A 288358-nucleotide genomic window follows, 5' to 3' on the forward strand; every position below is an offset into this window, starting at 1 on the left:
CTGTGTTTTGTCCTTGTTTGTGCTGAGTGTTCTTTGCAGCCTCAGCTTTTAACGAAAGTCAGAACATTTTAATATTTTATGATTTTAATTAAGCAACGTTAGAGTTATGTGTCACGTTAAGGGGCTGGACCCCGTATGGTGTGATGGGTGCAAAGTGGCCTTAGTGCTGACGCACCCAAACTTTTAATATCAAATCAAATCAAATCAAATCTCATTAATCGGGTAAGTTCCGAATGATACCGTTCAACCATGTTGAATGAAGGGTGGTAAGGTGGAGTAAACATAAGTTTGACACCATATTCTTTCATTTTGGTATTAAAAAGACGAACGAAACTGCGGTCCATTATCCGAAATAATATTTTCTGGAAAACCCAGATGTACAAAATATACATGACACAATTTATTCAGTACGATAACAGCATTGCTGTTTGTCACTGGATATGCCACCAAATACCTGGAAGCTGCATCCAATATAGTAAATAAGAATCGTTCACGTTTAGGACCCATTGTGAATGGACCTTGTAAATCAATGAACAATATTTTCCCAGGCTTGTCGGTAATGTGTACTTTGGCTAAATGTTTAGACGGATGCTTGTTCGATTTAGTGCGAATGCATAAATCACAGTCTGCTACATATTGTTGTACATCTTTCTTCATACCTTTCCATTGGAAGTATCTATATATTTAAGAAAGAGTATGACTAGCACCAAAGTGTCCCGATAAGTCATGAAATTTATTCAAAATTGAACCTACTAATGTAATTGGAGCACAAATTCTAATTTTTTGAACGTTGCGAAAGTCTCTAAGACACAAAATAATGTCCCTTAGAAAATAACGTTCATTCCAAGTCCTACTTCTTGGATTATCATTAACAATTGAGGAGTGCAAAATATACTGCTTAATTTCCTTAAATTCTTCGTCCTTTTCTTGGGCTATTATCAAATCATCTATGTTAATGAAAGGTTCTACTATTTCCTTAAACTGCAAAGAATTTACATGATATAACAGGTCTTCTTGCATCGGAAATGTTCTACTTAGAAGATCAGCAATTATATTTTCCGCCCCTTTATAGTATTGAACTTGGAAGGAATACTGTTGTAATTGCACAAACCAACGAGTTAAACGTGCATTCCATGTGTGCGCCGTTTCTAACCATGTAAGTGCTTTGTGGTCAGTTATGATAATGAAATGTCTGCCTTTTAACAGTGAACAGAACTTATCAATAGTAAACAATATGGCTAAAACCTTCGATTCCGTAGATGTGTATGATTTTTCATAACTTCTGAGCAATCTGCTCACAAACCCTAGAGGTCTAATATTACAATCTATCAGCTGATAGCAGTATCCTGCCACACCTATTATTGATGCGTCGGTTTGAACATAAAAAGTGTGTGAAAAATTAGGAAACGCTAAAAGTACATGTTCACTAACTTTATCTTTTAGTGTTTTAAAAGCTGTAGGATTGTAAGGGGTACCTTCCACGTAGGCGCCCAAAAGTCAACCTCACTTCCTCGTACCCCCTCCATGTAGGACTGCCTTGACGGGGCGAGGGGGCTTAGTAGGGAGGTCAATTTCATCTCATCATTTCACCCATTCTTCATATCCATATCTCAGGTTTTTCACCATTCCATCACGTCATTCATCTCAATATCTTTGACCTCCCTCTAAGAAACTAAGGTAGGGAGGTCATTTTCATCTAATCATTTCACTCATTCTTCCCATCCATATCTCACGTTTTCACCATTCCATCACGTCATTCATCTCCATATCTTTGACCTCCGTATAACTAAGGGTCCTGCTAGAGGAGACAACCTCGATAAAAAACCCCTATCCCAAGGTTTGAGTTGCACGTGCCGATGGGACAGTGTTGGCTGCAGGGGTAGGTGCAGTCGCGAACGTGGCCTCGGGGATTTCGGTTTGGTCCTCGAGTAGCCTCCATATTTGGGGGTAGGCCTTCCTCGGCATAGAGGGCATGTCGAGGCGACAATTTATGGACCCTCCACCATAAAATAATTTTGTATATGGGTACAAAAAACAACCCCCAAAACGAGCGCGGCCTTAGAGCCCGCTCCAATTAGTGGAAAAGACAAGTAACGTGCCACGTTACCTTGTTATCAGTATTGTTGAGAAGACCGATAGTAACGATGTTTCTGCAACAACAAAGAAACACGGAGCTGCTACATTGAAGGACTTGTCACCATTCCTTATCAAGAAACAGCTAAACTACGCCGCTGGTTCCGATGTTCCAGAAATAAAGAAGCTGAGAAACGGGAGTCTACTTATCCAGACCAGCGCGTACTTATCCAGACCAGCACAGATCGCCAGACCAACAACCTTTTAAAGTTACGATCTTTGGGCCACTTCACTGTTAATGTTGAACCCCATCGTCAACTTAACAGTGGTAAAGGTGTGATTCGACACTGGGATCTGCTAAATGTTGAGGAGGAAGAGATCCTTGAAGCACTCTCAGACCAATATGTCACCGCAGTGCAGCAAATCAAGATGCGAAAATCCAGAGAACTTGTGCCAACTGCTTCAATTATACTAACGTTCCAAAGGACCACTCTCCCAGATATTGTACGGGCTGGATATTTGAGACTAAAAGTCCGACCATACATCCCTAACCCGATGCGATGTTTCATATGCCAGCACTTTGGGCACACTCAGCGTTCCTGCAAGGCACTACCGCCCTTTGTGGTAAGTGTATTCTGCCTGATCATGGGCCCGAACCATGTTCTTCTGGTCCCAAATGCATTAATTGCCAAGGCGAACACCCAGTCTGGCATCGTGACTGCCCCTCTTTCCAACAAGAGAAGAAAATCAGAGAGTTGGTCGTAACAGAGAAAATCTCTGCGGGCGAAGCTAAACAACGTCTCCGCGAAAGTACACGCACCACTTTACCTGTGCCATTCGCTACAATTGCTGCAGCTGCTCTTACCCGTCGCAGTGTAGGTGTACAAACCAGCGACGTGTCAACTCAAACACCAACGATTCCTGTAGTAGCCCGCCCTGCTTCGAGGAAACCAGCAACCACTCCTCGCTCCACAGAGAGGAAGTTCAAGCAGGTGCATACAAGGGAATATTTTCTGAAGTCTACTAGCTCACCAGTCAGGGTGGCAGCCACCACCCTGAAACTTAAGGCGCAGCTGAAGGCTGCTTGGCGGGCGCTCAAAGCACCCGCCCCCACTCCCCCTTCTTCATCCCCTTCGCCCTCTGTGTCCTTACCCGAGGACATGATACAGGACGAAGCCGCGGATGAAGAATTTATCAAGGTGACAGGGCCTAGAAATAAAGTACGCCTTAAGAGGTAACAACCATACCTCCAGCTATGGCTTATTGTCTCCAATGGAACCTTAACGGTTTCCGTACACATCTCGAGGAACTGCAAATTCTAATATCTGAATTTGACCCTGCCATCATATGTCTCCAAGAGACACATTTTCGTCCAAATGAATCAGTGATTCTAAATGGATACACGCTTTACCGCACCGACAAGCTTCCTGAGGGTCGTCGTGCACACGGTGGTGTTGCAATAGGTGTTCGAGATAACATCCACTCAACACCAATCTTTCTCACCACCCCCCTCCAAGCTGTCGCCGTGCGGGTACATCTACCACAGCCAATATCCGTTTGCATTGTCTACATCACAAAGGAGGAGCGATTCTCTCTTGAGGACCTGCTTTCTATATTCGAGCAACTTCCGTCTCCTGTAGTTCTTTTGGGCGATTTTAATTCCTACCATCGTTTGTGGGGCTCCGTTCGTACAGAGCCCCGGGGTCAAATTATAGATCAATTCCGTGAGGCATCAGGTTTAACGTTGCTGAATGATGGGACTCCCACATATTTCAGTCCTTCCTCAGGCACACACTCTGCGTTGGACTTGTCCTTCTGCAGTCCCAGCCTTGCTCCTACCACATCTTGGAGCGTTCACCCTGATCTCTGTGGGAGTGATCACTTCCCACTGCTTCTAACTTTCGAACATCTTCAGCACTCACGTGAACAACACCCTCACTGGCATCTCAGTCGGGCCTGGGGTGCCTTCGAGCGTGCAGTCGACCTTGAAGTCGATCTAGCGTCGACTTTGCCAGCTATCGACGCCTTAGACACCTTTGTGTCAAGAGTGCATGATGCTGCACGCACCTCCATTCCACATTCCAGTGGACCTGCGAGGCGACGCCCAGTCCACCGCCCAGTCCCCTGGTGGACTGCGGAGATCAGTGCAGCCATCAAGGACCGCAATCATGCCCTAGATCGATTTAATAGGAACCACACTGCCGCAAACCTCGAGCAGTTCCGCATTAAGCGTGCCCGTGCCCGTTGGCATATTCGAGCCAGTAAGAAGGCGTGCTGGGTCCAATACGTGTCTTCTCTGACGAAGCAGGCTTCGTCGAAAGCCGTTTGGACCAAAGTACGTCGCATCCAGGGGGGTGCATCTACTCCTCTGAGCGCTCTGGAGCACGATGGGACGTTGTACACTGATTCCGGAGACAGATAATATCTTGGTCACGCAGTTCACTGATGCGTCTAGCTCTGAAAATTATGAACCACGTTTCCGCCGTGAAAAGGACCGTCAGGAACGACGCCCTCTAATTTTTCGAAGTCATAACACCGAGCCATACAACTCTCCATTCACTGAACGGGAGTTCGATCAGGCGCTTCGAGATTCTAAGAATACAGCTCCTGGAGTGGACAAGATCCACTATGAGATGCTTCGTCATCTGCCCATTGGAGCCAAATATTTCCCTTTGGCGGTATTCAACAGGCTTTGGTTGGAGGACTCTTTCCCCACTTCCTGGAAAGAAGCTATTATTGTTCCCATCCTGAAACCAGGTAAACAACGCACCGCAGCCTCGAGTTATAGGCCTATTGCCTTAACTAGCTGTGTGTGCAAGTTGATGGAACGCATGATCAAGAAGCGTCTCACCTGGTTTTTGGAGGAAAACTCATTGATAAGTAATTATCAATGTGGTTTTCGCTCCAACCGTTCCACACTGGACCATCTGGTTCAGCTGGAAACACATATTCAGGATGCATTCCTCAACAAGGAACATTTAGTTGCAGTTTTCTTTGACCTCCAAAAGGCATATGACACAACGTGGCGCTTTGTCATCCTAAAGCAGCTCCATTCTTGGGGCGTGCGTTGCCATATGGCGTACTTTATTGAAAATTTTTTATCAGATCGCTTTTTCCGCGTACGTGTTGGGAACTCCTTTTCGGATCTTCACGAACAAGAGAACGGTGTCCCGCAGGGCAGCGTACTTAGTGTGACTCTGTTTGCCATAGCAATAAACAGTGTTATGGCAAACATTCTTTCCCCAGTACATGGCCTCCTCTATGTCGACGACCTCACGATCTTTTGTCGCTCACGGAATCTCGCGTCAGCTTCTCGTCAACTCCAACAGACGATAAACCGTTTGGTTGAGTGGTCCTCCCAAACATGTTTCACCTTCTCATCCGAGAAATCCGTGTGTGTTCACTTTTGTCGTCAGCGTACATGTCATTTGGATCCTGACCTGTACATGGGGAAATCTCCCCTGTGCTTCGTGAATGAGGTCCGCTTCCTGGGCCTCATTTTCGATAAGAAATTAACATGGCTACCTCACCTTCGCCAGTTAAAGTTCTCTTGTCTTCGAGTTCTCAACCTTTTACGCGTTTTATCTCATACTTCTTGGGGTGCTGATAGGACGGTATTGCATCGCCTATACCGTGCACTCATCAGGTCGAAGCTAGATTATGGATGTGTTGTGTATTCTTCTGCTCGCCCATCTAGACTTCGCATCCTTGACACTGTCCACCATGCTGGTATACGTGTGTGCACTGGTGCCTTTCGGACCAGTCCAGTCGCCAGTTTGTATGTAGAGACATCTGAGCCGTCGCTGTCTCTGCGAAGACAGCGGCTGGTAGTTAACTACTTCCTCCATCTTCGCTCGATGCCTTCACATCCTTCATTCCACACCATCTCAGACGAGGGTAGGCTGGCAAGGTATCGGCTTCACCCTAGTGTCACTAGACCATATGGTGTTCGTGCAGACGAGATCCTGTCAGCACTTGGTGTTGACAGTGATCTTCCTGGCGTCTCTCCACTCATTTCGCCTCTCCCTACCTGGGAGTTTCCTGCACCTTCTATCGATTTTTCTCTGACTGCCCTTCCAAAGTCAGAGACACCAATGGTTGTATACCAGCAACGGTTTTTAGAACTTCGTGCGAAGCACCCCAATTTTAATGTGTTTTACACGGATGGATCCAAGACATTCGAATCAGTTGGTTGCGCCTTCGTCCTAGACTCTCAAAGTTCCAGTTACTTGCTACACCCTGCCTGTTCCATCTATACGGCAGAGTTGTACGCCATTCTAAAGGCACTGGACTTTGCAGACGTCAATGGTTTGAAGAAAGTCCTTGTGTGCAGTGATTCGACCAGCGTGTTGCAGACCCTGAATTCGCCGTATTCCCGGCATCCGGTAGCGCAACGCATATTCAGACGGCGTGTGATCCTATCTGCCCGTGCCGATGTACACTTCTTTTGGGTCCCTAGCCACGTAGGCATTCAGGGGAACGAAGCAGCTGATGCTGCCGCCAAGTGTGCTGATGCGGACGGCGATGTTCTCGTCCACCTTTTGCCAGCTAGCGACCTGCAGAACATGTTCCGCTGTCGCCTTCTTGAAACTTGGCAGGCCGAGTGGGATACGGAAACGGGGAACAAACTTCACGCTATTAAGCCCACCATAGGTGCTTGTCGTTCCTCATCCCGTCCCTCTCGGCGAGAAGAAGTCACTCTAACTCGCATGCGTCTAGGACACAGCCGTCTTACGCATAGTCACTTGCTGCAAGGGCTGGACCCTCCGTTATGTCGTGTTTGTAATGTTTTATTAAGCATTCGACACATTCTCGTTGAATGTGTCGATCTTGCTTACCTCCCGCAGACTTGTAACATTTGCGGCTGTTTGTCATCCCTCTTGGGTGATGACAGCAGCATTTTATCAAATGTTTTTAGTTTTTTACGAAGAGCTGGACCTTCCACCGTCTGTAAGGAGGTTTTTAGTTTGGTTGTTTTGACTTTTTAATGTGTTTTGTTTGTCTCGTGCAGGTCTTTTTACAACCTTGCACTTTTAATGTTTTCCCAAGGGGCTATTTACACCCCTTTTTATGATTTTAGTCAGAATTTTAGATAAGGGGCTACTTCCCCGTATACATTGAAGGGTGCAAAATGGCCTTTAGTGCCGACGCACCCAAACAATTTTTAAATCAATCAATCACTTCCACGTAGTGCACCCTGGACTAAAGACTAACGAGGCTCTGGCGACTGGCAGTATGGCCAGTATAATTTTGTGTCTTGTCCTGTTTTTTGTCCTTGTGTGTGCTGAGTGCCTGTTTACAGCCTCAGCTTTTAGCATAAGTCAAAACATTTTAATCTTTTTAGTTATGCAACGCTAGAGTTGTTATTTGTAATGGTAAGGGGCTGGCCCCCGTATAATGTGACGGGAGCTAAATAGCCTAAGTGCTGACGCTCTCAAAATTTTAATTCAAATTCAAATTTTAAAAGCTGTAGAAGCTTGGTCATTCCATTGCCATTTCTTACCAGTCTTCAACAAGTCATACATAGGTTGTGCTATGATGGCATAATTTTTTATGTATTTACTCAACCAATTAAAACAACCTAGGATTTTTTACAGTTGCTTAACTGAATTGGGTACAGGCAAATTCATTATGGAATTCACATATTTAGGATCTTTCTTATACCCCTGCGAAGTAATAATGTGACCCAAAAATTTTATTTCTGATCTACAAAACTCACATTTATCAAGTTTCAACGTCATGCCTGCCTGCTTCAATTTCTCAAGAACTGTTCTTACATGCATTATGTGAGATGTAAAATCCTGAGATTTTATGATAACATCTTCAACATAAACTACAACAAAATCTCTACAGTCCTTAAGCACACGATTTAAGGCATCCACGAATACAGCTGTACCATTTACTGAACCAAATACAACCCTTTTAAAATGATATAGGATACCCTCGAACATAAACGCAGTATACTTTCTGCTGTCAGGATGTAGCTTTATTTGCCAAAAAGCATTCAATAGATCCACCGAAGTGAAGTATTTACAATTTTGGAATTCTACCAATAAGTCTTGTATTTTTATGGGATGCACTTGAATAAGCTTAACATGTTGATTTACTCTTTTGAGGTCAACACATAAACGGATACCTCCCCCAGATTTAGGAACTACCAAAAGTGGAGACATATTCTGAATTGGACAACTGAATAACATCCCAATCAAGCATGATTTTTATTTGTTGACGTACCTGATCTCTATAAGCAAAAAGGTATAGGATAATTTTTGCCTACTATAGGTAGATCTGTATCTAAAACCATTCTGTGAACGTAATCGTTACACAAACCAGGCTTATTAGAAAATATTTCTTGATATTGGAGTAGTAACTCTGTGAACAAAGTTTTTTGTTCGTTTGTAAGCGAATCAGCCTTATTCATGTAATCTTCAAACTTATGCAGGTTGAACTTGGACTTATCCTCCAAGCCATTATAATTATTGACATGAGAACATTAAAAATAACATAAATTCTTGCCATCTTCAATAATTGGTATGAAGCGCGCGAAAGTGCGTTCTTCATCTGAACCACTGTTATAGTTTGATCTTTAAAATGTAATGATGCTTGAAGTGCATATAACACATCTAATCCCAAAATTATATTCACCTGCAAATTGTGAACCACTAAAAACTGAACATAACATTGTAAATTACTTATTTGAATTATCAATTTAAGCATGCCCAATACTTGTAGTCTTCTTATTACCCGAAAAATCCACCAATCTCACATTATCCGCAGGTGTGAGCCTGGGTCTACTGGCCTTAATATTATTTTTTTTCCAAATAGTATAAAAAAAGAAGACTTATTTCTGCGCCAGTGTCGTAGAGAGCAGTATAAAATTTATCAAAAGTAGTGGTGGTGGGGGAGTTGACCAACCGAAAATGGGGCTCGGTGGGGCTCGCCTTAATGGATTTCTCTCGTAAGGCATGAGCCCCATTTTCTGGCAGTGTTGCCAGCTGCTTACTCGAAAAAATCACCAAGGTTTTTTTTGGGTCTAACCTAGCCTAAAGCAAGGAGCTGGCAATCTTGCTTGAGGCTCGCCTTAATGGTTTGCTCTTGTAAGGCATAAGTTCTATTTTCTTGCAGTGTTGCCAATATTTTACTCGAAAAAATCACCAAGGTTTTTTTTTTTGGGTCTAACCTAGCCTCAAGCAAGGAGCTGGCAACCTTGCTTGAGGCTTGCCTTACAGTGCATAAAGCAAAGTTGGCAACCTACTGGTACTTTTGCCATAGCCTTTTACAAAAAAAAAGAGAGAGGAGAGAGAGAGGGAAGAGTTAAACAACCGACAGCTGCCAACACCCACCTACAGCCTTTTTTTTTCTTGGTCTAACCTAACCTAAAGCAAGGAGCTGGCAACCTTACTTAAGACTTGCCTTACAGTGCATAAAGCAAGGTTGCCAACCTACTGGTACTTTTGCCATAATCTTTTACAAAAAAAAAAAAAAGAGAGAGAAGAAAGAGAGGGAAGAGTTAAACTACCGACAGCTGCCAACACTCACCTACAGCTTTTTTTTCTTGGTCTAACCTAGCCTAAAGCAAGGAGCTGGCAACTTTGCTTGAGGCTTGCCTTACAGTGCATAAAGCAATTTTTGCCAACCTACACACACTAAACAAGGAGAGCCGGCAACAAACACGCACTGCCGTAAAAGAGAGAGAGATGGGTGGATGGCAACACAGTATGTGCGTGCGTGTGTGCGTATAATATGTAGCATTATTAACTAGAGTGTGTTGGCAATTTACTTACAACTAAAAAAAAATAGAGATGCCAACGTTGCTGTAAGATGAAAAAAGAGAGAGAGAGATTTATGGCTGGCAACAGTGGTGAGCGATGTCCTCTTATTGTAAATTTTTTCCAAGTCCCAAAAAAAAAAAAGAGAGAGGCCAATGTTTATATATCGTGACTTTTGTAAACCTCTCTCGGGGAAACAATGTGCCACACACGCGCGCGCGCGTATGTATTGTGACGCAAACAAACAAACAAAATAATAATTGTTGTTTTTTAGGATACCTGGCCCCTATAACCTCGCCAGGGTGCGTGGTGCCCAGCCAAAAAAGTAAAGGTTTTCTAACGGCTACGGTTATCTACAACCGCACCTCTGTAGAGTTTCACGTGTTTTTTTTTTTCTCAAACTTCCATGAAACTCTACAGAGGACCTCCGTAATGCATGCAACGCGTACTAACGACTCTAGTGTTATTTGATGTTGTGATATTTTTGGATATAGAGTTTTATTGTGAGATATAGATAAAAATAATTATGTTTATTATAATATTTTCTTGATGAAGATGGAGAATATGTGTGTGTTACAAATAAAATTGCATGCTTTTTTTTTCTAGTGTGTGTATGTGTTTTTGATGTTTCGACAGCATCTGAAACGATAAAAAAAGAAATTTTATTGTTAATTTTCACGTGTAAAAACAACAACAAATTTTGTGCAAATTTTCTGATTGTCTCGTGCTATAGTGCAAAAAAAGATATTGTAACTGATAACTAATGAAATTGACATTTGTAACTGATCTGAACTAGTGAAATTCGTATTGTGCTATTGTAACTGATTGTGCTAGTACAAAAAATTTCTTATTTGTGCAAGAAAAGATGTTAAAAACTTGTTAAAACTGCTCTGTGACCCTCTTGTTCTTCACGTCGTAGGCGAAGGACTTCTCTGCAATCAGGATGACACTGCATAGGGTATCCTCGGGCAAGGAATCGTGGAACTCGCAGACGACCTTGATGTTGGTTCGATCGTTGACCACAACCTTCTTTCTCTTAGATGTGTTGATGACGGTCATGGGTCTCCGTGCTTTGAACTCGCTGGGCGTGTAGTACATGTCCACGCTTCCCTCGGTCACGCGTTTGTAAGCCGAGAACGCTTCGTAAAGTTTGAGGTAATCGTTTTTGGTCACGTCGAGGTTGTAATTCTCGCGCGGGAACACTTCGTTCCTACCGTTCTTAAGATAAACGTTCTTGATTTTGCAGTCGTCGAACTTGCTGGAATCTTTTTCCTGATTCTTGTCCCTCCCGGTCTGAAAAAGCACTACGACGAAATCTGGCATGTCGAACTGTATGTTGTTGAACTGCGTCGTCACGTCGAATTCCATGTGACTTCCCGACGCCATTTTCTGCACACACTGGTAACCGTGAAAGTGAATCGGCACCTGCGGATTTTTCAAGATCTCCGCTTTGTACTTGAGGGCGTAGTTCGTTTCGTATTCCACCACCGGCATTCTCAATTCCATGCTCCGGATGACGCACTTGGCTGCTTCGGGTAAAGTGTTGGCTATCGGCGTGGTGCCGTCCGGACCCAAAGTAGCGTATCGCATCAGTGCGTCGTTGTCGTTGGCCGCTCTTCGAAACGTGATCCTCAGTCCTCCCTTCCACATGATCTCCTTGTAGTCCGAGAAGAAACCAGGCAGCAGACGCATGGGAAAGAGCACCGTGTGACTTCTCGTCGATATTTTGGTCCCGGCTTCGAATCCCCCGGCCTGGTAGTACGCTGCGTCCGTTTTGGATAATTTCAACGTTCCCACTGCCGTCGACGTGATGCCTGGATAATCTATTCTGTCGATGACGGTGTTGTGTTTCCTCACCTCCACCTGCGAGAACAGGTGAGGCACGAAGTTGTCCACAAGTATCAAGTTTGCTGCTGCGGGAAACGCGTCTCCGCTTTCTTTCTTCACCACGTCGAATTGAAGGTAGAGGTCCGCTCTGTGAGGATGAACGAACCCATCGCCTACGTCCACGTCGTATTCGATCTCCCTGTTCGCCTCGTTGAGATTGGCGAACGTGCGACGATTGGGAGGGAAAGATTGCAATTCGTAACTTTCGATTTTCTCCATTTTACATGTATGGTTATTTATTATATGTTGATCTCCACGATGGCCGTCGTAGTGGCACCTGCGAAATCCACCACGTCTCCTTTCTCGTTCGTCACCACCAACTCTATGTCGTCTATGCGGTTGCGACATACTGGAAAATAGATCGGCGGAGAGGGCGTGTAGATGATCGGTTCCATGAACTCGGAACTTGGTTTGAAAGTGGCTATGATTCCCGTCTGCTTGTGACTTCCTAACAATCCGTCCGAAGATTTCGTGATCATGCCTTCCGCCACGTTACAGTGTACGTTCAGAGTCTCTATGGCCAAGAATTTAGGAATGTTGGTTGCTACGTGCTTGATGCCAGCTTCGAGTTTTGGGTGGTTGTTCTCGAAACCTAAAAGTTCTCCCATGGTGCCCAGGTCCACGGTCTCCGTCGCGGATAGGATTTCCACTCTGTGCGTGACCGAATTTTGAGAAAGGTATGTACCTTTGGGTAATTGAGCTTGCAAAGTGGAAAGATTGTATTGTCCTGGCGTGACGACGATGTGTTCGTTTCCGACGCTAATTTTGTTGTTGTGCTGCGTGACGTTAGGTATGAGGTACATGCTGTAGAATGCACGCAGAGCCACGGATTTAGGATAGACGATGTCGTCGTGCAGCGTGAGTTTCAAGATTGAAGATTCGCTCGTGAGATGGAACACGCCCATCCTAGTGATGCTGTTTAAGGTTCCACAATGCTTTCTGGAAATCCTCGATCGTAGGGTTATTTATTTTAGAGAGAAACGCGAGCACGGAGAGGCAGAGATGACCGCAGTTCACGTCTCCGAAATTTTGAATGCGTTCGTCGTTGTAGTATATAGAGGTTTTGTTTGTTTTCAGATAATGAATTAAATTTGTAGGTGGAACACCTCCGAAAGAATCGAAAACGAATGCTTTATCATCATTTTTGTGGTAACATATCCAATGCGTGCCTGGATTTTTTTGATTGTCCAAGTTGACTACTCCGCATTCTCTTCTTTTAACGGTTGAAGGTAACGAGTCGGACATGAAAACTCCTCTGAAGTGTTTGATTTGTAACGGTCCGATCAGAGATTCAATGTCTCGGTTGGTGAGTGCTGTTGTTTCTTTTTTTTAAACTTCTTCATCACGCCCTTCCCCCCTTTCTTCTCCATGGCCAGGTTGTGACGTTTCTGTTCTTCCAATTCCGCCTTGTTCTTCTTCGAGTCGATGACGGTTTTCGCGATGGCGGCACTTCCACCGGCCAAACTTCCAACGGCTCCCAATGCTGCTAGGATGGCCGGGATGCTGAATATGAAACCTCCGATTTTTTGCTCTTTCCGCGAACGCTGCAATCTTTTCAATTGAGGTGTGCTGAGAAGTAATTTCATTCCGTGTTCTTTCGACAAGCAAGAACGTTTCTTCTCGCGTTGTTTCTTGGTGAGTAACCCATCGAGGGCACCTAGATTTTTTAGATTCGAATATGGTATCTGGTACACGACACCCTTGGGCTTCATGTTGATGCTTTATGTGTTATTTTCACGGTATGTTATTTATATATATATTCTGAGATTTTTTCTTGTGTAGTTTTTTTACTGGATGTTATTTATATACCCCACCCCAATTTTTGTTTTGTGTTCATGGCGATGGTGGTACCCAGTGCGGCGACCCGTTCACCCAGCGATGCGTCTCTGCTCACGAACCTTTCGAAAGCTGCGTGCTCTAACTTTCTGTCTGCTTCGTGACGTGCATCCAGATCCGTCTGCGTGGTGTTGTAAGCGATGTCGTGATCTTTGCATGCGGCGTCCAACGGATTCACACCCTTGTCTCCTCTCTCCAATCTTTTCTCGAGTTTGGTACCCGGTCCGCAGTACTGGTAGCCAGGTAGATGCATCTCGAAAGGTAACTTTTTGATGATGTCGTTCACGAGTCCCTTTCCTTCGGCCACGTTCCAGAATCTCGGAGGCAGCGTGTTGATGATTTTGATGAGGTAACCTATGCCCTTGTCGTCGTTCACGATGAAGTTGGAAAGTTTCGTGCTGATCATGTCCACGATGCCAACCTTCTCGTTGTAGAAATTACGATTGCCTGCATTCTCTTCGCCGGCTATCACCAACAATCGGTACATGTAGCGTTTGACGCCGCTTCCACTCTTCACCTCGTTCCAAATCGGTTTGATGAGATTCCTGTACTTCTCGCGGCTGCTCGATTTCACCCTATTCTGCGAGGCGTCGTTGTTCTGGTACAAGGCATCCGTCATGATCAGAATTTCCTTGTAACTCTGGTAATCTTCGTCGGTGTAATCTTTCGGCTGCTTTTTGGCAACGAGTTCCCACCGTACCCGGATACCTGGTCCAACTATCCTTCTCGCCTAAATTAACTTTAATGTCGTTGCCTTCGAAGGTCACCTTCGATTTCCCAATCTTCCACACCACACCACACCACCGCCTTCGTTGGTTTCCATGCTGGGATACAATCCGAACACTTCATCCTTGTCGAATTTCCCCGTGCTCAGGTAGTCTCGTGCCAAAGGTCCCAACTCGATTTTATCCGAAGACGACGTGCTACCAATAGCTCGACGTCGTGCCGGTGCATCCTTCAGTTCGAACGGCGTCGAAGGAATGCTCGAAATAGGCGTGGGTACAGCGTAACTTTTAGCTGCGAGCGGTACGAGTTCGGTGATCAAATTTTTATTTTGTTCCGTGACACTTTTAATTTCTTTACCTAGACCGCTGATGGCATCGATCACAGGTTGATCCTGACGTTTCTTCTCTTCGTAGAATCCGCGATTCTCGGATTTCCAACCTTTGAAGCGTTTCGCGAGGTAATCGCGAAGCTTGAGATTTTCGTCTTCGATTTTTCGTTTCGTCATAACGTTTATTTATATACGTCGTTTCTCACAACGTTGCAACGTTTAGAAAGTCGTTGATTTTGTTTCTGTATTTTCCGTCGTTGGGTTTCCTCGTCATGTCGATCGTCGCGAATCCGAAATCGTCACCGTTCCAGCAAGTAGAGCAGCAGCTTTCCGAAAATTGATTGTAGTTCATGTCTCCGCCTACGTAGTCATCGTACGCGTGCTTGAGGTTGGTGTGATCTTGACGAAACAAACATATGAAATTAGCGTTGTCGCGCACTAACTGTTTTGGAATTTTGGAAAACGTTTGAGCTAGGTAAAAACAATCCATTCCTTTGTGACGACCTTGCGTGAAAAAGTTGCGAATTTCATTTTGATTTTCCAGGATGGCGTCGTCGAACACAACTGAATTTTCACGACAATCGTCGAGTGGTTTTATTTCCGAGGCGAACGTTGCAATGTCCAGACCATCGTACAGTTTCATCAGTTGCTGGTATTTGGATTGCTCCAAACTTTTCGAGAACACGTACAGGTGCCTGTTCTTCCAATCTAACCAATTCGGTGCGAGGAGAAAATTGTCCACGAGCAGTGTCGTTTTCCCACACCCCGAAGGACCTACGATCAGACAGCGGATGCTGTCGGGAAGCAACTCACCGTTCTTTTTTTTTCTTGTTTGACTTTCCGGATCCGGTAGACGCTTCACCACGTTCCACGTACTCACAAGATCACTTCGTCCGCGTCGATCCAACTCTTTTCCGGAAGTCCCAGCCATTTGACAAACAGTTTGTCACCTTTCCTACGCAATACTTTCTCGATGAGGTACGTGTCGGGGTGTTTCGTTTTAGAGAGTTCCTCTTCGTAAAATCTTCCTTTCAAAATCTCGCCGCTACTATCTTTTATTATATACGTGTGTCGGTTTCCGGGTAAAACTCGAACCACCGTAAAAAGTTCCGTGCTCCAATTTTTTGTGAATCCCTTCTCGAAGGTGCGTTTGAATTTGCTGATCCTCACCCGGTCTCCAATTTTGTATTTAGTTTTTTTTGTCGTGGGTGTGTACTTTGGACAGTAAACTGTAGAAATTAAACGCTGCTCGTCAGATTTCGTAACGTCAGCTGGCTTCATGCCTATCGTTCTGTGTACCGTATCATTATAGGTGTCGACGAGTTCCGGCAGGATGTCGACCCATTTGTAATTTCCCCGAAGCGTGAATCGTTTCCACATGTGTGTTTTCAAGGTTCGATTGAATCTTTCCACGATGCTGGCTTTGATGTGACTGAAGGTCGAATAATGTTGAATCTTGTGTTTTTGAATAAACTTTTGGAATACGGCGTTGTAAAATTCCTTCCCCTTGTCTGTTTGCAGAAACCGTGGTCGTCTGCCGCCGCTTTCGCGAAAAATTAATTTGAATGCTTCCGTGACGCAGGTTCCCGTTTTGGCTTTCAAAGGTAGAGCCCATGCGAATTTCGAAAACGTGTCTATGACGGTGAGAAGGTACTTGTTGCCCTTGTTCAATTTATGTACGTTTTTCAAATTGCCGCTACTCATCTCCACGAGGTCACTTTGCCAGAGGTCGTCGATGCCCTTGGTTACCACAGCCAAACGTTCGTAGTTACGGCGTGCAGGTTTATGCAATTCTTCGACGATGGCTTGCCTAGACATTTTTTTTAGAGATTACGTTTCAAGAGAAGCACAAGCGTGATGGGATTCAAAGAGGGTGGCACTTCGCTCGTGTTTTGAATGATCAGCTTATCGCTGGCACTCACGTCGAAAACGGTAAGATCTTCGTCTTCGTGTATTTCATATATGTTGCGCGTTTCGTTCCAACGTGCCAGAGGAATGTTTCCTGCTTTCTGGACACCACGATTCGATATCAAAGTCATGGTGGGAACGCTAGCTTTTCTACCGTGAGACCAGTACGAAAATTCGTTTATCTGAATCGTGCCATCGAGGAGAAACTTGTAGTACGGATGATAAGGATGTAACATGTACAGTTTGTTACCTTCGACGAACGTGGAGATTCTCTGTTGATTGGGTACGCTGTTGATTTCGATGGCTTGCAGAGAATGCAGTTTAGCGAATTTAGTGTCGACGCCGAGCAGATTACTGTGAACTTGTCCGAGTTTATTTTCGATGGGCAGCAAATGCTCGACTATGGTATCCGTTACGGCAGAAAACGACGGTTTGATTTTCACTTCCACGTTCAACTGCTTGTAGTTTTCGTTGAGTTCTTGCAACTTGGCACCGAAAGAAGCCAGCGTCGATTCCTGCGTGGATTCCAGCACTACGACTTGATCTCTGATGTTGACGACGATGTTCTGAAGGTTCTCGACTTGATTCAATTTCGAGCTCTTCTCGGTAAGATCGTTCACGATGCTTCGCATCTCTGTAAACTGCGTGTGAAGATCGGCGACGCTCTGCGAAGTTGGCAGCGTCGACACCCGCGAACTAATTTCGTCTCGAATCTGTTCCACGTTCGCCGTTTCCGTTTCCAGTCGTTTCAGCATTCGAGATATGTTCCTTTTCAAAGCGTGCAATTCTTTGGAGGTGGGGAGATTGGCCACCCTACTCTCGAGATCGCTCAATGAACTTTTGATGTCGCTCGATTCGGATAGTGCCGTCACCGCCGTTTTCAATTTTTCCAAATCTTCGCTCGAAGGCACGCTCATCCGTAACGATTCCAAGTCACCCTGTATGTTGTCCAGTACGTGATGAAAATGAGCAAGATTGGATTCGACGTTTAAATTTTCTAAATATTCGATTTTATGCTGAACCGTGCTCAACGTGTCTTGAATGCTCGTCAACGCTCTCGCTTCAGCGTGAATATTTTTAATTTCTTCGCTGATCAATTCCAAGGACGCCTGAAGCGTAGCGATGGTGGTTTGAATGTGTTCGAAATCTTGATAGGCCTCCAATTGAATTTTTATGTTCGCGACGCTTTTACCGATGACCTGCAGTTCGTCCGACGATGGTAGGTTCGTCATGGTATCTTCCAAAGTCTGTAACTTGGATTTAATTTCTTCCAACGTGCTGGTGAATTCTTCTTGTAATTTGGAAACGACGACATGCAAGCGTTCTGCGTCTATATTGTTCACCACGGTTTGAAGTTCGGAGAAATTCTTTTCGATTGCGGAAGTTCGTTCTTCGATTTCGAGTTTCAATTTTTCCAAATCTTCATTTTTCGATTGAAATTGCTGTAATTTGGCCAAATCATTTTGAAGCGAATCCACGCTCAACTGTATATTTTGAACGTTGTCGTAAGAAGGTACGTCGACATAATTTTTTATCAGCGTCTTCAGTTCGGAATCGATTTTCAGAATGGGGTCGAGACATTGCGTTTGGAGCGTAGCGATTTCCGACTCTAAACTTTTGTTTAAGGTTTCCTGCAAAGCGATCAAATCGGTCCTCAACTTCTTAACTCGAATGTCCAACATGAGAATCTCTTCTGCGTGGTCTACACGCTTGGTGTTGCCGAAAATGTCGTTAGGCATTTTTGGTTAACGGTTATTTATAATAGGATAGACGATTCGTAATTCTACGAAGAGAGGAATAAGTTTGTCGTAATCTCCGAGGAGTTCCATGTAAAGATAATCTCCTGCAGACACATCGTACGTAATGTTAGAAAGCATCTTGTCGTGCTTAATTCGAAAAATGTTCTTGCCGGTAGAAATTTTGATTTCGCCTGCGTTTTCCGGATTCACGGTGATTTGAAGTTTTCCGTCGATCGGAATTTCGTAGAAATGTAAATTGTTATTAAAAACAAAACATCTTGCCCACATCGTCATTCAGTTTCGTCCAAATACTATTGAGGTGAATGATCAACAGACCGTTGAGTTTAGGTAACACGGAAGGTAAGACTTCATGATCTGGTATGGTTTCCATAATGATCTGTTTTTTGAAACCGAACAAATTCATAGGCATGCTGGTTATTTAAGAATACGGTCAAAGTTTTTTTTTGTTTTGTTTTGTTTTTATGAATCTTCTGTTGAAGATGGACATATGTTGCAGGTTTTGCTTTCTGCTAAGCAATAGTGCCCCCACGGCAATGTGTGAATACCACACTCGAGGACGCACCTCTTATCGTCATCAGGATCCAGCGCAATTTTTCTAACTTTGTTTGTGGTCAACACATGGTCGACGCTCTGGATGCGCTGTTCTGCTCTTAGAAGCGACGACCTGGTCTTGAGGCAATCGACAAAGTCCTCGAATGTGAGATGCTCCCGAACCACCTGTCTGCCGACACCCTTGGCCTTCTTGGTAACGCTGCCCTCGGCTTTGATGGCATAGGCCTTGGCGCGAGGACCTGCAAACTCGAGAATTACATCACCGTCCTTCTCGTCTTTGAGTTTGCCAGGCACCTTCTTGTTGCGGGCCAGGATACCGTACTTGTTTTGCTGGGGATAGCCCGAGGTGTCGAAGAGGTTAACCAAAGATGGAACTGCGGCTATATCCCCGTACGCGTCGTCCGTGCGAACGTGGTACACCAAGCTGTCCGTGTCCGTGTAGAGTAGGCTAATATTGTCGTTATAGTGCTGGCGTAGTTTCCCATAATATATTTAAAACATGTGCAGCTTGCTCAGGTCTAATACTGAGGCGCCAACATAAATTGGCTTGTTGAGTTTCACCTCGCTTTTCCTCATATGCACCAGAGCAAGCTGTTCATTATAAATGGTCCTCGATTTGAATAACGGGTTTGCTACGAGCCTGCGACATTGTGCTTTGTTTGATATTAGCCTCACATCTACACGATTCCGTACATTCTCCATGGTTTTCCCGAACACCGCATTGTTCATAAGCTTGAAGAAATCCTTATCAAGCTCGGACTTGGCTGCGGTGCGGTGTTTGGTGTTGACTTCAATATATGGACGCAACCACGGAGAATGCTCGAACTTGAGGATGCGGTGAACTGCGTGGACCGCGACCCCTCGCTGCATCAACCACCGGAGATTCTGGTAGTGCAGGACGTAACGCTCTTTGGGTTCGAAATCCATGACGAGCTTCGTCTGGTTGGAATCGGGTGGACACTTGAACTCGGGTGCAGGGGGAAGATCGCTGAACAAATCCTGCAGCTTCTCGGAGAATTGCAGATCAACCTCGGCGAAGAACCCATGTTCTGAATCGTCGAAGCTTTCGATGTCGAAGTTGGAGGGGTCAGCCCACTCGAAGTCTCTAAAGGGGAGTGGCTGCATCATGGAGTGTCCGTAGAGGTTATTGACGTCCGTGTACATGATGTAGCTGGACGGTTGTGAGGGGTCGTAGCCGGTGGCCATGTGGTGATTGTTGGCGCGCGAGTGTCGCTGCGACACCTGGACCATTCCACCCCGCACGGCACGTTCCACAAACAGCACCATGTTCACGTCCGAAAGAAGCTCCAGCTCGATCTTCGTCACCAGAAACATGGCTGACCACGCCAGTCCGGGGAGACTGTAGAAGTAGGCAGGGTCCAGCTGGTAGATCTTCATTGCGGTCGCACGGAACGTCTGGAACACGTCGGCGAGGAGCGTCACATCAAGTCTGAGGTAGGCGTCGTGGTAGTCACCGAGAGTTCGACAGCCCAGCTCGCGCCACATGGACTGGGCATGGTGATATTCTTCGTCGGTGATGTTCGAGCCGCGTAGCTGACTGTAGAACTTCGCCTGGGGAGGTAGCGACGTCTCCGCGAACTTGGTAGCGTCTGTGACGTATTCGTAGGGATAGACCCCCTTACGCTTGAAGAGGCCGGCGTCCAAGTTCGGAAAGTTTTTGGAGGTGATGAGTATTTGCTCGTCGCTAAGCTTCCCTGCGAGAGCATCGAGGCTGGCCGGGAGGAACCTCAGGGAGTCGAGGAAGCGAAGCTCGACGGTAGAGCATAATTCTGGGATTCGAACCCACTTGCTCAAGCTAATGAAACGCTCCTCGTTCTGCGCCAGGACGCTGATTCCCTCGTTGTCGTACCCAAGATGCTTGACGAGGTGGTGGAAGTCGTATCCCGAGCCATTGTGAAAAAACACAGGGATGAAGTGCGGGTCCCGGGCCATGAGGTTGCATCCGTTGCACCAAGGACCAACGTACCTACCGTTAAAGTGATCGTGGTGTTGGACTTTACGGTTGTTGGCGGTGTACTCCTTGTCGCAGACAGGGCAAGCGATAGCCTCGTCGTGTCTACGTTGATCGTCGGGGGACAGTGGGAGCATAGACTTGGGGGCCAACAGTACCTTTCCTATCTCAATGGCCTCGACAACCATCCTCTCGAGGAAGTGTTTGGCTGCGTCGGGACCACGGTACACGTAGGGCTCGGGGGCGATGTGCTGGTCACGTCGCACCACAACGTATGCGAAACTGGATGCCTCGTGGAGTTGGTAAGGGGTGGTAGAGGAAACTTCGGGATCGGGATCGCAAGTGGACAGGGGTTTGAGGAAGGCCTCGAAATCTGCGATGATGATAGCGGGGTGCTCCACCATAGCACCGTGCATGTGGAAACGCTCCACGGTGCCAGGTTTGGGCAAGACTGCCACACCCGGCTCGTTGTTACTACAGTAGGGCTTGTGGCGAGCGAGCTTCTCGGCAGCGATGTTGGGACCTCTGATGCGCTGATAATCCTGCTGTTCTCGATTGTCAAAAGTGAACAGACACCTTCGACAAACTTCTATGCTACCATGATGCTTGCTTTTTTGGCTCGACACCAACCGGGAGAGGGAACGGATAAGGGTGTAGTGGTGATGGGTCTCGTTCTTGATGAGCAGAAGGTGAATTTCCTGCGCACCATCGTCCTCTACGTCGCTCACCTGGATGGGGTACACCATATTTTTGTCAGTGAGGCCATAAACGTTGATGGCCAACCGAGGGTTGTGTGTACGGGCCTCGAATTTTTGAATGTCCGGGACCTCCACGGGATAGTCGATCCCAACCATCGCATCTTCCAGCTCTGACTCGTAGGGTAGGTAGTGGTTAACTCGGTGTGGTTGGTTTTTCCAGTGGACAGGGTGTAATGCTGCCAGAACACACCATACGAAGCACTTGGCGTCACTGTTCTGAATGTTCAGGACAGCCTTTTTTGCCGCAATAGTAGGTGGTAAGGGGACGTAGCTGGAGGCGGAGAGAGGTATGAACTTGCAAAGTTTGACGCACAGTTCGTGGGGTTCACCGCACAGCGAACCCCCCGAGCCTTTAGCTTGATGTTCTTGTTTTGCCACCAGCTCATCGACAAACTGGTTGTAGATGACCTCGAGGTTGTCGACATCCGCCAGATGCAGCGTCTTCGCCTTGGTGTTGTGGCAGAAGCTGTAAATTTCATCTGACGGCTTCTTGTACTGGCAACGTAGCGATGCGTAGAATTTGGTGGAGTGCGTTGCAAGCGCATCACCGAGGATGGAAATAATTTTGGCTTGCACGTTCTCCAAAAAGCTACGCACGTCGCATGAGCCCTCCGAAGTGTGGACAAAGTCCTCTAACAACCGCTCGAAAGCAGTCTGGTTCGCTTTCGCCACAGGCTTGACACGTTTGGCGGATGGTGCATTGATGGAGGCTGCTTCTGCCTTCCTCTTGGTGGAGGTCTAAGGCTGGGCCCCAGATGTATTTTTGCTTAGACAATTAAGCTTATGCTTCTTGGCATACGCAATTGTGATCTGTTTATTGCATCCGGAACATAGTTCAGTGGCAGCCAAATGCTTGCCTGGCACGCACGTACGACAATGTCTTGCAAAACGTTTGCTTGATATGGTTCTCTTGCACACAGGACAACTTTTCATGGAGCGCATTTTTTTTGGGGGGTATGTTTATTTATATGTGATCTGTTGGTGGTAGAGTGTTTACAAAAAAAATGCCTTACGAGAAAAATTTTGTAGGCTACTTCTAATTAGTGTTAGTTTGAGGGGTTTATTTATATATGGGTGGCGTTGTTTTCCTCAAATATGCGTTTTAGTCAACCCTATAAAAAAAATATAAGAAAAAATATGATTGTAGATAGAAAAAGCACAATAAATATTGTATGCATGTGTAATTCTATTTAGTTTATTTTTTGCTAGACACGAATCTTCTTCAGATTTTATTGCCCATTAGTATATTTTTCTACCAATCTAGTAGAGGTATGAAACTATGAAAATGTACTTGTTTATATATATTCTATTGTTTCGGCTGATATAATAGCAAATATATATATATATAGCTATTTTGAAATTCTAAAACTTTCAGGTATACTTATTTTTACAAGCAAACATACATCATAAAAAATTACACAATCGTATTTTTTTTCCATACACACATTTTTTATTTTCAGAAAACAAAGTTATTTTCGATTTTTTTAAATCAAACAATAAACATTATTTGTGTTTATAGTATTTGTCGGGCAATAGCAGATAAAACAAGAATGGGTTTTCTACGACCCCCAGTTTACGAGTTACAAAACAACTTAGAAATCACATCTTGAAATTTAAATTTAAAATAACTCGAAAACAGTAAGCACTAATCATTATGTTTCCAATAGGTTGTAGAGTATATTCAATTTTTTATCAAATGCCATTAAAATTTTCGAAATAGGGTAAAAACTAAGCCAGCAAATCAAGTTTCTCAAAAAATAAAAAAAATTGTCTATATTTTCGAAACTTGAGGGGGTGGAATCGATTTTATTTGCTAGTCGTATAGTTTTCGTCAAATCCTATCCAACAAACCTAAAATCATCATCCTAGGTCAATTAGGAACCAAGAAAATCAATGTCTTGGAAAACATCTTAAGACAAATATCTTAAGAAAATTTTCTTGACAGACCGGAAGTAACATCTTGACAGACCGGAAGTCGACTTTCTTAAAGATTAAGACAAATATCTTAAGATGTTTTTCCAAGATATTGATTTTCTTGGTTCCTATGGGGCCTAGAACCACGCAACTTTGGATTATGTATATACCGTTGTTTTTTCCTACATATTCACTAGGGCTCGAAAGTGCGGTGGTTGTGTTGTTGCCTTGTAATCAAGAGGTCCTAGGTTCGAACCCGATAAAAGTACATAGTGGTTCGGATCCTATTTTAAAAAACTGTAGGCCTAGTCCCGATTAGCCTTACTGTGCATATGTGAATATAGGAAAGTACAATGCAAAGTCAGCAATGTGTGATGTGGTCAGCACCAAATATTTTAATTTTATATGTATATTTAAGTTCCATGCATAAACATGGCAGTCTTCCTATATGCTTTTATGGTATGGTGCTATGCACAAAGGAGCACTTTATTTAAGCATATTTAACTTCTTTCCATCTCTCAATCTATTCATATTTGACACAGTCATTGCAAGTCGGCCATTTTGTTTACGTAGCAATTAGGCTTAAAAAAACTTTGACACACTCATTGCAAGTCGGCCATTTTGTTTACGTAGCAATTACGTTAAAAAACTTTAAACCACATTATTGTTATTTTTTTGTGAATGCTTGTTGTGATAAAAAAAACATAATTAGATATATTTTATTTAATTTTATGTTTAATATCTTTTCTGTGTATAAAACTAAATAATAATAAAATTCGAAACACTATATACCTCCACTAAATATCAAACGCACAAGAAAAAGAACAGGCTAACACACGCAAAATTATACTGGTCTGCCAGACGCCAGAGCCTCGTTACTCTACAGTCCAGGGTGTACTACGTGGAAGTGAGGTTAACTGTTGGGTGCCTTACCAGAAGATCGCCCTCTTACACCCCGCATATTGCTATTTTGCATATGCCTGATGTATATAGTAATATGTAATAAATATATATATAAAAAAAGCAAGAAAAAAAGAAGAGATACATGCAACACACTTAAAACTTGTATACTTTCTCTCCCTTCTTTTTGCGTGCTTTGCGAGTATATATTCCTTCCACAATATGCTTAAGAATTGTTTGGCTTTTGTAGAGAGTTTTACTTTTTATCTACAATTCCTTTACATTTGTTTGGCTATTACAGAATCAACTCACAGAAGCAACACTACCTATTTATATAACACAAAGCCAACTCATGCAAGCTAACAAACAAATTTACTCACGTTAGTTAATTTCAATCACAATCACAATGTTCTTCTTGCAGCTCACAATGTTGTCCTTGCAGCTCACAGAGTAGAATGATGCTTTATTAGTCAGAATAGAGGAAGCTCGCTTGTGTGATCTCCCGTTACATGTCCGCCTCCCGCCCCACTTCCCCTAGTTGTTATAAAATGGTGACTGAAGCGTGTACATGTCTCTCTTCTCCCCGTCTTTTTTTTTTTTTTGGTTTATGAATAGAAGCAGGAAACTTGGTTCTGGCGGCATCAGTGATGGGTAATGTGAAAGTCTGTGACGGTCTAATGTTAATGCCCTCGAGCTTCTAGTTTTATTAGTCGAGGAGTAATATGTAGGTTAACAACGTGGACTAGTAGAAATCCGCTCTGTCAGCATGAAATTCCATCATTATTGTTAGCTTTTAAAAAAAACAGGAAGTACATCCGCCACTGTGAATAGCCAGAAATGCTGCCCCTCCCAGTCATCCATCTCTCTTACAATAGCGTGTGTGTGTTGGCAACTCTCTCTAGTTGCAGGTTTTTTTTTTTAGTTAACTCGTAATCCCCGTCAAAAACTACAGTAACATCATAATATATTGCACAGAAGAGAGAGGACATCGCTCACCACTGTTGCCAGCCATAAATCTCTCTCTCTCTTTTTTCATCTTACAGCAACGTTGGCATCTCTATTTTTTTTAGTTGTAAGTAAATTGCCAACACACTCTAGTTAATAATGCTACATATTATACGCACACACGCACGCACATACTGTGTTGCCATCCACCCATCTCTCTCTCTTTTACGGCAGTGCGTGTTTGTTGCCGACTCTCCTTGTTTAGTGTGTGTAGGTTGGCAAAAATTGCTTTATGCACTGTAAGGCAAGCCTCAAGCAAAGTTGCCAGCTCCTTGCTTTAGGCTAGGTTAGACCAAGAAAAAAAAAGCTGTAGGTGAGTGTTGGCAGCTGTCGGTTGTTAAACTCTTCCCTCTCTCTCTTCTCTCTCTCTTTTTTTTTTTTTTTGTAAAAGATTATGGCAAAAGTACCAGTAGGTTGGCAACCTTGCTTTATGCACTGTAAGGCAAGTCTTAAGTAAGGTTGCCAGCTCCTTGCTTTAGGTTAGGTTAGACCAAGAAAAAAAAGGCTGTAGGTGGGTGTTGGCAGCTGTCGGTTGTTTAACTCTTCCCTCTCTCTCTCCTCTCTTTTTTTGTAAAAGGCTATGTCAAAAGTACCAGTAGGTTGCCAACTTTGCTTTATGCACTGTAAGGCAAGCCTCAAGCAAGGTTGCCAGCTCCTTGCTTTATGCACTGTAAGGCAAGCCTCAAGCAAGGTTGCCAGCTCCTTGCTTGAGGCTAGGTTAGACCAAAAAAAAAACCTTGGTGATTTTTTCGAGTAAAATATTGGCAACACTGCAAGAAAATAGAACTTATGCCTTACAAGAGCAAACCATTAAGGCGAGCCTCAAGCAAGATTGCCAGCTCCTTGCTTTAGGCTAGGTTAGACCCAAAAAAAAAACCTTGGTGATTTTTTCGAGTAAGCAGCTGGCAACACTGCCAGAAAATGGGGCTCATGCCTTACGAGAGAAATCCATTAAGGCGAGCCCCACCGAGCCCCATTTTCGGTTGGTCAACTCCCCCACCACCACTACTATCAAATATTAAAATTTTTAATTTTGCGCTGAGGCTGTTATTGCTGAGAGCATTAATTGGTATTGGAATTTCTTTTGATTCATATTCATCACTGTCATGGGGTGTAAGGGGTACCTTCCACGTAGGCGCCCAAAAGTCAACCTCACTTCCACGTAGTGCACCCTGGACAAGAGACTAACGAGGCTCTGGCGACTGGCACTATGGCCAGTATAATTTTGTGTGTGTTGTCCTGTTTTATGTCCTTGTGTGTGCTGAGTGTGCGTTTACAGCCTCACCTTTTAACAGTAGTCAGAACATTTTAAGGTTTTAAAATTTTTAGTTATGCAACGTTAGAGTTGTTATTTGTAATGGTAAGGGGCTGGACCCCGTATAATGTGACGGGAGCAAATTAGCCTAAGTGCTGACACTCCCAAAATTTTAAATTCAAATTCATCACTGTCATGAAATTCTTCCCATTTCCCTAGATTAAGGTCATCAGTAGTGGGATTATTAACTTGACCTTCATCACCCACTTTTAAACAAAGGTCCCTTGTTAGTTTTTCCGCGAAGCCAAAACGTTATCCTCATCGGGATAACATTCAATGCTGTTTGCATCCCTAAAGAGACTAACATTGACATTGTGCACGGTAGCTTGCACATTTACATCTCTACTCACTTTATCACTTGAAGTACAAGGTGTACAGCCAAAGCCCATACTATACAAAAATTGTTTAACCTTAGTCATTCCCGCATAATTCCAGTGTATCATATCTACTTTGCCTCTGGAGGAGTCACCAAGGAATTTCTGGTACAAAGAGTTATCTATGCAGTCGTTCAATATTTTGTTCGAAATTTTCGTAACACTTAATACACGTTTATGAAGATCTTCAATGGTTTGTCCCAAGACACACAAACCAATGAATCTGGAAGCAGTTTCATTTTTGTTCCATCTGTAACCTAAAATACTGTTAGCATATCTAACTAGCATACTGTCACCAAGTAATTGATGATCTCCAAACTTAGGAACGAACTCATCCAAATCACAATGATGATCATTATTTATTTCACTTGAGTGTGCATTATATTTAACTTTGGAAAAAAGAGGATTTTCATCCGCTTTGATGCTCAAGACACCTCCTGTATCAGGAGCATCTAACAGTTTTCCTGCCTCGAACCAAGATTTACCTTTCTAGAAATTTGATCATTTTTTACCCATGTTCTACCATTATCGTAGGATTTACGAGCAGATGCAACATTATTATTACACCCTAAGTTTCTTATCTCTTTTCTGTTCGACATACCTTGGTTATTGTGCTCCTTAATCATAGATACATTAGCTATTTTAGATTTATTCTTTTAGTTACCATAAGCTGTACTAGACTCCATATACCTAATTGGATTATTTTTTAAAAACTGAAAATTTTCTATGGCCTGCAAAGTTTGTCTCAGTGTATGAATATTATTCACCACCAAGTGTTCACTAATTTTGTAAGGTAACAACGAAGATAACTCAGCAATAGCGTGTGGTTGTATAGATTTCAATTTTTTGTAATTCTTGTTCGCAAACTGCAATAAGTTCTCCTTGCTGTCTTTATCATAAGGTGAATTTAGAACTTTATTCAAATTTACAGATTTCCATCTATCGTTTTGATAATGGGATAAGAAATCTGTCTTAAACTCAGGATAAGACTTAAACTTTAATTTATTTTCAATATACCAGGTACGCGCACAATCTGTGAGTAATTTAGGTAAATAATTCAAATATTTACTCTCGTGAACATTGTAAATTTCCAGGTTTTCCTCTACCTTTTTATAAATTCAGATGGTATCATATCTGAAAAAATACCTCAAATCTTGTGGTTTAATTATTGGCTTATACCTAACCTTTAATGTATCTCTCGACGGATCAACTTCCGAATGTTTAACATTTGAAACATTTGTCGGATAAGACATCTTAGATGTATGTACTTACATGCCGTCCAGCCCTACTAGTTGACTTGTCACGCTTTAACTTATTTCGCTTATTAGCTAGTCTGGTATTACAATAAGGACCGTCTACCACACATGTACTATCATGATCCGAGTTGATATCACAATCAGTTTCTGAAATAGAAATTGCACCCGAAAGGTGTCTGCATTTACCGTAGTCATGCCGAAGATATCCAACACTAGGTCGACTTTCACCTACACGGTTGTCAACATCCAGATCAACCTGTCTAGCGTCAGCTTCTCGTCAACTCCAACTGACGATAAACCGTTTGGTTGAGTGGTCCTCCCAAACAGGTTTCACCTTCTCATCCGAGAAATCCGTGTGTGTGCACTTTTGCCGTCAGCGTACATGTCATTTAGATCCTGACCTGTACATGGGGAAGTCTCCCCTGTGCTTCGTGAATGAGGTACGCTTCCTGGGCCTCATTTTAGATAAGAAATTAACATGGCTACCTCACCTTCGCCAGTTAAAGTTCTCTTGTCTTCGAGTTCTCAACCTTTTACGTGTTTTATCCCATACTTCCTGGGGTGCTGATAGGACGGTACTGCTTCGTTTGTATCGTGCACTTATCAGGTCGAAGCTTGATTATGGATGTGTTGTGTATTCTTCTGCCCGCCCATCTAGACTTCGCATGCTAGACACCGTCCACTATACTGGTATACGTGTGTGCTCTGGTGCCTTTCGTACCAGCCCTATCGCCAGTTTGTACGTAGAGACATCTGAGTCGTCCCAGTCTGCAAAGACAGCGGCTGGTAGTGAACTACTTCCTCCATCTTCGCTCGATGCCTTCACATCCCTCATTTCACACCATCTCAGACGAGAATAGGCTGGCAAGGTATCGGCTCCGCCCTAGTGCCACTAGACCATTTGGTGTTCGTGCAGACGAGATCCTGTCAGCACTCGGTATTGACAGTGATCTTCCTGGCGTCTCTCCACTCATTCCGCCTCTCCTACGTAGGAGTTTCCTGCACCTTCTATCGATTTTTCTCTGACTGCCCTTCCAAAGTCAGACACACCAATGGTTGTATACCAACAACGGTGTTTAGAACTTCGTGCGAAGCACCCCAATTTTAATGTGTTTTACACGGATGGGTCCAAGACATTCGAATCAGTTGGTTGCGCCTTCGTCCTAGATTCTCAAAGTTCCAGTTACTCGCTGCATCCTGCCTGTTCCATCTATACGGCAGAGTTGTACGCCATCCTCAAGGCACTGGACTTTGCAGACGTCAAAGGTCTGAGGAAAGTCCTTGTGTGCTGTGATTCGACCAGCGTGTTGCAGTCTCTGGATTCGCCGTATTCCCGGCATCCGGTAGCGCAACGCATATTCAGACCGCGTGTGTCCTTATCAGCCAGTGCGGATGTACACTTCTGTTGGGTCCCTAGCCACATAGGCATCCAGGGGAACGAAGCAGCTGATGCCTCCGCCAAGTGTGCTGATGCAGACGGCGATGTTCTCGTCCACCTTTTGCCTGCTAGCGACCTGCAGTGCGTGTTCCGTTGTCGCCTTCTTGACGCTTAGTAGGCCGAGTGGGATACGGAAACGGGGAACAAACTTCACGCTGTTAAACTCACCATAGGTGCTTGGCGTTCCTCATCCCGTCCCTCTCCGCGAGAAGAAGTTATTCTTACCCGCCTGCGTATAGGACACAGCCGTCTAACGCATGGTCACCTGCTCCAAGGGCTGGACCCTCCGTTGTGTCGTGCTTGTAATGTTATTTTAAGCATCCGACACATTGTCGTTGAATGTGTCGATCTTGCTTACTTCCGGCAGACTCTTAACCTTTCTGGCTGTTTTTCATCCCTCTTGGGTGATGACAGCAGTATTTTATCCCATGTTTTTAGTTTTTTGCGAAGAGCTGGACTCTTCTCTTCCACCGTCTGTAAGGAGGTTTTTAATTTGTTCTGACTTTTTAATGTGTCGTGTTTGTCTCGTGCAGGTCTTTTTACAACCTTGCACTTTTAGTTTTTCCCAAGGGGCTATCTACACCCCTTTTTTAAATTTTCAGTCAGAATTTTAGATAAGGGGACATTTCCCCGTATACATAGAAGGGTGCGAAATGGCCTTAAGTGCCAACGCACCCACAAATTTTAATTCAATCAATCAATCAATTATGATAAGATTGACACTTTTTGCCCCAAAACAGTTCAATTTATTGTACCATTAGGAATATTTTGATATTGTAGATTCAGTTAGGAATCTGCTGATCAAGAATTATTATTTCGCAAAATGTCAAGTGGGATTTCGTAAGAAGTATTAACACCCAGATTGTACTCTGCACTGTTCCAAATGTGAAGAAACGCATGAAGATGAAGGTCCAAATTCTATATCCAGAAAATGTGATCGGTGCAACAGAAAATTTATTTCTGCCAAATGATTTGAAAATCATTTTCGCACTGAAGCCCGGAAAACCAACGTGTGCCAATCCATACAGCAATGCCCAACGTGCTTTTAAATTGTTAACACAAGGATACGACCCACAAATGCGACGAAGATTTTTGTAATAGCGGCAATGCATTTGTGGAACCTGCTCACAAATGTTATATACAGCCTGTTAAAGTTGAGCTTATTTCTAAATTTCTGTATATTTTATATGACTTTGAATGCATGTTAACCAAAGAACAGGACAGGGAGAAGAAGAAAGAGGTTGAGGACGGGAAAGAGGGGGGAGGAGGAGAAACATATTGTTAATCTTGCTGTCGCTAAACAAGCTTGCGATGCCTGTAAGGATACAGATGATGATTTTTGTGAAGTATGCGGAGTGCGAACGCATATTTTCAATTCCATTCAGGACTATATGTTCTATATCCAATCTCCAAGAGACGGTTTTGAAAAAGTTGTGTGTATTGCACACAACGGTGGCAAGTACGATTCTCACTTTATTCTTAACAATTTGATAACCAGAGAGAAAATTACTCCGACTGTTATTATACAAGGACGCAAAATTATTAAACTGACAATTGGAAATAAAATTACAACCAGGGATGCCCTGCATTTTATGCTGATGAAATTGAAAGACCTACCTGCAAGTCTTGGTCTCGCTGAAGATCTCAAGAAAGGTGATTTCCCATATCTATTCTCTACTCCGGACAATCAATTGTATGTAGAACCTTACCCTGATATCTATTATTACGATGTAGACTCGAAATCCCCCAAAGAACGGGAAGAAATTATAGAGTGGCATGGTGACTTCGTTAAAGAAGGGAAAATCTTTGATTTTCAGAAAGAGCTGAACGATTATTGTGTCAAGGATGTTGAGATTTTAGCTGCTGCGTGCATTAAATTCTCGAATTTAATTGAAGAATTAACAGGAATCCAATGCTTCTTACGGTGCTCTACAGTTGCATCATTAGCATCCTTAATTTCTATTTTTAGATCAAAACTTATCAAGGAGAAGGTTTTGATTAAGCTCCTACCTTTGTGGTTTAGGGATCAGAAAAATCAATCGAAGATGGCTTTACAGTGGCTCAAATGGAACGCGCAATAAGAAAAAATCACTTGTATGACATGCAGATAATTTAGGTAAAGCTAAAAATAGGACGGTATAAATTGGTCGGCGTGCACGTTGAAACGGTTTACAGTTTCCATGGGTGTTATTTTCAGGGATGTGTGAAATGCATGCCTCACAACAGAGATCTCCTTATCAATGAAACAGGGGAGACAATGAATTACAGATTTGAGCGTACACTTGCAAGGAAAGAGATGATTCAAAACATAGGATTCAAAGTAAAAGAGAAATGGGAATGTGTATTTCAGGAGGAAATCAAAAGGGATAAGCTGTTGAGAAAATTTATCGGTGAACAATGTTATTCTTTGGATAGTCGCATTTAATGGTGGCCGCACAGAACTATTCCGTGCAAAGCCAAGATGGTGACGATACTAATCTTAGGCCGCAAAACTGGAAAACCCGAGATTTACACTTCAGATTTTCCTTCACTGGATAATATTTTCGGGGTAATGAAATTATGACACTCTTCCTCGGCTTACTGAATGACACGGTCATATATATTTTTTAAAAGTAATAATGAAAATGGTTTTAAGTCTTTACATCATAAGTTACGAGAAAAGCAAGTTTAAAATTTTATATATATATTGTAAAATTACTGGCACAATAATTTATTCACTTCTGAAAATATAAGGAAAATTACCAAAAACAAGTGTTAACGAACGATGTATTTAAACAAATTAAACAACTGAGTTTTCAAGTTCATACATAAATTCAGTACACATTCATATATATATTTATATATAATGAAGCATAAATATTGCATTACGTTAACTTTTTCACATATTACACGTTTGTCTTCACATTTATCGCTTCAAGTCAATTTAATACCAAGTATATTTGCTTCTGATCTTGCGTAGATTTTACCGAGAAAATCTGCACCAAAACGCTCATTTATGAACAGTAGAATCCAAGACGAATTATGTGTATTTATACATTCAACAGACTTTCCACATTCAGAGTGCACACTTTATGTATATTAACAAACTAGGCCTTTCATTTATGTAGCTACATATATATTCACAATACTTATCTGTTGGCTCGTTATGAAAATAAGATGGCTGCCATTTTTACGTCCTATGGACCGGTCACTTTTTAATGTCCTATTCACTTTTTAGGTTCTTCACGGCCTTTCTGAAGATCGACCGTTATTGCTCTTTTTGTGACATCTTTGTCACCTTTCCTGGACAAATCTTGTTGTTTTACATAAAATATTTCCAATTTAGGTCTCCGAAATATTTAGTGACTCCATTCTAGTCGTCCGTGATCTTATAGATGAAGCAGTGTCTCCAAACTAACACTGTTACAACTTTCGGCACAGAATACAAACTTGTGAATACTTTTCAAATGACAATTATTGAATTGTACAGATATTATGCATGAAAACGCATGTAAAATAAATTAGATACAATAAAATAGATATTACAATATTCTATCACATGTTTATGTATTTTCTTTTTACCTTTTTCAGTAATTTTAAGTTTTACAAATTTGGTGGGGAAAAGGTTATTTACGTACAACTTAGATTTTTCCCTTTATGTGAGTTGGCTATGTTTCACAATTTTAGGATTACTTTACAACTTTAGGATTACTCTTGAAGGCGCTCCTTATAGCAAATCGTAAGTTTATTGTCGAAAATCAACCAAAATTAATTTCAAATGGTTTGTACATGCTAGTAAAACATATTAAATACATGTTCGTACCCACATAGTAATGAAAGAGCAAATAAAAGCTGTTGAAACCAAACATATTTGTGATTATGCATAAATTGGCAATTTTTCATGATAGTTCATTAACCAAATTACATCGCTGAGATATAAAAACATTTTTAAATACGTGCAATTTACATACGTACTTCAGTTATATCAAAGCCAAAGTGATGCAAATTAAATTTATACAAATATAAACCACCAAATACGAGCTCAAATCGAAAAATTCGAGTAATAAAATTGTTTTATTTTTCACATTATGATGGTACTCATTCTGATACCGTCATACTGGCGCCCAATGGGCTTACCCACGCCAAACTATTGTTTACAATTTTATAAACTTATAACAGCATTTGAGATTAAAATATGATCTATTATATCGAAGAAACCAAGATAATTAAAAGAAAAGAGTAACCATACAACACAATTCGATATCTGTTAGGAAACAATAATATACAGCAGTGTGTGAAGCTAGCGTGCATATATGTTTCGATATGATAATGATATCATTAGAGTAAAACGTCTTAGCATGTTCTAAAGCGTACTTCTCCTTATAACATAAGTTAACGTGTGGTGTTGTGTTAAAACTATAATATCATCATATTAGTGAGTTATAGTGTGTGCTCATGCGTACTTCTCCCTGTACCATGGATTTGTGTAAAGTGTTGTGTTGCTAAAATTATTACATCTCTGTATCGGTATGCATGAGGGTGTCTTAAGCATACTTATTTCTCGTGTTATTAGTTTGTGTGATGTGCGGTGTTGTTAAAACTATAATATTACCATAATAGTGTGTTTGAGGGTGTATTTAAACAAACATCTTCCTGTATCAAGAGTTAGAGTAACGTACATCCTTGCGACACATGTTAAACCAAGCAAGGAGGACAGACTGTTGATCTCGGACACGGAGAACAGACTATCAAATCGTCCGACAATACATTGTCCATGTCTCTCGATGACATAATAAGGAAGCAAATACAAAGAAAAATGGTACGTCACCATTCCACATCTTGCAAGAAGTATGGTTTCGAAGTGAAAGTAATTAGTGTGTCATGTCGTTCTGTTGTGATCATAATACCACGAAACTGGTGTGTTTGATAAAGTGTTTTAGTGAATTTTTACAGTGTCCTATGTTAGTGTAGTAAATGCTTGTTCGATATTCGTCACTCTAGATTAAAATGACAGAATCTTGACTTCCAATACAAAACATACGATCAAAGGTGTCAGAGAATTTTGTCTATGTCCCTTGATGAAATTATCAGGAAACAAAACCAGAAGAGTCTGACCCAGTATCGTCAACCTCACTAGACGAGACAATCAGGCAACAAAAACAGAAGAATCTTACCATACCAACATTGAATGGCTATGTGCCTATAACCTATCTATTAAGAAATTTCCACATGTTTCTGAGTTGAACTATTAACAAAGACCATGGTATAATGTTATATTAATACATATTAAATATGAAGCTCAAACTTCAAAGTTATGGTGAAGTTCAATAACATATCGAATATTATATGTCAAATGACAAACAAAAGCAAAGATCAATACGTTGACACATTTGTAGCTACATGATTACTAGTAGAGTGAGCTACACAAAATTATACAACAACACTTTAGTTAAATGAATACTAAACATAAAATCATTACAACTTATTGTTTATATGATAGAATACTCACAAACTTCACCATTCATAATATGGCTACTGCTCAATTTGTTGTCAATCTTCACCATTCAAGATACATGGTTACTGCTCATTACATATTAACAAACAAAGACACAATATTGAAATAAACAACTTGCAAAGTTATCATATCACAAGTTTGCTTGTTTACTATGTAACATACATGTACACTGAATATTTAAATTATATTTGACTCAACACTACCAACATATGTGTTACATTTATCATATTAATTATTATGAACGAAAACATTGTTGAGAGGAAATTCACACTGCTGTGGACGTGAGAAAACTTTCGGTTGAAATTTTAAACCAGTATTTTAGAGCTTACTTAATGTGAAAATTGTATGCACTACCATCTGAAGGAGGTTCACCATTTGCCAGATGTGAATGTTACTAATTTAAGCAATCAACACACCAAATGGCCAGGTACAATCAAGTATGCGAAACATTTCTTGGAGTCAATCTTAACGTTTAAATACTTCTCGTTTGCCCAGTACAAATAATGTTACTCAACTATCCCTACCATACAAAAAGAAATTGCTTTAGTAAGGTTTCATCTTGTGAAGAAAACGTACCATCCAAAATTCTATGCTAATAAAATATAATCACATTCTTAAAATAATTCACATTATCACACTTTTCACTTTAAGTTTCTTGAGTGGCACTGTAGGACTTACTTATTGCCTTTTACGTAAACCTACCCCAAGTTCTCCTGTTTAATTAATTTTTTGTCGATCTTCGCCACTTATTATAAAATGGTTACTGCTCAATAATATTGACAAAAAAAATTAATAATAACACTTTTCATATTAAATTTCTTGAGTGGCACTATAGGACTTACTTATCGCCTTTTACGTGAACCTACCCCAAGTTTTCATGCTCTATGGCATGTCAGCATGTGCAAGAAGCTCGGATCAACTCATGTATCACTTTGCTTACCTTTTGCAACATGATGTGAGTATTTGATTCAACTTATGAAATCAAATTACTCAAAATAATTCACATTAAAATTAGCATTTGGATTTTTGGTACCATTCCCTAGGTGTCATAGTCTAAAACTTGAGTAACTTGTTCCTTGGACAAAAATATGTGAAATTGTATGCTAAGACAGTTCAACTAACAACTATTGCTAAAGAGTGACTTTGATGCACTGAATTGTTTTACATTTTATTAAGTATCTCACTGTCCATAATGTAAATCCTAACAACTAAATCTAAATTATTACTCTGATTTAACACTGGACAACCACAAGAGTCATCAACCTTAATTTTTTTTTTTTTGTGCACAAGGTATACTACCACTTACGGGCCAACCTTTAAAAAGCATGGGATAACTACCAGAGTTACGAAATAAATAATTATTTCTTGCACGAGGTATACTGCCAACTTAGGCTAACCTCTCTAATGGTGAGTTTGTTTCAAGAACAAACTGTACACACATCTGTAATGACAGATGAAGAAATAACACTTTTTTCTTGCATTGTTTGATCAAATATATTTTGCACCACATCGTTATGTGTGCTACTTGCATTTTGCAAAGTGTACAACCAAGAAATTTTCTTGTCTTTTGAACATTTTCATAATTTTACATGTTCAATAGCAATGTTTTCCAGAAGAATCCCATCACTGCAACGTAAGGCAGATATACGAGAGTCACCAAAGTTTTTTATACATAAGTATGGACCTTCATACAGAAAACAATATTTTTTAATTGGATTATCATCCATATCTCTTTGTCTATTTCTGATAAAAACAAGATTTCCAGAAGAAATTGAAATTTTATCTTGTTGCTTACTATTTAATTTGTTTAACTTATTGGATCTAGCTGCATGACTTTTAATCTGAGCCATAAGCAGTTTGTCATTCCATGACTGATGTGTACTATCATCAAATATGACATTTCCTATTTGTAGGTTAGGCTCTTTATTTAACCTTAATTCTATTGGAGCGAAACCAGTTTGTGAGGAGATAGCATTGTTTAACCAATGCAAAGCCATGGTTACTTGCTGTGGCCATTTTGCATGGTTATCTATGCACAATACTCTCATTAAACGGTCAAGTTCCAAGGGGTGTAAGGGGTGACCTTCCACGTAGTACACCCAAATGTCAACCTCACTTCCACGTTAGTGCACCCTGGACTGAAGACTAACGAGGCTCTGGCGACTGGCCCCATGGCCAGTATAATTTTGTTTTTATTGTCCTGTTCTTTTGTCCTTCTGTGTGCTGAGTGCCCCTTTACAGCCTCAGCTTTTAACAGAAGTCAGAACATTTTAAATTTTTTAGTTATACAACGTGAGAGTTGCTATTTGTAATGGTAAGGGGCTGGCCCCCGTATAATGTGACGGGAGCAAAATGGCCTAAGTGCTGACGCTCCCAAAATTTTAAATTCAAATCAAACGGTCAAGTTCCGAATGATACCGTTCAACCATGTTGGATGAAGGATGGTAAGGTGGAGTAAACATAAGTTTGACACCATATTCTTTCATTTTAGTATTAAAAAGACATGAACGAAACTGTGGTCCATTATCCGAAATTATTTTTTCTGGAATACCCAGATGTACAAAATACACATGACACAATTTGTTCAGTACCGTAACAGTATTGCTGTTGGTCACTGGATATGCCACCAAATACCTGGATGCTGCATCCAATATGGTAAATAAGAAACGTTCATGTTTAGGACCCAAGGTGAATGGACCTTGTAAATCAATGAACAATATTTTCCCAGGCTTGTCGGTAATGTGTACTTTGGCTAAATGTTTAGACGGATGCTTGTTCGGTTTAGTGCGAATGCATACATCACAGTCTGCTACATATTGTTGTACATCTTTCTTCATACCTTTCCATTGGAAGTATCTATATATTTGAGAAAGTGTACGATTAGCACCAAAGTGTCCCGATAAGTCATGAAATTTGTTCAAAATTGAACCTACTAATGTAATTGGAATACAAATTCTAATTTTTTGCACGTTATGAAAGTCTCTAACACACAAAATATTGTCCCTTAGAAGATAACGTTCATTCCAAGTCCTATTTCTTGGATTATCATTGAGAATTGAAGAGTGCAAAATATATTGCCTAATTTCCTTCAATTCATCATCTTTTTCTTAGGCTATAATCAAATCATCTATATTAATGAAAGGTTCCATTATTTCCTTAAACTGCAAAGAATTTACATGATATAACAGGTCTTCCTGCATCGGAAATGTCCTACTTAGAACATCAGCAATTATATTTTCCGACCCTCTACAGTATTGAACTTAGAAGGAATACTGTTGTAATTGTACAAACCAACGAGTTAAACGTGCATTCCATGTGTGCGCCGTTTCTAACCAGGTAAGTGCCTTGTGGTCAGTTATGACAATAAAATGTCTGCCTTTTAATAGTGAACAGAACTTATCAATAGTAAACAATATGGCTAAAACCTCTAATTCTGTAGAAGTGTAAGATTTTTCATAATTTCTGAGCAATCTGCTCACAAAACCGAGAGGTTTGATGTTACCATCAATCAGCGGATAGCAGTATCCTGCAACACCTATTATTGATGCATCAGTTTGAACATAAAAAGTGTGTGAAAAATTAGGAAAAGATAAAAGTACTTGTTCACTAACTTTATCTTTTAGTGTTTTAAAAGCTGTAGAAGCTTGGTCATTCCATTGCCATTTCTAACCAGCCTTCAATAAGTCATACATAGGTTGTGCTATGATGGCATAATTTTTTATGTATTTACTCAACCAATTAAAACAACCTAGGATCTTTTGCAATTGCTTCACCGAATTGGGTACAGGCAAATTGACAATGGAATCTACATACTTAGGATCTTTCATATACCCCTGTCAAGTAATAATGTGACCCAAAAATTTAATTTCTAATCTACAAAACTCACATTTTTCAAACTTCAATGTCATAGTAACAAAATTACAAATATATCCTATTATCATCTTAGAAGTATCAGGTATACTACCAACAATGAGCTGACCTCATTAGTATTGAATAACTACGAGAGTCATCAATCTAAAAATATTTTTATTTCATGCATAAGGTATACTACCACTTACGGGCTAACCTTAAAAGCATGGAATAAACAAACTGATAATATTTATCAATTTTACAGTTTGCATTTGTGGTTGATTTATCTCAGCTTTGAATCTGCACTGTATTCTTGACTTATGATGTCAAGCTACATAACTAATAGCTACACAATCCACAATTTCTCAAATTAAGATATGTACCGATACTGTCATATTGAAAGTATTCTAGTTAACTATCAGTATCTGATATTACATGTACGCAATAAAGCTATTAAGCTAAGCTGCATGTTTCATATTCACATACTAACAAAATTATGTATGTCACATAACATACCTTTTACCAACATGTACAGTCCCTAAGAGTGTACACCATTTTCAGTTCATTATTCTTTAATTCTGAACTTACTCCTAGACGATAAACACTATGCATGTTACTATGTTTACCCCTCCAAAATTTATGTCACAATCAGGTAAAATGTAATAAGACATGACTGCACCTTGCAACAATGCCTTCGTTAAGATACTTTAAAGGTAAGTTATCCGATGCTTACATGTAAGTCTACGACATTACAAGTGTGAAGTTAACTTTAACTTCATGACACCATTGCGACGTCTTTTGCGTGCATGTGTACGATGCATGATCAAGCATGAGTTGACAGTCAATGCACAACTATGAGAGGAGAATGCAAAGGATGCATCAAGAGAAATTTGTCTCCTCCATAATTTCAAACATTTAGGTCTGAACCTTCTTTTTCTTACATGTTTAGGATGAGTTACTATTTTTCGTTTTGCACCCGTGCGGTTAGACAAAACATACTTAGTTATAAATTTCAGTTTAACCTTATTACACTTTGAATATCTATGCCTCAACTGGACTTTCGGTAATTTCCGAAGAAATAATACCCTGTTCATACTCTTACTAAATCTACCATGCAAACAATTCTTAAGATACTCACAAGTAACATTCACTTCAGGATGAGTACTTTTGTTACAGCACATTGTTTTAGTGTCGTTTGGTACAAAGTCAGTATTCAAACTAGTTCCGTGACTTAACACATTTTGTTTGAGATTACCACAATCTACACTATGTTCATTCATAACTACCAGATTGTTGTTCGTAAGATTATCACCATTAGAGTGAAAACTCAATGTATACAAGAGACCTCTCTGCGAGTTAACAGCAGAATTCACTAAACTAAGACTTGTGCAGATCAAATCAGGTGTACAGGTCTTATTTACTGTAGACATATTACTCCCTTCTAAATCTAAAAATGTACTACTGATAAGCGGTATGGAGATATCACTACCATCTTTCATATCTGCATCATGTGATTTGAGTATTCTTACCATACCATCATGAACATAATTTTGTTTTGCACTAACTGAACTGTTACAAGTAACATCGTACACTAACATGCATGTGAAACCTAAGCGCCTTGCACTATAACTATAATTAAAGTTACATGCATTTTGCTGAACACTTTCAGTTCTCATGTTCACATGTGACCTAGTTACGTTAACATGTTGAATCTTAAATTCTAACTTACTTTCTACATGCTCAGTACGTGCACAATCCGTAAGAAAGTTAGGCAGAATATTCAAATATTCACTCTCGTGAGTTTTGCAAACATCACCAATGCGTGCATCATCCTTATCATAATCGATATCACAAACAGTTTCTGAATTAGTACTTGCACCTAAAACATGCGTGCTATTACTGTAGTTAAGTGGTACATAAGTACAACTTGTAACACTAGGTTGACTTTCACTTTCATAGATTCCGAGACCTACATTCACTTTATTGTCAATGGCATGCAAATCTTTTACTGACTTGTCATTTCCAACTATACCTTCATTTCTAAATTGACTTATTTCCCTTTTAAGATCTTTAAACTCATTAGTATGAGCCTTACTTGCTTCGGTTAGTGCCTGCAAAGCGGTGTCTATTTTGGTGTTATGCTCGGTTTGCATCTGCAAAGCAATCTTAATATCACTATTATATTCTGCTTGCACTTGCAAAGCAGTGTCTAGTTTACTACTTTGTGCATTAATTAACCCTACAATATCCGCCAGTGTGAAATTTCCTTCAACAACTTGTGTCATTGTTAAGATATGAAAACAGACTTGGTAATTATTTATACAGATATAGAATTTGAACAATTTACATATTTGAGTTCCTCAAATCCCTTAAGAGACAACTTGAGTTTTACTATTCGAATAATAGGTACACTACAATTTCAACATCATCATCTTATAAATGGAAAATGAGTCGACATAAACCACTATATATGGTCGACGTTTTATGAGACTTTTAAAAGAACAAAAATGAGTCTCAGTAATCTTATATATAACTGAGACTAAAAATGAGTCTCATCAATCTTGTATATATGAGACGTTATATCAGATATGTATTTTTGACGATTTACCTCCTAACAAATAAGAGACATAAATGAGTCTCACTAATCTTGTATATAAATGAGACGTACAATCTGATCAATCTTATTATAACCAAGTTATATTAAATATATTTTTGACAATTTACCTCTTAACAATTAAGAGACATGAAGTTACATTAATCTTATAGAGGTACACTAATATTTTAACATCATCATCTTACAGATGTAAAATGAGTCGATATAATTTAATATTATTGAGACAAGATGAGTCTCATAAATCTTGTATATATGACACTCTTCCTCGGCTTACTGAATGACACGGTCATATATATTTTTTAAAAGTAATAATGAAAATGGTTTTAAGTCTTTACATCATAAGTTACGAGAAAAGCAAGTTTAAAATTTTATATATATATTGTAAAATTACTGGCACAATAATTTATTCACTTCTGAAAATATAAGGAAAATTACCAAAAACAAGTGTTAACGAACGATGTATTTAAACAAATTAAACAACTGAGTTTTCAAGTTCATACATAAATTCAGTACACATTCATATATATATTTATATATAATGAAGCATAAATATTGCATTACGTTAACTTTTTCACATATTACACGTTTGTCTTCACATTTATCGCTTCAAGTCAATTTAATACCAAGTATATTTGCTTCTGATCTTGCGTAGATTTTACCGAGAAAATCTGCACCAAAACGCTCATTTATGAACAGTAGAATCCAAGACGAATTATGTGTATTTATACATTCAACAGACTTTCCACATTCAGAGTGCAACTTTATGTATATTAACAAACTAGGCCTTTCATTTATGTAGCTACATATATATTCACAATACTTATCTGTTGGCTCGTTATGAAGATAAGATGGCTGCCATTTTTACGTCCTATGGACCGGTCACTTTTTAATGTCCTATTCACTTTTTAGGTTCTTCACGGCCTTTCTGAAGATCGAGAAACCGTTATTGCTCTTTTTGTGACATCTTTGTCACCTTTCCTGGACAAATCTTGTTGTTTTACATAAAATATTTCCAATTTAGGTCTCCGAAATATTTAGTGACTCCATTCTAGTCGTCCGTGATCTTATAGATGAAGCAGTGTCTCCAAACTAACACTGTTACAACTTTCGGCACAGAATACAAACTTGTGAATACTTTTCAAATGACAATTATTGAATTGTACAGATATTATGCATGAAAACGCATGTAAAATAAATTAGATACAATAAAATAGATATTACAATATTCTATCACATGTTTATGTATTTTCTTTTTACCTTTTTCAGTAATTTTAAGTTTTACAAATTTGGTGGGAAAAAGGTTATTTACGTACAACTTAGATTTTTCCCTTTATGTGAGTTGGCTATGTTTCACAATTTTAGGATTACTTCACAACTTTAGGATTACTCTTGAAGGCGCTCCTTATAGCAAATCGTAAGTTTATTGTCGAAAATCAACCAAAATTAATTTCAAATGGTTTGTACATGTTAGTAAAACATATTAAATACATGTTCGTACCCACATAGTAATGAAAGAGCAAATAAAAGCTGTTGAAACCAAACATATTTGTGATTATGCATAAATTGGCAATTTTTCATGATAGTTCATTAACCAAATTACATCGCTGAGATATAAAAACATTTTTAAATACGTGCAAATTACATACGTACTTCAGTTATATCAAAGCCAAAGTGATGCAAATTAAATTTATACAAATATAAACCACCAAATACGAGCTCAAATCGAAAAATTCGAGTAATAAAATTGTTTTATTTTTCACATTATGATGGTACTCATTCTGATACCGTTATAAAATGTAATATTCTTCCTTCGAAAGATTTGTTTCTTGCTGTATTGGGTAAAGGCTGAAATAGCAAGTTGATGTTTGCACTATGTTGTACATGTGTACAGGCACAGAACAACGATCAATGTACACATGATGACCAAGACAGGTATCTTCAGGAAACTTGGGTTAGTGAAGAATTGAAGCTTGCTGTGCAACAAGGATACAAAATCTTGAAAATGTACGAAGTGTGGGGTTTTTCTTCAGCACAAGAGGGGTGTAAGGGGTGCTCCTTCCACGTAGTGCACCCAATAGTCAACCTCACTTCCAAGTAGTACACCCTGGACTGCAGACTCACGAGGCTCTGGCGACTGGCCCCATGACCAGTATAATTTTGTTTGTGATGTCCTGTGTTTTGTCCTTATTTGTGCTGAGTGCTCCTTTACAACCTCAGGTTTTAGCGAAAGTCAGAACATTTTATGATTTTATTTATGCAACGTTAGAGTTGTTATGTGTAACGATAAGGGGCTGGACCCCGTATAATGTGACGGGTGCAAAATGGCCTTAGTGCCGGCGCACCCAAAATTTTAAATTCAAAAGATTTCAACACAAGAAAGTGACAATATTTTCAGAGTATGTTGATACGTATGTTCCTTAGATTGAGACAACAGTCGTCTGGTTATCCAAGCTGCTGTAAAACAGAGGAAGACAAAGACAAATATATTGAAGATTATCTCAAGCATGAAGGGATACAGCTCATCAAGGAGGAAATTGCACCCAATCCAGGATTCAGATTTATTTTTAAAATATTGCTTAATTCAATTTTTGGGAAGTTCTCTCAGACAGCTCAAAGTGAATCGTCTGTTCTCCCTAATCTGCTCTTTCACTAAACGAACCAAACTGGGATTCTCAACAGACGGTCGACCAGTTCGTTCTTCATGAAGAGTAACCCGTCCTCCACGTCTCACCCATCTTCTTACCATTGAAGCACTCATTATTCCTTCTCCATTCACCTCACAAATCTGACGGTGGATCTCCGGAGCTGGAACATTAAGTGCATCCAGAAAACCGATAACAGACCGCACCTCACACGTGGCGGGAGTTTGGATTGTCCGAAACATAAAAACAACGCACTACGCGCTACTCTCCTGATCAACTTGCCTCAGACTGACGTCTGCACTTTGTCAAGGTTGTGGCTACACAAGGTGCATGCGCATTCACAATGCCCCGCTTGCAGCCCCACGGTATTCATCAGTGGAACTTACTTTACGAACGATGTAATAGTATTAAACCTCAAAATGAAATCCGGGGTGTAAGGGGTGATTTTCCACGTAGTACACCCTACTGTCAACCTCACTTCCACGTTAGTACACCCTGGACTGCGTTTTGCAGACGAACGAGGCTCTGGCGACTGGCACTCTTGCCAGTATAATTTTGTGTGTGTTGTCCTGTTTTTTTTTGTCCTTGTGTGTGCTGAGTGCCCTTTACAGCCTCAGCTTTTAACGGAAGTCAGAACATTTTAAGATTTTATTTATGCAACGTTCGAGTTGTTCTTTGTAAAGATAAGGGGCTGGACCCCGTATAATGTGACGGGTGCAAAATAGCCTAAGTGCTGACGCACCCAAAATTTTAACATCAAATCAAATCAATCAAAATGAAATCCAAAGTGTGGTACATATCTCTGTATGTAACTAACAAGCACGTTTCAAATACCTAGAAACAGCAAATGAACCGCTAGTTCTTTCATATGCTCTTGTATCCGCATTTATTACTGCCTACGGACGTATGTATCTATACTCTTTTATGGACAAAGTGAAAGAATCCATTATGTGGATACAGACTCTGTATTTTATGGTTGAAAAAGCATCAGGGCATTTGAAACACACAGGAATCCTACCTTTGCCAACTGACTGATGAGATTAAAGATCCATATCAGATCACTTGCGTTTTGGGTGGAGGATCTAAAAACTACGCATATAAAATGCAAAAGAGACATATTCCCAATGATGTGAAATATGTAATCAACTTACGAGGGATAACTATGAATTACAGGACACAGTTACAAATTTTGAGTATTTCAAACAGCTTGTGAAAGGAGAAATTGAAAAGAAAGTGGTTGAAAACCAAAATGAAAAGAAAAAGTAATTTTGAGATTGTGTCTGAACCCGAATCGAAAACTCACCAGTCAGTCAACACTAAAAGACGTAAACTAGAGAACTACACTACACTTCTATTTGAGATGTAAATGAAACAGTTAATCAGCTTTGGATAGAATTTAATCACACATCACACAAGTGGTACATTTTTGGCACCCGAATTCTCACGGGGTAACGACGATCCTTTTCTTGTTTTATTGTTTTTGTTGTCGTTGGCTCCACTCTTTTTATATCAATGTGACAGGCAAGTATATGGGCTAATAAGCCTCTCCGGCCCTCGAGCTTCCATGTCCCGCAGAGTGAACACTCCATTTTGATCTTCTGAAAAGATAATATAAAACAAAATATACCGAGGTCCGTCGAAGCCCACTTTCCCCCGCTCTAGATGGTCTGGTCATAACAGGCCTTTTTGTTAGTCCCCGTGTCTGCTATTTTCAGCACTGTAGGGGTGTAAGGGGTACCTTCCACGTAGGCGCCCAAAAGTCAACCTCACTTCCATCAGGTACACCCTGGACTGAAGACTAACGAGGCTCTGGCGACTGGCACTATGGCCAGTATAATTTTGTTTGTGTTCTGTGTTTTGTTTGTGTTGTCCTGTGTTTTGTCCTTATTTGTGCTGAGTGCTCCTTTACAGCCTCAGCTTTTAACGAAAGTCAGAATATTTTATGATTTTAGTTCTGCAACGTTAGAGTTGTTATGTGTAACAATAAGGGGCTGGCCCCCGTATAATGTGACGGGTGCAAATTAGCCTTAGTGCTGACGCACCCAAAATTTTAAATTCAAAGCAAATCAATTCAGCACTGTAAAGCATGCAACGATCTTGTTTTAAGAAGAGAAACACATACTGAAGAGCATCGCAAAACAACTTACACAGAATACATGAAAGTAATGGTGTATAGAAGAATTATAAGTATGTAAAAGCATAAACTTACCCACGGCTAGTGCTGGAAAGAAGTGGAAGAGCAGCAGCTCTGGGTCCATTGTTTTTGTTTCACGCCATTTCTCCTTTTTATTTCTTGGGTACTGCGATTCAGATATCGAACTCGGAAAAATGTTCTTGCTCTACAATGCAAGTTGATCATCTTAGGATCTTCGTGGGGAAACCTATTTTTCAGAATTTCCAACAGACTGGTTATTACTTTTGCTCCCCGATTTATTGTTTTTCCGTGGAACTGCCGGAATATTCCCTCAAACTCTTTTATAACTTGCATCCAATGAGGAGAAGGAGACACAAGGCCACCTCGTGACAAAGTTACAATCCATCCTCCACCCGATGAATTTGATGCACAAATTTGACCAGCTTCGACATTCCTACATTTCTTGCGATATAGCCCGCAACATACCACAGAGCCTCCTTTTCTTAATTTCTCGGGGGGGGGTGTAAGGGGTGACCTATCACGTAGTACACCCAAATGTCAACCTCACTTCCACGTTAGTACACCCTGGACTGAAGACTAACGAGGCTCTGGCGACTGACCCCATAGCCAGTATAATTTTGTTTGTATTGTCCTGTTCTTTTGTCCTTATGTGTGCTGAGTGCCCCTTTACAGCCTCAGCTTTTAACAGAAGTCAGAACATTTTAAGTTTTTTAATTATGCAACGTTAGAGTTGTTCTTTGTACTGATAAGTGGCTGCCCCCGTATAATGTGACGGGAGTAAAATAGCCTAAGTGCTGACGCCCCCACAATTTTAAAATCAAATTCAAATTCTTAATTTCTCATCAAGTAAAGCATATCACTGTTTTCATGTGGCAAGTCTACAGATGATGACGTAAAGGTCAGTTCTTGTCTTTGGTCAGTTGTTTGAGAATCGACGAGACCATCAAACAATGAAGCAAGCATGGTGGTCTCCCCAGCATCTTCCACAGGAGCACTCCACGGGTGAGGCAGACGGCAAACTAGTATCAATAAGCGCAACCTCTGCTAAACTTCTACCGGTAGCGGATTGTTGTAAAAATTCCCCATCCCACAAAGTTGAGACAAAAGGTTCTCCAGAGCATCTTGGTTCAGTTTTCTGGTAAGAATGTATTTCAAACCTTTTGATTTTAAATCATGGTATAATCCTCTTAACATGGAAAAATCATTCGTTAAATCTCTAACTTGATACCGAATATTCTCCACCTTAATAGCCTAAGTGCTGACGCTCCCAAAATTTTAATCTCAAATCAAATCAAATCATCAGGCATTGTGGTATCCACCATGTGCAAATTGCTTCTTAGAGTGAAGAAACTATTTAGTGGGGTGTAAGGGGTGACCTTTCACGTAGTACACCCAAATGTCAACCTCACTTCCACCTAGTGCACCCTGGACTAAAGACTAACGAGGCTCTGGCGACTGGCACTACGGCCGGTATAATTTTGTGTGTGTTGTCCTTTTTGTTGTCCTTGTGTGTGCTGAGTGCCCGTTTACGGCCTCAGCTTTTAACAGAAGTCAGAACATTTTAACATTTTTAGTTATGCAACGCTAGAGTTGTTATTTGTAATAATAAGGGACTGGCCCGCGTATAATGTGACGGGAGCAAAATAGCCTAAGTGCTGACGCTCCCAAAATTTTAAATTCAAATCAATTCAAATCAAATCACATCATGGTCCAGGTCATCCGATAAAATGTACAGATTCCCCCTCCATGTAGGACTGCCTTGACGGGTCGAGGGGGCTTAGTAGGGACGTCAATTTTCATCTCGTCATTCCACCCATTGTTCACATCCATATCACACGTTTTCACCATTCCATGACGTCATTCATCTCCATATCTTTGACCTCCCTCTAAGAAACTAAGGTAGGGAGGGAGGTCATTTTCATCTCATCATTTCACTCATTCTACACCATATCTCACGTTTTCACCAATCCATCACGGGGTGTAAGGGGTGACCTTCCACGTAGGCGCCCAAAAGTCAACCTCACTTCCACGTAGTGCACCCTGGACTATTTACTAACGAGGCTCTGGCGACTGGCACTATGGCCAGTATAATTTTTTCTGTGTTGTCCTGTTTGTTGTCCTTGTGTGTGCTGAGTGCCCGTTTACGGCCTCAGCTTTTAACAGAAGTCAGAACATTTTAATGTGCAACGCTAGAGTTGTTATTTGTAATCATAAGGGGCTGGCCCCCGTATAATGTGACGGGAGCAAAATAGCCTTAGTGCTGACGCTCCCCAAATTTTAAATTCAAATCAAATCAAATCACCAATCCATCACGTCATTCATCTCCATATCTTTGACCTCCCTATAACTAAGGGTCCCGCTAGAGGAGACAACCTCGATAAAAAAAACCCTATCCCAAGGTGTGAGTTGCCGTGCCGATGGGACAGTGTTGCCTGCAGGGGTATGTGCAGTTGCGAACGTGGCCTCGGGGATTTCGGTTTGGTCCTCGAGTAGCCTCTTTTTTGGGGGTAGGCCTTCCTCGGCATAGAGGGCATGTCGAGGCGACAATTTATGGTCCCTCCACAATAAACACATTTTGTATATGGGTACAAAAAACAACTCAAACGGGGGGAAACCCCCAAAACGAGCGCGGCTTTCTAGCTCGCTCCAATTAGTGGAAAAGACAAGTAACGTGCCACGTTACCTTGTTATCAGTATTGTTGAGAAGACCGATAGTAACGATGTTTTTGCAACAACAAAGCTGTTGCACGGAGCTGCTACATTGAAGGACTTGTCACCATTCCTTATCAAGAAACAGCTTGACTACGCCGCTGGTTCAGATGTTCCAGAAATAAAGAAGCTGAGAAACGGGAGTCTACTTATCCAGACCAGCACAGATCGCCAGACTAACAACCTTTTAAAGTTACGATCTTTGGGCGACTTCACTGTTAATGTTGAACCCCATCGTCAACTTAACAGTAGTAAAGGTGTGATTCGCCACTGGGATCTGCTAAATGCTGAGGAGGAAGAGATCCTTGAAGCACTCTCAGACCAACATGTCACCGCAGTGCAGCGAATCAAGACACGAAAATCCGGAGAACTTGTGCCAACTGCTTCGATTATACGAACATTCCAAACGACCACTCTCCCAGATATTGTACGGGCTGGATATTTGAGACTGAAAGTCCGACCATACATCCCTAACCCGATGCGATGTTTCAAATGCCAGCAGGGGTGTAAGGGGTGACCTTCCACGTAGTACACCCAAATGTCAACCTCACTTCCACGTTAGTGCACCCTGGACTGAGGACTAACGAGGCTCTGGCGACTGGCCCCATGATCAGTATAATTTTGTTTGTGATGTCCTTTGTTTTGTCCTTATTTGTGCTGAGTGCCCGTTTACAGCCTCAGCTTTTAACAGAAGTCAGAACATTTTAAGATTTTTAATTATGCAACGTTAGAGTTGTTTTTTGTAATGATCTGGGGCTGGCCCCCATATTATGTGACGGAAGCAAAATAGCCTAAGTGCTGACGCTCCCACAATTTTAAAATCAAATTCAAATTCAAATGCCAGCACTTTGACCACACTCAGCCTTCCTGCAAGGCCACTACCGCCCATTGTGGTAAGTGTAGTCTGCCTGATCATGGGACCGAACCTTGTTCCTCTGGTCCCAAATGAATTAATTGCCAAGGCGAGCACCCAGTCTGGCATCGTGACTGTCCCTCTTTCCAACAAGAGAAGAAAATCAGAGTTGGTCCTTATAGAGAAAATCTTCGCTGGTGAAGCCAAACAACGTCTCCGCGAAAGTATACGCACCACTTTACCTGTGCCATTCGCTACAGATGCTGCAGCTGCTCTTACCCGCCGCAGTGTGGGTGTACAAACCAGCGACGTGTCCACTCAAACTACAACGCTTCCCGTCGAGGCTCGGCCTGCTTCGAGGAAACCAGTAACCACGCCTCGCTCCACAGAGAAGAAGACGAAGCAGGTCTACAGAAAAGAATACTTTCTGAAATCCAGTAGCTCTCCAGTCAGGGCGGCATCGACTACCCTGAAACTTAAAGCGCAGCTGAAAGCTGCCCGGCGGGCGCTAAAAGCACCCGCCCCCACTCCCCCTTCTTCATCCCCTTCGCCCTCTGTGTCCTTACCCGAGGACATGATACAGGACGAAGCCGCGGATGAAGAATTGATCAAGGTGACAGGGCCTAGAAACAGAGTACGCCTTAAAAGGTAACTAAAATACCTCCAGCTATGGCTTATTGTCTCCAATGCAAACTTAACGGTTTCCGTACACATCTCGAGGAACTGTAAATCTTAATATTTGAATTTGACCCTGCCATCATATGTCTCCAAGAGACACATTTTCGTCCAAATGAATCGATGATTCTAAACGGATACACGCTTTACCGCACCGACAAGCTTCTTGAGGGTCGTCGTGCACACGGTAGTGTTGCAATCGGTGTTAGAGATACCATCCACTCTACACCAATCTTTCTCACCACCCTCCTCCAAGCTGTCGCCGTGCGGGTCCATTTACCACAGCCAATATCTGTGTGCTGTGTCTACATCACAAGGGAGGAGCGATTCTATCTTGAAGACCTCCTTTGTATTTTCGAACAACTTCCGTCTCCTGTAGTTCTCTAGGGCGATTTTAATTCCTACCATCGTTTGTGGGGCTCCGTTCGTACAGAGCCCCGGGGTCAAATTGTAGATGAATTCCGTGAGGTATCAGCTTTAACGTTGCTGAATGATGGGACTCCCACATATTTCAGTCCTTCCTCAGGCACACACTCTGCGTTGGACTTGTCCTTCTGCAGTCCCAGCCTTGCTCCTACAACATCTTGGAGCGTTCACCCTGATCTCTGTGGGAGTGATCACTTTCCACTCTTTCTTACTCTTGAATATCTTCAGCCATCACTTGAACAACACCCTCACTGGCATATCAGTCGGGCCGACTGGGGTGCTTTCGAGCGTGCAGTGGACATTGAAGTCGATCTAGCGTCGACTTTGCCACCAATCGACGCCTTAAATACCTTTGTGTCACGAGTGCATGATGCTGCACGCACCTCCATTCCACATCCCAGTGGACCTGCGAGGCGACGCCCAGTCACCTGGTGGACTGCGGAGATCAGTGCAGCCATCAAGGACCGCAATCATGCCCTCGATCGATTTAATAGGTACCACCCTGCCGCAAACCTCGAGCAGTTCCGCATTAAGCGTGCCCGTGCCCGTCGGCTCATTCGAGCCAGTAAAAAGGCGTGCTGGGTCCAATACGTGTCTTCTCTGACGAAGCAGGCTTCGTCGAAAGCCGTTTGGACCAAAGTACGTCGCATCCAGGTGGGTGCATCTACTCCTCTGAGCGCTCTGGAGCACGATGGGACGTTGTACACCGATTCCGGAGACATAGCTAATATCTTGGCCACACAGTTTTCTGATGCGTCTTGCTCTGAAAATTATGAACCACGTTTCCGCCGTGAGAAGAACCGTCAGGAACGACACCCTCTAGTTTTTCGAAGTCATAACACCGAGCCATACAACTCTCCATTCACTGTATGGGAGTTCGATCAGGCGCTTCGAGATTCTAAGAATACATCTCCTGTAGTGGACAAGATCCACTATGAGATGCTTCGTCATTTGCCCATTGGTGCAAGAAATTTCATTCTGGCGGTATTCAACAGGCTTTGGTTGGAGGACTCTTTCCCCACTTCCTGGAAAGAAGCTATTATTGTTCCCATCCTGAAACCAGGTAAACAACGCACCGCAGCCTCGAGTTAGAGGCCTATCGCCTTAACTAGCTGTGTGCAAGTTGATGGAACGCATGATCAACAAGCGCCTCACCTGGTTTTTGGATAAAAACTCATTGATAAGTAATTAACAATGTGGTTTTCGCTCCAACCGTTCCACACTGGACCATCTGGTTCAGCTGGAAACACATATTCAGGATGCATTCCTCAACAAGGAACATTTAGTTGCAGTTTTCTTGGACCTCCAAAAGGCATATGACACAACGTGGCGCTTTGGCACCCTAAAGCAGCTCCATTCTTGGGGCGTCCGTGGCCATATGGCGTACTTCATTGAAAACTTTTTATCAGGTCGCTTTTTCCGCGTACGTGTTGGGAACTCCTTTTCGGATCTTCACGAACAAGAGAACGGTGTCCCGCAGGGGAGCATATTAAGTGTGACTCTGTTTGCCATAGCAGTGAACAGTGTTATGGCAAACATTCTTTCCCCTGTACATGGCCTCCTCTGTGTAGACGACCTCACGATCTTTTGTCGCTCACGGAATCTCGCGAGAGCTTCTCGTCAACTCCAACTGACGATAAACCGTTTGGTTGAGTGGTCCTCCCAAACAGGTTTCACCTTCTCATCCGAGAAATCCGTGTGTGTCCACTTTTGTCGTCAGCGTACATGTCATTTCGATCCTGACCTGTACATGGGGAAATCTCCCCTGTGCTTCGTGAATGAGGTCCGCTTCCTGGGCCTCATTTTCGATAAGAAATTAACATGGCTACCTCACCTTCGCCAGTTAAAGTTCTCTTGTCTTCGAGTTCTCAACCTTTTACGTGTTTTATCTCACACTTCCTGGGGTGCTGATAGGACGGTACTGCTTCGCCTGTACAGTGCACTTATAAGGTCGAAGCTTGATTTTGGATGTGTTGTGTATTCTTCTGCCCGCCCATCTAGACTTCGCATCCTAGACACCGTCCACAATGCTGGTATACGTGTGTGCTCTGGTGCCTTTCGGACCAGTCCAGTCGCCAGTTTGTACGTAGAGACATCTGAGCCGTCGCTGTCTCTGCGAAGACAGCGGCTGGTAGTGAACTACTTCCTCCATCTTCGCTCGATGCCTTCACATCCTTCATTTGACACCATCTCCGACGGGAGTAGGCTGGCAAGGTACCGGCTCCACCTTTGTGTCACTAGACCATTTGGTGTTCGTGCAGACGAGATCCTGTCAGCACTTGGTGTTGACAGTGAGCTTCCTGGCGTCTCTCCACTCATTCCGCCTCTCCCGACCTGGGAATTTCCTGCACCCTCAATCGATTTCGCTCTGACTGCCCTTCCAAAGTCAGAAACACCAATGGTTGTATACCAGCAACGGTTTTTAGAACTTCGTGCGAAGCACCCCAATTTTAGTGTGTCTTACACGTATGGGTCCAAGACAGTGGAATCTGTTGGTTGCGCCTTCGTCCTAGACTCTCAAAGTTCCAGTTACTCGCTACATCCTGTCTGTTCTATCTACACATCAGAGTTGTACGCCATTCTAAAGGCACTGGACTTTGCAGACGTGAATGGTCTGAGGAAAGTCCTTGTGTGCTGCGATTCGACCAGCGTGTTGCAGTCTCTGGATTCGCCGTATTCCCGGCATCCGGTAGTGCAACGCATATTTAGACGGCTTGTGTCCTTATCTGCCAGCGCGGATGTACACTTCTGTTGGGTCCCTAGCCACGTGGGCATCCTGTTTGTCTCGTGCAGGTCTCTTTACAACCTTTGCACTTTTAGTTTTTCTTAAGGGGCAATCTACACCCCTTTTTTAAATTTTAAGTCAGAATTTTAGATAAGGGAACATTTCCCCGTATACATAGAAGGGTGCGAAATGGCCTTACGTGTTTACGCACCCAAAAATTTTAATTAATTAATTCATTCATTCAAAATGTACAGATTAGAAACTGTCAAATCCGTAGGGTCATAAATGACTGCAGGGTGTACAGTACAAGCACCACTTGAACAATGGTAACCTTGAATTTTGAATTTGAATTTAAAGTATCGGGTGGGTCAGCACTTGTCTATTTTGCATCCGTCACATTATATGGGGTCCAGCCCCTTACCATAACAAATAACATAACTGTAATGTCGTGTAACTAAATTCTTAAAACATGTTGACGTAGTTTAAATGCTGAGACTATAAAGAGGCACTCAGCACAAATAAGGACAAAGAAGAGGACAACACAGAATTATACTGGCCATGGTGCCAGTCGCCAGAGCCTCGTTAGTCTGCAGTCCAGGGTGTACCACGTGGAAGTGAGGTTGACTATTGGCTGCAACGTGGAAGGAGCACCCCTTACACCCCAGGATCATATATGAGTAATTCTCACTAAAACCAAAAACAACAGTTGCGTGAGATTTCAGATTAGCTTTAGTTTTTTCCCGCCAGGAAAGTGGGCTGTGCTTATGCAATAAGTGAATGTGGAATAAGTTTTTCCAACTTTTCCACAACCTTGGTTCAATATTCATCAAAGCTCACAATACACCTCACGAGTTCTGTTCAGTCAGTGCACTAACTGTATTCAGTAAGTGTTCATTTTTTAAAATAACGTGTCGTTATATTATCACTAGGTGGAGAATTAGAGTCGTAGTGGCACAACATACAGTCTTTGTTCTCCTTAGAAGAAACTAGGTTAAGTAATAAGGTGTCGGAAATTTTCATTAACTTGGCAGGCTGCATGACGGTGAATATTGACATTCTGTTGTGTAGTTCACATACACAGTTGCGTTCGAAATGAAAGCACCAATTACATACAGAGCTGTTTTTCATGTGCCGATGATACCTGCCCACAACTTGGCGTCCTTCTTATTAGTCTCTTTCTCCAATATCCTTGGGTCGAAACCGTGTTTCTAGTGTTCTCCATATGCTTATTCTCCGTTAATCCGAATAGAAACCGAATCTTGACTCATCGCTGAAGAGAATATTGGCCCACTGGTCGTCCGTCCAGTTGATATGCTGACAGTACCAGTCCAGACGTCTTCTTTCTGGAATTGAGTCAAAGAGACACGGTCAGCTGGAATACCGTCTTCTGGGTTACTTTTTGATTGTTACAGAGGAAAGAAATATAATGAATAGGTCCGTGCTACTATGTGAAAGATATTTAAAAAAATAATTTTCATACCCGGGAGTCCAACATTAAGTTCGTTCAGTGAATTGGACCTGCACTCTTCTAGTAGTCCTCCTCTCTGATCCAGTGTAAGGAGAAATTTGCTGTCTCTGGCGACTTGTACAGTTGGCTCAACGTAGGACACGGCGGGAGTTAGTTCCGTTTTTATAAAAAATGAAGTATATAAGAGTATGAAAGAAAAAGCAATTGGAAGAATACAAATTAGAAAAAAATATAAACAAATAATGCATGAATGCGCTCTTTGACCTTACATGTGTTTTTTTTTCTCGTAGGACACAGTGAAAATTAGTTTTTGTTTTTCAAAAGAAAAGATTGAGCATAAAAATTTTATATAAAAGGGGTGTAAGGGGTACCTTCCACGTAGGCGCCCAAAAGTCAACCTCACTTCCACGTAGTGCACCCTGGACAAGAGACTAACGAGGCTCTGGCGACTGGCACTATGGCCAGTATAATTTTGTGTGTGTTGTCCTGTTTTTGTCCTTGTGTGTGCTGAGTGCCCGTTTACAGCCTCAGCTTTTATCAGAAGTCAGAACATTTTAACGTTTTTAGTTATGCAACGTTAGAGTTGTTCTTTGTAATGATAAGGGGCTGGTCCCCGTATAATGTGACGGGAGCAAAATAGCCTAAGTGCTGACGCTCCCAAAATTTTAAATTCAAATTTTAAAAAAAAATCAAATTTTATATAAAAAAAATGAGACAGAAATTAGAAAACTATGAACAAATAATGCAACCTTTTTTTTTGTTTTGTTTTTATGAATCTTCTGTTGAAGATGGGCATATGTTGCAGGTTTTGCTTTCTGCTAAGCGATAGTGCCCCCACGGCAGTGTGTGAATTCCGCACTTCAGGATGCACCTCTTATCGTGCGCATCGAAAGCAACCTTCCTGACAATGTTGGTTGTCAATTCATGGTTGACGGTCTGGATTCGATACTCTTTTCGTAGAACAGGTGAGCGAGTTTTCAGGCATTCAACATAATCCTCGAATGCGAGATGCTTTTGTACAACCTGCCTACCTACACCCTTGGCCTTCTTGGTGGCAGACGCCTCGGCCCGAATTGCATAGGCTTTGGCCCGAAGTCCAGCAAACTCAAGAATAACATCCCCGTCCTTCTCGTGCTTGAGTTTCCCGGGCACTTTTTTGTTTCGGGGCAGGATGCCGTACTGGTTCGGCTGGAATAGCCTGATGTAAAAGCTGGAATCGACGCTATATCCTGATATGCATCAACTGTGCGAACATGGTAGACCAAGCTGTCCGTATCTATATAAAAGAGAAATGCTACGATCATAATGTTTGCACAGTGTACCATAATGTGTCTCAAACATATGCAACTTGCTCAAGTCCAGAATCTTGGCACCAACATAGATTGGCTTGTTCAGGTGCACCACAGGTTTACCCATCTGGACCAGAGCCAACTGCTCATTATAAATGGTCCTTGATTTAAATAACGGGCTTGCAATCAGCTTACGACATCGCTTCGCATTGGTAACCAGCCTAACGTCCACGCGATTTCTCACGTTCTCCATCGTTTTACCGAACACAGCATTGTTCATCAGCTTGAAGAAGTTTTTGTCAAGCTCCGAGGTTGCAGCGATGCGGTGTTCGGTATTGGCCTTGATGTAGGGTACTAACCAGTTACCGTGCTCGAACATGAGGATGCGATGAATTTTACCAATTGTAACACCTTGCCTCATCAACGAAGCAAGATTCAGGTAATGTAGCACATACCTCTCTTTGGGCTCAACATCCATGTTGAGCTTGGGTTGATTCGAGTTAGGTAAACGCTTAAATTCTGGAGCAGGTGCTAACTCGCTGAATACATCATGGAGCTTCTCGGGGATTTTAATGTCCACTTCGGCAAAAAATCCGTATATACAATCTTCGAAATTTTTCATGTCGAAATCCGAAGGATTAACCCACTCGAATCCCTTGTACGGGAGATGCTGCATCATGGAAAATCCATACAGGTTGTTTACATCTGTGTGGAGGATGTAGCTTGTTGTTTTAGAGGGATCGTACCCGGTGGCCATGTATTGATTGTTAGCACGTGCATAGCGTTGCGTCACCTGGACCATACCGCCTCGGCTGCCTCGTTCCAAAAAAAGTAACTTTTCCACATCAGTAAGAAGCTGGAGTTTAATCCTGCTCATGAGCAGCATGGCCGACCATGCCAGTCCGGGGAGGCTGTAGAAGTAGGCAGGGTCTAGGTGGTAGATGTTTATTGCTGTCGCGCGAAACGCTTGCAAAACGTCCGCGAGGAGCGTCACGTCAAGCTTTAAATATGCGTCGTGATAATCCCCAAAATTTCGACAACCTAACACTTGCCACATGGACTGGACGTGCTGGTATTCCTCATCTGTTATGCTAGAGCCTCTCAGCCGACTGTAGAATTTAGGCTGTGGAGGGAGCGATGTTTCCTTGAACTTGTCGGAGCCTGTTACGTACTCGTAGGGGTAGACCCCCTTACGTCTGATGAGCCCAACATCCAAGTTTGGAAAACTAGCTGCAGTGATAGTCAGCTGCTCGTCCCTAAGCTTGCCTGCAAGAGCATCAAGGCATGCATGGAGGAAACGCAGCGAGTCAAGAAACCGAAGGGGTGTAAGGGGTGACCTTCCACGTAGGCGCCCAAAAGTCAACCTCACTTCCACGTAGTGCACCCTGGACTAAAGACTAACGAGGCTCTGGCGACTGGCCCCATGGCCAGTATAATTTTGTTTGTGTTGTCCTGTGTTTTGTCCTTATTTGTGCTGAGTGTTCTTTGCAGCCTCGGCTTTTAACAACAGTCAGAACATTTTAATCTTTTATGATTTTAATTATGCAACGTTAGAGTTGTTACGTGTAACGGTAAGGGGCTGGACCCCGTATAGTGTGACGGGTGCAAAATAGCCTTAGTGCTGACGCACCCAAAAATTTTAAAATCAAATCAAATCAAATCAAATCAAGAAACCGAAGCTCGATAGTTGCTTCCAATTCGGGGATAGTCACCCACTTACTCACGCTATTGTAGCGCTCCTCGTTCTGTGCTAAGACCTTGATACGACTTTCATCGTACCCGAGATTGGGTACCAATTGATGAAAATCGTATCCCGAGCCGTTGTGAAAGAAGACAGGAATAAAGCGCGGGTCCCTAGCTTTTAAGTTGCACCTGTTGCACCACGGACCGATGTAGCTACCAGTACCATAATGGTCGTGGTGGTGCACTTTAGTTATCGTCGGTGAAGACCAAGTTGCAAACAGGGCAGTTGGTTGCCTCCTCGTGCCTTCGCTTATTCTTAGGAGAAAGTCGTCGCATGTGCTTGGGGGACAGCAACACCTTTCCTATCTTTTGGGCCTCCTCTACCATTCTTGACCAGGTCGGGACCGCTATAGACATACGGCTCGGGGGAACACGTCGGTCTCGCCATACTACAACATAGGCGTAACTCGAGGCCTCGTGGAGTTGGTAAGGGGTGGTGGAAGAAACTTCGGGATCGGGATAGCAGGTGGAGAGGGGTTCGAGGAAGGCTTCGATGTCCGCTACAATAATGGCAGGATGATTTGCCATGGCGCTGTGCATGCTAAATTTTTCTGTCGCACCAGAATTGGGCAGAATAGTTCGTGCAGGTTTTCAACCTCACTTCCACGTAGTGCACCCTGTACAAAAGACTAACGAGGCTCTGGCGACTGGCCCCATGGCCAATATAATTTTGTTTGTGTTGTCCTGTGTTTTGTCCTTATATGTGCTGAGTGTTCTTTGCAGCCTCGACTTTTAACAACAGTCAGAACATTTTAATCTTTTATGATTTTAATTAAGCAACGTTAGAGTTGTTACGTGTCACGGTAAGGGGCTGGACCCCGTATAGTGTGACGGGTGCAAAATAGCCTTAGTGCTGACGCACCCAAAAATTTTAAAATCAAATCAAATCAAAAGTTCGTGCAGGTTTGTTGGTACTGCAGTAGAGCATGTGGCGAGCGAGTTTTCTCCTTGTAAGCTTTGGTGTCTTTGTTGTTGGTTGTCAAAAGTGATCAGACACCTTCGACAAACTTCTATGCTACCATCATGCTTGCTTTTTTGACTCGACACCAACCGGGAGAGCGAGCGAATGAGGGTCTAGTGGTGTTGTGTCTCATTCTTCATGAGCAGGAGGTTGATTTCTCGTGCCTCGTTGTTGTTGCTCACCCGGATGGGGTGGACCGCATTTTTGTTTTCGGTGAGACCGTAAACGTTTATGGCTAATGGTAAGTTGCGAGCACGTGCCTCAAACTTGCCAACATCCGAAAGTGCCACCAAGTAGTCGATTCCCACCATTGCATCCTCCAACTCCGACTCGTACTGATTGTAGTGGCCAACACGATGCGGTTGATTTTTTCTGTCGACGGGGCGCAACGCTGCCAGCACCGACCAGACGAAGCACTTGTTATCCCTGTTCTGAATATTCAGAACAGCCTTCTTCTGCAACATCTGGTGGTAGAGGGACGTGACTAGACCCGGACATTGGTGCAAACTGACTAAAAGTAACACAATTTATGGGGTTCACCGCACAGCGAACCGCCCGAGCCTGTGGCCTCGTGCTCCTCCTGTTTAACCAGCAGCTCCTCGGCAAACTTGTCGTAAATTTTCCCAATAGTGTCACCATCCGCCAGATGCAGCGTTTTTGCTTTTGTTGCATGAAAGATAGTGTACTTTTCATCGGTCGGCTTCTTGTATGTGCAACATAGCGTACCGTAGAATTTAGTGGAGGAGTGAGTAGCCAGTGCATTACTAAGAAATAGAAACTATCTCTGCTCGCTTCTCCTCTAAAAAGCTACGAACATCGGAAGAGCCGTCCGACAATCGGACATAATCTTCTAATATTCCTCCGAAAGCAGACTGGTCTGCTTTCATCGCAGGCTTGACGCGTTTGGTGGGTGGTGCATTGATGGGGGCTGCTTCTGCCTTCCTCTTGGTGGAGGTCGAAGGCTGTGCCCCAGATGTACTTTCGCTTAGACAAGTAAGCCTATGCTTCTTGGCATACGCAATTGTGATGTGTTTATTGCTTCCGGGACACAGTTCGGTGGCAGCCAAATGCTTGCCTGGCACGCAGGTGCGACAATGTCTTGCAAAATTTTTGCTTGATATGGTTCTTTTGCACACAGGGACACTTTTCATGGAGCGCATTTTTTTGGGGGGTATGTTTATTTATATGTGATCTGTTGGTAGTAGTGTTTACAAAAAAATGCCTTATGAGAAAAATTTTGTAGGCTATTTCTAATTAGTGTTAGTTTGAGGGGTTTATTTATGGGTGGAGTTGTCTTCCTCAAATATGTGCTTTAGTCAACCCTGTAAAAAAAATATATATATATATAAGAAAAATATGATTGTAGATAGCAAAAGCACAATAAATATTGTATGCATGTGTAATTCTATTTAGCTTATTTTTGCTAGACACGAATCTTCTTCAAACTTTATTGCCTACCAGTATATTTTTCTACCAATCTAGTAGAGGTGTGAGACTATGAAAATGTTCTTGTTTATATATATTCTATTGTTTTGGCTGATATAATAGCAAATATATATATATAGCTATTTTGAAATTCTAAAACTTTCAGGTATACTTATTTTTTTACATGCAAACATACATCATAAAAAATTACACAATCGTATTTTTTTTTCCATACACACATTATTATTTTCAGAAAAAGTTATTTTCGATCTCTATTTTTTTTTAAAATCAAACAATAAGCATTATTTGTGTTTATAGTATTTGTCGGGCAATAGCAGATAAAACAAGAATGGGTTTTCTACGACCCATAGTTTACGAGTTAAAAAACAACTTAGAAATTACATCTTGAAATTTTAATTTAAATAACTCGAAAACTGTAAGCACTAATCATTATGTTTCCAATAGGTTGTAGAGTACTTTCAATTCTTTATCAAATGTCATTAAAATTTTCGAAATAGGGTAAAAACTAAGCCAGCAAATAAAGTTTCTCAAAAAATAAAAAAATTGTCTATATTTTCGAAACTTGAGGGGGTGGAATCGATTTTATTTGCTAGTCGAATAGTTTTCGTCAAATCCTATCCAACAAACCTAAAATCATCATCCTAGGTCAATTAGGAGCCAAGAAAATCAATGTCTTGGAAAATTTTCTTAAGATATTTGTCTTAAGAAAATTTTCTTGAGAGACCGGAAGTCGATTTTCTTAAAGATTAAGACAAATGTCTTAATATGTTTTTCCAAGACATTGATTTTCTTGGTTCCTATGGTCCTAGAACCACGCAACTTTGGATTATGTATATACCGTTGTTTTTCCCAACATATTCACTAGGTCTCGATAGTGCAGTGGTTGTTTTGTTACCTTGTAATCAAGAGGTCCTAGGTTCGAACCCGATAAAAGTACATAGTGGTGCGGATCCTACTTTAAAAAACTGTAGGCCTAGTCCCGATTAGCCTTACTGTGCATATGTGAATATAGGAAAGTACAATGCAAAGTCAGCAATGTGTGATGTGGTCAGCACCAAATATTTTAATTTTATATGTATATTTAAGTTTCATGCATCGACATGGCAGTCAAGAGAGGGTGTAATGTTGACCACATCACACCCACTCTTTCTTCCTATATGATTTCATGGTATGGTGCTATGAACAGAGGAGCACTTTATTTAAGCATATCTAACTTCTCTTTCCATCTCTCAATCTATTCATATTTGACACAGTCATTGCAAGTCGGCCATTTTGTTTACGTAGCAATTAGGCTTAAAAAAACTTTAACACTCATTGCAAGTCGGGAATTTTGTTTACGTGGCAATTACGTTAAAAAAACTTTAAACCACATCATTGCTATTTTTTTGTGAGGCCAACACAAGCAAAATTGTACTGGTCTGCCAGTCGCCAGAGCCTCGTTACTTTACAGTCCAGGGTGTACTATGTGGAGGTGAGGTTGACTGTTGGGCGCCTTACCAGAAGGTCGCCCTCTTCCACCCCGCATATTGCTATTTTGCATATGGTTGATGAAAGTCAGAACATTTTAAACTTTTAATATTTTACTTATGCAACGTTAGAGTTGTTCTTTGTAAAGATAAGGGGCTGGACCCCGTATCATGTGACGGGTGCAAAATAGCCTATGTGCTGACGCACCCAAAATTTTAAAATCAAATCAAATCAAATTCTAGTTTTATTGGTCGAGGAGTAATATGTAGGCTAACAACGTAAACTAGTAGAAATCCACTCTAGAAAATAGTCCCATACTTCAATTTTTAGCAATGTCATTTTCCTACTTTCGTAAATTCATCAAGTCACCCCCACCAATGCTGTTACCTGACGTCATTATTTCTCAATAGTTGGCTGAGTTGATGTGAAAATTACATAGCATCATCTGTGCTGAACTCGAATTTTTGAACGAAATAAATGCGTCACATTTATTGCATCAGCATGAAATTCCATCATTATTGTTAGCTTTTGAAAAAACAGGAAGTACATCCGCCAATGTGAATAGCCAGAAATGCTGCCCCCAAGGTTTACCTTTGTTTAGATCTATCACAAAACTCACAATATTGCTGCCACACAGAGAAAAAACGAAATTGTAGTTTCGAGATGCAAAGAGAAATTTTTATTTAATACAGAAAACAGCACACAGTTTTTGCTTTTCGATACCAAAACTAATTGCTTCAATAAAATAAGTATATATTCAGAACGTTCAAATTACAAGAGGGTGCCCAGTGTGCTTAATGTCATATAGCACAGAAGCTAAACTAACTAACTCTCTCTTTCTCTAGCCTTTTTTTAAACTCGAAGATTTTCATGGCTGTCGCTAACCACAGACCTATCCTGAGCTAAAACGGGATATTTTTTTAATATTTTTATCCCTCTATTTTTGTCTTCATCTACCCATTGCTCAGAAGAAAGTTAAAACATCGCTTACTCTGTTGCCAGCCATCCATCTCTTACAACAGTGTGTGTGTGTGTGTTGACAACTCTCTCTAGTTGCAGGTTTTTTAGTTAACTCGTACCCCCTCCCTGTAGGACTGCCTTGACGGGGCGAGGGAGCTTAGTAGGGAGGTCATTTTCATCCCATCGTTTCACACATTCTTCACATCCATCTCTCACGTTTTCACCATTCCATCATGTCATTCATCTCCATATCTTTGACCTCCCTCTAAAAAACTGAGGGAGGGAGGTCATTTTCATCTCATCATTTCACTCATTCTTCACATCCATATCTCACGTTTTCACCATTCCATCACGTCATTCAACTCCATATCTTTGAACTCCCTATAACTAAGGGTCCTGCTAGAGGAGACAACCTCGATAAAAAAACCCTATCCCAAGGTGTGAGTTGCACGTGCCGATGGGACAGTGTTGGCTGCAGGGGTAGGTGCAGTCGCGAACGTGGCCTCGGGGATTTCGGTTTGGTCCTCGAGTAGCCTCCATTTTTGGGGGTAGGCCTTCCTCGCCATAGAGGGCATGTCGAGGCGACAATTTATGGACCCTCCTATATAAATTTATCTTGTATATAGGTACAAAAAACAACTCAAACGGGGTTGTTCCAACTGCTTCCATTATTTTGACCTTCCAAACGACCACTCTCCCAGATATTGTACGGGCTGGATATTTGAGACTAAAAGTCCGACCATACATCCCTAACCCGATGCGATGTTTCAAATGCCAGCACTTTGGAAACACACTCAGCCTTCCTGCAAAGCCACTACCGCTCTTTGTGGTAAGTGTAGTCTGCCTGATCATGGGACCGAACCTTGTTCTTCTGGTCCCAAATGCATTAATTGCCAAGGCGAGCACCCAGTCTGGCATCGTGACTGTCCCTCTTTCCAACAAGAGAAGAAAATCAGAGAGTTGGTCGTTATAGAGAAAATCTCCGCTGGTGAAGCAAAACAACGTCTCCGCGAAAGTATACGCACCAGTTTACCTGTGCCATTCGCTACAGTTGCTGCAGCTGCTCTTACCCGCCGCAGTGTGGGTGTACACACTAGCGACGTGTCCACTCAAACTACAACGCTTCCCGTAGAGGCTCGACCTCCTTCGAGGAAACCAGCAACCACGCCTCGCTCCACAGACAAGAAGATGAAGCAGGTACACAGAAAATAATACTTTCTCAAATCCAGTAGCTCTCCAGTCAGGGCGGCATCGACCACCCTGAAACTTAAAGCGCAGCTGAAACCTGCCCGGCGGGCGCTGAAGGCACCCGCCCACACTCCCCCTTCATCCCCTTCGCCCTCTGTGTCCTTAACCGAGGACATGATACAGGACGAAGCCGCGGATGAAGAATTTATCAAGGTGACAGGGCCTAGAAATAAAGTACGCCTTAAAAGGTAACAATCTTACCTACAGATATGGCTTATTGTCTCCAGTGGAACCTTAACGGTTTCCGAACGCATCTCGAGGAACTGCAAATTCTTATATCTCAATTTGACCCTGCCATCATATGTCTCCAAGAGACACATTTTCGTCCAAATGAATTCGTGATTGTGAACGGGTACACGCTTTACCGCACCGACAAGCTTCCTTAGGGTCTTCGTGCACACGGTGGTGTTGCAATCGGTGTTCGAGATAACATCCACTCAACGCCAATCTTTCTAACCACCCCCCTCCAAGCTGTCGCCGTGCGGGTCCACATACCACAGCCAATATCCGTTTGCAGTGTCTACATCACAAGGGAGGAGCGATTCTCTCTTGAGGACCTCCTTTCTATATTCGAGCATCTTCCGTCTCCTGTAGTTCTTTTGGGCGATTTTAATTCCTACCATCGTTTGTGGGGCTCCGTTCGTACAGAGCCCCGGGGTCAAATTATAGATCAATTCCGTGAGGCATCAGGTTTAACGTTGCTGAATGATGGGACTCCCACATATTTCAGTCCCTCCTCAGGCACACACTCTGCGTTGGACTTGTCCTTCTGCAGTCCCAGCCTTGCTCCTACCACATCTTGGAGCGTTCACCCTGATCTCTGTGGGAGTGATCACTTCCCACTGCTTCTAACTTTCGAACATCTTCAGCAATCACGTGAACAACACCCTCACTGGCATCTCAGTCGGGCGCACTGGGTTGCATTTGAGCGTGCAGTCGACCTTGAAGTCGATCTAGCGTCGACTTTACCACCAATCGACGCCTTAGATATATTTGTGTGAAGAGTGCATGATGCTACACGCACCTCCATTTCACATCCCAGTGGACCTGCTAGGCGACGCAAAGTCCCATGGTGGACTGCGGAGATCAGTGCAGCCATTAAGGACCGCAATCATGCCCTAGATCGATTTAATAGGAACCACACTGCCGCAAACCTCGAGCAGTTCCGCATTAAACGTGCCCGTGCCCGTCGGCTCATTCGAGCCAGTAAGAAGGCGTGCTTGGTCCAATACGTTTCTTCTCTGACGAAGCAGGCTTCGTCGAAAGCCGTTTGGACCAAAGTACGTCGCATCCAGGGGGGTGCATCTACTCCTCTGAGCGCTCTGGAGCACGATGGGACGTTGTACACAGATTCCGGAGACATAGCTAATATCTTGGCCACACAGTTTTCTGATGCGTCTAGCTCGGAAAATTATGCACCACGTTTCCTTCATGAGAAGCAACGTCAGGAACGACGCCCTCTAGTTTTTCGAAGTCATAACACCGAGCCATACAACTCTCCATTCACTGAACGGGAGTTCGATCAGGCGCTTCGAGATTCTAAGAATACAGCTCCTGGAGTGGACAAGATCCACTATGAGATGCTTCGTCATCTGCCCATTGGAGCAAGAAATTTCCTTCTGACGGTTTTCAACAGGCTTTGGTTGGAGGACTCTTTCCCCACTTCCTGGAAAGAAGCTATTATTGTTCCCATCCTGAAACCAGGTAAACAACGCACCGCAGCCTCGAGTTATAGGCCTATTGCCTTAACTAGCTGTGTGTGCAAGTTGATGGAACGCATGATCAAGAAGCGTCTCACCTGGTTTTTGGAGGAAAACTCATTGATAAGTAACTTTCAATGTGGTTTTCGCTCCAACCGTTCCACACTGGACCATCTGGTTCAGCTGGAAACACATATTCAGGATGCATTCCTCAACAAGGAACATTTAGTTGCAGTTTTCTTTGACCTCCAAAAAGCATATGACACAACGTGGCGCTTTGGCATCCTAAAGCAGCTCCATTCTTGGGGCGTGCGTGGCCATATGGCGTACGTTATTGAAAATTTTTTATCAGATCGTTTTTTCCGCGTACGTGTTGGGAACTCCTTTTCGGATCTTCACGAACAAGAGAACGGTGTCCCGCAGGGCAGCGTACTTAGTGCGACTCTGTTTGCCATAGCAGTCAACAGTGTTATGGCAAACATTCTTTCCCCAGTTCATGGCCTCCTCTATGTAGACGACCTCACGATCTTTTGTCGTTCACGGAATCTCGCGTCAGCTTCTCGTCGACTCCAACTGACGATAAACCGTTTGGTTGAGTGGTCCTCCCAAACAGGTTTCACCTTCTCATCCGAGAAATCTGTGTGCGTACACTTTTGTCGTCAGCGTACATATCATTTAGACCCTGACCTGTACATGGGGAAATCTCCCCTGTGCTTCGTGAATGAGGTCCGCTTCCTGGGCCTCATTTTCGATAAGAAATTAACATGGCTACCTCACCTTCGCCAGTCAAAGTTCTCTTGTCTTCGAGTTCTCAACCTTTTACGCGTTTTATCTCATACTTCTTGGGGTGCTGATAGGACGGTATTGCTTCGCCTATACCGTGCACTCATCAGGTCGAAGCTAGATTATGGATGTGTTGTGTATTCTTCTGCTCGCCCATCTAGACTTCGCATCCTAGACACTGTCCACCATGCTGGTATACGTGTGTGCACTCGTGCCTTTCGGACCAGTCCAGTCGCCAGTTTGTATGTAGAGACATCTGAGCCGTCGCTGTCTCTGCGAAGACAGCGGCTGGTAGTTAACTACTTCCTCCATGTTCTCTCGATGCCTTCACATCCTTCATTCCATACCATCTCAGACGAGGGTAGGCTGGCAAGGTATCGGCTCCACCCTAGTGTCACTAGACCATTTGGTGTTCGTGCAGACGAGATCCTGTCAGCACTTGGTGTTGACAGTGATCTTCCTGAAGTCTCTCCACTCATTCCGCCTCTCCCTACGTGGGAGTTTCCTGCACCTTCTATCGATTTTTCTCTGAGTGCCCTTCCAAAGTCAAGAGACACCAATGGTTGTATACCTGCAACGGTTTTTAGAACTTCGTGCGAAGCACCCCAATTTTAATGTGTTTTACACGGATGGGTCCAAGACATTCGAATCAGTTGGTTGCGCCTTCGTCCTAGACTCTCAAAGTTTCAGTTACTTGCTACATCCTGCCTGTTCCATCTATACGGCAGAGTTGTACGCCATTCTAAAGGCACTGGACTTTGCAGATGTCAATGGGCTGAAGAAAGTCCTTGTATGCAGTGATTCGACCAGCGTGTTGCAGACCCTGGATTCGCCGTATTCCCGGCATCCGGTAGCGCAACGCATATTCAGACGGCTTGTGTCCCTATCTGCCCGTGCCGATGTACACTTCTGTTGGGTCCCTAGCCACGTAGGCATTCAGGGGAACGAAGCAGCTGATGCTGCCGCCAAGTCTGCTGATGCGGACGGCGATGTTCTCGTCCACATTTTGCCATCTAGCGACCTGCAGAACATGTTCCGCTGTCGCCTTCATGAGACTTGGCAGGCCGAGTGGGATACGGAAACGGGGAACAAGCTTCACGCTATTATGCCCACCACAGGTGCTTGGCGTTCCTCGTCCCGTCCCTCTCGGCGAAAAGAAGTCACTCTAACTCGCATGCGTCTAGGACACAGTCGTCTTTCACATAGTCACTTGCTGCAAGGGCTGGACCCTCCGTTATGTCGTGTTTGTAATGTTACTTTAAGCATTCGGCACATTCTCGTTGAATGTGTCGATCTTGCTTACCTCCGGCAGATTTTTAACATTTCCGGTTGTTTGTCATCCCTCTTGGGTGATGACAGCATCATTTTATCAAATGTTTTTAGTTTTTTACGAAGAGCTGGACTCTTCCACCGTCTGTAAGGAGGTTTTTAGTTTGGTTGTTCTGACTTTTTAATGTGTTGTGTTTGTCTCGTGCAGGTCTTTTTACAACCTTGCACTTTTAATGTTTTCCCAAGGGGCTATTTACACCCCTTTTTAAGATTTTAGTCAGAATTTTAGATAAGGGGCTACTTCCCCGTATACAATGAAGGGTGCAAAATGGCCTTTAGTGCCGACGCACCCAAACAATTTTTAAATCAATCCAATCCAATCCAATCCAGTTAACTCGTAATCCTCGTCAAAAACTACAGTAACATCGTAATGTCATATTGCACAGAAGAGGGAGGACATCGCTCACCACTTTTGCCAGCTATAGGTCTTTTAAATCTCTCTCTGTTCATCTTACAGCAACGTTGGCCTCTCTCTTGTTTTAGTTGCAGGTGGTTTGCCAACACTCTCTAGTTAATAATGGTACATATTATACACACACACACACACACACACATACTGTGTTGCCATCCATCCATCTCTCTCTTTTACGGCAGTGTGTTGTTGCCGGCTCTCCTTGCCCAGTGTGTGTTACGCCAGTATATAAATTGCCTAAGCCTGAAGCAAGGTAGCCCTTGCCAAGTAAGAAGAAGAAGAAGAAGAAGGGCTGTAGGAAGGTGTTGACAGCACTGTCGGTTGTTGAATCCCTTTTTTCCCCGTAAAAGGCTATGGCAAGGGTGCCAGTAGGTTGGCAAAAATTGCTTTATGCACTGGAACCATGTAAGGCAAGCCTCAAGCAAGGTTTCCAGCTCCTTGCTTTAGGTTAGGTTAGACCAAGAAAAAAACCTTGGTGATTTTTTTCGAGTAAGGTGTTGGCAACACTGCAAGAAGATGAGGCTTATGCCTTGCAAGAGCAAACCATTAAGGCGAGCCTCACCGAGTCTCACTTTCGGTTGCAGAACTGTCTATTTGGCCCTACTGCTCAAGCAATCCGTAATATTCTCTGTAGTTCTGAATGTCGTGCCCACTTTTTTTTTAGTTTCTTTTACTTCACGTTTTGTGCCTCTTGGCAAATTTGCGAAGATGGGGATGAAATTGATGAATGGACATTCACAAACAACCTAGCCCGAGCGGAATTCGAACCCGGGACCCTTGGCGTCGATGTGGTAACCACTCGGCCACAGGGTCCGGCTATCGTGACCCTATGTCTCACGATTTAATCTAGTTCACATTCCTTCAGATTAAGCAATTGTGACATGGCTGCAATATGTTTTCTTAAGTGTGTAGATCCTAATGCAGCTGGGTTCTTCGCTCCACATTTCTGAGAAAACTTTCTTAGGCAATCGCGTGTCTTCACACTACTATCTTCGGTTGAAGGGATGGCAAAGAAATACGGATTACTTTCGCGGATATTTCCAACTGTTGTGATATGGAGTAATATTTTCATGCATTCGTCAATGAGCCGGATCCCGTGGCGGAGTGCTTAGCATATCGCTTGTAACGTGATGGTTGCGAACGTAAGAAAGTAATCCAAAATTTTAGGAAAGCGCGCAAAGAGTCCGAGATCAAATTAATAGACGTACACTAAAAAACAAAAGAACCAATCAGTTACAAAAGTCACGGTTTCTTGAGGTTAATGACAAGTGTTTAGCACTGTCACCTCAGTCTCTAACGAGAACCAAAACTTAATGTAGAGTATGCCCGAAAAATTAGATAGAAAAAAGATAATATAATAGAATCTGGGGATTTTATGTTATTGCACAGTGGTAGTAATGAACGAAATATGTTTGGAATAGGATTTGAACCTTTCAAATCAATGCACATGCACCAACAGAAGATGAAGAACTGAAAGAGGAATTTTATAGCAAATTAGAAGAAGTGTTCGATAGTGCACCTAGAATTGATGTGAAGATTGTGTTGGGAGACTTTAATGCCAAGGTGGGACAAGAAGTTATATTTAGACCAAATATAGGAATGCACAGCTTACGTACTGTAAGTAATAATAATAGAATGAAGATAATTGAGTTTGCAATCAGTAAGAATATGATCATGTGCAGCACAAAGATCCCACACAAAAACATACCCAAGATGATATGGATGTCACCAGACGGAAATACATATAATCAAATAGACCATGTGATTATTGATAGAAGACATGAGTCAGATGTTCTGGATGTAAGTTGTTGCAGGGTGGCGATTGTGACTCGGATAATTTCTTGGTCAGAATCAAGTACAAACAAAAGATTTCATTAAAGAAGGAGAGAAATAGAAGGATGCAAGAGAAATTTGATTTATGCAAGTTGAAGAATAACAGAAATTATACAATACAATATAAAGAGGCGATAGGAAGATAGAAGAATGCTCGAACAGAGGAGAGACATCAGTCGAAGAAGAATGGAATATACTTAAATAAATTTTAACAACTACCTCAGAAGAAGTTGTTGGATATGAAAGGAGGGAAATCAGGAATGTATGATGAAGAATTTGTGACATTTTTCTACGCGGATTAATAATAAAAATAAAAGCCTTACCTTATATTACCGCGTAAAAAACCTCACAGTTTTCCTCATTGCTTCGGTACGCATTGCGTCAGTCTCTTGTTTGTTTCTAGTTGTCCGAGTTGCCGCTAGAGGTCCTCAGCTTCATCACTTCGTTTCCACGATTACGCATAGACTCAGCAGTAGTTTTGGGAAGCAGTCTCAGCTCGGAAGAACACAGGACACGTTGGTCACGATATATTTCCTCCTCCTCCTCCTCCTCTTGTTCGACCTTCGAGAACAATGCCTGCGTTTAACTCCCACTCTCGGATCACGTCGAAGAAATTCTTCCTAAACTGTATTGTGACGAATACGTGAGAGAGTTGCTGCTGTTGAGAAGGAATCAACGAGATATTGGGACTATACGAAGTGTTTGACTGTTGCCCACTTTGATTCCTGTTTTCTCGAAGTTGACTACGCACGAGACGAGTGTAATCGACGATGTTTGGAGGAAGGAAAGAAGCTGTCGTCAGGAAGTTACATCGCGTGAATGCTGACATTGGAGCGATCGCAAGTTCGTCAAGGGGTGTAAGGGGTGACCCTCCACGTAGTACACCCAAATGTCAACCTCACTTCCACGTTAGTACACCCTGGACTGAAGACTAACGAGGCTCTGGCGACTGGCCCCATGGCCAGTATAATTTTGTTTGTGTTGTCCTATGTTTTGTCCTTATGTGTGCTGAGTGCCCCTTTACAGCCTCAGCTTTTAACAGAAGTCAGAACATTTTAAATTTTTTAATTATGCAACGTTAGAGTTGTTATTTGTAATGGTAAGGGGCTGGCCCCCGTGTAATGTGACGGGAGCAAAATAGCCTAAGTGCTGACGCTCCCAAAATTTTAAAATCAAATCAAATCAAATCAAGTTCGTCAAATAGAAGACGAAGTTTGAACTATACGCCTTTTCTTCACTGCTGCAAGGTATGGACGTCGTTTTGAGAAGGAACGTGTTTGGCCAAAACAACGCTTAGAGAGACGATGATTGAGTTTTGACGTTACGATTGTACAAGGAACCACGCAGTGGAACGGCTTGTCGCTGAGGCATGTACTTTTTCGTGATTGTTGGTAGTGAATAACTAAGTGTTATTGTGGAACGTACATAGTCATGATGAATTATTTGCACGTGTGAATTATCAAGAATTATTGTAAGGAGTGCGAACGAAAGGGTTGCATTTTTCTCTTTGCAACTGTCAAGACTAACATCGCCACGATTGACCCATACTGACGAGGTGCGACGTGGGGTGTAAGGGGTGACCTTCCACGTAGTACACCCAAATGTCAACCTCACTTCCACGTTAGTGCACCCTGGACTGAAGACTAACGAGGCTCTGGCGACTGGCCCCATGGCCAGTATACTTTTTTTGTGTTGTCCTGTTATTTGGTCCTTATGTGAGCTGAGTGCCCCTTTACAGCCTCAGCTTTTAACAGAAGTGAGAACATTTTAAAGTTTTTAGTTATGCAACGTTAGAGTTGTTATTTGTAATGGTAAGGGGCTGGCCCCTGTATAATGTGACGGGAGCAAAATAGCCTAAGTGCTGACGCTCCCAAAATTTTAAATTCAAATCAAATCAAAACGAGGTGCGACGTTTTGCTCCCCCTTTTGCCTAATTTGGCGAACTACACGTGTACAGTATTATCGTAGTGTTACACTTATAACCTCTCGATCACATCATCTTATTTTTTGATTTGTGTAAGTGTGCGTTTATGAAGAATAAGGGGGTGTAAGGGGTGACCCTCCACGTAGTACACCCAAATGTCAACCTCACTTCCCCGTTAGTACACCCTGGACTGAAGACTAACATGGCCTGTATACTTTTGTTTGTATTGTCCTGTTCTTTTGTCCTTATGTGTGCTGAGTGCCCCTTTACAGCCTCAGCTTTTAACGAAAGTCAGAAAATTTTATATTTTATGATTTTAGTTCTGCAACGTTAGAGTTGTGATTTCTGGACCTCGTATAATGTGACGGGTGCAAAATAGCATTAGTGCTGACGCACCCACAATTTTAAATTCAAATTCAAACGAAGAATAAGTTTGGCAACAGTGAATGTACGTCAATAGTGACGTCATTGAAGGGGCTGATTGGTGGAAGAGTGGAGGAGTACGTGGAGGAAAAGAACTGCACTTGTCTATCGGCAGCCATGGGAAAGAGAGCTTCGCCTTGTCTTCAATCCCCAGTCTAGTTTTCAGTTAAGTATTATTGGTTTGGTCTTTATTTCTTTCTGCTTGCATAAGTGTATAAATTGCTAATTGATTATGTGATAATTCCAAAAGAAGTTTAATTTAATTTAATTTTCATATTACCATTTTGAAGAAAGGAACTACTGTATCTCTCTCATGCACGCTCCCACTGAATGTGTGACCATGTGAAATAGTATATTCAGTAACTAAACCAACAGTATGTGACTAAGCCACTGATTAATTTGAATAAATATGTAGTTATCATGAATTGTGTTTTACTCAAATTTTGAATACTGCAAATAGAGTTACTGTTCGACCGAGTATTGGGGACCTCTTATTGGCCCAGTTCTGGTAGGAGTTCAGCTCCGAAAGGCGGTTGTAAGTCAGAGCATGGTTTTTAATGCTCAGTTATATTTTCAGTACTCAAAATTTGACACAATGCTTGTTACAGCTTGGGTAAATAATCCCGCTGAATATGGAAATTAAGCGTGTTGAGTCACATGTTTAGGTATTCAGTTCTGTTTCCCCATTTCCTCCCCCTCCATGTAGGACTGTGGGCCTCCTTCGTGGCGCAGTGGTAGCGTCATCGCCTTGTAATCAAGGGGTCCAGGGTTCGATACCCGGTGGAGGCACAAGTGGATCCCACTTTAAGCTGTAGGTCCAGTCCCGATTAGCCTTACTGTGCATAAAGTGGACTTAAAACACTAGTGGAGACAACCTCGATAAAAAAAAAACCTATCCCAAGGTGGCCTCGGGGATTTCGGTTTGGTCCGCGAGCAGCCTCCATTTTTGGGGGTAGGGTAGCCCTTCCTCGGAATAGAGGGCATGTCGAGGCGACAATTTATGGACCCTCCACAATAACAAAATTTTGTATATGGGTAGAAAAAACAACACAAACGGGGGGGAAACCCCCAAAACGAGCGCGGCCTTCGAGCCCGCTTTATTTGGTGGAAAAGACAAGCAACGTGCCACGTTATCTTGTGATTAGTATTGTGCAGAAGACCGAGAGTACCGATGAATCTGCAACAACCAAGAAAAATGGAGCTGCTACTTTGAAGGACTTGTCACCGTTTCTTATCAAGAAACAGCTAGACTACGCCGCTGGTTTAGTTGTTCCAGAAATAAAGAAGCTGAGAAACGGGAGCCTACTTATCCAGACCAGCACAGATCGCAGACCAGCAACCTTTTAAAGCTAAGATCTTTGAGCGACTTACCTGTTAATGTTGAACCCCACCGTCAACTTAACAGCAGTAAAGGTGTGATTCGCCACTAGGATCTGCTATATGCTGAGGAGGAAGAGATTCTGGAAGCACTCTCAGACCAACATGTCACCGCAGTGCAGCGAATAAAGACGCGAAAATCCGGAGAACTTGTACCAACTGCTTCACTTATACTGACGTTTCAAACGACCACTCTCCCAGATAGGGGTGTAAGGGGCGGCCTTCTTCTCAGGCGCCCAAAAGTCAACCTCACTTCCACTTAGTGCACCCTGGACTAAAGACTAACGAGGCTCTGGCGACTGGCATATGACCAGTATAATTTTGTATGTGTTGTCCTGTTTTTTGTCCTTGTGTATGCTGAGTGCCCGTTTACAGCCTCAGCTTTTAAGAGAAGTCAGAACATTTTAAGATTTTTAGTGATACAACGTCAGAGTTGTTATTTGTAATGATAAAGGGCTGGCCCCCATATAATGTGACGGGAGCAAAATAGCCTGACGCTCCCAAAATTTTAAATTCAAATTTAAATTCACTCTGCCAGATAGGGTACGGGCTGGATATTTGAGACTCAAAGTCCGGCCGTACATCCCTAACCGGATGAGGTGTTTCAAATGCCAGCACTTTGGGCACACTCAGCCTTCCTGGAAGGCCACTACAGCCCTTTGTGGTAAGTGTAGTAAGTCGGATCATGGGACCGAACCTTGTTCTTCTGGTTCCAAATGCATTAATTGCCAAGGCGAGCACCCAGTCTGGTATCGTGACTGCCCCTCTTTCCAACAAGAGAAGAAAATCAGAGAGTTGGTCGTCACAGAGAAAATCTCCGCTGGTGAAGCAAAACAACGTGTCCGTGAAAGTATACGCACCACTTTACCTGTGCCATTCGCTACAGTTGCTGCAGCTGCTCTTAACCGGCGCAGTGTGGGTGTACAAACCAGCGACGTGTCCACTCAAACTACAACGCTTCCCGTAGTGGCTAGTCCTGCTTCGAGGAAACCAGCAACCACACCTCGCTTCACAGAGAAGAAGTTCAATCATTTTCACACAAAATAATATTTTCTAAACTCCAGGAGCTTTCCAGTCAGGGCGGCATCGACCACCCTGAAATTTAAAGCGCAGCTGAGAGCTGCCCGGCGGGCGCGAAAACCACCTGCCCCCACTCCCCCTTCATCCCCTTCGCCCTCTGTGTCCTTACCCGAGGACAGGATACAGGACGAAGCCGCGGATGAAGAATTTATGAACGTGACAGGGCCCATGGGGTGTACGGTACAGGCGAAGCAGTACCGTCCGATCAGCACCCCAGGAAGTATGAGATAAAACACGTAAAAGGTTGAGAACTCGAATATAAGAGAACTTTAACTGGCGAAGGTGAGGTAGCCATGTTAATTTCTTATCGAAAATGAGGCCCAGGAAGCGGACCTCATTCACGAAGCACAGGGGAGATTTCCCCATGTACAGGTCAGGGTCTAAATGACATGTACGCTGACGACAAAAGTGAACACACACGGATTTTTCAGATGAGAGGGTGAAACCTGTTTGGGAGTACCACTCAACCAAACGGTTTATTGTCAGTTGGAGTCGACGAGAAGCTGACGCGAGATTCTGTGAGCGACAAAAGATCGTGAGGTCGTCTACATAGAGGAGGAAATGTACTGGGGAAAGAATGTTTGCCTTAACACTGTTTACTGCTATGGCAAACAGAGTCACACTACGTACGCTGCCCTGCGGGACACCGTTCTCTTGTTCGTGAAGATCCGAAAAGGAGTTCCCAACACGTACGCGGAAAGAGCGATCTGATAAAATATTTTCAATAAAGTACGCCATATGGCCACGCACGCCCCAAGAATGGAGCTGCTTTAGGATACCAAAGCGCCACGTTGTGTCATATGCCTTTTGGAGGTCAAAGAAAACTGCAACTAAATGTTCCTTGTTAAGGAATGCATCCTGAATATGTGTTTCCAGCTGAACCGGATGGTCCAGTGTGGAACGGTTGGAGCGAAAACCACATTGAAAATTACTTATCAATGAGTTTTCCTCCAAAAACCATGTGAGACGCATACACATCTAGTTAAGGCAATAGGCCTATAACTCGAGGCTGCGGTGCGTTGTTTACCTGGTTTCCATATGGGAACAATAATGGCTTCTTTCCAGGAAGTGGGAAAAGAGTCCTCCAACCAAAGCCTGTGGAATACCGCCAGATAGAATTTTCTTGCTCCAATGGGCAGATGACGAAGCATCTCATAGTGGATCTTGTCCACTCCAGGAGCTGTATTCTTAGAATCTCGAAGCGCCTGATCGAGCTCCCGTTCAGTGAATGGAGAGTTGTATGGCTCGGTGTTATGACTTCGAAAAACTAGAGGGCGTCGTTCCTGACGTTCCTTCTTATGAAGGAAACGTGGTGCATAATTTTCCGAGCTGACGCATCAGAAAACTGTGTGGCCAAGATATTAGCTATGTCTTCGGAATCTGTGTGCAATGTCCCGTCGTGCTCCAGAGCGCTCAGAGGAGTACATGCACCCCCCCCCTGGATGCGACGTACTTTGGTCCAAACGGCTTTCGTCGAAGCCTGCTTCGTGAGAGAAGACACGTATTGGACCCAGGGGACTGGGCGTCGCCTCGCAGGTCCACTGGGATGTGGAATGGAGGTGCGTGCAGCATCTTGCACTCTTGACACAAATATATCTAAGGCGTCGATTGGTGGTAAAGTCGACGGAAGATCGACTTCAAGGTTCACTGCACGCTCGAATGCAACCCATTCGGCCCGACTGAGATGCCAGTGAGGGTGTTGTTCACGTGAGTGCTGAAGATGTTCGAAAGTTAGAAGCAGTGGGAAGTGATCACTCCCACAGAGATCAGGGTGAACGCTCCAAGATGTGGTAGGAGCAAGGCTGGGACTGCAGAAGGACAAGTCCAACGCAGAGTGTGTGCCTGAGGAAGGACTGAAATATGTGGGAGTCCCATAATTCATCAACGTTAAACCTGATGCCTCACGGAATTGATCTACAATTTGACCCCGGGGCTCTGTACGAACGGAGCCCCACAAACAATGGTAGGAATTAAAATCGCCCAAAAGAACTACAGGAGACGGAAGTTACTCGAATATAGAAAGGAGGTCCTCAAGAGAGAATCGCTCCTCCCTTGTGATGTAGACACTGCAAAATGATATTGGCTGTGGTAGATGGACCCGCACGGCGACAGCTTGAAGGGGGGTGGTGAGAAAGATTGGCGTTGAGTGGATGTTATCTCGAACACCGATTGCAACACCACCGTGTGCACGACGACCCTCAGGAAGCTTGTCGGTGCGGTAAAGTGTGTATCCGTTGAGAATCACTGATTCATTTGGACGAAAATGTGTCTCTTGGAGACATACGATGGCAGGGTCAAATTCAGATATTAAGATTTGCAGTTCCTCGAGATGCATACGGAAACCGTTAAGGTTCCATTGGAGACAATAAGCCATAGCGGGAGGTATTATAGTTACCTTTTTAGGCGTACTCTGTTTCTAGGCCCTGTCACCTTGATAAATTCTTCATCCGCGGCTTCGTCCTGTATCATGTCCTCGGGTAAGGACACAGAGGTTGAAGGGGATGAAGAAGGGGAGTGGGGGCGGGTGCTTTTTAGCACCCGCCGGGCAGCTTTCAGCTGCGCCTTAAATTTCAGGGTGGTGGCTGCCATCCTGACTGGAGAGCTAGTAGACTTCAGGAAATATTCCTTTGTATGCACCTGCTTGATTTTCCTCTCTTTGGAGCGAGGTGTGGTTGCTGGTTTCCTCGAAGCAGGGCCGGCTACTACGGGAATCGGTGTTTGAGTTGACACGTCGCTGGTTTGTACCCCTACACCGACGGGTAAGAGCAGCTGCAGCAACTGTAGCGAATGGCACAGGTAAAGTGGTGCGCATACTTTCCCGGAGACGTTGTTTTGCTTCGCCAGCAGAGATTTTCTCTGTGACGACCAACTCTGATTTTCTTCTTTTGTTGGAATGAGGGGCAGTCACGATGCCAGACTGGGTGCTCGCCTTGGCAATTAATGCATTTGGGACCAGAAGAACAATTTTCGGTCCCATGATCAGGCAGACTACACTTACCACAAAGGGCGGTAGTGGCCTTGCAGGAAGGCTGAGTGTGCCCAAAGTGCTGCAATTTGAAACATCGCATCGGGTTAGGGATGTATGGCCGGACCTTTAGTCTCTAATATCCAGCCCGTACAATATCTGGGAGAGTGGTCGTTTGGAACGTTAGTATAATCGAAGCAGTTGGCACAAGTTCTCCGGATTTTCGCGACTTGATTCGTAGCACTGTGGTGACATGTTGGTCTGAGAGTGCTTCAAGGATCTCTTCCTCCTCAGCATTTAGCAGATCCCAGTGGCGAATCACACCTTTACTACTATTAAGTTGACGATGGGGTTCAACATTAACAGTGAAGTCGCCCAAAGATCGTAACTTTAAAAGGTTGTTTGTCTGGCGATCTGTGCTGGTCTGGATAAGTAGACTCCCGTTTCTCAGCTTCTTTATTTCTGGAACATCTGAACCAGCGGCGTAGTCAAGCCGTTTCTTGATAAGGAATGGTGACAAGTCCTTCAATGTAGCAGCTCCGTGTTTCTTTGTTGTTGCAGAAACATCGTTACTATCGGTCTTCTCAACAATACTGATAACAAGGTAACGTGGCACGTTACTGGTCTTTTCCACTAATTGGAGCGAGCTAGAAAGCCGCGCTCGTTTTGGGGGTTTCCCCCCGTTTGAGTTGTTTTTTGTACCCATATACAAAATGTGTTTATTGTGGAGGGTCCATAAATTGTCGCCTCGACATGCCCTCTATGCCGAGGAAGGCCTACCCCCAAAAAAGGAGGCTACTCGAGGACCAAACCGAAATCCCCGAGGCCACGTTCGCGACTGCACCTTCCCCTGCAGCTAACACTGTCCCATCGGCACGTGCAACTCACACCTTGGGATAGGGTTTTTTTTATCGAGGTTGTCTCCTTTAGCAGGACCTTTACTTATAGGGAGGTGAAAGATATGGAGATGAATGACGTGATGGAATGCTGAAAACGTGAGATATGGATGTGAAGAATGAGTGAAATGATGAGATGAAAATGGCCTCCCTACTAAGCCCCCTCGCCCCGTCAGGGCAGTCCTACATGGAGGGGGTTGAGGGTACTGGTGGACGGTAATGCAGCACTGTGTTTTAGATGACACCACCACCTTTGTTTTAGAGTGCCTATTGTACACTCCACCAGACTCCTGGCTTCCATGTGCTTTCTATTGTAGAGTTCCTCTGGTGAGTTGTCCTGAACATTACCATATGGCGTCATTAACCATGGTTCTTGGGGATACCCACTATCATCTGAAATGACAGCTGTCATTAGTGTTCGTTATTTATGCGAACCTATCGAAAATACAATGTATGTTTTGCAGTGATATAAAAACTAACAATGGAAACAGTAATCCACTTCACTTTGAGAGTCCATCAAGCAGCTTACATGGTGGGCAAAATGTTTCTCTGTTATATATTTATTTGTAATTTAACGAAATGACGATTAACAAACGTGAACACATAGTTCCAATCCAGCCAAATAAGAGTAATCCTTTCTGCATAATAGGTAAGAGACACACTGCTCCGTATTATGTCAATATCTGCTCATAAAACAAGGGAAAGATATTCCAGAGATGCACCTCATTTGGGGCCTTTGTGAAACATTTTGCCATTTGCAGCATTTTTATTTAATTAAAAATTTTTGTGTGCGTCAGCACTGAGGCTATTTTCCACCTGTCACACTATACGGGGTCCAGCCCCTTATCATAAGAAAAATAAAAGTGTGTCTGAAAACTAAAACTTCCTTACCTTGGTTAAAAGCTGAGGCTAAAAAGGACGCTCAGCACAAATAAGGACAAAAACAGAACGACACAGAATTATACTTGCCATGGGGCCAGTCGCCAGAGCCTCGTTAGTCTGCAGTCCAGGGTGTACTACGTGAAATAAGCACCCCTTGCAGCATTTCTGTGTGCAACCTTTAACTGAATGAACTTTTCAGCAATTATTATTTTGTTTTATGAAAGTTGTGATAAAATTTATGTACCCTACTACCTACCAAAATGAAATAAATGTTCACATATAGAAATGCAAAAATAGCAGTGTTTTTCAATGGATTTTTCTTTACATAAAAAGCCAGTCAACAAAGTTCTCAAAGACTCTCAAAGTTCCAGTTACTCGCTACATCCTGCCTGTTCCATCTATACGGCAGAGTTGTACGCCATTCTAAAGGCACTAGAGTTTGGAGACGTCAATGGTTTGAAGAAAGTCCTTGTGTGCAGTGATTCGACCAGCGTGTTGCAGACTCTGGATTCGCCGTATTCCCGGCATCCAGTAGCACAACGCATATTCAGACGGCTTGTGTCCTTATCTGCCAGTGCCGATGTACACTTCTGTTGGGTCCCTAGCCACGTGGGCATTCAGGGGAACTAAGCAGCTGCTGTAGGGATGTACACAAAATAGTTCTTTTTGCAAATCATCTATCTCGTATGGGAGAAGTTGCTGTGCCTTGGAAATTGCACCAGCGTCGGTTGAATCCAGGGAAAGCACAAACTCCTTAATTTTTTCAAAATTTTCACACAGAAATGCAGTACACTCAATCCATGATCCCCAGCGAGTAATGATAGGGAAATGTGGCAGGGGCAGGCAGGTAGTTTCTCTGTAGGCAAGAATGAGACTCGGGGCCTTAAGGAGTATTTTTTTCAGATCAGATATGAATTCATTTACAATGTTGTATTCGTTCCTAGTAGATTCAGAAACCCTGTGGAGGGCATGAGCCAAACAGTTTACATGCTTTATCTTAGGGAACAACGGCTTCAATTGGTTAAATACCGAAAGCATGTAGGGAGCCTGGTCAGTAACTACAACAGCAACGTTTTCGAACTGAGTTCCACCGGGCCACATTTTTTGGCAGAAATCCATGAATGACTGAATCACTACTGGCATTGGTTTTCTGCAACTTATACATGTTTAGTAACATGGGCTTAACTTCCTCACCTGTCAGAGGAAAAACCAAAATGTTCAAAACATATCGTTTCTTGAGTCTGTCGTCTCATCCAGAATGAGGGGTGTAAGGTTGACCTTCCACGTAGTACACCCAAATGTCAACCTCACTTCCACGTCAGTACACCCTGGACTGAAGACTAACGAGGCTCTGGCGACTGGCCCCATGCCCAGTATAATTTTGTTTGTGTTGTCCTGTGTTTTGTCCTTATTTGTGCTGAGTGTTCTTTGCAGCCTCTGCTTTTAACGAAAGTCAGAACATTTTAATATTTTATTTTTTTAATTTAGCAACGTTCGAGTTGTTATGTGAAACGGTAAGGGGCTGGACCCCGTATAGTGTGACGTGTGCAAAATAGCCTTAGTGCTGACACACCCAAAATTTTAAAATCAAATCAAATCATCCAGAATGACACCTAATATATCGCAATCTAACACTTTCACCTTAATTTTACCAACAGTTTCTTCATACACATGTTCAATATAGTTTTTCCTTAACGTAGTCTCATCGGGCACTGACAACCGTGTGTACTTTTCAAGAACCCTTTCAAGGCCGGATGGTTCACCATGTTCAGTGGAATCCCCGTCTCTGTAAAAGATGCACACAAGTCAATATTAAATTCCTTTAAATTTTGGTTCTTGGAAGAACACTGCTCAAATGCATTGCGTAACAGAGGCTGCCGAGATTTACTTCCTTGCAGATTCTTGTTCTTTTGATGCTTAGAACTGGAAATATGTTGCTGGATGCGATCTGTCTGCTGATTTTCATCTAATGTGATTCCCGTATCACATCAGATAACAGTTCCATCACTTTCTATGAACTCGTGCTTCAATTCTTGCGCCAGACTGAGAAATCGGGATCTGGGCACTTTCGGCATGGTAAAGTACATGCACTGACAGGATTTAACAGAGTGAAAAAGCAGGTAAGGAACTTACATCCACAAACAATATCTGTCCACTGCGCACACATGAAACGTGAAACCCACCACTTCAGAAACACATTGTTGCTTCACTGCTTCCAAGACCAAACTGCGTTTCCTTGTTCCTTCTATCTTAAAAAAAAATAACTGCGACCTGGAGCATATCAGTAGCGGTCTTTCCATTGTTGATTTCAAATAGGCAACAATCAAGCACAGTTTAAATACACTATGTGGAAGAAAGTCATTGGACACCTCGGTTTCAACTCTGAAACGAACTCCTCATGGAAAAGAGAGTAGACGGATATATATACGGCAGCAGGAGTCTACTCAGATCATTCGCTGATAAAATGACGGACAGGAAAGGGCTCAGCATGTTTGAAAGAGGGATCATAGTAGGCTGCTCTATAGGAGGCATGAGTATACGTAGCATAGCTGATGCCCGACAGGTCCCTAAATCAACTGTAGCCTTTGTCATCACGAAGTCGAAGGAAAAGTATACTGCAGCCATGCACCACGAAGTGGAAGACCCACGAATTTGGACGACCGGGACAGGAGAGTGCTGAGCAGTGAGATTCGGAAAAACGAACCATCCGATGCATTCAATTGCAGAAGAGTTTCAGAGTGCGACCAATTTGACTGTTTCGACCAAGACACTTCGCAAGGAGGTCTATGCGTTCGGTTATCATGGTCGAGCCGCTGCCCACAAACCCCTGATAACAGAAAACAATAAACGGCAGAGATTACGCTGGTGTAAAGAGCTGAGAAGCTGGACGGTGGAGCAATGGCGGAAAGTCCTACGGAGCGATGAATCACACTTCACACTGTTTCGATCAAATGGGAGAGTGTGGGTATGGCGATTACCCGGTGAACGTCTTTTACCCGAGTGTGTATTGCTCACAGTGAAATATGGTGGTGGTGGCATCATGTTCTGGGGTTGTTTCAGCTGGCATGGCGCGGGTCCACTGGTACCAGTGTATGGCCACATGACGTCTGCGTCCTACCGAGATATTCTCGACAACTCCATGCTCCCCACGTTGTGGCGTTTCTATGGAAACGAAGAATATGTGTTCCAGGACGATAATGCGACTTGTCATGTTTCCAGGGCTACCATAGAGTTGTATGCAGAAAATAATGTCACCCGACTGGATAGGCCTGCTCAGAGTCCTGACCTCAACCCTATCGAACATCTATGGGACGAACTGGAGCGCCGATTGAGGTCGCGGTCGCCTCGTTCCTCTACACTTCCAGGGTTGGTGACTGTACTGCAGGAGGAATGGCGGAATATCCCACTCGGTGTACAACACGACCTTGTGCCTAGGTTACCACAACGATTGGCTGCTGTTATCGCTGCCAAAGGCGAACCGATCTCCTATTGATTGCAAGAAAACTGATGGTATCCGCTGACATGTGGTGTCCAATGACTTTCTTCCACACAGTGTACATTCAATTTCAGTTAACAATGTGAAAACATCTTAAAGAGAAAAGTGTCGCGAAAAAAGAAAATAAAAATTCAATGATTTGTTGAGGAAATATGTTTAACAACACGAGTAAAAGGACACAAAAAAGGAAGGAAAAGGGATTAAGAACACGAAAAAGGGAGAAAATAGATAAATGTCCCAGAAAATGGAAAGAAGGGGAAAGGTTATAAAAAGGGGGAAAAAAGGTGTTGGAAAATTAGCTCTATCCTAACTCTAATTATTATTATTCATGTGACGCCCATAACTATGATTATATATATATATATATACACACACACACACACACACACACAATACATTAATGCAGTTCTTGTGCATGTGTCCAAACAGTACTCAGAACTTTTAAGAACTTCATATGACATAAGGTGAACAAATATTGAAACTTACAAGTTTGACATTTATCGAATGAAAATTCTTGTGGTTGATGTATGCGTGCTCATGATAGTTGGGATCATTTACAGGTGGTGGTACAATTGCAACATGTGTGCAGTCAATTGCACCTACAACACCCGGAAAGTTATAATCTTCATAAAACCTAAAACAAATATATACATTCAATAAGATTTCCAAATATGCACATTATGTGCTTATATATATATTTCAGCTTAATATTATAAGGGGTGCACGGCTTTGCGCCAATCACTCTGGAAAATCGTTTGGTTTTGCGCCAATAATAAGTATACAAAATTGCACTTGTCAAACTGCAGTCTCTTACAATGGAACCTTTGTGGCATGTGAGATCAATTTCACGTAATGCATTGCTTGAAATTGCTTTGCGATTATATTGATCAATGTAAGATTCAATTTTGAGGTATTTTTATCTTAAAACGCTCCTCTTACGAGCGGGTTTTTCGAGGCCATTTATTTTAAGGTAAGTGTCGGTCTGGAGGTTAATCAATGCATGTACAAATTTGAAAATATCAGGATGGTTGGTGTAAAACATGGCATTCAGTTGACTGTGAAAGGCTTCACATGCATTTGTTATGCGATAGGCCGAGGCAGAAAAATCTGCCCATATGTGTGGAGGGTACGTAGAATCTTCTGCAATATAGTTTTCTACCAAATAATCACAGAACTTTGTAATTTTCTCATCTGATGGCTTATCTTCGAACATGTCAATTGCGAAGCAATCAGAGACATCATGGGGAGGTAAGTAAGACAAACCAAAAATATAATTGAGCCATTTACCTTCGGGACCTCTTTCCTTGTAGATTTTCGAAAGACCTAGGTTTTCCATTTTTCGCCACTAGGCTTGGCATAGGTGAAACCTACATCCTATTATAACACATCTCCCACACCATACTTCATTAATGGCACTGTGAATCCCTTGTTCAAAGTCAACGCATATTCTTTTCGGTTCAAGACTACTGCCGCAAACTTGCTCACACTTTAATTTCACAGCATTGAACAACGAAGTATACGTACTTTTTAATTTGTCCTTTAATACGCAGAATAACAGGGGCACATAATGGCCTTTTTCCAGAATATGAATCGTGAACAACCGAGTGAAATGTTTTGTACAGTAGCTGAAGGTCCCATCCATATAAAGACAATCAGCATCGCAAATATATTTTAGATTTGATTCACAACCGAATACTATTATGTTCTTTACGCTGTCATTAAATAGTACGAAATTCTCACCACGAACAGTCCTTATGGTCTGGTTTTCGACTGCTTCATGAACATCGCTCACTGATTTCGGAAATGGAGGGAGCATATTTCGCCGTGTTCTATACACAGCCTCTCGCAAAAGTTTCTTATCTGTGAAATGTAGCTGATTGATACTTGTAAGCCTTTCTTCGTTCAGCGCCGCGTACACAATGCTCGAGGGTTTTTCATGTAATGCACTTGACGCCTTCCGTTTACATGAACCACGAATTTGTTGAAGTATTAAACTGCGTTCATTGCTATCGTGATTATGAATTATGTTCTCACTTTCAACTATCATGTCACTGTTCGTAATTATTATTGCTGTACACGACTTGTTTGTGCAACGCCACCGAACACGTCCATCTGAATATGCGTAAGCTTTCCTGAATTTATAATTGTCCTTACTTATTAGATCCTTACCTCTATTCGATGCCTCTGCGAGCAGTTCCATGGTCGACCGGACCCCGGTGTAATGAAACGTGTAACGTTGAGGTGAAACACAGGGAGGTAGACGAAAGCCACGATCAGTCGTTGCCCTTGAGAGACAGGATTGCCAACCTATACAATTCTTAGCTCGGCTAGACATTCAAGAGTGGCGGAAAACATTCTTGGCGCAAAAGATACTGTGGCACTAATATTTACAATTTGTTCATTGGCGCAAAACACGCGATTTTGGCGCAAATGCATTGCACCCTATTATAACAACACTACAAAGAACTGTCTTCTAGCAGAATAATGTTTTCGGGAAAATAGTGTAAACCTCAAAAATTTCAATGGAATAGTCATGCAGAGATTTTCTTTCTATTTGTGAAGTGTTATTAATATTATTTGGTACCAACATAAAAAATAACAGCAAGGCTACATTTCTAATTAAATTAACAATTAAAAAATTACATAACAAGTCGATTTTACAACTTCTAATCAAAAAGCAGCAAATAATATTTACAGAAACTAGTTGTCATACCTCTTTTTGACTTCCAGCTGTTCCGCCTGGGTGGTTGGAAATCGTATCCAGTCACGCACAAATCGTCTCAGCATTGCATCACATACTTGTTGCATGCACCGGCTTACGGATCTTTGGTAAATATCAATGCACTTGTCCTGTGCTATTGTCATTTGGTAAGATCCTGAGGCAAGAATCTAAGAGCCGCGAATACCTGAAAAATATGGGACATGATGCACAACCACTGTATGCCACAAATTGTTTCAAATATTTTTTTCCTTTTTAATAAAAGCACTGAACCCAAATGCATAATCTAACACTCGAATTAGATATAATAAAACATAACCTAACCTTTGGGGTGTAAAGGGTGACCTTCCACGTAGTACACCCTGAACTGAAGACTAACAAGGCTCTGGCGACTGGCCCCATGGCCAGTATAATTTTGTTTGTATTGTCCTGTTGTCCTTATGTGTGCTGAGTGACCGTTTACAGCCTCAGCTTTTAACAGAAGTCAGAACATTTTTAAGATCTTTAATGGAACGTTAGAGTTGTTCTATGTAATGATAAGGGGCTGGCCCCCGTATAATGGGAAGGGAGCAAAATAGCCTAAGTGCTAACGCTCCCAAAATTCAAATTAAAAAAATAACCTAACCTTTGTAACGTTCTGTTTGCCGTGACTATTAAAGGGACAAAAGTATGCTACAAAATATAAATTTAGTGAGGTCCGAGATCTCAAAACTTCGGCAATAATAACAGAAACGCACAAAACCGCTAGTTGGGAGGCTTTCACCTTGTGGTTCACGATACCTCAGGATTTAACAAAGAAATAGTGGGAAGTCGTGTGCAGGGCACTAGTGTCACCCACCCCCTTTCTTCAATTCACAACCTGGAAAAGATATGTTTAGTCCAAATAAACTTCCAGTTTGCGTAAAACGCAACGAGAAGTATACATATATATGCAGAAATTGCGTCAATTTTATCTCTACCTTTTACTACTCTTAACTTATAGTGGGGGGTTTATTTATTCCAAGGTCAAATGAGGTACATATATCTTCATTAATACTTTGACAATTTTATTCAGTTAGATGTTTTCAACACGTCTCAAAAAATATGCATTTTTAGTGTAACAATTTATAATGAACTACTTGAAATAACGTGCGGTTTAACAGAGCGTCGCGTGTGCTTGTTTAATAAGTGCCACATCCTTATTTTAAAAAAAACTTATTAAAACAAGAAGGCATTCGACTTCAATTAATGCTACTCAGCTTTTATTGTGGACAATCGGAAACTTCAGACGCGTGAACACGTCGTTTAATCTAACTCTTATATAAGAATATAATAATAATAATATTTCTTAAAACGTGCATTTGAGGTTTTTGGCCAGCAAAATTTATAACAATAATAATAATATATACGTCCCAAGGTCAATTTTACGTGAACATGCAATTCGTTTAAGAATCTTATTAACCTTGTTCCTTCTTACAACAATATTCTAAACGTGCTTGTGATACATTTTTGTCAATTTCTTAGTTTTTATCAAAGCAAAAATAATTGCCCGTGCAAGGAAAGTATTTAAGGATACGTTAACAGAGGAGGGTTATTCTTTTTATCACAACTTCGCGATCTTCACATTGGGATAAGTACAGTTCCGTCAAATTATCGTTTTCTATCACCTTTTTAGAGCGCTAAACGTTGACAATAACTTACGTGATTCTCAGGTTGATTTTTTGATTCGTTCTCAGGCGCCGTGTAATTATATGAACAAAATCAGTACTTGTTTTATCTTTCTTATGCGGCACTAACGCACATAAAAGTACAGAGGAAAATTCCACGCGAAGGTTTGCAATATCTTTTCTAATCACGATTCATTGGTAATTCAAAGTACATAGGTTTGAAAACGCTACTGTTCATTTTGCAACAGTCATTAACAATAAGTTCAATATCGTACCTTATAATGCGGAGTTAGTAGAATTCTGGTGACAGTAACACAACCGTTACCTCATCCTCCAAAAATGCAAAAACTGCCTTCGTGCGTATCGTCACGCAATCTGTCTCCTGGCAATCTGGTGCTGTCCTTGAAAAATGCGTATTCTTGCGAATTGGTATTTGTATCTTCGGTTGTTGTAATTTGAAAACGTGCCTCACTTCGTTGATCGTTTACAAATAATATATATATATATATATATATATACGAAGAGCTAAATGATAACTTGTCCCTTTTAATCGTTACTCATTTTGTACAGTCAAAAAAAAAACACTGGTCAAACGTTCGTGTTCTTTTTAACTAACTTCTGAGGCAACGAGCAGGTTATGCATGTTCAAAAATGGCATATCGAGTGCCATTTTAGGCAACTCAATCGCAATTACCAGATGCTTGCATACAACAGTGTCTTACGGGTATAACCCGTGCTACCAATCACGCCTCCCGCATGGCGCAGTGGTAGCGTCATTGCCTTGTAATCAAGGGGTTCCGGGTTTGATTCCCGGTGGAGGCACAGGTGGTTCGGATCCCCCTTTAAACTGTAATTCCAGTCCCGATTAGCCTTACTGTGCATAAAGTGGACTTAAAACACCAACTCAAACCAAACCGTGCTACCACTCGTTGATGCTGTGTGACGTATTGTTACACACAGAAGAACTGAAGAGACTGTCTTTTTCCTTCTGCTGGCATTTCGAGGAAACGTCATGCACAGCGTCATAGGCCAGGTGGCGTGATTAAGCCACGGAAAAGGTAACGAAGAAGGAGCTGCCATCTATTGCGAGTCCACATTACTAAGCAGCAAGTACTTCGCGAACGTAGAGCGGACAGCCCATATCAACACGTAGGTGTTGAGATTGAAGCATTTTATGTTATAATTAGAATAATAAACACAAAGTTGATAGAAAATGCTGGGGTGAAAGGGGTACCTTCCACGTAGGCGCCCAAAAGTCAACCTTACTTCCACTTAGACTAACGAGGCTCTGGCGACTGGCATTATGGCCAGTATAATTTTTTGTGTTGTCCTGTTTTTGTCCTTGTGTGTGCTGACTGCCGGTTAACAGCCTCAGCTTTTGATTTGAATTTAAAATTTTGGGTGCGTGAGCACTAAGGCTATTTTGCACCCGTCACATTATACGGGGACCAGCCCCTTATCGTTACATATAACAACTCTAACGTTGCATAACTAAAAATATTAAAATCTTCCGACTTCTGTTAAAAGCTGAGGCTGTAAACGGGCACTCAGCACACACAAAGACAAAAAACAGGACAACACACACAAAATTATACTGATCATAGTGCCATAGTCACCAGAGCCTCATTAGTCTCCAGTCCAGGGTGTACTACGTGGAAGTGAGGTTGACTTGTGGGCGCCTACGTGGAAGGTACCCCTTACACCCCTCAAGATAGAAAATGCTACACCTTAAAACACCTACACCAAATTTATTAAATAATACAACAGAGGATTGAAACTAACTTCTTAAAGACACACTTCTCGAAATAGCGGGCATTCAGCACCAAATCATCCTTACGAAATTGCATATTGTGTGTATCTGATTTCCCACCAAAATACAGAAAACGCACGTTTTTTTTTTTTAAGTAATGACATTTTCTACAAGGGGACTGGAATTATTATTTAAAAATTTTTAGAACTAATTTTGAAAAATTTTCCTCTCGATATATATATTTAAGAAAAAAAGTAATACCATGTTTATGTCATAATCTGAAATGAAGTATAGTACACAACAATGAAGGGAGCCTGAAAACTTTTGAAAACAAAAAATTGTTGGTTTTTGGTTTCAATTGAATTGAATCGAATCATTTTCTGTAAACATTTAACTGTTTTCATTTGCAGGATATAAACCTTATAAAAACTATGTAAATGTATGTAATAATCGAAACACTTGGCCTTACGTCTGAAGGTATGGCAGACACACGGCTTCTTTTGTGGTAATGCTGGACGCAATTGTTGAATTAGCTCATTCGCCATTTCTTTTTTACGAATTTCCGGTCGGACATTTGCCAAGCTATGGATTGTAGGTTATAACGTAAAGGTCTTTCAAGTTGTTCCTCCAGCATTCTATATCAGCTTCCATTTTGCAACTCGGTTGCCCCAATGCGCGCGACTGCTTTCCAGTCGTGATCGCCAGTCCAAGTCGTTAGGTGATTGCGTATAGATCTCTCAAGTCTAGGGAAAAGCGTACTCCCAAGCGCTCCGTCAGAAATACGTCACAAGTCATTCGTGGATCCGTATGGACAGGTCAGTACTTGGCTACCTGGACCGTCGTGGTTCACCGAGATGTGTGCGCGAACGTGGATAACGAAGTGCGTCCTAGAATCTTCGACAAAGCGCATGCCGCGGCGGCAGATCTTATCCAAGCTCGCCATCAAGCCGTTAAAACGGCGTATGACAAAAGACACGAACAAGTAACATTTAATAAGGGCGATTCAGTCCTTATTTATGATGGAACACAGCGAGTCGGGACTTCCCGCAAGTTTTCCGGGTCCCGGTACTATAGTGGAACGCCTTAATCCCAATTTGTACAAAGTACAATTTCAAACGAAAAGAGGAAAAATGGTTAATGGCATTCAACGGTTAAAACTTTACCACTCCCCCACGAATGAGTCTGAAAACGAAGATTAGCACACGATGGACGAGTTCCGTCACTTACATCATTTTTTGTTTACATAAGTGGTCGGTAATCAGCAACGTTAAAACAGGCAAGAATTTTTTTGGATACATATATACCATCTATTATTCCGAAAATTTTGTGTATTCTATTATTTTTATCCACCCGCACGGTTCCACATAGTGTAAACCAATAGTCACACACTAAAAATTATAGTTAGAAGCAAGCAAGTTTATGTTATATAATTATAGGAGTTGGTTGTTATGCTAACGCACAGTGAGACGAGGCCCCCTGCACTGGCTGCAAAAAGCCGAACAAGGTAAATTTCATAATTCATTTGTCCGTGCATGAACGAAGCCGCACCACCATCGATGCTAAATCCTAATTTTCTCATTAAATATTTAGTTTAGGTCTCTATTAATCAATGATGATCAATTGTACGTGATTTTGTAGTTTATTAAATGCCTTTCCCTTCTTAAACACGTATAAGAAAAATCGTACTTTTAAAGTCACTACTTCTACATGACGTAATATCGTTCCATATGATCTATGATGGACGTGCACTAACTATTTTAATAAGGATGTAGAAGAACAAAAAGGAAAAACAATGGCTTACTGTGCAGCTTTTTATTGTAAAAACTGTCAGAAGAGGAATCCAGAGCTGTCTTTTTTCGTGTTCAGTCAAATCCTGAAAGGTTAGTTTAGTTATTAATGAATTCTGCTCCCTCTTTATGTAAAAATCATTTCCATCAAGTTAGTTTCCGCGCAGAATAATTCCTAGCATGTCTTCGTATTCTGCCTTTTTCAATATCTTGTACATTTGGAACCAAGATGGCCGCCAGAATATTCCCTGCACAACAGTGCCTAGTTACAAAGGTGTAAATAGTCTTGTGCGGAGTGAAGCGACGCGATGTAAGTGGTATTGCAGGTTGTCTACAAGTAATGTATTTATGCAACGAATACATCAGTTCTATGTAATTGAGTGTCCTTATTGTGTATATTAATCTATCTACAGCATCATTAACCTTCCTGAAAATGCTACAAACAGCGTCCGAAACAAGAAGAGTGTTTCTTGTTGGATCACGGGCGCGTACATGGTCCTCCTTGTGCCGGATGTACATCACGTATGTGAAGAACACCACATTTTTTCCAGCCACAAATTTGAATTAAAAATTTTGGGTGCGTCAGCACTTGGGCTATTTTGCACCCGTCACTTTATACAGGGTCCAGTCTTTAACCATAACTAAAAGAACATGACTGTCATGTCGTGTCGTAACTAAAATATTGAAATAGTAAAATTTTCTGACTGCTTAAAACCTGAGGCTAAGAGGCACTCAGCACACATAAGGGCAAAACACAGGACGACACAGAATTATACTCGCCATGACGCCAGTCGCCAGAGCCTCGTTAGTCTTAAGTCCAGGGTCTACTACGTGGAAGGGAGGTTGACTATTGGGTGTATCCCTTACACCACACTCTCAAGCCACAAATACAAGCCACGCACCTTATGGCAGAGTTGCAATTTTAGAGTATGGAATGAAGCACTATTTCTCGTAGAATAAGGTAAATAAACTGACATTGAACAGATATGCATAACTGTAAAAAAATAATATGTCAGTGTAGTGCAAAATACTGTAAATAAATTAATCATTCCCTTCATTGCCTCGAATTGCCGTGTACGCGGAAACCAGTCCTTCGAGACCCAGATACAAATGACCATTTTTTGATAGTCACAGGTGCTTGGCGTTCCTCGTCCCGTCCCTCTCGGCGAGAAGTCATTCTAACCCGCATGCGTCTAGGACACAGCCGTCTTACGCATAGTCACTTGCTACAAGGGCTGGACCCTCCGTTATGTCGTGTTTGTAATGTTATTTTAAGCATTCGACACATTCTCGTTGAATGTGTCGATCTTGCTTACCTCCGGCAGACTTTTAACCTTTCCGGCTGTTTGTCATCCCTCTTGGGTGATGACAGCAGCATTTTATCAAATGTTTTTAGTTTTTTACGAAGAGCTGGACTCTTCCTCCGTCTGTAAGGAGGCTTTTAGTTTGTTTGTTCTGACTTTTTAATGTGTTGTGTTTGTCTCGTGCAGGTCTTTTTACAACCTTGCACTTTTCAATTTTTTCCCAAGGGGCTCTTTACACCCCTTTTTAAGATTTGAGTCAGAATTTTAGATAAGGGGCTATTTCCCCGTACACATAGAAGGGTGCAAAATGGTTTTAAGTGCCGACGCACCCAAACAATTTTAAATCAATCTATCATTTTTTGATAGTAGGAAAGCATGAAAGTTGCATTTCATGATTTTAATATAAAGAATAAATATTAAGGAACACAACCAAAAAACGTTTCTACGGTAAGTGTCCACAAGTAACTAAGATATAGCCACCCCCAGAATGAATCGTTTCTCGCCATATGCAACGTGATGAATTTGCATCTTACATCACCTTTATGGTGTGGGCATAGTTTCACATTCCATCAGATTAACGCAGCCATAATATTTTCATATTGCCTAGCTATCAATTCTACAAACCATTTGCATGGCAAAGTACACACTTGAAGTTACTCGAATTATATCATTCGCAATTTGCAGTTTTGCTCCGCAGGGGATGTGCAGCTACCTTTTACAAACATCGCATTCCACCCAATCTACATTTTCTGTCAAAGTACTACTCCCACAATACATGTAAAAATCGTCAACCTTCTTTGAAGCTTCCAGCAAACTCATTTGCAGTGCTTTCCTGTACTCATTAGGATCAAATTTCTCTAACATACTTTCCTCTCGAACCAGTTGCTTCATGAAATGTATAATAAAAACACCACAGTTGTTTCCAGTGTGTCTGTAGGAAAGGTGTTCCTTAGTTCTACGAATCTTTGGAACAATTGGAAATACTTCTCCTTGTGAACAAGAGAAGTATATATAGAATCCAAAATAGACACTGCACCAGCAATTATATCAGCAACAACGAGACACCAATGATTCTGATTTATTAAAATTGGCATTAAGAATAAACAGTACTTGGAAATTTTCAAGGAGTTCACGGTGCACTCCCTGATGAAATTACACTCAATAGCATTTGTTGGTAATTCACATGGAATGTAAAGAACGTTGGACTTCTCACTTTCAAGTATGGTGAGTTCTGCACATAAGTCGATGACAAAATTAGATAGGAACTTATTGGAAACGAGGGTAAGGTAGTCTGAATGATACAACCCTTGTGCATTACAGTAACCAAGTACGCAGTCCTTATCTCTTACTTGCACTGAATAATAGTCAGGACTCGAAACAAATCCATTTGGTAGAAAGGATAGCTGACTATTGACTGTAACAGGAGCTTGTGTTGGGGACTCGAGTGGTACAGAGCATTCTCGACTCACGTCGTTATGTTGCAACACAGACTTCAGAAACACTTGTGAGAAAATCCCTGCCTTTCAGTATTCGCCTCGTGAATTAAGTACGTTCTCTCTTAACACGTTTTTTTCCATGTCTCCTCAGACATTTCCTCAACGTCCTGATCACATCTTTTCTCTTCTGCGAACATTTGAAAGTTCCTCGTATATCCAAGACAAATTGCTTACACAATGCATCTATTTCTTCATTCAATGCCCGAACGAACCTTCCATACTTCTGATGAAGTTCACTATTTAAAACATTATGTTTAACATGGTTAAACCAAGACACTACTGCTGCGTTACTGAACCTCTCCATGGGCAACTCACATCCCGTAGGAAGCAGTAGCCGAGACCAGAGAACAATATATAGTATGTACTTTTTGATTATTACATCCCCCATTTTTGGACAGTAGTACTAATTTTTTTCATTTCCAGCTTCATCGGAAATATTTTCAGGAACAAGGCTGGAAGTACGGACTGGCTTTGTATATTGTTCTCATGTCAGGCATGTCACAGACCTCAACCTCAAAATCTGTGGCTTCATTTGCGAAGTGTGGAACACCAAATGTTTGAAGAAGATAAAAATATTCCACGACTTTATCATTTTTGTATTTGCTGCACAATATTATCAAAAGGTTTGAAAAAATTACCTCCTGCTGCGATAGTGAGGTTGAATTTGCTAGCATTCCAACAGATTCTAGTACAAAACGCTTACACTCCTTGTCATTTGTTACCTTCTTCGCATCCTGTGCCACAATATGCATGAAATGCACAACACATACGTGCAGTTGGATTACTTGAATTTTGCTACCCATGTTAACATTGTTGGTCAACATGATGTACGTTCATTTCAAGTAACTCAATATAGACATCTTATTCCACGCTAAACCCCCTCCATGTAGGACTGCCTTGACGGGGCGAGGGGGCTTAGTAGGGAGGCCAATTTCATCTAATCATTTCACCCATTCTTCACATCCATATCTCACGTTTTCACCATCCCATCACGTCATTCATCTCCATATCTTTGACCTCCCTCTAAGAAACTAAGATAGGGAGGTCATTTCCATCTCATCATTTCACTCATTCTTCACATCCATATCTCACGTTTTCACCATTTCATCACGTCATTCATCTCCATATCTTTGACCTCCCTATAACTAAGGGTCCTGCTAGAGGAGACAACCTCGATAAAAAACCCCTATCCCAAGGTGTGAGTTGCACGTGCCGATGGGACAGTGTTGGCTGCAGGGGTAGGTGCAGTCGCGAACGTGGCCTCGGGGATTTCGGTTTGGTCCTCGAGTAGCCTCCATTTTTGGGGGTAGGCCTTCCTCGGCATAGAGGGCATGTCGAGGCGACATTTTATGGACCCTCCACTTAAAATATTCTTTGTATATGGTACAAAAAACAACTCAAACGGGGGGAAACCCCCAAAACGAGCGCGGCCTTCCAGCCCGCTTAAGGTAATGGAAAAGACAAGTAACGTGCCACGTTATATTGTAATTAGTATAGTGCAGAAGACCGATAGTAACGATGAATCTGCAAGAACCAAGAAACATCCAGCAGCTACATTAAAGGACTTGTCACCATTTCTGATCAAGAAGCAGCTAGACTACGCCGCTGGTTCAGATGTACCAGAAATAAAAAAGCTGCGAAACGGGAGTCTACTGATCCAGACCAGCACAGATCGCCAGACAAACAACCTTTTAAAGCTAAGATCTTTGGGCGACTTCCCTGTTAATGTTGAACCTCACCGTCAACTTAACAGTAGTAGAGGTGTGATTCGCCACTGGGATCTGCTAAATGCTGAGGAGGAAGAGATTCTTGAAGCACTCTCAGACCAACATGTCACCGCAGTGCAGCGAATAAAGACGCGTAAGTCCGGAGAACTAGTACCAACTGCTTCACTCATAGTGACGTTTCAAACGACCACTCTCCCAGATATTGTACGGGCAGGATATTTGAGACTCAAAGTCCGTCCGTACATCCCTAACCCGATGCGGTGTTTCAAATGCCAGCACTTTGGGCACACTCAGCCTTCCTGCAAGGCCACTACCGCCCTTTGTGGTAAGTGTAGTAAGCCTGATCATGGGACCGAACCTTGTTCTTCAGGTGCCAAATGCATTAACTGCCAAGGCGAGCACCCAGTCTGGCATCGTGACTGCCCCTCTTTCCAACAAGAGAAGAAAATCAGAGAGTTGGTCGTCACAGAGAAAATCTCTGCTGGTGAAGCAAAACAACGTCTCCGTGACAGCATACGCATTAGTTTACCTGTGCCATTCGCTACAGTTGCTGCAGCTGCTCTTAGCCGTCGCAGTGTAGGTGTACACACCAGCGACGTGTCCACTCAAACAACAACGCTTCCTGTAGTAGCTCGTCCTGCTTCGAGGAAATCAGCAACCACTCCTCGCTCCACGGAGAAAAAGTTCAAGCAGGTACATAGTATAGCTCTCCAGTCAGGGTGGCAGCCACCACCCTGAAACTTAAGGCGCAGCTCAAAGCTGCCCGGCGGGCGCTCAAAGCACCCGCCCCCACTCCCCCTTCTTCATCCCCTTCGCCCTCTGTGTCCTTACCTGAGGACCTGATACAAGACGAAGCCGCGGATGAAGAATTTATCAAGGTGACAGGGCCTAGAAACAGAGTACGCCTAAAAAGGTAACTATAATACCTCCCGCTATGGCTTATTGTCTCCAATGGAACCTTAACGGTTTCCGTATGCATCTCGAGGAACTGCAAATCTTAATATCTGAATTTGACCCTGCCATCGTATGTCTCCAAGAGACACATTTTCGTCCAAATGAATCAGTGATTCTCAACGGATACACACTTTACCGCACCGACAAGCTTCCTGAGGGTCGTCGTGCACACGGTGGTGTTGCAATCGGTGTTCGAGATAACATCCACTCAACGCCAATCTTTCTCACCACCCCCCTCCAAGCGCTCGCTGTGCGGGTCCATCTACCACAGCCAATATCTGTGTGCTGTGTCTACATCACAAGGGAGGAGCGATTCTCTCTTGACGACCTCCTTTGTATTTTCGAACAACTTCCGTCTCCTGTAATTCTTTTGGGCGATTTTAATTCCTACAATCGTTTGTGGGGCTCCGTTCGTACAGAGCCCCGGGGTCAAATTGTAGATCAATTCCGTGAGGCATCAGCTTTAACGTTGCTGAATGATGGGACTCCCACATATTTCAGTCCTTCCTCAGGCACACACTCTGCGTTGGACTTGTCCTTCTGCAGTCCCAGCCTTGCTCCTACCACATCTTGGAGCGTTCACCCTGATCTCTGTGGGAGTGATCACTTCCCTCTCATTCTTACCTTCGAACATCTTCAGCACTCACGTGAACAACACCCTCACTGGCGCTCAGTCGGGCCGACTGGGATGCCTTCGAGCGTGCAGTGGACCTTGAAATCGATCTTGCGTCGACTCTACCACCAATCGACGCCTTAGAAGTCTTTGTGTCAAGAGTGCAAGATGCTGCACGCGCCTCCATTCCACATCCCTGTGGACCTGCGAGGCGACGACCAGTCCCATGGTGGACTGCGGAGATCAGTGCAGCCATCAAGGACCGCAATCATGCTCTCGATCGATTTAATAGAAACCACACTGCCGCAAACCTAGAGCAGTTCCGCATTAAGCGTGCCCGTGCCCGTCGGCTCATTCGAGCCAGTAAGAAGGCGTGCTGGGTCCAATACGTGTCTTCCCTGACGAAGCAGGCTTCGTCGAAAGCCGTTTGGACCAAAGTACGTCGCATCCAGGTGGGTGCATCTACTCCTCTGAGCGCTCTGGAGCACGACGGGACGTTGCACACCGATTCTGGAGACATAGCTAATATCTTGGCCACGCAGTTTTCTGATGCGTCTAGCTCTGAAAATTATGAACCACGTTTCCGCCGTGAGAAGGACCGTCAAGAACGACGCCCTCTAGTTTTTCGAAGTCATAACAACGAGCCATACAACTCTCGATTCACTGAACGGGAGTTCGATCAGGCGCTTCGAGATTCAAAGAATACAGCTCCTGGAGTGGACAAGATCCACTATGAGATGCTTCGTCATCTGCCCGTTGGAGCAAGAAATTTCCTTCTGGCGGTATTCAACAGGCTTTGGTTGGAGGACTCTTTCCCCACTTCCTGGAAAGAAGCTATTATTGTTCCCATCCTGAAACCAGGTAAACAACGCACCGCAGCCTCGAGTTACAGGCCTATTGCCTTAACCAGCTGTGTGTGCAAGTTGATGGAACGCATGATCAACAAACGTCTCACCTGGTTTTTGGAGGAAAACTCATTGATAAGTAATTTTCAATGTGGTTTTCGCTCCAACCGTTCCACACTGGACCATCTGGTTCAGCTGGAAACACACATTCAGGATGCATTTCTCAACAAGGAACATTTAGTTGCAGTTTTCTTTGACCTCCAAAAAGCATATGACACAACGTGGCGCTTTGGCATCATAAAACAGCTCCATTCTTGGGGCGTGCGTGGCCATATGGCGTACTTTATTAAAGACTTTTTATCCGATCGTTTTTTCCGCGTACGTGTTGGGAACTCCTTTTCGGATCTTCAAGAACAAGAGAACGGTGTTCCGCAGGGAAGCGTATTAAGTGTGACTCTGTTTGCCATAGCAGTGAACAGCGTTATGGCAAGCATTGTTGCCCCTGTACATGGTCTACTGTATGTAGATGACCTCACGATCTTTTGTCGCTCACGGAATCTCGCATCAGCTTCTCGTCAACTCCAACTGACGATAAACCGTTTCGTTGAGTGGTCCTCCCAAACAGGTTTCACCTTCTCATCCGAGAAATCCGTGTGTGTTCACTTTTGTCGTCAGCGTACATGTCATTTCGATCCTGACCTGTACATGGGGAAATCTCCCCTGTGCTTCGTGAATAAGGTCCGCTTCCTGGGCCTCATTTTCGATAAGAAATTAACATGGCTCCCTCACCTTCGCCAGTTAAAATTCTCTTGTCTTCGAGTTTTCAACCTTCTACGCGTTTTATCTCATACTTCTTGGGGTGCTGATAGGACGGTATTGCTTCGCCTATACCGTGCACTCATCAGGTCGAAGCTAGATTATGGATGTGTTGTGTATTCTTCTGCCCGCCCATCTAGACTTCGCATGCTAGACACCGTCCACCATGCTGGTATACGTGTGTGCACTGGTGCCTTTCGGACCAGTCCAGTCGCCAGTTTGTATGTAGAGGCATCTGAGCCGTCGCTGTCTCTGCGAAGACAGCGGCTGGTAGTTAACTACTTCCTCCATCTTCGCTCGATGCCTTCACATCCCTCATTTCACACCATCTCAGACATGAATAGGCTGGAAAGGTATAGGCTCCATCCTAGTGTCACTAGACCATTTGGTGTTCGTGCAGACGAGATCCTGTCAGCACTTGGTGTTGACAGTGATCTTCCTGGCGTCTCTCCACTCATTCCGCCTCTCCCGACCTGGGAGTTTTTTGCACCTTCCATCGATTTTTCTCTAACTGCTCTTCCAAAAGCAGAAACACCAATGGTTGTACACCAGCAACGGTTTTTAGAACTTCGTGCGAAGCACCCCAATTTTAATGTGTTTTACACGGATGGGTCCAAGACAGTGGAATCAGTTGGTTGCACCTTCGTCCTAGACTCTCAAAGTTCCAGTTACTCGCTTCATCCTGCGTGTTCCATCTTTACGGCAGAGTTATACGCCATTCTAAAGGCATTGGACTTTGCAGACGTCAATGGGCTGAAGAAAGTCCTTGTGTGCAGTGATTCGACCAGCGTGTTGCAGACCCTGGATTCGCCGAATTCCCGGCATCCAGTAGCGCAACGCATATTCAGACGGCTTGTGTCCTTATCAGCCAGTGCGGATGTACACTTCTGTTGGGTCCCTAGCCACGTGGGCATTCAGGGGAACGAAGCAGCTGATGCTGCCGCCAAGTCTGCTGATGCAGATGGCGACGTTCTCGTCCACCTTTTGCCAGCTAGCGACCTGCAGAATGTGTTCCGTTGTCGCCTTCTTGACACTTGGCAGGCCGAGTGGGATACGGAAACGGGGAACAAGCTTCACGCTTTTAAGCCCACCATAGGTGCTTGGTGTTCCTCGTCCCGTCCCTCTCGGCGAGAAGAAGTTATTCTTACCCGCATGCGTCTAGGACACAGCCGTCTTACGCATGGTCACCTGCTCCAAGGGCTGGACCCTCCGTTGTGTCATGTTTGCAATGTTTTATTAAGCATTCGACACATTCTCGTTGAATGTGTCGATCTTGCTTACCTCCGGCAGACTTTTAACCTTTCTGGCTGTTTGTCATCGCTCTTGGGTGATGACAGTAGTATTTTAACAAATGTTTTTAGTTTTTTGCGAAGAGCGGGACTCTTCCACCGTCTGTAAGGAGGTTTTTTAGTTTGTTTCTTCTGACTTTTTAATGTGTCGTGTTTGTCTCGTAAAGGTCTGTTGACAACCTTGCACTTTTAGTTTTTCTTAAGGGGCTATCTACACCCCTTTTTTATATTTTAAGTCAGAATTTTAGATAAGGGGACATTTCCCCGTATAAATAAAAGGGTGCGAAATGGCCTTACGTGCCGACGCACACAGAAATTTTAATTCATTCATTGTATTATAACCTCTTCTAGAGGCAATAAGCCGTCTACATTCAGCCTTCACAGGTCCACGATTCCAAACCTTCCACAACCTAAGTCTCAATACATGAATATTTTGACCGAAAAAATGATGTGCGGCTAATGCAATAACAGATTTTTTTACCACATCCCTTAACCTGTGATATATTGGTTACCTTTGTACTTACAAAATTGCAAACTCATGCTCTCAAACGCCATCTCGATGCACCAAAAATCCTGTCTTGATCACTCACTACAGAATGAAACCAGCAAGTATTCACGCAATATCACTGGCTAATGCAAATGCAGTTGGTTCACAAACACGCCCGATCTCAAGACCTCGACGGTGTACAGTCTTTGATATCACTGAACGGTTCTTTTTTGCCCTTGTAAGGGCCACAAGAGTCCAAAACAGTCCTTCTCACTTTACAAGTTACCAGTTTCCGGCATCCTGTCCCATTTTGGAGGAAGACAGGCTCTGCAGCGCCGAGACTAGAGTTTCGGTTTTTTCGCTTCTACCTCCATAACAGTAGCTTAGGCCGGTTGCCTTTTCGCTTGCTTATCAGCATGTAGGCCCACCAGGTAATTGATTGATTTTAAATTTTTGGGTGCGTCGGCACTTAAGGCCAATTTGCACCCTTGTATGTATACGGGGAAATATCCCGTTATCTACAATTCTGACAAATCTTAAAAAGGGGTATAAATAGCCCCTTGGGGAAAAAACTAAAAGTGCAAGGTTGTAAAAAGACCTGCACGAGACAAACACAACACATTAAAAAGTCAGAAGAAACAAACTAAAAACCTCCTTACAGAAGGTGGAAGAGTCCAGCTCTTCGCAAAAAACTAAGAACATTTGTTAAAACGTTGCTGTCATTGTAACGATCTTGACGCACCCCTTATAAAAGTTGACCCGCCCTCGTGGGGGGAAAAAAGGACGGCAAGAGACGTTAACGTCTTTTCTGGGGAACGGTTGATGTACGTTGCAAAGAAAATAGTCCGAGTCAAGCATTGATACGGTTAGGATCCGTGTTACGTTGGTTATTGGTTTCGCGGGCTGTGAAAAACTGTAATTGAACTAACGGCCATAATCTCAGCCGGAAAGAGATATAATGTCTAAAGAGGAAACTGTGAGTGAACTATCGGCCTGTGCAGTATCTCTACCAGAACCTGAGAAAAGGTTACTGAAGAAGAGAGGCTACATGTTTATTATGAACCAACGACAGGAGGATTAGAAGATTGAAGACGTCGAACTCGGTATCAGCAAGATTTGTGCTTTCCCCCCCAACTCCCCCTAAGTGTTGAACGGTAGTGTTTTTCAGCGTGTTTATCGCCAAGTGAAGTAAATACGTATAAGTAGTTACATCGAAGACGTAAGTACTCTGTGAAATAACCTCTAAGAACTAAGTTTGGTGTAATATATATATCTCAACAAATTCACACCGGAAGCTGACTAATCTGTGTATTCCGGAATTGTTTGTAATCCACAGACGTCAGGTGGCAGGGCCTTTAATAAATATTAATACTGTATTTTGTGGTGTATGAATGCTTAGATACTTAAATATAAAAATTCACTGCTAGTCTCCTTTTGTGTTATTGACGTTGTTCGACGGCTGAATAAAAATTGCACTAGTGAAAAAAAAAGAAAAAACGATATATGGTGCCTTGTACCCGGGAAATCCTTCGGTTATTTGTTGAGATACTATGTTAGATTTAAGAAATCATGTTGATATTGGATTATTTATGTGTAAAATATTGGTGTTCTACCTACATAAGAAAATGGAAGAAAAAGATGTACTGGTTGATCGGAAGAGCAGGTTTATTTTTTCTTCTCCCTCTCGCTGCAGCTGTAAGGGATTAAGGGATTAGCAAGCTGATAGGACGGTACTGCTTCGCCTATACCGTACACTCATCAGGTCGAAGCTTGATTATGGATGCGTTGTGTATTCTTCTGCCCGCCCATCTAGACTTCGCATGCTAGACACCGTCCACCATGCTGGTATACGTGTGTGCTCTGGTGCCTTTCGGACCAGCCCTATCGCCAGTTGTCTGAGCCGTCGCTGTCTCTGCGAAGACAGCGGCTTTTAGTGAGCTACTTCCTCCATCTTCGCTCGATGCCTTCACATCCGGGGTGCAAGGGGTACCTTCCACGTAGGCGCCCAAAAGTCAACCTCACTTCCACGTAGTGCACCCTGGACTAAAGACTAACGAGGCTCTGGCCACTGGCACTATGGCCAGTATAATTTTGTGTGTTGTCTTGTTTCTTGTCCTTGTGTGTTCTGAGTGCCCGTTTGCAGCCTCAGATTTTAACAGAAGTCAGAACATTTTAAGATTTTTAATTATGCAACGTTAGAGTTGTTATTTGTAATGATAAGGGGCTGGCCCCCGTATAATGTGACGGGAGCAAAATAGCCTAAGTGCTGAGCCTCCCAAAATTTTAAATTCAATCAATCAATCAACCTTCACATCCCTCATTTCACACCAATGGTTGTATACCAGCAACGGTTTTTAGAACTTCGTGCAAAGCACCCCAATTTTAATGTGTTTTACACGGATGGGTCCAAGACAGTCGAATCAGTTGGTTGAGCCTTCGTCCTAGACTCTGAAAGTTCCAGTTTCTCACTACATCCTGCCTGTTCCATCTTTACGGCAGAGTTGTACGCCATTCTAAAGGCACTGGACTTTGCAGACGTCAATGGGCTGAAGAAAGTTCTTGTGCGCTGCGATTCGACCAGCGTGTTGCAGTCTCTGTATTCGCCGTATTCCCGGCATCCAGTAGCGCAACGCATATTCAGACGGCTTGTGTCCTTATCTGCCAGCATGGATGTACACTACTGTTGGGTCCATAGCCACGTGCGCATCCAGGGGAACGAAGCAGCTGATGCTGCCGCCAAGTCTGCTGATGGAGATGGCGACGTTCTCGTCCACCTTTTGCCAGCTAGCGACCTGCAGAATGTGTTCCGTTGTCGCCTTCTTGACACTTGGCAGACCGAGTGGGATGTGGAAACGGGGAACAAGCTTCACGCTGTTAAGCCCACCATAAGTGCTTGGCGTTCCTCGTCTCGTCCCTCTCGGCGAAAAGACGTTATTCTTACCCGCATGCGCATAGGGCAGAGTCGTCTCACGCATGGTGACCTACTGGAAGGGCTGGACCCTCCGTTGTGTCGTGCTTGTAATGTTAATTTAAGCATCCGACACATTCTCGTTGAATGTGTCGATCTTGCTTACCTCCGGCAGACTTTTAACCTTTCCGGCTGTTTGTCATCCCTCTTGGGTGATGACAGCAGTATTTTATCACATGTTTTTAGTTTTTTGCGAAGAGCTGGACTCTTCCACCGTCTGTAAGGAAGTTTTTAGTTTTTTCTGACTTTTTAATGTGTTGTGTTTGTCTCGTGCAGGTCTTTTTACAACCTTGCACTTTTAGTTTTTCCCAAGGGGCTCTTTACATCCCGTTTTTAAGTTCTCAGTCAGAATTTTAGATAAGGGATATTTTCCCGTATACATAGAAGGGTGCGAAATGGCTATAAGTGCCGACGCACCCAGAAATTTTAACTCAATTCCATCATCAACGATTAGCAAGCTAGTGATAAGTAAGTCAGTGGTGCGAGGCTCGAACGATATGGAAAGGTCCCTGTTGCGGCAAGTTGAGGATTTCAAACGGCGGAATTGTTTGTTCAGTCTGTAAACAAAGGTTCCACGGAGATTGGGTGGGAATGAACAAATGGGAATTCAAAGATGATCAGGCTGATTTTTGCTGTGAACAATGTAAGAGTCCTGCTGGCAAAGAAAATATCAAGGAAGTAAAGGTAGAATAAAGTGCACAGCGTGTCCAAAAATTAACTGACGAAAATGAAGAGAATGTTAACCTCACGACACTTTTGTTATTTATGAAGCAGAGTAGGCAAGAACAAAATAAGAAATTGGATATCTTGTGTCCTACTATGGAGAAGAATAGGCAAGAGCAGAATAATAAATTTGACATGTTGTACCAGAATGTGGAGGAAAGTAAACGAACCATGCAAGAAATGAGCGTCTGGCAAGAATATAAATTGGATAAGTTAGAAATTAAAGTATCTAAATTGGAAGAGTTATGTACTTTACATGGTCATAAGCATTCTTGTCAGATTATGCATGAAGAACCAAAGACGAGTTCAGAATTCAAGGAGGGGTTTTTTGAAAGTCCAGTGAAGACTCAACACGAACAAGTGAGCGTATTAGAAACAAAACTGAATAAAGTTTAGGATATATTACCCATTGAGATGCAGCGAAAAAATGAGCTGATAAAAATTGGAAATGAAGGTATTCCTAGAGAACCGAATGCGAAAAATGATGATCTGTTCTCCAACTTGAAAGGATGTGTAATTTCAGACAGAACATTTCAGAAAATGATTATGATCAATAAGAGGAAGAAAATAGAACAAGACTTAGAAATGGTTTTGTAGAAAAACTGAAGAAACTGAATCGAAAGAAATTGAAGAGGGCGAAGAATTAAGATAAAAGTGAAGAAACGTCGGAGAAAGTAATGGAGAAAGTTCGTGAAAGGTCTAAGAATGCCAACACAGACGAATCAGATTCAGACACTACGTTACCGGAGAAAAGTAAGAAGAAGGTAAAACAGAAGAAGCAAGGAGTGTATGTATTTTATGAAGATGTTGAGCATGATGCGAAGCCCCGACAGAAACTAGACTGCAAGAAGAGAAAGAAGAAATTAGTTTCTCCACTTGAAGAAAGTTGGAAGAAGAGGAGGAAGAAGGAAAATGTTGGCTTAGAAAAAGAAAGGACAGACGAATTTTATTTGAGTAAGTTGAAAGAACAACAAGCTCTAAATATCGAACATAAATTTGTGATTGTTATATTATGTGTATGAAAAGCTCTTAATGGAAATAAGCTACTAAAATTGTGTAAATGTTATCAAGTCAAATATAATGTAAACTGTAAATATATATATATTATTTGATAGTTGTTTGAACTAGTTATGGTTCAATGAGAAATCGTTCTGTTACTCATACTTTTGGTAGAAGCACTGGTTGCTATTAATCTCAATAGACATTTGAACGAGTGGGTATATTATGAAAATATTAAAGTAGCTTTGAAATTTAATATTTCATTTTAAAAAAATGTGAAGAGTAAGATTTAAAAATGTAAGTAAACCTCTAAGTTATCTATGATTATGCACAGATAGAGTGAAGAACGATTGAAAAAGAAGATTGAACATTCACGCTCAAAGGAGATACACTTGGGAAGTTCTCCAGAATGAAAGATGATATAGTGTTAATGGAATGATAAAAATAAGTAACGAGAGTCATGGACATACAGATGATAAAAAGTCAGTGTGAATTAAGAGAAAACGAAAGTGCGAGAGATGCACAAAAGTTGAAAATATGGTCGAAGGCGAACCGGAAAATAGTTGTTTAAAATAAGGTCGAATATGGACCGGAAATATTACAGTTGTGTATTAAAGTACATGCTGATGTGAAGTAAATATGAATGTTCAAGATTATGTTATTAGTCATAGAAGATATATGCTATTAGGCGGTGAATCGTAAAGAAATTGGAAATTTTCCAAAATTGGTGATCTGGGTTTGATGATGAAAGGAAAGTAGAGGTTATGGCAAAAGTAAGACGGTTTAGTGTTAAGATTATTTTGATCAACTAGGGGGATATTTTTTAAAGATAAAAGCAATAAAGTTATTTTTGCAACAATTCTATCGAAGCTCGCTCAAGTGTTTATTTCAGGTTACGAGTATTAAAAATAAGAAAAAGTTGGTATATTTAACAAAGTTACAAAAAAGTAAAAGAGGATGTTAATGTGATAAAGTAAGGGTGCAGTAAAATTAAAATAGAACTGATGAGGGGTTATATGTGAAATAAATAGCAACCGATGAAGGGTTGAAGAACAGTCTGAAAATTGTTGAAAGGTTCATGTAAAATGAAATAAAAGAAAATACTTGAATGTTAAATATATGAAAAGAAAAATATCATTTGAATAATTTATGAAAGCAACTTGGTTCAAACAAAGCTGATATATTTAAGTTAAAAAAGAATACTCAAAATTATTGTTTTTATGTAATAGCAATCTACAGCAATATTTCATTAAGTATTATCTTGATACTAAAGAAAAGCTGCTTTTGATAAATATTGTTTCAGAATGTTTTCTAAATTTGTGTAAGCATACTAGTGTCTATGTAATTATATTATGTGTGGAGTATATATGATCTGTACTTCACTGAATAATTGGATTAATATGCAAGATGTTTAAGTTGGAAGTGGAAAAATGTTTGATTTGTAAGTTTCGCTGTTATCTAGATTGGCGCCATAATGCCAACGTGCGTATTCGATAAGTAAAGAAACAAGAGAAACAATTTCATCTCTAAAGATGTTTTATAAAAGTAAATACGGTTTGAACTTTCAGAAAAAGAAGAAAACATTTTCGTTTTGTAACACTCTTTGATTGTTAATAATTTATAACATTTAATAATTGAAGGTTTCGTTTGGAATTGTAATAGTTATTAAGTTATTATCTCTCATAAATGTCCATATAATAACTTTTTGGAGGAGGGGGCTGTTGTAACCGATCATGACGCACCCCTTATAAAAGTTGACCCGCCCTCGTGAGGGAAAAAAGGGCGGCAAGAGACGTTAACGTCTTTTCTGGGGAACGGTTGATGTACGTTGCAAAGAAAACAGTCAGAGTCAAGCATTGATACGGTTAGGATCCGTGTTACGTTGGTTATTGGTTTCGCGGGCTGTGAAAAACTGTAATTGAACTAACGGCCATAATCTCAGCCGGAAAGAGATAATGTCTAAAGAAGAAACTGTGAGTGAACTATCGGCCTGTGCAGTATCTCTACCAGAACCTGAGAAAAGGTTACTAAAGATGAATGGGTATCAGCAAGATTAGAGCTTTCCCACCAACTCCCCCTAAGTGTTCAACGTTAGTGTTTTTCAGCGTGTTTATCGCCAAGTGAAGTAAATACCTATAAGTAGATACATCGAAGACGTAAGTACTCTGGGAAATAACCTCTAAGAACTAAGTTTGGTCTAATATATCTCAACAAATTCACACCGGTAGCTGACTAATCTGTGTATTCCGGAATCGTTTGTAAACCACAGACGTCAGGTGGCAGGGCCTTAATAAATATTAATATTGTATTTTGTGGTGTATGAATGCTTAGATACTTAAATATAAAAATTCACTGCTAGTCTCCTTTTGTGTTATTGACGTTGACGTTGGCAGAATAAACATTGCACTAGCAAAAAAAAAAAAAAAAAAAAGAGGGATGACAAACAGCCCGAAAAGTTAAAAGTCTGCCGGAGGTAGGCAAGATCGACAAATTCAATGAGAATGTGCCGAATGTTTAAAACAACATTACAAACAACACACAAGGGAGGGTCCAGCCCTTGCAACAAGTGACCATGCGTTAGACGGTCGTGTCCTAGAGGCATGCGGGTAAGAATAACTTCTTCTCGCCCAAAGGGACGGGACGAGGAACGCCAAGCACCTATGGTGGGCTTAACAGCGTGAAGCTTCGTTCCCCAAGATGCCCACGTGGATAGGGACCCAACGGAAGTGTACATCGGCACTGGCAGATAAGGACACAAGCCGTCTGAATATGCGTTGCGCTTCAGGATGCCGGGAATACGGCGAATCCACAGACTGCAACACGCTGGTGGAATCGTAGCACACAAGGACATTCTTCAGTTCATTGACGTCTGCAGAGTCCGGTGCCTTTATAATGGCGTAAAACTCTACCGTATAGATGAAACAGGCAGGCTATAGCGAGTAACTGATTCGACTGTCTTGAGTCGATATATTGATAGGTCGGTGGCCATTTATTTTGTATATATTGATTTTACCTCGATTTTAGCTAATTTTCCAAGGGGGGAATATTAAAAAAACTACCCAAATTTTACCATTTTTATAGTGTAATTGTTTTTTTGTCAAAGCTTAACTGATAGGGGGCAAAATTTAATTTTTGAGCCTATATCAGTATATTTTAAGCATATATTTACCATTATTATATTTTTTAAAAGAAATAGATGTGTTGATAGTGATTTTGAGTTATTTTACAATGCAATACAGCACTGTACAATGCTCCGTATGTAATTATTTCTCAAAATGTGTATGGGGTGTAAGGGGTGATTTTCCACGTAGTACTATCAACTCTCAACCTCACTTCCACGTTAGTACACCCTGGACTGCGTTTTGCAGACGAGCGAGGCTCTGGCACTCTGGCCAGTATAATTTTGTTTGTGTTGTCCTGTTTTTTGTCCTTGCGTGTGCTGAGGGCCCTTTACAGCCTCAGCTTTTAACGGAAGTCAGAACATTTTAAGCTTTTAAGATTTTACTTATGCAACGTTAGAGTTGTTCTTTGTAAAGATAAGGGGCTGGACCCCGTATAATGTGACGGGTGCAAAATAGCCTTAGTGCTGACGCACCCAAAATTTTAAAATCAAATAAAAAAAATGAAAATCAAAATGTGTGTGTATTTCTGATTAATTTTTACGTCTGAAATGTGTACATACTGGTTTTAAGTTATGAGTACTGCTGTGCTGTGTAGTGCTATGTATATAATTATTCCTTAAATGTGTGTGTTCTGATTAATTTTTACGTCTGAAAATGCACATGTGTGCCTTTTTTTAGACGAAAAAAGGCTATATATAAAAATATATATGTATCTTAGATGTAGAATATTAATAACATATAAATTTATAATTAATATTTTTATTAAGTATAAATTGTTCTAACATATTTTCTGAAAAAAAAACAATATGTAAAAACTAAGGTTTTTTAAAAAATAAAAATTAAATATATAAAACCTAAGAAATTTTATTTTTAAAATTTTTAATATATAACCTAACATTTTTAAAATATATATATATATACAGGGTGTCATTTTAATGGCGCCCCCGGACCACAGATTCGTATAGAGGACATCAAAACAAACACATTTTCTCCGTAAAATTTTTGTCGTCGGTGCGTCGTTTCGGCGCTACAGCCGTTCAAGAAAGACCGTTTTGCCGCCTGGATGCTGGCAACCCAACAGAACATTTGATCGTATCTGTGACGTAATTTCCTGCGCCGAAACGGCGCACGGCATGGTTGCAAGGAACAGACAAATTTTGTGAAAATGATAAATTACCAACCACATTATTAGCTGTAAAACGAAGTGACAAACGCGTCCAGTAGACAGAACATCATAGCCTACCAGCCAGAACATCAGCAGTCATCTCAGGGGAAGGGAAAAGTAAACCAACGGTATGAGAAATGGTAAAAAACGTATTCAAAATGAAGTGTTAATATCGGATTTTGTCTCAGCCTCGCATTAAGCTGTCTCAGCCGTTTGGACCAAAGTACGTCGCATCCAGGGGGTGCATCTACTCCTCTGAGTGCTCTCAGGACGTTGCACACCGATTCCGGAGACATAGCTAATATCTTGGCCACGCAGTTTTCTGATGCGTCTAGCATAAACCACGTTTCCACCGTGAGAGGGACCGTCAGGAACTACGCCCTCTATGGTGGACCGTTTTTCGAAGTCAGAACACCGAGCCATACAACTCTCCATTCACTGAACGGGAGTTCGATCAGGCGCTTCGAGATTCTAAGAATATAGCTCCTGGAGTGGACAAGATCCACTATGATATGCTTCGTCATCTGCCCATTGGAGCCAAAAAATTCATTCTGGCGGTATTCAACAGGCTTTGGTTGGAGGACTCTTTCCCCACATCCCCCTCCATGTAGGACTGCCTTGACGGGGCGAGGGGGCTTAGTAGGGAGGCCAATTTCATCTCATCATTTCACCCATTCTTCACATCCATATCTCACGTTTTCACCACTCCATCACGTCATTCATCTCTATATCTTTGAACTCCCTATAAGTAAGGTAGGGAGGTCATTTTCATCTCATCATTTTACTCATTCTTCACGGGGTGTAAGGGGTGACCTTCCACGTAGGCGCCCAAAAGTCAACCTCACTTCCACGTAATGCACCCTGGACAAGAGACTAACGAGGCTCTGGCGACTGGCACTATGGCCAGTATAATTTTGTGTGTGTTGTCCTGTTTTATGTCCTTGTGTGTGCTGAGTGCGCGTTTACAGCCTCAGCTTTTAACAGCAGTCAGAACATTTTAAAGTTTTAAAATTTTTAGTTATGCAACGTTAGAGTTGTTATTTGTAATGGTAAGGGGCTGGACCCCGTATAATGTGACGGGAGCAAATTAGCCTAAGTGCTGACGCTCCCAAAATTTTAAATTCAAATTCAAATTCACTCATTCTTCACATCCATATCTCACGTTTTCACCATTCCATCACGTCATTCATCTCCATATCTTTGACCTCCCTATAACTAAGGGTCCTGCTAGAGGAGACAACCTCGATAAAAAAAACCCTATCCCAAGGTGTGAGTTGAACGTGCCGATGGGACAGTGTTGGCTGCAGGGGTAGGTGCAGTCGCGAACGTGGCCTCGGGGATTTCGGTTTGGTCCTCGAGTAGCCTCCATTTTTGGGGGTAGGCCTTCCTCGGCATAGAGGGCATGTCGAGGCGACAATTTATGGACCCTCCTATATAAAACTCTTTTGTATATGGGTGCAAAAAACAACTCAAACGGGGGGAAACTCCCAAAACGAGCGCGGCCTTCGAACCCGCTTCAATTAGTGGAAAAGACAAGTAACGTGCCACGTTATCTTGTGATTAGTATAGTGCAGAAGACCGATAGTAACGATGAATCTGCAACAACCAAGAAACATGGAGCTGCTACATTAAAGGACTTGTCACCATTTCTGATCAAGAAACAGCTAGACTACGCCGCTGGTTCAGATGTACCAGAAATAAAAAAGTTGCGAAACGGGAATCTACTGATCCAAACCAGCATAGATCGCAAGACCAACAACCTTGTAAAGCTAAGATCTTTGGGCGACTTCCCTGTTAATGTTGAACCTCACCGTCAACTTAACAGTAGTAGAGGTGAGATTCGCCACTGGGATCTGCTAAATGCTGAGGAGGAAGAGATTCTTGAAGCACTCTCAGACCAACATGTGACCACAGTGCAGCGAGTAAAGTCTCGTAAGTCCGGAGAACTAGTACCAACTGCTTCACTCATAGTGACGTTTCAAATGACCACTCTCCCAGACAGGGTACGGGCCGGATATTTGAGACTCAAAGTCCGTCCGTACATTCCTAACCCGATGCGGTGTTTCAAATGCCAGCACTTTGGGCACACTCAGCCTTCCTGCAAGGCCACTACCGCCCTTTGTGGTAAGTGTAGTAAGCCTGATCATGGGACCGAACCTTGTTCTTCAGGTGCCAAATGCATTAACTGCCAAGGCGAGCATCCAGTCTGGCATCGTGACTGCCCCTCTTTCCAACAAGAGAAGAAAATCAGAGAGTTGGTCGTCACAGAGAACATCTCTGCGGGTGAAGACAAACAACGTCTCCGCGAAAGTATACGCACCACTTTACCTATGCCATTCGCTACAGTTGCTGCAGCTGCTCTTACCCGTCGCAGTGTAGGTGTACAAACCAGCCACGTGTCAACCCAAACGACAACGCTTCCCGTAGTAGCTCGCCCTGCTTCGAGGAAACCAGCAACCACTCCTCGCTCCACTGAAAAGAAGTTCAAGCAGGTACACACAAAATAATATTTTCTGAAGTCCAGTAGCTCTGCAGTCAGGGCGGCATCGACCACCCTGAGACTTAAAGCCCAGCTGAAAGCTGCCAGGCGGGCGCTAAAAGCACCCGCCCCCAATCCCCCTTCTTCATCCCCTTCGCCCTCTGTGTCCTTACCCGAGGACATGATACAGGACGAAGCCGCGGAAGAAGAATTTATCAAGGTGACAGGGCCTAGAAACAAAGTACGCCTCAAAAGGTAACTATAATACCTCCAGCTATGGCTTATTGTCTCCAATGGAACCTTAACGGTTTCCGTACTCATCTCGAGGAACTGCAAATCTTAATATCTGAATTTGACCCTGCCATTATATGTCTCCAAGAGACACATTTTCGTCCAAATGAATCAGTGATTCTAAACGGATACACGCTTTACCGCACCGACAAGCTTCCTGAGGGTCGTCGTGCACACGGTGGTGTTGCAATCGGTGTTCGAGATACCATCCACTCAACAGCAAACTTTCTCACCACCCCCCTCCAAGCTGTCGCTGTGCGGGTCCATCTACCACAGCCAATATCTGTGTGCTGTGTGTACATCACAAGGGAGGAGCGATTCTCTCTTGGTGACCACCATTGTATATTAGAACAACTTCCGTCTCCTGTAGTTCTTTTGGGCGATTTTAATTCCTACCATCGTTTGTGGGGCTCCGTTTGTACAGAGCCTCTGTGGTCAAATTGTAGATCAATTCCGTGAGGCATCACATATTTCAGTCCTTCCTCTGGCACATACTCTGCGTTGGACTTGGCCTTTTGCATTCCCAGCCTTGCTCCTACCACATCTTGGAGCGTTCATCCTGATCTCTGTGGGAGTGATCACTTCCCTCTCATTCTTACCTTCGAACATCTTCTGCAATCACGTGAACAACACCCTCACTGGAATCTGTCGGGCCGACTGGGAAGCCTTCGAGCGTGCAGTAGGGGTGTAAGGGGTGACCTTCCACGGAGAACACCCAAATGTCAACCTAACTTCTACGTTAGTGCACCCTGGACTAAGGACTAACGAGGCTCTGGCGACTGGCCCCATGGCCAGTATAATTTTGTTTGTATTGTCCTGTTCTTTTGTCCTTATGTGTGCTGAGTGCCCCTTTACAGCCTCAGCTTTTAACAGCAGTCAGAACATATTAAATGTTTTAGTTATCCAACGCTAGAGTTGTTATTTGTAATGGTAAGGGGCTGGCCCCCGTATAATGTGACGGGAGCAAAATAGCCTAAGTGCTGACGCTCCCAAAATTTTAAATTCAAATGAAATCAAAATCGAGCGTGCAGTGGACCTTGAAGTCGATCTTGCGTGGACTTTACCACCAATCGACGCCTTAGGTGTCTTTGTGTCAGGAGTGCATGATGCTGCACGCACCTCCATTCCACATCCCAGTGGACCTGCGAGGCGACGCACAGTCCCGTGGTGGACTGCGGAGATCGGTGCAGCCATCAAGGACCGCAATCATGCTCTCGATCGATTTAATAGGAACCACACTGCCGCAAACATCGAGCAGGTCGAAGCCTGATTATTGATGTGTTGTGTATTCTTCTGCCCGCCCATCAAGACTTCGCATCCTAGACACCGTGCACCATGCTGGTATACGTTTGTGCTCTGGTGCGTTTCGTGCGAGTCCAGTCGCTAGTTTGTACATAGAGGCATCTGAGCCGTCGCTGTCTCTGCGAAGACTGCGGCATTTAGTGAACTACTTCCTCCATCTTCGCTCGATGCCTTCACAACCTTCATTTGACACCATCTCCGACGAGAGTAGGCTGGCAAGGTATCGGCTCCAACCTAGTGCCACTAGACCATTTGGTGTTCGTGCAGCACTTGGTGTTGACAGTGATCTTCCTGGCGTCTTTCCACTCATTCCGACTCTCCCTATCTGGGAGATTCCTGCACCTTCTATCGATTTTTGCCTGACTGCCCTTCCAAACGCAGAAACCCCAATGGTTGTATACCAGCAACGGATTTTAGAACTTCGTGCGAAGCACCCCAATTTTAATGTGTTTTACACGGAAGGGTCCAAGACTGTCGAATCAGTTGGTTGCGCCTACGTCCTGGACTCTCAAAGTTCCAGTTTCTCGCTACATCCTGCCTGTTCCATCTTTACGGCAGAGTTGTACGCCATTCTAAAGGCACTGGACTTTGCAGACGTGAATGGGCTGATGAAAGTCCTTGTGTGCTGCGATTCGACTAGCGTGTTGCAGTCTCTAGATTCGCCGTATTCCCGGCATCAGGTAGCGCAACGCATATTCAGACGGCTTGTGTCCTTATCTGCCAGCACAGATGTACACTTCTGTTGGGTCTCTAGCCACGTGGGCATCCAGGTGAACGAAGCAGCTGATGCTGCCGCCAAGTCTGCTGATGCAGATGGCGACGTTCTCGTCCACCTTTTGCCAGCTAGCGACCTGCAGAATGTGTTCCGTTGTCGCCTTCTTGACACTTGGCAGACTTGCGTGCTCCTACATCTTGGAGTGTTCACACTGATCTCTGTGGGACTGATCACTTCCCACTACTCCTTACTTTCCCACATCTTCAGCTCTCACGTGAATAACACCCTCACTGGCATCTCAGTCGGACCGACTGGGGTGCTTTCGAGCATGCATGTGGATCTTGAAGTCGATCTTGCGTCCACTATGCCAGCAATCGACGCCTTAGATATCTTTGTGTCACAAATCCATGATGCTGCACGCACCTCCACTCCACATCCCAGTGAACCTGCCCAGTCCCGTGGTGGACTGCGGAGATCAGTGCAGCCATCAAGGACCGCAATCGTGCCTTGCATCGAATTAATGGCAACCACACTACCGTAACCCTCGAGCAGTTCCGCATTAAGCGTGCCAGTTTTCTCATTCGAACCAGCAGGATGGCGTGCTGGGTCCAATACTTGTATTCTCTGACGAAGCAGGTTTCGTCGAAAGCCGTTTAGACCAAAGTACGTCGCATCCAGGGGGTGCATCTACTCCTCTCAGTGCCCTGGAGCACGATGGGACGTTGTACATCGATCCCGGAGACATAGCAATTATTTTGGCCACGCAGTTTTCTGATGCGTCTATCTCAGAAAATTATGAATCACGTTTCCGCCGTGACAATGACCGTCAGGAACGACGCCCTCTAGTTTCTCGAAGTTTCACCGAGCCATACAACTCTGCATTCACTGCATAGGAGTTCGATCGGGCGCTTCGGGATTCTAAGAATACAGCTCCTGGAGTGGACAAGATCCACTATGAGATGCTTCGTCAGCTGGCGATTGAAGCTAAAAATTTCCTTCTGAGGGTATTCAACTGGCTTTGGTTGGAGGACTCTTTCCCTACCTCCTGGAAAGAAGCAATTATGGTTCCCATAACAGTCTCGTGTTATAGGCCTATTGCCTTAAGTAGCTGTGTTTCCATGTTGATGGAATGCATGATCAACAAGAGTCTCACCTGGTTTTTGGAGCAAAACTCTTTGATAAGTAATTTTGAATGTGGTTTTCGCTCCAAACGTTCCACACTTTACAATTTGGTTCAGCTGGAAACACATATTCAGGATCCGTTCCTCAGTAAGGAACTTTTAATGGAAGTTTTCTATGACCTCCTGCACCCAATAGTGAACCTCACTTCCACGTACTACACCCTGGACTGCATACTATCGAGGCTCTGGCGTCGGGCCCCATGGCCAGTATAATTTTGTTTGTGTTGTCCTGGGTATTGTCCTTATTTGTGCTGAGTGCTCCTTTACAGCCTCAGCTTTTAACTAAAATCAGAAGATTTTAATATTTTAGATTTTATGATTTTAGTTATGCAACGTTAGAGTTGTTATGTGTAACAATAACGGTCTGGATCCCGTATAATGTGACGTGAAAAATAGCCTTAGTGGTGACACACCCAAAATTTTAAATTCAAATCAATGAAAGGGTAAGCCTCTTAGAGTTTTTTTTTAAGGAACACATGTGGAAATTTCTCTTCGTAAGTGGAGAATTTATCTGACAAAAAGATTTGCTGCAAAGAAGATGGTTGGTAAACAGGAAGCGTTCCTTTGTGTAATTGATTATAACGTTGCAAACTTCTTTTGCAGCAACACTCTTTGATGTGTTCGGTTCCAGACATCTTAGCTTGGCTGATTGCGAAAATTCGTGGGTTGATTCTTCAATTGTCTCAATATATGTCTCTTACTTCCTGAATTGCCAATTCGAACCCCAGCATTGCATCTGTATTTTGGCTGGTTGCTTGTGCCAAAATTAAATTTAAAACATGAGCATAACAATGTATGTAATACGTGTATTGAAAATCTTCCCTGAGCAAAGTCTGAACACCATCGTAACTTTGTTCGGGTCCCCAACGATTTGCATTAGTGCTTCTTTGAGGCATGCCGATAGAGCTTTAGAATCATGGTCGGGGGTAGTGAAAAAGCCCCAGAACCATTTAACTGGGTTTCTATTGGGCATGACGTACCTCTGGACATGAAACAATTGAAAAATTGATGAAGTGTCTGATTTTTAATCAGCAATTACAGACACGAATTCCGCACTCGCTATTTAATCTTTTCGTGGCATATTTCAAGTGTGCACGACAGCAAGTCATTTTGAATTTCCTTCGACGTGCCCTTAGAAACGTTTGCTTTAGATAAGTGGTCCCTGAGGGCAACGTCAAGGTCAGAACTGAAATCAACGAGGCCACGAAAAACTCCAGTATTTTGTGACTCACTTGTTCCATCATGCCCCCTGAGCGCTAATTCAAGCACAAAATTTTACACATCAAACTATTTTTACAAAATGTACCTGTTTTTATGAACCTGATCATTATGTCTCTGAATATTAAGTTCGTACACGTTGTGAAGTTGCTGTCGTATGTCTTGCTTCCCCTGAAGATTGAGCTCTAATTCAGAATTCATGTGAGTGTTGGAAATTTCGTGTTTCTTGATTTTTTGGGACAAGTGACCGAGGTCAAGAACCTCTGTTTTCGTCCATGATACTTCGCCATCCACACTAAATAATAATAAACAAGGGAAGCATAATAACTGTTACTTTTACTGCACCCACAAATCCATTCAGTTCTTGTATATACATCATATATACATACGCCCATATATCCATCTTTTATGTTGTGAGATCATTTCAATGGACAAAATGTCGCCGTACAAAAGCATCACGTGTTTCCTCAAAAACAGTTGTGATGCGTGCAAAAGTTACGCAATGCCATGCACACATTTATAATTTTTGAGGCAACTGGTGGCCGGTAATGCAGCACTGTGTTTTAGAAGACACCACCACCTTTGATTTAGAGTGCCTATTGTACACTCCACTAGACTCCTGGCTGCCATGTGCTTTCTATTGTAGAGTTCCTCTGGTGAGTTGTCCTGAACATTACCATATGGCGTCATTAACCATGGTTCTTGGGGATACCCACTATCATCTGAAATGACAGCTGTCATTAGTGTTCGTTATTTATGCGAACCTATCAAAAATACAATGTATGTTTTCCAGTCATATAAAAACTAACAATGGAAACAGTAATCCACTTCACTTTGAGAGTCCATCAGGCAGCTTACATGGTGGGCAAAATGTTTCTCTGTTATATAATCTCCTCACAAAAAGTTTGGAATATAAGAAGAAAGTGAAGAAATGGGAACAGAGACATTTATTGTAGCAAAAATGATACACCCTGTGATAGGACAAGTGCAAAAATAGAGGACAAGTGACGATGCCAGCTTGCCAAGTTCACCAAAGCAACCAAATATAGTGAACGAAAAACAACCAAAATCAAGGGAAGGAAAAAACGTCTTCCCTATGAACTGTGCAAAACGGCCACATTGTGCGACACACATAAAGTGAGTCCCTCAATATTGTGTATGGCCTCCTCTTGCACTGTGCAGTTCCCGCACACGATGAGTGCATCGATGGCATCCTGTGGGAGACGGTCCCATTCAACCTGGGCAGCCTGGATGAGGTCTGGCAGTGATTGCGGAGGCTGTGGACGACGTGAAATGGCATGCTTCAACATCGCCCACACATGCTCAATGCAAACATGTCCGGGGAGAGTGCTGGCCAATCCATACGACGAACGTCAGCATCCTGCAGGAAATTGGTCACTGGTGCTCCACGATGTGGACGTGCGTTATCGTCCACAAAGACAAAGTCGGCACCATACTGGTAGCGAAATGCAAGCACGAAAAGCCGTAGCACTTCATCCACATAGCGTCGAGACGTCAACCGCCCTTGCAGTGGAATGAGAGGTGTCCGTCGCCCGTACATGATACCTGCCCAAAACAAGATTCCACCACCACAAAGGGATGGACTTCTTGCACATGCTGCTGCCACGCGTGGCGTTGGCGACGTCACCAAACACGTTGTTGTCGCGTATCAGGCTGCAAACAGATCCTTGTTTCATCGGAAAACATCACATTCCGCCATTGTTGCACATCCCACCTACGATGTTCATCAGCCCATATCTGTTCCGCCGATGGTGAGGTCGCAGTGGCACACGTCTCAGCGGCATATATGACCTTAGTTCGACACTATGCAAACGATTACGCACAGTCTGGGTCGCGATACGAACGTCGGATGCTTGCAACAAGTCCTTTTGCAACTCCCGGACAGTCGCTGTTCGGCGTGCAGTCACAGTAATGTATGCATCCTGACGGCGTGTTGTCACTCTTGGACGACCACTTCTCGGCGTGTCATACACTGTTCGTGTTCCTGAATCGTATCCATGTTTTGGATACCGCTCCTTGGGTGACCCCGACCACACGTGCAACCTCCGCCTGTGTACGCCCTTGTTGCAACAATGGGGATGTAAGGGGTGATTTTCCACGTAGTACACCCAACTGTCAACCTCACTTCCACGTTAGTACACCCTGGACTGCGTTTTGCAGACTAACGAGGCTCTGGCGATTGGCACTCTGGCCAGTATAATTTTGTGTGTGTTGTCTTGTTTTTGTCCTTGTGTATGCTGAGTGCCCCTTTACTGCCTCAGCTTTTAACGAAAGTCAGTACATTATAAGCTTTTAAGATTTTTACTTATGCAACGTTCGATTTGTTCATTGTACAGTAAAGGGGCTGGACCCCGTATAATGTCACGGGTGCAAAATAGTCTAAGTGCTGACGCACTCAATATTTTAAAATCAAATCAAATCAATTGTTGCAACAATGTCACAATCCTGGAATATTCTCTGCCATTAGAAGGTGTGCGATGCACTGATCTTGTTCTCACCAGCTGCCCTTTCCCCACCAAAATAGATGAAGAATTGAAAAAAAAAAAAAGAAACTGACAAAGAGAATGCAAAGTTACGGAGCAATCATTTCTGCGTGTAATCAATTCATGAAAGTGTGCGACACTTATAGAAAATAGAAAAAAGATGTCAACATTAGTAGTAAATATAAAGCAACAAATTTCAAAACACATTACTGTATAACAATTGTGAAAAGGAAACATCTTTAGTCATAATTGAATCCCCCCTCCATGTAGGACTGCCTTGATGGGGCTAGGAGGCTTAGTAGGGAGGACATTTCATCTCATCATTTCACTCATTCTTCACATCCATCTCTCAAGTTTTCACCATTCCATCACGTCATTCATCTCCATATCTTTGACCTCTCTATAACTAAGGGTCCTGCTAGAGGAGACAACATCGATAAAAAAACCTATCCCAAGGTGTGAGTTGCACGTGCCGATGGAACAGTGTTGGCTGCAGGGGTAGGTGCAGTCGCGAACGTGGCCTCGGGGATTTCGGTTTGGTCCTCGAGTAGCCTCCATTTTTGGGGGTAGGCCTTCCTCGATATAGAGGGCATGTCGAGGTGACAATTTATGGACCCTGGCTCTGCGAAGACAGCGGCTGGTAGTTAACTACTTCCTCCATCTTCGCTCGATGCCTTCACGTCCTTCATTTCACACCATCTCAGAAGAGTAGGCTGGCAAGGTATAGGCTCCACACTAGTGTCATTAGACCATTTGGTGTTCGTGCAGACGAGATCCTGTCAGCACTAGGTGTTGACAGTAATCTTCCTGGCGTCTCTCCACTCATTCCGCCTCTCCCTACGTGGGATTTTCCTGAACCTTCTATCGATTTCTCTCTGACTGCCCTTCCAAAGTCAGAAACACCATTGGTTGTATACCAGCAACGGTTTTTAGAACTTCGTGCGAAGCACCCCAATTTTAATGTGTTTTACACGGATGGGTCCAAGACAGTCGAATCAGTTGGTTGAGCCTTCGTCCTAGACTCTCCAAGTTCCAGTTACTCGCTTCATCCTGCCTGTTCCATCTACACGGCAGAGTTGTACGCCATTCTAAAGGCACTGGACTTTGCAGACGTCAATTGTCTGAAGAAAGTCCTTGTGTGCTGCGATTCGACCAACGGGTTGCAGACTCTGGATTCGCCGTATTCCTGGCATCCAGTAGCGCAGCGCATATTCAGACGGCTTGTGTCCTTATCTGCCAGTGCCGATGTACACTTCTGTTGGGTCCTTAGCCACGTGGGCATTCAGGGGAACGAAGCAGCTGATGTAGGAATGTGCACAAAATAGTTATTTTTGCAAATCATCTATCTCGTATGGGAGGAGAAGTTGCTGTGCCTTGGAAATTGCACCAGCGTCGGTTGAATCCAGGGAAAGCACAAACTCCTTAATTTTTTCAAAATTTTCACACAGAAATGCAGCACACTCAATCCATGATCCCCAGCGAGTAATGATGGGGAAATGTGGCAGGGGCAGGCAGGTAGTTTCTCTGTATGCAAGAATGAGACTCGGGGCCTTAAGGAGTACTTTCTTCAGATCAGATATGAATTCATTTACAATGTTGTATTCGTTCCTAGTAGATTCAGAAACCCCGTGGAGAGCATGAGCCAAACAGGTTACATGTTTTAACTTAGGGAACAACGGCTTCAATTGGTTAAATGACGAAAGCATGTAGGGAGCCTGGTTAGTAACTACAACAGCAACTTTTTCGAACTGAGTTCCACCGGGCCACAGTTTTTGGCAGAAATCCATGAATGACTGCATCACTACTGGCATTGGTTTTCTGCAACTCATACATGTTTAGTAACATGGGCTTAACTTCCTCACCTGTCAGACGAAGAACCAAAATGTTCAAAACATATCGTTGCTTGAGTCTGTCGTCTCATCCTGAATGACACCTATATCGCAATCTAACACTTTCACCTTAATTTTACGAACAGTTTTTTCATACACAGGTTCAATATAGTTTTTCCTTAACGTACTCTCATCGGGCACTGACAACCGTGTGTACTTTTCAAGAACCCTTTCAAGGCCGGATGGTTCACCTTGTTGAGTGGAATCCCCGTCTCTGTAAAAGATGCACACAAGTCAATATTAAATTCCTTTAAATTTTGGTTCTTGGAAGAACACTGCTCAAATGCATTGCGTAACAGAGGCTGCCGAGATTTACTTCCTTGCAGATTCTTGTTCTTTTGATGCTTAGAACTGGAAATATGTTGCTGGATGCGATCTGTCTGCTGATTTTCATCTAATGTGATTCCCGTATCACATCAGATAACAATTCCATCACTTTCTATGAACTCGTGCTTCAATTCTTGCGCCAGACTGAGAAATCGGGAACTGGGCACTTTCGGCATGGTAAAGTACATGCACTGACAGGATGTAACAGAGTGAAAAAGCAGGTAAGGAACTTACATCCACAAACAATATCTGTCCACTGCGCACACATGAAACGTGAAACCCACCACTTCAGAAACATATTGTTGCTTCACTGCTTCCAAGACCAAACTGCGTTTCCTTCTTCCTTCTATCTTAAAAAAAATAACTGCGATTTGGTGCATATCAGTAGCGGTCTTTCCATTGTTGATTTCAAATAGGCAACAATCAAGCACAGTTTAAATACATTCAATTTCAGTTAACAATGTGAAAACATCTTAAAGAGAAAAGTGTCGCGAAAAAAGAAAATAAAAATTCAATGATTTGTTGAGGAAATATGTTTAACAACACGAGTAAAAGGACACAAAAAAGGAAGGAAAAGGGATTAAGAACACGAAAAAGGGAGAAAATAGATAAATGTCCCAGAAAATGGAGGGAAGGGGAAAGGTTATCAAAAAAGGGGAAAAAAGGTGTTGGAAAATTAGCTCTATCCTAACTCTAATTATTATTATTCATGTGACGCCCATAACTATGATCATTTATACACACACACGCACACAATACATTAATGCACTTCTCGTGCATGTGTCCAAACAGTACTCAGAACTTTTAAGAACTTCATATGACATAAGGTGAACAAATATTGAAACTTACAAGTTGGACATTTATCGAATGAAAATTCTTGTGGTTGATGTATGCGTGCTCATGATAGTTGGGATCATTTACAGGTGGTGGTACAATTGCAACATGTGTGCAGTCAATTGCACCTACAACACCCGGAAAGTTATAATCTTCATAAAACCTAAAACAAATATATACATTCAATAAGATTTCCAAATATGCACATTATGTGCTTATATATATATTTCAGCTTAATATTATAACAACACTACAAAGAACTGTCTTCTAGCAGAATAATGTTTTCGGGAAAATAGTGTAAACCTCAAAAATTTCAATGGAATAGTCATGCAGAGATTTTCTTTCTATTTGTGAAGTGTTATTAATATTATTTGGTACCAACATAAAAAATAACAGCAAGGCTACATTTCTAATTAAATTAACAATTAAAAAATTACATAACAAGTCGATTTTACAACTTCTAATCAAAAAGCAGCAAATAATATTTACAGAAACTAGTTGTCATACCTCTTTTTGACTTCCAGCTGTTCCGCCTGGGTGGTTGGAAATCGTATCCAGTCACGCACAAATCGTCTCAGCATTGCATCACATACTTGTTGCATGCACCGGCTTACGGATCTTTGGCAAATATCAATGCACTTGTCCTGTGCTATTGTCATTTGGTAAGATCCTGAGGCAAGAATCTCAGAGCCGCGAATACCTGAAAAATATGGGACATGATGCACAACCACTGTATGCCACAAATTGTTTCAAATATTTTTTTCCTTTTTAATAAAAGCACTGAACCCAAATGCATAATCTAACACTCGAATTAGATATAATAAAACATAACCTAACCTTTGGGGTGTAAAGGGTGACCTTCCACGTAGTACACCCTGAACTGAAGACTAACAAGGCTCTGGCGACTGGCCCCATGGCCAGTATAATTTTGTTTGTATTGTCCTGTTGTCCTTATGTGTGCTGAGTGACCGTTTACAGCCTCAGCTTTTAACAGAAGTCAGAACATTTTTAAGATCTTTAATGGAACGTTAGAGTTGTTCTATGTAATGATAAGGGGCTGGCCCCCGTATAATGGGAAGGGAGCAAAATAGCCTAAGTGCTAACGCTCCCAAAATTCAAATTCAAAAAATAACCTAACCTTTGTAACGTTCTGTTTGCCGTGACTATTAAAGGGACAAAAGTATGCTACAAAATATAAATTTAGTGAGGTCCGAGATCTCAAAACTTCGGCAATAATAACAGAAACGCACAAAACCGCTAGTTGGGAGGCTTTCACCTTGTGGTTCACGATACCTCAGGATTTAACAAAGAAATAGTGGGAAGTCGTGTGCAGGGCACTAGTGTCACCCACCCCCTTTCTTCAATTCACAACCTGGAAAAGATATGTTTAGTCCAAATAAACTTCCAGTTTGCGTAAAACGCAACGAGAAGTATACATATATATGCAGAAATTGCGTCAATTTTATCTCTACCTTTTACTACTCTTAACTTATAGTGGGGGGTTTATTTATTCCAAGGTCAAATGAGGTACATATATCTTCATTAATACTTTGACAATTTTATTCAGTTAGATGTTTTCAACACGTCTCAAAAAATATGCATTTTTAGTGTAACAATTTATAATGAACTACTTGAAATAACGTGCGGTTTAACAGAGCGTCGCGTGTGCTTGTTTAATAAGTGCCACATCCTTATTTTAAAAAAAACTTATTAAAACAAGAAGGCATTCGACTTCAATTAATGCTACTCAGCTTTTATTGTGGACAATCGGAAACTTCAGACGCGTGAACACGTCGTTTAATCTAACTCTTATATAAGAATATAATAATAATAATATTTCTTAAAACGTGCATTTGAGGTTTTTGGCCAACAAAATTTATAACAATAATAATAATATATACGTCCCAAGGTCAATTTTACGTGAACATGCAATTCGTTTAAGAATCTTATTAACCTTGTTCCTTCTTACAACAATATTCTAAACGTGCTTGTGATACATTTTTGTCAATTTCTTAGTTTTTATCAAAGCAAAAATAATTGCCCGTGCAAGGAAAGTATTTAAGGATACGTTAACAGAGGAGGGTTATTCTTTTTATCACAACTTCGCGATCTTCACATTGGGATAAGTACAGTTGCGTCAAATTATCGTTTTCTATCACCTTTTTAGAGCACTAAACGTTGACAATAATGTGCGGCACTAACGCACATAAAAGTACAGAGGAAAATTCCACGCGAAGGTTTGCAATATCTTTTCTAATCACGATTCATTGGTAATTCAAAGTACCTAGGTTTGAAAACGCTACTGTTCATTTTGCAACAGTCACTAACAATAAGTTCAATATCGTACCTTATAATGCGGAGTTAGTAAAATTCTGGTGACAGTAACACAACCGTTACCTCATCCTCCAAAAATGCAAAAACTGCCTTCGTGCGTAACTGTGGTAGTATAGTCACGCAATCTGTCTCCTGGCAATCTGGTGCTGTTCTTGAAAAATGCGTATTCTTGCGAATTGGTATTTGTATCTTCGGTTGTTGTAATTTGAAAACTTGCCTCACTTCGTTGATCGTTTACAAATAATATATATATATATATAGCTAACTTGTCCCTTTTAATCGTTACTCAATTTGTACAGTCAAAAAAACACTGGTCAAACGTTCGTGTTCTTTTTAACTAACTTATGAGGCAACGAGCAGGTTATGCATGTTCAAAAATGGCATATCGAGTGTCATTTTAGGCAACTCAATCGCAATTATCAGATGCTTGCATACAACAGAGTCTTACGGGTATAACCCGTGCTACCACTCGTTGATGCTGTGGGACGTACTGTTACACACTGAAGAACTGAAGAGACTGTCTTTTTGCTTCTGCTGGCATTTCGAGGAAACGTCATGCACAGCGTCATAGGCCAGGTGGCGTGATTAAGCCACGGAAAAGGTAGCGAAGTAGGAGCTGCCATCTATTGCGAGTCCACATTACTAAGCAGCAAGTACTTCGCGAACTTAGAGCGGACAGCCCATATCAACACGCAGGTGTTGAGATTGAAGCAATTTTATGTTATAATTAGAATAATAAACGCAAAGTTGATAGAAAATGCTGGGGTGAAAGGGGTACCTTCCACGTAGGCGCCCAAAAGTCAACCTTACTTCCACTTAGACTAACGAGGCTCTGGCGACTGGCATTATGGCCAGTATAATTTTTTGTGTTGTCCTGTTTTTGTCCTTGTGTGTGCTGAGTGCCGGTTAACAGCCTCAGCTTTTGATTTGATTTTATTTGAATTTAAAATTTTGGGTGCGTGAGCACTAAGGCTATTTTGCACCCGTCACATTATACGGGGACCAGCCCCTTATCGTTACATATAACAACTCTAACGTTGCATAACTAAAAATCTTAAAATATTACCACGGCTTCTTTTGTGGTAATGCTGGACGCAATTGTTCAATTAGCTCATTCGTCATTTCTTTTTTCGAATTTCCGGTCGGACATTTGCCAAGCTATGGATTGTAGGTTATAACGTAAAGGTCTTTCAAGTTGTTCCTCCAGCATTCTATAACAGCTTACATTTTGTAACTCGGTTGCCCCAATGCGCGCGACTCCTTTCCAGTCGTGATCGCCAGTCCAAGTCGTTAGGTGATTGCGTATAGATCTCTCAAGTCTAGGGAAAAGCGTACTCCCAAGCGCTCCGTCAGAAATACGTCACAAGTCATTCGTGGATCCGTATGGACAGGTCAGTACTTGGCTACCTGGTCCTTCATGGTTCACCGAGATGTGTGCGCGAACGTGGATAACGAATTGCATCCTAGAATCTTCGACAAAGCGCATGCCGCGGCGGCAGATCTTATCCAAGCTCGCCATTAAGCCGTTAAAACGGCATATGACAAAAGACACGAACAAGTAACATTCAATAAGGGCGATTCAGTCCTTATTTATGATGGAACAGGGGTGTAAGGGGTGACCTTCCACGTAGGCGCCCAAAAGTCAACCTCACTTCCACGTAGTGCACCCTGGACTAAAGACTAACGAGGCTCTGGCGACTGGCACTATGGCCAGTATAATTTTGTGTGTGTTGTCCTGTTTGTTGTCCTTGTGTGTGCTGAGTGCCCGTTTACGGCCTCGGCTTTTAACAGAAGTCAGAACATTTTAACATTTTTAGTTATGCAACGCTAGAGTTGTTATTTGTAATGATAAGTGGCTGGCCCCCGTATAATATGACGGGAGCAAAAGAGCCTAAGTGCTGACGCTCCCAAAATTTTAAATTCAAAATCAAATCAAAATGTTAAATTAGTTACCGACCCCAGCCGGAGCAAAAAATTAGTGGCAAAACCGAATTTTAATTATAGAAGAATTTATGATGAGAATATGGCACTTTTTAATATGAAGAAAACAAAATTTAAGTTTGATAAACCTATTTATGTAGGGGCGGTGATATTAGAATTGGCAAAATTACATATGTTAAAACTATATTATGATGTGTTGAAACCTTTTTAAGGTAATAGTATAAAATTAATGTACATGGACACAGATAGTTTTATTCTTAATATTCAAACAGAAGATGTTTATAAAGATATATCACATCCTGAATTAATTAAATATTTTGATACCAGTGAATTGCCAGGCCATCTGAATATTCACCCCCACAACAAAAAGGTGCCTGGTAAGTTAAAAGATGAGACACTTGGCGATGTTATTGTAGGATTTGCTGGATTAAGAGCTAAAATGTATAGTTTTAAAACATGTAGTGGTGCTGTTGCCAAAAAAGCTAAGGGTATTGGTAGAGATACTGTAGATAAAGAGCTTGAATTTGAAGATTATAAAAATTGTCTCATGTCACAGAGGTTAATCAAAACATCAGAAAATAGAATTCAGAGTGTGGATCACTTGTTAACTAGTAATATTGTAAGAAAAGTAGCTCTAGACCCACATGACGATAAGAGATGTATTTTATCATGTGGTGTACATACTCTATTGTGGGCATTGTGCTCTGTAATTGGGCATTGTGACTTGAGAAGTGGTAATCAATGCCCAATTACAGAGCATGATTTGAAATAAATAAAACATGCCAATGAATTTATTTGGATTTAAAAAAAAGCTATTATGGACCTGCCGACACCAGCACCCTCTCCTGATATAATATCTAAACTAACTAGTTTGCTAATTATTCATCTCAATAGCATATTTACAGATGTTGATGATAAAACAGGTAAAACATTATACATATTTAACAATAATTTAAACCACTACCAATTACCTGTAGGTGGTCAATTACAATTTATTACAACTCCCGAGGGTGATGTCAAAATTTCAGTAGGGAGAAATATTTATAGAATTAAGCACTCAAACATTATTTCTGGTACTGTATATACCGTCTCTGCCGGTGATTGTTTATATATTGAGGTCCCGGGATATTATGACAAACTTATACCTTTTTTTATAGAATTAAGAATTAGATATTCAATAATAAATAACCCCTAAAACAAAAATGCCTAATGATATATTTGGCCATACAAGACATGAAGATCACAGTGATGAGATTCTGATGCTTGATGTTTGAGTCAAAAAATTAAGAAGTGATTTACAAGCTTTACAAACCACACTCAATGCCAGTCTTCAATTAGAAATTACAAATTTACAGTCACAATGCATGGACCCTCTTCTTAAAATTGACTCAGAACTCAAATTGCTGCTTCAAAAATATACTGACTTGGCTACATTAGATAATTTTCAAAGTTTAGAGGAGGCTGTAGCAGGTCTTCAAGCCAAATTTAAGACTCAGGCTACCAACTCTGAGCAATTGAAACAACAATTGGAAGAGCAGATTAATAATATCCAGACACAGCTCCAAACAATTGTCAAAAGCATAAAATCACAAGAAGATTTAGATCTAGTGATTTCCACTGTAAAGGAACAGATTCAATCACTACAGATACCTAATCTGGACCCTCTGAACAATGCCATAGCCGAGGTTAAAGAAAAAATTGAGACACTTGAAAATTTTATGAACAACTTGCCATCTTCTGATGCTCTGAGTGCTATAACTCGTAGTGTTGCCAACATCAAGCTGCAACTTGAAACATATGAAGATTTTGGAAAAATTCAGAGTACCATAACCCATCTTGGAGGTACCATAGCAGCAGTGCAAAATGATCTGACAAATGTACAAGAAACTCTAGAATCCCGCCTGCCTGGTATTGTAGACACCCTTGTCAGTGTCCAGCAACAGATCACCAAACTTGAAAACCTCAACACCGAATCTGAGCTATCTCATTTTCATCACTTGATCGATGATATCCAAACAAAACTTGAAATTTTACAACAATCGACACCTACTCAGGCAGACATAACCCTGCTCCAAGATGCTATGCGTAGTGTTGCTGACGCTAGTGAATTAAATAGTGTGAAATTGGCACTTGAATCTTTGCAGAATACTGTAGCAAATCTGCCTATATCACAGGAACTTAAAAATATTAAAAGAGCAGTTAATCGCATATTGAAATCAGAAGATATCAAGAATATCCAGACAGTGATCAAACAGCTTACTCAGACAGTGGCCACTCTTCCAACTAATCAACATATTAATGAACTTTATGCTTTGTTTGAGGATATTAGAAGACAAGTCCATGATCTTACTGCCCAAAATTCTAAATTGGCAGTTGTTGAAAATTTACAGCAAATTGTAGCAAACATCAAGCAACAACTAGGGACCATGGAATCCAACCAAGCAAATACTGTGTCTGTTTTTGCCACCCAGCTTCAAGAAATTGTGCAACAATACAAAAAACTTGCTGTAGACATAAGAATAAAACCAGGCCACAATGAAATTGTTAGGACTATCAACGAGCATCTTGAATCTGTAATAAATAGATTGCTTACAGCAGAAAAAGAAATAACTGGCCTAATCGAGAATCCTAAGCATACAATAATTCTTGAATTAAACAGTATCCCTAACAATGAATATAATTCACCATTTACACCAGGTGGGAAACTGTATAAGCTGTCCCCTGCACAATTTTATTACCAGTTTTTTGTTGGAGGCACACTCAGACCAATCAAGATCAAATATTGGCTACAACCACAGGCACATCATTACCCTACCTTATCAATAACGAATGCTGACAACAAACCAAAAGTCACCAATATAGAATTAGAGGATTTTACAGATCCCAATACATTAGAAACATCTTACGCTGAAGATGATGGATCTCTGGAATTTAAAATACAAATAGACAAATTATATTTAGAAAATCCCCCCCTACATTTAGGACTGCCTTAACGGGGCGAGGGGGCTTAGTAGGGAGGTCATTTTCATCTCATCATTTCACCCATTCTTCACATCCATATCTCACGTTTTTCACCATTCCATCACGTCATTCATCTCCATATCTTTGACCTCCCTCTAAGGAACTAAGGTAGGGAGGTCATTTTCATCTCATCATTTCACTCATTCTTCACATCCATATCTCACGCTTTCACCATTTCATCACGTAATTCATCTCCATATCTTTGACCTCCCTATAACTAAGGGTTCTGCTAGAGGAGACAACCTCGATAAAAAAACCCTATCCCAAGGTGTGAGTTGCACGTGCCGATGGGACAGTGTTGGCTGCAGGGGTAGGTGCAGTCGCGAACGTGGCCTCGGGGATTTCGGTTTGGTCCTCGAGTAGCCTCCATTTTTGGGGGTAGGCCTTCCTCGGCATAGAGGGCATGTCGAGGCGACAATTTATGGACCCTCCACAATAACAAAATTTTGTATATGGGTACAAAAAACAACTCAAACGGGGGGAAACCCCCAAAACGAGCGCGGCCTTCGAGCCCGCTTCAGTTAGTGGAAAGGACAACTAACGTGCCACGTTATCTTGTGATTAGTATAGTGCAGAAGACCGAGAGTAACGATGAATCTGCAACAACCAAAAAACATGGAGCTGCTACATTAAAGGACTTGTCACTATTTCTGATCAAGAAACAGCTAGACTACGCCGCTGGTTCAGATGTACCAGAAATAAAAAAGCTGCGAAACGGGAGTCTACTGATCCAGACCAGCACAGATCGCCAGACCAACAACCTTTTAAAGCTAAGATCTTTGGGCGACTTCCCTGTTAATGTTGAACCTCACCGCCAACTTAACAGTAGTAGAGGTGTGATTCGCCACTGGAATCTGCTAAATGCTGAGGAGGAAGAGATTCTTGAAGCACTCTCAGACCAACATGTTACCGTAGTGCAGCGAATAAAGACTCGTAAGTCCGGAGAACTAGTACCAACTGCTTCACTCATAGTGACGTTTCAAATTATCACTCTCCCAGATATTGTACGGGCTGGATATTTGAGGCTAAAAGTCCGTCCATACATCCCTAACCCGATGCGATGTTTCAAATGCCAGCACTTTGGGCACACTCAGCCTTCCTGCAAGGCCACTACCGCCCTTTGTGGTAAGTGTAGTCTGCCTGATCATGGGACCGAAACTTGTTCTTCTGGTACCAAATGCATTAATTGCCAAGGCGAACACCCAGTCTGGCATCGTGACTGCCCCTCTTTCCAACAAGAGAAGAAAATCAGAGAGTTGGTCGTCACAGAGAAAATCTCTGCGGGAGAAGCCAAACAACGTCTCCGCGAAAGTGTACGCACCACTTTACCTGTGCCATTCGCTACAGTTGCTGCAGCTGCTCTTACCCGTCTCAGTGTAGGGGTACAAACCAGCGACGTGCCAACTCAAACACCAACGATTCCCGTAGTAGCCCGCCCTGCTTCGAGGAAACCAGCAACAACTCCTCGCTCCACAGAGAGGAAGATCAAGCAGGTGCATTCAAAGGAATATTTTCTTAAGTCTACTACCTCTCCAGTCAGGGTGGCGGCCACCACCCTGAAACTTAAGGCGCAGCTGAAAGCTGCCCGGCGGGCGCTCAAAGCACCCGCCCCCACTCCCCCTTCTTCATCCCCTTCGCCCTCTGTGTCCTTACCCGAGGACATGATACAGGACGAAGACACACATTTTCGTCCAAATGAATCAGTGATTCTAAACGGATACACGCTTTACCGCACCGACAAGCTTCCTGCGGGTCGTCGTGCACACGGTGGTGTTGCAATCGGTGTTCGAGATACCATCCACTCAACACCAATCTTTCTCATCACCCCCCTCCGTGACCTTCCACGTAGGCGCCCAAAAGTCAACCTCACTTCCACGTAGTGCACCCTGGACTAAAGACTAACGAGGCTCTGGCGACTGGCACTATGGCCAGTATAATTTTGTGTGTGTTGTCCTGTTTGTTGTCCTTGTGTGTGCTGAGTGCCCGTTTACGGCCTCAGCTTTTAACAGAAGTCAGAACATTTTAAGATTTTTAGTTATGCAACGCTAGAGTTGTTATTTGTAATGATAAGGGGCTGGCCCCCGTATAATGTGACGGGAGCAAAATAAGCCTAAGTGCTGACGCTCCCAAATACAGCTCCTGGAGTGGACAAGATCCACTATGAGATGCTTCGTCATCTGCCCATTAGAGCAAGAAATTTCCTTTTGGCGGTATTCAACAGGCTTTGGTTGGAGGACTCTTTCCCCAATTCCTGGAAAGAAGCTATTATTGTTCCCATCCTGAAACCAGGTAAACAACGCACCGCAGCCTCGAGTTACAGGCCTACTGCCTTAACTAGCTGTGTGTGCAAGTTGATGGAACGCATGATCAACAAGCGTCTCACCTGGTTTTTGGAGGAAAACTCATTGATAAGTAATTTTCAATGTGGTTTTCGCTCCAACCGTTCCACACTGGACCATCTGGTTCAGCTGGAAACACACATTCAGGATGCATTCCTCAACAAGGAACATTTAGTTGCAGTTTTCTTTGACCTCCAAAAAGCATATGACACAACGTGGCGTTTTCGTATCCTAAAGCAGCTCCATTCTTTGGGCGTCCGTGGCCATATGGCGTACTTTATTAAAAACTTTTTATCTGATCTTTTTTTCCGCGTACGTGTTGGGAACTCCTTTTCGGATCTTCACGAACCAGAGAACGGTGTCCCGCAGGGCAGCGTATTAAGTGTGACTCTGTTTGCCATATCAGTGAACAGTGTTATGGCAAGCATTGTTTCCCATGTACATGGTCTTCTGTATGTAGACGACCTCACGATCTTCTGTCGCTCACGGAATCTCGCGTCAGCTTCTCGTCAACTCCAACTGACGATAAACCGTTTGGTTGAGTGGTCCTCCCAAACAGGTTTCACCTTCTCATCCGAGAAATCCGTGTGTGTTCACTTTTGTCGTCAACGTACATGTCATTTCGATCCTGACCTGTACATGGGGAAATCTCCCCTGTGCTTCGTGAATGAGGTTCGCTTCCTGGGCCTCATTTTCGATAAGAAATTAACATGGCTACCTCACCTTCGCCAGTTAAAGTTCTCTTGTCTTCGAGTTCTCAACCTTCTACGTGTTTTATCTCATACTTCCTGGGGTGCTGACAGGACGTTACTGCTTCGCCTGTACCGTGCACTCATCAGGTCGAAGCTGAATTATGGATGTGTTGTGTATTCTTCTGCCCGCCCATCTAGACTTCGCATCCCAGACACTGTCCACCATGCTGGTATACGTTTGTGCTCTGGTGCCTTTCGTACGAGTCCAGTCGCTAGTTTGTACGTAGAGGCATCTGAGCCGTCGCTGTCTCTGCGAAAACAGCGGCTGGTAATGAACTACTTCCTCCATCTTCGCTCGATGTCTTCACATCCTTCATTTGACACCATCTCCGACGAGAGTAGGCTGGCAAGGTATCGGCTCCACCCTAGTGTCACTAGACCATTTGGTGTTCGTGCAGACGAGATCCTGTCAGCACTTGGTGTTGAAAGTTATCTTCCTGGCGTCTCTCCACTCATTCCGCCTCTCCCTACCTGGCAGTTTCCTGCATCTTCTATCGATTTTTCCCTGACTGCCCTTCCAAAGGCAGAAACACCAATGGTTGTATACCAGCAACGGTTTTTAGAACTTCGTGCGAAGCACCCCAATTTTAATGTGTTTTACACGAATGGGTCCAAGACAGTCGAATCAGTTGGTTGCGCCTTCGTCCTAGACTCTCAAAATTCCAGTTTCTCGCTACAGCCTGCCTGTTCCATCTTTACGGCAGAGTTGTACGCCATTCTAAAGGCACTGGACTTTGCAGACGTGAATGGTCTGAAGAAAGTCCTTGTGTGCTGCGATTCGACCAGCGTGTTGCAGTCTCTGGATTCGCCGTATTCCCGGCATCCGGTAGTGCAACGCATATTCAGACGGCTTGTGTCCTTATCTGCCAGGACAGATGTACACTTCTGTTGGGTCCCTAGCCACGTGGGCATCCAGGGGAACGAAGCAGCTGATGCTGCCGCCAAGTCTGCTGATGCAGATGGCGACGTTCTCGTCCACCTTTTAGGGATGTCAACCTCACTTCCTCGTTAGTGCACCCTGGACTGAAGACTAACGAGGCTCTGGCGACTGGCCCCATGGCCAGTATAATTTTGTTTGTGTTGTCCTGTGTTTTGTCCTTATTTGTGCTGAGTGTTCTTTGCAGCCTCGGCTTTTAACGAAAGTCAGAACATTTTAATATTTTATGATTTTATTTAAGCAACGTTAGAGTTGTTATGTGTAATGGTAAGGGGCTGGACCCCGTATAGTGTGACGGGTGCAAAATAGCCTTAGTGCTGACGCACCCAAAATTTTAAAATCAAATCGTCCACCTTTTGCCAGCTAGCGACCTGCAGAATGTGTTCCGTTGTCGCCTTCTTGACACTTGGCAGACCGAGTGGGATGTGGAAACGGGGAACAAGCTTCACTCTGTTAAGCCCACTATAGGTGCTTGGCGTTCTTCGTCTCGTCCCTCTCGGCGAGAAGACGTTATTCTTACCCGCCTGCGTATAGGACACAGCCGTCTCACGCATGGTCACCTACTGCAAGGGCTGGACCCTCCTTTGTGTCGTGCTTGTAATGTTATTTTAAGCATCCGACACATTCTCGTTGAATGTGTCGATCTTGCTTACCTCCGGCAGACTTTTAACCTTTCTGGCTGTTTGTCATCCCTCTTGGGTGATGACAGCAGTATTTTATCACGTGTTTTTAGTTTTTTGCGAAGAGCTGGGCTCTTCCACCGTCTGTAAGGAGGTTTTTAGTTTGTTCTGACTTTTTAATGTGTCGTGTTTGTCTCGTGCAGGTCTCTTTACAACCTTGCACTTTTAGTTTTTCCCAAGGGGCTATCTACACCCCTTTTTTTTAAAATCTTAGTCAGAATTTTAGATAAGGGGACATTTCCCCGTATACACAGAAGGGTGCGAAATGGCCTTAAGTGCCGACGCACCCATAAATGTTAACTCAATCAATCAATCAATATTTAGAAAATCCTGTAGTATCAGCTGCTGAACACCCTATAGTTGCAATATTCTTGTTTACATACTATGTCTAGACAAATTATTGTTGATGAATTACACAAACCAGCCAGACATAACTATAAGCGACTGCCAGTGGTTTCAAAAGGCATAAATGATTTATGGCAGTGTGACTTGGTGGAAATGGCCCCTCGCCTAAAGGCGGGACAGTTGAAAAACTTAGACAAGGTCAACAAAGCATACAAGTATATACTTACTTTCATAGATACATTTTCAAAATTTGCCTGGGCTATGCCACTCAAATCTAAGACTGGAAAATGTGTTACAGAAGCTTTTAGGACAATTATTAATCAGAGTGGAAGATCACCACGCTATCTACAAACAGATAATGGCAAAGAATTCTATAATTTGGTGTTCCAACAATTTATTAAAAACCATTCAATAAAACATTACTCGAGTTACAGTGATCTCAAGGCCTCTATTGTAGAAAGATTCAACAGAACTCTAAAAAATCATATGTATAAACAATTTACCCTTCAAGGTAATTTTAAATGGCTTACTATCCTACCAGAACTTTTAGATAGATATAATAATTCAGTTCACACTACAATTAACATGAAACCCTCTGAGGTAACTTCATCTGATGAGCAGAAATTAATTAGCACTGTTTACTATCCTAAATGCCAACCAACAACTAGAAAACCTAAATACAAAGTTGGTGATCAAGTAAGAATCAGTAAATATAAGTACTTATTTAAAAGAGGTTTTTCAAGAAATTGGAGTACTGAATTATTTACAGTGGTTCAAGTTAAACCTGTGGCTCGTAATACATATATAATAAAAGATCACCGAGGTGAAATTCTCAAAGGCAGTTTTATGAAGAAGAACTTAACAAAACTAAACAGCCAGACACATATCTTATAGAAAAAGTTATTCGCAAAAAGGCAACAAAATACTGGTCAAATGGCTAGGACTCCCAGAACACAGCTGGATCGAGGCAGACAAAGTGATACTATGAACACCTGGGATGTTATAAAAAGACTACCAGATCCTGAACAGCAGAATAAGAGAAATGGAAAGCTGCTGCCTGATAATATTAGATGTCTTATTGTTAGGCCATCGGCCTGTGGTAAAACTACACTAATGATTGATAATTTTTTATTGGCACCCAACTGGTTAGATTGGAAAAATAGGCACTTGTATGTCTTCTCTAAGAGTTTAGAACAATTAAAATATCAGCAACTGATGAAGTTATATGATTGACTGGATATAGCTACTTTTGAATCAGATGTTAAAGCACTTCATGAATGTCTCGATAACTCTGTTGTTGTATTTTATGATATTATATTGGAAAACCAAAACAAGGTTAGAAATTTCTTTACACAGGGCCGACACAAAAACAGATTGCTTCTACCTGGCACAGACTTTTTCTAAAATACCAAAACAACTGATAAGAGACAACAGCAATTTTATATGTGTGTTTCATCAAGACCATACCAACCTCAAACACATACATGATGAATATGTAGGTGGTGACTTGAGCTACAATAATTTTTCTAAGTTTTGCAGTAGGTGCTGGAACCTGGATAGTTATGGGTTTGTCACAATTGATATGACAAGGAAACCCAATAGTGGCAAATACAGAAATAAAATCAACAATTTTCTAGACATTGAAACATATATAAATAACCATGAAAAGGCCAATTATTGATGATCTTAAATTAAGAGATTATCTTGTAAAAAGATTTAAGGGATGGAAATCAGAGAACCGAGGAATCTATGAACAACACAAGCAAACAGAACAGCCTATTATTGATGCTATTAGTGAATTAGGTAAAAATATCAAAACTGTTACAGAGCAAAATCAAAATTTGATCACAGAGCTTGTACCTGTAGCTGCTAGGAACATATTAGATTATCCAATCACCCCACTTTCTAGTATTCATACACCTATTCCTGTTGCTCCTCGAAGAATTGAAGCTACTCAGGATCCTATTGAATTGGGTCTTCTTGCTGAAAAATATTTAAGCACACCTAAAGACAACAAAGATGAGGTCTTTGGCTTATATGCTGACACAGAGCGTGATGGTAGCATCATACATAGAATTGGCAATTTCAGAGTAACATTTATGGGAGATGATCTAATAGTATATTCAGAATCTCATCTTGGAGAAAGAGGTGGTTTTGTTAAGTATCCTGGCACACCTGGATTGTGGGAACTGATGACTCGTAACAGACCTGGGAGCTATACAGATCAAGACTATGAGCACTACAAAGGAATATTAATAAAATCAGATGCTCTATACCAGAACAATGATCCCACACAAAAAAGAGTCAAGTCTAGCAGTGGAGCAAAATGCAACAACTTAATCAAGCCCATATGGTCACAGATCAAGACAGGTAGTGGCATCAAACAGTACAACACTCTGCCTAGAGAATTTGTTTGGGTCGACGATGTTAGGAAACTTGTAGATAGGTTGCTGGTGATAGCGGGGGAGGAAAATGCCGGTAACCACAATTTTTACAATGAAAAAGTTGGAATTATGGACATGACAAGCACCAAATTGTCTAATTTTATAGTGAATGACACTAAGGGGATTGGATATCTTATAAAAATTATTAATACTCTACCACCTAAATTTTGGAATATTTCTGAGTGTCGGGGGTTGGTTAATGACATCATAAACAAGCTGCCATTTGAGCTACACATACCAGGCTATCAGTATTGCGGTCCAGGCACAAAATTGGACCATAGATTAAACAGAGGGGACCCTGGTGTTAATCCCCTAGATGCTGCTTGTAGAGACCATGAAATAGCATACAATACACATTCTGATCTTGATAGGCGACATGTTGCAGACAAGAAATTAGAAGAGGCTGCATTTGGAAGATTTGTAAGCAAAAATGCTTCTTTAAGTGAGAGAATAGCAGCATTGGGGACCACCATAGCTATGAACACCAAACAAAAACTGGGGTGGGGGTTGCGAATATGTATATAATAAACCTAGGATGAAGGCCAAGGATAAACACAGATGTCCACAATTAACATCTTTGAAATTTTGAACACGGGCATTATTGTAATAAAGATTAGTTGATTTTAGATATTTTACTAAATTTTCAGGTGGAACACCTCCAAATGAATCAAACACAAATGCCTCATCTTTTAAATATTTAAGATAACAGATCCAGTGAGTGCCCTGATTTTTGTACTTATCCAAATTAACAGTGCCACACTCTTTGTTGAGTGGTTGTTCTGGTAAAGAATCAGACATGTACACACCTCTAAAATTTTTGATGCCCAGTGGCTTGATTAAAGCTTCAATATCTTGGTTTGTAAGCGGCTCTTGTTTTTTTAAACTTATTCATGGCTCTCTTAACACCTTTGCCTTGTTTTTCCATAGCCAGATTATGGCGCTTCAATTCATCTAACTCTGCCTTATTCTTCTTGGCATCTATTACTGTTTTTGCTATAGCAGCTGATCCCCCAGCCAAGCTCCCCACAGCCCCAAGTGCTGCTAAGATGGCCGGGATAGTAAATATGAAACCACCTGTATGCAATTTTTTTCTAGATTGCTGTAATTTTTTTAATTGGGGGGTGCTAAGTAATAATTTCATACCATGGCCCTTGGCAAGACAAGAGCTTTTTTTCTTGCGCTGCTTTTTGGTTAAAAGACTATCAATAGTTTTAGGAGATTTAAGACCTGCATAAGGTATCTGATACATAACACCTGTTCTTAGATATCTGTCTCAAATAAATAAACCATCAATTGAAGATTTTCAAAAGGCCCTGTGGTATCTGAAGCATCATGGGAGTATTCCATCTCACCAGCCAAAATTTAATATTGAAACTTAGATTACATGATGATATAGTTTATCCCAAAACAATAGCTCTCAGAGCATTTTATGTCATGTACTTGATCCCTAATATTACACACCACAACAACACAATTGCAGTTGGTGATCAAAAAATTGTTATCACTCCAGGGCAATATAATGTATCTACTCTAAATGCTCAGTTACCCAGAGGTATAGTATTAACTCAAAATTCTGTCACTCACAGAGTAGAGATTGTATCTGCTACAGAAACAGTGGATCTGGGTACTATAGGAGAGCTGTTAGGCTTTGAGAACAACACAAAACTTGAACCAGCCATTAAACACACTGCTATTAATATACCTAAATTCTTAGCCATAGAGACTCTGAATATTCACTGTAATGTGGCTGAGGGTATGATCACCAAATCAAATGGCATAGGCACTCACAAACAAACTGGCATCATTGCAACATTCAAACCTAACTCTGAATTTATGGAGCCCATCATCTACACTCCATCACCAACATTATATTTTCCTGTGTGCCATAATAGAATACATAACATTGAATTGATGGTCACTAATGAAAAAGAAGAATTAGTTGATTTTGCTGGAGCCACAACAACTGCAATCATAGAAATTAATATTTAAATAAAAATACATACAAAAAAAATGGAAAATATTGAGAGTTATGAGCTACAATCATTCCCCCCAAACAGAAGGACATTTGCAAATTTAAATCAACCCAACACAGAAATTGAGGTTGATATTGATGTAGGGGATGGCTTTATACACCCCCACAGAGCAGATCTATAAATCAAATTTGATGTTGTAAAGCTCGATGGTACAGATTATCCGGCAAATTCAAATATAAGATTGGTAGATAATAGTCAAGACTCGAAACTAATCCATTTGGTAGAAAGGATAGCTGACTATTGACTGTAACAGGAGCTTGTGTTGGGGACTCGAGTGGTATAGAGCATTCTCGACTCACGTCGTTATGTTGCAACACAGACTTCAGAAACACTTGTGAGAAAATCCCTGCCTTTCAGTAGTCGCCTCGTGAATTAAGTACGTTCTCTCTTAACACGTTTTTTCCATGTCTCCTCAGACATTTCCTCAACGTCCTGATCACATCTTTTCTCTTCTGCGAACATTTGAAAGTTCTTCGTATATCCAAGACAAATTGCTTACACAATGCATGTATTTTTTCATTCAATGCCCGAACGAACCTTCCACACTTCTGATGAAGTTCACTATTTAAAACATTATGTTTAACATGGTTAAACCAAGACACTACTGCTGCGTTACTGAACCTCTCCATGGGCAACTCACATCCCGTAGGAAGCAGTAGCCGAGACCAGAGAACAATATATAGTATGTACTTTTTGATTATTACATCCCCCATTTTTGGACAGTAGTACTAATTTTTTTCATTTCCAGCTTCATCGGAAATATTTTCAGGAACAAGGCTGTTAAAGTGCTGGAAGTACGGACTGGCTTTGTATATTGTTCTCATGTCAGGCATGTCACAGACCTCAACCTCAAAGTCTGTGGCTTCATTTGCAAAGTGTGAAACACCAAATGTTTGAAGAAGATAAAAATATTCCACGACTTTATCATTTTTGTATTTGCTGCACAATATTATCAAAAGGTTTGAAAGAATTACCTCCTGCTGCGATAGTGAGGTTGAATTTGCTAGCATTCCAACAGATTCTAGTACAAAACCGCTTACACTGCTTGTCATTTGTTACCTTTTTCGCATCCTGTGCCACAATATGCATGAAATGCAAGTAGTATAAAATACCCTATTACTGGGACGAGAAAGTATGAACCCCCCTCAGGCAGATTTGGCTACACTTAAAACAAGCTCAACATGCCCATTTGAGCTTTTTGCTCAAGTGTGGAACCCTGTCTAATCCAAGATTTTTGTAAAAATGCCCTCAGGAATTTCCCGTGAAAGTATGACCCCCCTCAGATTGATTTGCCTACACTTACAAAAGCTACATCTGTGAGATTGTTGTCCATAAGCTTGTCAAAAATATGCCTTTTTGATATTGTTTTGACTACACCTAAAACTAAGGCAAAAATGCTCATATAAGCCATCCACACCCACCTACACCCACCCACACATATTTACTTCTGGTCCACTTCCGGTCCACTTCCGGTTATTTTTGTAGTAGATGGAAAATAGCGGAGCTGGATCGCCCGGGCGAGTCGTAGCCTTTTAAGCTGTATATTTTAAGGTACCTTCACGATAAAGAGATTTTGCATTACATATCAGCTAGTATTGTGAGAGTGGCTGAAGAGTGTGGGTATGTTGTTGCAGTGCTCCTCATATATTTTAAAAAAAAACACAAAAATATAGCAGATTTGTATAAATTGAATTATAGGTTTGTTTGATTTAATATACAGAATTTTTTATTATTCATATCAAACATATTTCTAATATATTGAACAAAGGGTTTATATCTGCCCCAGTTTGTTATACATGACACATGGTATTAGGTTTTTGCTTTTCTAGGACATGCCTGTGTTGATATGTATTTGTGGTGGCTTAGTGCTTCTGTAGATTAATACTTATTCTATTCTATCAAAGCACACTGCTGAACCCAACAGATATTTTTTATTGAGTATAGAGTTTTGATTTGAACTCCAAGAAATTTTATATAATAAACATAACAAAGCCAAACATATTTACACACTAAGTATATACACTAAATATACAAAGCACACTGCTGAACCCAACTGATATTTTTTATTAAGCATAGAATTTTGATTTGAATCCCAAGAAATTTTATATAATAAACCAATAATAAAAATGCCAAATCAAAAACATTGTAATCAATGCAAAAAGAATATATCCAGCCCCAATTGGGCTAAGCATCAAAAGAATTGTAATCCAGACAAATGCAGAACTCCCACAAAAATATGCCCTAAATGCCATAGAAAATATAGCATGGAATACTTCACATATAAACATATAGGTACTTGTTCTGCACAATCATCAACATTGCCCCCACAACCATCTACATCTGGTCTGAAAAGGAAGCATGAAACACCTGTTAATGCTAGAGCAGCAAAGCAGCCACGCTATGAACCCGTCCATAGCAGTTTTGCTGGCCAACTTAGGGATTACCGGTTTGTATCAGAGCAAAAATGTGGTATTAAGAATTTTTTGAACAGTATAAATCCTGATGTGCAGGCAATTCTAAATGCACAAAATGGCTCTTATAAGCTGTCCCTCAAATTGTTTACAAAATATAAGAAATCAAATGGCACAAAATTTACACAGCCCCACATAACAGAAACTGTACCTGTATATTCAAATACAAATTCAGACAAAATAATAAGCAGTTTGATAGATCAATTGAATATTAAACACTCTGAATTTGCTGCAAAAGAATCAGGATGGAGCCTATGCGGATCTCCACACAAGCTTTATGTTAATATTTCTGAATTCAGCCCATTACAAGGATCTACATATGTGTCTTTACCTGACAATATCAAAAACAAAAAAGCCGTGGTTAATATAAAAAATAATGATGAGAAATGCTTTTTGTAGTGTATTTTAGCTGCTTTGTATCCAGTTTCAAGGCATCCTGAGAGAATAACTTATTATAAACAACATGAAAATGATTTTGATGAAGCAATGGAGGGTTTAGAATATCCAATGTCTGTTCAGAATATTGATAAATTTGAAAAAAAGGCCAGGAATATCAATGGTAAACAATTATCTATTAATGTATCTATTTGTTCTTCTGGTCGTGGCAATTGCTTGATAGCACCTCTCAGAATCAGTACATTTGATGATGATTCTGCTGTTCCGATTGATCTGCTCTTAATTGAAGGGGATGATACACACCATTATACTCTGATACATAATCTTGAAGCTTTAGTTAGAACACAACTAGACAAATCTAAGACAATATTCAAGTTGTGCAGAAGATGTTTGACTGTATTTGATGGTCAAAAAATAATAAATGGGGTTCGTGAAAAAAATGCAGAAATTGCTAAAAACAAAGTTAATTGAACATTTAAAATACTGTGGGAATCATAAACCTGTTCATATGCTTATGCCTAACCCAAGTGAAAATGCCAAATTCAAAAAATTTGAAGCCTTGTTGGAACACCCAGCATATATAGTCTGTGATTTTGAATCAAATCTCAAACCTCTTGCATTCTGTAGCCCAGATCCTGATGAATCTTCAAGTACATCATACCAGTTACACGAACCTTCTAGTTTTATATTATGTTGTTGTACAGGATGGTGTTGTTAGTAAAGAAGATTTATACATGGGAGCAGATGCCATCAAAAAATTTGCAGATAGAATAGAAAACGAGTGCCATGACATAGCATCTAATGTCTTATTAAAATCAAAACCTATGTTGCCTTTAACAGAGAAACAGATTGAAGATTTCAACAATGCAGAAAAATGCCCGGTATGTGATTCTGAATTTTCAGATACAAATATCAAGGTTCATCACCATTCTCATACAGATGGTAAATTCTTAATGGCCCTGTGTAATAGCTGTAATATTAAGATCCAAAGACCAAAATTTGTCCCTATATTTTGCCATGGTGCATCCAATTATGATTTTCATAATTTGATCAGGTACGAGGGGTTTGACAAGCAGAATTTAAATATTTTAGCTGAAAATAATGAGAAATATATTGCCATTAGCAAAATAATTAAAGTTAATGGTGTTCCTATTCACTTAAGATTTCTTGATTCATACAAAATTCTGTCTGCTAGCCTGGCTACACTGGCTACTCAATTATCTGATGATCAATTCAAAATCACATGTGCTTTGTTTCCAAATCAGGAGCTGAAATTAATTAGGCGGAAGGGTGTATATCCATATGATTATGTTACAGATTTTTCGAAATTTGATGAGTGTTCTCTGCCACCACAACAAGAGTTTTACAGCAAAATCAGAGGATCTGGAATCACAGATGATGATTATCACCATGCCCAGTTGATGTGGAACAATTTAAAATGCCAGACATTTGGTGATTATCACAAGGCTTATTTAAAACTTGATGTGACCCTCTTAGCTGATATACTGCAGGCATTCAGAAAATCTTCCATGGAAAATTATAAGCTGGATCCAATGTATTTTTACAGTGCTCCGGGCCTAGCATGGTCTGCAATGTTTTTAAACACTAAAATGCAATTGGATCTGATCCAGGATCAAGATATGTATCTGTTTATGGAACAATGTATAAGAGGAGGCATGGTGCAATGTTCTCAGAGATATGCCAGAGCAAATAACAAATATATTCCTGATTATGATCCAGCACTGCCATCAAATTATATACTGTATGTAGATGCCAATAGCCTCTATGGTTATGCTATGATGGATAAATTGCCATATGCAGGGCTTGAGTGGGTTGAAGATTTTAATATTGAAGATCTTCAGGATTTTGATGACAGTAACTATGGCCTGTTCTTAGAGGTTCATCTGACAATTCCTGATGATTTACACAGCACATTTTCTGATCTGCCCCCAATTCCCGAGGTTAAGTGTTCACCTGGCTCTAAACAGAAGAAATTGATGATGACTCTAGAGCCGAAACAGAATTATGTCTTATATTACAAAAACCTCCAGTTCCTGATGCATCATGGTGTTCAAGTGACCAAAATTGGCAAAGTCTTAAGGTTCAGGCACTCAAGATGGTTGAAGCCATATATTGATACAAACACAGAGCTTCGAACATCTGCAATGAGCCAATTTGATAAGACCTTGTTTAAATTGATGGTCAATTCTGTGTATGGCAAAACAATAGAAAATGTCAGAAAACATATTGATGTTAAAATAATTACTGACCCCAGCCGGAGCAAAAAATTGATTGCAAAGCCCAACTTCAATTACAGAAGAATTTATGATGAGAATATGGCACTTTTCAACATGAAAAAAACAAAGATTAAGTTTGATAAGCCTATTTATGTAGGGGCTGTGATATTGGAATTGGCCAAATTACACATGTTAAAATTTTATTATGATGTGTTGAAGCCTTTTTATAAGGATCGTGTAAAACTGATGTACATGGACACAGATAGTTTTGTTCTTGATATTCAAACAGAAGATGTTTATCAAGATATAACACAGCCTGAATTGTTTAAATATTTTGATACCACTGAACATTCAAAAATTAAACACCACAACAAAAAGGTGCCTGGCAAGTTAAAAGATGAGACACTTGGTGATGTTATTGTGGCATTTGCTGGGTTAAGAGCCAAGATGTACAGTGCGCCTGTTGCCAGGATTGTTCTCAGATTACAAAGATATTATGTGGAAGGGTGGTTTAAGAATTACATTTAGAAGAGCTGCCAATGATGATAATGCTTTGTTGAGGTACAGTACATTAAACTCCACAGGGGAAGCTCTGCCTAATACCCTACCTGATGAGGGCAAGTGCCTTATTCAGACTATGGAGCTAAGAATCCCGGTTGTTGAATATGAAGCCAGTTATGCTCTTAAATACAAAGCAGATATAATAAAAAATCCACAAGTACCTTTACAATTTTATACATATCAATGTGTACAGAACCCTGCCACTGGTACTTATTATGAGTTTGATGCTACAAATTCATTCTCCAGTATACAATATGACATGCCGGATTTTGTGGTGGTACTGTTTCAGACTGGAAGACACAATAATCAGGAAAACAATTCAAGTAAATTTGATAACTGCAACATCAAGAACATATATCTTAAAAATGGCAGAAATGAGGTATTCCCTAGAGAAAATTATAATTTAGACATGTCCAAGGATGATTTCCTTAAATTATATGAAGCATTTACAGCATACAAAAGGGTCACTACTGGCAATACTGACATGTATTACACACCAGATGAATTCAAAGCACGGAGACCCATGTTTGTCATCAACACTTCAAAAAGGAAACAAGTTGTGGTTAATGACAGGACAAACATTAAAATTATCTGTGAATCCCACGATACACTCCCCTGATGACACTATATGTAGTGTTATTCTCATAGGTGAAAAATCATATGTTTATGATGTAAGAAATGAGAGAGTCACAGAGCAATTCTAGAAAGCCTCTGCAAAATGCATTGTCTTAGTACTAGTTTGATATGAATAATAAAAAATTCTGTATATTAAATCAAACAAACCTATAATTCAATTTATACAAATCTGCTATATTTTTGTGTTTTTTTTTAAAATATGAGGAGCACTGCAACAACATACCCACACTCTTCAGCCACTCTCACAATACTAGCTGATATGTAATGCAAAATCTCTTTATCGTGAAGGTACCTTAAAATATACAGCTTAAAAGGCTACGACTCGCCCGGGCGATCCAGCTCCGCTATTTTCCATCTACTACAAATATAACCGGAAGTGGACCGGAAGTAACCGGAAGTGGACCAGAAGTAAATATGTGTGGGTGTGGGTGGGTGTAGGTGGGTGTGGATGGCTTATATGAGCATTTTTGCCTTAGTTTTAGGTGTAGTCAAAACAATATCAAAAAGGCATATTTTTGACAAGCTTATCGACAACAATCTCACAGATGTAGCTTTTGTAAGTGTAGGCAAATCAATCTGAGGGGGTCATACTTTCACGGGAAATTCCCGAGGGCATTTTTACAAAAATCTTGGATTAGACAGGGTTCCACACTTGAGCAAAAAGCTCATATGGGCATGTTGAGCTTGTTTTAAGTGTAGCCAAATCTGCCTGAGGGGGGTTCATACTTTCTCGTCCCAGTAATAGGGTATTTTATACTACTAATGCACAACACATACGTGCAGTTGGATTACTTGAATTTTGCTACCCATGTTAACATTGTTGGTCAACAAACTTTCCGGCTGTTTGTCATCCCTCTTGGGTGATGACAGCAGTATTTTATCACATGTTTTTATTTTTTTTGCGAAGAGCTGGACTCTTCCACCGTCTGTAGGGAGGTTTTTAGTTTATTCTGACTTTTTAATGTGTTGTGTTGTCTCGTGTAGGTCTTTTTACATCCTTGCACTTTTAGTTTTTCCCAAGGGGCTCTTTACACCCCGTTTTTAAGTTCTCAGTCAGAATTTTAGATAAGGGATATTTTCCCGTATACATGGAAGGGTGCGAAATGGCCTTAAGTGCCGACGCACCCATAAATTTTAACTCAATCAATCAATCAATCATGGTGCACGTTAATTTCAAGTAACTCAATATAGACATCTTATTCCACGCTAAAAGAACTCCATTCATTAAGATGAAACTAAAGTCCGTGACAACATGAAAAAACGCTGGCCACCTCTTGAACTCTGCATAAAGAAAAGCTCTGAAGGGAACAAGAAAACCTGCAATCAGAGCAGTGTTGTGCACTGTGGAGATCATTTCCATTACAGGGAACGATTTCCCTTGAAACTTATAACTCCCGCATAATAAAGAGGTCTTTTTTCCATTATGTCTAATGAGCGTATTACGGAGCCTGCCGCATCAAATTGCAATATGGAGGTGTCCGGTTGCTTCAAAGATGAATACAACTTCAATACCTCAAGCTGCTGTTTACTGTACATGTATGTACAGAATGGCAAACTCACATATTGAACATGTCGCTTTGGTGATCCAATACTTTCGGCATATTCCAAACATAAGTCGAGAAAATCATCTTGTGATTTATCACCTCGTGACAGAGCTTCAGATCTTACTTTGCGAATGACTGCCTCGGATTTAATACCCTGGCAATTTCCTGCCTTAATAGCCTCAACATCGACTGCAGATATTTCGTTCTGGATAATATAGGCAGCAGGCTTTGTGTGAAGCAAACGGTCTTGAGCTATTATCCTATCCATTCCTATCAACTGAGTGGTTTTCTTCTTTCCAGCATGATTTCTTGACCCCTTATACCATACTTGAAAACAAACTTGATCTGTGGGGTTCGGGTTAGCTGTCATGACAAATTTCATGCACCCTTCAATCGAACATTTTCCATAAACTTTAACCAATGGACAAGACTTCAATTTCTTATTATTAATTCTACTTTCTTTGATTACAAGTATGCAACCCTTATTTATTTTTTAAAAAAATCTTTCTAGCAAGAGATGGCCAAACGGATTTGTTCATGTGATCACCTTTATATAGTGAACACCATTCATCAGAATTAAGAAAAAACTATCCACAATAATCCATATCTTTAAGTCTAGTTCTACTGGCAGATTTAACACTGGGGGATCTATCCGACACACGAGGCAAAGACATGGAAGAATTTTGCAAAACATCGCCTTCAGGAAGGTCAATCGAATTACCAACATAATTGAAAACTTTCGAAACACTCATGGCAGTTGTCTCATGTGATTTGCTGATTGTGTGTATTGCATCAGAAGGACTACTTTCACGATTTTGGGAAAGAGCGTTAGAAAAATTATCATTGTATTGCGTTTGAGTATGTCCTAAGCGCATGGAATGAACAGCAGAATCTTTAGGTTCTTTCGACTCACTGACCATGTTGTCAGCTTCACCTTCTTCCACAGAAATGACACATTCATTTGAATCACCAGCAGATATATCATCATTCACATTTTTTAACTCTGAATCCAATCCACAGAATACCTTTTCTGAAGACGAGTTTTTGCGACTTGTATTATAACCTCTTCTAGAGGCAATAAGCCGTCTACATTCAGCCTTCACAGGTCCACGATTCCAAACCTTCCACAACCTAAGTCTCAATACATGACTATTTTGACCGAAAAAATGATGTGCGGCTAATGCAATAACAGATTTTTTTACCACATCCCTTAACCTGTGATATATTGGTTACCTTTGTACTTACAAAATTGCAAACTCATGCTTAACAAAAATGCTCTCAAACGCCATCTCGATGCACCAAAAATCCTGTCTTGATCACTCACTAACAGAATGAAACGAGTAAGTATTCACGCAATATCACTGGCTAATGCAAATGCAGTTGGTTCACAAACACGCCCGATCTCAAGACCTCGACGGTGTATAGTCTTTAAGATCACTGAACGCTTCTTTTTTGCCCTTGTAAGGGCCACAAGAGTCCAAAAAGTCCTCTTCACTTTACAAGTTACCAGTTTTCGGCATCCTGTCTCATTTTGGAGGAAGACTGGCTCTGCAGCGCCGAGACTAGAGTTTCGGTTTTTTCGCTTCTACCTCCATAACAGTAGCTTAGGCCAGTTGCCTTTTCGCTTGCTTATCAGCATGTATTCCCACCAGGTAATTGATTGATTTAAAATTTTTGGGTGCGTCGGCACTTAAGGCCAATTTGCACCCTTCTATGTATACGGGGAAATTCTGACAAATCTTAAAAAGGGGTATAAATAGCCCCTTGGGGAAAAAAACTAAAAGTGCAAGGTTGTAAAAAGACCTGCACGAGACAAACACAACACATTAAAAAGTCAGAAGAAACAAACTAAAAACCTCCTTACAGAAGGTGGAAGAGTCCAGCTCTTCGCAAAAAACTAAGAACATTTGTTAAAATGTTGCTGTCATTGTAACCGATCTTGACGGACCCCTTATAAAAGTTGACCCGCCCTCGTGGGGGAGGAAAGGGCGGCAAGAGACGTTAACGTCTTTTCTGGGGAACGGTTGATGTACGTTGCAAAGAAAATAGTCCGAGTCAAGCATTGATACGGTTAGGATCCGTGTTACGTTGGTTATTGGTTTCGCGGGCTGTGAAAAACTGTAATTGAGCTAACGGCCATAATCTCAGCCGGAAAGAGATATAATGTCTAAAGAAGAAACTGTGAGTGAACTATCGGCCTGTGCAGTATCTCTACCAGAACCTGAGAAAAGGTTACTAAAGAAGAGAGGCTACATGTTTATTATGAACCAACGACAGGAGGATTAGAAGATTGAAGACGTCGAACTCGGTATCAGCAAGATTTGTGCTTTCCCCCAACTCCCCCTAAGTGATCAACGGTAGTGTTTTTCAGCGTGTTTATCGCCAAGTGAAGTAAATACCTATAAGTAGTTACATCGAAGACGTAAGTACTCTGTGAAATAACCTCTAAGAACTAAGTTTGGTGTAATATATCTCAACAAATTCACACCGGAAGCTGACTAATCTGTGTATTCCGGAATCGTTTGTAAACCACAGACGTCAGGTGGCTGGGTCTTTAACCCTGGAATGGTACCTATGCGTCTAAGAGACGTAGTTCAGTGGAAGAACAGCGGCCATCTTGTTTCGGGGGGAACCTTACTCCCGCCTCCCAGGTATGCTTCAACGGAAACTCTCTTGGCAAGTCAGTGTTCCTCAGATTGCCAAGCAGTTCACGTGAAGATCAGTGTTTTGTTTTTCCAAAGCCTAGTACGCCTGTGAGACGTATTGATACCATTTAACGTAAATTTTCCTACGCCTGTCAGGCGTATTGGTACCATTGATGTGGTAGTGTTCCTACGTTTGCCAGACGTATTAGTGCCATTCACGAGGTAGTGTTTCTACGTTTGCCAGACGTGTTGGTACCATTCATGAGGTAGTGTTCCTACGTTTGCCAGGCGTGTTGGCACCGTTGATGAGTTTATGATTACATAGGTATTACCTTATTGTTCCAGATGTCTGGCACAAACACAAACAAAACATTCACTACTGAAGATGAGATTTTACAAGAACTGCAACTTCAGTTAGATGAATCCGATATCAGCGAGGTTGAAGACGAAATTGAAGTGGATCAAGATGCCTTTCCTGAGGATCCTGACGATACCGACTTGGACCCAGACTATGAACCTTCGTCAGAAGAAGAAGATATCGAGGAGGCCATCATTCAATCAGCAGCACAATCATCTCGGCCTTCAGCTGTTTCTAAATCAAGTTCGTCAAGAGCTGAAGGCAAGCAAAAGTCAGGACCTGCAAAACAACCTCCAAAGTCAGGTGAAAAGAGGAAGAGGTCAGCCGAAGGAAATGATGACCATTCAACAAACAAAAGATTAAAACCTGAATGTGACGATATGTTCGGGCGTAACGGGTTTGCTTGGAAAACTGTTCCCATTTCTAACACATCTGGAAAAGCCGCAGCTAAAAACATTGTACATGTCAAACGAAAAACAAAAAACGAAGCTGTAGATGTTTCTGACCCTGTTGAATGTTTTAACGTCTTCTTTACCTCAACAATGTTGGACATGATCCTGCACAACACAAATGAGGAAATTGCAAGAGAAAGGGAATCTTATAAAAACAAGAATGCTTCTGCTTTGAAGGACGTTTCATTGGCTGAACTGAGAGCACTCCTCGGTGTGACAATTCTCGCAGGGGCCAAGAAAGACAACCATATGAAGTTACAAACATTACATGACACAAAGGAATGCGGCGAAAAATATCATGCATCATTTTCTGTGCAGAGACATCACTTCTTGCTCAACACTCTTCGCTTTGATTCTCGAGAAACTCGTGAGGAAAGGAAGATAACTGATAAGTTTGCACCCGTACGGGATATATGGAACATGCTGTTTGAGCAATGCATATCAAATTATGAACCAAGTGCCTACATGACAATTGATGAGCAACTAGTGCCATTCCGAGGACGAGTCGGGTTCAAAATGTACATCCCAAACAAACCAGCAAAGTATGGGATAAAAATTGTGATGCTTTGCGACCAAGGAACGAATTACATGGTAAATGCGATCCCGTACCTTGGTAAAGGAACTACACCTTCAGGCACGCCTGCAGCAGATTACTTTGTTGAAAAGCTAACAGACATCATCCAAAATTCAAGTCGTAACGTTACAATGTATAATTGGTTTTCCAGCATCCAGTTAGCTAAGAAAATGGGGGTGTAAGGAGTACCTTCCACGTAGGAACCCAAAAGTCAACCTCACTTCCACGTAGTGCACCCTGGACTAAAGACTAACGAGGCTCTGGCGACTGGCACTATGGCCAGTATCATTTTGTGTGTGTTGTCCTGTTTTTTGTCCTTGTGTGTGCTGAGTGCCCGTTTACAGCCTCAGCTTTTAACAGAAGTCAGAACATTTTAAGATTTTTAGTTATTCAACGTTAGAGTTGTTATTTGTAATGATAAGGGGCTGGTCCCCGTATAATGTGACGGGAGCAAAATAGCCTAAGTGCTGACGCTCCCAAAATTTTAACTTCAAATTCAAATTCAAGCTAAGAAAATGGCAGAAAGAGGCCTCACAATGATTGGGACGACGAAGAAAAATAAACCTGAGTTTCCTAAGGAGTTTGTGGACCCCAGTTATCTTTCACGACCTCCTCAGTCATCGCTCTTTCTTTTTCATGAGGATCTGACAGCAGTTTCATTTACTCCACGTGTTAACAAACTGGTCACTCTTATTTCCACAATGCATGACGACGATGCAATAAATGAAAACAGTATGAAGCCTGAGGTAATTCTGTGTTATAATCAAACAAAGGGAGCAGTTGATGCCTTTGACCAGTGTGTCACGAATACTTCTTGCATACGAAAAACAAGAAGGTGGCCAATGAACCAGTTCTACAACATGCTCAATATTGCATGCTACAACTCTTACACAATATATGTGCTCAACTTTTACAAGAAAAAGAAAAAAGATGACGACGCAAAGCCTTTGTCGAGATTTCAGTTCCTCATCAAATTGGCAAATCAACTAACGTTTCCATGGATGAAGGAACGAATGAAACAGCCACATATGCCTCACACTCTAAGAAGCAGCATACAAAATTGTCTTGGCGTTGTGGATCCACCTGTTGTGGTTCAACCTGCAGCGAAATCTGGAAAGAGGCAGTACTGTACTTACTGCTCGTATAAAAAGAGAAGGATGAGTAAAATGATCTGCTGTAACTGCAAAAAGCCTATCTGTGGCGAGCATTCTTTCATCGTTTGCCACATTTGTAAAAAATGATAATTTAAAGACTGATTTGTTTGTAACTATTTACTGTTCTGGATGTGGAAGGAGGAGTGAACATTTTTATTCATTAAGTTTTTTCTAGTCATTGTGGCTAGTCTAAATGACTGTTTGTTAGTGATAGAGAGTAAATTTTAGTTCATGTATTCTTCATTAATACTTTTACATCCATTTCCTAGTTAAAGGGATTGTCTTATACCTAAGTATAATCTTTATTTGTTTATTATTTTCTTGCTGTTCAAGTTACCTACTCGTATTTGCATATATATTATGACTCTTTCTATGCAACCTAGTTTATAAATGTTTAAAATGTAAGTTAACGGAAAAATGTTATTTTAATTATATTCATTAACAATAAAAAGTATCTAAAATGCAGCGAGAAGAGTATGGAAAAAAATTAAATCATTTATAGAGGGTATAGTAACTTTTTTTTATGTGTACGTCTATGGGACGTATAGGTACAATTAAACATAGATTTTTTTAGGTACTATTCCAGGGTTAATAAATATTAATACTGTATTTTGTGGTGTATGAATGCTTAGATACTTAAATATAAAAATTCACTGCTAGTCTCCTTTTGTGTTATTTACGTTGTTCGACGGCAGAATAAAAATTGCACTAGTAAAAAAAAAAGAGAAAAAGATATATGGGAAATCCTTCGGTTATTTGTTGAGATACTATGTTAGATTTAAGAAATCATGTTGATATTGGATTATTTATATGTAAAAGATTAGTGTTCTACATAAGAAAATGGAAGAAAAAGCTGTACCGGTTGATCGGAAGAGCAGGTTTATTTTTTCCTCTCCCTCTCGCTGCAGCTGTAAGGGATTAGCAAGCTAGCGATAAGTAAGTCAGTGGTGCGAGGCTCGAACGATATGGAAAGGTCCCTATTGCGGCAAGTTGAGGAGTTCAAACGGCGGAATTGTTTGTTCAGTCTGTAAACAAAGGTTCCACGGAGATTGTGTGGGAATGAGCAAATGGGAATTCAAAGATGATCAGGCTGATTTTTGCTGTGAACAATGTAAGAGTGCTGCTGGCAAAGAAAATATCAAGAAAGAAAAAGTAGAATAAAGTGCACAGGGTGTCCAAAAATTAACTGACGAAAATGAAGAGAATGTTAACCTCACGACACTTTTGTTATTTATGAAGCAGAGTAGGCAAGAACAAAATAAGAAATTGGATATATTGTGTCCTACTATGGAGAAGAATAGGCAAGAGCAGAATAATAAATTTGACATGTTGTACCAGAATGTGGAGGAAAGTAAACGAACCATGCAAGAAATGAGCGTCAGGCAAGAATATAAATTGGATAAGTTAGAAATTAAAGTATCTAAATTGGAAGAGTTATGTAGTTTACATGCTCATAAAAATTCTTGTCAGATTATGCATGAAGAACCAAAGACGAGTTCAGAATTCAAGGAGGAGGTTTTTGAAAGTCCAGTGAAGACTCAACACGAACAAGTGAGCGTATTAGAAACAAAACTGAATAAAGTTGAGGATATATTACCCATTGAGATGCAGCGAAAAAATGAGCTGATAAAAAATGGAAATGAAGGTATTCCTAGAGAACCGAATGCGAAAAATTATGATCTGTTCTCCTACTTGAAAAGATGTGTAATTTCAGACAACATTTCAGGAAATGATTATGATCATAAGAGGAAGAAAATAGAGCAAGACTCAGATATGGTTTTGTAGAAAAGCTGAAGAAACTGAATCGAAAGAAATTGAAGAGGGCGAAGAATTTAGATAAAACTGAAGAAACGTCGGAGAAAGTAATGGAGAAAGTTCGTGAAAGGTCTAAGAATGCCAACACAGACGAATCAGATTCAGACACTACATTACCGGAGAAAAGTAAGAAGAAGGTGAAACAGAAAAAGCAAGGAGTGTATGTATTTTATGAAGATGTTGAGCATGATGCGAAGCCCCGACAGAAACTAGACTGGAAGAAGAGAAAGAAGAAATTAGTTTCTCCACTTGAAGAAAGTTGGAAGAAGAGGAAGAAGAAGGAAAATGTTGGCTTAGAAAAAGAAAGGACAGACGAATTTTATTTGAGTAAGTTGAAAGAACAACAAGCTCTAAATATCGAACATAAATTTGTGATTGTTATATTATGTGTATGAAAAGCTGTTAATGGAAATAAGCTACTAAAATTGTGTAAATGTTATCAAGAGTCAAATATAATGTAAACTGTAAATATATATATATTATTTGATAGTTGTTTGAACTAGTTATGGTTCAATGAGAAATTGTTCTGTTACTCATACTTTTGGTAGAAGCACTGGTTGCTATTAATCTCAATAGACATTTGAACGAGTGGGTATATTATGAAAATGTTAAAGTAACTTTGAACTTTAATATTTCATTTTAAAAAAATGTGAAGAGTAAGATTTAAAAATGTAAGTAAATCTCTAAGGGGTTATATGTAAAATAAATAGCAATCGTCCACCTTTTGCCAGCTAGCGACCTGCAGAACATGTTCTGCAGGTCGCCTTCTTGAAACTTGGCAGGCCGACTGGGATACGGAAACGGGGAACAAGCTTAACGCTATTAAGCCCACCATAGGTGCTTGGCGTTCCTCGTCCCGTCCCTCTCGACGAGAAGAAGTCACTCTAACTCGCATGCGTCTAGGACACAGCCGTCTTACGCATAGTCACTTGCTGCAAGGGCTGGACCCTCCGTTATGTCGTGTTTGTAATGTTTTATTAAGCATTCGACACATTCTCGTTGAATGTGTCGATCTTGCTTACCTCCGGCAGACTTTTAACATTTCCGGCTGTTTGTCATCCCTCTTGGGTGATGACAGCAGCATTTTATCAAATGTTTTTAGTTTTTTACGAAGAGCTGGACTCTTCCACCGTCTGTAAAGAGGTTTTTAGTTTGGTTGTTCTGACTTTTTAATGTGTTTTGTTTGTCTCGTGCAGGTCTTTTTACAACCTTGCACTTTTAATGTTTTCCCAAGGGGCTATTTACACCTCTTTTTATGATTTTAGTCAGAATTTTAGATAAGGGGCTACTTCCCCGTATACATTGAAGGGTGCAAAATGGCCTTTAGTGCCGACGCACCCAAACAATTTTTAAATCAATCAATCAATCAATCAAAACTTCTGTTGGCTCCCTAGTCACTTAGGCATTCAGGGGAACGAAGCAGCTGATGCTGCCGCCAAGTCTGCTGATGCAGACGGCGATGTTCTCGTCCACCTTTTGCCAGCTAGCGACCTGCAGAACATGTTCCGCTGTCGCCTTCTTGAAACTTGGCAGGCCGAGTGGGATACGGAAACGGGGAACAAGCTTCACGCTATTAAGCCCACCATAGGTGCTTGGCGTCCCTCGTCCCGTCCCTCTCGGCGAGAAGAAGTCACTCTAACTCGCATGCGTCTAGGACACAGCCGTCTTACGCATAGTCACTTGCTGCAAGGGCTGGACCCTCCGTTATGTCGTGTTTGTAATGTTTTATTAAGCATTCGACACATTCTCGTTGAAGGAGGTTTTTAGTTTCGTTGTTCTGACTTTTTAATGTGTTTTGTTTGTCTCGTGCAGGTCTTTTTACAACCTTGCACTTTTAATGTTTTCCCAAGGGGCTATTTACACCCCTTTTTATGATTTTAGTCAGAATTTTAGATAAGGGGCTATTTCCCCGTATACATTGAAGGGTGCGGGGTGTACGGGGTGACCTTCCACGTAGTACACCCAAATGTCAACCTCCCTTCCACGTTAGTACACCCTGGACTGAAGACTAACGAGGCTCTGGCGACTGGCCCCATGGCCAGTATAATTTTGTTTGTATTGTCCTGTTGTCCTTTACAGCCTCAGCCTTTAACAGAAGTCAGAACATTTTAAGATTTTTAATTATGCAACGTTAGAGTTGTGCTTTGTAATGATAAGGGGCTGGCCCCCGTATAATGTGACGGGAGCAAAATAGCCTAAGTGCTGACGCTCCCACAATTTTAAAATCAAATCAAAATCAAAACATTGAAGGGTGCAAAATGGCCTTTAGTGCCGACGCACGCAAACAATTTTTAAATCAATCAATCAAACATAAGATTGGTAGACAATTTTTTGCCACATCTGTTCTCTGAAATTGAGATCAGAAAACATGGTGTTGTTATAAACAGAGTAGATTACCCTGGTATTACCTCTACAGCTTTGGCCACACTAAAATTATCCAAGACCGAGGCTTCTTACTACAAAATAGGTGGATTTGAGGCTGGTGATAAAATAATATCTAAGAGCCACACAGTATTGTTTCCTATGCGCCTGTTGCCAGGATTCTTCTCAGATTGCAAAGATATTATGTAGAAGGGTGGTTTAAGAATCACATTTAGAAGAGCTGCTAATGATAATAATGCTTTGATGAGGTACAGTTCATTAAACTCTACCGGGGCAGCTCTGCCTAATACTCTACCTGATGAAGTCAAGTGCCTTATTCAGACTATGGAGCTAAGAATTCCAGTAGTTGAATATGAAGCCAGTTATGCTCTTAAATACAAAGCAGATATACTAAAAAAATCCACAGGTGCCTTTACAATTTTATACATATCAATGTGTGCAGAAGCCTGCCACTGGTAGCTATTATGAATTTGATGCTACAAACTCATTCTCCAGTATACAATATGACATGCCAGATTTTGTGGTAGTACTGTTTCAAACTGGAAGACACAATAATCAGGAAAAAAATTCAAGTAAATTTGATAACTGCAACATCAAAAACATATATCTTAAAAATGACAGAAATGAGGTGTTCCCCAGAGAAAATTATAATTTAAACATGTCCAAGGAAGATTTCCTCAAATTATACGAGGCATATACAGCATACAAAAGGGTTACAACCGGGAATACTGACATGTATTACTCACCAGATGAATTCAAAGCACAGAGGCCCATGTTTGTCATCAACACCTCAAAAAGGAAACAGGTTTTGGTTAATGACAGGATAAACATTAAAATAATCTGTGAATTCCATGATACACTCCCTGATTACACCATATGTAGTGTTATTCTTATAGGTGAAAAATCATATGTTTATGATGTAAGAAATGAGAGAGTCTCAGAGCAATTCTAGAAAGCCTCTGCATTATGCATTATTTTAGTATTAGATATATGAGTTGAGCCTGGTGCCCAAATAAAGTATTCAGGTTAACATATTAATTCTCTGAACTTAAACCGGAAGTAATCCGGAAGTGGACCGGAAGAAAATATGTGTGGGTGTGGGTGTAGATGTAGCTAATAAGATTACACTTTACAAAGTATTACACTAGAGGCAATAAGCTCTTTTGAGCATCTTGGCTTAGTTTTAAGTGTGGCCAAAACATTATCAAGAGGGGCATATTTTTAACAAGCTTATGGACAACAATCTCACAGATGGAGCTTTTGTAAGTGTAGGCAAATTAATCTGAGGGGGGTCATACTTTCACGGGAAATTCCCGAGGGCATTTTTACAAAAGTCTTGGGTTAGACAGAGTAACACACTTGAGCAATAAGCTCATATGGACATCTTGAGCTAGTTTTAAGTGTAGCCAAATCTGCCTGAGAGGGGCTCATACTTTATCGAGATAGTAATATCACAAACAACACTACTCTTACCTTTGGCCGCGGTGGCTCAGTCGGTAACGCGTCTGACTACCAAGCTAAAGGTCCCAGGTTCGATCCCCGGCCGGTTCAAATCCGGGAACTTTCCTAACGATGGAAGCGGCCGCACAGCGTCGAATAACTTGGGAACCTGGGGGTTAAAGGCGGTCAGGGGCGTGATGCTGATCACATCACCCCCACTCACGACCGGATCAAGAAAGTGTGGGGCGTTACCCCCACACCCCCTATACGCCTTCATGACGTTGTGCTAAGCACAGGGGAACACTTTCCTTTTTTACTTTTACCTTTTGAATTTTGAGTTCTTTCATTTCTATTTTGTCATCTGTTTCAATCTGTTCAGTTTGTCACATCTAGTATCAGAAGGACGAAGTGGATAGAGTAAATTGTAGATGCCAACTTAGTAACAAGATTTGCAAATATTTGACATATAAGCTGAGACAAAATTTGATATGACTACTTCCACTTGAATTCTATTTTCGTTCTACCATTTTTCATATCGTTTGTTTACTTCCTGTTGGGTTACAGTCTCTCGTTTTGTTTTACGGTACATAATGTGGCTGATTGTAGCTATATCATTTTTCATAGAATGTGTGTTCCTGGCAACCCTGGAACGCATTGCTTCACGACGGGATATGACGTCATATATGCAATCAAATGTTGTGTGTGATTGCCAGCATTCAGGCGGAAAATTGTCTTTTTTGAACGACTCTGGCCCCGAAATGATGCACCAACGAGAAAAATGTTACTGAGAAAAGGTGTTTATTTTGATGTCCTCTATACGTTTCCGTGGTCCATGGGCGCCATTAAAATGACACCCTGTATGTATATGTGTATATATATATATATACATATATATATATATACATATATATATGTGTGTGTGTGTTTATATATATACATATATGTTTATATATATATATATATAAACACACACACAAATTATATACAAAAATGATTGATTGATTGATTGAATTAAAATTTGTGGGTGCGTCGGCACTTAAGGCCATTTCGCACCCTTCTATGTATAAGGGGAAATGTCCCCTTATCTAAAATTCTGACTTAAAATTTAAAAAAGGGGTGTAGATAGCCCCTTGGAAAAAACTAAAAGTGCAAGGTTGTAAAGAGACCTGCACGAGACAAACACGACACATTAAAAAGTCAGAAAAAACAAACTAAGAACCTCCTTACAGACGGTGGAAGAGTCCAGCTCTTCGCAAAAACCTAAAAACATGGGATAAAATACTGCTGTCATCACCCAAGAGGGATGACAAACAGCCGGAAAGGTTAAAAGTCTGCCAGAGGTAAGCAAGATCGACACATTCAACGAGAATGTGTCGGATGCTTAAAATAACATTACAAGCACGACACAACGGAGGGTCCAGCCCTTTGAGCAGGTGACCATACGTTAGGCGGCTGTGTCCTATACGCATGCGGGTAAGAATAACTTCTTCTCGCCCAGAGGGACGGGATGAGGAACGCCAAGCACCTATGGTGGGCTTAATAGCGTGAAGCTTGTTCCCCGTTTCCGTATCCCACTCGGCCTGCCAAGTGTCAAGAAGGCGACAACGGAACACATTCTGCAGGTCGCTAGCATGCAAAAGGTGGACGAGAACATCGCCATCTGCATCAGCAGACTTGGCGGCAGCATCAGCTGCTTCGTTCCCCTGGATGCCCACGTGGCTAGGGAGCCAACAGAAGTGTACATCCGCACTGGCTGATAATGACACAAGCCGTCTGAATATGCGTTGCGCTACTGGATGCCGGGAATACGGCGAATCCAGGGTCTGCAACACGCTGGTCGAATCACTGCACACAAGGACTTTCTTCAGACCATTGACGTCTGCAAAGACCAGTGCCTTTAGAATGGCGTATAACTCTGCCGTAAAGATGGAACACGCAGGATGAAGCGAGTAACTGGAACTTTGAGAGTCTAGGACGAAGGCGCAACCAACTGATTCCACTGTCTTGTACCCATCCGTGTAAAACACATTAAAATTGGGATGCTTCGCACGAAGTTCTAAAAACCGTTGCTGGTATACAACAATTGGTGTTTCTGCTTTTGGAAGAGCAGTTAGAGAAAAATCGATGGAAGGTGCAGGAAATTCCAGGTAGGGAGAGGCGGAATGAGTGGAGAGGCGCCAGGAAGATCACTGTCAACACCAAGTGCTGACAGGATCTCGTCTGCACGTACACCAAATGGTCTAGTGACACTAGGATGGAGCCGATACCTTTCCAGCCTATTCATGTCTGAGATGGTGTGAAATGAGGGATGTGAAGGCTTCGAGCGAAGATGGAGGAAGTAGTTCACTACCAGCCGCTGTCTTCGCAGAGACAGCGACGGCTCAGATACCTCTACGTACAAACATGAATAACGGAAACCACAAACAAGTAATTTTTTATACAAAAAAATATACCATATCAGACCTAATTGATGCAGCCTCAAATATTCCAAATTTTCTAGCTAAACTGAAACAATAAATTATAAAATCAATTCAAAATAACCTTGAAAGATGTTCTCTCAAAATATATCTTCATCTATTCTCAATGTATATAAATTCTCATAGTGAAAAAGAACAATACATTCATCGTACTCGTGTGTCAATTTTACACGAGTGATATTCGTTCTTTGTATGATATTTGTGAAGAACTTATGTTAAAACAACAACAGTTCCAAGGAAGAGGTTTGGGTTGGTCACTTTGTGATACAAACCATAAACTTGAACTAAAAATAGCAAGATATTACCCTTTTGGGGAATCTAGTTATATTGATTTACCCAAACACATCAAAAACAAGAATGATATAATAAATATCAAAAATAAAGACAATAAATGTTTTTTTATTGAATTGAATTAAATTTAAAATTTTGGGAGCGTCAGCACTTAGGCTATTTTGCTCCCGTCACATTATACGGGGTCCAGCCCCTTATCGTTACACATAACAACTCTAACGTTGCAGAAATAAAATCATAAAATATTAAAATGTTCTGACTTTCGTTAAAAGCTGAGGCTGTAAAGGAGCACTCAGCATAAATAAGGACAAAACACAGGACAACACAAACAAAATTATACTGGCCATGGGGCCAGTCGCCAGAGCCTCGTTAGTCTTCAGTCCAGGGTGCACTAACGTGGAAGTGAGGTTGACATTTGCGTGTACTACGTGGAAGGTCACCCCATAAACCCCGTTTTTTTATTGTGTCCCATATCCCATTTTCATCCAGCATCTGACCATAAATATCGTATCCCTAATTACAATTATCCTGAATATATAGCAGGGTTTAAAAAACCTATGTCAGGTATAAAATATCCAGTAGATATCTCAGACATTAGTAAATTTGAAAAACAATATTAAGAACACTACAATCAACGAATAGTTGTACAAGTTTATGGTATTGACGAAAAAAAAAAAATTTATCCACTGCGTCACTATCCAGCAACATATGGTACACGTGTTATATATTTATTATATGTTACAGTTAGGAACAAAAAACATTATTGTCTCATACAGAACCTAGGAAGATTGGTACATAGTCAAATAAACATTATATCATGGTAAAATAACAATTTGTGATCGATGCTTTACAAAATTTGATGGAGGAGGTGGGAAAACACGTGAAGAGAAATTAAAGGAACATATTAAATATTGTTCTCCACCCTCCTGGGACTTATAATTTTTCATCTGAAAGTATAAAATTTAGTAATTACAAATCATTGGTAAAACATCCATTTGCAATTTATGTAGATTTTGAAACAATACAAGAACCAATGGCAATGTATCAAGTACAACACATACAGCTAAACATAAAGCATGTTGCTTTGCACTAAAACTAGTTAAAACATATGAACAAAATAATCCAGAAGAACTATATTTTTATCGAGGTGAAGATGCAGCCCAAAAATTTATTCAAAAACTTGAAGAGTGGGTGAAAGAATATGGTTCAATCTTATATAATGAAAATAATGAAATACTCATGAAGCCTCTTACACCAGAACAACAACAGGAACATGATAAAACTTTAAGTTGCAGATACTGTAATAGATATTTGATTTCTGATTATCTAAAAGTTCGACACCACAACCATTTTAATGAAGAATATATCCATACAATTTGTAATTTATGTAACTTGCAAATACAGAAACCTAACTTCTTTCCAGTATTCATTCACAATTTACAAAATTTTGATTCACATTTATATATCAAAGAATTAGGGTATGACACACAGAATATCAATATTATACCACGCAGTAAAGATAAATATATTGCCATAGAAAACTATGAAATTAGAAAAAGGAAGAAAAGTTGTTCTTAGATTCCTGGATTCATATCAATTTTTATCCAGTAGTTTAGCTACTCTGGTGAGTCAATTAACCAACGAGGAATTTGTTCACACAAAAGAATATTTTGGTGAGGATAAGATAGAATTGCTGAAAAGAAAAGGGGTCTTCCCATATGATCACATGGATGATTTTGAAAAAAAATAAAGAGATACAGTTACCACCGAGAGAAATTTTATAACAAACTTGATGATAAAGAATGTAGCGAGGAAGATTATCAATATGCACAGAGAGTCTGGACAATACTAGGTTGCAAAACAATGTGGGATTATCATGACAACTACTTGATTTTGGATACTCTCCAATTGACTGATGTGTTCGAAACTTTTCGAGAACGTTTGTTTTAAATTATATGAACTAGATCCTGTATTCAGGTATACAACACCCGATTTATCCTGGTAGGCCATGCTTTTAAATAGTAAAGTTGAAATTGGTCTCATCAATGATATCCCCCCTCCATGTAGGACTGCCTTGACGGGGCGAGGGGGCTTAGTAGGGAGGCCAATTTCATCTAATCATTTCACCCATTCTTCACATCCATATCTCACGTTTTCACCATCCCATCACGTCATTCATCTCCATATTTTTGACCTCCCTCTAAGAAACTAAGATAGGGAGGTCATTTTCATCTCATCATTTCACTCATTCTTCACATCCATATCTCACGTTTTCACCATTTCATCACGTCATTCATCTCCATATCTTTGACCTCCCTATAACTAAGGGTCCTGCTAGAGGAGACAACCTCGATAAAAAACCCCTATCCCAAGGTGTGAGTTGCACGTGCCGATGGGACAGTGTTGGCTGCAGGGGTAGGTGCAGTCGCGAACGTGGCCTCGGGGATTTCGGTTTGGTCCTCGAGTAGCCTCCATTTTTGGGGGTAGGCCTTCCTCGGCATAGAGGGCATGTCGAGGCGACATTTTATGGACCCTCCACTTAAAATATTCTTTGTATATGGGTACAAAAAACAACTCAAACGGGGGGAAACCCCCAAAACGAGCGCGGCCTTCGAGCCCGCTTCAGGTAATGGAAAAAGACAAGTAACGTGCCACGTTATCTTGTAATTAGTATAGTGCAGAAGACCGATAGTAACGATGAATCTGCAAGAACCAAGAAACATCCAGCAGCTACATTAAAGGACTTGTCACCATTTCTGATCAAGAAGCAGCTAGACTACGCCGCTGGTTCAGATGTACCAGAAATAAAAAAGCTGCGAAACGGGAGTCTACTGATCCAGACCAGCACAGATCGCCAGACAAACAACCTTTTAAAGCTAAGATCTTTGGGCGACTTCCCTGTTAATGTTGAACCTCACCGTCAACTTAACAGTAGTAGAGGTGTGATTCGCCACTGGGATCTGCTAAATGCTGAGGAGGAAGAGATTCTTGAAGCACTCTCAGACCAACATGTCACCGCAGTGCAGCGAATAAAGACGCGTAAGTCCGGAGAACTAGTACCAACTGCTTCACTCATAGTGACGTTTCAAACGACCACTCTCCCAGATATTGTACGGGCAGGATATTTGAGACTCAAAGTCCGTCCGTACATCCCTAACCCGATGCGGTGTTTCAAATGCCAGCACTTTGGGCACACTCAGCCTTCCTGCAAGGCCACTACCGCCCTTTGTGGTAAGTGTAGTAAGCCTGATCATGGGACCGAACCTTGTTCTTCAGGTCCCAAATGCATTAACTGCCAAGGCGAGCACCCAGTCTGGCATCGTGACTGCCCCTCTTTCCAACAAGAGAAGAAAATCAGAGAGTTGGTCGTCACAGAGAAAATCTCTGCTGGTGAAGCAAAACAACGTCTCCGTGACAGCATACGCATTAGTTTACCTGTGCCATTCGCTACAGTTGCTGCAGCTGCTCTTAGCCGTCGCAGTGTAGGTGTACAAACCAGCGACGTGTCCACTCAAACAACAACGCTTCCTGTAGTAGCTCGTCCTGCTTCGAGGAAATCAGCAACCACTCCTCGCTCCACGGAGAAAAAGTTCAAGCATGTACATAGTAAAGAATACTTCCTCAAGACCAGTAGCTCTCCAGTCAGGGTGGCAGCCACCACCCTGAAACTTAAGGCGCAGCTCAAAGCTGCCCGGCGGGCGCTCAAAGCACCCGCCCCCACTCCCCCTTCTTCATCCCCTTCGCCCTCTGTGCCCTTACCTGAGGACATGATACAAGACGAAGCCCCGGATGAAGAATTTATCAAGGTGACAGGGCCTAGAAATCGAGTACGCCTCAAAAGGTAAATATAATACCTCCCGCTATGGCTTATTGTCTCCAATGGAACCTTAACGGTTTCCGTATGCATCTCGAGGAACTGCAAATCTTAATATCTGAATTTGACCCTGCCATCATATGTCTCCAAGAGACACATTTTCGTCCAAATGAATCAGTGATTCTCAACGGATACACACTTTACCGCACCGACAAGCTTCCTGAGGGTCGTCGTGCACACGGTGGTGTTGCAATCGGTGTTCGAGATAACATCCACTCAACGCCAATCTTTCTCATCACCCCCCTCCAAGCGGTCGCTGTGCGGGTCCATCTACCACAGCCAATATCTGTGTGCTGTGTCTACATCACAAGGGAGGAGCGATTCTCTCTTGACGACCTCCTTTCTATTTTCGACCAACTTCCGTCTCCTGTAGTTCTTGGGGTGTAAGGGGTGACCTTCCACGTAGGCGCCCAAAAGTCAACCTCACTTCCACGTAGTGCACCCTGGACTAAAGACTAACGAGGCTCTGGCAACTGGCACTATGGCCAGTATAATTTTGTGTGTGTTGTCCTGTTTGTTGTCCTTGTGTGTGCTGAGTGCCCGTTTACGGCCTCAGCTTTTAACAGAAGTCAGAACATTTTAACATTTTTAATTATGCAACGCTAGAGTTGTTATTTGTAATGATAAGGGGCTGGCCCCCGTATAATGTGACGGGAGCAAAATAGCCTAAGTGCTGACGCTCCCAAAATTTTAAATTCAAAATCAAAAAAATCAAATCCTGTAGTTCTTTTGGGCGATTTTAATTCCTACAATCGTTTGTGGGGCTCCGTTCGGACAGAGCCCCGGGGTCAAATTGTAGATCAATTCCGTGAGGCATCAGCTCGAACTTTGCTGAATGATGGGACTCCCACATATTTCAGTCCTTCCTCAGGCACACACTCTGCGTTGGACTTGTCCTTCTGCAGTTCCAGCGTTGCTCCTACCACATCTTGGAGCGTTCACCCTGATCTCTGTGGGAGTGATCACTTCCCTCTCATTCTTACCTTCGAAGATCTTCAGCACTCACGTGAACAACACCCTCACTGGCATCTCAGTCGGGCCGACTGGGATGCCTTCGAGCGTGCAGTGGACCTTGAAATCGATCTTGCGTCGACTCTACCACCAATCGACGCCTTAGATGTCTTTGTGTCACGAGTGCATGATGCTGCACGCGCCTCCATTCCACATCCCTGTGGACCTGCGAGGCGACGACCAGTCCCATGGTGGACTGCGGAGATCGGTGCAGCCATCAAGGACCGCAATCATGCTCTCGATCGATTTAATAGAAACCACACTGCCGCAAACCTAGAGCAGTTCCGCATTAAGCGTGCCCGTGCCCGTCGGCTCATTCGAGCCGGTAAGAAGGCGTGCTGGGTCCAATACGTGTCTTCCCTGACGAAGCAGGCTTCGTCGAAAGCCGTTTGGACCAAAGTACGTCGCATCCAGGGGGGTGCATCTACTCCTCTCAGCGCTCTGGAGCACGACGGGACGTTGCACACCGATTCTGGAGACATAGCTAATATCTTGGCCACGCAGTTTTCTGATGCGTCTAGCTCTGAAAATTATGAACCACGTTTCCGCCGTGAGAAGGACCGTCAAGAACGACGCCCTCTAGTTTTTCGAAGTCATAACAACGAGCCTTACAACTCTCGATTCACTGAACGGGAGTTCGATCAGGCGCTTCGAGATTCAAAGAATACAGCTCCTGGAGTGGACAAGATCCACTATGAGATGCTTCGTCATCTGCCCATTGGAGCAAGAAATTTCCTTCTGGCGGTATTCAACAGGCTTTGGTTGGAGGACTCTTTCCCCACTTCCTGGAAAGAAGCTATTATTGTTCCCATCCTGAAACCAGGTAAACAACGCACCGCAGCCTCGAGTTACAGGCCTATTGCCTTAACCAGCTGTGTGTGCAAGTTGATGGAACGCATGATCAACAAGCGTCTCACCTGGTTTTTGGAGGAAAACTCATTGATAAGTAATTTTCAATGTGGTTTTCGCTCCAACCGTTCCACACTGGACCATCTGGTTCAGCTGGAAACACACATTCAGGATGCATTTCTCAACAAGGAACATTTAGTTGCAGTTTTCTTTGACCTCCAAAAAGCATATGACACAACGTGGCGCTTTGGCATCATAAAACAGCTCCATTCTTGGGGCGTGCGTGGCCATATGGCGTACTTTATTAAAAACTTTTTATCCGATCGTTTTTTCCGCGTACGTGTTGGGAACTCCTTTTCGGATCTTCACGAACAAGAGAACGGTGTTCCGCAGGGAAGCGTATTAAGTGTGACCCTGTTTGCCATAGCAGTGAACAGCGTTATGGCAAGCATTGTTGCCCCTGTACATGGTCTACTGTATGTAGACGACCTCACGATCTTTTGTCGCTCACGGAATCTCGCGTCAGCTTCTCGTCAACTCCAACTGACGATAAACCGTTTGGTTGAGTGGTCCTCCCAAACAGATTTCACCTTCTCATCCGAGAAATCCGTGTGTGTTCACTTTTGTCGTCAGCGTACATGTCATTTCGATCCTGACCTGTACATGGGGAAATCTCCCCTGTGCTTCGTGAATGAGGTCCGCTTCCTGGGCCTCATTTTCGATAAGAAATTAACATGGCTCCCTCACCTTCGCCAGTTAAAATTCTCTTGTCTTCGAGTTCTCAACCTTCTACGCGTTTTATCTCATACTTCTTGGGGTGCTGATAGGACGGTATTGCTTCGCCTATACCGTGCACTCATCAGGTCGAAGCTAGATTATGGATGTGTTGTGTATTCTTCTGCCCGCCCATCTAGACTTCGCATCCTAGACACCGTCCACCATGCTGGTATACGTGTGTGCACTGGTGCCTTTCGGACCAGTCCAGTCGCCAGTTTGTATGTAGAGGTATCTGAGCCGTCGCTGTCTGCGAAGACAGTGGCTGGTAGTTAACTACTTCCTCCATCTTCGCTCGATGCCTTCACATCCTTCATTCCACACCATCTCAGTCGAGGGTAGGATGGCAAGGTATCGGCTCCAACCTAGTGCCACTAGACCATTTGGTGTTCGTGCAGCACTTGGTGTTGACAGTGATGTTCCTTGCGTCTCTCCACTCATTGCGCCTCTCCCTACCTGGGATTTAATAGGAACCACACTGCCGCAAACTTCGAGCACTTCCGCATTAAGCGTGCCCGTGCCCGTCGGCTCATTCGAGCCAGTAAAAAGGCGTGCTGGGTCCAATACGTGTCTTCTCTGACGAAGCAGGCTTCGTCGAAAGCCGTTTGGACCAAAGTACGTCGCATCCAGGGGGTTGCATCTACTCCTCTGAGCGCTCTGGAGCACGACAGGACGTTGTACACAGATTCCGTAGACATAGCAAATATCTTGGCCACGCAGTTTTCTGATGCGTCTACCCCCTCCATGTAGGACTGCCTTGACGGGGCGAGGGGGCTTAGTAGGGAGGTCAATTTCATCTCATCATATCACCCATTCTTCATATCCATATCTTACGTTTTTCACCATTCCATCACGTCATTCATCTCCATATCTTTGACCTCCCTCTAAGAAACTAAGGTAGGGAGGTCATTTTCATCTCATCATTTCGCTCATTCTTCACATCCATACCTCACGTTTTCACCATTCCATCACGTCATTCATCTCCATATCTTTGACCTCCCTATAACTAAGGGTCCTGCTAGAGGAGACAACCTCGATAAAAAACCCCTATCCCAAAGTGTGAGTTGCACGTGCCGATGGGACAGTGTTGGCTGCAGGGGTATGTGCAGTCGCGAACGTGGCCTCGGGGATTTCGGTTTGGTCCTCGAGTAGCCTCCATTTTTGGGGGTAGGCCTTCCTCGGCATAGAGGGCATGTCGAGGCGACAATTTATGGACCCTCCTATATAAATTTATTTTGCATATGGGTACAAAAAACAACTCAAACGGGGGGAAACCCCCAAAACGAGCGCGGCCTTCGAGCCCGCTCCAAGTAGTGGAAAAGACAAGTAACGTGCCACGTTACCTTGTTATCAGTATTGATGAGAAGACCGATAGTAAGGATGTTTCTGCAACAACAAAGAAACACGGAGTTGCTACATTGAAGGACTTGTCACCATTCCTTATCAAGAAACAGCTAGACTACGCCGCTGGTTCCGATGTTCCAGAAATAAAGAAGCTGAGAAACGGGAGTCTACTTATCCAGACCAGCACAGATCGCCAGACCAACAACCTTTTGAAGTTACGATCTTTGGGCCACTTCACTGTTAATGTTGAACCCCATCGTCAACTTAACAGTAGTAAAGGTGTGATTCACCACTGGGATCTGCTAAATGCTGAGGAGGAAGAGATCCTTGAAGCACTCTCAGACCAACATGTCACCGCAGTGCAGCGAATCAAGACGCGAAAATCCGGAGAACTTGTGCCAACTGCTTCGATTATACTAACATTCCAAACGACCACTCTCCCAGATATTGTACGGGCTGGATATTTGAGACTTAAAGTCCGGCCATACATCTATAACCCGATGCGATGTTTCAAATGCCAGCACTTCGGGCACACTCAGCCTTCCTGCAAGGCCACTACCGCCCTTTGTGGTAAGTGTAGTAAGCCTGATCATGGGACCGAACCTTGTTCTTCAGGTCCCAAATGCATTAACTGCCAAGGCGAGCACCCAGTCTGGCATCGTGACTGCCCCTCTTTCCAACAAGAGAAGAAAATCAGAGAGTTGGTCGTCACAGAGAAAATCTCTGCTGGCGAAGCAAAACAACGTCTCCGTGAAAGCATACGCACCACTTTACCTGTGCCATTCGCTACAGTTGCTGCACCTGCTCTTACCCGTTGAAGTATAGGTGTACAAACCAGCGACGTGTCCACTCAAACTACAACGCTTCCCGTAGTAGCCCGCCCTGCTTTGAGGAAAACAGCAACCACTCCTCGCTCCACAGAGAAGAAGTTCAAGCAGGTGCATAGCAAGGATTACTTTCTCAAGTCCAGTAGCTCTCCAGTGAGGGTGGCGGCCACCACCCTGAAACTTAAGGCGCAGCTGAAAGCTGCCCGGCGGGCGCTCAAAGCACCCGCCCCCACTCCCCCTTCTTCATCCCCTTCGCCCTCTGTGTCCTTACCCGAGGACATGATACAGGACGAAGCCGCGGATGAAGAATTTATCAAGGTGACAGGGCCTAGAAACAGAGTACGCCTCAAAAGGTAACTACAATACCTCCCGCTATGGCTTATTGTCTCCAATGGAACCTTAACGGTTTCCGTATGCATCTCGAGGAACTGCAAATCTTAATATCTGAATTTGACCCTGCCATCATTTGTCTCCAAGAGACACATTTTCGCCCAAATGAATCAGTGATTCTCAACGGATACACGCTTTACCGCACCGACAAGCTTCCTGAGGGTCGTCGTGCACACGGTGGTGTTGCAATCGGTGTTCGAGATAACATCCACTCAACGCCAATCTTCCTCACCACCCCCCTCCAAGCTGTCGCCGTGCGGGTCCATCTACCACAGCCAATATCTGTGTGCTGTGTCTACATCACAAGGGAGGAGCGATTCTCTCTTGAGGACCTCCTTGCTATATTCGAACAACTTCCGTCTCCTGTAGTTCTTTTGGGCGATTTTAATTCCTACCATTGTTTGTGGTGCTCCGTTCGTACAGAACCCCGTGGTCAAATTGTAGATCAATTCCGTGAGGCATCAGATTTAACGTTGCTGAATGATGGGACTCCCATATATTTCAGCCCTTCCTCTGGCACATATTCTGCGTTGGACTTGTCCTTTTGCAGTCCCAGCCTTGCTCCTACCACATCTTGGAGCGTTCATCCTGATCTCTGTGGGAGTGATCACTTCCCTCTCACTCTTACCTTCGAACATCTTCAGCAATCACGTGAACAACACCCTCACTGGAATCTCAGTCGCGCCGACTGGGAAGACTTCGAGCGTGCAGTGGACCTTGAAGTCGATCTGGCGTGTACTTTACCACCAATCGACGCCTTAGATGTCTTTGTGTTAGGAGTGCATGATGCTGCACGCACCTCCATTCCACATCCCAGTGGACCTGCGAGGCGACGCCCAGTCCCCTGGTGGACTGCGGAGATCGGTGCAGCCATCAAGGACCGCAATCATGCTCTCGATCGATTTAATAGAAACCACACTGCCGCAAACCTCGAGCAGTTCCGGATTAAACGTGCCCGTGCCCGTCAGCTCATTCGAGCCAGTAAGAAGGCGTGCTGGGTCCAATACGTGTCTTCTCTGACGAAGCAGGCTTCGTCGAAAGCCGTTTGGACCAAAGTACGTCGCATCCAGGGGGGTGCATCTACTCCTCTCAGCGCTCTGGAGCACGATGGGACGTTGTACACAGATTCCGGAGACATAGCTAATATCTTGGCCACGCAGTTTTCTGGTGCGTCTAGCTCTGTAAATTATGAACCACGTTTCCGCCGTGAGAAGGAACGTCAGGAACGACGCCCTCTCGTTTTTCGAAGTCATAACACAGAGCCATACAACTCTCCATTCACTGAACGGGAGTTCTATCAGGCACTTCGAGATTCTAAAAACACAGCTCCTGGAGTGGACAAGATCCACTATGAGATGCTTCGTCATCTGCCCATTGGAGCAAGAAATTTCCTTTTGGCGGTATTCAACAGGCTTTGGTTGGAGGACTCTTTCCCCACTTCCTGGAAAGAACCTATTATTTTTCCCATCCTGAAACCAGGTAAACAACGCACCGCGGCCTCGAGTTACAGGCCTATTGCCTTAACTAGCTGTGTGTGCAAGTTGATGGAACGCATGATCAATAAGCGTCTGACCTGGTTTTTGGAGGAAAACTGCTTGATAAGTAATTTTCAATGTGGTTTTCGCTCCAACCGTTCCACACTGGACCATCTGGTTCAGCTGGAAACACACATTCAGGATGCATTCCTCAACAAGGAACATTTAGTTGCAGTTTTCTTTGACCTCCAAAAAGCATATGACACAACGTGGCGTTTTGGCATCCTAAAGCAGCTCCATTCTTGGGGCGTCCGTGGCCATATCGCGTACTTTATTAAGAACTTTTTATCTGATCGTTTTTTCCGCGTACGTGTTGGGAACTCCTTTTCGGATCTTCAAGAACAAGAGAACGGTGTCCCGCAGGGCAGCGTATTAAGTGTGACTATGTTTGCCATAGCAGTGAACAGTGTAATGGCGAGCATTGTTGCCCCTGTACATGGTCTTCTGTATGTAGACGACCTCACGATCTTCTGTCGCTAACGGAATCTCGCGTCAATTTCTCGTCAACTCCAACTGACGATAAACCGTTTGGTTGAGTGGTCTTCCCAAACAGGTTTCACCTTCTCATCCGAGAAATCCGTGTGTGTTCACTTTTGTCGTCAACGTACATGTCATTTCGATCCTGACCTGTACATGGGGAAATCTCCCCTGTGCTTCGTGAATGAGGTCCGCTTCCTGGGCCTCATTTTCGATAAGAAATTAACATGGCTACCTCATCTTCGCCAGTTAAAGTTCTCTTGTCTTCGAGTTCTCAACCTTTTACGTGTTTTATCCCATACTTCCTGGGGTGCTGATAGGACGGTACTGCTTCGATTGTATCGTGCACTCATCAGGTCGAAGCTTGATTATGGATGTGTTGTGTATTCTTCTGCCCGCCCATCTAGACTTCGCATCCTAGACACCGTCCACCATGCTGGTATACGTGTGTGCTCTGGTGCTTTTCGGACCAGCCCTATCGCCAGTTTGTACGTAGAGGCATCTGAGCCGTCGCTGTCTCTGCGAAGACAGCGGCTGGTAGTGAACTACTTCCTCCATCTTCGCTCGATGCCTTCACATCCCTCATTTCACACCATCTCAGACATGAATAGGCTGGAAAGGTATAGGCTCCATCCTAGTGTCACTAGACCATTTGGTGTTCGTGCAGACGAGATCCTGTCAGCACTTGGTGTTGACAGTGATCTTCCTGGCGTCTTTCCACTCATTCCGCCTCTCCCTACCTGGGAGTTTCCTGCACCTTCCATCGATTTTTCTCTAACTGCTCTTCCAAAAGCAGAAACACCAATGGTTGTATACCAGCAACGGTTTTTAGAACTTCGTGCGAAGCACCCCAATTTTAATGTGTTTTACACGGATGGGTCCAAGACAGTGGAATCAGTTGGTTGCGCCTTCGTCCTAGACTCTCAAAGTTCCAGTTACTCGCTTCATCCTGCGTGTTCCATCTTTACGGCAGAGTTATACGCCATTCTAAAGGCACTGGACTTTGCAGACGTCAATGGTCTGAAGAAAGTCCTTGTGTGCAGTGATTCGACCAGCGTGTTGCAGACCCTGGATTCGCCGAATTCCCGGCATCCAGTAGCTCAACGCATATACAGACGGCTTGTGTCCTTATCTGCCAGCACAGATGTACACTTCTGTTGGGTCCCTAGCCACGTGGGCATCCAGGGGAACGAAGCAGCTGATGCTGCCGCCAAGTCTGCTGATGCAGATGGCGATGTTCTCGTCCACCTTTTGCCTGCTAGCGACCTGCAGAACGTGTTCCGTTGTCGCCTTCTTGACACTTGGCAGGCCGAATGGGATACGGAAACGGGGAACAAGCTTCACGCTATTAAGCCCACCATAGGTGCTTGGCGATCCTCATCCCGTCCCTCTCGGCGAGAAGAAGTTATTCTTACCCGCATGCGTATAGGGCACAGCCGTCTAACGCATGGTCACCTGCTCCAAGGGCTGGACCCTCCGTTGTGTCGTGCTTGTAATGTTATTTTAAGCATCCGACATATTCTCGTTGAATGTGTCGATCTTGCTTACCTCCGGCAGACTTTTAACATTTCCGGCTGTATGTCATCCCTCTTGGGTGATGACAGCAGTATTTTATCCCATGTTTTTAGGTTTTTGCGAAGAGCTGGACTCTTCCACCGTCTGTAAGGAGGTTTTTTAGTTTGTTTTTTCTGACTTTTTAATGTGTCGTGTTTGTCTCGTGCAGGTCTCTTTACAACTTTGCACTTTTAGTTTTTTCCAAGGGGCTATCTACACCCCTTTTTTAAATTTTAAGTCAGAATTTTAGATAAGGGGACATTTCCCCTGTATACATAGAAGGGTGCGAAATGGCCTTAAGTGCCGACGCACCCACAAATTTTAATTCAATCAATCAATCTGATGCGTCTAGCTCTGTAAATTATGAACCACGTTTCCGCCGTGAGAAGGACCGTCAGGAAACGCGCCCTCTAGTTTTTCGAAGTCATAACACCGAGCCATACATCTCTACATTCACGGAACGGGAGTTCGATCAGGCACTTCGAGATTCTAAGAATACAGCTCCTGGAGTGGACAAAATCCACTATGAGATGCTTCGTCATCTGCCCATTGGAGCAAGAAATTTCCTTTTGGCGGTATTCAACAGGCTTTGGTTGGAGGACTCTTTTCCCACTTCCTGGAAAGAAGCTATTATTGTTCCCATCCTGAAACCAGGTAAACAACGCACCGCAGCCTCGAGTTACAGGCCTATTGCCTTAACTAGCTGTGTGTAAGTTGATCGAACGCATGATCAACAAGCGTCTCACCTGGTTTTTGGAGGAAAACTGCTTGATAAGTAATTTTCAATGTGGTTTTCGCTCCAACCGTTCCAGGGGTGTAAGGGGTGATCTTCCACGTAGTACACCCAAATGTCAACCTCACTTCCACGTTAGTACACCCTGGACTGAAGACTAACGAGGCTCTGGCGACTGGCCCCATGGCCAGTATAATTTTGTTTGTATTGTCCTGTTCTTTTTTCCTTATGTGTGCTGAGTGTTCTTTGCAGCCTCAGCTTTTAACGAAAGTCAGAACATTTTAATATTTTATGATTTTAATTACGCAACGTTAGAGTTGTTATGTGTAAAGATAAGGGGCTGGACCCCGTATAGTGTGACGGGTGCAAAATAGCCTTAGTGCTGACGGACCAAAAATTTTAAAATCAAATCAAATCAAATCCAACCGTTCCACACTGGACCTACTGGTTCAGCTGGAAACACACATTCAGGATGCATTCCTCAACAAGGAACATTTAGTTGCAGTTTTCTTTGACCTCCAAAAAGCATATGACACAACGTGGCGTTTTGGCATCCTAAAGCAGCTCCATTCTTGGGGCGTCCGTGGCCATATGGCGTACTTCATTCAAAACTTTTTATCTGATCGTTTTTTCCGCGTACGTGTTGGGAACTCCTTTTCGGATCTTCACGAACAAGAGAACGGTGTCCCGCAGGGCAGCGTATTAAGTGTGACTCTGTTTGCCATAGCAGTGAACAGTGTTATGGCAAGCATTGTTGCCCCTGTACATGGTCTTCTGTATGTAGACGACCTCACGATCTTTTGTCGCTCACGGAATCTCGCGTCAGCTTCTCGTCAACTCCAACTGACGATAAACCGTTTGGTTGAGTGGTCCTCCAAAACAGGTTTCACCTTCTCATCCGAGAAATCCGTGTGTGTTCACTTTTGTCGTCAACGTACATGTCATTTCGATCCTGACCTGTACATGGGGAAATCTCCCCTGCGCTTCGTGAATGAGGTCCGCTTCCTGGGTCTCATTTTCGATAAGAAATTAACATGGCTACCTCACCTTCGCCAGTGAAAGTTCTCTTGTCTTCGAGTTCTCAACCTTCTACGTGTTTTATCTCATACTTCCTGGGGTGCTGACAGGACGGTACTCCTTCGCCAGTACCGTGCACTCATCAGGTCGAAGCTTGATTATGGATGTGTTGTGTATTCTTCTGCCCGCCCATCTAGACTTCGCATCCTAGACACCGTCCACCATGCTGGTATACGTTTGTGCTGTGGTGCGTTTCGTACGAGTCCAGTCGCTAGTTTGTACGTAGAGGCATCTGAGCCGTCGCTGTCTCTGCGAACACAGCGGTTGGTAGTGAACTACTTCCTCCATGGGGTGTAAGGGGACCTTCCACGTAGGCGCCCAAAAGTCAACCTCACTTCCACGTAGTGCACCCTGGACAAGAGACTAACGAGGCTCTGGCGACTGGCACTATGGCCAGTATAATTTTGTGTGTGTTGTCCTGTTTTTTGTCCTTGTGTGTGCTGAGTGCGCGTTTACAACCTCAGCTTTTAACAGAAGTCAGAACATTTTAAGGTTTTAAAATTTTTAGTTATGCAACGTTAGAGTTGTTATTTGTAATGGTAAGGGGCTGGACCCCGTATAATCTGACGGGAGCAAAATAGCCTAAGTGCTGACGCTCCCAAAATTTTAAATTCAAATTCAAAAATTCAAAAAATACTTCCTCCATCTTCGCTCGATGCCTTCACATCTCGATGACACCATCTCCGACGAGAGTAGACTGGCAAGGTATCGGCTCCAACCTAGTGCCACTAGACCATTTGGTGTTCGTGCAGACGAGATCCTTTCAGCACTTGGTGTTGACAGTGATCTTCCTGGCGTCTCTCCACTCATTCCGCCTCTCCCTACCTGGGAGTTTCCGGCACCTTCTATCGATTTTTCCCTGACTGCCCTTCCAAAGGCAGAAACACCAATGGTTGTATACCAGCAACGGTTTTTAGAACTTCGTGCAAAGCACCCCAATTTTAATGTGTTTTACACGGATGGGTCCAAGACAGTCGAATCAGTTGGTTGCGCCTTCGTCCTAGACTCGTTACGGCAGAGTTGTACGCCATTCTAAAGGCACTGGACTTTGCAGACGTGAATGGGCTGAAGAAGGTCCTTGTGTGCTGCGATTCGACCAGCGTTTTGCAGTCTCTGGATTGGCCGTATTCCCGGCATCCGGTAGCGCAACGCATATTCAGACGGCTTGTGTCCTTATCTGCCAGCACAGATGTACACTTCTGTTGGGTCCCTAGCCACGTGGGCATCCAGGGGAACGAAGCAGCTGATGCTGCCGCCAAGTCTGCTGATGCAGATGGCGACGTTCTCGTCCACCTTTTGCCACCTAGCGATCTGCAGAATTTGTTCCGTTGTCGCCTTCTTGACACTTGGCAGACCGAGTGGGATGTGGAAACGGGGAACAAGCTTCACGCTGTTAAGCCCACCATAGGTGTTTGGCGTTCCTCGTCTCGTCCCTCTCGGCGAGAAGACGTTATTCTTACCCGCATGCGTCTAGGACACAGCCGTCTCACGCATGGTCACCTACTGCAAGGGCTGGACCCTCCGTTGTGTCGTGCTTGTAATGTCATTTTAAGCATCCGACACATTCTCGTTGAATGTGTCGATCTTGCTTACCTCTGGCAGACTTTTAACCTTTCCGGCTGTTTGTCATCCCTCTTGGGTGATGACAGCAGTATTTTATCACGTGTTTTTAGTTTTTTTGCGAAGAGCTGGACTCTTCCACCGTCTGTAAGGAGGTTTTTAGTTTGTTCTGACTTTTTAATGTGTCGTGTTTGTCTCGTGCAGGTCTCTTTACAACCTTGCACTTTTAGTTTTTCCCAAGGGGCTATATACACCCCCTTTTTTAAATCTCTGTCAGAATTTTAGATAAGGGGACATTTCCCCGTATACACAGAAGGGTGCGAAATGGCCTTAAGTCCCGACGCACCCATAAATTTTAACTCAATCAATCAATCAATAGAAGGGTGCGAAATGGCCTTACGTGCCGACGCAACCAGAAAATTTAATTCATTCATTCATTCACTATAGTCAATGTCCTAGCAAATGAACCCCGTTGACCGATTCACTCATTCGTATGTGTGTGTGTGTGTGTCGCCCTGGTACAAGCGAACAATGCTATATACTTCCTATTTTTTTTGACACACACAATGTCCTGGGGGACAAATAGCAATGAACGGGTAAGTACCTCGTTGAGAGTACCACTCATGCATGTTGTCATGGTACAATGAACAATGCTACTTCATACCTTTTTTTTCAGCAAGAGCTTTTTTGACGCACATGTCCTGGGGACAAATGGCTAAAATGGTTCGTTGACCGATCTATACCCATTGGGGCGTTGGTCTCCTACAAAGAACAATGCTACTTCATACCTTTTTCAGCGGACCGGATGTTTTTCTGGACAAATGATCGTTGACAGATCCACCACACCCAGGAGTAATTTTTTGGCTTGGTACAAAAGTAACAATGCTACGTACTTCCTACTTTTTCACCCGAGAGCAATTGACGAGAGAGAGAGAGAGAAAAAAGGGTGATCATTTTTTCCGACATCCGACGAATCCGACCGAGCAGTAATTTTTTAGATTACGACGGCGATCACATAGTTCAGAATGTCACCACGGACATCGTGCCCGAAATTCACTCTGCTTACACGAATCACCTGATGTTTCAACGGCGATGATCTACAGTTGCGGTATGTTCACCAATCAATTTTGAGCTTCCGAGATTCTTTGGCGATTCTCACGAAGGACACGGCGAGAGTTTTTTTTTTACTCTCGTTCTTGCACGTGTTTCAAGTTGCAGGATTTTTACCAAAAGCTACGCACTCGAAGAGGTTTTATAGACCGGCTGAACAATTACTGCGCTGAATGTTTCACTCAAGGCTCAAGAAAACTTGTGTTTTTCCTTCGATGACGTTCTCGAATTGTTAGATAGACACGAAGCAGCAAACAGATGACGCGACAACTCCCCCCCCCCCAAAATAAAAAAAACTCCTCTCTGCATTTCCTCGCGTCCGTCGGGTTCTCACGGTTCACACACCAAACCAATCTGGAGCAAAAATTTTCTCTCTTCGATAAATTGTCCTTGCGAAAAACGTGCAAATTACTTCAATGGGTACTGGCAGCCTCGTGTCTGTGGGAACACGTTTTTTCTCAAGATTAGAAGTGCCCAGGTGGATTTCCCGCTTGCTCAGCATCCCAAAAGGCTAGAAGATGCTGCAGTGGCTGTTCGGCACGCCCCGGGAAGCTGATTTGGAACGATCACATGCAGATGATCGAGATCACGTCCAAAAATTCCAATAGGGAGAAACGCTCGTGTACCTGAGCAGGAACGTCCAAAATTTTCGTGAAAATGGACGATCGGAATTTGACCAGAATTTGAATTTAAAATTTTGGGAGCGTCAGCACTTAGGCTATTTTGCTCCCGTCACAGTATACGGGGGCCAGCCCCTTACCTCTACAAATAGCAACTCTAACGTTGCATAACTAAAAAATTTAAAATGTTCTGACTTCTGTTAAAAGCTGAGGCTGTAAAGGGGCACTCAGCACACATAAGGACAAAAGAACAGGACAATACAAACAAAATTATACTGGCCATGGGGCCAGTCGCCAGAGCCTCGTTAGTCTTAAGTCCAGGGTGCACTAACGTGGAAGTGAGGTTGACATTTGGGTGTACTACGTGGAAGATCACCCCTTATACCCCTGGACGATCGGATTTGATTCATATACCGCATGTACGATTATTTGAAATCTCGAGATTCTCTTGCCGATATACGCGCAGCGTTGCAGAAAGATGCCGTCACGACCGTACCGGTCCTCATCCGCTGTTTATTATACGTGTTGGATGTTGTAGACAGGATAGAACGGCATGGACGATGATGATGTAAATTATTATGTTATAGCCTGCGCGACGAGCGATGTCGGATTTGAATTTTCGGATGGTTGATTACCAGATCCTTCGTTTGGACGCAAGGGTGAAAAAAGCGAAACAAACCGAAGAATTCGATGCCGTTTGTTTGTCGTGCGACCGAATTTTTTGCAATTCTATTCGGCTCTACTCGCCGTTTGGCGGCACCATCTACCACACAACATAATATACTTTTTTCATTATTTTGTCAAAATGCATCGATATCGTAGAATGTCGCTTCTTAACGGCATCAACGCACGTCCACGTAAAATTCGTGAAAAAGATCGATGCGCACACCCACATGCATGATTTTTTTTAGAGAATCGTGTAAGGAATCCGGTAAACGTTTGAAATGCGAAGGGATAAGTCTACAAATTATCGAAATTCTTCTGCGAAATTCTTGTTTTTCCGAGAAAGAACTTAATTTTCTCGCGGGTACCATTTTCGTGATCCCGTTGCATGCATTACGAAGGTCCTCTGTAGAGTTTCATGGAAGTTTGAGAAAAAAAACACGTGAAACTCTACAGAGGTGTGGTTATCTAACCGCAGCCGTTAGAACCTTTTTGGTTGGGAACCACGCACCCTGGCGGTGTTATAGGGGCCAGGAATCCTAAAAAAAAAAAATTATCATTTGTTTGTTTGCTTGAAAAAAAAACACGTCACAATAAGGAAATAATGAGAGGCACACACGTGTGTGTGTGTGTGTGTGTGTGGCAGAAATATCACATCGTTCCGAGACGTTTACAAAGGTCACGATATATAAACATGACCGGACTTTAGAAAAATTACGATAAGGCGCATTCATCCTTTAAGGATGAGAAAGTGTATTTTCTCATCACTGCTTTTCTGCGCTGTGAAACATCGTCAGCGCAATAAATGAGGCGCGGAACGTGGAGAGAAAGTGAGTTTTTGAGATTTTGGTGCGATTTTCTTAGAGGTCAAAAAATCAGGGTTGGCGTCAAAGGCATATTTACTATCTACTGACATGATCTTGGAAAATAAAAACGAGATTCGTAATTTTTTCACTCGAGGTCGTCACAAAGGATTAGATTGTTTCTACCTGGCACAAGCTTTTTCCAAGCTTCCGAAACAACTGCTTCGTGATAATGCTAATTTTATTTGCTTGTTTCGACAAGACCACACCAATTTAAAACACGCACATGATGATTACGTAGGGGCTGATATGAATTACAATTTATTTTCTAAATTCTGCTCCCACTGTTGGAACCAAGGTGATTTCGGATTCGTGACCATTGACATGACTCGAAAAGCAAACCATGGAAAGTATAGGAATAAAATAAACGTTTATCTAGACGTCTCAGAGTATATTAATCACCCTGAGGCTAAGAAGAGGACAATTTCAGATTTGCAACAAGAAAAAAATCCCCCCCAAAAAAAAATCAACGGTCGAGAACCTAAACAGTCAAAAAATAAAATTTGAAAAAAAAACGTTCTTTTTTTTCAAACGTCTCAAGCGTATATATAAAATAACCATTACAAACAAAAAGTGAGTGTTAGAAAAGTTGATAGTCTCAAGTGGGTGACGGCAAGAAAACTACGAGAACCGAACGTGTAGGCTGAGAATTCGACGTTTCAGAAAGTGTCACGGAACAAAATAAAAATTTGATCAACGAACTCGTATAACTTGCAGCTAAAAGTTACATTGTACCCACGCCCATTTCAAGCATTCCTTCGACACCGTTCGAACTGAAGGAAGTACCGGCACGACGTCAAGCCATAGGTAGCACGTCGTCTTCGGATAAGATCGGGTTGGGACCTTTGGCACGAGACTACCTGAGCACGGGGAAATTCGACAAGGATGAAGTGTTTGGATTGTATCCGAGCATGGAAACCAACGAAGGCGTCGTGTGGAAGATTGGAAAATCGAAAGTCACCTTCGAAGGCAACGACATTAAAGTTAATTTAGGCGATAAAAATAGTTGGACCAGGTATCCAGGTACGGTGGGACTGTGGGAACTCGTTGCGAAAAAATATCCGAAAGATTACACCGACAAAGATTACCAGAGTTACAGGGAAATTCTAATCATGACGAATGCCATGTACCAGAACAACGATGCCTCGCAGAATAGGGTGAAATCGAGCAGCGGTGAGAAGTACAGGAATCTCATCAAACCGATATGGAACGAGGTGAAAAGTGGAAGCGGCGTCAAACGCTACAACACGTTACCCAAAGAATTTGTTTGGGTGGACGACGTGAGAAAACTCATCGACAGATTGTTAGTGATAGCCGGTGAAGAGAATGCAGGCAATCGTAATTTTTACAACGAGAAGGTTGGCATCGTGGACATGATCAGCACGAAACTTTCCGACTTCATCGTGAACGACGACAAAGGTATCGGCTACCTGATCAAAATTATCAACACGCTGCCTCCGAGATTCTGGAACGTGGCCGAAGGAAAGGGACTCGTGAACGACATCATCAACAAGTTACCTTTCGAGATGCATTTACCTGGCTACCAGTACTGCGGACCGGGTACCAAACTCGAGAAAAGATTGGAGAGAGGAGACAAGGGTGTGAATCCGTTGGATGCGGCATGCAAAGATCACGATATTGCTTACAACACTCGCACCGATCTGGATGCACGTCACGAAGCAGACAAGAAATTGGAACATGCCGCTTTCGAAAGATTCGTCAGCAGAGACGCTTCTTTGGGCGAACGGTCCGCAGCATTGGGCACCACCATCGCCATGAACACGAAACAAAAATTTGGATGGGGTATATAAATAAATAACATACAGTAAAAAAATATAATAACAACATGTCTTGTATAACCGACTTACCGCCCGAACTGCTATGTAAAATATTCAAACACGCTTTAAACAGAGATTGCGAGGATGTTGAGAAACTTGTAATCATAGCAAGAACAACGCCGGAATTTCGTATCCCTTGTGAAATGGTTTTCAAGGACCATCTTCGGGAGATGAGTGGAATGAGGTGCGGTGATCTCGATACTCTTCTTTCGGCTGCAGGGGAAAAATTAAACGACAGGATGGACGAACTTCACGAGGCGAGGCAGGGGAGAAGACGATACACGGATGATTGGCGCAAGTCTAAACAGGAGACCGAAGATATCATCGCACACATCATCGCGTTTTCCAAAGCACGAACTTTCTTCCTCTAACGCACACTCTGAATTTAAATTTAAATTCAATTTAAAATTTTGGGAGCGTCAGCTAATTTGCTCCCGTCACATTATACGGGGTCCAGCCCCTTACCATTACAAATTACAACTCAAACGTTGCATAATTAAAAACTTTAAAACCTTAAAATGTTCTGACTTCTGTTAAAAGCTGAGGCTGTAAACGCGCACTCAGCACACACAAGGACATAAAACAGGACAACACACACAAAATTATACTGGACATAGCGCCAGTCGCCAGAGCCTCGTTAGTCTCTTGTCCAGGGTGCACTACGTGGAAGTGAGGTTGACTTTTGGGTGCACTACGTGGAAGCAGCACCCGTTACACCCCTAACGCACACTGTGAAAAAATAATAATATAAATGTCAAAAAAATGTGTCAAAAAAATGAAAAAAAATATACGTAAAAAAATGTACATGTCAAAAAAAACTTGATATATAAATAACACATCGTGAAAAAAAATTCTTCCGTATATAAATAACACATTGTGAAAAATTAAAATTCTCTAACACACACACACTCTGAATTTCTCTTTGATATGACTGAAAAAATGAGTGACCTCCAAGCATTAAAACAAATGCTAAATTTGTCAGTCGAGTATATAAAAATTCAGGAATTGGAAGTCGACAAACCTTACACGATAACTTCCGGTTCAATTGTTTCTACCCAGTATGGTCCCAAGGTCCGTTTGTTGCTCAACGGACAATACAGTCTATTTTTACCAGATCGATACGCTAACATGTTATCCGACGAGAAGCTATCTATTTTCATCGAGAACAAAACTCGAATCGTGTACAAGGGAACAAAGGAACTTCTCGGTAAGAAAACAAAGCATGTAATAGAATTTGTGTAACGGCTGCGGAGTATATAAAATAACATACCTTGAAAAAAAATTACACAAGAGGGAAACAAAAAAAAATCTCAGAACATATAAGTAGGTGTAATGCCCCGCCTGTACGCCATTAAGTGAGGATCGAAAAAACCTCAAAAACTCACTTTCTCACGACGTTCTACGCCTCATTTATTGCGATTATGATGTTTGCAGCGAAGAAAACAGCACCAAAACATCAAAAAACTCACTTCAGTTCACTGAAGTGAGCCGCAGTGTTGCAAAACCTACGAAAATTTCATTAAAAAAAATCTTATTTTCTCTCCACGTTCCGCGCTTTTATTTGTTGCGCTGACACAGCGTGATGAGTAAATGCACTCTCTCATCCTTGAAGGATGAATGCACCTTATCGTAATTTTCCAACTCCGGGACGAAATGTTTGTATATCGTGACCTTTGCAAACCTCTTTCGGGAACGATGTGCCACACACACACACGCGCTTGTATTGTGACCACTTTCTCTCCACGTTCCGCGCTTTTATTCGTTGCGCTGACACAGCGTGATGAGCAAATAATGCACTTTTTTTCATTCTTGAAGGATGAATGCACCTTATCGTAATTTTCCAAGTCTGGGACCAAATGTTTGTATATCGTGACCTTTGTAAACCTCATTTGGGGGGTCAAAAATACCTCAAAAACTCATTTTTTCTCCACGTTCCGCGCTTTTATTTGTTGCGCTGACACGACGTGATGAGTAAATAATGTACACTCTCTCATCCTCGAAGGATGAATGCACCTTATCGTAATTTTCCAAGTCCGGGGCCAAATGTTTGTATATCGTGACCTTTGCAAACCTCTTTCGGGAACGATGTGCCACACACACACACACGCGCGCGTGCTTGTAACGACAATTTTGTTCCCTCTCTCTCTGCGTGTGCTATCAACGTCAACACAATGACACAAATTCAACAATACGTAGGCCTTGGGACGACGGAAGTTATACTTCCTTGTTTGTTTTTTTTTTTCAATAGTGACGTCAGTTAACAGCATTGGTAGCAGTGATGCGATGCGATGCATTAACTTGTGAATTTTCGAACTCGTAAAATGACGTGGCTGAAATGTGGGGGAAGAATGTTCTAGAAAAGATTGTCTCGGATTTCTATTGGTCCACGTTGCGTTGGCTAACATTTCACTTTTGACGTCATTAGAAAACCGTAAAAAACTTAAAGCGCTAGTGTAGAAAGTTCTATTTCATTTTGAACGTCAGTGAATGAGCATTTCCGCAGGATTTTCCAAAAGTAAGTAACTTTGTTTCTTAGCTTGCATGAGTTGGCTTTGATTTATAAGTATGGCATTGCTTTTGTGGAAGAAAATATACTCACAAAATATGCAAAAAGAGAGAGAATATAGAAGGTGTTTCATGTCTCTCTGCTTTTATATATTTGAAGCATGCATTTTGGTAGCTGGAATATTTTTTTTTCTTCTGTGTGCCGTTGTTGGTAGGTAGGAAATATGTGTGCGGGGCATATTTAAAAAAAAATAAATGTGTTAAATAGTTAGAGGAAGGCAAGAAAAAATGGAGGAGAGTTGCGTGTTTTTGATATCTAGTGGAAGTACTGATTGATTTGATGTTTTAAGTCCTTTTTATGCACAGTAAGGCTAATCGGGACTGGACCTACAATTTTAAGAACCACTTGTGCGGGTATCGAACCCTTGATTACAAGGCTATCGCTGCGCCATCGCAGAGGCTAGTGGAAGTACTGATTGATTTGATGTTTTAAGTCCATTTTATGCACAGTAAGGCTAATCGGGACTGGACCTACAATTTCAAGAACCACTTGTGCGGGTATCGAACCCTTGATTACAAGGCTACCGCTGCGCTATCGCAAAGGCTAGTGGAAGTACATAGTTATTCGAATCTCATTTATTTAAAATATTTAGTTTTTTTTATGCACGCTTATTGATTTTAAACCTAAAATTAAATAAAATCCGGCAATTTTATCCAATTATACTTATGGCTACAACGAGCATTCGCAAAAAATATGGCTTGAGATTTTTTTGCTACGTAAACAAAATGGCCGACATGCCAAATATGAACTGGCTATATAGATTTGAGAGATGGATGGGAAAAAAAAAGTTAATTAAAATTTAATTTTATGATTGCAACACGGAACTTAATGATTGATTTAGTTTATTTTACTTCGCGTTTTGTACCTCTTGACTAATTTGCGAAGATTGGGGATGAGTGATGAAATGGATGGAAATGGACATTCACAAACAACCATACCCGACCGGGATTCGACCCCGGGACCTTTGGCGTCGCAGCACGATGTGCTAACCACTCGGCCACAGGGTCGGGCAAGTACTGGCATATACATAGATCAAAGTTACATGGTTCTAGGTCCCATAGGAGCCGAGAAAATCAATATCTTGGAAAACGTCTTAAGACAAATATCTTAATCTTTAAGAAAGTCGACTTCCGGTATCTCAAGATGTTACTTCCGGTCTGTCAAGAAAATTTTCTTAAGACAAAAATCTTAAAACGTTTTCCAAGATATTGATTTTCTCGGCTCCTAATTAAGCTAGGATGATGATTTTAGGTTTGTTGGATAGGATTCGACGAGAACTATTCGACTAGCAAATAAAATCGATTCCACCCCCTCAAGTTTCGGAAATACAGACAATTTTTTATTTTTTTTGAGAAACTTGATTTGCCGGCTTAGTTTTTACTCTAATTCGAAAATTTTAACAACATTCGATACAAAATTAGAAGTACTCTACAACCTATTGGAGGGATGATGACTAGTACCTGCTGTTTTCGAGTTATTTTGGATTAAAATTTCAAGATGTAATTTCTAAGATGTTTTGTAATTCATAAACTATGGGTTGTAGGAAAACGATTCTTGCTCTATCTGCTATTGCTCGACGAATACTATAAACATAAACAAAGCTTATGGTTTAATTTTAAAAAAATGACGACCTTAAAATAACTCTGTTTTCTGAAATTATGATTTATACTTCATACGCCAAGAGGGCTGAGGGTAGAATTATGTACACATAATATTTTTGTGTTTTCTATACACAAACTTAATTATTTTTTTTCCAATTATTTACAGGATTGATTAAGAAGCAAGAAGTAGCATATACATAAATAGCACACACCAAACCCAGCACCATCGCGAATTAGCCTTCCAAGGTTTTTTTATTGCACAACATTTATTTTGTGGCACTCTACTATATATATATAAAATAACATACCCCCACAAATATTTTCATTATAGCGAATTAGGCATCGAAGATTTTTTTATTGCACAGCATTTATTTTGTGGCATTGTACTATATATATAAAATAACATACCCCACAAATATTATTTTTTTCAACAAGATGCAATCGGGAAAAATTTGTCCCACTTGTGAAATTGGTGTTTCAACTAAAAATTTCCAAAGGCACTGTCGTACCTGCGCACCTGGTAAGCGTGTGACTGCTAAAAAATCATGTCCCAAGTGCGGTAAACATATTACTATTAATAATTTGAAAAAGCATATAACATCATGCAAAGCCGTCGTCGGAGCACCTGTTCCACAACCGTCGACCAGCTCGACCAAGAGGAAAGCGGAAGCCGACTCGCCACCATCCGCCAAACGTGTGAAGCTTGTGGCGAAAGCGAACCACTCTGCTTTCCAGCGTTTGTTAGAGGATTTTGTCCTCACTTCGGAGGGCTTATGCGATGTTCGTAGCTTTTTAGAGGAGAAGCGAGCAGAGATAGTTTCCATTCTTTGTAATGCACTGGATACGCACTCCTCCACTACATTCTACGCATCGCTACGTTGCCAGTACAAGAAGCCGTCTGACGAAATTTACAGCTTCTGCCACAACACCAAGGCGAAGACGCTGCATCTGGCGGATGTCGAAAACCTAGAGGTCATCTACAACAAGTTTGCCGAGGAGCTGGTGGCGAAACAAGAAGAACATCAAGCTGAGGGCTCGGGGGGTTCGCTGTGTGGCGATCCTCACGAACTGTGCATCAAACTTTGCAAGTTCGTGCCTCTCTCCGCCTCCAGCTACGCCCCCTTACCACGTTCCATCGCGGCAAAGAAGGCCGTCCTGAACATTCAGAACGGTGACGCCAAGTGCTTCGTATGGTCGGTGCTTGCAGCTTTGCACCCAGTTGAGCCAAAAAACCATCCACATCGAGTTAACCACTACCTACCCTACGAGTCGGAACTAGAAGATGCGATGGCTGGGATCGACTACCCGGTGGCGCTTTCGGACATTCGAAAGTTCGAGGCCCGTACACACAACCCTCGGTTGGCCATCAACGTTTATGGCCTCACTGACAAAAATGTGGTGTACCCTATCCGGGTGAGCGACGTAGACGACGATGATGCTCGAGAAATTCACCTTCTGCTCATCAAGGACGAGACCCATCACCATTACACCCTCATTCGCTCGCTCTCTCGGCTTGTTTCGAGCCAACGGGGCAGTGATAGTCACCACATAGAAGTTTGTCGCAGGTGCTTGTCCACATTTGATAATCGAGAACAGCAGGATTACCAACGCATCAGAGGTCCCAACATCGCTGTCGAGAAGCTCGCTCGCCACAAACTTTATTGCAATGCCAACGAGCCTGGGGTGGCAGTCTTGCCCAAACCTGGCACTGTGGAGCGTTTCCACATGCACGGTGCCATGGTGGAGCACCCCGCTATCATCATCGCGGATTTCGAGGCCTTCCTCAAACCCCTGTCCACTTGCGATCCCGATCCCGAAGTTTCCTCCACCACCCCTTACCAACTCCACGAGGCATCCAGCTTCGCATACGTTGTGGTGCGACGAGACCAGCACATCGCCCCCGAGCCCTACGTGTACCGTGGTCCTGACGCAGCCAAACACTTCCTCGAGAGGATGGTTGTCGAGGCCATCGAGATAGAGAAAGTACTGTTGGCCCCCAAGCCTATGCTCCCACTGTCCCCCGACGATCAACGTAGACACGACGAGGCCATCGCTTGCCCTGTCTGCGTCGAGGAGTACACCGCCAACAACCGTAAAGTCCAACACCACGATCACTTTAACGGTAGGTACGTTGGTCCTTGGTGCAACGATTGCAACCTAATGGCCCGGGACCCGCGCTTCATCCCTGTGTTTTTTCACAATGGCTCGGGATACGACTTCCACCATCTGGTGCCTCACTTTGGGTACGACGACATGCGAATCAACGTCCTGGCGCAGAACGAGGAGCGTTACATTAGCTTGAGCAAGTGGGTGCGAATCCCGGGATCACGCTCTACCGTCGAGCTTCGCTTCCTCGACTCCCTGAGGTTCCTCCCGGCAAGCCTCGATGCTCTCGCGGGGAAGCTTAGCGACGAGCAAATACTCATCACCTCTGCGAATTTTCCGAACTTGGACGCCGGTCTCTTCAGGCGTAAGGGGGTCTACCCCTACGAATACGTCACAGACCCTACCAAGTTCGCGGAGACGTCGCTACCTCCTCGAGCAAACTTCTATAGCAAGCTGCGAGGCTCGGACATATCTGAGGATGACTATAACCATGCTCAGTCCATGTGGCGCGAGCTGGATTGCCAAAATCTCGGGGACTACCACGATGCCTACCTCAAACTTGATGTGACGCTTCTTGCTGACGTGATCCAGGCGTTTCGTGCAACTGCGAAGACCATCTACAAGCTGGACCCCGCCTACTTCTACAGTCTTCCCGGACTGGCATGGTCGGCCATGCTTCTTCTTACGAAAATCAGGCTTGAGCTTCTTTCGGACGTGGACATGATGCTGTTCGTGGAACGTGCCGTGCGGGGTGGAATGGTCCAGGTGTCGCAACGGTACGCACGCGCCAACAATCACCACATGGCCACAGGTTACGACCCTTCGCAACCGTCCAGCTACATCATGCACACGGACGTCAACAACCTCTACGGACACTCCATGATGCAGCCACTCCCCTTTGGAGGCTTCGAGTGGGTCGATCCCTCCAACTTCGACGTTGAAGGTTTCGACGATTCGGAACACGGATTTTTTGCCGAGGTGGACCTTGAGTTCTCCGAGAAGGTGCAGGATTTGTTCTGCGATCTTCCGCCAGTCCCGGAATTCAAATGCCCGCCCGGCTCGAACCAAGCAAAGCTCATCATGGACTTTGTGCCCAAAGAGCGTTATGTCCTACACTACCAAAACCTCCGGTGGTTGATGAAGCAGGGGGTTACCGTCCGCACGGTACATCGAGTTTTGATGTTCGAGCATTCTCCATGGTTGAGGCCATACATCGAGCTCAACACCAAACATCGCACAGTCGCCACTTCTGATTTCGATCGCGATTTCTTCAAGTTAATGAACAATGCGGTGTTCGGGAAAACTATGGAGAATGTGCGAAATCGTGTAGATGTGAGGCTAATATCAAACAAAGCACAATGTCGCAGGCTCGTAGCAAACCCGTTATTCAAATCAAGGACCATTTACAATGAGCAGCTGGCTCTGATTCACATGAAGCGAGGTGAGGTAAAACTTACCAAACCCATCTACGTTGGAGTCACGGTTCTGGATCTGAGCAAGCTACACATGTTCGAGACGTACTACGACATATTACGTGCACACTACGACCACAACATCTCGCTTCTCTACATAGACACGGACAGTTTAATATACCAGGTTCACACAGCCGACGCGTACGAGGATATGGCCACGGTTCCATCTTTGGTTAACCTCTTCGACACCTCGGGCTATCCCCAGCCGAACCGATACGGCATCCTGACTCGCAACAAGAAGGTGCCCGGCAAACTCAAAGACGTGAAGGACGGTGATGTGGCTCTCGATAAAGCCGGTCTTCGCGCCAAAACCTATGCTATTCGGGCAGAAGGATCCATCACGAAAAAGGCTAAGGGTGTGGACAGGCAGGTCGTCCAAGAGTACCTCAAGTTCGTGGATTACGTCAAAACCCTTCAAACTAGGACGTCAATTGCAGGAGTGGAGCAGCGCATCCAGAGCGTCGACCATGTGTTGACAACCAACCAGGTGAGAAAGGTTGCCCTGGACGCACGCGACGACAAGAGGTGCGTTCTGAAATGTGGGATTCACACGCTCCCATGGGGCCATTTTCGTTTAGAAATTAGCTTCAAATGTGGTAAATGGCATGTATGTATGTATGTATGAAAAAAAAAAACAATTTATGTAACAGAAGTTCTAATTTAATATAGCCAAAATATTAGAACAATAGTGTTTATCTTCAAATGCAAAAAAAAAACAAAAAAAAACAGGTGGAGGTTTGGGATTTTTAGTTTGACTAACTCCCTGCCGCGCCCTACGGGGTGAATATGGGGCACACGCAGGGCCAAAGGGGAAGTTCCTTTGTGCGTTCAAGTGTGATTTATTTCTAAAATGCATTAAAATTAATTTTTTTATTATTATTTTTTTATTCCAGATTATTCTCACAAATGTAAGAAGGTGTTCCTCGCAGTACATCCTAAACATTGCGTTGCAGGTTAATCTAATATTTGAACCTGCGGTCAGTATAATTTTTTGAGAATTATGTGATTTTTTTTTCTTGTACTTAAAACTGTTCGGTCACTCTTTCATTTTTGACATCATACACAAAAGACTTCTCTGCAATCAGGATGACGCTGCACAGAGTATCGGCAGGCAGCGCGTCGTGAAACTCGCAGACGACCTTGATGTTGGTTCGATCGTTGACCACCACCTGCTTTCTCTTAGATGTGTTAATGACGAACATCGGCCTGCGTGTTTTGAATTCGCTGGGCGCGTAGTACACGTCCACGCTTCCCTCGGTCACGCGTTTGTAAGCCGTGTAAGCTTCGTAAAGTTTGAGATAATCGTCTTTGGTCATGTCGAGGTTGTAATTCTCGCGCGGGAACACTTCGTTCCTACCGTTCTTCAGATAAACGTTTTTGATCTTGCAGTCGTCGAACTTGCTGGAATCTTTTTCCTGATCGTTATTGCGTCCGGTCTGAAAGAGCACAACGACGAAATCTGGCATGTCGAACTGTATGTTGTTGAACTGCGTCGTCACGTCGAATTCCATGTGACTTCCCGACGCCATCTTCTGCACGCACTGGTAACCGTGAAAGTGAATCGGCACCTGGGGACTCTTCAAGATCTCCGCTTTGTACTTGAGGGCGTAGTTCGTTTCGTATTCCACCACCGGCATTCTCAATTCCATGCTCCGGATGACGCACTTGGCCGCTTCGGGTAATGTGTTGGCTATTTGCGTGGTGCCGTCCGGACCCAAAGTAGCGTATCGCATCAGTGCGTCGTTGTCGTTGGCCGCTCTTCGAAACGTGACGCGCAGTCCTCCCTTCCACATGATCTCCTTGTAGTCCGAGAAGAAATCAGGCAGCAGACGCATGGGAAAGAGCACCGTGTGACTTCTCGTCGATATTTTGGTCCCGGCTTCGAATCCCCCGGCCTGGTAGTATGCTGCGTCCGTTTTGGATAATTTCAACGTTCCCACTGCCGTCGACGTGATGCCTGGATAATCTATTCTGTCGATGACGGTGTTGTGTTTCCTCATCTCCACCTGCGAGAACAGGTGAGGCACGAAGTTGTCCACGAGTATCAAATTTGCTGCTGCGGGAAACGCGTCTCCGCTTTCCTTCTTCACCACGTCGAATTGAAGGTAGAGGTCCGCTCTGTGAGGATGAACGAACCCGTCGCCTACGTCCACGTCGTATTCGATCTCCCGGTTCGCTTCGTTGAGATTGGCGAACGTGCGACGGTTGGGAGGGAAAGATTGCAATTCGTAACTTTCGATTTGCTCCATTTTACATGTATGGTTATTTATTATACGTTGATCTCCACGATGGCTGTCGTAGTGGCACCTGCGAAATCCACCACGTCTCCTTTCTCGTTCGTCACCACCAACTCTATGTCGTCTATGCGGTTGCGACATACTGGAAAATAGATCGGCGAAGAGGGCGTGTAGATGATCGGTTCCATGAACTCGGAACTTGGTTTGAAAGTGGCTATGATTCCCGTCTGCTTGTGACTTCCTAATAATCCGTCCGAAGATTTCGTGATCATGCCTTCCGCCACGTTGCAGTGAACGTTCAGAGTCTCTATGGCCAAGAATTTAGGAATGTTTGCTGCCGTGTGCTTGATGCCAGCTTCGAGTTTTGGGTGGTTGTTCTCGAAACCTAAAAGTTCTCCCATGGTGCCCAGGTCCACGGTCTCCGTCGCGGATAGGATTTCCACTCTGTGCGTGACCGAATTTTGAGAAAAGTACGTGCCTTTGGGTAATTGAGCTTGCAAAGTGGAAAGATTGTATTGGCCTGGCGTGACCACGATGTGTTCGAGTAGAGTAAATATGTACTTCTGAGGCCAACTTTGATTTCTTGACCAAACGACCACAAAAAGTTGAAAAACTCACTTTCTCTCCCCGTTCCGCGCCTCATTTAGTGCGCTGACGATGTTTCACGGGCGCAAAAAGGCAGTGATGAGTGAAAGATGAGCTCTCATTCTCTCATCCTTCTCATCTTTCTCATCTTTCTCATTGTTCTCTCATTCTCTTTTTATTCTCCTCTCATCCTCTCATCTTTTTTTTATTCTCTTATTTTTTTATTCTCTTATTTTCTTATTTTTTGAAAGATGAGTGCACCTTATCGTAATTTTCCAAGTCTGGGACCAAATGTTTATATATCGTGACCTACGTAAACCTCTCCTCTCATTCTCTCATTCTCTTATTTTTTGAAAGATGAGTGCACTTTATCGTAATTTTCCAAGTTTGGGACCAAATGTTTATATATTGTGACCTACGTAAACCTCTTCTCTTATCCTCTTATTCTCTCAATCTCTCAATCTCTCAATCTCTCATTCTCTTTTTACCTTTAGAATATTGTCGTCAACATTAGAGATGAAGTTGGAGTGCTGGAATCAACGGGGCCAAATGTTTATATATATCGTGATCTTCGTAAACCTCTTCTCTCGGGGAGGGAACGATGTGGCATATACACACGCGCGCGCTCTCATCCTCTCATCTTCTCATCTTCTCATCTTCTTATTTTTTGAAAGATGAGTGCACCTTATCGTAATTTTCCAAGTCCGGGACCCAAATGTTTATATATATCGTGACCTTCGTAAACCTCTCTCTCGGGGGAAGAATGTGGCATATACACACGCACGCACGCACGCGCGCGCATATGTATTGTAACACAAACAAACAAACAAAATAATAATTGTTGTTTTTAGGATGCCTGGCCCCTATAACCTTGCCAGGGGTGCGTGGTAACGGCGAAATCATCACGAGTTTAGATTTGTACTGCGAATGTTGTCAAAAATTTAATCAATGTTGTTTATTCTCGATGCTAGAATCTTACATAGATTATTCTCTAAAACGAAAATCGATAATCCTATGCCAAGCCCCCAAGCTATTCAGGCAATTTCTAATGTTCGCGTGGATAGCGATGCTCGGTAGAATTTTTCCTGTCCCTGTGGAGAAATTGTGTTTCGTCGCTCAATGTAACATTTTCATCACGGACCAAACTATCCACAGCAACCCCTCCCCGAACCCATTCACCTTACATCCTCTTTCGCCCGAAGAGATTCTATTTTTTTTTTCAGCTTTCCCACGGTTCTGAATAAAGAATCTATTACATCCCCGATAACAATAGAATCAGAAGCGGATGTGGCGAAAGCAAACACAGCAGCATCTTCCGCTTTTTGAGTTTTGTGCTGGGAATCGTTTGTTTCACACACCACACCCTGACGGGGCGTGGAATAGAGGCCGAGGGGAAATAATCGACAATACATGCATGGGTGGAACTATCAACGTCCCGTTTATTGTTATTTGTCCCCTACAGGATATTGTGCACATCACAAAAATCTTTTGTTGAAAAAATATGGCATGAATGAATTAGTTAACAAGGGTTTTATTTGCTAGGATATTGACCATAGCCCTTATTGTGTTTTCACCAAAGAGAGTCGCGTGGAGTAGGAAGGAGAGAAGGAGAAAAAAGGAGAGGAGTTCCTATATAACCTACTAGTTTTTTTGTACGTCATTATCATAGTGAACGTCAATCGTGGCAGTTCAGTATTTTTTAATTTGTTTGTCTGGCAGTATACATATATATCATCGTGGAAGTTTTAGTGAGCTACAAGTTTTATTTTGAAGTTTCTCTATCTCTCTTGAAAGGTGAACGTCAATCGTGGCAGTTCAGTATTCTTAATTGTTTATCTGGCAGTATACATATATATCATCGTGGAAGTTTTAGTGAGCTACAAGTTTTTATTTTGAAGTCTCTCTCCACCTCTCTTGAAAGGTAAGTTTTTATTTTCATGATATATTAATATTTTTGTTTTGCGTCTGACATACACATATTCAGAGGAGCCATAAAAAATTGACACACACTTACATGTCCAATATTTTTAACCTCCTACAACAGTGCACACACACATACATACATACATACTGTTCGCGTCTAATATATATGTGGAAGGAAAAAATATCTAGCATTTTTCAACTTTTTTTCCTTCTGTTTCAGTGCGCTTTCCACTACCATCACCACAACCCCCCCAAAAAAATTTCTCTGTATATATATATATAAATAACAGAGAGAAAAAATGGAACCGCAACCAGGTCCCTCCGGTCTTGGCGAGAAAGTGGCATGTTGCAACTGTGGAAAGTTGATTTCTAAACCTAATATTGCTAGGCATTTGAAAAAATGTCGTTTACCGGATCATGATGACGTAGTCTCGCCGGCAAAGAAATCTCGCACTGATGGGCATGAAGTTGGTGCTTTGAATAAAAGTGCACGCATCATAACGTATAAATCTGGAAGGGATGAAAAATGTGACTCAAGCATCTTCCTCAACAATGTGAAATCTCTGGTAGTCGATAAATTACGTGATTGCCTCGTCAATGTTGCAATTAAAATTCATCTCGTCTTGACCCTGCTGTATGAGAAAGTTGTCTCGTCCGAGTCAAGCACTTTCAGCTTTTACGTAGGGTGTGAAAGCTTACACGATGACAATAACGAGGATCTTGACGAGATAGTGACACGGCTATTTGAGCACTTGACACAAAAACAAGAAGAGTTTGAAGGTAGAGGAAGTGGATGGAGTCTTTGCGGTCACAACCACATGTTAGAACTTCGAGTCTGCAATTTCAAACCATTACGCAGCACTCAAAAAAAAACAAAAAAACAAAAAAAGCAAAATGCAGTGTTGAACATACAAAGTAATGATCAGAAGAGTTTCCTATGGTCTGTCATCGCCGCATTACACCCAGCTAATAATCACCCCCAACGCCTGTCCAATTACAGAGGATACGAGGGAAGATACGAGAATATGATGAGAGGAATTTCCTATCCTGTGCCCCTGAATAAGATCAATCAATTTGAAAAAAACTATAGAGAGGAAAAAGGAGAATATATCGATATTTCTGTGTTTGGGGTTGACGATTGCGACAACATTCGTGTGTTAAGACCTGCGAGAAGCCAGAATAATGTAATTCGACTCTTGCTTGTAGATGGTCGTTATAGTTTGATACGGAATTTCTCAGGATTAGTAGGAAGACAGATCAGCAAGCATCACGATAAGATCGAAATTTGCGATCGGTGTTTGAGAATTTTTCGCGGAGGTAAGAAGATGAGAGAACAGCACAAGTGTTTTGGCTCCGTGAATGCAGAACCCGAAGATGTCATGCCGGAACCCGGAACCAAGATGAAATTTCAGAAACACCAGGCTCTTCTCCACCATCCCGTCGTCCTTTATGCCGACTTTGAAAGCTTCCAAGTTCCCATGACGTTTTGCGACCCTGATCCCTCTACCTCAAGCACGACCCAAATTTTTCACCACGAGCCTTGCAGTTTCTCCATCTACGGAGAAAAATTGAATGATGTCATCTTGTATTGCGGACCCGATGCGGCAAAACATTTTGTTGAGAAGATAGCGGAATGCGCGAGAGAACTTGCACCCAGCCTGAAAGGCTCTTACGTTTCTCCACCTGCTCTCACAACAGAACAACAACAGAGACATGACGCGGCGACAAGATGCGAGGAGTGTAACCAGGCTTTCACCGCCGAAAATTACAAGGTCGTCCACCATAACCACCAGAATGGATTATTTCTAAGCACCATCTGTAATTCGTGCAATCTCAAGATTAAGGAGTCGCATTTTGTTGCCGTGTTTCTGCACTACACGGAGAAGTACGACACACATCTCTTCGTCAAAGAACTCCACAACATAACTTCTCGAATCAGCATCATCCCGAGAACGAGCGAGAAATATATTGTGGTGAGAGTGTGGATCCCTCTCCAAGAAGGAGGAAGCGTGGAAGTGCGAATCCTGGACTCTTACAATTTCCTGTCCTCCAGCCTCGCAAGCCTTGCATCTCAACTTGGCGACGAAGATCTTGTGGCCACCAAGCAAAAATGTTTTTCGGGGAGAGATGAGAATTTGAATCTGTTGCGTCGCAAGGGTGTCTACCCCTACGAGTACGTCAACAATTTCGACAAATTTGATGAGACGGAACTTCCACCCCGGGAGGTATTTTATTCTTCTCTCACGGAGGACGTCTGTTCCGAAGAGGACTACGAACACGCTCGTAGTGTGTGGACGGCATTCAATTGCCAAACTTTTCGCGATTATCACGATCTTTATCTGAAATTGGACGTGACACTTCTGATGGATATTTTCGAATCGTTTCGTAAGAGATGCATCGCGATATACAAGTTGGATCCTGTGTATTTCTTCACCACGCCGGGATTGACTTGGGAATCGATGATGAAATACACCAACGTGGAACTGGGCCTCATCGCAGAGAAGGAACAGTATGCTTTCATGGAGAGTGCGATACGGGGTGGCATCGTCCAATGCCCCCGACGCCATGCTCAGGCAAACAATCCTCATACGCCTGGTTACGATGCATCGAAGCCCAACACCTATATTGTCTACTGGGATGTCAACAACCTGTACGGCCACTCCATGTCCCAGTGTCTTCCCATCAGCGACTACGGGTGGATGACCGAAGAGGAACTCTCCTGCGAAGATTTTCTCAACTGGAGCGAAGATAATGAATGGGGCTGTTTCTTGGAAGTGGATCTCGATTATCCCGAAACGCTTCACGAGAAACATCACGGATTGGCCCTGGCCCCCACCAAGGAGAAGCCACCTGGAGGATCGGAGCCAAAACTCATACTAAGCATGGAGAACAAGCGGAATTACGTTCTGCACTACCGACTCCTCCAATTTTACATAAGTCACGGCTTGCAGTTGAAGAAAGTTCATAGAGGATTGAAGTTCCGACAGAGCAAGTGGCTCGAACCGTACATAGCCGAGAACACGCGCCGCAGAGCACAATCGACATCGCCTGCAGACAAGGATCTGTACAAACTGTTCAATAACGCCATCTACGGCAAGACGATGGAGAACGTGCGTAATTACATCGACGCAACGTTGGTCACGGACGAAAAGAAATTTGAGAAGATCGTCGCGTCACCCTACTTCAAAAACTTCACTATTTTCGACGAGAATCTAGTATTTGTTGAGAGGAACAAGAAGCAAGTGATGCTCAACAAGCCGATTGCCATAGGTGCCACCGTCCTTGAACTATCAAAATTGCACATGTACCAATCGTACTACGATCAGTTTCAACCTTTTTATGGAGATAACATCCAAATATGTTACATTGACACGGATAGCTTCATTTTTCTAATCCAAACACCAAGCCTCGAACATGATCTGACTAAGATGAAGCATCTGTTTGATTTTAGCAACTTACCATCAGGCCATCACTTACATTCGACAGAAAACAAAATGACGATTGGAAAATACAAAGATGAAGCGGCTGGTAATTACAGCAGGGAATTTGCGGGGCTTCGTGCCAAAATGTACTGTGTAAAGATTACAGAAGAAAAAGAGATCAAGAAGGCGAAGGGGGTGGGAAAAATAAGTACCAGCAAATTTAGCATGCAGGACTACAAGGAATGCCTTTTTCATGGTAAAAGGCAACTTAGCACCGATCATCGCATTGCAAGTAAATTGCATGATTTGTACACGACGCGCGTAACCAAGGTCGCATTGGATGGCAGAGACAACAAGTTACGCGTTCTCGATTGTCAAATCCACACGCGAGAGTGGGGGCACTACAATAAAAGCGATAAATGTGACGTGTGTTAACCGTAACCCCATAGTCATGAAGTTCGCTGTGTTTTTGAAGAAGAATAGCAGACGGAGGAAAAGAATAAAAGAGGGAGCCCTCGGGCGATGAAAAATAAGAGTTGAATTTAATGAGCCTCGATTTGGAGCGGGCTTAACAACATAATAACAGGTTGCAACTTTTCATCGCCCGAGGGCTCTCCCTTTCATTCTTTTCCTCCGTATGTTTTGAAGAATAGCAAAAAAGCACGATGTGTTAAATAACTAACAAGAACAATGAATCTCTTTGGTTTTCGCAAACAAAGCAACATGGACACTGCATCACCAAATTTCAATAACCTCTTACCTTCCGTGTTATCTAAACTCAACGGTTTGTTAATCATTCACCTCAACAGCATTTGGACGGAAATAAATAACGATGTGGGCAAGATGTTTTATGTTTTTAATAACAATTTACATTTCTATGAAATTCCGATCGACGGGAAACTTCAAATCACCGTGAATCCGGAAAACGCAGGCGAAATCAAAATTTCTACCGGCAAGAACATTTTTCGAATGAAGCACGACAAGCTACATTCTAACATGTCGTACGATGTGTCTGCAGGAGATTATCTTTACGTGGAACTCCTAGGAGATTACGACAAACTTATTCCTCTCTTCGTAGAATTACGAATCGTCTATCCTATTATAAATAACCGTTAACCAAAATGCCTAACGACATTTTCGGCAACACTAAGCGTGTAGACCATGCAGAAGAGATTCTCATGCTGGACGTTCGAGTTAAGAAGTTGAGGACCGATTTGATCGCTTTGCAGGAGACCTTAAACAAAAGTTTAGAGTCTGAGATCGCCACGCTCCAAACGCAATGTCTCGATCCCATTCTGAAAATCGATTCCGAACTGAAAACACTGATAAAAAATTATGTTGACGTACCTTCTTACGACAACATTCAAAATATACAGTTGAGCATGGATTCGCTTCAAAATGATTTGGCCAAATTACAGCAATTTCAATCGAAAAATGAAGATTTGGAAAAATTGAAACTCGAAATCGAAGAACGAACTTCCGCAATCGAAAAGAATTTCTCCGAACTTCAAACCGTCGTGAATGATATTGATATAGAACGCTTGCAGGTCGTTGTTTCTAAATTACAAGAAGAATTCACTGGCACGTTGGAAGAAATCAAATCCAAGTTGCAGACTTTGGAAGATACAATGACGAACCTACCATCGTCGGACGAACTGCAGGTCATCGGTAAAAGCGTCGCGAACATAAAAATTCAATTGGAGGCCTATCAAGATTTCGAACACATTCAAACCACCATCGCTACGCTTCAGGCGTCCTTGGAATTGATCAACGAAGAAATTAAAAATATTCACGCTGAAGCGAGAGCGTTGACGAGCATTCAAGACACGTTAAGCACGGTTCAGCAGAAGATCGAATATTTAGAAAATTTGAACGTCGAAACGAATCTCGCTCATTTTCATCACGTACTGGACAACATACAGGGTGACTTGGAATCGTTACGAACGAGCGTGCCTTCAAGTAAAGATTTGGAAAAATTGAAAACGGCGGTGACGGCACTATCCGATTCGAGTGACATCAAAAGTTCATTGAGCGATCTCGAGAGTAAAGTGGCCAATCTCCCCACCTCCAAAGAATTACACGCCTTGAAAAGGAACATATCACGTATGCTGAAACGACTGGAAACAGAAACAGCGAACGTGGAACAGATTCGAGACGAACTTGCTTCGCTGGTGTCGACGCTGCCCACTTCGCAGAGCGTCGCCGACCTTCACACGCAGTTTACAGAGATGCGAATCATCGTGAACGATCTTACCGAGAAGAGCTCGAAATTGAATCAAATCGAGAACCTTCAGAACATTGTCGTCAACATCAGAGATCAAGTTGGAGTGCTGGAATCAACGCAGGAATCGACGCTGGCCTCTTTCGGTGCCAAGTTGCAAGAACTCAACGAAAGCTACAAGCAGTTGAACGTGGAAGTGAAAATCAAACCGTCATTTTCTACCGTAACGGATACCATAGTCGAGCATTTGGTGCCCGTACAAAACACACTGGGTCAGCTTCACAGCAACCTCGTTAGCATCGATACTAAATTCGCTAAACTGCATTCTCTGCAAGCCATCGAAATCAACAGCGTTCCCAATCAACAGAGAATCTCCACCTTCGTCGAAGGTAACAAACTGTACATGCTACATCCTTATCATCCGTACTACAAGTTTCTCCTCGATGGCACGATTCAGATAAACGAATTTTCGTACTGGTCTCACGGCAGAAAAGCTAGCGTTCCCACCATGACTTTGATATCGAATCGTGGTGTCCAGAAAGCAGGAAACATTCCTCTGGCGCGTTGGAACGAAACGCGCAACATATATGAAATACACGAAGACGAAGATCTTACTGTTTTCGACGTGAGTGCCGGCGATAAGCTGATCATTCAAAACACGAGCGAAGTGCCACCCTCTTTGAATCCCATCACGCTTGTGCTTCTTTTGAAACGTAATCTCTAAAAATAATAAAAAATGTCTAGGCAAGCCATCGTCCAAGAATTGCATAAACCTGCACGCCGCAACTACGAACGTTTGGCTGTGGTAACCAAGGGAATCGACGACCTCTGGGAAAGCGACCTCGTCGAAATGAGTAGCGGCAAGTTAAAAAACGTGCATAAATTGAACAAGGGCAACAAGTACCTCCTCACCGTCATAGACACATTTTCGAAATTCGCATGGGCTCTACCTTTGAAGGCGAAAACAGGAACGTGCGTCACGGAAGCATTCAAGACAATTTTTCGCGAAAGCGGCGGCAGACGACCTCGGTTTCTGCACACGGACAAAGGGAAGGAATTTTACAATGCCGTATTCCAAAAGTTTATTCGGAAACACAACGTTCATCATTACTCGACCTTCAGTGACGTCAAGGCCAGCATTGTGGAAAGATTCAATCGCACTCTGAAATCGCGCATGTGGTCACGCTTCACGCTTCAGGGAAGCTACAAGTGGGTCACTATTCTCCCGGAACTTGTTAACGACTATAATCACACACGGCACGCAACGATAGGCATGAAGCCAGCTGACGTTACCAGGTCTGACGAGCAACGTTTAATTTCTAGCGTTTACTGTCCAAAGTACATGCCCACGACAAAAAAAGCTAAATACAAAATTGGAGAACAGGTGAGGGTCAGTAAATTGAAGCGAACGTTTGACAGGGGTTTCACACGAAACTGGAGTACTGAACTTTTTACCGTGGTTCGGGTTCTACCCGGGAACCGTCACACGTATATAATAAAAGACAGTGGCGGTGAAATTTTATTGGGGCGCTTCTACGAGGAGGAACTCTCTAAAACTAAATACCCTGACACCTACCTTATCGAAAAAGTTTTGCGCAAGAGAGGCAACAAACTTTTGGTGAAATGGCTGGGACTTCCGGAAACAAGTTGGATCGATTCAAACAAAGTGATTCTATGAGTACGTGGAATGTTGTGAAACGTTTACCTAATTCGGAAAGTGGAAGGAAGAAAAAAACGGTGAATTGCTCCCCGACAGCATCCGCTGTCTGATCGTAGGACCTTCGGGGTGTGGAAAAACAACACTGCTCGTGGACAATTTTCTCCTCGCACCGAATTGGTTAGATTGGAAGAACAGGCACCTGTACGTGTTCTCGAAAAGTTTAGAGCAATCCAAATACCAGCAACTGATGAAACTGTACGATGGTCTGGACATTGCAACGTTCGCCTCGGAAATAAAACCACTCGACGATTGTCGTGAAAATTCAGTTGTTGTGTTCGACGACGCCATCCTGGAAAATCAAAATGAAATTCGCAATTTTTTCACGCAAGGTCGTCACAAAGGAATGGATTGCTTCTACCTAGCTCAAACGTTTTCCAAAATTCCAAAACAGTTAGTACGCGACAACGCTAATTTCATATGTTTGTTTCGTCAAGATCACACCAACCTCAAGCATGCGTACGATGACTACGTAGGCGGAGACATGAACTACAATCAATTTTCGGAAGGCTGCTGCTCTACTTGCTGGAACGGTGACGATTTCGGATTCGCGACGATCGACATGACGAGGAAACCCAACGACGGAAAATACAGAAACAAAATCAACGACTTTCTAAACGTTGCAACGTTGTGAGAAACGACGTATATAAATAACGTCATGACGGAACGAAAAATCGAAGACGAAAATCTTAAGCTTCGCGATTACCTCGCAAAACGCTTCAAAGGTTGGAAATCCGAAAATCGCGGATTCTACGAAGAGAAGAAACGTCAGGATCAACCTGTGATCGATGCCATCATCGGTCTAGGTAAAGAAATTAAAAGTGTCACGGAACAAAATAAAAATTTGATTAACGAACTCGTACCGCTCGCAGCTAAAAGTTACGCTGTACCCACGCCTATTTCAAGCATTCCTTCGACGCCGTTCGAACTGAAGGATGCACCGGCACGACGTCGAGCTATTGGTAGCACGTCCTCGTCTTCGGATAAAATTGAGTTGGGGCCTTTGGCACGAGACTACCTGAGTACGGGGAAATTCGACAAGGATGAAGTGTTCGGATTGTATCCCAGCATGGAAACCAGCGAAGGCGGCGGTGTGGTGTGGAAGATTGGGAAATCGAAGGTGACCTTCGAAGGCAACGACATTAAAGTCAATTTAGGCGACAAGGATAGTTGGAACAGGTATCCGGGTACGGTGGGACTGTGGGAACTCGTTGCCAAAAAGCAGCCGAAAGATTACACCGACGAAGATTACCAGAGTTACAAGGAAATTCTAATCATGACGGATGCCTTGTACCAAAACAACGACGCCTCGCAGAATAGGGTGAAATCGAGCAGCGGCGAGAAGTACAGGAATCTCATCAAACCGATTTGGAACCAGGTCAAAACAGGCAGCGGGGTCAAACGCTACAACACGTTACCCAAAGAATTCGTTTGGGTGGACGACGTGAGGAAACTCGTGGACCGATTGTTGGTGATAGCCGGCGAAGAGAATGCAGGCAACCGTAATTTCTACAACGAGAAGGTTGGCATCGTGGACATGATCAGCACGAAACTTTCCAACTTCATCGTGAACGACGACAAGGGCATAGGTTACCTCATCAAAATCATCAACACGCTGCCTCCGAAATTCTGGAACGTGGCCGAAGGAAAGGGACTCGTAAACGACATCATCAACAAGTTACCTTTCGAGATGCATCTACCTGGCTACCAGTACTGCGGACCGGGTACCAAACTCGAGAAAAGATTGGACAGAGGAGACAAGGGTGTGAATCTATTGGACGCCGCATGCAAAGATCACGACATCGCCTACAACACCACGCAGACGGATCTGGATGCACGTCACGAAGCAGACAGAAAGTTAGAGCACGCAGCTTTCGAAAGGTTTGTGAGCAGAGATGCATCGCTGGGTGAACGGGTCGCCGCACTGGGCACCACCATCGCCATGAACACGAAACAAAAATTGGGGTGGGGTATATAAATAACATACAGTAAAAAAAAACAACATGGATTGCATAACTAATTTGCCACCCGAGCTACTATCTAAAATATTCAAAAAGGTAGTTAACGGAGATGTTAATAAACTTGTAAACATAGCAAGAACAATGCCGGAATTTCGCATCCCTTGTGAAATGGTTCTCAAGGACCTTCTTCGGGAGATCAGCGGCCTGAGGTGCGGTGATCTCGACATTCTGCTTTCGGCTGCGGGGGAAAAATTAAACGATAGGTCGGACGAACTGTACGAGGCGATGCAGGGAAGAAGACAGTATACTGATGATTGGTACAAGTCTATGCAGGAGAAGGAAGATATCACTACGCACATCCTCGCGTTTTCCGAAGCACGAACTTTCTTCCTCTGTTAAAAAATAATAATATATATACGTGTCAAAAAAAAAAACTTGATATATAAATAACACACATCGTGAAAAAAAAATAATCTTCGGTATATATAAATAACACACATCGTGAAAAACAATTAAATTTCTCTCTAACACTTTGAAATTTTTCTTTGATATGACGACCGAAAAAATAAGTGATCTCCAAGCATTAAAACAAATGCTAAATTTGTCATTTGAGTATGTAAAAATTCGGGAATTGGAAGTCGACAAATCTTACACGATAACTTCCGGTTCAATCGTTTCTACCCAGTATGGTCCCAAGGTACGCCTGTTGCTCAACGCACAATACAGTTTATTTTTACCAGATCGATACGCTAACATGTTATCGGACGAGAAGCTATCTATTTTAATCGAGAACAAAACAAAAATTGTGTACAAGGGGACAAAGGAACTTCTTGGCAAGAAAACAAAGCACGTAATAGAATTTGTGTAGCGACTGCGAGGGCTTGAAAATATATAAATAACATACCGTAAAAAACTACACAAGAAAAAATCTCAGAATATATATAAATAACATACTGCGAAAATAACGCATAGAGCATCAACATGAAGCCCAAGGGTGTCGTGTACCAGATACCATACTCCAATCTTAAAAATCTAGGTGCCCTCGATGGGTTACTCACCAAGAAACAACGCGAGAAGAAACGTTCTTGCTTGTCGAAAGGACATGGAATGAAATTGCTGCTCAGCACACCTCAATTGAAAAGATTGCAGCGTTCGCGGAAACAGCAAAAGATCGGAGGTTTCATATTCAGCATCCCGGCCATCCTAGCAGCATTGGGGGCCGTTGGAAGTTTGGCTGGCGGAAGTGCCGCCATCGCGAAAACCGTCATCGACTCGAAGAAGAACAAAGCCGAGTTGGAAGAACAGAAACGTCACAACCTGGCCATGGAGAAGAAGGGGAAGGGCGTGATGAAGAAGTTTAAAAAAAAGAAACAGAAGCACTCACCAACCGAGACATTAAATCTCTGATCGAACCGTTACGAATCAAATACTTCAGAGGAGTTTTCATTTCCGACTCGTTACCTTCAAGCGTTAGAAGAAGAGAATGCGGAGTAGTCAACTTGGACGGTCAAGAAAATCCAGGCACGCATTGGATATGTTACCACAAAAACGACAATGATAAAGCATTCGTTTTCGATTCTTTCGGAGGTGTTCCACCTACAAATTTAGTTCATTATCTGAAAACAAACAAAACCTCTATATACTACAACGACGAACGCATTCAAGATTTCGGAGACGTGAACTGCGGTCATCTCTGCCTCTCCGTGCTCGCGTTTCTCTCTAAAATAAATAACCCTACGATCGAGGATTTCCAGAAAGCATTGTGGAACCTCAAACAGCATCACTAGGATGGGCGTGTTCCATCTCACGAGTGAATCTTCGATCTTGAAACTCACGCTGCACGACGACATTGTCTATCCTAAATCCGTGGCTCTGCGTGCATTCTACAGCATGTACCTCATACCTAATGTTACGCAGCACAACAACAAAATTAGCGTCGGAAGCGAACACATCGTCGTCACGCCAGGACAATACAATCTTTCCACTTTGCAAGCTCAATTACCCAAAGGCACGTACCTTTCTCAAAATTCGGTCACGCACAGAGTGGAAATCCTATCCGCGACGGAGACCGTGGACCTGGGCACCATAGGAGAACTTTTAGGTTTCGAGAACGACACAAAACTCGAAGCTGGCATCAAGCACGTGGCAACAAACATTCCTAAATTTTTGGCCATAGAGACTCTGAACGTACACTGCAACGTCGCGGAAGGTATGATCACGAAATCTTCGGACGGATTGTTAGGAAGTCACAAGCAGACGGGAATCATAGCCACTTTCAAACCAAGTTCCGAGTTCATGGAACCGATCATCTACACGCCCTCTTCGCCGATCTATTTTCCAGTATGTCGCAACCGCATAGACGACATAGAGTTGGTGGTGACGAACGAGAAAGGAGACGTGGTGGATTTCGCAGGTGCAACAACTACTGCCATCGTGGAGATCAACGTATAATAAATAACCATACATATAAAATGGAGCAAATCGAAAGTTACGAATTGCAATCTTTCCCTCCCAACCGTCGCACGTTTGCCAATCTCAACGAGGCAAACAGGGAGGTCGAATACGACGTTGACGTAGGCGACGGGTTCGTTCATCCTCACAGAGCAGACCTCTACCTTCAATTCGACGTGGTGAAGAAAGAAAGCGGAGACACGTTTCCCGCAGCAGCAAACTTGATACTCGTAGACAACTTCGTGCCTCACCTGTTCTCGCAGGTGGAGGTGAGGAAACACAACACCGTCATTGACAGAATAGATTATCCAGGCATCACGTCGACGGCAGTGGGAACGTTGAAATTATCCAAAACGGACGCAGCATACTATCAGGCGGGAGGATTCGAAGCAGGGACCAAAATATCGACAACAAGTCACACGGTGCTCTTTCCCATGCGTCTGCTGCCTGGTTTCTTCTCCGATTACAAGGAGATCATGTGGAAGGGAGGACTGAGAGTCACGTTTCGAAGAGCGGCCAACGATAACAACGCAATAATGCGATACACCAACTTGAATGCCGACGGCACACCAATAGCCAACACTTTACCCGAAGCAGCCAAGTGCATCATCCGGAGCATGGAATTTAGAATGCCGGTGGTGGAATACGAGACAAACTATGCCCTCAAGTACAAAGCGGAGATCTTGAAAAGTCCGCAGGTACCGATTCACTTTCACGGTTACCAGTGCGTGCAGAAGATGGCGACGGGAAGTCACATGGAATTCGACGTGACGACGCAGTTCAACAACATACAGTTCGACATGCCAGATTTCGTCGTAGTGCTTTTTCAGACCGGGAGGGACAAGAATCAGGAAAAAGATTCCAGCAAATTCGACGACTGCAAGATCAAGAACGTTTATCTCAAAAATGGACGCAACGAAGTGTTCCCGCGCGAGAATTACAACCTCGACATGACCAAAAACGATTATCTCAAACTTTACGAAGCGTTTTCGGCTTACAAACGCGTGACCGAGGGAAGTGTGGACATGTACTACACGCCCAGCGAGTTCAAAACACGGAGACCCATGACCGTCATCAACACATCTAAGAGAAAGAAGGTTGTGGTCAACGATCGAACCAACATCAAGGTCGTCTGCGAGTTCCACGATGCCTTGCCCGAGGATACCCTATGCAGTGTCATCCTGATTGCAGAGAAGTCCTTCGCCTACGACGTGAAGAATGAGAGGGTCACAGAGCAGTTTTAACAAGTTTTTATCATCTATTTTCTTGCACAATAAGAAATTTTTAGTGCTAGCACAATCAGTTACAATGGCACAATACGAATTTCACTAGTTCAGATCAGTTACAAATGTCAATTTCATTAGTTATAAGTTACAATATCTTTTTTGCACTATAGCACGAGAGACAATCAGAAAATTTGCACAAAAAAATTTGTTGTTGTTTTTACACGTGAAAATTAACAATAAAATTTCTTTCTTATCGTTTCAGATGCTGTCGAAACATCAAAACACATATACACATACACACACTAGAAAAAAAGCATGCAACTTTATTTGTAACACACACACATACATTCTCCATCTTCATCAAGAAAATATTATAATAAACATAATTATTTTTATCTATATCTCACAATAAAACTCTATATCCAAAAATATCACAACATCAAATAACACTAGAGTCGTTAGTACACGTTGCATGCATTACGGAGGTCCTCTGTAGGGTTTCATGGAAGTTTGGGGGAAAAAAAAACACGTGAAACCCTACAGAGGTGCGGTTATCTAGAGCCGTAGCCGTTAGAACCTTTTTGGGTTGGGCACCACGCACCCTGGCGAGGTTAGGGGCCAGGCATCCTAAAAAACAACAATTATTATTTTGTTTGTTTGTTTGTGTTACAATACGGAAATAATAAGAGGCATACGCGTGTGTGTATGTGTGCGTGTGTGTGTGTGTGTGTGTGTGTGTGGTACATCGTTCCCTCCCCGAGAGAAGAGGTTTACGAAGATCACGATATATATAAACATTTGGCCCCGTTGATTCCAGCACTCCAACTTCATCTCTAATGTTGACGACAATATTCTAAAGGTAAAAAGAGAATGAGAGATTGAGAGATTGAGAGATTGAGAGAATAAGAGGATAAGAGAAGAGGTTTACGTAGGTCACAATATATAAACATTTGGTCCCAAACTTGGAAAATTACGATAAAGTGCACTCATCTTTCAAAAAATAAGAGAATGAGAGAATGAGAGGAGAGGTTTACGTAGGTCACGATATATAAACATTTGGTCCCAGACTTGGAAAATTACGATAAGGTGCACTCATCTTTCAAAAAATAAGAAAATAAGAGAATAAAAAAATAAGAGAATAAAAAAAAGATGAGAGGATGAGAGGAGAATAAAAAGAGAATGAGAGAACAATGAGAAAGATGAGAAAGATGAGAAGGATGAGAGAATGAGAGCTCATCTTTCACTCATCACTGCCTTTTTGCGCCCGTGAAACATCGTCAGCGCACTAAATGAGGCGCGGAACGGGGAGAGAAAGTGAGTTTTTCAACTTTTTGTGGTCGTTTGGTCAAGAAATCAAAGTTGGCCTCAGAAGTACATATTTACTCTACTTGTTCGCTTCCGACGCTAATTTTGTTGTTGAACTGCGTGACGTTAGGTATGAGGTACATGCTGTAGAATGCACGCAGAGCCACGGATTTAGGATAGACGATGTCGTCGTGCAGCGTGAGTTTCAAGATTGAAGATTCGCTCGTGAGATGGAACACGCCCATCCTAGTGATGCTGTTTGAGGTTCCACAATGCTTTCTGGAAATCTTCGATCGTAGGGTTATTTATTTTAGAGAGAAACGCGAGCACGGAGAGGCAGAGATGACCGCAGTTCACGTCTCCGAAATTTTGAATGCGTTCGTCGTTGTAGTATATAGAGGTTTTGTTCGTTTTCAGATAATGAATTAAATTTGTAGGTGGAACACCTCCGAAAGAATCGAAAACGAATGCTCTATCATTATTTTTGTGGTAACATATCCAATGCGTGCCTGGATTTTCTTGACCGTCCAAGTTGACTACTCCGCATTCTCTTCTTTTAACGCTTGAAGGTAACGAGTCGGACATGAAAACTCCTCTGAAGTGTTTGATTTGTAACGGTTCGATCAGAGATTCAATGTCTCGGTTGGTGAGTGCTGTTGTTTCTTTTTTTTAAACTTCTTCATCACGCCCTTCCCCCCTTTCTTCTCCATGGCCAGGTTGTGACGTTTCTGTTCTTCCAATTCCGCCTTGTTGTTCTTCGAGTCGATGACGGTTTTCGCGATGGCGGCACTTCCGCCAGCCAAACTTCCAACGGCCCCCAATGCTGCCAGGATGGCCGGGATGCTGAATATGAATCCACCGATCTTTTGCTGTATCCGCGAACGCTGCAAGCGTCTCAATTGAGGTGTGCTGAGAAGTAATTTCATTCCGTGTCCTTTGCTCAAGCAAGAACGTTTCTTCTCGCGTTGTTTCTTGGTGAGTAACCCATCGAGGGCACCTAGATTTTTAAGATTGGAGTATGGTATCTGGTACACGACACCCTTGGGCTTCATGTTGATGCTCTATGTGTTATTTTTACGGTATGTTATTTATATATATATTCTGAGATTTTTCTCGTGTAGTTTTTTACGGTATGTTATTTATATATAAATGTTCTGAGATTTTTTTCACGGCCTCGCAGTCGTTACACAAATTCTATTACGTGCTTCGTTTTCTTGACAAGAAGTTCCTTTGTCCCCTTGTACACGATTCGAGTTTTGTTCTCGATTAAAATAGATAGCTTCTCGTCGGATAACATGTTAGCGTATCGATCTGGTAAAAAAAGACTGTATTGTGCGTTGAGCAACAGGCGTACCTTGGGACCATACTGGGTAGAAACAATTGAACCGGAAGTTATCGTGTAAGGTTTGTCGACTTCCAATTCCTGAATTTTTACATACTCGACTGACAAATTTAGCATTTGTTTTAATGCTTGGAGATCACTCATTTTTTCAGTCGTCATATCAAAAAAAAATTTCAGAGTGTTAGAGAGAAATTTAATTGTTTTTCACGATGTGTGTTATTTATATATACCGAAGATTATTTTTTTACTATGTGTGTTATTTATATATCAAGTTTTTTTTTGACACGTATATATATTATTATTTTTTAACAGAGGAAGAAAGTCCGTGCTTCGGAAACGCGATGATGTGCGTAATGATATCTTCCGTCTCCTGCTTAGACTTGCGCCAATCTATTGTGTACCGTTTTTTTTTGTTTTGTTTCGTGTAATTTATTTAATTTATTGTTTAATTTTTCCCCTGCAGCCGAAAGCAGAATGTTGAGATCACCGCACCTCAGGCCGCTGATCTCCCGAAGATGGTCCTTGAGAACCATTTCACAAGAGATGCGAAATTCCGGCGTCGTTCTTGCTATGATTACAAGTTTCCCTACATCCTCACAATCGCCGTTTACTGCATGTTTAAATATTTTACATAGTAGCTCGGGCGGCAAATCAGTTATACGAGACATGTTGTTATTATTATTATTATTATTTTTTACTCTATGTTATTTATATACCCCACCCCAATTTTTGTTTTGTGTTCATGGCGATGGTGGTACCCAGTGCGGCGACCCGTTCACCCAGCGATGCGTCTCTGCTCACGAACCTTTCGAAAGCTGCGTGCTCTAACTTTCTGTCTGCTTCGTGACGTGCATCCAGATCCGTCTGCGTGGTGTTGTAGGCGATGTCGTGATCTTTGCATGCGGCGTCCAACGGATTCACACCCTTGTCTCCTCTCTCCAATCTTTTCTCGAGTTTGGTACCCGGTCCGCAGTACTGGTAGCCAGGTAAATGCATCTCGAAAGGTAACTTGTTGATGATGTCGTTCAAGAGTCCTTTTCCTTCGGCCACGTTCCAGAATCTCGGAGGCAGCGTGTTGATGATTTTGATCAGGTAACCTATGCCCTTGTCGTCGTTCACGATGAAGTTGGAAAGTTTCGTGCTGATCATGTCCACGATGCCAACCTTCTCGTTGTAGAAATTACGGTTGCCTGCATTCTCTTCGCCGGCTATCACCAACAATCGGTCCACGAGCTTCCTAACGTCGTCCACCCAAACGAATTCTTTGGGTAGCGTGTTGTAGCGTTTGACGCCGCTGCCTGTTTTCACCTGGTTCCAAATCGGTTTGATGAGATTCCTGTACTTCTCGCCGCTGCTCGATTTCACCCTATTCTGCGAGGCATCGTTGTTTTGGTACAAGGCATCCGTCATGATCAAAATTTCCTTGTAACTCTGGTAATCTTCGTCGGTGTAATCTTTCGGCTGCTTTTTGGCAACGAGTTCCCACAGTCCCACCCTACCCGGATACCTGGTCCAACTATCCTTCTCGCCTAAATTAACTTTAATGTCGTTGCCTTCGAAGGTCACCTTCGATTTCCCAATCTTCCACACCACACCACCGCCTTCGTTGGTTTCCATGCTGGGATACAATCCGAACACTTCATCCTTGTCGAATTTCCCCGTGCTCAGGTAGTCTCGTGCCAAAGGTCCCAACTCGATTTTATCCGAAGACGACGTGCTACCAATGGCTCGACGTCGTGCCGGTGCATCCTTCAGTTCGAACGGTGTCGGGGTGTAAGGGGTGACCTTCCACGTAGTACACTCAAATGTCAACCTCACTTCCACGTTAGTGCACCCTGGACTTAAGACTAACGAGGCTCTGGCGACTGGCCCCATGGCCAGTATAATTTTGTTTGTATTGTCCTGTTCTTTTGTCCTTATGTGTGCTGAGTGCCCCTTTACAGCCTCAGCTTTTAACAGAAGTCAGAACATTTTAAATTTTTTAGTTACGGAACGATAGAGTTGTTATTTGTAGAGATAAGGGGCTGGCCCCCGTATACTGTGACGGGAGCAAAATAGCCTAAGTGCTGACGCTCCCAAAATTTTAAATTCAAATTCTAGTCAAAATTCTAGTTCGAACGGTGTCGAAGGAATGCTCGAAATAGGCGTGGGTACAGCGTAAATTTTAGCTGCGAGCGGTACGAGTTCGTTGATCAAATTTTTATTTTGTTCCGTGACACTTTTAATTTCTTTACCTAGACCGCTGATGGCATCGGTCACAGGTTGATCCTGACGTTTCTTCTCTTCGTAGAATCCGCGATTCTCGGATTTCCAACCTTTGAAGCGTTTCGCGAGGTAATCGCGAAGCTTGAGATTTTCGTCCTCGATTTTTCGTTTCGTCATAACGTTTATTTATATACGTCGTTTCTCACAACGTTGCAACGTTTAGAAAGTCGTTGATTTTGTTTCTGTATTTTCCGTCGTTGGGTTTCCTCGTCATGTCGATCGTCGCGAATCCGAAATCGTCACCGTTCCAGCAAGTAGAGCAGCAGCGTTCCGAAAATTGATTGTAGTTCATGTCTCCGCCTACGTAGTCATCGTACGCGTGCTTGAGGTTGGTGTGATCTTGACGAAACAAACATATGAAATTAGCGTTGTCGCGTACTAACTGTTTTGGAATTTTGGAAAACGTTTGAGCTAGGTAGAAGCAATCCATTCCTTTGTGACGACCTTGCGTGAAAAAGTTGCGAATTTCATTTTGATTTTCCAGGATGGCGTCGTCGAACACAACGACTGAATTTTCATGACAATCGTCGAGTGGTTTTATTTCCGATGCGAACGTTGCAATGTCCAGACCATCGTACAGTTTCATCAGTTGCTGGTATTTGGATTGCTCCAAACTTTTCGAGAACACGTACAGGTGCCTGTTCTTCCAATCTAACCAATTCGGTGCGAGGAGAAAATTGTCCACGAGCAGTGTCGTTTTCCCACACCCCGAAGGACCTACGATCAGACAGCGGATGCTGTCAGGAAGCAACTCACCGTTCTTTTTCTTCGTTTGACTTTCCGGATCCGGTAGACGCTTCACCACGTTCCACGTACTCACAAGATCACTTTGTTCGCGTCGATCCAACTCTTTTCCGGAAGTCCCAGCCATTTGACAAACAGTTTGTCACCTTTCCTACGCAATACTTTCTCGATGAGGTACGTGTCGGGGTGTTTCGTTTTAGAGAGTTCCTCTTCGTAAAATCTTTCTTTCAAAATCTCGCCGCTACTATCTTTTATTATATACGTGTGTCGGTTTCCGGGTAAAACTCGAACCACCGTAAAGAGTTCCGTGCTCCAATTTTTTGTGAATCCCTTCTCGAAGGTGCGTTTGAATTTGCTGATCCTCACCCGGTCTCCAATTTTGTATTTAGCTTTTTTTGTCGTGGGTGTGTACTTTGGACAGTAAACTGTAGAAATTAAACGCTGCTCGTCAGACTTGGTAACGTCAACTGGCTTCATGCCTATCGTTCTGTGTACCGTATCATTATAGGTGTCGACGAGTTCCGGCAGGATGTCGACCCATTTGTAATTTCCCCGAAGCGTGAATCGTTTCCACATGTGTGTTTTCAAGGTTCGATTAAATCTTTCCACGATGCTGGCTTTGATGTGACTGAAGGTTGAATAATAGTAGTGCTATTGGGGCGCTTCAAAATAGTACTTAGTAGGTATCCTCTTTTTTTATCAATCGAATATCACTTTTTGACATACTTTGACAATTTTTTGTCGATGTTTTAGCGTTTAGCGATGTTTTAGTACAAATTTTCACCATACTCATTTTTTCCCCACTCGTACTTGGTAGGTATATCATGATGTTACGTGATACAACTTAACCTATCCTTTTTTTTACGATTATTTAATTTTTTTATGATCCTAAGTGATATAACTTAACCTATCATTTTTTTTATTTAGGTACTGTTTGAACGTTATTATTTGAGGATCATATTTTGTAGGTATCCTCTTTTTTTATCAATCGAATATCACTTTTTGACATATTTTGACAATTTTTTGTCGATGTTATAGCGTTTAGCGATGTTTTAGTACAAATTTTCACCGCACTCATTTTTTTCCCCATTTATACTTGGTAGGTATATCACGATCTTACGTGATACAACTTAACCTATCTTTTTTTTTACGATCCTAAGTGATATAACTTAACCTATCGTGGAACTCGCAAACACCCACTCTACAAAAATTCTACTATATGATCTTTCACTGGCTAAGCTAACCTACAAATAGGAATTGGTAGCACTGACTTATAAACCCACTGGGTCTTCTTGGCATGTTTTTTCATGATGTGTTGCCAGGCTATTGGGCATCTTGGCGTATACAATGTATATATTTTTGAGGGGGAGGGGTTATAGCTTTTTATGCTGTACGAATACTAAAAACTTGACAGTGACAACCAACAGAGTAGGTAAACCTACATGCAGAAACTGGCAACACTAGTTTCTGACAGTGAATTTGAAATAAAATATTAAACAAAATACATGAGTAAGCACTGTGATTACAAATAATACCAGTGTTATGCCCCCAACTCCAACTGGGCAACTGGGGGAAATAATTGTACAACAATTTGTACCTAATTGTACAATACTTGTACCTAATTGAGAGAGCCTTCTCGTAACTTACTTCATGCACAATTTATATGATTTTACAACTGTGAAAAGAAAGCATATGTGTTCTGTATGCACATATTCATTCTTATTTTTCGAAGTTGAATGGAAGCACGTGTTTTTTACGCTCTCGTAATACTGACCTTGCCCCAGTGATTTTAAATTGCTTCCATCCGGTTTTTTTTTCTGTGCTATTTCCGCGTGCACGCAACATTCGCTTTCAATAGTTTAATGAAATACAGAAGGAGTGTTAGTTTAGCAGGCTCCGAGTTTTACAATTTATTAAATTAAACAATAATTTATGTAAGAATATACTTGTACTTACCGAACACAAAATAATAAAAGCACATGTGAATCTTTGCGTGCGTTCATGTTATATGACGACTGAGTAAGAAATAATGTTGACTCCCCGAAAGATAAAAGTTCCTGGTTCGACATCAGATGCATGCAAATTTTATGTTTTGCTCTCCAAAATCTTGATTTCTATGTTTGTGCTATTTGCCATACAGCAGAGGAGAAGAGGGGAGAGGGGAGGGGAGGGGGTACTATTAGCGCCATCTATTAGCAAACAATAGAAATAAAAAAGTAGGGTCAAACTTTTTCAACACCCAAAAATTTTAAACGTCCTCGTTTAGTAATACGATCAGCAGAAGACGTTTGAAAGAGTACTCTTAGTCGAGAAAGCTAATTGCTAGGGCCCATATATTGCTAAAATGTTCTTTGATTTGCATATTTCTCATACCGCCATATGTTGTTCTAGTTGACTTCTTCCAAAAAAAATGCTAATTAGCGAGAGTTAATTAAGCAAGGCAAGTAAAAGAAGCAAATAGGACAATATGTGGCGGCGTGGAAATATGTAAAAATTCGACTCGATTCGAATTAAAATTGGAGGATATTTTGCATTTTTTTCCTATAATGTACAAAACATTTACCGTACATAATCTTTTCTATTTACAACAGTATAAAATAAGAGGAGTGTGTGACAATATCCATATTAATTAGGAAGGTATGTTGTATGCTAGGTTAGCTAATTGTGTCTTCACTGTATAGAGGAAAGATGGAAAAAGAGAGCTCTACAAAAACTAACGCTCTTAACAATATTGAACGCCCCCGTGAAAATTATATATACATAAGGCATAAGCGTATTATCTGCTTTCATGTCGGATTTTCCCGACCTGTGAGCTGTAGTGTTTAGGCGACAAGCGGCTCGCTCAAATATTATACCGTTGACAATATTGAACGCCCCCGTGAAAATTATATATAAATAAGGCATAAGCGCATTATCTGCTTTCATGTCAGATTTTACCGACCTGTGAGCTGTTGTGTTTAGGCGACAAGCGGCTCGCTCAAATATTATACCGTTGACAATATTGAACGCCCCCCGTGAAAATTATATATAAATAAGGCATAAGCGTATTATCTGCTTTCATGTCAGATTTTCCCGACCTGCGAGCTGTAGTGTTTAGGCGACAAGCGACGTGCTCTAATATGATACCGTTGACAATATTGAACGCCCCCGAGAAAATTATATATAAATAAGGCATAAGCGCATTATCTACTTTCATGTCAGATTTTCCCGACCTGTGAGCTGTAGTGTTTAGACGACAAGCGGCTCGCTCAAATATAATACCGTTGACAATATTGTACGCCCCGTGAAAATTATATATAAATAAGGCATAAGCGCATTATCTACTTTCATGTCAGATTTTCCCGACCTGTGAGCTGTAGTGTTTAGACGACAAGCGGCTCGCTCAAATATAATACCGTTGACAATATTGTACGCCCCGTGAAAATTATATATAAATAAGGCATAAGCGCATTATCTAATTTCATGTCAGATTTTCCCGACCTGTGAGCTGTAGTGTTTAGACGACAAGCGGCTCGCTCAAATATAATACCGTTGACAATATTGTACGCCCCGTGAAAATTATATATAAATAAGGCATAAGCGTATTATCTGCTTTCATGTCAGATTTTCCCGACCTGTGAGCTGTAGTGTTTAGGCGACAGGCGGCTCGCTCAAATATAATACCGTTGACAATATTGTACGCCCCGTGAAAATTATATATAAATAAGGCATAAGCGTATTATCTACTTTCATGTTAGATTTTCCCGACCTGTGAGCTGTAGTGTTTAGACGACAAGCGGCTCGCTCAAATATAATACCGTTGACAATATTGTACGCCCCGTGAAAATTATATATAAATAAGGCATAAGCGTATTATCTACTTTCATGTCAGATTTTCCCGACCTGTGAGCTGTAGTGTTTAGGCGACAAGCGACGCACTCAAATATAATACCGTTGACAATATTGTACGCCCCGTGAAAATTATATATAAATAAGGCATAAGTGTATTATCTGCTTTCATGTCAGATTTTACCGACCTGTGAGCTGTAGTGTTTAGACGACAAGCGGCTCGCTCAAATATAATACCGTTGACAATATTGAATGCCCCGTGAAAATTATATATAAATAAGGCATAAGCGCATTATCTACTTTCATGTCAGATTTTCCCGACCTGTGAGCTGTAGTGTTTAGGCGACAGGCGGCTCGCTCAAATATAATACCGTTGACAATATTGTACGCCCCGTGAAAATTATATATAAATAAGGCATAAGCGTATTATCTACTTTCATGTTAGATTTTCCCGACCTGTGAGCTGTAGTGTTTAGACGACAAGCGGCTCGCTCAAATATAATACCGTTGACAATATTGTACGCCCCGTGAAAATTATATATAAATAAGGCATAAGCGTATTATCTACTTTCATGTCAGATTTTCCCGACCTGTGAGCTGTAGTGTTTAGGCGACAAGCGACGCACTCAAATATAATACCGTTGACAATATTGTACGCCCCGTGAAAATTATATATAAATAAGGCATAAGTGTATTATCTGCTTTCATGTCAGATTTTCCCGACCTGTGAGCTGTAGTGTTTAGGCGACAAGCGGCTCGCTCAAATATAATACCGTTGACAATATTGTACGCCCCGTGAAAATTCCATATAAAATAACATACCTGAAAATTATATTCACAGTAGATTCATTTTTTGAGTTTTGTAATTACCCCAAGAAATTCTATATAAAATAACATACCTGAAAATTGTATTTACAGTAGATTGAATTCTTGAGTTTTTGTATTCGCACACAAGAAATTCTATATAAATAACATACCTGAAATTCTATTTACAGTAGATTGAATTTTTGAGTTTTGTAATCACTCCAAGAAATTCTATATAAAATAACATACCTGAAAATTGTGTCGCTATATACTAGACTTTTTGATTTCTGTGATTTTGGAGAAAGCAATGGCATCCACCACCAGTTTCAATCGTAAAAATGATAAAACTGAATGTGTTACTTGTGGGAAGCTAATCTCAAGGAACAATTTATCGGTACACAGGGCAAGATGTAGCGAAACAGGTTCGAGAATTAATCGTTCGTTACCTTCTAAGCCCTGTGCTCGATGCGGAAAGATGATCAGCATTACAAATTTAAGTAAACATCTCAAAATTTGCAAACCATCGACCGAACAAGGAACATCGAAAAGGAAAATTGATAATTCAGAAACGGAAGCTTCCACTTCCAAGCAAATTAAATTATCTAATGAACGCAAACCAATTAGATCTGCATTTAACGACCAACTCCAGGATTTTTCAATTAAGTCAGAACCAGGTCGTGACATCCTTAGTTTCTTGGATGAAACGAAAACATCTGTACTAAATATTTTAAAAGATAAACTTGAAAACAACTCTATAAAAGTATACGTTGTTCTGTTTTCTGAATACAAGAAAGTTGATGGCACAACAAGTATTTTTTATCATCGTACAAAAAACCAGACTCTTTATTTGGCGGACGTCGAAAATTTGGACAACTTCTATTATAAAGTTTCCAACGAGCTGGTTAAGAAACATGACGATTTCGAGGCTAAAGGGTCGGGATGGTCTCTATGTGGAAGTCCTCACACGTTAACTGTTTACGTGAATCAATTCTCGCCTCTTCGCGCCTCCAGCTACGTTCCTCTTCCACCGAACATTCAACACAAGAGGGCTGTGTTAAATATACAGAACAGCGATAACAAGTGTTTTCTCTGGTGTGTGTTGGCTGCACTGCATCCTGTTCATTGCAAAAATAATCCACAGTGGGTTGGACATTACAAACAATACGAGACCGACTTTCAAAGTGTAATGTCTGACATCGAATACCCGGTGACATTGTCGGATATAACAAAGTTCGAAAATTGTACAGGAAAACGCATCGCTATTAATGTGTATTCCTTCACGTCAGATAAATATCTCGTGCACCCTGTCAGGATAAGCGATATCGACGATGACGATGCCTGTGTAATAAATCTCCTTCTAATTTCAAACGAGGATGTTCATCACTACACGCTAATTCGTTCACTATCACGTTTGGTCAGAAGTCAATCAACCAAGCATAAACATTGCATCGAAGTTTGCCCGAGATGCCTAACCACGTTCGACGATCGTGACCGACGTGATCATCAAAATCTTCATAGTCGTCAAATTGCTATCGAGAAACTTGCTGAACATAAAATTTATTGCGGCGACAACAGACCGGCTAGAATGTTGATGCCCGAAACGAACGAAGTCGAAGAATTCAAAATGCACAAGGCATTGTTGGAACATCCCGCAATCATCGTCGCAGATTTCGAGTCTTTCCTGAAACCACTCTCCTACTGCGAACCGGATCCTGAAATTTCCTCCACAACGCCGTACCAGCTTCATCAACCTAATAGTTTCGGCTATGTTGTTGTGCGACGTGATAAAATAAATGAAGCATATATATACCGCGGGCCAAATGTAATCGAACACTTCCTGGAAAAAATGGTGGAGGAGGTTGAGGTAATTGGTAGCGTACTGCTTACATCAAAACCGATGGCACCTTTAACTGAAAATGAACTTCAAAATTACAATTCCACTGAGGTGTGTCCGGTATGTGATCAAAGTTTCACTGATGAGAACAAAAAAATATTCCACCACGATCATTTCAGCGGAAACTACATAGGTGGAATTTGCAACACGTGCAATCTTAAAATCCAGAAACCTAAATTCATCCCCATATTCTTTCACAACGGAAGCGGATATGATTTTCACCACCTGGTGAGACATCTTGGCTACGATCCGAAACGTATAGGTGTCTTGGCCGAGAATGAAGAACGCTACATTAGTCTCAGCAAGCAAGTGTCGATTCCGGGAACGAAAAATACAATCGAGATGCGCTTCCTGGATTCGTATAGATTTCTCTCTGCAAGTCTGGATGCTTTAGCGAACAAACTCACCGACGATCAATTTAAAATAACTAGAGCTAGTTTTCCCAACGTAGACGTAGAACTCGTTAGACGTAAAGGGATTTATCCTTACGAATATGTCAGTGATGGTTCTAAATTTAACGACGATGCTCTTCCACTTCCAAGAGAATTTTACAGCAGACTCAGAGAGAAAGGAATCACGGACGAAGAATACCAACACGCGCAACTCATGTGGGAGAAATTAGAATGTAGGACACTCGGAGACTACCACGATGCCTACTTAAAATTAGACGTGACGATACTCGCGGATGTTTTTCAAGCGTTCAGGAAAACGGCAACGAATATTTACAAATTAGATCCAGCGTATTTCTACAGTCTACCGGGATTAGCGTGGTCGGCAATGTTATTCCAGACAAAGGTCAAGCTGGAACTGATATCGGACGTTGACATGTTGCTATTCATCGAAAGAGGGATACGAGGTGGAATGGTGCAATGCGTACAGAGACATGCAAAAGCTAATAACGTACACATGAAAGAAGATTACGATTCAAATCGAGCATCGAATTACATCTTCTACGCCGACGTTAATAATCTCTACGGACATGCCATGGTTCAGAAACTTCCTTACGGGGGATTCGAATGGTTAGATCCCACTTCGATAGATATTATTCATTTCGACGATAGCGAGTGTGGTTTCTTCGCAGAGGTAGATCTCCAATTCTCCGACCACCTGCACGACACGTTTTCGGATTTGCCTCCGACTCCCGAAATCAAATGTCCACCCGACTCGGTTCAAGACAAGCTTTTGTTAACATTGGACCCTAAACAGAGATACGTTGTCCACTACAAGAATCTCCGGTTTTTGATTGCGAAGGGTGTTCAGATAGTGAATGTTAGACGAATACTAAAGTTTAAACATTCCACGTGGTTAAGACCTTACATAGAAATTAACACACAACATAGAACAGCTGCCACTTCCGATTTAGACAAGGACTTCTTTAAATTAATGAACAATGCGGTGTACGGAAAGACCATGGAGAATGTTAGAAAGCACGTAGACGTGAAATTAATTTCCGATAAGAATAAATGTCGGAAGTGGATAGCCGATCCTAGATTCAAGTCGAGAAAAATTTACAACGAGAATTTGGCACTTTTCAATCTACATATAAAATTGATGAAATTCAGAAAACCAATTTACGTTGGCGCAACGGTTCTCGACTTGTCGAAACTTTACATGTTCGAATTTCATTATGACGTGATGAAACCCTTCTACAATGATAAAATATCACTTTTGTACACGGACACCGACAGCTTCATTTACAGCATACAAACACCTAACCTATACGAAGACATAAAAAATCCTTCCATGCTTGAGTATTTCGATACTTCTGCGTACCCTCAACCCAACAGATTTGGAATTCCATCCCTCAACAAAAAAGTCCTAGGTAAACTGAAAGATGAATGTAACGGTGATATTATTGTCGAGTTCGCGGGTTTGCGTTCGAAGATGTATGCCATGAGAACAGAGAGTAGTGTCACGAAGAAAGCAAAAGGTGTGGGCAAAAATACGGTGGAGAACAAACTCACCTTCCACGATTACATCGATTGCCTCAAGACCAGGTCGTCGGTTCTAAGAGAAGAACAAAGAATCCAGAGCGTCAACCATATCATCACAACAAACAAAATTAGAAAAATTGCGCTGGATCCCGATGACGACAAGAGGTGCGTTCTCGAGTGTGGTATTCACACATTGCCGTGGGGACATCGTCGTTTAGAAATAAATAAGAATTGCGCACAGTGCAAATAATTAACACTCACCACCACACACAACAATTTTCACTAACTCAAAAAAAAAACATTTTGTTACTGAGTAAAAAAAACACTTTGACTGTCATTACAAAATAAAACTTTGACCGTATCCTTAAATAACCAGCATGCCTATGAACTTGTTCGGTTTCAAAAAACAGATCATCATGGAAACCATACCAGATCATGAAGTCTTACCTTCCGTGTTACCTAAACTCAACGGTCTGTTGATCATTCACCTCAACAGCATTTGGACGAAACTGAATGACGATGTGGGCAAGATGTTTTACGTTTTTAATAACAATTTACATTTCTACGAAATTCCGATCGACGGGAAACTTCAAATCACCGTGAATCCGGAAAACGCAGGCGAAATCAAAATTTCTACTGGCAAGAACATTTTTCGAATCAAGCACGACAAGATGCTTTCTAACATTACGTACGATGTGTCTGCAGGAGATTATTTTTACATAGAACTCCTCGGAGATTACGACAAACTTATTCCTCTTTTTGTAGAATTACGAATCGTCTATCCTATTATAAATAACCGTTAACCAAAAATGCCTAACGACATTTTCGGCAACACCAAGCGTGTAGACCACGCAGAAGAGATTCTCATGTTGGACATTCGAGTTAAGAAGTTGAGGGCCGATTTGATCGCTTTGCAGGAGACCTTAAACAAAAGTTTAGAGTCGGAAATCGCTACGCTCCAAACGCAATGTCTCGACCCCATTCTGAAAATCGATTCCGAACTGAAAACGCTCATAAAAAATTATGTCGACGTACCTTCTTACGACAGCGTTCAAAATATACAGTTGAGCGTGGATTCGCTTCAAAATGATTTGGCCAAATTACAGCAATTTCAATCGAAAAATGAAGATTTGGAAAAACTGAAACTCGAAATCGAAGAACGAACTTCCGCAATAGAAAAGAATTTCTCTGAACTTCAAACCGTCGTGAACGATATAGACGCAGAACGCTTGCATGTCGTTGTTTCCAAATTACAAGAAGAATTCACCAGCACGTTGGAAGAAATTAAATCCAAGTTGCAGACTTTGGAAGATACCATGACGAACCTACCATCGTCGGACGAACTGCAGGTCATCGGTAAAAGCGTCGCGAACATAAAAATTCAATTGGAGGCCTATCGAGATTTCGAACACATTCAAACCACCATCGCTACGCTTCAGGCGTCCTTGGAATTGATCAACGAAGAAATTAAAAATATTCACGCTGAAGCGAGAGCGTTGACGAGCATTCAAGACACGTTGAGCACGGTTCAGCAGAAGATCGAATATTTAGAAAATTTGAACGTCGAAACGAATCTCGCTCATTTTCATCACGTACTCGACAACATACAGGGTGACTTGGAATCGTTACGGACGAGCGTGCCTTCGAGCGAAGATTTGGAAAAATTGAAAACGGCGGTGACGGCACTATCCGATTCGGGCGACATCAAAAGTTCATTGAGCGATCTCGAGAGTAAAGTGGCCAATCTCCCCACCTCCAAAGAATTGCACGTTTTGAAAAGAAACATATCTCGAATGCTGAAACGACTGGAAACGGAAACGGCGAACGTGGAACAGATTCGAGACGAAATTAGTTCGCTGGTGTCGACGCTGCCCACTTCGCAGAGCGTAGTCGACCTTCACACGCAGCTTACAGAGATGCGAAGCATCGTGAACGATCTTACCGAGAAGAGCTCGAAATTGAATCAAGTCGAGAACCTTCAGAGCATCGTCGTCAACATCAGAGATCAAGTTGGAGTGCTGGAATCCACGCAGGAATCGACGCAGGCTTCTTTCGGTGCCAAGTTGCAAGAACTCAACGAAAACTACAAGCAGTTGAACGTGGAAGTGAAAATCAAACCGTCGTTTTCTGCCGTAACGGATACCATAGTCGAGCATTTGCTGCCCATCGAAAATAAACTCGGACAAGTTCACAGTAATCTGCTCGGTGTCGACACTAAATTCGCTAAACTGCATTCTCTGCAAGCCATCGAAATCAACAGCGTACCCAATCAACAGAGAATCTCCACGTTCGTCGAAGGTAACAAACTGTACATGTTGCATCCTTATCATCCGTACTACAAGTTTCTCCTCGATGGCACGATTCAGATAAACGAATTTTCGTACTGGTCTCACGGTAGAAAAGCTAGCGTTCCCACCATGACTTTGATATCGAATCGTGGTGTCCAGAAAGCAGGAAACATTCCTCTGGCACGTTGGAACGAAACGCGCAACATATATGAAATACACGAAGACGAAGATCTCACCGTTTTCGACGTGAGTGCCGGCGATAAGCTGATCATTCAAAACACGAGCGAAGTGCCGCCGTCTTTGAATCCCATCACGCTGGTGCTTCTCTTGAAACGTAATCTCTAAACAAAAAATGTCTAGGCAAGCCATCGTCGAAGAATTGCATAAACCTGCACGCCGTAACTACGAACGTTTGGCTGTGGTAACCAAGGGCATCGACGACCTCTGGCAAAGTGACCTCGTGGAGATGAGTAGCGGCAATTTGAAAAACGTACATAAATTGAACAAGGGCAACAAGTACCTCCTCACCGTCATAGACACATTTTCGAAATTCGCATGGGCTCTACCTTTGAAGGCGAAAACGGGAACGTGCGTCACGGAAGCATTCAAATTAATTTTTCGCGAAAGCGGTGGCAGACGACCACGGTTTCTGCAAACGGACAACGGTAAAGAATTTTACAACGCCGTATTCCAAAAATTTATTCAAAAACACAAGATTCGACATTATTCGACCTTCAGTCACATCAAAGCCAGCATCGTGGAAAGATTCAATCGAACCTTGAAAACACACATGTGGAAACGATTCACGCTTCGGGGAAATTACAAATGGGTCGACATCCTGCCGGAACTCGTCGACACCTATAATGATACGGTACACAGAACGATAGGTATGAAGCCAGCCGACGTTACCAAGTCCGACGAGCAGCGTTTAATTTCTACCGTTTACTGCCCAAAGTACACGCCCACGACAAAAAAAGCTAAATACAAAATTGGAGACCGGGTGAGGATCAGCAAATTCAAACGCACCTTCGAGAAGGGATTCACAAAAAATTGGAGCACAGAACTCTTTACGGTGGTTCGAGTTCTACCTGGAAACCGACACACGTATATAATAAAAGATAGTAGCGGCGAGATTTTGAAAGGGAGATTTTACGAAGAGGAACTCTCTAAAACGAAACACCCCGACACGTACCTCATCGAGAAAGTATTGCGTAGGAAAGGTGACAAACTGTTTGTCAAATGGTTGGGACTTCCGGAAAAGAGTTGGATCGACGCGGACGAAGTGATCTTGTAAGTACGTGGAACGTGGTGAAGCGTCTACCGGATCCAGAAAGTCAAACGAAGAAAAAGAACGGCAAGTTGCTTCCCGACAGCATCCGCTGTCTGATCGTAGGTCCATCGGGGTGTGGGAAAACGACACTGCTCGTGGACAATTTTCTCCTCGCACCGAATTGGTTAGATTGGAAGAACAGGCACCTGTACGTGTTCTCGAAAAGTTTGGAGCAATCCAAATACCAGCAACTGATGAAACTGTACGATGGTCTGGACATTGCAACGTTCGCCTCGGAAATAAAACCACTCGACGATTGTCGTGAAAATTCAGTCGTTGTGTTCGACGACGCCATCCTGGAAAATCAAAATGAAATTCGCAACTTTTTCACGCAAGGTCGTCACAAAGGAATGGATTGCTTCTACCTAGCTCAAACGTTTTCCAAAATTCCAAAACAGTTAGTGCGCGACAACGCTAATTTCATATGTTTGTTTCGTCAAGATCACACCAACCTCAAGCACGCGTACGATGACTACGTAGGCGGAGACATGAACTACAATCAATTTTCGGAACGCTGCTGCTCTACTTGCTGGAACGGTGACGATTTCGGATTCGCGACGATCGACATGACGAGAAAACCCAACGATGGAAAATACAGAAACAAAATCAACGACTTTCTAAACGTTGCAACGTTGTGAGAAACGACGTATATAAATAACGTCATGACGAAACGAAAAATCGAAAACGAAAATCTCAAGCTTCGCGATTACCTCGCGAAACGCTTCAAAGGTTGGAAATCCGAGAATCGAGGATTCTACGAAGAGAAGAAACGTCAGGATCAACCCGTTATCGATGCCATCAGCAGTCTAGGTAAAGAAATTAAAAGTGTCACGGAACAAAATAAAAATTTGATCAATGAACTCGTACCGCTCGCAGCTAAAAGTTACGCCGTACCCACACCCATTTCGAGCATTCCTTCGACGCCGTTCGAACTGAAGGATGCACCTGTACGACGTCGAGCCATAGGCAGCACGTCGTCGTCTTCGGATAAGATCGAGTTGGGACCTTTGGCACGAGACTACCTGAGCACGGGGAAATTCGACAAGGATGAAGTGTTCGGATTGTATCCCAGCATGGAAACCAGCGAAGGCGGCGGTGTGGTGTGGAAGATTGGGAAATCGAAGGTGACCTTCGAAGGCAACGACATTAAAGTCAATTTAGGCGACAAGGATAGTTGGAACAGGTATCCGGGTACGGTTGGACTGTGGGAACTCGTCGCCAAAAAGCAGCCGAAAGATTACACCGACGAAGATTACCAGAGTTACAAGGAAATTCTGATCATGACGGATGCCTTGTACCAGAACAACGACGCCTCGCAGAATAGGGTGAAATCGAGCAGCGGCGAGAAGTACAGGAATCTCATCAAACCGATTTGGAACCAGGTCAAAACAGGCAGCGGCGTCAAACGCTACAACACGTTACCCAAAGAATTCGTTTGGGTGGACGACGTTAGGAAACTCGTGGACCGATTGTTGGTGATAGCCGGCGAAGAGAATGCAGGCAACCGTAATTTCTACAACGAGAAGGTTGGCATCGTGGACATGATCAGCACGAAACTTTCCAACTTCATCGTGAACGACGACAAGGGCATAGGTTACCTGATCAAAATCATCAACACGCTGCCTCCGAAATTCTGGAACGTTGCCGAAGGAAAGGGACTCGTGAACGACATCATCAACAAGTTACCTTTCGAGATGCATTTACCTGGCTACCAGTACTGCGGACCGGGTACCAAACTCGAGAAAAGATTGGAGAGAGGAGACAAGGGTGTGAATCCGTTGGACGCCGCATGCAAAGATCACGACATCGCCTACAACACCACGCAGACGGATCTGGATGCACGTCACGAAGCAGACAGAAAGTTAGAGCACGCAGCTTTCGAAAGATTCGTGAGTAGAGACGCATCGTTGGGTGAACGGGTCGCCGCACTAGGCACCACCATCGCCATGAACACGAAACAAAAATTGGGGTGGGGTATATAAATAACATACAGTAAAAAAACAACATGGATTGCATAACTAATTTGCCACCCGAGCTACTATCTAAAATATTCAAAAAGGTAGTTAACGGAGATGTTAATAAACTTGTAAACATAGCAAGAACAATGCCGGAATTTCGCATCCCTTGTGAAATGGTTCTCAAGGACCTTCTTCGGGAGATCAGCGGCCTGAGGTGCGGTGATCTCAACATTCTGCTTTTGGCTGCAGGGCAAAAATTGGACGATAGGTCGGACGAACTGTACGAGGCGATGCAGGGAAGAAGACAGTATACTGATGATTGGTACAAGTCTATGCAGGAGAGGAAAGATATCACTACGCACATCCTCGCGTTTTCCGAAGCACGAACTTTCTTCCTCTGTTAAAAAATAATAATATATATACGTGTCAAAAAAAACTTGATATATAAATAACACACATCGTGAAAAAAAAATAATCTTCGGTATATATAAATAACACACATCGTGAAAAACAATTAAATTTCTCTCTAACACTTTGAAATTTTTCTTTGATATGACGACCGAAAAAATAAGTGATCTCCAAGCATTAAAACAAATGCTAAATTTGTCAGTCGAGTATGTAAAAATTCAGGAATTGGAAGTCGACAAACCTTACACGATAACTTCCGGTTCAATTGTTTCTACCCAGTATGGTCCCAAGGTACGCCTGTTGCTCAACGCACAATACAGTCTATTTTTACCAGATCGATACGCTAACATGTTATCCGACGAGAAGCTATCTATTTTAATCGAGAACAAAACTCGAATCGTGTACAAGGGGACAAAGGAACTTCTTGGCAAGAAAACGAAGCACGTAATAGAATTTGTGTAACGACAGCGAGGCCTTGAAAATATATAAATAACATACCGTAAAAAACTACACAAGAAAAAATCTCAGAATATATATATAAATAACATACCGTGAAAATAACACATAGAGCATCAACATGAAGCCCAAGGGTGTCGTGTACCAGATACCATACTCCAATCTAAAAAATCTAGGTGCTCTCGATGGGTTACTCACCAAGAAACAACGCGAGAAGAAACGTTCTTGCTTGTCGAAAGGACACGGAATGAAATTGCTGCTCAGCACACCTCAATTGAAAAGATTGCAGCGTTCGCGGAAACAGCAAAAGGTCGGAGGTTTCATATTCAGCATCCCGGCCATCCTGGCAGCATTGGGGGCCGTTGGAAGTTTAGCCGGCGGAAGTGCCGCCATCGCAAAAACCGTCATCGACTCGAAGAAGAACAAGGCGGAATTGGAAGAACAGAAACGTCACAATCTGGCCATGGAGAAGAAGGGGAAGGGCGTGATGAAAAAGTTTAAAAAAAAGAAACAGAAGCACTCACCAACCGAGACATTGAATCTCTGATCGAACCGTTACAAATCAAACACTTCAGAGGAGTTTTCATGTCCGACTCGTTACCTTCAACCGTGAAAAAAAAAGAATGCGGAGTAGTCAACTTGGACGGTCAAGAAAATCCAGGCACGCATTGGATATGTTACCACAAAAACGACAATGATAAAGCATTCGTTTTCGATTCTTTCGGAGGTGTTCCACCTGCAAATTTAATTCATTATCTGAAAACGAACAAAACCTCCATATACTACAACGACGAACGCATTCAAAATTTCGGAGACGTGAACTGCGGTCATCTCTGCCTCTCCGTGCTCGCGTTTCTCTCTAAAATAAATAACCCTACGATCGAGGATTTCCAGAAAGCATTGTGGAACCTCAAACAGCATCACTAGGATGGGCGTGTTCCATCTCACGAGCGAATCTTCAATCTTGAAACTCACGCTGCACGACGACATCGTCTATCCTAAATCCGTGGCTCTGCGTGCATTCTACAGCATGTACCTCATACCTAACGTCACCCAGCACAACAACAAAATTAGCGTCGGAAGCGAACACATCGTCGTCACGCCAGGACAATACAATCTTTCCACTTTGCAAGCTCAATTACCCAAAGGCACATACTTTTCTCAAAATTCGGTCACGCACAGAGTGGAAATCCTATCCGCGACGGAGACCGTGGACCTGGGCACCATGGGAGAACTTTTAGGTTTCGAGAACAACACCAAACTCGAAGCTGGCATCAAGCACGTAGCAACCAACATTCCTAAATTCTTGGCCATAGAGACTCTGAACGTACACTGTAACGTAGCCGAAGGTATGATCACGAAATCTTCGGACGGATTGTTAGGAAGTCACAAGCAGACGGGAATCATAGCCACGTTCAAACCAAGTTCCGAGTTCATGGAACCGATCATCTACACGCCCTCTTCGCCGATCTATTTTCCAGTATGTCGCAACCGCATAGACGACATAGAGTTGGTGGTGACGAACGAGAAAGGAGACGTGGTGGATTTCGCAGGTGCCACTACGACGGCCATCGTGGAGATCAACATATAATAAATAACCATACATGTAAAATGGAGCAAATCGAAAGTTACGAATTGCAATCTTTCCCTCCCAACCGTCGCACGTTCGCCAATCTCAACGAGGCGAACAGGGAGATCGAATACGACGTGGACGTAGGCGACGGGTTCGTTCATCCTCACAGAGCAGACCTCTACCTTCAATTCGACGTGGTGAAGAAGGAAAGCGGAGACGCGTTTCCTGCAGCAGCAAACTTGATACTCGTGGACAACTTCGTGCCCCACCTGTTCTCGCAGGTGGAGGTGAGGAAACACAACACCGTCATCGACAGAATAGATTATCCAGGCATCACGTCGACGGCAGTGGGAACGTTGAAATTATCCAAAACGGACGCAGCGTACTACCAGGCCGGGGGATTCGAAGCCGGAACCAAAATATCGACGAAAAGTCACACGGTGCTCTTTCCCATGCGTCTGCTGCCAGGTTTCTTCTCGGATTACAAGGAGATCATGTGGAAGGGAGGACTGAGGATCACGTTTCGAAGAGCAGCCAACGACAACGACGCACTGATGGGATACGCTACTTTGGGTCCGGACGGCACCACGCCGATAGCCAACACTTTACCCGAAGCAGCGAAATGCGTCATCCGAAGCATGGAATTGAGAATGCCGGTGGTGGAATACGAAACGAACTACGCCCTCAAGTACAAAGCGGAGATCTTGAAAAGTCCGCAGGTGTCGATTCACTTTCACGGTTACCAGTGCGTGCAGAAGATGGCGTCGGGAAGTCACATGGAATTCGACGTGACGACGCAGTTCAACAACATACAGTTCGACATGCCAGATTTCGTCGTGGTGCTTTTTCAGATCGGGAGGGACAAGAATCAGGAGAAAGATTCCAGCAAGTTCGACGACTGCAAGATCAAGAACGTTTATCTGAAGAATGGACGCAACGAAGTGTTCCCGCGCGAGAATTACAACCTCGACGTGACCAAAAACGATTACCTCAAACTTTACGAAGCTTACACGGCTTACAAACGCGTGACCGAGGGAAGCGTGGACATGTATTACACGCCCAGCGAATTCAAAGCACGGAGACCCATGACCGTCATCAACACATCTAAGAGAAGGCAGGTGGTGGTCAACGATCGAACCAACATCAAGGTCGTCTGCGAGTTCCACGACGCCTTGCCCGAGGATACCCTATGCAGTGTCATCCTGATTGCAGAGAAGTCCTTCGCCTACGACGTGAAGAACGAGAGGGTCACAGAGCAGTTTTAAAATTCATAAAAAATTGCCACATACTAAAAATCAACATCCAACACATTTTAGGTTATATACAATTTGTGAAAACCTTATAATACTGAAATATTAAAACAAACAGAGTCCCCCTTGAAGGTTAGTTCGGTGCGTAAATAAAAAAATGATAGGTTAAGTTATATCACTTAGGATCGTAAGAAAATTAAAAAATCGTAAAAAAAAAGATAGGTTAAGTTGTATCACGTAACATCGTGATATACCTACCAAGTACGAGTAGGGAAAAAAAATGAGTGCAGTGAAAATTTGTACTAAAACATCGCTAAACGCTATAACATCGACAAAAAATTGTCAAAAGTATGCCAAAAACTTATATTCGATTGATAATCGTAAAAAAAGGATAGGTTAAGTTGTATCACGTAACATCATGATATACCTACCAAGTACGAGTGGGGAAAAAATGAGTATGGTGAAAATTTGTACTAAAACATCGCTAAACGCTAAAACATCGACAAAAAATTGTCAAAGTATGTCAAAAAGTGATATTCAATTGGTAAAAAAAGACCATACCTACTAAGTACTATTTTGAAGCGCCCCAATGTCATGTTTTTGAATAAAGTTTTGGAATACAGCGTTGTAAAATTCTTTACCGTTGTCCGTGTGCAGAAACCGAGGTCGTCTACCGCCGCTTTCACGAAAAATTAATTTGAATGCTTCCACGACGCACGATCCCGTTTTCGCCTTCAAAGGTAGAGCCCATGCGAATTTCGAAAATGTGTCTATGACGGTAAGGAGGTACTTGTTGCCGTTGTTCCATTTATGTACGTTTTTCAAATTGCCGCTACTCATCTCCACGAGATCGCTTTGCCAGAGGTCGTCGATGCCCTTGGTTACCACAGCCAAACGTTCGTAGTTGCGGCGTGCAGGTTTATGCAATTCTTCGACGATGGCTTGCCTAGACATTTTTTAGAGATTACGTTTGAAGAGAAGCACCAGCGTGATGGGATTCAAAGAGGGTGGCACCTCGCTCGTGTTTTGAATGATCAGCTTATCGCCGGCACTCAGGTCGAAAACGGTGAGATCTTCGTCTTCGTGTATTTCATATATGTTGCGCGTTTCGTTCCAACGTGCCAGAGGAATGTTTCCCGCTTTCTGGACACCGCGATTCGATATTAAGGTCATGGTGGGAACGCTAGCTTTTCTGCCGTGAGACCAGTACGAAAATTCGTTTATCTGAATTGTGCCATCGAGGAGAAACTTGTAGTACGGATGATAAGGATGCAACATGTACAGTTTGTTACCTTCGACGAACGTGGAGATTCTCTGTTGATTGGGAACGCTGTTGATTTCGATGGCTTGCAAGGTGAACAATTTGGCGAATTTAGTGTCGAAGGTGACGAGATTACTGTGAACTTGTCCGAGTTTATTTTCGATGGGCAGCAAATGCTCGACTATGGTATCCGTTACGGTAGAAAATGACGGTTTGATTTTCACTTCCACGTTCAACTGCTTGTAGTTTTCGTTGAGTTCTTGCAACTTGGCACCGAAAGAGGCCAGCGTCGATTCCTGCGTGGATTCCAGCACTCCAACTTGATCTCTGACGTTGACGACGATGTTCTGAAGATTCTCGACTTGATTCAATTTCGAGCTCTTCTCGGTAAGATGGTTCACGATGCTTCGCATCTCTGTAAACTGCGTGTGAAGGTCGGCGACGCTCTGCGAAGTGGGCAGCGTCGACACCAGCGAACTAATTTCGTCTCGAATCTGTTCCACGTTCGCCGTTTCCGTTTCCAATCGTTTCAGCATACGTGATATGCTCCTTTTCAAAGCGTGCAATTCTTTGGAGGTGGGGAGATTGGCCACCCTACTTTCGAGATCGCTCAATGAACTTTTGATGTCGCTCGAATCGGATAGTGCCGTCAACGCCGTTTTCAATTTTTCCAAATCTTCGCTCGAAGGCACGCTCGTCCGTAACGATTCCAAGTCACCCTGTATGTTGTCGAGTACGTGATGAAAATGAGCGAGATTGGATTCGACGTTCAAATTTTCTAAATATTCGATCTTCTGCTGAACCGTGCTTAACGTGTCTTGAATGCTCGTCAACGCTCTCGCTTCAGCGTGAATATTTTTAATTTCTTCGTTGATCAATTCCAAGGACGCCTGAAGCGTAGCGATGGTGGTTTGAATGTGTTCGAAATCTTGATAGGCCTCTAATTGAATTTTTATGTTCGCGACGCTTTTACCGATGACCTGCAGTTCGTCCGACGATGGTAGGTTCGTCATTGTATCTTCCAAAGTCTGCAACTTGGATTTAATTTATTCCAACGTGCCGGTGAATTCTTCTTGTAATTTGGAAACGACGACATGCAAGCGTTCTGCGTCTATATCTTTCACGACGGTTTGAAGTTCAGAGAAATTCTTTTCTATTGCGGAAGTTCGTTCTTCGATTTCGAGTTTCAATTTTTCCAAATCTTCATTTTTCGATTGAAATTGCTGTAATTTGGCCAAATCATTTTGAAGCGAATCCACGCTCAACTGTATATTTTGAACGCTGTCGTAAGAAGGCACGTCGACATAATTTTTTATCAGCGTCTTCACTTCGGAATCGATTTTCAGAATGGGGTCGAGACATTGCGTTTGGAGCGTAGCGATTTCCGACTCTAAACTTTAAACTTTTGTTTAAGGTCTCCTGCAAAGCAATCAAATCGCTCCTCAACTTTTTAACTCGAACGTCCAACATCAGAATCTCTTCTGCGTGGTCTACACGCTTGGTGTTGCCGAAAATGTCGTTAGGCATTTTTGGTTAACGGTTATTTATAATAGGATAGACGATTCGTAATTCGACGAAGAGAGGAACGAGTTTGTCGTAATCTCCGAGGAGTTCCACGTATAGACAATCTCCTGCTGAAACATCGTACGTAATATTAGAAAGCATCTTGTCGTGCTTGATTCGAAAAATATTCTTGCCGGTAGAAATTTTGATTTCGCCTGCGTTTTCCGGATTCACGGTGATCCGAAGTTTCCCGTCGATCGGAATTTCGTAGAAATGTAAATTGTTATTAAAAACATAAAACATCTTACCCACATCATCATCCAATTTCGTGCAAATGCTGTTGAGATGAACAATCAGTAAACCATTGAGTTTAGATAACACGGAAGGTAAGAGGTTATTGAAATTTGGCGGTGCAGTCTCCATGTTGATCTGTTTGCGGAAGCCAAAAAGATTCATTGTCCTTGTTAGTTATTTAAGAATACGGTCAGTTTTTTTTTTTGTAATGACAGGCAAAGTTTTTTTTTCCACATGTATGTAATGCGATTTAGGAGGAAGATCGTGGCCTACCTATTTGTTGAATTTGTGTCATTGTGTTAACGTTGATAGCACACGCACAGAGAGAGGGAACAAAATTGTCGTTACAAGCACGCGCGCGTGTGTGTGTGTGTGGCACATCGTTCCCGAAAGAGGTTTGCAAAGGTCACGATATACAAACATTTGACCGGGACTTGGAAAATTACGATAAGGTGTATTCATCCTTCGAGGATGAGAGAGTGTACATTATTTACTCATCACGTCGTGTCAGCGCAACAAATAAAAGCGCGGAACGTGGAGAAAAAATGAGTTTTTGAGGTATTTTTGACCCCCCAAATGAGGTTTACAAAGGTCACGATATACAAACATTTGGTCCCAGACTTGGAAAATTACGATAAGGTGCATTCATCCTTCAAGAATGAAAAAAAGTGCATTATTTGCTCATCACGCTGTGTCAGCGCAACGAATAAAAGCGCGGAACGTGGAGAGAAAGTGGTCACAATACAAGCGCGTGTGTGTGTGGCACATCGTTCCCGAAAGAGGTTTGCAAAGGTCACGATATACAAACATTTCGTCCCGGAGTTGGAAAATTACGATAAGGTGCATTCATCCTTCAAGGATGAGAGAGTGCATTTACTCATCACGCTGTGTCAGCGCAACAAATAAAAGCGTGAAACGTGGAGAGAAAATAAGATATTTTTTTTTATGAAATTTTCGTAGGTTTTGCAACACTGCGGCTAACTTCAGTGAATTGAAGTGAGTTTTTTTGATGTTTTGGTGCTGTTTTCTTCGCTGCAAACATCATAATCGCAATAAATGAGGCGTAGAACGTCGTGAGAAAGTGAGTTTTTGAGGTTTTTTCGATCCTCACTTAATGGCGTACAGGCGGGGCATTACACCTACTTATATGTTCTGAGATTTTTTTTTGTTTCCCTCTCGTGTAATTTTTTTTCAAGGTATGTTATTTTATATACTCCGCAGCCGTTACACAAATTCTATTACATGCTTTGTTTTCTTACCGAGAAGTTCCTTTGTTCCCTTGTACACGATTCGAGTTTTGTTCTCGATGAAAATAGATAGCTTCTCGTCGGATAACATGTTAGCGTATCGATCTGGTAAAAATAGACTGTATTGTCCGTTGAGCAACAAACGGACCTTGGGACCATACTGGGTAGAAACAATTGAACCGGAAGTTATCGTGTAAGGTTTGTCGACTTCCAATTCCTGAATTTTTATATACTCGACTGACAAATTTAGCATTTGTTTTAATGCTTGGAGGTCACTCATTTTTTCAGTCATATCAAAGAGAAATTCAGAGTGTGTGTGTGTTAGAGAATTTTAATTTTTCACAATGTGTTATTTATATACGGAAGAATTTTTTTTCACGATGTGTTATTTATATATCAAGTTTTTTTTGACATGTACATTTTTTTACGTATAATTTTTTGTCATTTTTTTGACACATTTTTTTGACATTTATATTATTATTTTTTCACAGTGTGCGTTAGGGGTGTAAGGGGTGCTGCTTCCACGTAGTGCACCCAAAAGTCAACCTCACTTCCACGTAGTGCACCCTGGACAAGAGACTAACGAGGCTCTGGCGACTGGCGCTATGTCCAGTATAATTTTGTGTGTGTTGTCCTGTTTTATGTCCTTGTGTGTGCTGAGTGCGCGTTTACAGCCTCAGCTTTTAACAGAAGTCAGAACATTTTAAGGTTTTAAAGTTTTTAATTATGCAACGTTTGAGTTGTAATTTGTAATGGTAAGGGGCTGGACCCCGTATAATGTGACGGGAGCAAATTAGCTGACGCTCCCAAAATTTTAAATTGAATTTAAATTTAAATTCAGAGTGTGCGTTAGAGGAAGAAAGTTCGTGCTTTGGAAAACGCGATGATGTGTGCGATGATATCTTCGGTCTCCTGTTTAGACTTGCGCCAATCATCCGTGTATCGTCTTCTCCCCTGCCTCGCCTCGTGAAGTTCGTCCATCCTGTCGTTTAATTTTTCCCCTGCAGCCGAAAGAAGAGTATCGAGTACCTGTACATGGGGAAATCTCCCGTGCTTCGTGAATGAGGTCCGCTTCCTGGGTCTCATTTTCGATAAGAAATTAACATGACTACCTCACCTTCGCCAGTTAAAGTTCTCTTGTCTTCGAGTTCTCAACCTTCTACGTGTTTTATCTCATACTTCCTGGGGTGCTGACAGGACGGTACTCCTTCGCCAGTACCGTGCACTCATCAGGTCGAAGCTTGATTATGGATGTGTTGTGTATTCTTCTGCCCGCCCATCTAGACTTCGCATCCTAGACACCGTCCACCATGCTGGTATACGTTTGTGCTGTGGTGCGTTTCGTACGAGTCCAGTCGCTAGTTTGTACGTAGAGGCATCTGAGCCGTCGCTGTCTCTGCGAACACAGCGGTTGGTAGTGAACTACTTCCTCCATGGGGTGTAAGGGGACCTTCCACGTAGGCGCCCAAAAGTCAACCTCACTTCCACGTAGTGCACCCTGGACAAGAGACTAACGAGGCTCTGGCGACTGGCACTATGGCCAGTATAATTTTGTGTGTGTTGTCCTGTTTTTTGTCCTTGTGTGTGCTGAGTGCGCGTTTACAGCCTCAGCTTTTAACAGAAGTCAGAACATTTTAAGGTTTTAAAATTTTTAGTTATGCAACGTTAGAGTTGTTATTTGTAATGGTAAGGGGCTGGACCCCGTATAATCTGACGGGAGCAAAATAGCCTAAGTGCTGACGCTCCCAAAATTTTAAATTCAAATTCAAAAATTCAAAAAATACTTCCTCCATCTTCGCTCGATGCCTTCACATCTCGATGACACCATCTCCGACGAGAGTAGACTGGCAAGGTATCGGCTCCAACCTAGTGCCACTAGACCATTTGGTGTTCGTGCAGACGAGATCCTTTCAGCACTTGGTGTTGACAGTGATCTTCCTGGCGTCTCTCCACTCATTCCGCCTCTCCCTACCTGGGAGTTTCCTGCACCTTCTATCGATTTTTCCCTGACTGCCCTTCCAAAGGCAGAAACACCAATGGTTGTATACCAGCAACGGTTTTTAGAACTTCGTGCAAAGCACCCCAATTTTAATGTGTTTTACACGGATGGGTCCAAGACAGTCGAATCAGTTGGTTGCGCCTTTGTCCTAGACTCGTTACGGCAGAGTTGTACGCCATTCTAAAGGCACTGGACTTTGCAGACGTGAATGGGCTGAAGAAGGTCCTTGTGTGCTGCGATTCGACCAGCGTGTTGCAGTCTCTGGATTGGCCGTATTCCCGGCATCCGGTAGCGCAACGCATATTCAGACGGCTTGTGTCCTTATCTGCCAGCACAGATGTACACTTCTGTTGGGTCCCTAGCCACGTGGGCATCCAGGGGAACGAAGCAGCTGATGCTGCCGCCAAGTCTGCTGATGCAGATGGCGACGTTCTCGTCCACCTTTTGCCACCTAGCGATCTGCAGAATTTGTTCCGTTGTCGCCTTCTTGACACTTGGCAGACCGAGTGGGATGTGGAAACGGGGAACAAGCTTCACGCTGTTAAGCCCACCATAGGTGTTTGGCGTTCCTCGTCTCGTCCCTCTCGGCGAGAAGACGTTATTCGTACCCGCATGCGTCTAGGACACAGCCGTCTCACGCATGGTCACCTACTGCAAGGGCTGGACCCTCCGTTGTGTCGTGCTTGTAATGTCATTTTAAGCATCCGACACATTCTCGTTGAATGTGTCGATCTTGCTTACCTCCGGCAGACTTTTAACCTTTCCGGCTGTTTGTCATCCCTCTTGGGTGGTGACAGCAGTATTTTATCACGTGTTTTTAGTTTTTTGCGAAGAGCTGGACTCTTCCACCGTCTGTAAGGAAGTTTTTAGTTTGTTCTGACTTTTTAATGTGTCGTGTTTGTCTCGTGCAGGTCTCTTTACAACCTTGCACTTTTAGTTTTTCCCAAGGGGCTATATACACCCCCTTTTTTAAATCTCTGTCAGAATTTTAGATAAGGGGACATTTCCCCGTATACACAGAAGGGTGCGAAATGGCCTTAAGTGCCGACGCACCCATAAATTTTAACTCAATCAATCAATCAATAGAAGGGTGCGAAATGGCCTTACGTGCCGACGCACCCAGAAAATTTAATTCATTCATTCATTCACTATAGTCAATGTCCTAGCAAATGAACCCCGTTGACCGATTCACTCATGCGTATGTGTGTGTGTGTGTGTCGCCCTGGTACAAGCGAACAATGCTATATACTTCCTATTTTTTTGACTAACACAATGTCCTGGGGGACAAATAGCAATGAACGGGTAAGTACCTCGTTGAGAGTACCACTCATGCATGTTGTCATGGTACAATGAACAATGCTACTTCATACCTTTTTTTTCAGCAAGAGCTTTTTTGACGCACATGTCATGGGGACAAATGGCTAAAATGGTTCGTTGACCGATCTATACCCATTGGGGCGTTGGTCTCCTACAAAGAACAATGCTACTTCATACCTTTTTCAGCGGACCGGATGTTTTTCTGGACAAATGATCGTTGACAGATCCACCACACCCATGAGTAATTTTTTGGCTTGGTACAAAAATAACAATGCTACGTACTTCCTACTTTTTCACCCGAGAGCAATTGACGAGAGAGAGAGAGAAAAAAGGGTGATCATTTTTTCCGACATCCGACGAATCCGACCGAGCAGTAATTTTTTAGATTACGACGGCGATCACATAGTTCAGAATGTCACCACGGACATCGTGCCCGAAATTCACTCTGCTTACACGAATCACCTGATGTTTCAACGGGGATGATCTACAGTTGCGGTATGTTCACCAATCAATTTTGAGCTTCCGAGATTCTTTGGCGATTCTCACGAAGGACACGGCGAGAGTTTTTTTTTTACTCTCGTTCTTGCACGTGTTTCAAGTTGCAGGATTTTTACCAAAAGCTACGCACTCGAAGAGGTTTTATAGACCGGCTGAACAATTACTGCGCTGAATGTTTCACTCAAGGCTCAAAAAAACTTGTGTTTTTCCTTCAATGACGTTCTCGAATTGTTAGATAGACACGAAGCAGCAAACAGATGACGCGACAACTTCCCCCCCAAAATAAAAAAAACTCCTCTCTGCATTTCCTCGCGTCCGTCGGGTTCTCACGGTTCACACACCAAACCAATCTGGAGCAAAAATTTTCTCTCTTCGATAAATTGTCCTTGCGAAAAACGTGCAAATTACTTCAATGGGTACTGGCAGCCTCGTGTCTGTGGGAACACGTTTTTTCTCAAGATTAGAAGTGCCCAGGTGGATTTCCCGCTTGCTCAGCATCCCAAAAGGCTAGAAGATGCTGCAGTGGCTGTTCGGCACGCCCCGGGAAGCTGATTTGGAACGATCACATGCAGATGATCGAGATCACGTCCAAAAATTCCAATAGGGAGAAACGCTCGTGTACCTGAGCAGGAACGTCCAAAATTTTCGTGAAAATGGACGATCGGAATTTGACCAGAATTTGAATTTAAAATTTTGGGAGCGTCAGCACTTAGGCTATTTTGCTCCCGTCACAGTATACGGGGGCCAGCCCCTTACCTCTACAAATAGCAACTCTAACGTTGCATAACTAAAAAATTTAAAATGTTCTGACTTCTGTTAAAAGCTGAGGCTGTAAAGGGGCACTCAGCACACATAAGGACAAAAGAACAGGACAATACAAACAAAATTATACTGGCCATGGGGCCAGTCGCCAGAGCCTCGTTAGTCTTAAGTCCAGGGTGCACTAACGTGGAAGTGAGGTTGACATTTGGGTGTACTACGTGGAAGATCACCCCTTATACCCCTGGACGATCGGATTTGATTCATATACCGCATGTACGATTATTTGAAATCTCGAGATTCTCTTGCCGATATACGCGCAGCGTTGCAGAAAGATGCCGTCACGACCGTACCGGTCCTCATCCGCTGTTTATTATACGTGTTGGATGTTGTAGACAGGATAGAACGGCATGGACGATGATGATGTAAATTATTATGTTATAGCCTGCGCGACGAGCGATGTCGGATTTGAATTTTCGGATGGTTGATTACCAGATCCTTCGTTTGGACGCAAGGGTGAAAAAAGCGAAACAAACCGAAGAATTCGATGCCGTTTGTTTGTCGTGCGACCGAATTTTTTGCAATTCTATTCGGCTCTACTCGCCGTTTGGCGGCACCATCTACCACACAACATAATATACTTTTTTCATTATTTTGTCAAAATCCATCGATATCGTAGAATGTCGCTTCTTAACGGCATCAACGCACGTCCACGTAAAATTCGTGAAAAAGATCGATGCCCACACCCACATGCATGATTTTTTTTAGAGAATCGTGTAAGGAATCCGGTAAACGTTTGAAATGCGAAGGGATAAGTCTACAAATTATCGAAATTCTTCTGCGAAATTCTTGTTTTTCCGAGAAAGAACTTAATTTTCTCGCGGGTACCATTTTCGTGATCCCGTTGCATGCATTACGAAGGTCCTCTGTAGAGTTTCATGGAAGTTTGAGAAAAAAAACACGTGAAACTCTACAGAGGTGTGGTTATCTAACCGCAGCCGTTAGAACCTTTTTGGTTGGGAACCACGCACCCTGGCGGTGTTATAGGGGCCAGGAATCCTAAAAAAAAATTATTATCATTTGTTTGTTTGCTTGAAAAAAAAACACGTCACAATAAGGAAATAATGAGAGGCACACACGTGTGTGTGTGTGTGTGTGTGGCAGAAATATCACATCGTTCCGAGACGTTTACAAAGGTCACGATATATAAACATGACCGGACTTTAGAAAAATTACGATAAGGCGCATTCATCCTTTAAGGATGAGAAAGTGTATTTTCTCATCACTGCTTTTCTGCGCTGTGAAACATCGTCAGCGCAATAAATGAGGCGCGGAACGTGGAGAGAAAGTGAGTTTTTGAGATTTTGGTGCGATTTTCTTAGAGGTCAAAAAATCAGGGTTGGCGTCAAAGGCATATTTACTATCTACTGACATGATCTTGGAAAATAAAAACGAGATTCGTAATTTTTTCACTCGAGGTCGTCACAAAGGATTAGATTGTTTCTACCTGGCACAAGCTTTTTCCAAGCTTCCGAAACAACTGCTTCGTGATAATGCTAATTTTATTTGCTTGTTTCGACAAGACCACACCAATTTAAAACACGCACATGATGATTACGTAGGGGCTGATATGAATTACAATTTATTTTCTAAATTCTGCTCCCACTGTTGGAACCAAGGTGATTTCGGATTCGTGACCATTGACATGACTCGAAAAGCAAACCATGGAAAGTATAGGAATAAAATAAACGTTTATCTAGACGTCTCAGAGTATATTAATCACCCTGAGGCTAAGAAGAGGACAATTTCAGATTTGCAACAAGAAAAAAATCCCCCCCAAAAAAAAATCAACGGTCGAGAACCTAAACAGTCAAAAAATAAAATTTGAAAAAAAAACGTTCTTTTTTTTCAAACGTCTCAAGCGTATATATAAAATAACCATTACAAACAAAAAGTGAGTGTTAGAAAAGTTGATAGTCTCAAGTGGGTGACGGCAAGAAAACTACGAGAACCGAACATGTAGGCTGAGAATTCGACGTTTCAGAAACGTTTCGACATATATAGAAAAATGTCAAAACGTCAATTTCAAGAAGAGGACAATCTCAAGTTGCGTGAATATCTAGTGAAGCGATTCAAAGGTTGGAAATCCGAGAATCGTGGTTTGTACGAGGAGAAGAAACGTCAAGATCAACCTGTGATCGACGCCATCAGCGGTCTAGGTAAATAAATTAAAAGTGTCACGGAACAAAATAAAAATTTGATCAACGATCTCGTATAACTTGCAGCTAAAAGTTACATTGTACCCACGCCCATTTCAAGCATTCCTTCGACACCGTTCGAACTGAAGGAAGTACCGGCACGACGTCAAGCCATAGGTAGCACGTCTTCTTCGGATAAGATCGAGTTGGGACCTTTGGCACGAGACTACCTGAGCACGGGGAAATTCGACAAGGATGAAGTGTTTGGATTGTATCCGAGCATGGAAACCAACGAAGGCGTCGTGTGGAAGATTGGAAAATCGAAAGTCACCTTCGAAGGCAACGACATTAAAGTTAATTTAGGCGATAAAAATAGTTGGACCAGGTATCCAGGTACGGTGGGACTGTGGGAACTCGTTGCGAAAAAATATCCGAAAGATTACACCGACAAAGATTACCAGAGTTACAGGGAAATTCTAATCATGACGAATGCCATGTACCAGAACAACGATGCCTCGCAGAATAGGGTGAAATCGAGCAGCGGTGAGAAGTACAGGAATCTCATCAAACCGATATGGAACGAGGTGAAAAGTGGAAGCGGCGTCAAACGCTACAACACGTTACCCAAAGAATTTGTTTGGGTGGACGACGTGAGAAAACTCATCGACAGATTGTTAGTGATAGCCGGTGAAGAGAATGCAGGCAATCGTAATTTTTACGAGAAGGTTGGCATCGTGGACATGATCAGCACGAAACTTTCCAACTTCATCGTGAACGACGACAAAGGTATCGGCTACCTGATCAAAATTATCAACACGCTGCCTCCGAGATTCTGGAACGTGGCCGAAGGAAAGGGACTCGTGAACGACATCATCAACAAGTTACCTTTCGAGATGCATTTACCTGGCTACCAGTACTGCGGACCGGGTACCAAACTCGAGAAAAGATTGGAGAGAGGAGACAAGGGTGTGAATCCGTTGGATGCGGCATGCAAAGATCACGATATTGCTTACAACACTCGCACCGATCTGGATGCACGTCACGAAGCAGACAAGAAATTGGAACATGCCGCTTTCGAAAGATTCGTCAGCAGAGACGCTTCTTTGGGCGAACGGTCCGCAGCATTGGGCACCACCATCGCCATGAACACGAAACAAAAATTTGGATGGGGTATATAAATAAACATACAGTAAAAAAATATAATAACATGTCTTGTATAACCGACTTACCGCCCGAACTGCTATGTAAAATATTCAAACACGCTTTAAACAGAGATTGCGAGGATGTTGAGAAACTTGTAATCATAGCAAGAACAACGCCGGAATTTCGTATCCCTTGTGAAATGGTTTTCAAGGACCATCTTCGGGAGATGAGTGGAATGAGGTGCGGTGATCTCGATACTCTTCTTTCGGCTGCAGGGGAAAAATTAAACGACAGGATGGACGAACTTCACGAGGCGAGGCAGGGGAGAAGACGATACACGGATGATTGGCGCAAGTCTAAACAGGAGACCGAAGATATCATCGCACACATCATCGCGTTTTCCAAAGCACGAACTTTCTTCCTCTAACGCACACTCTGAATTTAAATTTAAATTCAATTTAAAATTTTGGGAGCGTCAGCTAATTTGCTCCCGTCACATTATACGGGGTCCAGCCCCTTACCATTACAAATTACAACTCAAACGTTGCATAATTAAAAACTTTAAAACCTTAAAATGTTCTGACTTCTGTTAAAAGCTGAGGCTGTAAACGCGCACTCAGCACACACAAGGACATAAAACAGGACAACACACACAAAATTATACTGGACATAGCGCCAGTCGCCAGAGCCTCGTTAGTCTCTTGTCCAGGGTGCACTACGTGGAAGTGAGGTTGACTTTTGGGTGCACTACGTGGAAGCAGCACCCCTTATACCCCTAACGCACACTGTGAAAAAATAATAATATAAATGTAAAAAAAAATGTGTCAAAAAAATGACAAAAAAATGTGTCAAAAAAATGACAAAAAAATATACGTAAAAAAATGTACATGTCAAAAAAAACTTGATATATAAATAACACATCGTGAAAAAAAATTCTTCTGTATATAAATAACACATTGTGAAAAATTAAAATTCTCTAACACACACACACTCTGAATTTCTCTTTGATATGACTGAAAAAATGAGTGACCTCCAAGCATTAAAACAAATGCTAAATTTGTCAGTCGAGTATATAAAAATTCAGGAATTGGAAGTCGACAAACCTTACACGATAAGGGGTGTAAGGGGTACCTTCCACGTAGGCGCCCAAAAGTCAACCTCACTTCCACGTAGTGCACCCTGGACTAAAGACTAACGAGGCTCTGGCGACTGGCACTATGGCCAGTATAATTTTGTGTGTGTTCTGTTTTTTTTTGTCATTTTGTGTGCTGAGTGCCCGTTTACAGCCTCAGCTTTTAACAGAAGTCAGAACATTTTAAGATTTTTAATGATGCAACGTTAGAGTTGTTCTTTGTAATGATAAGGGGCTGGCCCCTGTATAATATGACGGGAGCACAATAGCCTAAGTGCTGACGCTCCCACAATTTTAAAATCAAATTCAAATTCAAAACCTTACACGATAACTTCCGGTTCAATTGTTTCTACCCAGTATGGTCCCAAGGTCCGTTTGTTGCTCAACGGACAATACAGTCTATTTTTACCAGATCGATACGCTAACATGTTATCCGACGAGAAGCTATCTATTTTCATCGAGAACAAAACTCGAATCGTGTACAAGGGAACAAAGGAACTTCTCGGTAAGAAAACAAAGCATGTAATAGAATTTGTGTAACGGCTGCGGAGTATATAAAATAACATACCTTGAAAAAAAATTACACGAGAGGGAAACAAAAAAAATCTCAGAACATATATATATATATATATAAATAACATACCGTGAAAACAACATGAAGCCCAAGGGTGTCGTGTACCAGATACCATATTCGAATCTGAAAACGCTGGATGCCCTTGATGGTTTACTCACCAAGAAACAACGCGAGAAGAAACGTTCTTGCTTGTCCAAAGGACATGGAATGAAATTGCTGCTCAGCACTCCACAATTGAGACCGTTGCAGCGTTCGCGGAAACAGCAAAAGATCGGAGGTTTCATATTCAGCATCCCGGCCATCCTGGCAGCATTGGGAGCCGTTAGAAGTTTGGCTGGGGGTAGCGCCGCCATCGCGAAAACCGTCATCGTCTCGAAGAAGAACAAGGCGGAATTGGAAGAACAGAAACGTCACAATCTGGCCATGGAGAAGAAAGGGAAGGTCGTCATGAGGAAGTTTTAAAAAAAGAAACAGCACTCACCAACCGAGACATTGAATCTTTAATCAAACCATTACAAATCAAACACTTCCGAGGAGTTTTTATGTCCGACTCGTTACCTTCAACCGTTAAAAATAGAGAATGTGGCGTAGTCAACTTGGACAGTCAAGAAAATCCAGGCACGCATTCGATATGTTACCACAAAAATGCAAATAACAATAAAGCATTCGTTTTCGATTCTTTCGGCCACCTACAAATTTAGTTCATTATCTGAAAACGAACAACCTATACTACAACGACGAACGCATTCAAAATATCGGAGACGTGAACTGCGGTCATCTTTGTCTCTCCATGCTCACTTTTCTCTCTAAAATAAATAAGCCGCAGGTGGAACATTTCCAGAAAGCATTGTGGAACCTAAAGCATCACGATGGGCGTGTTCCATCTCACGAGCGAATCTTCGATCTTGAAACTCACGCTGCACGACGACATCGTCTATCCTAAATCCATAGCTCTGAGTGCCCCCTCCATGTAGGACTGCCTTGACGGGGCGAGGGGGCTTAGTAGGGAGGCCAATTTCATCTAATCATTTCACCCATTCTTCACATGCATATCTCACGTCTTCACCATTCCATCACGTCATTCATCTCCATATCTTTGACCTCCCTCTAAGAAACTAAGGTAGGGAGGTCATTTTTATCTCATCATTTCACTCATTCTTCACATCCATATCTCACGTTTTCACCATTCCATCACGTCATTCATCTCCATATCTTTGACCTCCCTATAACTAAGGGTCCTGCTAGAGGAGACAACCTCGATAAAAAAACCCTATCCCAAGGTGTGAGTTGCACGTGCCGATGGGACAGTGTTGGCTGCAGGGGTAGGTGCAGTCGCGAACGTGGCCTCGGGGATTTCGGTTTGGTCCTCGAGTAGCCTCCATTTTTGGGGGTAGGCCTTCCTCGGCATAGAGGGCATGTCGAGGCGACAATTTATGGACCCTCCACAATAAACACATTTTGTATATGGGTACAAAAAACAACTCAAACGGGGGGAAACCCCCAAAACGAGCGCGGTCTTCGAGCCCGCTCCAATTAGTGGAAAAGACAAGTAACGTGCCACGTTACCTTGTTATCAGTATTGTTGAGAAGACCGATAGTAACGATGTTTCTGCAACAACAAAGAAACATGGAGCTCCTACATTGAAGGACTTGTCACCATTCCTTATCAAGAAACAGCTAGACTACGCCGCTGGTTCCGATGTTCCAGAAATAAAGAAGCTGAGAAACGGGAGTCTACTTATCCAGACCAGCACAGATCGCCAGACAAACAACCTTTTAAAGCTAAGATCTTTGGGCGACTTCCCTGTTAATGTTGAATCTCACCGCCAACTTAACAGTAGTAGAGGTGTGATTCGCCACTGGGATCTGCTAAACGCTGAGGAGGAAGAGATTCTTGAAGCACTCTCAGACCAACACGTGACCGCTGTACAGCGAATAAACACTCGTAAGTCCGGAGAATTAGTACCAACTGCTTCACTCATAGTGACCTTCCAAACGACCACTCTCCCAGACAGGGTACGGGCTGGATATTTGAGACTCAAAGTCCGTCCGTACATCCCTAACCCGATGCGGTGTTTCAAATGCCAGCACTTTGGGCACACTCAGCCTTCCTGCAAGGCCACTACCGCCCTTTGTGGTAAGTGTAGTCTGCCTGATCATGGGACCGAACCTTGTTCTTCAGGTCCCAAATGCATTAACTGCCAAGGCGAGCACCCAGTCTGGCATCGTGACTGCCCCTCTTTCCAACAAGAGAAGAAAATCAGAGAGTTGGTCGTCACAGAGAAAATCTCTGCTGGTGAAGCAAAACAACGTCTCCGTGACAGTATACGCACCACTTTACCTGTGCCATTCGCTACAGTTGCTGCAGCTGCTCTTACCCGTCGCAGTATAGGGGTACAAACCAGCGACGTGTCCACGCAAACAACAACGCTTCCCGTAGTAGCTCGTCCTGCTTCGAGGAAACCAGCAACCACTCCTCGCTCCACAGAGAAGAAGTTGAAGCAGGTTCACACAAAAGAATACTTCCTGAAGACCAGTAGCTCTCCAGTCAGGGTGGCAGCCACCACCCTGAAACTTAAGGCGCAGCTGAAAGCTGCCCGGCGGGCGCTCAAAGCACCCGCCCCCACTCCTCCTCCTTCATCCCCTTCGCCCTCTGTGTCCTTGCCCGAGGACATGATACAGGACGAAGCCGCGGATGAAAAATTTATCAAGGTGACAGGGCCTAGAAATAGAGTACGCCTTAAAAGGTAACAATCACACCTACAGCTATGGCTTATTGTCTCCAATGGAACCTTAACGGTTTCCGTACACATCTCGAGGAACTGCAAATTCTAATATCTGAATTTGACCCTGCCATTATATGTCTCCAAGAGACACATATTCGTCCAAATGAATCAGTGATTCTGAACGGATACACGCTTTACCGCACCGACAAGCTTCCTGAGGGTCGTCGTGCATACGGTGGTGTTGCAATTGGTGTTCGAGATAATATCCACTCAACGCCAATCTTTCTCACCACCCCCCTCCAAGCTGTCGCCGTGCGGGTCCATCTACCACAGCCAATATCTGTGTGCTGTGTCTACATCACAAGGGAGGAGTGAATCTCTCTTGAGGACCTCCTCTCTATATTCGAACAACTTCCGTCTCCTGTAGTTCTTTTGGGCGATTTTAATTCCTACCGTTGTTTGTGGGGCTCCGTTCGTACAGAGCCCCGGGGTCAAATTGTAGATCAATTCCGTGAGGCATCAGATTTAACGTTGCTGAATGATGGGACTCCCACATATTTCAGTCCTTCCTCTGGCACATATTCTGCGTTGGACTTGTCCTTTTGCAGTCCCAGCCTTGCTCCTACCACATCTTGGAGCGTTCATCCTGATCTCTGTGGGAGTGATCACTTCCCTCTCATTCTTACCTTCGAACATCTTCAGCAATCACGTGAACAACACCTTCACTGGAATCTCAGTCGGGCCGACTGGGAAGACTTCGAGCGTGCAGTGGACCTTGAAGTCGATCTTGCGTGGACTTTACCACCAATCGACGCCTTAGATGTCTTTGTGTCAGGAGTGCATGATGCTGCACGCACCTCCATTCCACTTCCCAGTGGACCTGCTAGGCGACGCCAAGTCCCCTGGTGGACTGCGGAGAACGGTGCAGCCATCAAGGACCGCAATCATGCTCTCGATCGATTTAATAGGAACCACACTGCCGCAAACCTCGAGCAGTTCCGCATTAAACGTGCCCGTGCCCGTCAGCTCATTCGAGCCAGTAAGAAGGCGTGCTGGGTCCAATACGTGTCTGCTCTGATGAAGCAGGCTTCGTCGAAAGCCGTTTGGACCAAACTACGTCGCATCCAGAGGGTGCATCTACTCCTCTGAGCGCTCTGGAGCACGATGGGACGTTGTACACAGATTCCGGAGACATAGCTAATATCTTGGCCACGCAGTTTTCTGGTGCGTCTAGCTCTGTAAATTATGAACCACGTTTCCGCCGTGAGAAGGACCGTCAGGAACGACGCCCTCTCGTTTTTCGAAGTCATAACACCGAGCCATACAACTCTCCATTCACTGAACGGGAGTTCGATCAGGCACTTCGAGATTCTAAGAACACAGCTCCTGGGGTGGACAAGATCCACTATGAGATGCTTCGTGATCTGCCCATTGGAGCAAGAAATTTCCTTTTGGCGGTATTCAACAGGCTTTGGTTGGAGGTTTCCCCACTTCCTGGAAAGAAGCTATTATTGTTCCCATCCTGAAACCATGTAAACAACGCACCGCAGCCTCGAGTTACAGGCCTATTCCCTTAACTAGCTGTGTGTGCAAGTTGATGGAACGCATGATCAACAAGCGTCTCACCTGGTTTTTGGAGGAAAACTGCTTGATAAGTAATCTTCAATGTGGTTTTCGCTCCAACCATTCCACACTGGACCATCTGGTTCAGCTGGAAACACACATTCAGGATGCATTCCTCAACAAGGAACATTTAGTTGAAGTTTTCTTTGACCTCCAAAAAGCATATGACACAACGTGGCGTTTTGGCATCCTAAAGCAGCTCCATTCTTGGGGCGTCCGTGGCCATATGGCGTACTTTATTAAAAACTTTTTATCTGATCGTTTTTTCCGCGTACGTGTTGGGAACTCCTTTTCGGATCTTCACGAACAAGAGAACGGTATCCCGCAGGGCAGCGTATTAAGTGTGACTCTGTTTGCCATAGCAGTGAACAGTGTTATGGCGAGCATTGTTGCCCCTGTATGTAGTCAACCTCACAATCTTTTGTCGCATACGGAATCTCGCGTCAGCTTCTCGTCAACTCCAACTGACGATAAACCGTTTGGTTGAGTGGTTCTCCCAAACAGGTTTCACCTTCTCATCCGAGAAATCCGTGTGTGTTCACTTTTGTCGTCAACGTACATGTCATTTCGATCCTGACCTGTACATGGGGAAATCTCCCCTGTGCTTCGTGAATGAGGTCCGCTTCCTGGGCCTCATTTTCGATAAGAAATTAACATGGCTACCTCACCTTCGCCAGTTAAAGTTCTCTTGTCTTCGAGTTCTCAACCTTTTACGTGTTTTATCCCATACTTCCTGGGGTGCTGATAGGACGGTACTGCTTCGATTGTATCGTGCACTCATCAGGTCGAAGCTTGATTATGGATGTGTTGTGTATTCTTCTGCCCGCCCATCTAGACTTCGCATCCTAGACACCGTCCACCATGCTGGTATACGTGTGTGCTCTGGTGCTTTTCGGACCAGCCCTATCGCCAGTTTGTACGTAGAGGCATCTGAGCCGTCGCTGTCTCTGCGAAGACAGCGGCTGGTAGTGAACTACTTCCTCCATCTTCGCTCGATGCCTTCACATCCCTCATTTCACACCATCTCAGACATGAATAGGCTGGAAAGGTGTCGGCTCCGCCCTAGTGCCACAATACCATTTGGTGTTCGTGCAGACGAGATCCTGTCAGCACTTGGTGTTGACAGTGATCTTCCTGGCGTCTCTCCACTCATTCCGCCCCTCCCAACCTGGGAGTTTCCTGCACCGTCTATCGATTTTTCTCTGACTGCCCTTCCAAAGTCAGAGACACCAATGGTTGTATACCAGCAACGGTTTTTAGAACTTCGTGCGAAGCACCCCAATTTTAATGTGTTTTACACGGATGGGTCCAAGACAGTGGAATCAGTTGGTTGCGCCTTCGTCCTAGACTCGCAAAGCTCCAGTTACTTACTACATCCTGCCTGTTCCATCTATACGGCAGAGTTGTACGCCATTCTAAAGGCACTGGATTTTGCAGATGTCAACGGTCTGAAGAAAGTCCTTGTGTGCTGTGATTCGACCAGCGTGTTGCAGTCTCTGGATTCGCCGTATTCCCGGCATCCGGTAGCGCAACGCATATTCAGACGGCTTCTGTCCTTATCTGCTATCACGGATGTACACTTCTGTTGGGTCCATAGCCACGTGGGCATCCAGGAGAACGAAGCAGCTGATGCTGCCGCCAAGTCTGCTGATGCAGATGGCGACGTTCTCGTCCACCTTTTGCCAGCTAGCGACCTGCAGAATGTGTTCCGTTGTCGGCTTCTTGACACTTGGCAGACCGAGTGGGATGTGGAAACGGGGAACAAGCTTCACTCTGTTAAGCCCACCATAGGTGTTTGGCGTTCCTCGTGTCGTCCCTCTCGGCGAGAAGACGTTATTCTTACCCGCCTGCGTATAGAACACAGCCGTCTCACGCATTGTCACCTACTGCAAGGGCTGGACCCTCCGTTGTGTCGTACTTGTAATGTTATTTTAAGCATTCGACACATTCTCGTTGAATGTGTCGATCTTGCTTACCTCGGGCAGACTTTTAACCTTTCCGGCTGTTTGTCATCCCTCTTGGGTGATGACAGCAGTATTTTATCACGTGTTTTTTTTTTTTTGCGAAGAGCTGGACCATTCTAAAGGCACTGGACTTTGCAGACGTCAATGGTCTGAAGAAAGTCCTTGTGTGCAGTGATTCGACCAGCGTGTTGCAGACCCTGAATTCGCCGTATTCCCGCATCCGGTAGCGCAACACATATTCAGACGGCTTGTGTCCCTATCTGCCCGTGCCGATGTACACTTCTGTTGGGTCCCTAGCCACGTAGGCATTCAGGGGAACGAAGCAGCTGATGCTGCCGCCAAGTCTGCTGATGCGGACGGCGATGTTCTCGTCCACCTTTTGCCAGCTAGCGACCTGCAGAACATGTTCCGCTGTCGCCTTCTTGAAACTTGGCAGGCCGAGTGGGATACGGAAACGGGGAACAAGCTTCACGCTATTAAGCCCACCATAGGTGCTTGGCGTTCCTCGTCCCGTCCCTCTCGGCGAGAAGAAGTCACTGTAACTCGAATGCGTCTAGGACACAGCCGTGTTACGCATAGTCACTTGCTGCAAGGGCTGGACCCTCCGTTATGTCGTGTTTGTAATGTTTTATTAAGCATTTGACACATTCTCGTTGAATGTGTCGATCTTGCTTACCTCCGGCAGACTTTTAACATTTCCGGCTGTTGACATCCCTCTTGGGTGATGACAGCAGCATTTTATCAAATGTTTTTAGTTTTTTACGAAGAGCTGGACTCTTCCACCGTCTGTAAGGAGGTTTTTAGTTTGTTTGTTCTGACTTTTTAATGTGTTTTGTTTGTCTCGTGCAGGTCTTTTTACAACCTTGCACTTTTAATGTTTTCCCAAGGGGCTATTTACACCCCTTTTTATGATTTTAGTCAGAATTTTAGATAAGGGGCTACTTCCCCGTATACATTGAAGGGTGCAAAATGGCCTTTAGTGCCGACGCACCCAAAAAAGTTTTAAATCAATCAATCAATCAATCAACTCTGTTGATTTCGATGGCTTGCAACGTGAACAATTTGGCGATTTTAGTATCGACGCTGAGCAGATTACTGTAAACGTGTCCAAGTTTATTTTCAATGGGCAACAAATGCTCGACTATGGTATCCGTTATGGCAGAAAATGACGGTTTGATTTTCACTTCCACGTTCAACTGCTTGTAGTTTTCGTTCAGTTCTTGCAACTTGCCACCGAAAGAGGCCAGCGTCGATTCCTGCGTGGATTCCAGCACTCCAACTTGATCTCTGATGTTGACGACAATGTTCTGAAGGTTCTCAACTTGACTCAATTTCGAACTTTTCTCGTTAAGATCGTTCACGATGCTTCGCATCTCTGTAAACTGCGTGTGAAGATCCGTGACGCTCTGCGAAGTGGGCAACGTCGACACCAGCGAAGTGATTTCATCTCGAATCTGTTCCACGTTTGCCGTTTCCGTTTCTAGTCGTTTCAGCATTCGAGATATGTTCCTTTTCAAAGCGTGTAATTCTTTGGAGGTGGGGAGATGGCCACCGTATTTTCGAGATCGCTCAATGAACTTTTCATGTCACTCGAATCGGATAATGCCGTCACTGCCGTTTTCAATTTTTCCAAATCTTCCTTCGAAGGTACACTCGTCTGTAACGATTCCAAGTCACCCTGTATGTTGTCCAGTACGTGATGAAAATGAGCAAGGTTCGATTCGACGTTCAAATTTTCTAAATATTCGATCTTCTGCTGAACCGTGCTTAACTTGTCTTGAATACTCGTCAACGCGCTTGCTTGAACGTGAATATTTTTAATTTCTTCGTTGATCAACTCCAAAGACGCCTGAAGCGTAGCGATGGTGGTTTGGATGTGTTCGAAATCTTGATAAGCCTCCAATTGAATTTTTATGTTCGCGACGCTTTTACTGATGACCTACAGTTCGTCTGACGATGGTACCTTCATGGTACCTTCCAAAGTCTGTAACTTGGATTTAATTTTTTCCAACGTGCTGGTGAATTATTCTTGTAATTTAAAAACGACGACATGCAAGCGTTCTACATCGATATCATTCACGACGGTTTGAAGTTCAGAGAAATTCTTTTCAATTGCGGAAGTTCGTTCTTCGATTTCGAGTTTCAATTTTTCCAAATCTTCTTTCGATTGAAATTGCTGTAATTTGGCCAAATCATTTTGAAGCGAATCCACGCTCAACTGTATATTTTGAACGTTGTCGCAAGAAGGTACATCAACATAATTTTTTATGAGTGTTTTCAGTTCGGAATCGATTTTCAGAATAGGATCGAGACATTGCGTTTGGAGCGTAGCGATTTCCGATTGTAAACTATTGTTTAAGGTCTCCTGCAAAGCGATCAAATCGCTCCTCAACTTTTTAACTCGAACGTCCAGCATGAGAATCTCTTCTGCGTGGTCTACACGCTTGGTGTGGCCGAAAATGTCGTTAGGCATTATGGTTATTTATAATAGGATAGGTGATTCGTAATTCTACGAAGAGAGGAATGAGTTTGTCGTAATCTCCTAGGAGTTCCACGTAAAGATAATCTCCTGCAGACACATCGTACGCCATGTTAGAAAGCATCTTGTCGTGCTCCATTCGAAAAATGTTCTTGCCAGTAGAAATTTTTATTTCGCCTGCGTTCTCCGGATTCACGGTGATCCGAAGTTTCCCGTCGATCGGAATTTCGTAAAAATGTAAATTGTTATTGAAGACGTAAAACATCTTGCCCACGTCCTCATCCAATTTCGTCCAAATGCTGTTGAGGTGAATCATCAACAGGCCGTTGAGTTTAGATACCATGGAAGGTAGAAATTCATGATCTGTCGTGCGGTGTACAGTCTCCATGTTGGTTTGCTTTCGGAAACCAAAGAGATTCATTGTCCTTTGGTAGTTATTTAAAATAAAATTTCTATGGTGTGCCCTTGTAGATCGAATAAAAAAAGAGAAGGTTTTCTCTGCAGCGATGCTCGAACATGTAATTATGTCATTAGATCATGATGAAGAAGGAAAACAAAAGTAAGAGTTGAATTTAATGAGCCTCATTAGAGCGACGATAACGACTTCATCGCCTGAGGGCTTCCTCTTTGCCTCTATGTTTTTTGGAGAAGGAAAAAGACAGCGAACTTCATGGCTATGGGGTTAGAGTACGCACACGTCACATTTGTTGCTTCCATTGCAGTGGCCCCACTCTCTTGTGTGGATTTGACAATCAAGAACACGTAACTTGTTGTCTCTGGCATCCAATGCTACCTTGGTTAGGCGCGTCGTGTACAGTTCGTAATGTATTGGCAATACGATGATCGGTGCTGAGTTTTCTTTTACCTTGAAACAGGCATTCTTTGTAGTCTTCCATGGTGAATTTACCAGTGCTTGCTTTTCCTACTCCCTTCGCTTTCCTAATATCTTTCTTATCTGCAATCTTGACGCAGTACATTTTGGCACGAAGGCCCGCAAATTCGCTGATGTACTTCCCGCCAATTTCATCTTTGTATTTTCCAATCGTCATTTTATTTTCTGTCAAATGCAAGTGATGGCCTGATGGTAAGTTGCTAAAATCAAAAAGATGCTTCATCGAAGTCAGATCATGTTGTAGGTTTGGTGTTTGGATTAGAAAAACGAAGCTATCCGTGTCAATGTAACATATTTCAATGTTATCTCCATAAAAGGGTTGAAACTGATCGTAGTAGGATTGGTACATGTGCAATTTAGAGAGTTCAAGGACGGTGGCACCTATGGCAATCGGCTTGTTGAGCATCACTTGCTTCTTGTTCTTCTCGACGAATATCAGATTCTCGTCGAAAATAGTGAAGTTTTTGAAGTAGGGGGACGCAACGATCTTCTCGAATTTCTTTTCGTCCGTGCCCAACGTTGTGTCGATGTAATTGCGCACGTTCTCCATCGTCTTGCCGTAGATGGCGTTGTTGAATAGTTTGTACAAAACCTTGTCTGCAGGGGATGTTGATTGTGCTCTGCGTTGCGTGTTCTCGGCTATGTACGGTTCCAACCACTTGCATTGTCTAAACTTCAATCCTCTATGTATTTTCTTCAGCTGTAAACCATGACTCACGTAAAATTGGAGGAGTCTATAGTGTAAAATATAATTCCGCTTGTTTTCCACGCTTAGTATCAGTTTTGGCTCCGATCCTCCTCCAGGTGGCTTCTCTTTGGTGGGGGCCAGGGCCAATCCGTGATGTTTCTCGTGAAGCGTTTCGGGATAATCGAGATCCACTTCCAAGAAACAGACCCATTCATTATTTTCGGTCCAGTTGAGAAAATCCTCGGAGGAGAGTTCCTCTTCGCTCATCCATTCGTAGCCGCCGATGGGAAGACACTGCGACATGGAATGACCATACAAGTTGTTGACATCCCAGTAGACAATGTAGGTGTTGGGCTTCGATGCATCGTAACCAGGCGTATGAGGATTGTTTGCGAGAGCATGGCGTCGGGGACATTGGACAATACCACCGCGTATCGCACTCTCCATGAAAGCATACTGTTCTTTCTCTGCGATGAGCCCCAGTTCTACGTCAAGTCAATCCCGGCGTCGTGAAGAAATACGCAGGATCCAACTTGTAGATCGCGATGCATCTCTTGCGAAACGACTCGAAAATGTCCATGAGAAGGGTCACATCCAATTTCCGATAGAGGTCGTGATAGTTGCCAAAAGTTTGGCAATTGAAGGCCGTCCACATACTACGAGCGTGTTCGTAGTCCTCTTCGGAACAGACGTCCTCCGTGAGATGAGAATAAAATGCCTCCCGAGGTGGAAGTTCTGTGTCGTCAAATTTGTTGAAATCATTGACGTACTCGTAGGGGTAGACGCCCTTGCGACGCAACAGATTCAAATTCTCATCTCCGAAGCATTGCTTGGTGGCCACAAGATCTTCGTCGCCAAGTTGAGTTGCAAGGGTGGCGAGGCTGGAGGACAGGAAATTGTAAGAGTCCAGGATTCTAACTTCCACACTTCCTCCTTCTTCAAGAGGGATCCACACTCTTACTGCAATATACTTCTCGCTCGTTCTAGGGATGATGCTGATTCGAGTCGTGATATTGTACAACTCTTTGATGAACAGATGCGTATCATATTTTTCTGTGTAATGCAGATACACGGCAACAAAATGCGATTCTTTAATTTTAAGATTACAGGAATTACATATGGTGTCCAGGTAAAATCCATTCTGATGGTTGTGGTGTACGACCTTGTGATTTTCGGGGGTGAAAGCCTGGTTACACTCCGCACATCTTCTTGCCGTGTCATGTCTCCGTTGTTGTTCCGTCGTGTGAGGAGGTGGAGAAACGTAAGGGCCTTTCAGGCTGGGTGCAAGTTCTCTTGCACATTCCGCTATCTTCTTAACAAAATTTTTTGCTGCATCGGGTCCGCAATACAAGATGACATCATTTAATTTTTCTCCGTAAATGGAGAAACTGCAAGGTTCGTGGTGAAAAATGTGTATTGTGGTTGCAAGACGTCATGGGAACTTGGAAGCTTTCAAAGTCGGCATAAAGGACAACGGGGTGGTGGAGAAGAGCTTGGTGTTTCTGAAATTTCATCTTGGCTCCGGGTTCCGGCATGACATCTTCGGGTTCTGCATTCACGGAGCCAAAAACACTTGTGCTGTTCTTTCATCTTCTTTCCCTCGCGAAAAATTCTCAAACACCGATCGCAAATTTCAATCTTATCGTGATCCTTGCTGATCTGTCTTCCGACTAGGCGAGAAAAATTGCGAATCAAACTGTAACGGCCATCTACAAGCAAGAGTCGAATTACATTATTCTGGCTTCTCGCAGGTCTTAACACACAAATGTCGCCGCAATCGTCAACTCCGAACACAGAAATATCGAGGTCTTCTCTTTTTTCCTCTCTATAGTTTTTTAAAAATTGATTGATGTCATTCAGGGGCACAGGATAGGAAATTCCTTTCATTACATTCTTGTATCTCCTCTCGTATCGTCTGTAATTAGACAGACGATGGGGTTTATCATTATTAGAGGGGTGTAATGCGGCGATGACAGACCATAAGAAACTCTTCGCATCATTACTTTCTATGTTTAACGCTGCATTTTTTGTTTTCTTTTTTTTGAGCGCTGCGTAACGGTTTGAAGTTGCACACTCGAAGCTGTAACATGTGGCTGCGACCGCAAAGACTCCATCCACTTCCGAGACCTTTAAAGTCGTCTTGTTTTTGTGACAGGTGCTGAAATAGCCCTGTCACAATCTCGTCAAAACGTCGTGATTGCCCTCAAGTAAGCCTTCGCACCCTACGTAAAAGCTGAAAGTGCTTGTCTCGTCCGAGACAACTTTCTCATACAGCAGGGTCAAGACGAGATGCATTTTAACTGCAACATTAATGAGGCAATCCCGTAATTTATCAACTACCAGAGATTTCACATTGTCGAGGAACGTGGTCGAGTCACACTTTTCGTCACTTCCAGATTTATACGTTATGATGCGTGCACTTTTATTCAAAGCACCGCCTTCATGCGCATCAATGCGAGATTTCTTTCCAGGGGGGACATCATGTTCCGGTAGACGACATTTTTTCAAATGCCTAGCAATATTAGGTTTAGAAACCAGCTTCCCACAGTTGCGACATGCCATTTTTTCACAAAACCCTGAGGGGCCTGGTTGCGGTTGCATTTCTCTGTATATATATACTCTGTTATTTATATGCGTGAAATTATTTGGGGGTGGTGGTGGTAGGGGAAAAGAGCACTGAAACAGAAGGAAAAAAAATAGAATAAAAAAAAGCTGAAAAGTGCTAGACATTTTTTTTCCTTCCACAAGTGCATGCATATATATATATATATATTAGACGCGAACAGTGTGTGCACTGTTGTAGGAGGTTAAAAAAAGAAAAAAACTGTGCGGCATGTGTGTGTGTGTGTCAATTTTTTTATGACTCCTCTGAATATATGTGTGTGTCAGACGCAAAACAAAATTAAATTTATATCATGTAAAAATAACACTTGAAAAGAGAACTTACCTTTTAAGAGAGAGAGACTTCAAAAAAAACTTGTAGCTCACTGAACTTCCACGATGATATGTATGTATACTGTCAGACAAAACAATTAAAGATACTGAACTGCCACGATTGACGTTCACTATGATAATGATGTACAAAAGGAGAAACTGGTGCGTTATATAGGAACCCCACCCACGCGACCACCCGGTTAAAACACAATGAGCACTATAGTCAAAGCCCCCTCCATGTAGGACTGCCTTGACGGGGCAAGGGGGCTTAGTAGGGAGGTCATTTTCACCCCATCGTTTCACACATTCTTCACATCCATCACTCACGTTTTCACCATTCCATCACGTCATTCATCTCCATATCTTTGACCTCCCTCTAAGAAACTAAGGTAGGGAGGTCATTTTTATCTCATCATTTCACTCATCCTTCACATCCATATCTCACGTTTTCACCATTCCATCACGTCATTCATCTCCATATCTTTGACCTCCCTATAACTAAGGGTCCTGCTAGAGGAGACAACCTCGATAAAAAACCCCTATCCCAAGGTGTGAGTTGCACGTGCCGATGGGACAGTGTTGGCTGCAGGGGTAGGTGCAGTCGCGAACATGGCCTCGGGGATTTCGGTTTGGTCCTCGAGTAGCCTCCATTTTTGGGGGTAGGCCTTCCTCGGCATAGAGGGCATGTCGAGGCGACAATTTATGGACCCTCCACAATAAACACATTTTGTATATGGGTACAAAAAACAACTCAAACGGGGGGAAACCCCCAAAACGAGCGCGGCCTTCGAGCCCGCTCCAATTAGTGGAAAAGACAAGTAACGTGACACGTTACCTTGTTATCAGTATTGTTGAGAAGACCGATAGTAAAGATGTTTCTGCAACAACAAAGAATCACGGAGCTGCTACATTGAAGGACTTGTCACCATTCCTGATCAAGAAACAGCTAGACTACGCCGCTGGTTCCGATGTTCCAGAAATAAAGAAGCTGAGAAACGGGAGTCTACTTATCCAAACCAGCACAGATCGCCAGACAAACAACCTATTAAAGCTAAGATCTTTGGGCGATTTCCTTTTAATGTTGAATCTCACCGCCAACTTGACAGTAGTAGAGGTGTGATTCGCCACTGGGATCTGCTAAATGCTGAGGAGGAAGAGATTCTTGAAGCACTCTCAGACCAACATGTGACCGCAGTACAGCGAATAAACACTCGTAAGTCCGGAGAACTAGTACCAACTGCTTCACTCATAGTGACGTTTCAAACGACCACTCTCCCAGACAGGGTACGGGCTGGATATTTGAGACTCAAAGTCCGTCCGTACATCCCTAACCCGATGCGGTGTTTCAAATGTCAGCACTTTGGGCACACTCAGCCTTCCTGCAAGGCCACTACCGCCCTTTGTGGTAAGTGTAGTCTGCCTGATCATGGGACCGAACCTTGTTCTTCAGGTCCCAAATGCATTAACTGCCAAGGCGAGCACCCAGTCTGGCATCGTGACTGCCCCTCTTTCCAACAAGAGAAGAAAATCAGAGAGTTGGTCGTCACAGAGAAAATCTCTGCTGGTGAAGCAAAACAACATCTCCGTGACAGTATATGCACCACTTTACCTGTGCCATTCGCTACAGTTGCTGCAGCTGCTCTTACCCGTCGCAGTATAGGGGTACAAACCAACGACGTGCCCACGCAAACAACAACGCTTCCCATAGTAGCTCGTCCTGCTTCGAGGAAACCAGCAACCACTCCTCGCTCCACAGAGAAAAAGTTGAAGCAGGTTCACACAAAAGAATTCTTCCTGAAGACCAGTAGCTCTCCAGTCAGGGTGGCAGCCACCACCCTGAAACTTAAGGCGCAGCTGAAAGCTGCCCGGCGGGCGCTCAAAGCACCCGCCCCCACTCCTCCTCCTTCATCCCCTTCGCCCTCTGTGTCCTTGCCCGAGGACATGATACAGGACGAAGCCGCGGATGAAAAATTTATCAAGGTGACAGGGCCTAGAAATAGAGTACGCCTTAAAAGGTAACAATCACACCTACAGCTATGGCTTATTGTCTCCAATGGAACCTTAACGGTTTCCGTACACATCTCGAGGAACTGCAAATTCTAATATCTGAATTTGACCCTGCCATTATATGTCTCCAAGAGACACATATTCGTCCAAATGAATCAGTGATTCTGAACGGATACACGCTTTACCGCACCGACAAGCTTCCTGAGGGTCGTCGTGCATACGGTGGTGTTGCAATTGGTGTTCGAGATAACATCCACCCCCCTCCAAGCTGTCGCCGTGCGGGTCCATCTACCACAGCCAATATCTGTGTGCTGTGTCTACATCACAAGGGAGGAGCGATTCCCTCTTGAGGACCTCCTCTCTATATTCGAACAACTTCCGTCTCCTGTAGTTATTTTGGGCGATTTTAATTCCTACCGTTGTTTGTGGGGCTCCGTTCGTACAGAGTCCCGGGGTCAAATTGTAGATCAATTCCGTGAGGCATCAGATTTAACGTTTCTGAATGATGGGACTCCCACATATTTCAGTCCTTCCTCTGGCACATATTCTGCGTTGGACTTGTCCTTTTGCAGTCCCAGCCTTGCTCCTACCACATCTTGGAGCGTTCATCCTGATCTCTGTGGGAGTGATCACTTTTCTCTCATTCTTACCTTCGAACATCTTCAGCAATCACGTGAACAACACCCTCACTGGAATCTCAGTCGGGCCGACTGGGAAACCTTCGAGCGTGCAGTGGACCTTCAATTCGATCTTGCGTGGACTTTACCACCAATCGACGCCTTAGATGTCTTTGTGTCAGGAGTGCATGATGCTGCACGCACCTCCATTCCACTTCCCAGTGGACCTGCTAGGCGACGCCCAGTCCCCTGGTGGACTGCGGAGATCGGTGCAGCCATCAAGAACCGCAATCATGCTCTCGATCGATTTAATAGGAACCACACTGCCGCAAACCTCGAGCAGTTCCGCATTAAACGTGCCCGTGCCCGTCAGCTCATTCGAGCCAGTAAGAAGGCGTGCTGGGTCCAATACGTGTCTGCTCTGATGAAGCAGGCTTCTACGAAAGCCGTTTGGACCGAACTACGTCGCATCCAGGGGGTGCATCTACTCCTCTGAGCGCTCTGGAGCACGATGGGACGTTGTACACAGATTCCGGAGACATAGCTAATATCTTGGCCACGCAGTTTTCTGGTGCGTCTAGCTCTGTAAGGAGAAGGACCGTCAGGAACGACGCCCTCTCGTTTTTCGAAGTCATAACACCGAGCCATACAACTCTCCATTCACTGAACGGGAGTTCGATCAGGCACTTCGAGATTCTAAGAACACAGCTCCTGGAGTGGACAAGATCCACTATGAGATATTTCGTCATCTGCCCATTGGAGCAAGAAATTTCCTTTTGGCGGTATTCAACAGGCTTTGGTTGGAGGACTCTTTTCCCACTTCCTGGAAAGAAGCTATTATTGTTCCCATCCTGAAACCAGGTAAACAACGCACCGCAGCCTCGAGTTACAGGCCTATTGCCTTAACTAGCTGTGTGTGCAAGTTGATGGAACGCATGATCAACAAGCGTCTCACCTGGTTTTTGGAGGAAAACTGCTTGATAAGTAATCTTCAATGTGGTTTTGGCTCCAACCATTCCACACTGGACCATCTGGTTCAGCTGGAAACACACATTCAGGATGCATTCCTCAACAAGGAACATTTAGTTGCAGTTTTCTTTGACCTCCAAAAAGCATATGACACAACGTGGCGTTTTGGCATCCTAAAGCAGCTCCATTCTTGGGGCGTCCGTGGACATATGGCGTACTTTATTAAAAACTTTTTATCTGATCGTTTTTTCCGCGTACGTGTTGGGAACTCCTTTTCGGATCTTCACGAACAAGAGAACGGTATCCCGCAGGGCAGCGTATTAAGTGTGACTCTGTTTGCCATAGCAGTGAACAGTGTTATGGCGAGCATTGTTGCCCCTGTACATGGTCTTCTGTATGTAGACGACCTCACAATCTTTTGTCGCATACGGAATCTCGCGTGAGCTTCTCGTCAACTCCAACTGACGATAAACCGTTTGGTTGAGTGGTCCTCCCAAACAGGTTTCACCTTCTCATCCGAGAAATCCGTGTGTGTTCACTTTTGTCGTCAACGTACATGTCATTTCGATCCTGACCTGTACATGGGGAAATCTCCCCTGTGCTTCGTGAATGAGGTCCGCTTCCTGGGCCTCATTTTCGATAAGAAATTAACATGGCTACCTCACCTTCGCCAGTTAAAGTTCTCTTGTCTTCGAGTTCTCAACCTTTTACGTGTTTTATCCCATACTTCCTGGGGTGCTGATAGGACGGTACTGCTTCGATTGTATCGTGCACTCATCAGGTCGAAGCTTTATTATGGATGTGTTGTGTATTCTTCTGCCTGCCCATCTAGACTTCGCATCCTAGACACCGTCCACCATGCTGGTATACGTGTGTGCTCTGGTGCTTTTCGGACCAGCCCTATCGCCAGTTTGTACGTAGAGGCATCTGAGCCGTCGCTGTCTCTGCGAAGACAGCGGCTGGTAGTGAACTACTTCCTCCATCTTCGCTCGATGCCTTCAGATCCCTCATTTCACACCATCTCAGACATGAATTGGCTGGAAAGGTATCGGCTCCGCCCTAGTGCCACAATACCATTTGGTGTTCGTGCAGACGAGATCCTGTCAGCACTTGGTGTTGACAGTGATCTTCCTGGCGTCTCTCCACTCATTCCGCCCCTCCCAACCTGGGAGTTCCCTGCACCTTCTATCGATTTTTCTCTGACTGCCCTTCCAAAGTCAGAGACACCAATGGTTGTATACCAGCAACGGTTTTTAGAACTTCGTGCGAAGCACCCCAATTTAAATGTGTTTTACACGGATGGGTCCAAGACAGTGGAATCAGTTGGTTGCGCCTTCGTCCTAGACTCTCAAAGCTCCAGTTACTTACTACATCCTGCCTGTTCCATCTATACGGCAGCGTTGTACGCCATTCTAAAGGCACTGGATTTTGCAGATGTCAACGGTCTGAAGAAAGTCCTTGTGTGCTGTGATTCGACCAGCGTGTTGCAGTCTCTGGATTCGCCGTATTCCCGGCATCCGGTAGCGCAACGCATATTCAGACGGCTTGCGTCCTTATCTGCTATCACGGATGTACACTTCTGTTGGGTCCATAGCCACGTGGGCATCCAGGAGAACGAAGCAGCTGATGCTGCCGCCAAGTCTGCTGATGCAGATGGCGACGTTCTCGTCCACCTTTTGCCAGCTAGCGACCTGCAGAATGTGTTCTGTTGTCGCCTTCTTGACACTTGGCAGACCGAGTGGGATGTGGAAACGGGGAACAAGCTTCACTCTGTTAAGCCCACCATAGGTGTTTGGCGTTCCTCGTGTCGTCCCTCTCGGCGAGAAGACGTTATTCTTACCCGCCTGCGTATAGAACACAGCCGTCTCACGCATGGTCACCTAATGCAAGGGCTGGACCCTCCGTTGTGTCGTACTTGTAATGTTATTTTAAGCATTCGACACATTCTCGTTGAATGTGTCGATCTTGCTTACCTCCGGCAGACTTTTAACCTTTCCGGCTGTTTGTCATCCCTCTTGGGTGATGACAGCAGTATTTTATCACATGTTTTTAGTCTTTTGCGAAGAGCTGGACTCTTCCACCGTCTGTAAGGAGGTTTTTAGTTTATTCTGACTTTTGAATGTGTTGTGTTTGTCTCGTGCAGGTCTTTTTACAACCTTGCACTATTAGTTTTTCCCAAGGGGCTATCTACACCACCTTTTTTTTAAATCTCAGTCAGAATTTTAGATAAGGGGACATTTCCCCGTATACACAGAAGGGTGCGAAATGGCCTTAAGTGCCGACGCACCCAGAAATTTTAACTCATCATCATCATAGCTCTGCGTGCATTCTACAGCATGTACCTCATACCTGACGTCACGCAGCACAACAACAAAATTAGCGTCGGAAGTGAACATATCGTCGTCACGCCAGGTCAATACAATATGTCTACTTTGCAAGTTCAATTACCCAAAGGCACGTACCTTTCTCAAAATTCAGTCACGCACAGAGTCGAAATCGTGTCCGCGACGGAGACCGTGGACCTGGCCACCAAAGGAGAACTTTTAGGTTTCGAGAACAACACCGAACTCGAAGCTGGCATCAAGCACACGGGACCAAACATTCCTAAATTCTTGGCCATAGAGACTCTGAACGTACACTGCAACGTGGCGGAAGGCATGATCACGAAATCTGAAGGGTTGCTGGGAAGTCACAAGCAGACGGGAATCATAGTCACGTTCAAACCAAGTTCCGAATTCATGGAACCGATCATCTACACCCCCACTTCGCCGATCTATTTTCCAGTATGTCGCAACCGCATAGACGACATAGAGTTGGTGATGACGAACGAGAAAGGAGACGTGGTGGATTTTGCAGGTACAACGACGACGGCCGTCCTGGAGATCAACGTATAATAAATAACACATAGTGAAAAAAAATGGAACAAATCGAGGCAATCTTTCCGTCCCAACCGTCGCACGTTCGCAAATTTGAACGAAGCGAACAGGGAAATCGAATATTATGTGGACGTAGGCGATGGGTTCGTTCATCCTCGCAGAGCGGACCTGTACCTTCAATTCGACGTGCTGAAGAAAGAAAGCGGAGACGCATTCCCCGCAGCAGCAAATTTGATACTCGTGGACAACTTCGTGCCTCACCTGTTCTCGCAGGTGGAGGTGAGGAAACACAACACCGTCATCGACAGAATCGATTATCCAGGCATCACGTCAACAGCAGTGGGAACATTTAAATTATCCAAAATGGACGATACATACTATCAAGCGGGGGGGTTCGAAGCGGGAACGAAAATATCGACGAGAAGTCACACGGTGCTCTTTCCCATGCGCCTGCTTCCGGGATTCTTCTCGGACTACAAGGAGATCATGTGGAAGGGAGGACTGAGAATCACATTTCGAAGACCGGCCAACGACAACGACGCACTGATGCGATACAGCAACTTGAACGCAGACGGTACGCCGCTGCCCAACACTTTACCCGAAGCAGCCAAATGAGTCATCCGGCAGCCAAATGCGTCATCCGGAGCAGGGAGTTGAGAATGCCGATCGTGGAATACGAAACAAACTACGTCCTCAAGTACAAAGCGGAGATCTTGAAAAGTCCACAGGTGCCCATTCACTTTCACGGTTACCACTGCGTCCAAAAAATAGCGTCCGGAAGTCACATGGAATTTGACGTGACGACGCAGTTCAACAACATACAGTTCGACATGCCAGATTTCGTCATTGTACTCTTTCAGACCGGGAGGGATAAGAATCAGGAAAAAGATTCCCACAAATTCGACGACTGCAAGATCAAAAACGTTTATCTCAAGAATGGCAGGAACGAAGTGTTCCCGCGCGAGAATTACAACCTCGACATGACCAAAGATGATTATCTAAAACTTTACGAAACGTACTCTGCTTACAAGCGCGTGACCGAGGGAAACGTGGACATGTACTACACGCCCAGCGAATTCAAAACCCACAGGCCGATGTTCGTCATCAACACGACGAAGAGGAAGCAGGTGGTGGTCAACGATCGAACCAACATCAAGGTCGTCTGCGAGTTCCACGACGCGCTGCCCGAGGACACCGTGTGCAGCGTCATCCTGGTTGCCCAGTAGTCCTTCGCGTACGACGTGAAGAACGAGAGGGTCGCAGAGCAGTTTTAAATATCGCGTTCAGAACAGTCGCTTTAGATGATATGGAAGTTTCCACGGCAGAGAGCTTCGGATTATAAGGGATGCGATGTGGGGTAATCCGCATCCGAAAATTAGTCCCCATTCCAATTGCCTGAACTGCAACGCCAAGGGTCCCGGGTTCGAATCCCGGTCGGGCTTGGTTGTTTGTGAATGTCCATTCATCAATTTCATCATTTCATCACTCATCCCCATCTTCGCAAATTAGCCAAGAGGCACAAAACGCGAAGTAAAATAAACTAAATCAAATCAAATCAAATCAAACCAATTGCCTGAACTGAACATCTTCCCCCGTTTTCGATGAAAAGCCAGGAAGTACTCTTCCAGCTCTCCTATTTGTTCAGTGAACATGAAGATTTTTTTTCCCCCTTCACGCAGCACAGTCGATTTCAAATACTGCTACAATACCATTTTTGCATCATGAGGAGAAAAACATCGTAGCAGGGGGGCCCAAAATCATCGTAGGAGAGAGGTCCCGTTAGGTCGTAGCAGGGGACCACACATTGTAGAAGATCACACATGAGTTGTTTTTTTTAAAAAAAACATCATATTAGGTCGTGGCAGATTACGCTGAGAGCAGGTCGTAGTAGATTACACTGAGGGACCTTACAGTAAGAGGAGACAGCAGACTTATAGGAAAATGTCGTAAGTCATTTCAAAAGTAGGTCAAAGGACGAGGTAGCATAAGAGCAAAATTGGAGGAGGTAAAAATAGCTTACAAAGTGATGCCAGAGCTTCTTCCGTCCACTTTTCTCTCATTGTAGGTTAGTTTAGTCCGTAAAACGTCGTAAAATAAAAAAGTAGGTCAAAGGACCAAGCCAGAACGAAGCATTCCACCTACTACTCTAAAGTAGGTCAAAGCACGTAGAGGCTCTCGTGTAGTATAGCACGTAATAAAAAAAAAATGAATAGGTTAAGTTATATCACGTAAGATCGTGGTATACCTACAAATGCGAGTGGGAAAAAAAGGGAAATTTTACTAAAACATCGCTAAACGCTAAAACATCGACAAAAAATTGTCAAAATATGTCAAAAACTGATATTCAATTGATAAAAAAAGAGGATAAAAAAGGGGCTCGTACCAAGTACGACAGATAAAAATTATGTTTATTATAATATTTTCTTGATGAAGATGGAGAATGTGTGTGTTACAAATAAAGTTGCATGCTTTTTTTTTCTAGTGTGTATGTGTATGTGTGCTTGTTGTTCTGCAGCACCTGAAATGAAAAAAAAATCATTGTCGTGTTATAGTGCAAAAAAAACTGATGAAAAAAAAGACATTGTAACCGATAACTGGTGAAATTGACATTGTAACTGATCTGAACTAGTGAAATTCGTATTATCATTGTAACTGATTGTGCAAGTACAAAATTCTTATTGTAACTGATTGTGGAAGAAAAATGTTAAACCTGTTAAAACTGTTCCGTCACCCTCTCGTTCTTCACGTCGTACGCGAAGGACTTCTCTGCGACCAGGATGACGCTGCACACGGTATCCTCGGGCAGCGCGTCGTGGAACTCGCAAACGATCTTGATGTTGGTTCGATCGTTGACCAGCACCTGCTTCCTCTTCGTGGTATTGATGACGAACATCGGCCTCTGGGTTTTGAATTCGCTGGGCGTGTAGTACATGTCGACGTTTCCCTCTGTTACCCTCTTGTAAGCAGTGTAAGCTTCGTAAAGTTTTAGGTAATCATCTTTGGTCATGTCGAGGTTGTAATTTTCGCGCGGGAACACTTCGTTCCTGCCATTCTTCAGATAAACTTTTTTGATCTTGCAGTCGTCGAACTTGCTGGAATCTTTTTCCTGGTTGTTATCGCGTCCGGTCTGAAAGAGTACAATGACGAAATCTGGCATGTCGAACTGTATGTTGTTGAACTGCGTCGTCACGTCGAATTCCATGTGACTTCCCGGGGTGTAAGGGGTGACCTTCCACGTAGTACACCCAAATGTCAACCTCACTTCCACGCTAGTACACCCTGGACTGCAGACTAACGAGGCTCTGGCGACTGGCCCCATGGCCAGTATAATTTTGTTTGTGTTGTCCTGTATTTTGTCCTTATTTGTGCTGAGTGTTCTTTGCAGCCTCGGCTTTTAACGAAAGTCAGAACATTTTAATATTTTATGATTTTATGATTTTAATTTAGCAACGTTAGAGTTGTTATGTGAAACGGTAAGGGGCTGGACCCCGTATAGTGTGACGGGTGCAAAATAGCCTTAATGCTGACGCACCCAAAATTTTAATATCAAATCAAATCCATGTGACTTCCCGACGCTATTTTTTGCACGCAGTGGTAACCGTGAAAGTGAATCGGCACCTGTGGACTTTTCAAGATCTCCGCTTTGTACTTGAGGGCGTAGTTCGTTTCGTATTCCACCACCGGCATTCTCAACTCCATTCTCCGGATGACGCACTTGGCAGCTTCGGGTAAAGCGTTGGGCAGCGCCGTGATACCGTCCGCGTTCAAGTTACTGTATCTCATCAGTGCGTCGTTATCGTTGGCCGCTCTTCGAAATGTGATTCTCAGTCCTCCCTTCCACATAATCTCCTTGTAGTCCGAGAAGAATCCCGGAAGCAGACGCATGGGAAAGAGCACCGTGACACTTCTCGTCGATATTTTCGTCCCTGCTTCGAAACCCCCCCCCCCCCCGCTTGATAGTATGCTGCGTCCGTTTTGGATAATTTCAATGTTCCCACTGCCGTCGCCGTGATGCCTGGATAATCTATTCTGTCGATGACGGTTTTGTGTTTCCTCACCTACACCTGCGAGAACAGGTGAGGCACGAAGTTGTCCACGAGTATCAAATTTGCTGCTGCGGGGAATGCGTCTCCGCTATCTTTCTTCACCACGTCGAATTGAAGGTACAGGTCCGCTCTGCGAGGATGAACGAACCCATCGCCTACGTCCACGTCGTATTCGATCTCCCGGTTCGCTTCGTTCAAATTTGCGAACGTGCGACGGTTGGGAGGGAAAGATTGCAATTCGTAACTTTCGATTTGTTCCATGATGGTTATTTATTATACGTCGATCTCCAGGACGGCCGTCGTCGTTGCACCTGCGCAATCCACTATGTCTCCTTTCTCGTACGTCACCACCAACTCTATGTTGTCTATGCGGTTGCGACATACTGGAAAATAGATCGGCGAAGAGGGTGTGTAGATGATCGGTTCCATGAATTCGGAACTGGGTTTGAACGTGGCTATGATTCCAGTCAGCTTGTGACTTCCCAACAATCCGTCGGATTTCGTGATCATTCCTTCCGCTACGTTGCAGTGTACGTTCAGAGTCTCTATGGCTAGAAATTTAGGAATGTTTGCTCCCGTGTGCTTGATGCCAGCTTCGAGTTTTGGGTGGTTGTTCTCGAAACCTAAAAGTTCTCCTATGGTGCCCAGGTCCACGGTCTCCGTCGCCGATACGATTTCGACTCTGTGCGTGACCGAATTTTGAGAAAGGTACGTGCCTTTGGGTAATTGAGCTTGCAAAGTAGAAAGATTGTATTGACCTGGCATGACGACGATATGTTCGCTTCCGACGCTAATTTTGTTGTTGTGCTGCGTGACGTTAGGTATGAGGTACATACTGTAGAATGCACGCAGAGCTATGGATTTAGGATAGACGATGTCGTCGAGCAGCGTGAGTTTCAAGATCGAAGATTCGCTCTTGAGATGGAACACGCCCATCGTGATGCTTTAGGTTCCACAATGCCCTCTGGAAATCTTCCACCTGCGGCTTATTTATTTTAGAGAGAAACGCGAGCATGGAGAGACAGAGATGACCGCAGTTCACGTCTCCGAAATTTTGAATGCGTTCGTCGTTGTAGTATATAGGATTGTTCGTTTTCAGATAATGGACTAAATTTGTAGGTGGAACACCTCCGAAAGAATCGAAAACAAATGCTTTTTCATTTTTGTGGTAACATATCCAATGCGTGCCTGGATTTTCTTGACTGTCCAAGTTGACTACTCCACATTCTCTTTTTTTAACGGTTGAAGGTAACGAGTCGGACATGAAAACTCCTCTGAAGTGTTTGATTTGTAATGGTTTGATCAGAGATTCAATGTCTCGGTTGGTGAGTGCTGTTTCTTTTTTTAAAACTTCCTCATGATGCCCTTCCCCTTCTTCTCCATGGCAGGTTGTGACGTTTCTGTTCTTCCAATTCCGCCTTGTTCTTCTTCGAGTCGATGACGGTTTTCGCGATGGCGGCGCTACCCCCAGCCAAACTTCCAACGGCCCCCAATGCTGCCAGGATGGCCGGGATGCTGAATATGAACCCCCCTGTCTTTTGCTGTTTCCGCGAACGCTGCAACCGTCTCAATTGTGGAGTGCTGAACAGCAATTTCATTCCGTGTCCTTTGGACAAGCAAGAACGTTTCTTCTCGCGTTGTTTCTTGGTGAGTAACCCATCGAGGGCACCCAGCGTTTTCAGATTCGAATATGGTATCTGGTACACGACACCCTTGGGCTTCATGTTGTTTTCACGGTATGTTATTTATATATGTTCTGAGATATTTTTTTTGTTTCTCTCTCTCGTATAATTTTTTTTTCCGAGGTATGTTATTTTATATACTCCGCGCAGCCGTTACGCAAATTCTATTACGTGCTTTGTTTTCTTACCAAGAAGTTCCTTTGTCCCCTTGTACACGATTCGAGTTTTGTTCTCGATTAAAATAGATAGCTTCTCGTCGGATAACATGTTAGCGTATCGATCTGGTAAAAATAGACTGTATTGTCCGTTGAGCAACAAACGGACCTTGGGACCATACTGGGTAGAAACAATTGAACCGGAAGTTATCGTGTAAGGTTTGTCGACTTCCAATTCCTGAATTTTTATATACTCGACTGACAAATTTATAATTTGTTTTAATGCTTGGAGGTCACTTATTTTTTCAGTCATATCGAAGAGAAATTCAGGGTGTGTGTGTGTTAGATAATTTTAATTTTTTCACAATGTGTGTTATTTATATAGCGAAGAATTTTTTTCATCTCCAAGATAACCCCACTTCCGGTCGCCATTTTCGATTTCCGAACATAGGTTCTATTCATACTTTTTCTCACGTATAGGTGTACATGATGAATCCGCAAACAGATTTTTCCCAAGTCTTACCGTTTCCAAGATAACCCCACTTCCGGTTGCCATTTTCGATTTCCGAGCATAGGTTCTATTCATACTTTTTCTCACGTATAGGTGTACATGATGAATCCGCAAACAGATTTTTTGCTAAGTCTTACAGTTTCCAAGATAACCCCACTTCCGGTCGCCATTTTCGATTTCCGAGCATAGGTTCTATTCATACTTTTTCTCACGTATAGGTGTACATGATGAATCCGCAAACAGATTTTTTGCTAAGTCTTACAGTTTCCAAGATAACCCCACTTCCGGTCGCCATTTTCGATTTCCGAGCATAGGTTCTATTCATACTTTTTCTCACGTATAGGTGTACATGATGAATCCGCAAACAGATTTTTTGCTAAGTCATGAATTGGAGGGTTCTATGACAACCTATATTAATTCTCGTAAGAGAACAGAAAACACACAAAAAAACAATACAGTGGTCACTACAACAAATAGTCTTCTTCAACCCCTATCCACCAAACCAAAAATCATCATCCTAACTAGAACCATGTAACTATCTACCATCTGTTATAGAAGTTTTGTGAACTAAGTGGTGCTTTGTTTGTGTGTAAAAAAAATGCAATGCTTTTTGCACTTGGTTATCATCACCTAACATGTAATTGTTTTTTTAAAATTAATTACAACTGAAAACTAATAATTAATATTATCTAAAGTAACTAATTAATAGTATACACTAATTGATATATTTTTTTTTGTTCTTGTTGCTAGTGTTGGCTAATTATAGTTGTTGCAAAATATAGCTCTCGCGTATGACAGTTTCTGAGTATGAGGTATAATGAACTATTCAAGAAACTTCAGGAGCCCAAAATGAGTCTCCTAAATCTTGTATGAGGTTACAACCACCGAAATGAATGTTCCTCGCCTCAGTATTGATAAAGATTTCGCGCAATAAGTAGCGAGTTGTGACTCCCAATGTCAAGGCGTGCTGTGAACAGAAACTTAATCTTCAAACATGTTACAAATCTATTCAATTTGCAATTTCTTAAAAAATAATATTCAGTCAATATAAACTAACTAACAATACTTCTAAAATTATGCTTTCACAAATAAGCCAGAAATCAAACTTTCGAACAATTATATATTCTTCACAATTTAAGAAAATTATATTTGGAATGCATGGCCATGCCTACGAGTACATTTACATTGCCTTTTCTTTTATACAATGCTCTTACAAGTAAGTTACAAATGTACCAAGCATTGACAATACTGATGGCAAGCTTAGGTGGCCATATTTGTATATTTTAAAAGTTCTATCTCCTTATCAAATATGTTCTTTTCTTTGTAAAATATATTGTATGTTAGCAGAAAAGTCCAGCCTCCCTTACCTGGGGCTGGCTTTTAAAAATATATATCTGGTTTCTAAGATTTCTAAGTCTAAAGATCACTTCACCACTTCTGCTATTAAGATCCTTCGGTATAAAGTGATGTCACTGTTATTTCAACAACTAGTATTCCGTTTTTTGTCCATTATGAACTTTAATTTGGATTTGTTACAGACAAATATCGATTTTTTGGCCCCGACGCTTTTTGGAAGCCATTTTTTATTCCGAAGCCTTGAACCAGGTATCCTTCACTGTCAAGTTGTGATAAGGACACAGACTATTGAATCACTACTTTTTTGTACATCACGAATGTACCTTCTGATAGAAACTGCTGTAAACTTATTTTACAAGTTCAAATATGTAATAAAATTATGTTTCATACAATTTTAAGACATTTTTGTATTATTTACTATCTCAATTGAATATATTTTGTATGTTTATTGTCCTTATATTATTGTGATATTTTCGATCTTACCACAAAGTGATTTAGCAACACTGCAAAATAGCCCTGAACTAAGATCAATCACTATTAAGCATTTTTCTTTGACAAATTTCATCAAAATGTTAAATTAACTAAAAATTGTGCCCTTTTTTATTGCAAATGTATGGAAAACCTTGTGAAACAAATGTGAGTACTAATTAGCAAAGAAATATTAACAAATACAAGAATTACTGCTACAAAATTTTCCGTTCTTTGCAATGCTTACAATGGAGCATGAAAATAAATAAAATACGTGACCATATTTTAATTTTGAATAACTTTTAAAATATATCTCCGAAAATGATGACATTTCGTAATCTGTGGTAATTTATTATGGGGAATGCAATGAAATAAAAGCCCCCACTGAAAAATGAAGATTTAAATTTCCAATCTTAGCATATTTAATGACCATATAACAGTGCCTCTGAATGGACTAGTTATATTTGGCGCGCAACAGGGCGAACCCACGCAAAAATTAAGTTTAAGACTAACTAATTTACTTATACATTTAAAGAAAATGTTGTGTATACTAAACATGTATTAGCAATGAATTTAAGCTTGACGAAATAAAATAATAAATCGTGAACAATTTTATGATCACATCATAAAGAGATAGCACTTTATATATAATGTGTGTGTCTTGAATAAAAAATTGTTTGACCATTATCATTTGTAGTGTGCTGTTGCACATGTTAAAATAAACATTAATCTGACTTACATATCATTATCCAAAATAATAAGAACATTCAGTCATGTATTAAATTACAATAATCAAGATAATATAAATATGCAACTGCCATTTTGGTTTCCAATACACATGGATGATAGTGAACAAAATATCATACAAGTACATACAATGAATACCAAATCAAATAAATAATAATATTTTTAATATATGACAGGCAACACAATTTTATTGAGTGCCAAAAATTATTTTGAAAAATATGTGTGAACACCTATAAAGTTCCATATGTATGTAAACAACATTAGAGTTCTAATGTGTAACACTATTTGTATCAACTGATGAAAACTAATTATGGCTATAATACCATCTTATTCATGAAGCATAAATTATATTAATACCATAAGTTAAAATTTCAACATGTTATCATCTAAAGAATAAATAAGATTGTATGATAAAAATTACACATTTTAATGTAAAAATATGAATAGAGTTTGTGCCTGCATAGAAGGCAACTAGTTTATGTATAATAAAGTTTTTTACATAACCATAAATACTAAAATGTTACTATCGTAACGAACAATAAATTATGTTACTTATCAATCCAGTAATGTGTGTATTTACACTTAAGATTATTTCATGGAACCTGTTGCAAATTACAAACATCTGCAATATTGCATCAGTCAATCCACTCAGGATATATTATCCATTGAGTGTCTTAAATAATTTGTTTTAACACACAAGAGTATGTTTGTAAAACATATGAGATTTTGAAAAGTGTGTTGTTTGAATTTAAGTTCAAAGTCATTTATAATCATATTATTTAACATCATTCTTAGGAATGTCCTATGATTATTAAATGTGAAATTAAATTGCCATAAACAAGTAAGTTAAATGAAACGGCAATAATCACTACACCAATCAGTATCCTGTCTTTACATAATATATGATAATGTGCCATGTTTAACATGCATACACATACATATTTACATATCAATAATGATAATATGTCACATCTCAACCTGACCAGTCATATTAGATTTTTCTTATAGCTTGTCATATCATTAAAACTATATTCAAAATTCAAGAATAATGTCAGTTTGTAAGGAAACTAATCAACATTGGCATAATCTCGGAAATAAAGTCATTGACTTTCATGTTAATTAAACCATGAAATGCATTTTTGTTGTGTTAGTTCCGGAAAGACATAGCTTATCTCAAAAATTTATTTCTTGGTACCTGCTTGTTAAAAATGTACCTAAAAACAATTGATGTAAGTTAACATGCGATTAACCATCACGGAGGTGCTTTAACAGTATGTTAACTTAAATTCGTATTTTACCTCGTTTAACTGGGTAATGTTTCTTTAATCCAGTAACATGTTAGTTTAATCAATATGTAATTCTTGCTAACTCTTGAGCATTGAATTCATAACAATTATTGTCATAGGTGAATAGCAGAATAAAATATTCCTTACTATCAACTTACGTTTATCATTATGACCTAAAATTGAAATTATACCATTTTTTGACTTGTGCATCATAAACTTAACACATAATACTTATATATAAAGGTTCCTTGACTTTATAGTGTCACGGCAGGAACTATCTCTGCCCTTGGTGAACACATCTTAAAAGTCTTCATGCAACTTTGGCATGTCCTAGGAAAAAACTATACGAGTGACAAGCTTGGATCATCACTTGGATCTCTGTGCTTTTTGTCAACTACATATATATTGGTGTATGATTCTCATCATGGAATCACAGTACACTAAAATGCTACACAAGCAATAATAATAATTTTATTGTTACCATTGTCAACTGTACCCACACATATTTTGTGTCATATACTTGCACCTGCAGATATGTGCGTTGGGATTTCTTTTTTAACTGCAGTGCAGACTGGATTTACAATGTACCCATTGGGATTTTAGTTTACCATGCAATGCATACTTAAAAATACAATGTACCCATAGGGATTTTAGTTTAAAATGCAATGCACTTAAAAATACAATGTACCCATAGGGATTTTAGTTTAACGTGCAATGCATGCTTAAAAAATATATTATGTATCCTTACACACTTGTTACCAGTATTCAGCACCAGCAAATATGTGCTTTGGGACTACTATTCAGCCAGTACACTTTACGAACAAGTAACATTCTGGTTATACTTGGTATAACATGTTATGTTCAGTTATTGTATTAAAGTCATATTAGGTGCATAGTCTATTAACATTCAACATGTCAGAGCTATAAGTCACTTCCAGTAAACATGAATTAAATTTCTTCAAGTGCTTGTTTATGAATTGAGAAAGGAAAATTGTAAACAAAGAAAATAATAATTATTTTGCATGAAAATTAATTTCTACAGAAAGATCAACATTAATTTTCTTGACCTTAGGAAGAAGAAAAAACTTTTCTTTACCCTAATCATCGTGTATATGGTGTAGGTCCATACGCACAAAATATTGTCAAATATTCTAAAATAAACTAAATTGAAGAATGACTGTTCTGTGGTCATCTAGAACATCAGTTTAGAATAAACTCATCCAATTATCTTTGTAGTATGGATGTATGTGAAAATGAATTATGTATTAAAATATATTTTAAGTTAAGAAGAAGAAAAGTACTGCGGTCTAATATACCTCCCTAGACCGACAGTCTAGTAGAAACTCCCATCCACCACCCTTAGGATGCTTCATATTTTCACCGCATATACATATGATATTTCGACTGATGGACTATCTTCCATGTTTTCTACACATTGAGTTAGAAAGTACTCTACTTCATCAGCATGTGTGCTTGTGACACTGCGTAATTGTCGCAACCACAATATCTTCCGTTCCTTGGAACATTTCCATAATTTCACATGTTCTATTGCCACATTATCTACAATATTACCTCTACTACAACATAAGAGAGTGAGGCGTGAATGATTTATGTTATCAAGGCATAAATAAGGCCCTTCAAACAGGAGACAATACTTTTTTATGGGATTGTCATTAATCTCCCTTTGTCTGTTTTTGATAAAAACCAGACTCCCGGTTATAACAGGTACTTTATTTTCTTCTATTACATTTAATTTATCTAACTTCTTTGATCTAGCATTACGACTCTTTATCTCAGCCATAACCAATTTTTCATTCCACGTGTCTTTTCTATCAACAGTGAAAATCTTTGTACCTAAGTGAAGGCTTGGTTCTATATTCAATCTCAATTCGATTGGGGCAAAACCAGTATGAGTCGAGATGGTGGTGTTTAACCAAAACAAGGCTGTGTTAATCTTTTCAGGCCATCGAGTATGGTTTTCAATACATAAGATCCTCATCAATCTGTTTAGTTCCGAGTGATACCTCTCCACCATATTGGATGAAGGGTGATATGGAGGTGTGAACATAAGTGTAATGCCATAGTCTTGCATACATGTATTGAACAAGTGAGATTTAAATTGAGGACCATTATCAGAAATAACTTTATGTGGTATTCCCAGATGCACAAAGTAAATTTCGCATAGCTTTCTTACTACAGTACTAGCATTGCTATTCACAATTGGATACGCAACCAAATATCTGGAGGCCGCGTCTATAATTGTAAATAGAAATCTTTCACGCTTGGGACCCATAGTAAATGGACCTTGTAAATCTATGAACAGCACCTTACCGGGTGAACTCGTATAATGCACTTTAGCTAAATGTTTGGCTGGGTGCTTATTGGGTTTGGATCGAACACAAACCTCACAATCAGCAACGTACTGTTGTATGTCCTTTTTCATTCCTTTCCAGAAACAATGTGAATAAATTTGTGAAAGTGTGCGATGTGCACCAAAGTGTCCACCTTGATCATGGAATTTTATTAAAGTGGAACCCACTAGACAAATTGGAATGCATATCCTTATTATTTTAGCATTGTGAAAATCTCGGATATACAACACATTTTCCTTTAGGACATATTGTTTGCTGCAAGTTCTACTTCTAGAGTTATCTGAAACCAATGGGTTTAACAGAAATTGCCTGATTTGATTTAAATCACTATCCGATTCTTGAGCTTGAATAAGACTTTCCACATCTATTAAAGGTTCTAACACATCTTTTAGCATCACACTATTAATATGGTATATCAGGTCTGTTTGTTGAGGAAAGGTTCTACTTAACACGTCCGCGATGATATTATCTGATCCTTTGCAATACTGCACATCGAATGAGTATTGCTGCAATTGGATAAACCATCGTGTCAGTCTTGCATTCCACGTGTGTGCCGTTTCCAGCCATGTTAGTGCTTTATGGTCAGTGATCACTACAAAATGCCTACCTTTTAATAATGAACTAAATTTATCTATTGTATATAAGATTGCTAACACTTCTAATTCTGTTGAAGTGTAAGACTTCTCAAATTTTCTTATCAATCTGCTCACAAAACCGAGTGGCTTAAATTCATCATCTATAGTCTGATAACAGTAACCTGCCACACCAATTAATGATGCATCTGTTTGCACATAAAATCTGTGAGAAAAATCGGGAAATGCCAATAACACACGTTCACAAATTTTGTCTTTCATGGTCTTGAGAGCTATTGACGCTTGATCGGTCCACTGCCATTTAGATTTTTCCTTTAGCAAATGGTACAAAGGCTGAGCAATGAGTGCATAATTTTGAATATATTTGCTTATCCAGTTGAAGCAGCCGAGAATTCTTTGTAGTTGTTTCAAGGTTGATGGTTCTGGCAAGTCCAATAAAGATTGTACATATATAGGATCCTTCATGTAACCTCTGGAAGTGATTACATGCCCTAAAAATTTAATCTCGGATTTACAAAATTTACATTTTTCCAACTTCAACGTCATTCCTGCATTCTTAAGCCTTTCCAATGCAGCTCTAACATGTACAACATGAGAGTTAAAGTTTTCCGATTTGATGATAACGTCATCCACATACACAACTACAAATTCTCTACAATCGGCTAATACACGATTGAGTGCATCTACAAACACAGCTGTACCATTGACAGAACCGAACACAACTCTCTTGAAATGATATAGAATTCCCTCAAACTTAAAGGCGGTATATTTACGGCTATCTACATGTAGTAAAATTTGCCAAAAGGCGTTCCCAAGATCTAGGCTTGTGAAATATTTGCATTGTTGAAATTCTACTAACAACTCTTGTATCTTGTATTTGCATTAATTTGACGTGTGAGTTAATTCGTTTCAAGTCAACATAAAGACGTATGTCCCCGTTGGGTTTCGGAACTACTAAAAGGGGTGAAAGATATTCAGAATTTGAAAGTTCTATCACGTCCCATTCTAGCATCGTGTTTATTTGCTCACGGACTTTTTCCCTGTAAGCATAAGGTATTGGATAATTTCTTCCGACAATTGGTTCGTCGGTATCCAAATGCATTTTATGAATATACCCTTCGCACAATCCAGGTTTGTTTGAAAATACACTGTCATATTCATTCAAAAGATCAAAGAGTAAAATCTTTTGACTATCAGTTAAAGTGTCAGCATTGTCCAAAAGATCGTTAAATTTATTTACATGCTCAATTTTGGTAATGTTAGAATTTTCATCATTATGCACTAGTGCGCAATTATAATACTGGTTATCATCATCTCCTGCACCAATTGGAATAAAACGAGCTAGGATTTGCCCTTGAGGTGTCTTGCACATAAGAGCTTTGTTCATAAAATCCAAAGAACTCTGCATAGCGTAAAGAATGTCTAAGCCCAATATTATACTGGTTTGTAAATTTTGGACTACAAGAAATTGAACATACAAATCTACTGTAACTATGTTTATATTTAGTTTAACTATGCCTAGTACCTTTGATTTGGTGTAACCTGCAAAATCTACCAATCTGATGTTTGAGGCTGGAAGTAGCCTAGGCTTACTGACTAACACACTTATATCTTTCCATACTTTATCCGAAAGTAGGCTCATTTCCGCGCCACTATCACACAAGGCCACATAAGGTCGGTTAAGAATTTTTACTTCAATTTTTGCAGTGCTAGGTTTCTTAAAAGAGGAATTTAATGGTACCCTGATTTTTTGCTCATCACCATAACTATCATATTGAAATTCTTGGTCCCAGTCGCCTACACTTACTGTGCATATTGTAGGATTTACGAGAGTACCTTTGTCACCTACCTTCGAGCAAAGGCCACTATCTAGTTTTCCTGAAAATTAGAAATAATTTCATCACCTCGATTAAAATGTACATTATTATCAGCGTTCGCCTTGCTGGTGCTAACGGAATGTACTGTGGCTTCAACTGTACTTCTGTTGGCATTGTGAACAATGTTGTCATGCCTAAATTTACATACTGACATGCTGGTTAAAAACTGAATAACTTTATTCATCCCTGCATTGTTCCAATGAACCATATCCAATCTATTGTGTGCTGGATCACAAAAGAATTTTACATAGAGACTTTCATCTACCCTACCATTATCCTGAAAAAATAGAGGTGCAATATTATAAACTTTGACAGTATCATCATTATGTAATGTCATTAAATAAGTATTAAATCCGTCCCAAGTTTTCCATATTGGTTCATCTTCCGATGCCACAAACCTTGCTACTGGAGGCAAAGTGAGAATGATTATTTTCCTAGTCTTAGTTTTTAGTAAATTAAGAAGCCTTGTAAAAGATCCTATCATCTGTTCTAGTGATCTCCTTCTTAGCAAATCATTTGTGCCAATTAACAAAATAAGCTTATCATTTACTTTGGTTCCACCTTCAACACGTTGGCGAAGATTGTCAATCATTTGTCCAGAAACACATAAACCTATGTATCTGGAACCTCCTGTCTCTTTAGAATATCTATAACCTAGCATATTTTGAGTTAACCTAAGGAGTAAACTGTCTCCTACTAATTGGGCATCATCTAACATTGGAACTAGGTTTCTAAAGCCACCATTGTTAAAATGAGTATCACTCCTATATTTACTATTATACTCTGTACTCAATTGAGGAGGATTTGCAACACCACTGCTTCTGTCACCTCCATTGACACAAGCAGTTAAGCGTTTTCCTGCTTTGAATACACCTTACTACTAGGATTGACTCGCCTAAAGTTACGTGTAAATGTCCTAGCATTATTAACAGGCATACTAAAATTTCTTTTATCTTTACCAGTTGCAACATTCTGTTTAGTTAGACAGTTAGATTCTTCACTGTTATCACATTTGCTACTAACTGAAACAGTAGCAACTCGTGCCTTAAAATTTCGGTTTTTTGCATCAAAGTTGTTTTCACTAGTTCTTGGAGGATTAACCTTCAAGGATTCAAAATTTTCTATTACAAGCAAAATTTGTTGCAAGGAACTGATGTTGTTAATTACGATATGTTCTCGTATCTTGTGTGGTAAAAGTGTGGCAATCTGTGCTATCAGATGTGCCTCCTCTGCATGAGGCTGTACTGATTTCAATGTTTTGTAGTTTTTATTTACATATTGTAGCAAATTACCATGTGTTACATTTGAATAAGGACTACTGAGAACCTTGGACAACTTTACTGTCTTCCACCTATCGTTCTCGTAGTGAGACAAGAATGCTCTTTTAAATTCTGAGTATGTAGTTAAAGTGGTTTTATTTTTCACATACCAACTCCGCGCGCAATCGTTCAAAAGTTTTGGCAAGTAATGCATGTACTCAGATTCCTTTATATTATATAAATCTAGATTTTCTTCAACCTTTTCCATGAACTCAGATGGTGCAACATCTGTTGATATACCATCAAAGTGAGGGAAATGACGTAGCTCTTGAGGCTTGATAAAAGCACGTCTAATGGTATCATTTACTACTAATGAAGGGTCAACTTCAGTATGTGTAACGCCACATATAGGCTCGGAACACACTTTTGCTTCATTTACTTCTTTATTGTTATCATTAAGTGCATCACCATTCTGTTTACGACGCTTATACTTCCTATGATCTAACTTGTGTCTACTATAAGGCCTACTGTTTGAATGTTTAACTCCAACACCATCTGAATCAGCAAGTCCGGAGGCTTCGGAATCAGAGTTTACAACAACTTCTGGTTTCTTTTTAATGTTCCTTGAAGGACTGACATGAATACTACCAAAAGATGAGTCAGTATTCACTGCTTTATCTTCAAAATGAGGAACATCCAACGATTTGTTCATAAGATGCGAAGTCAGAGGTATGTCACTACTAACAATATTCCTATCATGCATTAAACTTAACTTAGAATGTTTACTTAAGGGTGACGTAATATCCTCTACCACAGACAAAATTCCTGTTTTTATTTTTGATAACGCCTCATTAATCGTAGTCTCTAATGGAGATTTATTTACCTCTGACAACTCTTGCTTTACGGGCGAGACAAAGGTGTGGTTTCTGGTTTCAACCTTTTTAGAGTGCCTTTCATCTGTGTCTACACTACCCATACCTTGCATAACATTCAGATAAGGATGAACATCATTGAGATAAACACCATCAATGTTTGTTTCATAACATGTTGGTGAGCATTGAACTCCTTGTGACCGTACACTTACATCTAGCATAACTAAATCATCACTATTCCTACCTTTCATTCTTGACCATTCCGTTTTCAACTGATCAATTGCTAATGTACGAGGGGCGATCAGGTTGCTCCGACCCTAACATAGAAGGAATGACGTTATGATTGATTTTTTATTTTGCTATTGTTTAGTGATCCTTTATATGCTTTCATTCTGAATTGTAAGTCTGAGTAGCGTACAGTTTTCTTTTTACAGGGGTTTAACTGAGTGAAGTTGTGTCAATGTGCCAGAATGGAGAAAACTGAGGTGAGAGCGGTGATCAAATATTTTGTGAAGAAGAAGTGGACGGTATCCAAAATTCATGAGGACTTGGTGGATACACTAGGGGACAGTACTCCTTCATACAGTATGGTGAAGAGATGGTGTCGTGAGTTTAATTGTGGGAGAGAGTCGTGTGAGGATGAATATGCAGGTGGAGCACCAAAAACTGTCATGACGACAGAAAACATTAACAAAGTCCACGATATCGTGCTGAAGGATCGTCGAGTCACTATCCGTCATGTTGCTGAGATGTGTGGCCTGTCATATGGCACTGTGCAAGACATAATAACCCAGAAATTGCAAATGAAAAAAATTGCTGCAAGATGGGTCCCTCGAAACCTCACCCCACATCAGAAGCTCACCCGAGTGCTCATCAGTCAAGAACTACTTGACAACTTTCGTGCTGATATAGACGATTTCCTTCCCCGATTTGTAACTATGGATGAAACATGGGTCTATCACTTCGACCCAGAAACAAAATCACAAAGCATGGAATGGAAACACCCACATTCTCCACCAAGAAGAAGTTCAAGGTGCAAACGTCAGCAAAAAAGGTGATGGCCTCAATTTTCTGGGACTGTAAGCGTGTCCTACTTGTGGACTATCTACAAAGATAGCAAACCATCACTGGCACATACTACAGTGACCTAATCAAGAAATTACGTGATTCCATCAAGAAAAAGAGGCGTGGGATGTTGACCCGTGGTGTGCTCCTTCACCAGGACAATGCACCTGCCCACACCTCACGCATTGCGAGGGCCGCTATCGCAGATGCATCGTTCCAATTGTTGCCCCACCCACCCTATTCCCTAGATTTGGCCCCCAGTGATTTCCATTTGTTCAAACATTTGAAGAGTGACATTTGTGGGCAAAAATTTTCTGATGATTCTGAGGTGATAAGGGCTGTGGACTCATGGTTGGAGGACCAGTCGGAAGAATTTTTTTGGCAAGGTATCCAGGTGTTGGAGCACCGATGGGAAAAGTGCTTTGGAGTTGCAGGGGAGTATGTTGAAAAATAATAAAACATTGAAACCCTATTGCCGCTCTTTCTATGTTAGGGTCAGAGCAACCTGATCGCCCCTCGTACATTGTCTAGTAGCAGAAATGCATTCATCCAATTGAGCATCAAAATGCTTTGTAAAGCTACCCATCCATTCATCAACCTCATCACGTAACTTACAAACCCTACTTTCTAATTCATCATCCATTCTCTTTTCAAGATCACCAAAGTCATGCTCTACTTTCTCTGTGCGTAACATGCACTCATTTCTGAATTGAACTATGTCAACCTTCAAAGATTTTATGTCATTTGAATGAGCTGTGTTAGAAGCATTTATTTGCTCCTGCATTTTGGCTATGCTCACACATTGAGATGCCAAAGTTTTAGAGTGTTCCCTTAATTTGGAATCTACGTCACTGTGCATATTCTTGACCATACTTGCGAGGTCAGCCAATGTGATTTCATTTTCCATCATCATATGCTTTATGTTAAACCAGAAATCTCACAAATGACAAAATAATATGTTAAGTGAATGTGCATTAGCAGCACAACTGAGTCCTCATAATCTAGTATGAGGTATAATGAACTATTCAAGAAACTTCAGGAGCCCAAAATGAGTCTCCTAAATCTTGTATGAGGTTACAACCACCGAAATGAATGTTCCTCGCCTCAGTATTGATAAAGATTTCGCGCAATAAGTAGCGAGTTGTGACTCCCAATGTCAAAGCGTGCTGTGAACAGAAACTTAATCTTCAAACATGTTACAAATCTATTCAATTTGCAATTTCTTAAAAAATAATATTCAGTCAATATAAACTAACTAACAATACTTCTAAAATTATGCTTTCACAAATAAGCCAGAAATCAAACTTTCGAAAATTATATATTCTTCACAATTTAAGAAAATTATATTTGGAATGCATGGCCATGCCTACGAGTACATTTACATTGCCTTTTCTTTTATACAATGCTCTTACAAGTAAGTTACAAATGTACCAAGCGTTGACAATACTGATGACAAGCTTAGGTGGCCATATTTGTATATTTTAAAAGTTCTATCTTCTTATCAAATATGTTCTTTTCTTTGTAAAATATATTGTATGTTAGCAGAAAAGTCCAGCCTCCCTTACCTGGGGCTGGCTTTTAAAAATATATATCTGGTTTCTAAGATTTCTAAGTCTAAAGATCACTTCACCACTTCTGCTATGAAGATCCTTCGGTATAAAGTGATGTCACTGTTATTTCAACAACTAGATTTCCGTTTTTTGTCCATTATGAACTTTAATTTGGATTTGTTACAGACAAATATCCATTTTTTGGCCCCGACGCTTAACTTGTCGTCTTTTTGGAAGCCATTTTTTATTCCGAAGCCTTGAACCAAGTATCCTTCACTGTCAAGTTGTGATAAGGACATACAGACTATTGAATCACTACTTTTTTGTACATCACGAATGTACCTTCTGATAGAAACTGCTGTAAACTTATTTTACAAGTTCAAATATGTAATAAAATTATGTTTCATACAATTTTAAGACATTTTTGTATTATTTACTATCTCAATTGAATATATTTTGTATGTTTATTGTCCTTATATTATTGTGATATTTTCGATCTTACCACAAAGTGATTTAGCAACACTGCAAAATAGCCCTGAACTAAGATCAATCACTATTAAGCATTTTTCTTTGACAAATTTCATCAAAATGTTAAATTAACTAAAAATTGTGCCCTTTTTTATTGCAAATGTATGGAAAACCTTGTGAAACAAATGTGAGTACTAATTAGCAAAGAAATATTAACAAATACACGAATTACTGCTACAAAATTTTCCGTTCTTTGCAATGCTTACAATGGAGCATGAAAATAAATAAAATACGTGACCATATTTTAATTTTGAATAACTTTTAAAATATATCTCCGAAAATGATGACATTTCGTAATCTGTGGTAATTTATTATGGGGAATGCAATGAAATAAAAGCCCCCACTGAAAAATGAAGATTTAAATTTCCAATCTTAGCATATTTAATGACCATATAACAGTGCCTCTGAATGGACTCGTTATACTGAGTTTAAAAAAAAAAAAAGCGACCCCGAAGATTCCACTTTTATCTTGTTCTGTCTCGTTTAACCGATTTTTAATTTTGGAATTTTTTTAATTATTATTTTGCCTTTCGCGACACGTTTGACTATTTGTGACAATACGTTGAAACGTTTATACAGAAAGGTTGTCATAGAACCCTCCTATTCATGACTTAGCAAAAAATCTGTTTGCGGATTCATCATGTACACCTATACGTGAGAAAAAGTATGAATAGAACCTATGTTCGGAAATCGAAAATGGCGACCGGAAGTGGGGTTATCTTGGAGATGAAAAAAAAATTCTTCGCTATATAAATAACACACATTGTGAAAAAATTAAAATTATCTAACACACACACACCCTGAATTTCTCTTCGATATGACTGAAAAAATAAGTGACCTCCAAGCATTAAAACAAATGCTAAATTTGTCAGTCGAGTATATAAAAATTCAGGAATTGGAAGTCGACAAACCTTACACGATAACTTCCGGTTCAATTGTTTCTACCCAGTATGGTCCCAAGGTCCGTTTGTTGCTCAACGGACAATACAGTCTATTTTTACCAGATCGATACGCTAACATTTTATCCGACGAGAAGCTATCTATTTTAATCGAGAACAAAACTCGAATCGTGTACAAGGGGACAAAGGAACTTCTTGGTAAGAAAAAAAAGCACGTAATAGAATTTGTGTAACGGCTGCGCGGAGTATATAAAATAACATACCTCGGAAAAAAATTACACGAGAGAGGGAAACAAAAAAAAATCTCAGAACATATATAAATAACATACCGTGAAAACAACATGAAGCCCAAGGGTGTCGTATACCAGATACCATATTCGAATCTGAAGAAACAACGCGAGAAGAAACGTTCTTGCTTGTCCAAAGGACACGGAATGAAATTGTTGCTCAGCACTCCACAATTGAGACGGTTGCAGCGTTCGCGGAAACAGCAAAAGACAGGGGGGTTCATATTCAGCATCCCGGCCATCAACCCTTCATCGTTACCTTCAACCGTTAAAAAAAGAGAATGTGGAGTAGTCAACTTGGACAGTCAACAAAATCCAGGCACGCATTGGATATGTTACCACAAAAATGATAAAGCATTTGTTTTCGATTCTTTCGGAGGTGTTCCACCTACAAATTTAGTCCATTATCTGAAAACGAACAATCCTATATACTATAGCGACGAACGCATTCAAAATTTCGGAGACGTGAACTGCGGTCATCTCTGTCTCTCCATGCTCGCGTTTCTCTCTCCATCTCACGAGCGAATCTTCGATCTTGAAACTCACGCTGCACGACGACATCGTCTATCCTAAATCCATAACTCTGCGTGCATTCTACAGCATGTACCTCATACCTAACGTCACGCAGCACAACAACAAAATTAGCGTCGGAAGCGAACATATCGTCGTCACGCCAGGTCAATACAATCTTTCTACTTTGCAAGCTCAATTACCCAAAGGCACGTACCTTTCTCAAAATTCGGTCACGCACAGAGTCGAAATCGTATCGGCGACGGAGACCGTGGACCTGGGCACCATAGGAGAACTTTTAGGTTTCGAGAACAACCACCCAAAACTCGAAGCTGGCATCAAGCACACGGGAGCAAACATTCCTAAATTTCTAGCCATAGAGACTCTGAACGTATACTGCAACGTAGCGGAAGGAATGATCACGAAATCCGACGGATTGTTGGGAAGTCACAAGCAGACGGGAATCATAGCCACGTTCAAACCCAGTTCCGAATTCATGGAACCGATCATCTACACACCCTCTTCGCCGATCTATTTTCCAGTATGTCGCAACCGCATAGATAACATAGAGTTGGTGGTGACGAACGAGAAAGGCGACGTGGTGGATTGCGCAGGTGCAACGACGACGGCCGTCCTTGAGATCGACGTATAATAAATAACCATCATGGAAAAAATCGAAAGTTACGAATTGCAATCTTTCCCTCCCAACCGTCGCACGTTCGCAAATTTGAACGAAGCGAACCGGGAGATCGAATACGACGTGGACGTAGGCGATGGGATCGTTCATCCTCACAGAGCGGACCTTTACCTTCAATTCGACGTCGTGAAGAAAGAAAGCGGAGACACGTTCCCCGCAGCAGCAAATTTGAAACTCGTGGACAACTTCGTGCCTCACCTGTTCTCGCAGGTGGAGGTGAGGAAACACAACACAGTCATCGACAGAACAGATTATCCAGGCATCACGACGACGGCAGTGGGAACATTGAAATTATCCAAAACGGACGCAGCATACTATCAAGCGGGGGGGGGGGGGTTCGAAGCGGGGACGAAATAGTGGAGTGCAGGTGCATCCCAGCGCCAGGCAAGTGTAGTAGAACTGTGTTTTTTGAACTTCTGCAACTATAAAAGAATTCTTATACAACAAAATTGGAATTTGAATTCTTGCATAAAACAAATTTTCAGTTTTTATACTTGTAAAATCAGCTAAAATCATGATTTTCAGTTAAATTACACTAAGAGAGCTCACTATGAAATTGTTAGATTTTGGGGAGAGATGAGGGTATTTACTCGTACCCCCTTGTCTGACTACTAAGGAGCACTGGAAAAACACCTCTATACTCTTCAACTATTCTCACAATATTAACTGATTTGTAATACGAAAACCCTTTAAGTAGCGGGGTGTAAGGGGTCATCTTCCACGTAGTACACCCAACTGTCAACCTCACTTCCACGTTAGTACACCCTGGACTGCGTTTTGCAGACGAACGAGGCTCTGGCGACTGGCACTCTGGCCAGTATAATTTTGTGTGTGTTGTCCTGTTTTCTGTCCTTGTGTGTGCTGAGTGCCCCTTTACAGCCTCAGCTTTTAACGAAAGTCAGAACATTTTAAGCTTTTAAGATTTTAA

This window comes from Lepisma saccharinum, chromosome 12 (genome assembly GCF_977018435.1).
Source record: "Lepisma saccharinum chromosome 12, izLepSacc3.1, whole genome shotgun sequence".
Taxonomy (NCBI): domain Eukaryota; kingdom Metazoa; phylum Arthropoda; class Insecta; order Zygentoma; family Lepismatidae; genus Lepisma; species Lepisma saccharinum.